Here is a 288,358-nt window from a genome sequence, read left to right on the forward strand (position 1 = left end):
AGACCTATTTATTGTCTTGCATTCCAGTAATTCACATCTGGTTATAATTTTTCTTTCTTCTTATTTTTATCGTTCTATTTACTCATTACAATGGGGGGTTTTTCTCCGGTCACCGTTTTTTCTTTTCACTAACCACCTATTTTTAATTAGTACAAACATGAATTTGCTCTACCATTATCTGAATTTATCGTTTGGACCGTGCAGGCGACATTTAAATATGAAATCTGTGACATCAGGTCAACACCAAGATGTCCATCTCCCCAGGTAAGAACTAGGGCACCTATATATTGAATTCATTAAATGTATTAAGTAATTGAAGTTTATTTTTTAAGTTTTCGAAATTTGTCAGCAAGTGGTCGTTTTTATTCAGCTGAGGTATTCTTCTCACGGGGGATGTTACTATCCATCCCCTTACCTATTACTGTTATTCTACCCATATTTCTGGTGGAATTTGGCTCAATGAATCACCATTTCAATATGGCCGCCGTATGCGCGCGGATTCGCGCTGCACAGACTGGACTGAGCACTATTCCGGGAATGGCGGGTGTTTGAGGATTATTTTGTCCGAACACGGATGGAGGAGCAGACGGTGCCGCAAACCCTATCAGAGGTATGCACCGTGAGACCAGACACTTTATACTTAGATATGCGACTAAGCACATTCATTCGGGACCGGACAACCATTACTTATTATCTCTCGTTCTAGGTATTACGGCAGTGCCTCACACTGCTCTTGGCTATCTAAATAGACACCACCCGGTATCGAGTTTATACCTATTTGAAGGAACTGTTGGCGCATAGGACATAACACCGCCCCTCGGTAAATCATTTACTTCTTATTTTTAGCACACGAAGCTTAGGGATACTAGAATTAATACGAGAGATAGATAATAGGGGGGGACCTTGGGGTATAATATATTTGCACGGATGTTTGATGTACTTCGTCTATGTATCCAGGCCTGATACCAGTCTCTCCAACTCTACCTTTTCCATGCCGCCTTAATTATTTATACTTTGGGAATAGAGGCAGCTAAGTCTTTATCTTTTTTGATTACATGAACACAAAACTGTTGACAACTGTTTTAGATGGCAGTTATTTATATGTCATCTACGTGATATACGTCTAAAACGGGATCTATTTTCAATGGTGATGTTAGAACTCAAATATAAAGATTGTTATCACTTGGCACTATTTTACCCTAACTAGCTTGTACTAACACAATATGTATATACATCTCTTATGCAGGGGGCAAGAACTACCGTACGCTCTGTCTGCGAGCATTATTATTCCCCATACACGGAAGAACGTATTTGGATTTCCTTCCGGAAAATTATCCTATATGAAGGTATTTGGTTCCTCCACTATGTAATAATTGACCATTAATGCATCTGGGAATTGTCTGATTTCATATGTTTCGGATGCCTTATTGACTCTCAACATAAAAACTAATATATCAAGAAAATGTATTCCTTTTTTAATGGATCCTATTTCATGAATGGTACTCCACGTTTATGGACCTAATGCTGTATACACACCTATCATTTGTTCGTATGTAATATTGCTTCGTGTATACATTTATCTAGGCTCCTAGAAATAGTGTCCGAGCTGTACGCGGTTTGAACCAGTGGTTCTCACTATTATTCTCGATTTCAGGTACTGGACAGTCGGGTTTTTGACAATACATTTAATCTGCGCCTATGGTGAACATACAGCTTTTCCCTTGAATTATGGGACTGAGACGGTGAAACTTTTGGTGAGAATCCTTTTGGATTCAAAAAATTCCTTTTACATAAGTCTGGGTTACCACTAGGGAGGAATGTTTCCGTCTATTTCCCCCTCTGTTACATCTTTTTTACATCTTGGTGCGCCGTAATATTTATACACGATTCCTTTATTCTTCTTTCTCTCTTTCCTATCCTCTTCTCCACTTGTTCATCCTGGCTTATTGGCACCATGTTTTCTGGTTCTATTTTGCACCTGATCTTGGGTGTCCCTTTTCCCCAATGGGCACCTTAACACACATGGATTTGCTTTGATTCAACACCATGGTGTGTATATTTGGGACACACACCTTTTTAAGTTTAAGCCTGAGACCATGCATGGGTGAGGGCATGCGGGTTTTCAGATGGATGATGTATTTGCCGTTCGGCAGATGTAACTTTTAAAAAATCTCTTTGACTATTGGTATATCCATAAGTCATTTTTTATTTACGTGTAATGTATGTCAATGTTTGTTTTAACATATGAGACAAATATGTTTATGTATGTAAAAAATTCTCTTGCAGCCCTGACGAAATTCCCAAGGCACGAAAGGGAATGAAACGCGTTGGCTGTGCCTCTGTATTTTATAAAGAAAGAAATAAAGAAACCAATAAAGAAGGAACAGAAGATCTATACATTTCATGAACTTTTCTTGCTAATTATATTATTGAGTGCACCTCTCAAATTTTTGTAATTCTTACGTATAACAGACATCCTTGGCAGTGGATGTGGACAGTGGTTGCACCACAACAACTTATGAAACAGAGGAAGTTAATGTGCTAAACCTTGGTCTTCTGCTGTGTGCTTTTGTCTTTGCACCCGGTGCATCAGGACTGTCTGTTAGGGCACAATACCTTGCAGTGACCTCCAGCTGTTTCCTTTGCCTGCACCATGGGAGATCATGGGGACGGCGCTCAAGCCCCAGTGAGAGCTGCAGTACAACACCCCCCTACAGGAGTCCTGCCTTCTTTCAGTGAATCAGCTAACCCCGCCACGGCGGCGCCAAGGTGGAAAGTCTGGCTCGGCCGCCTACAAAAATTACTTTATTGCCACCAGAGAGACAGACGGCACTGTCAAGCGTTGATTACTTCTCCACTATGCAGGGGAGGAAATCGACCTACTTTTCAAACACCTCCCTAACACGGGACCCCCTGAGGATTATGCAGTGGCAGTGACTGCCATGAATGCCCATTTTGACCCTCAAATAAATCCGGACTTTTTCAAGTTGAGGCAAGCCAAGCAAAGAGAGGTAGAATTGGTAGACTCTTTTCATGCAAGTCTGAGGGAGCTCGCTAGTACTCACCTCGCAGGGGACAGGGCTGCGGAAGAAATCTGAGCACAACTAATCCTCGGGATCCGCAGCAAGGTCTTAAGAGGCCTCATCCTCAGGCAGCCGTACATAGCGATGAACGACATACTAGTGTTGGCACGATTCCACGACCATTTAGCACAAGGATGAACCTTGCGCTGGTGCGCAGCGCAGACAAGGGCGTCACCGTCAGGACTGACTGCGCTGACGCCGTCAGATCGCGTGACAAGACCCACAGATCAAGAGATCGCCCTCCGCCTACCCTGAAGGGCCAATGTTGGTATTGCGTGTATGAAGAACACCCCCCGCAATCATGCCCGACACAAGGGAAGACGTGCACCAACTGTGGTATTGCAAACCATTTTGCCTCGGTATGCAGAAAGAAGACGCAACGGAAAGATGGGAAATTACCGAAACAGGCACGGAGAATGGTCCACCAGCTATTGAGGGTCTCGTTGTCGTCCTCACCAGGTAGAAAGAGGAAGGAACAAACCGCTTACCAAGTGGATGACTCATCATCTGATGAGGAAGGGGAGACGTACCTAGTCTCTCTCACCCAAGCTCTGAAAAGACGAAGACGTGGTCAGCCCCGATGCACGGTGCACATAGCCGGGTCAGAAGTCAATGCTGTGATCGACACTGGTGCGTCAGTCACCGTCATGGGAATCCAACAATACAACAAATTGAAGCCCAAGCCAGAGCTCTGGCCTTCTAAGTCGAAGATTTTCGCATATGGGAGTGATTCACCCTTGCCTCTCTGGGGCAAGATGACCGTGCCGGTACAGTCAGGAGACACCAAGATCACAGTCGACATCCACATGATCAACCAGGAGGTGGATACACTGCTGAGCAGCCACACAGCAGAAGACCTGGGACTGGTGAGATTTGCTAGAAGCGTGCAAGCTGACCAGACCAAAGAACTGCTCAGTCAGTTTGAAGACCTGTTCAAAGGACTGGGGCGGATAAAGGAAGCTCCAATAAAACTGCACATAAACCCGACTGTCACACTAATGACGCTGAGGCACAGGAGGATTCCCTTCCACCTCCGAACACTAGTGGAAGAAAAGCGGCAGCAGCTAGAAGATCAAGGGGTCATAGAGAAGGTCCCAGGGCCCACGCCGTGGGTGTCCCCCATGGTGATCGTCTAAAAACCTCGCCAACCCGGGAAGATAAGACTCTGCATTGATATGTGCCTGCCCAACAAGGCCATTCGACGTGAACGCCACATAACGCCTACCATGGTTGACATCGTTCCTGACCTGAACGGGTCCAGATGGTTTTCGAAGCTGGATCTGAATGTCGGTTACCATCAGCTAGTGCTTACGAAAGAAAGCCGATATAACCACGTTCAGCATGCACCTAGGACTCAGAAGGTATAAATGCCTGAACTTCGGCATATACTCAGCCGCCGAGATTTTCAAGAATGCAGTCTAAGAGATCCTGGTTGGGCTACCTGGCATGTTGAATGTGAGCGACGATATTCTCATCCACCACTCACAGACGGCCAAAGAGCACTACCGGCATGTGAGAGCCACGCTGAAAAGGCTTCGGAACCAAGGGGTCACCCTACTCAAGGAGAAATGCCTGCTGTTCCAGCAACAAATAGAGTTCTGTGGCTACATCTTCGTGCAGGAAGGAATACAGGTCAACTCTCGGAAATCTCAGGCCCTCAAGGACTCGTCAGCACCTCTAACAGTGGCTGAGGTCCGCAGCTTCCTCTGGATGGCCACATATTGTGGTCGCTTCATCCCAGACCTCCCCACTGTTGCAGAGCCACTCTGAAACCTCATTCGTCCAGAGCCGTGTGGCAATGGGGCCAGGGTGAAGAGGCAGCCTTTCAAGCGGTAAAGAATGCTCTCCTTGACCACACCACACCTGTGTACTTCAACCCCACCAGACGGACAAAGATACTTGTGGGTCTAGGGGCCGACATCACGCCGGAGCAAGAGCCAGACGGTGGGACGCTTTTGCCTATGCCAGCAAAGTACTCTCCCCGATCGAGAGACGATACGCCCAGATTGAGAGGGAAGCCCTGGTGATCCGCCGGGCATGCAGGTATTCCCAGCTGTATGTATGCGGCCACCCGTTCAAGATCATCACGGACCATGAACCCCTGGTTTCAAAGGTTTGGCACCATACCTACCGCCACGCATCGAACGGTAGGCCATTAGGCTCCAGCAGTACAAAATGAACATAGCATACCAGTATGGCGCCAAAAACTCTGCTGACTTCTTCTTGAGACACCCCGCCCCAGAAGACGGGAGTGGAGGACCAGGTGCTGACTCCACTGAAGCCCACCTGAACATGATCTTGGTGCTAATGTGCCCTCGAGGGCTAACCCTCGAGGAGGTGGCAGTTGCGGCGGAAGCAGACTTAGTCATCGCCAAAGTCCGGCCGTCGTCCAAGGGGGACACTGGCGTCAGTTCCTACAGTCAGCCAACTCATGGTCCGGTCCAGAGAAAGAGAGCCTAATACACTTGTGGAGGGGCAGGAATGAGCTGAGCGTCACCCAAAGATGAATCCTGCTAAGAGGATCTCTGATCGTTATTCCAGCGTCTCTCCAGGCACGAGCAATGCAACTCGCCCACGGAGGGCACCAAGGAGTGGAAAAGATAAAGCCCGCATGCGGGAAAAGATTTGGTACCCGGGCATGGATGTCCGCGTCGACGAGACCGTCCGGAGGTGCCCCTCCTGTCAAGTGATGAATGGCCTCGAGAGTCCCGCACCTATCCACACTGAAGAGCACAGGAAAATCCCCTGGGAGAAACTAAGGGGCCGATTAGGATGGCGGACGGACTTGCGTCCGTCCGCCACCCTTGAGGAGGAGGGAACGTCCGCAGGGGCTGCGGCGTTCCCTCCGTGCTGATTAGGATGTGACCGCCAGGGTGGCGGTCACATCCTCTATATTTAACATTGCGGCGGGTGCAGCTACAAGCTGCACCCGCCGCAATGTTAAAAAAGCATGTGTTACATTTACATGCACAAAGCGGCAGGCACCGCACGGTGCCTGCTGCTTTGTGCACGCAAATGCAGGGGGGTACCATAGGTACCCCCCATGTGCACCCCCCATTCACCCAGGGGACCCGCAACGGGCCCCCAAAGTGAATGTCCGTATGCTTTTCCATGGCGGAAAAGCCGCCGTGGAAAAGCAGTTTAACACAACCATCATAATATGGCGGACGGTGTCTCATAGACACCGCCTGCCATGTTATAGCTTTTCCGCCGCGGTCGGAAGCCGACCGCGGCGGAAAAGCGGCGGACGGAATTCCAGACCCACCAGCCATCCTAATTTGGCAGTGGGTCTTTGGAGCCTCCGCAGAGGATTTTCCGCCTCCTCCGGGCCGGAGGTGGCTTCCGCCGGCCCGGAGGAGGCGGAAAATCCTCCATCCTAATCGGCCCCTAAGTGTGGACTTCGGGAGCTTCCCAGATGGCCGCGCCATTCTAGCCCTGATTGACAGTTATCCCAAGTACCCCATTGTGGAGGTTGTCAACTCAACGGCCTTCTCGCATGTTGGCCCAGCACTGGAGAAGATATTCGCCATGTACGGATATCCAGAGGAACTCAAGAGTGACAACGGACCCCTGTTCCAATGGCACAAATTCAGAGAGTTCCTACAACACCACGGCATCAGACTCCTCACCCCGCAGTGGCCCCAAACCAACGGCGAAATCTAACGCTTTATGAGGACTGTTAGAAATGGGCTCTCTGCTTGGCTAAGGCTTGCGCCAAAGCCAGGCAGAGCCCTCCACTCTAGCCAGGGCAAGGGAGTTACACACCAAAGATAACCCCTGCTCACTCCCTTGGTAGCTTGGCACGAGCAGTCAGGCTTATCCCCGAGGCCATGTGTAAAGCATTTGCGCACGCACACAGCAACAACATCCCGGGCACACTGCAAAAGGAACTCCATACAAGGTTATATCAAAAATGTATTCTCATAACACATTAGAATACTACTCACATAATATACATGGTGCCACCTGGCACTAGGACATATCTACAAGGGATTGTTTACATCTGACAGGGCCCATTGGACCACTAACAGAACCATCACAAAGCGAACTTAGTAAAAGTAGGACATATCATAAACGTACAATCAGTAATCACTGGTAACCACGATACTCAGCATCGTCCTGTAACATAAACTACTTTATGCACAGTATAACATTAGGCACAAATTACATTCTGCACCAACCTCACCAGCATAAACACATTATGCAATCATCTCATAAGTCTAAATGCATTAGACCCTAACCTCCCAAGAATAACTCACATTAGGGGCATAAATCACAGTGGAGGATAATCTCACTTGCATAAACACATTACACACATAATTTCATCCCCAAACGCATTTAGAGGCATGAATCACAGTAAAGCATTAGGGGCCAGATGTAGGTGTCCAAATACCGGTCGGAAACGGCCGAAAATACCGATTTTCGGCCGTTTCCGACCGGTATTTGGACATTGGTATGTACGGGCATGTAAAATTACAGAATCGGTAATTTTACCGATTCTGTAATTTTACCGATTCGGTAAAATACCGAATTGGTAAAATTACCGATTCTGTAATTTGAGATGTAGGTAGCACTGTTTTCAGTGCTACAAGGGTTTACGGATTCTTAATTTACCACCAACTAGTAGTTGGTGGTAAATTAAGAAAACCATTTAAAAAGCATTTTTTTTGCTCTTTAAACAGTGCCATGTTGCAGACATACATGCCCTAAAGGCATGTATGTCAGCAACATGTGCACCCATGCACAATTGAGGGGTGCAACAGGGTGTCAAAGTGACACCCTGCCACCCTTCAATATTTCCCTCAATTACCGAATCGGTATTTACCGATTCGGTAATTGACATTGATTCCTATGGGCCTCAGGGCCCATAGGAAACAATGGCAGTTACAGGCTCGGTAAATACCGATTCATTAATTACCGAATCATACCGATTCGGTAATTAATTCGGTAAATATACCTACATCCCGATTGCCAGTTCTTAAATACCGAATCGGTATGATTCGGTATTTAAGAATCGGCAATCGGGGATTACCTATATCTGGCCCTAGATTTCCTAATATCACATAATCACTGACCCCTGGCCAACTGGCCTTCTCAAAGGGGCTCAAACGTCCTGTGTCCAGAATGTCAGGGCAGCTGCCTATGCAGTAAAAGTCAAGGGTGCACACTTTGCGCAGGCCTAAACGTAGCAGCTGGCACCAAGTGCTGTGCAGCTGTGAAAGTATGGGTCAAAGGAGTGCATCTCACTCTTAACTCAAAAGACATGCCCCCAAAGAATGAATTGCCTAAGCGTTGCAGCTGCCCGCTACTTGCTGGGCAACTGTGAAGCTGAACGTGGTCCTGGGCACTCAATGTGCCCTCTGATCAAATGTGCGCAAAATATTGCAGCTGCCCGCGCTGGTGCGGCGCAGCTGTGAATAAGGGAAAGGGGCCCTGGCACAACTTTGCTCTCAGGGCCTTCACTGAGGCTCCAACATGCCCCTCACGTTGCAGCTGCCCTCTCGCTGTAGACCGATAGCCAAAGGCAGAGGCACAGGTCCATCGGGGCCCTCTTAAAACAAATGTTGCCCCCACGTTGGAGCAGCCCCCTATCAGGCGGGGGCTGCTCAGAACTGGCTCTGTCCCTCATTCGGCACCCACACGGGAGAGGCCATGTTGGAGCAGCCCACCGTCAAGCGGGCCGCTCAGCAGATTGGCACTGGCACTTGTGCCTCGATCTCGCCCCCCCAGGCAGCTCCACTCACCGGGCTGCTCTCTCGGGGGCTGGCACTCGGCTCTTCGCCCAGTCCCTCTCCTGAGACCGGGACTTCCACTCGGCCACCTCTTCATCCGGGCCTTCTTCCGGGTATCTAAAAGTAAAGTGCTCCCAGGGCGCAAGAGGTCCCAGCTGTTAGACCCGGCCTCGTGGCGTGGTCCTCCCTGACCCGTAGCAACCCCCGTCCGAGCTGTACACCACAACAGACCCCTGAGTCCCCCCGGCCTAGCCGACCTGTCCCTCAATGTTCCCCACACCCGTCCCCGGACTTCCCCGTCCGTGCCTCCATCTTCCCGGCCCGTAGGCCCTGTGTGCCCACCTCCCGGCACCTAAGATGGCCGCCCGATCCAGCGCGGCCTACGCCGAGAGGCGCCACCCTGGCTGGAGGACAGCACGCTCCCCTTCAGTGAGAGAAGGAGGAGCCGTCTCTCTCACACCTCCGACCTCCCCTCGAGAGATGGGTTTCGATCGCCCCTCCGGCCACCCTGAGGGCTGGCTCCACGCCTGCTGTGTGTCTGGGACTCCTCCCGAACCTGACATGAATGAATCAAAGGGGCCGCGTAGCAGGAAATCCCAACAAGCGGCCCCCAGGTGCCAAGAGCCCTGCCGACCAGGACCCCGGAGATCAAAGAGGAGCAGTCCTATAACTAGGGATGCTCCGGGACTATCGACAGATTCGACTCTGGAACGACGAGAGCCCTGCTGAGTGACTCGCGGCTCCCCTGCAACTTTGGAACACCTGAGCCTTGCTGAGTGACTCGCGGCTCCCCTGCACCTTTGGAACATCTGAGCCCTGCTGAGTGACTCGCGGCTCCCCGGCAACTTTGGAACATCTGAGCCCTGCTGAGTGACTCGCGGCTCCCCTGCAACCTTGGAACACCTGAGCCCTGCTGAGTGACTCGCGGCTCCCCTGAAGATCGTAAAGACCTCCAGCATCTTGCTTGAGCCCTGCTGAGTGCCTTGCGGCTCCCTGACTCCCCTGGTCCGACTGGACCCAACAGATCGCATCGTATCCCCCGGCTCGAGGATTGAGAGCTGTGCGCCGGATACGCACCGTTATTGACACTGAACCTTCAGACTGTCCCGCTACCCCTACCCGGACAGAGACTCTCTTGAGCCCTTGCTCTATACTGTTAATACCTGCCCTTGCCGATCATAAAGATCACTTGAAGTACGAGATAAAGAAACGTTCTTAAGAGACTACGGTGTGGTGTCTCTCTGTCGTGTGGTGTCTCTCTGTCGTGTGGTGTTGGTATAGGGTGTACGATCCTAGATTCGAGACTCTCCCCTGAGAAGTCTCCCGCCAGTGCTCGTCTTTGTACTTAGGGAGGTGGGTCCCAGGGTGGTCAGGGGCACTTCCTGTCCTCACCTGAGATCGCCTTCTAACACCAGCCAAGAGGTCTTCAGGGATAAAGGGGCAGAGCAGGGCCCAGGGAGACAAGCCATCATGGCAGCACCCTCATGGCAGCCCCCCCAGGCCCCAGAAGCAGCACGCCCCCGCAGGAATCAGCAACCAAGACTGAACATTTTTATGGGGTCACAGGCCCTATATTTATATCAGTATTTCCCTTTGTGTCACAGCACAGGGTCTGGGGATACCGGTCAGAACTGGTTTAGGGGAGCTTTGGAGCACTTTGTTTTGCCCAGCTCCTCTCCCCTTTGTCAGGTGGGAGCTCAGTGATCAGACACACCACAGGGGGCAGAGCCAGCATTTTACTAGGGAAGCACCATCCTATTCAGAGTTAGGGGATTTCTCCTCATACCACTCTCAGCTCAGGTGTCCCGTTCAGCCTAGCTCTGACTCATCCTGCCCCTCCTGGAGCGGGTCAGCACCTGTCACTCATAAGCCAGACATGTAATTCACATCAGGCAGGCAGACACATAGCACACAGAAATGCCAACTTCTAAAAATGGCATTTTTCCACCAGTCACCATTAATCTGTGCACACCATTGCGCAGCATTTATTCTCACGAGTTTATACATACTAAACTCGACTCTGCGCTCCTCTCATACCAGGAATTACCATGGTCACGCATGCATTCCTAGGGGAGGGCAGGCCAATCTCACCACACGCACTCAGGGAGCACACACACTTTACACTGGGCCACAGTGCTAAAGTGCACAGAGGCCTAAAACCACTACCACCATGCAGGGCTTAAGGCAAAAAGTTCAGGGGTGAACCTGCCAAAAAGGGCCAAGTCCAACAAGGACCATCAATAAAGCTCTTTGCATTGCAGTAGCTGAGCAGGCCGACCCAGAACAGCACCTACAGAAGTTCCTGCTGGAATACCGGAGCACCCCTCAGAGCTCCACGCGCCAAGCACCTTGGGCACTAATGTTCAATGGCACCCGCCGGGATGGCCTCCCTACCGCCCCGGAGTGGACACTCCCTCCCTTCGACAAAGAGAGAGCCTTCAGGAGAAGGGAGAAGCATAACAGCACTGCCAGACAAGCCCGGAGAGCCGTGTCTCGTCAACTGCAGCGAGGTCATACCCTCATCATGAGGGACCGGATGGAAATTCCAGACTCGCTATGAACATGGGTACTGGACAGTGATCGATGTGAAGGGAACCATGGTGACAGTCGACAAAGAAGGGGAGACTATGACTCGTAACATCTCATGGTTCAAGCAAGTGGTCAACCTCGGCCACTGCACCGAAACGACCAACGACGACGAAGAACCAGGAGCTAGCCAAGCGGAATCCAGAGAAGCAGAAGACCACCATCGTGAACCAGCCTCACCTCTGAGGGATCCGGAGGCAACCGAAGAGCCTCCAGAAATGTCTCCCTCGCTCAGCGTACCAGCCCTGGACCCCAGCTCCAGCCGTTGCCAGCCCAGGTATGCTCTGAGAGACAATCCTTAGCCGACCACTCACCTGAAGGACTTTGCCTGCCAAGTGAATGAGCAGTGAGACTTATGGGGAACAGTCAAGGACTGAGTTGGGATGGGATGTGACCGTCAGTGGTCCACTATGTTGCCGGCGTCCGCGCCAGAAATGTCCTACGCCCACGCTGGAAGGCGGAACGCGTAGTTAAATAAAGGTGGGCTGAGCTAACCTAGGCAGTCCGCGCCCGAACACTGACACGGTGTGAGCATCCTGTTATTGGCAGCAGCGTACATGCGCATGGGGGACGGGAAACATCCTTTACGACGCAACTTTTACCACGCAGTGCCTTTATAACGCAGGTTTTTCAACGCAAGTCATTACAACGAATTGCGCTGGGGGGCGCTCTAGGATAGGTAATAGTTTAATTTACTATCCAACACTTCCCTACTATCCACTGGGACTGGAGTTGGAATAGTAAATTAAACTATTCACTATCCAGCACCCCCCAACGCAAGTCGTTGTAACGGCTTTCGTTGAAAAACCTGCGTTATAAAGGCATGCATAGTAAAAGCATGCGTTGTAACAACGTACATCCATGGTTCCCACTCCTGCCAGAGCTAAGGCCGAATATGTAACAGGCTGCATGGGGTCCTTGGACCGTACTTACTGTGTTACAGGTACAAATAAAAATATGAAAGGAAGGAGGAAAGAAATGAAGGTAACCCATGCTGGAGACAGTAGGTATCTGTTACTGGTGGATAAAAGGCACAAAACTGACACCACCCAGGAGTGTGCGTCCCAGACCTCCACTATCAAAGCGTGCTGGGGATCTGGTTATTGTTTACATTAAGGAGAGTGACTTTCAATGTTCAAGGTTTTATGCTGACATGGAAAGGGCAGTGGGATAGCTATCAATAGTGCAGCATGTGCAATGGAACTAGGGGTCTGAGAGGTCCACTTCACCCCAATCTTATCGTTTTTTTTAACTTGCAACAGTGGGTCAGTTTTCCTTACTTGCTTCAGGGTCCACAGCACCCTTTCTACACCATTGGGAAAGGAGAGCCTGAGATTTCATGGAGTGTTGCAACTGTGACAAGATATGTAAGGCTAGTAGTCTACTATGGTGTCTTGACAGTCCCCTTTGGGTCATGGGAAGCTATTGTCTTTGATATAGTACGTCCCTTGACAGTGCAAAGCTCTACACCTTACATACAATCTTGTGTTAACAAAATATTATTATAGATGTACAGAGGTATTGTGTAAATGATATTTGTCCGAGAAGCATATTGTTTTTTGTTTTTGCACTTTTGCATAGTGCAAGTTCGACCCAAGGGCATTAAAGCGATTTACACAGCAGCTGCTCCTCCGTAATGGCAGAGGAGCATCTCCTCCTGCTGAAAGCCAGCAAATGAAAAATAAAATGATAACAAAACAATTATATTATCGTTTTATTTTTCTCTGACAGCCGATGCGAGTGTAGGGTGGGGCCAGACCATCCACTTGGACAGCGGCAAGGAGGAGGAGTGTGGGCACATCAGTTTGGCTGGCTGTCTTAGGCCATTACCGACATGCGCACTTATATTCCTCCAACCCAGCTGTGTTGCAAAGCCGGAGGAGGAAAGGTACAGGCTCCTCGTCCCTGATCGAGCGTCAAACAAGCCCACTCAGGCCAATCCCGATGCAACTCTCATGCTTGGTAAAAGCATGAGAGGAGCGTCCGGATTGGTTGGGGACTCTGGGAACCTGTGTTGTGTGCTCCATTGCCCTCAGGGAGGATTGGTGACCCGGACGGGGTGTACCGGATTTTTTTCGGAATTACTTTTTCTCACGTATTTGTTTGGATTCTGAACTCCAGTATTATTGACTGCCGGAGTCAAGCTTCCTAGGAAAACGTTGAATACTTGTGGCCCTACGTAATTATAATTTATCCATTCTGCTCTCGGTTACTCCAGGTCCCACCGCAGTGTACTTAACGTGACCCGGAGCGACCTCCTCTAACTAAAATCATTGATCGGGTCACTTTTTAAGACCAAACCCATGGCAGACTTTGCATGGACCAGTGGCGCTTCAACTGTTAGAAATTGACGACTTCATACGAGATAGTCATCTCAGTCTTCAGTCACTTTCTGGCCGCCTTGGACCACTAGTGGTACATCAGTTCCTGTTCTCTGGGATCTTCATCATTCTCTTGAGCCATATCTTTTCTAAATTAGAGCTCATGTGAAAAACGTGTGTGTTTATATTGTACAGAGCCCGCTGTACTACATAAAAAGGTTTTTAGTATTTGACTAACAGATGGTTTTTTGACCACTGAACAAACTATGAAATCAGAGCCCTGATGAAGGATGGTTTGAGTACATGGTACTTCCAAATGCGCATCGGCGCATTTCTCGTGTCCTTATACGTTGTATGCACTTCTATATATATGTTCATTGCTGTTGTATGTATAAGTGTTTTCTTCTCACACTATATGGTTGTGTTTTTGTGTTTGTTAATTTTGGAGACATGTACAGAGCATGTATGGTTCCTCATTATGTCTTTGGGCTCTGCTTTAATCTACGTATAATATTAATGATTGTTTTTATCTTTATGTATAATGTTTGAACATGTACTTGTGACACTATATAAAAAATTATATATATGTTTTCATAATAAATGATTTGAACTATAAGTCTGTGGGGCATGTTATTTTGGATATATTACCAAATTATTGAGTTGGGGGAAGGGTTTCTATTGTTGTTTACCACGGCCTGCCGGGAACGGAGGAACACAGAGGCAGCCGGCTGCATCAGTTGAGTTCTTTTTTTAAACCGTATTTTCCCACCCAGCCCCACCACTTTTTATTTGCAGCAGGCGCTCCTGGATTTACATGAGCACCATATTACATTACACAGGGGAGATTAAGTGGTTTGCCCAGAATCACAGTAGGTTGAGCCCGCACCTGGACTCAAAATTTTGGTTCCAAAGTAAGCAGATGCAAAACTGAACGCTTTCCAATAATTATTTTGACAGACAGTGGTGTCCAACTGACTAATGAGCTGGAGAAACATTGGCCAGAGAGAGAGAGGGATTAGGTACAAAAAAATTTATCAACCATAACCAATAGGATGTTAGAGCTTCAATGTCGGACTGATAGCAGGAGCTTGGAGACGGCATGTATTGGGAATTTATCAGGGCAGGACCTGCCATTACACCACTTTGGCACTTTCCTGGTAGGTGTTGTGGCATATGCATATCTATATGTATTCTGATCTCAAGTGATCACTACATGGAATGTTGTATGTTGTGTTAGTACTTAGAATGTGTGCCAGTAGTTAAAGAGAATCCACTGATCGAATTAGATGCAATGATTTGTACCTGCGTCTGGTGCTGCAATAAATTATACATAAACTATTCGTATGGTGTAAATGTCTGGTAACTTAACAAATTTAGCAATGAGGATGGGTAGAACCCAGACTTGCAAAGCACAATAGATATGGTTGATGGTGAGGAGAAAGGAATAAATTAAACTGCAGGGGCAGAAATGATGATGGAGGATCAGTGTGTACAAAGTATAATGGAGAATATTGACAAATGTTGGCCTGGAAATCGTTTTAATGATTACATGTCTATTAGGCGAGGAATGAGGTAAATCTAGAATGTGAGTATTTGTTGAAATGTGGGAAGCTAATTCCTCTAAGATGAGAAAGAATAGTCTCAACATTTGTCACAAGGGCAATTAAAGCATATTGATAACAAAGTGTAAAGTTAAGAATTCACATTGCTGGCCTGGCATGAATAAGGATGCGCAACTATTCAGATAAAATTGAGAAAACCTTGCACAGCCCCCCGCTCCCCCTCCATTCTTTTTGTCCCACACCAAGTCCCTGTATGTTATGGGAAAGGGTCATTATTGATGTGATCGGACATTATTGTTATGATGGACCAATTTTCCAAGTGGTCTGAAATTGAAATTGTAAAGTAAGCTGACAATCAAGCTATTATTTGGTTGTCTATGAGGAAAGGTCTACCAAAATATTTATTGAGTGATAATGGTTCTCAATTTTTACCTGAAGATTTTCAATACTTCATAAAAAAATTGCCATTAATTACAGAACAACTTCTGTTTATCTTCCAGAAGGGAATTGAATTGTTGAGCGCTTCAACAGAGTGATCAAGGCTATTGTACAACTAACTAAGAAATGTAATGCTTTTAATGGGAGAGTGCCAGCACTGCTCAGAAACAAGCAGGTACTCTGGTACAGAGCACCTGCCCTTCTCTTTTTCCATTTCAAGCAGTGTGTACAGGTACTCGATCCTCAGTAACCATGCTGTATAGATTATGTAAGTTGTGTTCTTAGAAAACAGTGGCATTGAAGCTGTGACTCTGATCCCTACAAATAGTGAGTCTATTACCCCCACTGCCGTCCCTATTCCTGCCCCGAGGGTTTCAGGGGGCAAAAGAAAAGCCATACAAAAACGAGGGGGACTAAGGTCAGCTAAAAACAAAGCTGCAACGCCACCAAGGAAAACATCTGACGAAGAGGAGGAAGATTTGACTGGGGAAACCTATGTGACCCTTTCTGATGACCTACTCCAGAAACTCTGCTGCTTGATGGACACAAAAATTAAAGGGATGGTTAAACCCCTGATAAGTAAAATAGACAAATTAACTGCCGAGGTAAGCAAATTGGAAGGCTTACTAGGAAAAACCATGGAGGAAGTGGGTAAACTACCAGAAGTCATTATATCGAGTGTCCAGCCATTGGTGAGCGAAATTCAATCCTGTAAATCTAATGGACTGACTCCCGCTGTTGTGTTAAACCCTCCGACGACTTCATTGATAAATCCATCTGATAGGCCCTCCGGAGATGTACCCACTGCTTCTCTTAATGGTGAACCTAACACCCCGAAAGGGTCATTTGAGCTTGTAGTGGAAGCTTCGCCATTAGTTCTTGTTCTCGCAAATGTACCCCCATTGGCTCCAGGCGACGTTGAATCAACATCATCACTATTAAATAAATCTCTATCATGGCTAACTAACAATATGGCCATATCTTCCTGGGGCAAACAGCAACTATCTGAAGAGCTGGTAAATGCTAGAAGGGTTGAGTGGATTGGGAACAGGGTAAAAAAATTCAAGGGGGACTGTGTCGTGCTCAATTTTTCTGACCCTGAGGTTTTGCCAAACATCTTGCCTAACATCTATCCACCACAGAAAAGATCTACCCCAATTGTTCCATTGACCCTGGATTTCTTTTATCCTCGGAAAGGTAGAGGCCCCAATTGTAGCACTCTAAGAACAAAATGGAACGTTGTAACCAAGAGGGGCAGCAAGAATCCTGATTTTGCCGAGTGGGGCCTAGGACTGGAAAACAGATTTTCTGCTCTCTCCAACTTAGATGCATGTGATTGACAACCATTCAACCCCACCCCTTTGTTGCAAACTTCTTTGGCTGTATGCACAATAGACGTACCTAGTTGTTCATCAGGCACACAAAATGCGACACTCAACCTTGAAGCCACAGCAGGTCTAACTACAGCAAATACAAATGTTAATGGTATTAATGATGCAATGCTGAATGGGGCAGGTCATAGTTGTCATCCAATTAGGGTAAATGCCACCGGGAACTTATTGTCTTGGAATATTGCTGGACTTCGTTCCAAAATGGATTGTGGTGAATGGTTTGGGTTTGTCAGTCTGTATGATGTTTGTATCTTTCAAGAGACTTGGGCAGTTGATCCTGTTTTTGCATTGGGCTACTTGAATTTCCATGTTCCGGCCACTAAGGGTCCAAAAGGGCGTCCGATGGGGGGACTCACCATATGGGTCCGCCAGTCTCTTAAGATCGAAGTGAGAAATATGGAGCTTCACCAAAAAGATATACAGCTCATTCGACTAAAGGGTAACCCATCCACCTCTATTGATATTTATAATGTATATGCCAGAGGTGGAAGTGCAGGAAAATCTGAGGTCCTTCTGTCTTTGTATAATCTGCTAGAAACGTATTCATCTGGGAATAACATTCTAATAGCAGGCGACCTAAACCGCTCTTTTGAACCACTAGACATAGGTGAGGCATATTTAGGCGCAGAAGAAGATAGGATCTGGGATATCCCTGCACTTAATGCAACTCCAATAACACGCTGGACTGAGGACATCCTAGGTCTAAACGCTATGTGCCTCGAACATGGGTTAAGGGCCTTGAATGGTCGGACAAAGTCTGACAGACCACCAGCTATGACTTTTAACAATGGGAGAAATAAGAGCCGCATTGACTACGTCATAAGTAGCATGTCCCTATGGCCAACAGTTACTGATATGGTTGTTTTGGAAAGGCTTGAGAGCGATCACAACCCTTTATGCGTTCTCCACAAATGGTGGCTATCTGATGTTGTTGTTCCAAGTAATTGTGTTGAATCCTTACCACCGTTGATTGTACCTACCAATGATTTGCGCAGGCTGCGGTGGTCAAGCGTTAGAACAGATCCGCTGGTTTTGGAAAAAATAAGCATGGCAACTGATAAGGCTATATTGGCCCTTGAGGGAGAGGCTGGGCATTCTACTAGTCAAAACAATATCACCAAGGTCCATGAAGATCTCTTTAAAGAAATCAAATGCCATTTCTTAAAACCGGCAAATAAAAAGAAGTTCTGTGCTTATAGGCCTGCTAAATGGTATAACCAGGACTGCAAGGGGGCAAGGGCCTCCTTGGGTGCTGCAATCAAGAATAAAAACCTGGAGGCCATTAGATCAGCCAGGAATCAATACAAACACTCCATAGTCAAAGCGAAAAAAGATTGGGATGAAGCCCACAGGAACAAGCTAAAGAGTGCAAGCGACCAAAATCACTCCCGGTTATTCTGGCATATAGTTAAATGGGGACACGATAGGCTCGAAGACGCAAGTACTAACAATGTCCCCCAGGATGCCTGGGTAAAAATTTTTAGTGGACAGTACGCCGCCAGAGATCAGGCTGTAGACAGTAGATGCCTGCCCTCTTCTCTGGCAGAAGAAGATATTTTTATGCAGTGCGAAATACTGACTGCCCTCAAAACTGTTCAAAGTGGTCGCGCCCCTGGTATTGACGGGGTTCCAGCAGATGTCTTTCTGAATGATACCGTAAGATGGTGCAAATACATCCACCTGTTAATAAATTATATTGCTAGAGGTGCAGATATCCCAGTAACCTGGCGGGGTGCTGCTATCATCCCGGTATATAAGAAAGGAGATCGCGCTCAGCCTGGTAATTACCGCCCTATCAGTTTAATAGACACTATCCAAAAAATAGTGGGGCGAGTAATTGTTAATAGGTTGCTCGATTGGGCTGAGGATAACAACATTTTATCCCCCTATCAGGCTGGATTTCGCAGGGCAACCAGCACTGTGGATCAAGTCTTCCGTTTTCAACTGATCCAGTGGAGGACCGTGGTGCTAGGCGGAGGCAGCCTGTACGCAGCATTTGTTGATTTGCGGGCTGCCTTCGACCTGGTACCTAGGGCAAAACTGTGGGAAGTTCTTGTGACTCTTGGGGTCCCTGGGGACCTGCTGACCTTAATCATGCGATTGCATGAGGGCAATTATGCCAAAATTCGCTGGGGTGGGTATGGAAATGATACCGCTGAATTTCCAGTTGAGTGTGGGGTTCGTCAAGGGTGCACAATGGCTCCTACTTTGTTCACCCTTTTTATTAATGGTGTTGTCTCCCGCATGCAATCCCAGGCAGTGGATGCTCCCTTTCTTGCAGGTGAAAAAGTTCCAATTTTAATGTTCGCCGATGATACCTTAATTTTATCTAAAACCCCAGCTGGGTTGCAAAAGGCATTGGCAATATTTGATGAATTCTGTGTAGACCACGGACTGGAGGTGAATGGGTCTAAAACAAAACTCATGGCTTTTAACCCACACAGAAATTTTAAATCCAAAATCTCCATGAGTGGTCGTATCCTGGAGGTTGTAAAATCTTTTACCTACCTGGGGATCCTCATCTCAAATGACAACAGGTGGCAGCAACATCTTAACATAGCTACATTAAGGCATAAGCAACTAGCTGGCACTATTATCAAAGAACACAGGAAATCCCTCACCAAACCTATCAAACGACCATTGATAATATACGAGGCAAAAGCAATTGGGTCTGCTTTGTACGGTGCGGAGCTATGGGGGCACGAAAATCTCCAGGAACTCCAAATAACAGAAAATAAATTTTTATGGTCATTGACAGGCACCCCTCAGAGCAGCCCGCTATTGCCACTGCGGTATGAGTTAGGCAGGAGAGAGATTTCTGATAAGGCCAAACTACGCCCGATTTTATACTGGCGTAGGCTATGGACTATGCCGGAGCTCTCCCACTACGCGGATGGGTTCAAAGATGTTGTTAAAGCCGATTGCTATAATAAAATCAAATGGTTTAAATCATTAAAAATTGCATTGTTCGAACTAGGACTTAATGCTTTATGGACTGATCCAGCTGGGGCTCTATTTCCCTCCAAGTCTACTTTAAAAAATATTTTTGGGGAACACGTTGTTAACAAGAGTACACTTAGCACTAACAGTGGGTCTATGACCACCAGTTTCCTAGAGATTAAGTTGCACCCAATTTATGAAAGGTATTGGGACTACATAACGAACCCCATGGACAGAAAATTGCTTTTCCAAGTTCGGGTTGGTTCCCTCCCCCTCTGTAACTTAACATCTAAGTGGAAATCTGGGGGTGTAGCAACCTGTCCAGTCTGTGGGGTAGGAAACGAGACTCTTGGTCACTTTCTGTTCTCTTGCCCAATATATTCTGCACCAAGGCGAGCCTGGCTGGCTCCCATGTGCAGGAACTTAGGCACAAAAAGTAGCATGGTAGCACTGCGCATTGTAAGATCTACATCTGTAAATTGGATCATAATTGCTACCGCAAAGTACCTGGGGTGGGCGTGGGTTATAAGGCAGAGATTGTTGGTAGGTTAACCACTCATTGCCTAGCTGATCAGAGACTGCAAGACACACGTCTATTCTCTGTAATAACTTAATAATAATCCAGAGACTGCTAGACTAATGTTTATTCTCTGTAAATGTTTATTTAGTTGATCAGAGACTGCTAGACGAGTGTCTATTCCGGGTAAATGCACAAATACTCACTTAATGTATCATCGGTATGAATTTTATGGCAAGAAATTTTATGGATTCTTTTTTAATTGCCTTTTGTGATTACTATCTTGGCAATTTTTAATAATGAACTTGCACCTGTGATTTTGATGAGTAATAGTTTTTTAAATTTGCGCCGTGTGCTTATGTCTAAACGACTGTAAATTTAATTGTTTTTTATTACATGTTTGTACGTCTGCTTTTATGAGTAATACTCGAATAAAGCACTTTTTGAATTGAATTGAGAATGCAGAATGTGTGGCACCAGCTACAAAGAGGCATCCTATTAAACTACAGACAATGATTTGTACCTGCATTTAAAGCTGCAATCAAGTATTTACATTTGTATGAACGTTTTGTAACTTAAAACTGGGCTGAAGGCTAGGTGGCTGCTCTCAGAGCAGGATGAGCTACCATGACTCAGCCACGCATCCGTGGCCCCATTCTAGTCACAACCTCCTGCAGTATGCGACTGGTTTGAACATTTTGCTAGGGCTGGTTTTAGTTTCCAGCCCATCCCTAGAGTTGACATCACTACAAAGAGCAGAGAGTCACCAACGGGTGCTCAGGGAGTGGATTTGCAGGTAAAAGGATTCCTTGTAGGGGTTGGAATAGTAGCCTTGGCAGGAGACGGCCACATCTGTACAAGGTTCTAGAACAAAAGGGGCAACCCAGTCACCCGGGGACCTGAGTAGAACAAACATTATCAACGCAGATGGTCCCTATAGGGGAAGTGTGGCACTTGACTTCCACGGCAATAGTTATAAAGAACCCTTCTTACAAGTAAGAGGTTTGGGGCGGGAGCCCAGGATTAATTCCGGCCAGTATAAATTCTACAAATCATGATACCGATCCCTCAGACAGCTTATGCCGAGCCATGGATATGTGGTTATTAGTATTCACACTGTCACTGATTGCCAGACCCAGTTTACAAAAAGTACAACAAGGTTTTCATACACTTAACTCACAGTCTACCAAGGTATCTGGATGAACTACAGATTTCTTGTGATACTACTTTCTTGACCTGGCGTGTTGGGAACCTAATAAAATTGTGACTCCCGCCCCAAACCTCTCACCGTACATAGCTAAGTTTCTTACCATTTGCTTGCTGTCTTCCATAGCACGTCTGATGGTGTACTCACAGATTTAGATACATCAAGGATTGTAGAACTTTTGCCACAATCCATCTGCTTTTTACCATTTTGCTTACCGTCATCCGTAGCAAGCCTGATGATGTACCCGCAAATAAAGACACATCAAGGATTGTAGAACTGCTGCCACAATCCGTCTGTAGTCTCCTACAATATTCCGTCCTGATGATGACCCGTTCCTAATTAATTTTGCATTGTGAGTTAATACATCGACATCTTCTACTGTCGACTGTTTTTTAATTGGAGTGTGGATTACGACAATCAAATTAAGTGTGTCATCCGGAGCAAGCCTGATGATGTACCCACAAATATAGATACATTAAGGATTGTAGAACTTTTGCCACAATCCCTCTGCTTTTTACCATTTTGCTTGCCGTCCTCCGTAGCAAGCCAGATGATGTACCCACACATATAGATACATCAAGGATTGTAGGACTGCTGCCACAATCCGTCTGCTTTTTACCATTTTACTTGCCTGATGATGTACCCGCAGTTAAAGATACATCAAGGATTCTAGAACTTTTGCCACAATCCCTCTGCTTTTTACCATTTTGCTTGCAGTCCTCCCTAGCAAGCCTGATGATGTACCGATGGATATAGACACATCAAGGATTGTAGAACTGCTGCCACAATCCGTCTGGTGCCTCCTACAATATTCCGTCCTGATGATGACCCTTTCCTAATTAATTTTGCATTGTGGGTTAAAACATCGACATCTTCTACTGTCGGCTGTTTTTTAATTAGAGTGTGGATTACGACACTCAAATTAAGTGTGTTGTAGATAACATCACATTGTCCCTATCAGTCACATGTATATATTTATATTGTATATAGTACATGAGCACTATATGTTCACTCTATTCGCTTGCACTGCGCCGTCCCTAAATAGGAGTACCATGTCATTTTACTGCTATTTCTGGAATCTAAGGGCCAGATGTAGGTCGCCAAATACCGGGCGGTTTCGGCCGTTACCGACCGGTATTTGGAGTTTGAGATGTAGGGGGCCTAAATTTACAGAATCGGTAAAGTTACAGATTCGGTATATTTACCGATTTGGTAAAATACCGAATCGGTAAATTTACCGATTCTGTAAATCCAGATGTAGGTGGCACTGAAAACAGTGCCACAGGCCCTTAGGAATTCGATATTTACCACCAAATAATACTTGGTGATAAATAATGAATTTCTGTGTACACCGGTGCCATGTGGCACACATACATGCCCTAAGGGCATTTATGTGTATAACATTGCACACAAGCCAGAATCGGGGGTGCAACAGGGTGTCAAAGTGACACCCTGTCCCCCTTGTAATTTCAGTAATTTTACCGATTCGGTATAACGATTCGGTGATTGACATTGATTCCTATGGGCCTCAAGGCACATAGGAATCAATGGCAATTACTGAATCGGTAAATACCGATTTGGTAATTACCGAATATTACCGATTCGGTAATTGACTCGGTAAAAATACCTACATCCCGATTGCCAGTTCTTAAATACCGAATCGGTATGATTCGGTATTTAAGAATCGGTAATCTGGGATTACCTACATCTGGCCCTAAATTCTTATTTGAGAACATGATTTCCGTTTAAATGAGAATAAAATGCACAAAATGCATATCATATCTTACTTGTGAGAAGGGTTGTATAACCACTGCCGTAGAAATCAAAGGTTACACTTCCCTCATCTGTTCAGGGTACAAGGCACACCACACTAGTGGAAGGATTGTTCGAGCCCATGACCAGTGGTTCTTAAACTTTTGACTTCTGTGTACCCTCACATAATTATTACTGGAACCCGGGCCCCCTACTGAATCATTACTGAAATCTGGGAACACCCAATGAGTCATTTCTGGAAGACGGGAACCCCGGCCTAAGCATTTTTGATGATTTGAACCACAAAACTATACACAGAAAATACAGAAACAAGGACTCCTAAAACAAATTCATAGAGGGTGAAATATATTATTTAATTCAAAAACAAATATAAGAAAAAAATCTTATTTTTAAATTTAATGGGGAAGTTGGAGCATTTTTACATTCAATTGACTCACTAATTGTACGTACTATATTCTGTTTCATGCACTTGCTCTGTTCCCGCTAATCAATTTGAGGATGCCAATGTAATTTTGAGTCCAGCTTCAAATTCCTTCACATTCACAGAACGTTTTAAAATTATTCATTTGATATTTTGCTTCTTTATTTGTATACACTTTATTAATCTGTAAATATGATTTCATTTTGTAAGCAGTCTCAAAATCCCACAGTATGATCTGCGGACCCCAAGGGGTCCCAGGACCACAGCTCAAGAACTTCTGCCCTAGACAAAAATTAAATGTTGACCTTTGGGTTCTGCAGTCCTCCTTAACAACAAGACAATTAGTTGCAGTGGGGTGCCCTCCTGCAAGGTGTTGTGATGTTGCCGTGAGGCAGCTACCTAACATTTACCTCTATGGAGTACCGGCCCAGTGGCCACAGGACTTAAGAGGAACAGGGACGGTTTCAAGTTACAGAATGGGAGAAGGAGAGAATTGGAGTGGAAGTGAACAAGGCGAGAGTAGATTGGTGCAGGGATAGTAATGTAGGTAAAGGTTAATTTCTGTATTGTACATAGTACCAGCATGTGCCACCTGTCACTCGAGAGAGATGAGAAAAACGATACCATTGCAAGGCAGAAAGCAATTCCAAAGTACTGAATGTACAGACAGTGGCAGCGGACAGACTGTGCATCATGCATCAAGGATGTGAGCAGGTTTAGAGTTAAGCTCCTGCATCCCTGCCCTCAATCGCTCCTGACTGGCACCGATCCCCAGGGTGTGGCAGTACCAGAAATAGATCACCACATCGTCCAGGACTGTAAACCCCATTTCACCAGCGGCTTAACCCAACTTAAAATAGAAACTACAAATTCCAGAATGCAATGCTGTTAGCTAAAAACAACAGGAATGGCTGAGGGTGCCCAGGCAGCAGTGGGCACTTGGCATCTGTGCATCAGTTACAAACCCTTTGTTCTCGTGTGCCAAGCGTGTACGAAGCTCTTGTCTTCACATCTTCCCGATCGTTTCTGCACAGCTGGGTCTGATTTAATATAACAGGCGCATCTACAGCCGAGAGGTTTCTTGGCACTATTGACAGATTACTGATGTTTATTGTTGTTTAATCAGTGATTTAAGAAACATCTTCCTCTGTGGGTGAATGGGACTTCACGAGTAACTCTCCCAATCTGGTTGGCCGGATGATAGCTAAGCAGCAGAACCAGTGTTTAATTTGAGCCGGAGCTTTCCAGTGCTGAGCACTGGCACTTAATTGGCTTCCGGTAATTGTCGACACCACACTTAGGGCAGTCGGACACAAGTGACACTGCTCATGTAATTTAGTGATGAGCAGTATAACTGTTGTTTAGGAAAACAATATACATTAAAAATTGTTAATACGGGGGGCGTGGCTACGGCGGCGATGTGAGCGGACACAGCTCAAGCGAGCTCCGTCGCCCCGTTGCACTATTAAGCATTTATGAGCACTATTCGGGGGTTCCTTCAGTGTCCCTGATCCCCCGCTGGCCCTCTAGCAGTGTGGAGACTCGCCTGGTGGCCGTTCCGGTGCAGAAGACACTACCGGGGGCGACTGAAATTTTGGAGACCCGGCTGCTGGAATATCGCGGCCATCTTCCCGCCGCACCTCGGCCTTGCATCTCTGGCGGACGGCGCCCGGATCGTGAGGGCGCCTAGAGGCACGACCGGACGCTCCGAGGTGAGCCCCGGCTGGGGTTGATAGGTCGCGGAGCCAGCGGACAGCGGAGGCGGGGCCGTTGCAGGCGGAGCGACTCCTGGGCGGAGACGCGGTACTGGCCCGGCTGCCGACCTTACGAGAGGCCCCGGTCTTGGAGTGGCGCCAAGGCCGCGTCGGAGGAGAAGCGGACCTCGGCCGACCAGCTGCGGAGCTGTTGTCCCCTGGGAGGCTGACCTAGGGAACTGCGCCTGGTGGACCCTCGCTGCCCTGCTGCCTGGTGCTGTGGAGGCGCCCTGAACTACCGCGCTGGGAGTTGACGCGCTGGAGGGACTGCCCGCCATCTTGTCCTCCCGGACCCGACCTCGCCCGCCATCTTGACCCTCTTTCTCGGCGTCTGTGGCCCAGGCAACCGTCTCAGTGGGCTGTGGAGACCATTGGTGAGTGCCCGGCAAGGGCGGACCCTGCAAGAGTACCTGAGCGGGCCTCTGACCCCGGCCCTCCAACATTTGCCCAATCCATCGTGCACTTGCTGCTGCCTGGGTGGCCGAAAGGGTGGTAAGGACGCCTCCCTACCCGCTCACTGAGCCAGTGCTGGGAGAGCGAGTGGCCTGCGCCCTCCTTGCTGGTGGAGACTTCGCGGGTGGCTGCCTGACTGACCTGCGACGTCTGCTGGAGACCACACCCCTGCGGCCTAGAGGACCGGCCTGCGGTGGGGACGTGAGGCCTCTCCGAATCGTGAGTACTCCCCCTTCTCCCGGAGGGACCTGGGGCCCAATTGCCTTTTGAGAGACGCAGCGGAGTTGGGGAGGCAGCCCACACATCAGTCACTCCTAGGGGATGCTGCCCCTGGTGGGGAGGGAGAGCGCCGCAGGGTCCCGGAACAGGGGTGAGGTCTGCCCCCACAGCACTGACCATTGGCCACCTGACCACTGGGGTCACACTGCGCTTCCCTGGAAAAGAGGGCCTACGTATATCTCTCCCTGGGAGACGCAGGACGGCGTGAGAGGTGGCGCTCGACACAGGGGAGGACGATTGGTAGAGTTCTGACCCACCGCCACACTACTATAACACCAAGGGGGCACTGAGCTAACGACGGCGAGCGACGCATTGGGCGGTCAGGCGCCACGCTCAAGACAGACCATGACCCGCGGCAGAGGAGGCAGGACGGACCAGACGGCGTCTTCCAAGGGCACCTCGGTGGTTGCCATGTGGGGCAAGGCGGGAGCGACAGCGTCAGCTGAAGAAGTGCCACCTTCGGTCGCCGACTCCCCGCCGGTGACACAAGCCTTCATGTCCTCCTTCATGACAGACCTGAAGTCTGAAATAGGGTCCCTAAGATCGGAGGTGCAGACGTGCGTTAAAGAACTACGGAAGGATGTGACAGAGCTGGGGGACAGGGTAGACGGTCTCGAGAAGCTGGTGGACACGCGCACTGACGACTTGGAACAATTGTGGCAGAGAGTGGCAACCCTGGAGGAGCAGAATATTGAACTCCAGATTAAGCAGGAAGACCTCGAAAATAGGGGACGCCGCAACAACCTCCGCATCCGGGGTGTGCCACTCGGAGAAGAGGGGACGGACACCATGGCCTATGTGGCGCAGCTCCTGCACGAGGTGAGGGGCAACAAGGAAGCCCCCCTGCCGCTTTTGGATCGGGCACACCGGATCTTCGGAGCGGGAGGCAAGACGGGTCTCCTCCCAGACATCATCACCCGAGTGCACTACTTCACGGAGAAGGAGGCCATTTTGAAAGCGGCGAGGGACCAACAGGACTTGCGATATGGAGCCCATAAGATCCAAATTTTCCAGGACCTGGCCCCTAACACGCTGCACAGACGGAAAGTCTTCCGCCCGGTGACGGAGAAGCTGCGGGCCCTCGAAATCCCCTATCAGTGGGGACATCCCTTTGCTCTCATCTTTCGTTGGGAAGGCAAACGCAAAGTCATCCGCTCCTACAATGAGGCGGCGCAGCTGCTTAAGCTCTCGGACTCCTCGGACTCCCCGGAACGCAGTCCCGCCCGCTCCAATCGCCCGGAGAGGACCCCAGCCCGGCCCGAGTGGACCACAGTAAATCGCCGCCGCCGCTCTCCCCCAGGCTCCATGTCCCAGGCAAAGCAGGACATCATAGAACACATCCGCTCCCTTGAGCACGACAGCGAGGAACAATCCTTGGAACCCCACACTCCGTGATTGGTCTCACTCTAACCCTTGCCACGCTAGCTATAGCCCCCGGCGCCCCAGGCCCAATGGAGTGAACGTTGCTACACTCCATTAAGATGCAGCGGACATTTCTGGAACTCCAGGAACCCCCCCGCGGACTGCCGACTGACCCCTGCGTGCTGGCGGCCCCTCTAGGACTACGCGTTCAGGCGCATCTTGCAGCGTACATCGCTGATGCCGGCGCCCGCCGCACCAGCAGGAGGGGCGGACGGAGCGTTGCGGGGGGTCCCGACGAGGCACTGATGGGAAGGTGACTGGTTCGGAAGGCGATGGTTTGCAGCTAACCTCCCATGGACGCCCACGAAGCTCAGCTGCGGCGGATGGAGGACCTGGGAATGATGTCTTTCCGCTGGGGCCCACTGCTACTGACCTGGCTGTCCTGACACTATTCTCTCTATACTGCCCCTATGCTACCTACCCCCGAGTCGACCCTGAGCAACGGGGCGAACGGACCTCGGGGCACTTGAAACTACTTTCTCTGGTAAAGCCAACCCCCTCTTTGTCCCCAAGGAAGTGACATTCCTGTGATCATCCAAACCCTTGGGTAGAGGATGCCCGGAACCTGGGACATTGTACTACGGCCACGTTGGCCAGTTGTGGTTGTATTCTCTATATGTGCTCCCTCTTTTCTTACCTGTTCTATCCCTCCTACTTTTTGCTCGACCTTTCCCTCTACCTGGCTTCCCCTTCCGATTTGCAGTGTGGCGACCTGGGGACTGTCGATGGTGCCTGCATGGTCATGGTGGGTGGGGGAGGCGGGACCCCCTTGCTTGATGGGGTGGGAGCTACCGGGTGGTGAGACGGCTTTAATTCCCTTGATTCCATGGCGGTGAGTGTCCCAACACCTCTCAAAGTCCTGACACTTAATGTCAAGGGACTTAACTCCCCCAACAAGCGGAAACAGGTGTGGCGCTATCTCCTACAGCACTCTCCCGACATTGTCTTCCTTCAGGAGACGCATCTCCTGCGAGGTGACACGGTCCGCATGGCGCATCCCAGATACCCCATGCAATTTTGGGCGTCAGCTGACACTAAAACGGCGGGGGTGGCCATTCTCTGCAGAGCTGGCTTTAGGCGGGGATCCGCAAGACCCTACAGGAGTGGAGACGGGCGCTTCCTTCGGGCCACGGTACAGTTGGGTGGCACACAGTACACTCTAGGCAATGTATATGCGCCCAACCAGTCGCAAGACAAGTTTCTCCAGGCACTTCTAAGGGACCAGTTTCAAGCTGGCGAACCCCACACAATCTTAGGCGGGGACTTCAATCTGGTGTGGGACCCAGACATAGATCGTGGGGACAACGCATTTAGCGGCACGGGCGCAATGTCGGCCGCACTGAAAGAGCAGTTCACGGACCTAGGGCTGGTAGATGCGTGGAGATACCATAACCCAGGAGTGCGGGACTATACCTTCTACTCGCACTCCCACAGAACGTACTCGCGCATTGACCACCTCTTTACCTCTCTAGCCCTGGCGCGGGATACGCTGAAGGTCGCTATCTCAGACATTTCGCTGTCGGATCATGCGCATGTGGAACTGCTGTTGCAGGACCCGCGAGCATGCACCCCCCGGGAGCGACGATGGAATCTCCCACCGAGCGTTCTCCGAGACCCGGAAGATGTTGATAGCATTCGGGAAGCCATAGACTCGTACTTCACTCTCAATGACATCCCGGAGACGCCGTTCCCGGTAGTGTGGGATGCCTTTAAGGCCACCATACGGGGGCATATCACCTCTCTGGCGATTGCGAGAAGGAAAGCGGCCTGTAAGCTGGAGGCCGACCTGGCAGGAGAGATCAAACAGGCGGAGGCGAGCGACAGGGAACGGTCCTCGCAGGCGTCCAGAAGGAAACTGGCAAACCTCAGGGGACAACTTCGCCTAATACGCACTAACAAGGCAGAACACTCCCTCTTAGCGCTGAAACAGAAGTACTACGAAGGGGGGGATAAAGTAGGTAGACAGCTGGCGGGACGGCTGAAGGCACGAATGGCTAGGGCTCACATCGCTAATCTGCGACATCAGGATGGTAAGTGTGCATTCACCGAGCGAGCTAAGCAGGACGCCTTTGTGGCCTACTATACTTCCTTATATGCGGAGGAGCCTACATCAGCAGAGGCGCGGGCTGCTGTCCTCGCTGACTTTGAGGGGACCCCCCTATCGCCGCCTCAAACGGCGGAGTTGGAAGAGCCCATCCTTGAAGATGAGATCTCCTCGGCTCTCAAAGATCTTCCCATGGGGAAAACTCCGGGGCCCGATGGCCTGCCGCTCTCCTTCTATCGCACCTTCCAAACCCAACTTCGCCCCCAACTACTGAGACTGTTCCGCTCCTTCTCGGACACGGTGGGACCGTCCCCTGACATGGGAATGGCGGAAATCGCGCTAATACCGAAGCCAGGGAAAGACCCTGTGCTGTGTGCTTCCTATCGGCCCATTGCCCTCCTGAACACTGACCTGAAGATATTTACCAAGATACTGGCTAAGCGACTGGACCCGTACATGCCTGGGCTGGTGAATCCGGATCAAGTGGGATTCATCTGCGACCGGCAGGGAGCTGACAACGTGCGCAGACTGGCCCACTTGGTGGGCAAAGTGCGACACTGGGATATCCCTGCTTGCCTTCTCTCCCTTGACGCAGAGAAGGCTTTCGACCGGGTGGACTGGACCTTCTTGAAGGAGACCCTCCGGAAGCTAGGCCTGGGCCCCAAAATGATGGCATATATTATGGCCCCATACCTGGGACCGCAGGCCAGGATCAGGATAAATGGTCAGCTTACACCGCCGTTGACGATACACCGAGGCACGAGGCAGGGGTGCCCCCTCTCGCCACTCCTTTTTGCCCTGGCAGTAGAGCCCCTGGCGGCACTGATCAGACGTGACCCCAGAATACATGGAATAGCTCTTGGGGGAAGAGACAATAAGGTGGCGCTCTTTGCAGATGACTTGATTCTCACCCTCACACATCCTCGCACGTCCCTCCCAGCGGTCCATGATGTCCTCTGTCTGTATGAACGAGCGTCGGGCCTCAAAATGAATCACACCAAATCTTGGGCACTCAACCTCACTATGCCTACGGCGGACGTTCTTTCCTTGAAAGAGTCTGTACCCTATCGATGGGCGGAGAGCCATATTAGATACTTGGGCCTCGCCCTGACCCCCCACTTGGACTCCTGGTCCTCGGTAAACTGGGCGGAGTGTCGCAAAGCTGTGCTAGAGGACCGTAGGAAATGGAAACCGCTGATGATGTCCTGGCTGGGGCGTCTTAACGCAGTTAAAATGTCAATCCTCCCTCGAATTCTCTATATATTCCAATGTCTACCCACCCCTATACCGCTTCACTGTATCCGGGCCCTCCAGCGGGAGATTACGTCTTTTATCTGGGGTGGGAAACGCCCTCGGTTCTCGCAAAAGGTCCTCATGGAACCGAGAGACAGAGGAGGCCTGACCTGTCCCAATTTGGTACACTACTACTGGGCGGCACATCTCCGATTCGTGGTGGAATGGGGCGCACGCAAAAGTGATGAACACTGGTTCCACATGGACCGGGCGGTCACTGGATGTACAATATGGGACCTGCCTTGGCTTCCGCTAGCTGCACGCTCGAGAAGTGCTTACCTTGCAGTACCCACGAAAACGGTGCTTGACATCTGGGACAGCATAGCCGTGACTAGAGGTCTGACCACGTTCCCGTCACCACACACCCCGATAGCGGGGAACCCGCAGTTCCCCCCGGCCCACCGGACTCGGGCGTTTGATAAATGGATTCAAGGGGACTGTAGAGTGGCTGGAGACCTATTCCTCGAGGGCATGCCCAAAACTTGGAAGGATTGCAGGGAAGAATTCCGGGTGCCGCCGCAGGCTGCCCTACAACACGTTCAGCTACGCCACTGGACTGCCAGCGACGAAATGTACCAAGCGGCTACCCGAGCATACACGCCCTTTGAGAAACTGGCACGCTCCCTCGGGGGTCTGAAGAGGCTGATCTCCCAGATATATCACATTCTGCAGCATCCTGTATTGGCGCCTGCACACCCCTACCAGAGGCAATGGGGTATACACCCGTTACGACGCAACTTTTACTCCGCACTACCATTACAACGCGGGCATTACAACGCATGACATTACAACGCATTGCGCTGGGGGGCGCTCTAGGATAAGAGGTAAGTTTAATTTACTATCCAACACCTTCCCTAGGGTCCACGGGGACTGGAGTTAGAATAGTAAATTATACTTACCACTATCCAGCACCCCAAAGCGCTATGCGTTGTAACGGTATTCGTTGTAAATACCGCGTTGTAATGGTATGCGGAGTAAAAGTATGCGTTGTAACGTCATACATCCAGGCAATGGCAGTTAGCAACGGGCGTTGACATTGCTCCCTCTGAATGGGCCAGGCTGTGGCGGGATATACCAAAGGTATATCGCAGCATTCCTCAAAGGGAAAACGCCTACAAACTACTTACGCAATGGTACTATACCCCCCTCCGCCTTAGCCAGATGTTCCCCACCGCCTCCCCGAAGTGCTGGAGATGTGAGTCTGCGACTGGTGACTTTGTGCATATATGGTGGTCGTGCCCGGCCCTTACTGTTTTCTGGAAGGAAGTGCTTAGCCATATCAGGGGGGTGTTGGGGTTCCCACTGCCCGAGGAAGTGAGCGTGATCCTACTTGGCATACGTCCTGCTATGCTCAAGGCATTCACTCATGGAGATTGGATCCTCACACTTCAAATGCTAGGTGCCGCTAGGCAACTCATTGCACTGTACTGGAAGCGAGTGGAGGCACCGCCCATAACCACCTGGTTTGTGCGCCTTTGGCAGGTCCTAGCGATGGAACTGCTTACGGCGCGTCTACAGGCGCGAGATGTGCGCTTCACGGCGGTTTGGGAGCCCTTGGTGAGTCATCTCTGTTCTGTGGAATATGCGTGACACATGCCCACTAGACTCCGCGCTCTGCGCCTATTTGAGGACGCGCTTGTCCCTAGAGACCCAACCAGATTGCATCCCTGATCACCTTGCACAGCGCAGCTGCGTCTCCTCACGCGCAGGCCCCCCTGTTCCCTCCCCTCCGCCATGCTGCCAGCCCCCGTCATTTCATCCCCTTCCCCCTTCTCTCCCCCCCCCCCCTCCGCTTTGTCTGTCCGTAGGCCGCTTCGACCTTCCTACTTTCTTCTTCCTACTTGCCACCCTGGCGCCTATCTTCCCTTGAGATGGTTGTGCCCCCGTTGGGCTGTTGGAGATAGATGGGCTACTTGCCCTCCACACATCCTACTTGCCAAAGCGACTACACACATGAATATGGCAAGACTTTGATCACGGCACCCCTAAGCCATGCGGCCGGCCCTCCTGGGAGGGTTGTAGGCGAGGCGCTGTGTTAAAGCTTTTTCCCGACTGCACTGGCACAGACCTCGATGAGATACATATTACGCGGCCGGCCTCGGTAAGAGGTTGTAGGTTTAACGCTGTGTTAAAAAATAAAACAGATTTAAAATAAAAATTGTTAATACCTGCCTCCTCAGCCATTCCTTTGTCTTTGGGGACCTGGAATAATCTGAACTGTCGCATTTACATGCGAGAGAGATGGTTACTAGTTGTTTTGACAGCGATGACAGGGGCGATGGGTGGAGCAAGCTGCAGTGGCCTCCTGGTCAGAGCCCTGGCACTTAATGAACTCAAGATCTGAGTAAAATCTGACAGAGAGAAAATCCCCATACACAAAACTTCCTGGAGGCTTCTTAAAATAAACCCTTCCTCCCCAACGTGTGGCTTTTGAGTGTTTGGAACAAAACATATTAAGATGTATGTCTCTATATAGTAAGGCTGCTTTGAAAATGACATTTTCTTTTACCCTCCACATTCTGTCAGGTGTATTATAATAATGTATTTAAATGTTATTGTTAATATTTACCAAATTGTAAATTAGACATATTTTAGTGGTATGCAGTAATTTCACCACTGAAAACATGATGCCAGACGTTTTCATGCCAGAAAGGAAAACAGAGTACTGTGCAGAGAAATCATTGTATTGGATTACAAGTAACAAGAAGAGGAGATAAGTGGAGGGGATGAGTGGTATAGATGGCTGGTAACACCACTGACACCAGTGGTGACAGGAAGGAACAGAAGGAAGACATGAAAGTAAGTCTAGCAGCTTACATGGAGGTGTGCAATTCATTGATCTGGGTTTAGGTGATCAAAAGACCAGGTGTAGAAAGTGCTTAATTTGTGCTGGTTTATTCAGGTGGTGGGCACTGGTACTCGTTTTGGGGAACAGGACATATTTTTCATCATCAGACTTTCACCCAGTGCAAGACAGAAAGTAAGGCAGAAAAGAAAGACCGAAGGAGAAATAGAAAAACTGCGGCTAAGCGAGGAAACAGGACTGAAAACTAATCTGCAAGAGTAAAATAAACACAATGGAAGAGAAGAGTTGTGAAAGAAGGAGGTATATAACGTGGAATCAAGATTATTCAACCTAGTCTAAATTATGGGCCCCTGATACTTTTTTTACTAAATAAGCCTCAGGAGTAGCACTACCTTCTTACAAATAGAGCTAACCGCCAGAAAGAAATAGAAATATGTGGGTTGGGAGTATTTAGGCAAAACGAGGGTACATGGGATTGTTAGAAAACTAACATCCAAGGGAGAGAGTGAACCAAAGGGGTCAGAGGGCTACAATGAGGTCACAATACAAGGTGCGGCAGGAATGAGTGATAAACCTGATTTGCAACTGGATTCATAGGGCAGCACTATGATTTGCTTAAGAGTAAAGTTTGAGAATAGAAATGTGAGTGTTGAGATGAAGCCTGGACTTGCCCACTAGTATGGATGGGATCAGAAGGGTAATGTCTTTAATTAGGTACCCTGTACAAGTGTATGTTCCTTACCCCAGGACTGCTATTCATATATGCGCTGATTTTAGGGATGGCAAGTAGGGTCCCTTTCACCAGCAGGCAGGAAGCGCTGCTAGTAAGGGCAGAAGCTTTGAGGATCTTCAACAGGACACTGGTATATCGCTAGGTATAATGGCGCCCTGTAGGTAAATACCACATATATTGATATAGAGAATAAATATTAGCGGACGGTGCTGTAAGGTGAGGAGAACCATCAACCTCCCCAGATAGCCGCAGCAGCCAACACAATAAAACAGAAAAAATCCTCAGCACACGCCTTTGGTTTAATCATTCTGCCACACCATACGCGTGTGCTGAGGATTTTTTCAGAAGCTTTGAGGGTGTGGAGAGCCCCCATGTCAGAGCAAGATCCTCGGGTTTATATGTTCCTTGCACTGTTATGGAAGCGTTTTTTGTTTCACCTTCCTGTGACTCACCACTACATCCTACAAGGTATAAGGCTGACGTGTAAAGACTTTTCATGTTCTTCAGTTGCACCAACAGCTGACCAATCACTCATTTCCAATGTTACTAATGAGCTTTGGAACTCCCTCCCGTTCAACATCAGAAATCTGTCTTCCCTAATGCTTTTCAGGAAAGCCATAAAGACCTGGCTTTTACAATGACTAATGCTTTTGTCTGCTTCTCGGTTTGATAGCACCAAGACACAACTGGTATTCGTGCGCTGTATACATTATTTACCATAACATAACATGACTTACATAAGCCTATGCAGTCACAAAGGGAGTGTGACCGATTAGATGGCAACATATTGAGTGAATATATTTTATGAACTAATGGTGCATGTTATGATAAATTCTCGGGGCACAAATAAGTATTGGGGTATAGTCTTTACAATGAATGAGATGGGTACCTCCCGGACCCAGTGGAGTGGGTAGATCATGGGCGAAGCATAAAGCACAGAATCTCAATCACACATATGAGCAAAGCCTTATGCGTGACCCACCGGGTACTGTTGATGCCTGGGTACTCTACTGAATTGGGTAGATCCAGGTTCAGAACAGGTACATTAATTAGTAGACACTATTACTGTGAGTAAATTCAATACCACTATTTCTAGGTGTAGATAGTCTATCCTTTCCGGTCTTGAAGAATAGCTAGTATAATTAACTTTAAGCGAGAAACATGCTGACCCACACTTTCTAACAAGAACACCCATACGCGAGACATTACACTCAGGCGACTGCCTTGTTATATATTTTTACTTAGGGTAGGAGACCCCCAGAATAAAAGTATGTCCTTCTAGGTACTCCAAACCCTGTTTTAAAGCACCATCCTACATCTACACAGTACTGGCCCCACACCCGCACTTCAACATACGGCTGTTGGATAAAAGATCTCCGATAAAGTGCCCCTACCAAAGGGAGCCCGTTGGGTATTGCACCGCCGTCACAACGAGGAGCAGCCCAAATGATGAAGCATGACACCTGAAAGGGTGTGTGTGGTTCTGTGAATTCTGAATCCGTTTTATAAATGGCATGGTTTCGTTACGAATTTGATAATAGCAAACCGTAACTAGTGAGTTCGGCAAGTACGAGTGATCTCGTCATGCTAGACTTACAGATTCACTACCTTTGTGGAGATTTCGTTCTGAACCGTGGGTTCCATTTTATGTATGGCAGCCATTTTGTGGTTGCCCTCACATAGGCCTATGACTGTGGCTGAACTAGTCTTTTAAAGGACATGTACTCCTTAGCTCGAGTTTGTGCTGACTTCTGTTTGACCTGAGTGAACTGACCCTGTGGCCTGAAGCTGACCTTGTTAAACCAGTTCCTGCCCTTTAGCTGATCAAGATTAAGGATCAGAGCACAGGACATCGTAAAGTTTTACTGCACACAAATATGCCTTATACTACTCTCACCTGTTTCTGCTCCTTTCTTTATGGTCTATTTGTGATTGGGTTGTGGCCTTTTTTATTATGGGTTCGTTCGACCTGTCTAAAGAAGAATGTTGGGTTTGACCGATGATTGATCATGGGCTGGGCAACTGAAAAGTGGGTTTTACCGTCATGCGATACCTCTGGTGTGGATAAATGTGATTGGACAGTTTGTAAATGTTAGGTATTTGTCTGGAATGTGATTTTTGGCATACAAAGGGATGACTTGCTTTGTAAAATTGAGCAGTCTCCTGAGAACTCATTCCGTGATGATTTCTAGGACTTCTGTTACTGGCTGCAGTCAATAAATTCGATCTTTGACGCCACCACGAAGAGTCCCGTGTCTCTGTATTCTAAGACAGGTGAACCCGAAGACTTTGGGCATGCCCATGGCGCCGCTGGGTCTTAAATAACCCGGTTCTTCATGTGGGAGGGCATTACAATCCAACATATGGATTCCCAACTCTAAACCCCAGCCAGGGCTCGGTTGGTTCCTGTCTTTTCTGACTCTGTAACCCTGACACTAGAGGAACAGCATAATCCTACTTTTTGATTACTTATATGTACTCTATGGCCTGGGCCACCATTGCCATTTTTGACATGGTCCTCTATATTCCAACACTTTTACAACTCCCTTTTCGCTTTCTTATAAAGATGGCATCTTTACAGACTCTATGTAGCAAAATTGATAAGTGACCTACCACTAGAAGTTGAAAGTGATTCAACTTCAAGTTAATTCAGTGGATTAATGCACACACTGCAGAAATGTGTGCGTGATTTGGAAGGTCATACTTCCAAGGTTAATAAATTGAGCACTATTGAGGTGGGTAATGATTCCTTCTATTATAAATGTCTGTGCAAAATGGAGCACCCAATGAAAATATACTCGTTAATAATTTTATGTAGTATTAGCATCATATCCCCTTTTTATTTCTGTACAAGTCAAGCAGTGCTGTCCCACTAATTTTGCTCTGGTAGCTGGCACAATAAATAGAACACCACACAACAGCCAGAGAATAACCTTCAATGTTTTTCAGTCCATGTTTTTTAAACATGGATTTTAGACATGATTGCCACTGGTTTCTAATTTTGTTACCGAGTTTTGAGATTCTTGATAGACTGACAGCATCTCTTTCGTAACAAAAATGAAAGAAGAATGTTTTTCAGTATTTATATTGTGGAGAGTTAATTCCTTCTCACTGTAAATTAAGTCATAGTGGAAGTGTGTGGGACTTGACCATCCCTCTCCCATCTCAGGGCAGTTCCATGGATCTTATTCACTCACCTTAGTACTTTTAAGTGTCGTGCTTGCCTCTGTGCCTTCAAGTCCAGATCTTCATTCCCTTGTCACTTGTTCATGGAGACTGTGAGATGCCCTTTGGTTTGTGCGTCTTCCAGACTGGTTCTTGAGCGCATGATTGGTTGCTTGGGGCTCCTTCCGGCCATTCTCAGGTCAAGCTTGGGAGAATTGGGGTTCCACTGCCTCCTTTGCATGTTCAGAATCAAAAACATGGGGTTCCACTACCTACTCTACATGTTCAGGATGCAGAAATGACATTCCACTGGCTCCTTCAGAGAGATAAGACTTGGCACTCTTCCAACTCTTGACCACTCCCAGGATAAACATTTGGATTCCTTCAGCCTCCTCCAGGATGCAGTCTTGATAGTTCATTGGCTCCCTCTGGGGATCAGAAAGAGAACACGTGGTTCCAGCTGTTCCCGCGCTCATTCAGAAAGTGACAGTGTGCTGCTAAGAAGTGCCAGCTCAGGAACCCAGGAAGTGCTTCAGGTGAATGCAAGCTGTACATTAAGCTAATGGGTGATCTGCCCTTGCATGCTGCAGGGCCTTCTCGATATGATGCCATTTTCTGTTCGCCGTCTTCAAGTACTGACATCGATCCATTGACGAATAACCCTTCCACTCTGCACTGTCTTCTGGAGACAGCTTCTTCAGGCGTTTACTGCGTTTCTGCCCACTGACTTGTGGAGCACCACCTGACAGTGGAAAAGTTCAGGCTCTATTTTTATAATGTTCTTTCGACTTTCTGTCCCATTATCAGTGGGGCTGCTGCAGGTTATCCTAGAGAAGATGTGCTCTACAGCTTGGGAGCTCTTGGTACTGTTGGTTTTCTTTTTAGGTTGCACTCCTTTCCCAAAGACAACAGGGATGTTTTGAGCATCTGCTTTGTCTTCCTTACAGGCACAGAAGTAGCACCGAGGCTAAGCCTGAGGTCTTTCAGGAGCCTGGGAACTCCCCCTTTGCATGTGACTCCTGTTTGATATATTTAGAGGCATTCTTTGTGGGGAAAGAAGACAATCTCAGCACTAGCCCAAACCCACTGAAACCCTAAATTGTCACGAGGTCCATCAACAAAGAGCGGAATTGGCACAGTGGGAGTAGCTAACAATTTCCAGAGCCTGTTCCTCTCCCAGGCCTGCTGTAGTTGCCTCCTCAATGTGATTAAAACTCTGAACATCCTGCATGCGCACCTACGTAAGTTTGGAGTACTGATCATGGGCCTCTTCTTTCTATTTCTTATTGGCAAAAAAATTAAGAAAATTTGAAAATGTAATACCCCACTTAAAGACCATAAATAAATAAATAAACTAATGTTCTAGAAAATGCATAGGCAGTATCTTCTGAAGTGTAGTGCAAACACAAATTAAACAAAGCATATTATTACTATGCTGAATCATAAAACTAGTGTCAATGTCAGTGACACAATGACAAGAACTCAGGGACTTAACCAGGCACATATTTCACAGCCAGTTTCAGGCCTGGACACTGATAGACAGGTTTTACAAATCCAATGGGCTCATACTAGACTACTACATTTTATAGAAGATTATACCAACCGAACTAAAGGTATATGTTAAAAGTAGGTACCATTTGCTTGAAAATAAAAGTGACAGATAAGTATTTCTCAAGCATTAAAACAATGTTTTTTACTTTTAATTTCTGCAGGCTAAACAGTCTACTTTATTGCAACAAAAACACCCGTTTCAGGTACACTAAATTTTCCGTAGTCTTACCAGAGCTATGCTGCAACACAGCATTCAGGTGTGATCTTCATGATATATTATATTATGGTATTTCCACAATCTTGATTTTACTTTTGCCAGACCCCCAAAGTGATGCAAAAGAAATACAGGAACAAATGATGACACAATGCTCCTGAAGAAGTTCCAAAAGTAGGACAAAACACATTGGCTTATGTATTTGATGTTTATTGTGCTCATATATTGATGTTAACTGTGGAAAGAATAGAAGTCCGAAATTAAAAGAAGCATTCATCTCAAAAACAGACATCTATATATGTTTTCCTATGATGAATTTTTTTTGGTACTATTTTCTCTGTATAAAAGAGTGAACCCCAGCTATTCTGGAACACTTTCTCAGTCCATTCTTGGGAGCCTAGCTCAGACCACACCCCCACCACAAGGCCAAGGGGGCTGAGCAAGTCACAAGGGTCAAGGGGTCAAAACTGCTAACAGCGTAATGCTCTACTGTGCTCCCCTGGAAGTAAGAGCCATGACACAGGTGCCAGCTAACCGCAAAGGACATATAGATAAGGGATACAGGAAATCCAGTATGGTGGCACACAATCATTCCGTGAACGTATAAGTATGAAATCCGGCACTCCACCAAATGTTCACTGAAGCATTCACATGTAGCCTTTGATGTTTGACACAGATGTGTGTTGTCAAGGGTCAGTTCAGGATGGGCCTCTGCAGCAACACAAGGTCACAGGAGATATGCAGGCCAATGCCTCTATATGTGCTGGAGCACAACTTGTCCACCCAAGATAGGTTTCCTAGAGGAGTTTTGCAAGTGGTCACTGTTAGACCTGTCTGCCTCACGGTTGTCTTCCCCACACTATTTGACTTACTCCTCCTGTTTGTGCCGAATTCCTTTTTGTTGGCTTTGGAACTCTGTATACTTTACCATTGCTAACTAGAGCTGAAGTTAAACATGGTGACATTGGCTTACACCCGATTGGCACATTTAATTTACTTGTAAGTCCCTAATAGAATGGTACTACATGTACCCAGGACCTGTAAATTGAATGATACTAGTAGGCCTGCAGCACTCATTGTACCACCCACTTAAGCAGCCCTTTAAATATGCCTGAGGCCTTCCATTGCAGTCCGTGTGTGCAGTTTTAAACTGCCATTTCGACCTCGCAAAATAAACCTTTTTCCAGGCCTACACCATACTTTTTAACACATATAGTGCACCCCTAGGGAATTCCCTACACAGTCCAATGGTGTAGGGTGCAGTGCATTTAAAAAGTAGGACATGTACTTTTAACTTTTACATGTCCTGGTAGGGAAACACTCTTACGTTTTTCACTACTGCCAGGCCTGCCTCTCTCGCAGGATAACATTGGGGTACCTCATTACATTTAGTTAGTGATAACTTTCAATTGGAAGCATGTCGGAAGGTTGTACTTGGTTTCTAAAGAATTATAATTTAAAACACTCTTTAATGGTAAAGTTGGAATTTAAGTCACAATTCTGTAAATTACACTTTTAGAAAGCGGGCATTTTCCTGTCCCAACTATTTTGTGCCTGCAACCTGTAGCCTGGGTCACATGATTAGGTGTAGCTGGCAATTGGTCTTTGTGTATTATTCCCAGACAGTAAGACAAAGAGGGAATAGGTGTTGACAGGATGGACATCTCTGATTTAATAAGCAGGCAGAGCTGTCACCTACTACACTTGCACATCATGAAGATTCTGCATCAGCTCACTCACAAAGTGTTTCATACTAGTTTTGGACCTTCAGACATGCTAGGGACATGACTGGGAGGCAGGAAATTCCAGACACCTCAGTTGAGGGAGTGCTCTAGAAGCTTCTCCCACATCAAAGTGAGTGCCAGGTATAACAGTGGACCCTCAGACACAACTCATCCTTACACCACTGGAGCTGTGGAAGAATCAGAATGACTGCTGTGCTACTCGTCTACAAGGAGGGTTGCTACTCTGCTGCCTGAGTGAAAAGTACTGAACCCAGGACCACCTGAGCGATTCCAAGTGCTAGTTGGCTGGCCTCCTATTCAGAGCCTCAAGGACAGAAAACGCTCCAATCAACTTGAATCCTGCACCTGGACCCGCCTGCTTTGAAACCTGGTCCCAAGTGGTGCCACCCCAGTACTGGACCTTGGAAGGGGCCCTGAAGGTGCTCTGACAGCCTAGCCGTGGTCCTAGCAGAACCAACAAAGTGCGACCCGTCACCTCGCAACGCCATAGCAGAACCACCTCTGTGCAATGCATCTCTGATGTAGGATCTTGCAGTTCCTCGTACCCGCCACTGCACAAAGCATCCTCGATGCAGGACCATGCTTCGCTGTCCCGCAGCTCCTCGGAACTGCAGCTGCGCAACATACTCGACGCAGGATCTTAAACGTGTCATTCGATGAGAGATCTTGTATTTCTCCGCTACCAGGATTCAAGGTACTTAGTTCAGCGGGCATAACTTGGTGCCTGTATCCGGCCCATGCTTCATCATGGTCGGCCTGCACTTGTGGCTTTGGTCCAGACCAGAATGACCACATAACCATAGTTGGCGCTTTGTGCTTTGAAGCACTATTTTTATCAAAATGTTTAAAACTGCATATCTCCAGTTTTTCAAATTGGATTTTTGTCATTTTCATGTCAAATAATTTATTGAATTTTACTCTATTTTTCTAAATTGGTGTGTGGCTTTTCTTGTGTTATGTTTCGACTGTTGTACTGTTTGTGTGCTGCATAAATACTTTATACATTGTCTCTAAGTTAAGTCTGACTGCTTTTGTGCCAAGCTACCAGAGGGTTGAGCACAGGATAATTTGGGGTTTTCTTGTGGTTCACCCTGACGAGAATTGTGGTTTCTTCTTGAGGAGGGTTTCACCTCTCCCCCCCCCCCCCCCCCCCGTCCCCTACAAAAACCAATTTCCTACAGTCACGTACAGTCTCCTCTCAGCAGGGATATTGACCCTGAGATAGCTGACCTCCTCTTTGAACTGTCTGTGGTCTTATCTTTATCAATGCAGTCCTGTGGTCTGAAGTGCATTAAGTGCTGGCCCCATGCTGGGGTGCCAGGGCTAGCTAGTGAAATGGCTCTGTGGTGAGTGTACCCGTCCAATAAGTGAGAGAAAGGCACATCGTTCTGAGCACAACTGTATTTTTATTAATGAAAACCATTATTCCAATGAATACAAGAAGATAATACAAGTCACAGTACATTTCGCAATTATTCTGTTATCAGAATAGGGGAACCTTGTAGCTGGATTCCAGTGGTTTTGCACCCTACACACCATGGATACATAAGGGGAACGAGTTTGGAGTACAGGAAACATTGTTACATCTGCCTGTTCGTAAATAAGTTAGTATAGAATGTAATGTCAGTGCAACCTCTCAGGCATTCATACTCACAAGCAGTGTTTATACCCCTCACAAAGGCCATGCTGTCTGTCCTGATGAGAAACACGAGGAAGGAAGATGCTGGGTATTTTGTGCTCAAAGCAACAATTGTATTTTAAAACACTAATGCGTTCTTCATAAGCAAAGTCTTAACATTAAATTACTTTGTGAGCCGATGCGTATTTTAACAAATAATTAGTAGAAGTGCCGTCCTAATTCAAAGCTCCGAAAAGCAGTCATGGGTAATGCTCGTAGACAATGTGATAGTCAACTTTGTAGGCCAGTGAGTAAGAATATGATTTTTTAAATGTAATAAACTTTACAATATACTTTAAACATGTTCATTTATCTGTTTTGATATCGAACTGCACCCTAGTAACTTCTTAGGGGCAATGCCTGTAATTGCAATTGCATTTATATAGCGCTAACTACTCCTGACGAGGCGCTGAAACGCCTTTTCGGCGAGTAGCACGCTACTCCGGAAACCAAAAAGGGTTAGTGGTGAATTAGTATAGGAAGATATTAATTAATTTGAGCGGTGGACATGTGAGTTTATTATTTGTTGTTAAAAAGGATGGTTGAGGGATACAAGAGGGAAGGGTGTGCATGTATATAGCGTTTGCTACCCCTGATGAGGTGTCGAAGCGCTTTTTGGCATAGCTTAAGTTTACAACTGTTTCCTAAACGCTGGCATTTACAGAAGTCAAAATCAAAAAAAGTTTAATATTTACACATGTAACTGCCATTCATTGTCTTGTCTTTCTCTGTCCTTCAGAGAGTACTCTAACCAGGAAGCCTATGGTGTTTCCCGTGAACAAGAAGAGATGTTAACGCTGATGCTGATGCCTGCCTGTGTGCCGCAATGGCTCTCTGCGCCAGTGCTGGTGGTGCTGATGCTGTGGTGATTGTTACTGCCAGAGTTCTCATCTGGCTTCCTGAGCCCATGGCGCCACTCTCATCCTGTGCTCAGCTCTAGCCTCTTGGCAGAGGTATCAAAGTACCAGTCCAACATGTCAAGAAAGGATGGGCTCCAAACTGCTCCATTCTTTTTAATTAATCGTTTGGCAACATTTAGATCCATCACCGTTCCCACACACTTTCCACAAAACCCATTCAGTTCAATGTGTTTATAGATACATTTTCTCCCTGATTCTACATAATTGTCATTACTGGAAATGCTTACAAATGGGCTGAACAGAGGTATTAAACTATACATAACTATCGAGCAGTAGCAGCACCCCCGTCCGCCCAGCACCTTGAGACCCTCACGGGTAAGTACTGCGCTCTATAAATGATCTGATTGATTGATTGACTGATTGAAAGCTGACTGAAAATCAGTGGTTATTTTTATGAAAGTCCTTCTCCTGACTCGCTTTGTCTTTGTTCTCTCTATACCCCTTTCATTTTCCTGCCATTATCTTGTGCCTCCTCCTTGTTCCCTCAATTATTAATTATTAGCGCAACAAGCAAACTAGAAATAAATCCCAAACTGGCATGGGGTGCTAAAAGTGTGCCCCAAGAAACGTTAATAAGAACCATCTACAAGAGGCGTGGCCAGTGTCACTAAGGGCAAGGCATAATGCCTGTGAATTAGAGTCCACTACTTAACAAATTCATGAATAACTTTTAATGGACAAAGAATAACTGATTTCTGGAAACAATAGCCCATTGGCTTGTTTATGTAGCACCTTTTTCCTGGGCCATAGGCAACAAAACACTTGGTAAGCAATGCCTTAATATCACTACCCTTAGAGAGAGAAGTGTACAAGTAGTTCAGTGGCACACGACTAACCTGCAGAAGGACTCCAGAAAAGGCCTCACAGTCTCAGTCTGGCTTTAGTCCCTACAGTGTAACAGAAACAAATAGCATGTTGCACAGCCTAAAACAAATAAAGCCAACCAATAGAAAGCAAGCAAATGTGAGTTGCAAACCACAAAGTCAATGGTAAGCAATGGGCGGGATTCATTCAACTTTCAGAATGTCCCCAAGAAGTCTTTAACAACCAGACAGCTGGGCTGTGAGGTAGACTTCGATGTAAAAATGATGCTCACCAGTGACCGTGTTTGGAGCCAACCACATCTATCACAGTGTGGGACATAGATGTTTGTAAAATATGTAGTATTAATGTAAGTTAATCAAAACAATTTAGTTTCTATGGCTAATTCAATGTTTTTGGCACACTAGTGAAATAAAATGTTGTCTTCTACTTGCTGGCAATGCTGCCATATTTGCTGTTGTAGAAACAACGTAGCATGCCCCCCCCTTACTAGCTTACTAGTTAGATTTGGTACTGCTGCCTGTTATTGCCTTGCTCAATTTCATTAAAAGTAAATCGATTTTCACTTAAACAATTAACACAAATGATTAAATAGGATAGATAAACATAGTTAGAAAAGAGGGTAGATTGAATACAGAATTGTTTTAAGTCCCAGGGGTACTGATTACCTGAGGCAGGCAGTCTATGGGCTCAGTCATTAATTGAGGCAGACAGCTGGCTCTGATTAGAGAACATATTGATTTTGTGATGTGTTTCCTGTATCTCAGAAGATGTTGTGAGCTTTGTTTTTGCTCCTGATCCAGGAGAAATAAATGTGATCTTCCTCCATGCCAGTGCTGGGATAGGGTAACCCACCAGGCAGTCCGCTACCATAAACCACGCAAAAGTATCCTTCCTTTGGAAATAGCATTGCTTTTAAGGAATGCAACTGAGCACCCAACCTTTATTAGGCCCATCACTTCTTTTCTGAGCACAACACTGGTCAAGGAAGTCCTACTAACTGGAAAGAGCATTATTTCTCCCATGGGGCATGTGCTTATCATGGACCCTATGATGGGGTGCCGTAGGGTAATGGCTGTCCTTCTTGCCCTGTTACCAGGGACACAAACTGAGGTGTGAGTTAAAGGCGAGATCATATAATGTATGGAAGGCCTTTGAGACAGACTCCTCACCCCCTCCAACCTGTATGTGTGCTATGGTGTCTCCACCTGCCTCACTCTATCCTAGAGGAACTCTTTGGAAAGCAGTGACCTATGTAACCATATCACATTGACCATAGAAGCTCTTTAGCTGGTTACCTTCGATAGATGTGCAACTTTCAGGATCACTTGCATAGCAAATCAACAGCAATGGTCCGCCCTACCTACCCAAACTGTTACCTGAACTGATCAGCTAAACATCCTTCAGTAGAATCGAGTAAGTTGTGGCACTCGCTTTTGGCAAGGATAAGAATTATCAACAACCAGCTGGAGATCAGGAAAATTGTGCAGACCTGACTCTGCCCGAGATGACCCCACAAGGACAGCATCAGAGTAGAATTAGCCAATGTCATAATGGCGAACGATAATTGGTCAGACTGGGCGGCCATTGCAAAACATATGCTTCGGCTGAACTATAACCATGAAGCTCACAGCCACTGAGGCTAGTCTATAGTCTAAATGAACAAAACATGGACCCAACTCTCGACAAGATCCGTGCCACACACAACCATTCTCAGAAGTGCGCCTCGGTGTACAGCACCACTTGTCATAGAAGGATATTGTAAACAGTCCATCCTTGAGCCTAGTCAGAGAGAAATCTTGGAATTACTTCACTTTGTAAGTAAAGTAGCATGAACCACACCACTGGGAAATTTGTGTTACACTATACTGGTCTTCCTAGGTTTAGTTTGCTATGTCCCAGTAGAATTTAAATCTAGTGTAACTGCCAAGGTCTTATGCGAACTGTGCAAAATCCCTGCTGAACAAAGCTGTACGACTATTGCCAAATGGAACTTTTTGCTTCCAATGTATGCATAGGCACAGTGACAAAAACAAGATAGGAGCACAACTCACACCCAACATCGACACTACTCGTACAGGTCTAATGACAAACACAGCCTTCTGTGGCCCGTCTACAGGCTTGCGCGCTACCCAGCAACACAGCTTTCCAGCACCTCATCAGGGGTCCCCCAAAACAAACCTTTCTAAACTCTTCCCTCTTTTCTATCCTTCCCAACCTTTCTCAATCCAAATAACTGACTAACATATCCACCACAAAAATTATCCTCATGTTTCACCATACTAATTCAACACTAATCCTGATGGGTTCCAGAGTAGCGTGCTACTTGTGCTTCAAAACCCCATCAGGGGTAGCAAGCACTATATAAATACAAACCTTCACTATCCCGCCACCTACCCGTCTCTACCCAAATAACTGAATAACATATCCACTACTCAAATTACTTCATATTTTACTATACTAATTTTCAACACTAATCCTTTATGAGTTCCGGAGTGGCTTGCTACTTGCCAGAAAAGCGCTTTCAACATCCATCAGGGGTAACAAGTGCCAAATGAATGCAAACCTTTCTTCCCCTTTTATCCCTCTGCTATCCTTCTCACTCCAAATAACTGACTAATATTCACCACTGAAATTACTTTCATATTTACCATATTAATTCACCACTGATCCTTTATAGGATTCTTGAATAGCATGTTTCAATACCCCATCAGGGTAACAAGCGCTATATAAATACAAACCTTTTTTCCTCCTCTATCCTTCTGCTATCATTCCAAATCCAAATAACTGACTAATCCATCTACCACTTAAAATATACTTGCATGTTTCACTATACTAATTCAACACTAATCCTCTATGGGTCCCGGAGTAGCGTGCTACCCGCCGAAAAAGCGCTTCGATGCCTCGTCAGGGGTAGTAAGCGCTATATAAATAGGCTCTAAAAACTTGGATGTTTTCCCTCACTGACGCTGCTTGTAGAGCATTGGTGTAAAGTGTACTGTGACAAAGTTCGCCCCCACTTCCCCCAACCTATTCCATCTGGGTTGGCGTTAAGCGCCAAGATACTCCTTGGAGTGGTAGTAGCGCTATAAAAATGTTCCTTACATTTACATTTACATAAATGCAATTACAATACAATACAATACAATATAAATGCAGATTTCATCAACAGTAAAACAGGATACCACCGAACAACAATGCCAACTTTTCCACCCCCGTCTCACTTTTTATTTCACTGTGAACGCAGAGCACACCAGCACAATAGGACTTATGAACACAATATTATGTGCACAGGGAATTGGGCACCTCCGTTCCCACAAACATCTCTTACAATGGGTTTTGTTTTAGAGTTTTGCTTCCTCCCTCTGTCATTCACTTTGTACCATATTGGGCCACTCCTTTTAAGTGCTTGGGTATTCAATCAATAAATTAACGGCAAACAAATAAGATGAACACCTTTTCACAAGCATGCCCAGAATATCATTTACCACCACAGTTAGTCAAGATGCCTGATCTTTAACGGGCCTCTGATTCACAGTGACTCTGACATGCTGTTTATCCGGCGGCTTGTGGATTAGCAGAGATGGTATACCATTGGCCAGTGGCAGGGCAGACGTCACAGACGCGTTACAATTTGATATTGACCGGCTCTATAGCGGGGCAAGGGAGTAACCATAACGTGAAATATTCCTACTTGAAAAATACCTCTAATGACATCGAACACGCAAACCCTCCTAAGAAAAGTACCCTTCACCCTTTCATTCCCCCTCGTCCATCTGTCCATCCTTTCAACCTTCCATCTAGTCATGCATTCATCTGTCCATTCGTTCAGCTTTTCATCCTTACCTCCTTTCTAACCATACTTCCATCCATCCCATCAGATACACATTCATCCTTTTGCCCATCTATCTATCCTTTCAGTCTTCCCCATTAGTCCACTCTTGCGTCCTTCCATCCATTTCACCTATTGATGCTTTCACTCTTCCATTCCTCCTTTTTCTCTTACATCCATCCTTTCATCATTTTTCTCTTACATCCATCCTTTCATCATTTCCATCCATTTATTCATTAACGCTTCTTTCCAGCCTACCTCTCAGATTTTCTTTCCTTTCATGTTTCCTTCCTTCCTTCCTTCCTTCCTTCCTCCCCCTCTATCTATCCATCTTTTTTTAATCTCATCCTTACTTTTTCTGTCATACCTTCCTCTCATGCTCATTTTTCCCATGTGTCTACCTCTCTGTGTTTTCACCATAATTGTATCATTTGTATTTCTGTTCTCTTCATTGTGCATGCCAGCCCAGGTCCCAAGCCTCTCTAGCATCATATTCCCTAGCAGTGTTGTTTGCAGACAGAAGAGCCCACATACAGCACATTATCAGCCCAGTGACAGACCACCGTCCCCTTTTAATCTGCTAGAGGTGGGGGGGGGCTATGCCAGTCGAGCAGAGATTATGTATGGATAAATAGATATGGACTGGAGAAAGGACCAAAGAATGACTGCCCTGCTGACCCCTGGATCTGGCAAGAGAGGCTGCACCAACCTCTGGACTGCACTTGCTGCTCCTTGTGCTAGCAAAGAAAGGTCTGTGCCTGTGGTGCCTGGCTTGGGGAAAAGTCGCTCCTCAGACCCAGACCGAAGTCATGACTCCAAGGGTCAGTCTGCTGACCGCCTGTACCAGCAACAGTGCCATAAAACCTGTAGTAGTCTGTTCCGGGCAGTCAGTAGTCATTTGCAAGGAATTGACACTGACTGCAGACTTTCAGCCAAGAAGTCCACCACCTTGGACTCAAAAGTTGGACCTGTCTCTGCCGGACCTGGGAGAGTTGTGAAAGTGTGGATTGATCATCAAAGAAGGACACTAGCCCTCACCAAAGGATACAGCTGGACCCACTGTGTCCGGAGATCGGTAGCCCAGCCGAAGCTGGACTCCTACTGATTGAACTCTGACTTGCACTCTGTTGCGCCTAGCCACGCCTAGCCTCGCCTTCCCGGAGACGCAGCCTGAGCAATCGAGTCGGAGCCGGACCAACGCGAACGCACGGAGCAGCACGGAGCAGGAGCACTGGACGCTGGTCGGCAGGAAACCGGCCGCCGGAAGTCCTAACATTGTGAGGAAGCGTGCGGGACACAGGGGGGCAAACAAGCTCGGAGACGCGGACGCTGTGCGTCTAAAACACCCCCCGGAGTCATTTTCCAGCCTTCCCCCACACAGCCCTGTGAAAGAAAAGTAGCGAGAGCGCTACACGATCACCGACAGGACCATCAATAGGACATATCAGAGGCACGCCGGCAGTGGTGCTGCAGCGCTGGGGGGGGGGGGGCATAGCCCGGACCTTGGATAGCGCTACAGCTTGGACCTCGGATAGAGGGACTGCACCTAGTTAGTACCTAAGGCACCTGAGGTGCAAGGAGCCTAGGAGAGAAGGTGCAATAGCAGGAGAGATACCCCGGAGAGGACAACAAGAGCGGCAACAAGAGCGGCAACAAGAGCGGCAAGGCAGGCAGGCCGGCAGACACAAGGCACAACAGAGGTAAGTGAAAGACCTGTGTATACCTATGAGTCATCCCTGAACAGAACTGTGAAATCATTTATAGCAGCATTGCAGCTAAAGGCATTAGAACCCCATGAGATGGCCCCGAAAAAAGGGCAAAAAGTGCGCAAAGACGATAGCTTAGGGAAGAGTAAAGCAATGGAGGACTCAATTTCACTGGAAGAGACCCAGGAAAGCCAGGCCTCTGCTATGGACAACAGCAAGGGGCGACGTAAGAAAAGAAAAGTTAAAAGGGCAACCAAAAATGTACCGGAAGCCAAAAGGGATTGCACTAAAACAACCACTAAACGGAAAGATAACCTGGCAGCCTCCAATTCCATAAAGGACTTTGTAGGGAAACACTACAAATCTATAGAGCCAATAAACTTGGACCACGTAGAAGACGAGGAACAAAATGGCGTGAAGGACAGAGAAGAGGCGGGGGTAGAGGATGAGAACCAAATAAGGAAAGAAGCGGGAGAACTTACCGAAGAACAATCTATAGATATAGAGGAAGGAGGGGAGGACCCAATACTAATAAACCTTACCCTTCTGAGCCAAAATCTTCAAATAGCAGCGCCTTGGCTCTCTTCATCTCCAAAAATGTTCTCGCTACAATCCACTGAAAATGAAAGGCAAAGGGGAAATGAAACTCAGAGCCCGAGCTTGGTCTGGGGAGACGCGAGAGATCAAGCCCTGCAGGAAGTAAATGCCCGAAAAAATCATTCAGAGCAGGACGTTGTAAGAACGGAAAATCAAGCAAATCCAGAAATAAACAACTTACAGGATTCGGTCCTTTCTGTAACTCCCACATCTTCCTTGATGGAACTAATATTGATGCTACAGAAGACACTCCAAGGAATTTTAGAAGTAACACTATCAAATAATGGAGTGTTGAAAGCACAGAAACTGCTCTTAAAAAAGATTGGTGAGGAACTGGTGGGGATCAAGAGACAAATGCCAAATATGACAGTCACCCCCCAGCCTATAGAAGAAAATGTGGAGAATGATCCCGTAGATGCAGTTGTGGCAAATTTAGTAGTCATACCCCAACCAATAGAACAAAGTATAGTAAATGAAGCGGTAGGTGGAGAAGCGTGGCTCAGTGGTTAGAGGCGGCAGACCCGGAAGCTGAGATCGGTCCTGGACCAGGGTTCAATTCCCCGCCTCGGCGGGTCTTGGGCTAAAAATTCCACGGACTCGATAATTCTCGCTCCGGTGCCTCCTCGACTCACGGGTTCACACTCTGCGACTCTGGGCAATAGCTTGCTTAATCTCCACAACGGCCCCTCGCGGCGGGATGCCTGACTTTCACCTTGTGGATACCCTGCTATCTCACAGGGGAATACCAGGAAGGGTTCCCTAAGCAAGCGCCGGGACACCCACTGCGGGTAGCTGTGCGCTATATAAGCTCAACTACATTTACATTTAGAGGCATCAGATAATGTATATATTTCTAGACGCTCAATGCTGATAAAAAGGCGAGGGGTGTATGCAGTAGCTCCCACTAGAAATAGGGATGGTAAGAAGCGGGCCCTGTACCATTCGACAAAGAGACAAGGGAAGAAACTAGAGGGGGAACCACAGCCAGGCTTAAATGCATCTGCCCCAATCTATGTACCGATTGGACCCCCGCAACCGGTGTCCAAAACAACAACGACCCCGCTAGTATGTAGGAAAAATGGGAGAAGTTAGGAGTTGAAGGATAAACCTACAACAACTTATACTGTAAAGCAGAAAGTAAGGATAGCTCCAGGACAACCCAAAAGTGGCCAAAGAGTTGTTAGTCCACACTCCCGATATTTAACAGAAGTGGAAAGTCATGGGCCACCACCAGGGAGAATAAAGAGCAGACAGCTAAAATATGAAACTCACAAGAAAATATTAGAGGTGGATAATAACAAGTGGGTATACTTGGAACAACTACAAGCTGTGAAAAGGGGAAAGACGGTTAGAAATACAAACCCCTTAAATAGGGCACAGATTCTGACCGCCTTCGCCAAATGCAGCAGCCTGAGTGGGATCAGTACAAGGGATCTAAGGCAAGTTGGCTTTGAAGAAAATAAAAATGACAAAGAAATAACTAAAGTGTCACTGCACTCAGACCTGGTAAAAATGGCAATCTTAAAAGCCACCAGCGAGATAAATCAAATGGGAATAAGGGTAATACCAGAGAGGGAAGTGAAAGGCCTCTCGGGCAGTACCTTTCTAAAATACCATGCAGGTCTGGGGAGGAGACAAGTAAAGTTATGTAGAGATAATGTAGAAAACCGGAGCTGCATGAATATAGTGATAAACAATGCAGAAAACGATGCCTCATGGGACAACTGGTCTCTAAGTAGCAGTTATGTGGGAGATCTAAACGAGAATTATACGGAGGAAGGGGTAGAAGATGGAGGCCTAAGTGAGGTAGAATAGGATGGGGGGGTGTCGCAATGTTTAAGTCTCCTAACATGGAATATAAATGGCTTAGGCAATGAGCTAAAGCGAGAATATATTAAAGAAGTAGTAAATAAAGTGGAAATTGCCTGCCTACAAGAGACTTGGACATGCGACGAAACCCCAATCATCGAGGGTTATCTACAATTGAATCGCCCGGCCATGAGAAAAAGATTTGGCCGTCCGTCTGGGGGGTTAATGACACTAGTCTCAACAAAAGTATTGAGAAAAGTAACTTCGTTAAAAAGGAAATGTAAATGGATACTGGCTTGTAGACTAGAACTGTTGACCTTGGAAATGAAATACAAAATGTTGACTGTGATGAATGTATATATGCAGTGGGATAACACAGTAGAGTATGAGAGGGAGATGGGACATTTTACAGAGGACATGGACCTTCTTTTAGAAAAGTATGCTGCAGATACACTGATAATTATGGGAGATTTTAATCATAAATTAAATCCAAAGAAGGCCGACCGCTGGAATAGAGAACTGTTAGAAGCGTATGGAATAAACCACGCTAGTTTTCCAGCAGGTGAGCCCACGAAACAGGAAACAGAACTAATACATTTCCTAGGAGGTAGGGGTCTCCAATGTCTGAATGGTAGAATGAAGACAGACTGCCCAGCAGGGAAGACCTTTAAAATAGGCCTACAGAAATGTCCAATTGACTATATGTTTATGCCAGCCTGGAACTTCGATCTGGTACGGGACTTCAAAATAGAACAAAAAGAACTTAGTGACCATAATCCTTTGCTCCTAAGGATATCTGGGGGAAGTAAGATGCCTAGATGCAATGTGATCCCACAGGATGTCGAGTACCCTAAACGGGTAACGGCACGACTTACCGAGGAATACCAGGAAAAATTGAAGGCTATGCAAGCTAAGGTGGAACTAGGAAACTTGGAAGGTAAAAACCTGGAATGGTACATAGAGAAGATAGACCAAGTAGTTCAGTGTCTAAAAATAGAACTAAAAAAGGACAAAAAGAATAGCCCAAAACCCCCGGTTAGCCGAGTGAAATGGTTCTCTGTTGAGTGCCAATCTAAAAAAAGGGAGATACGAGCAGCACAAAGAAGGCAAAAAAAGAACTTCACCCTTGAGAGACAGAAACGTATAAACAAGCTGAAAGCAGATTTTAAAAAAATGGTAAATGATGCAAAAAGGTCATATAAAGAAAAATGCTGGCTGAATCTGCTAGAAGCAATTAAGGAAAAAAACTTAAGACAATTCTGGAAAATGGTAAAGGCAGCCTCTGGTCCGACAGACGGAGAAATGAAATGTGTGGTCAGTGAGGCAGCCTGGGAGGAGTAAATAAAGGAATTGTACGGGGTACGAACTCCTCGAAACCATGTAGAGCCCCAAAAATGGCAGGAAATATCTGAAGACCTCAAATCCGAGTTTAACGAGAAGCAAGTAGAGCATGTAATAAGAGAACTTAAGCTAACTCGTGCGGCAGGACCAGACAATCTTCCCGCAATAATAATAAAGTCAGAAGTAAAGTGGTGGGCAAAATTTTTCGCCCAGATGTTTCATATAATATTAACAGAAGGCATAATGCCATCCAACTGGAAAGGCGCAGTAATCCAGCCAATCCATGAGAAAGGGAGCATGGAGGCACCACAAAACTACAGACTGATTAACCTCCTAGATATAGGAGAGAAGATTTTCTCAAAAATCGTGCTAAATAAACTTAACGCATGGGCCAAGGAGTCCCAAATCATACCTATAGAAAAAGGAGGATTTAGGGAGGTACACTCCACATTAGACCATGGTTTCGCACTGTGGGCAATGGCAAAGAAGTCAACGGAACAAAACGGCAAACTATGCTGTTGTTTCGTTGACTTCCGAGCAGCCTTCGACTCAGTAGATCGGGACTGCCTATGGGAAACACTAATGAAGGTAAAAATTCCCAAAGATCTCCTGACTATAATAAAGGAATTACATCAAGGAAACTGGGCCCAAGTAATTAGGGATACCATAGGTACAGTGACGCAAAAAAATACCCATTGATAATGGCCTAAGACAGGGCTGCGTTCTGGCACCACAGTTATTCTCCATATTTCTGTCAGACCTACCGGCCTATCTAGAGGTAGAAGGTAGTGCAAGCCCTAGAATGGACGGAAAAAAGGTGCCCTGCCTACTTTATGCAGACGATCTGGTAATAGTAGACCAGACCGAGATAGGCCTCCAAAGAAAGCTGAACGCATTTAATGTATACTGTGTTAGGAAATTCTTAACAGTAAACTTAGATAAAACAAAAACTTTATGCTTCAGGAAAAAGACAAGTAAGTTCAATTGGTACCTAGGGGATCTTAAACTGGAGACGGTAAAAGAATATCGTTACCTAGGTATATGGTTTGATAAATTACTAAATTGGCGTACTCATTTGGAAGCACAAAAAGCAAAAGCTCATACCTCTATTTGTGGTTTAAAAATATTTAACCGGGACTACGGTGATCTGTAGCACCGTCCACTTTTGAAAGCCTTTAACACAATGATACCCTCACAGGTCCTATATGGAGCAGAAATCCTTTATTTGAGCGGTAAGGGAGCCTGGGACCTGATAGAAGGGAAATGCCTCAAAAGCCTTTTATCTCTCCCACAATCATCTAAGGTCCAAGCCATAAGAATAGAGATAGGCACAATTTCTTGGGAGGTACAAATACAATCTGCAATAATCAGACTCTGGAAACGCTTGGAAGAGACAGAAGGTCAAAAAATTGCACAATGGTGCAGGAAGGAAATCCAAAACAGCGACCTAAATTGGGCAAAAACTTGTAGAGAAAGAATGATACAGGTCTGTAAAAGGCTAAAGGTGGAGGTAAACCAGGAAACGCACCAATTAGCCTGTACAAAGAGTGAGCTGAAATTGAATGGAAAGGAAGTCTCGAGAAAGACTGACATGGCCTACTTAGTAAAGAAAAAATCTGTAGAATTCATGTTGAACTCTTGGTCAAATGAGAATGGGTTTCCTTATCTTGACATCTTACCAAACCGCTGCTATAGGCAGGAGATATTAAGGTTGTGGATTGGGATCAACCCCTGGTTAATAAACAAAAACCTAAAATCAACAATGTTAGATCATAAAGGGTGCTGCAGGTGTAACCTGGGCCCCAAAGGCGATCTCGTACATATTCTTCTTGACTGCCTAACTTTACTAGAACAGCGGAAACTATGGCTGCGCCCAGTATTTTTAAAACATGATATAAGAACAAGGGCGCAGGCGGCTATCCTTTTAATTGAAATGCCCGCCATTGATGTTGCAATTGCCCTAGGGAAATACATAAAGGCGGTACAGAGCCTATTAAGTGGACAGGAGTAATCTGTAAGATCTTATGCTTCTTAATCAATGAAATATATACTTGATGTAAGGAAATGAGACTGTTTAAAGGAGATAATTTATTTTATTTTGTTATAATTACAATTTTATGGGTGTGATATGAAATGTATGAGGGTGGGTAAGAGTTTTTTTAATTAATATCAGAGGACTCGTTTAATGATTTTATCAACTTTTATGTGGACATTTTAAAGTCATGGTATTGCCTTTTACGCTTGTTTAAAGATTACGATCATAATAAACATATCTTTGACTTGATCTTTGACTTGACTTGACTCCTACTGGCTAAAAGAGGACTGCGATAGACTAACTTCTGTGGCCAAAATCACCCTCTTTACCGGCAGACTGAGGGATAACCACAGGAAGATCCCCGTCGACCGCACAGCGCCCAGAGCATCTTTCAGCATCTTCGGTATTCTCTATCGCCAGCATCAGGACTAAGCATGGGCGTAAAATCCGTTCCGCTTGCGGATTTTGCGGATTTTCGGCAATTTCGCAATCCGCGAACTCTCGCGAACTTGCCGAAAATTCGTAAATCCATGCGAAGCGGATTTTTTGCTTGGTCGCACTTGCCAACTAGAATACTATACAATTTCGCGGGAGTAAACACTTGCGAACACGTAGATGCGGCGGGCAGCGACAATCTGGCAATTGCGAGATTGCAAAATTTGCAATTTCGCACAAGAAATCCACCAGCAGGCAGCATAAACCTTGAAAATTATGATGTTTTTCAGAATAACTCCTCAGGTTGACATTTGCCTGCACTTTTTTTTGCAAGGAGTCCATTTTGGGGAGGGGGTGGAAGGAAGTGCCCCACAGTCTCCAACTTCCTGTTCCTGTCCAGCAGTCTCCTCCCAGTGCTTTCTTCATGTGCTGGTCACTTTGATTTGGATCTTGACCTGGAAGGATTACTTTTCGTGGATGCTGCTGGATATTTGGATTTTTGCAAAACTGAAAGCACTCAGCAGGTGCAAAAGTTCAATCTTATCATTAGTAACCATTCCCTGTAGTGCTTCCTGAGGGGCCCCTTCAGAATTCAGTTGCCTACTTGCAACTATTCTATGACCCTGCTCTGACCCTCACAGCAGGCTCAGAGAATAGCTACAAGTATACAACAAAGGTCCTGTTAAAAAAATTACACTGCAACAGAAAGCAATTACAGATAAGGAAGCAGGTGCCAGCCTGGAAGTTCAAATTCAGTGACACATTAATCAGCCCCTAATTCATTCATGTCAGTTGAGGCAGGGCAGGTGTGCTTTTCCCCCCATAATCTACAGTGATGAACTAGAGGGTGGCATGGGTGAGCCAGAGGGTGGCATGGGTGAGCCAGAGGGTGGCATTGGTGAAACAGAGGGTGGCAGTGGTGAAACAGAGGGTGCTGTGATGAACCAGACGTAGAAACAACATGGTCGCGACCGTTGCTACCCGACAAGTAAGTTCGCGTTTGCGAACTGGTAAAAAAACCTTGCGAAATGGCAGAAACACTTGCGAACACACAAAAAAAAGGAATCCGCAAAATTCGCGAGAGTTCGCGGATTTTGCGGATTGCGAATCCATAAATACGCAATTTCGCGGATTGCTAATTCGCAAAATCCGCCCATGCTTACCACTCCATTTATGTCTAGGGTGGTCTTGATGTAATGTGTGAAACTGAAACTGAGGCTGCTTTGGTGACCAGGTAACTGTCCAGATACTCCTTATTGACCTCCTTGACCTGCTACCTGTCAGAATTGGTTGTACAACTCGAGCGGGAGTAGCCAAACACAACTCTTTAAAACTTTTCAAAACTTTGTGAACTTTACGGTTACCAATGTTTGTTTGCGCTTTGGATTAAAAAGCTGAGATTTACGTTTTACTTAAGCATCTATATCTCCAGAAAGCTATGGTGGATTTTACTCATCTTGGTGTCTAAAAATTCATAAAAATATAATCTATTTGTAAAAATTGGTGTTGGATTTCTTTTTTGTTGCGCGACTTTCTTATTTTGTTGTTTGGTGCTTCTACATGCTTTCCACTAGTACCTTTGTTTAAGGCTTGCTGCTCAAAGCCACAGCTACCCCGGCTTGAACTAGAGGTTTTACAAACGAGCCTGTGAGTGTTTTACATAGTAAGGTCGCAAAACCATACCGTGTAATAAACCGCAATCCTCACAGTCATCAAATTAAAATTTTGTTACAAGCAAACTTAGGGCTGCTCTGCCCATTGTATCAACAACATCACACATGTAAATTCTAGAGCACCACCCTGGGCTACACACTTGCCTGGTGTACTGCACACACACTCATCCCTGTCAATATCAAGATGATGTTTTTCAGCCACTGTTTTATCATTTCCATCTCCAACTCATTATTTTTGGTCCTTAGATTTTCTACGTTCACACCTTTTCTTCTGAGTTCATTCGCTTTAGGTGCTTTTTTAAATTACTCAATATTATTCACTCATAAACATTATACATTTCAAGTCACCATAATTATCTTCGTTATTGGAAGACAAGAAGAATTTTAATTGATGAAAGAAACGTTGGTTAATTCAATTAAATAGTAATTGAATCAGCAGGTCTTCCTAATCTCTAATACATCATTTTCAATAATACAAAAGTCATCTGTGTATTTATACAGTGAGTTTTCATTACTGAAGGTGGAAGATGCAGCTGTAAAACCACTAATCTGATGCTTTTCTAAGGGTAATGTCATTAATTTCATAAACTTGGAACTAGGTTCTTCTGATACCTTTTGTACATATTCTCAACCACAGATGCGCAATGTACCCGTTTATGTTCGCAGTGTACCCGTTTATGTTGCGCAGTGTACCTGTTTATGTTCAGATCCTTTCTTCGCCTAACACTACAAACTAAATCGTTTTTCAGTACTACAGTGGAAAAAGAAAGGAGACCAACTTCCAAGAGCGCCATGAAATACAGTGGTATTATATTGAATGGGGGTTGTGTTCCCATGGAAGACCAATTGAGCTGATGTATAAAGCAGAGGGTTCCAAATCCTAGGAGTAAAAATGAAGAAGCACCAAGCACTTGTTGACAACAAGCATTGGCAAAGCCAATAGGTCACTGCAATGCCCGAGCTATAGGCCCTGCCAATGTAAATGTCTTTTAGCCATGTTGTCTAGCAGCACATCAGCCTTTCAGCATGGCTGAAAGTTACTGAAAACCCAGAATCACAAGATGTTGAGCAGACGCTGAGTCTCTTCGGCCCCCCATGTTGCGTTTAATGTCCTGCCCCTCCTAACACAAAAAAGCGCTATGACGTGGCCTGTGCTGGTTTGCATCATAGGAGTATTTTCAGTGACTTTCGGCCATGCTGATGAGCAGATGTGCTGCTAGGCAACATGGCTAAACGACATTCACATTGACAAGGCCAATAACTTGGGCATTGCAGAAACCTATTGGTTTTGCCAATGCTTGTTCGGTGTTGACAGGGTCTTACTGAACAAATGTGGAACTGATAGTGAGAAACAGTTGAGCTTTGTAGTAAAGCGAGGATGTGGTGTAATGGCCAGAGCTGCCGACAGGGGAACTGTGGTACCAGGTTTGAATCTCCTGGTCGGCTGAACAGTTTGTGATACTTATGCTTCCCCTGCCTACGACAATGAATGTGTCATTGTGTAATGTTACTGGTGAGCACTAAAAGCACTCCAATTCTATTGTCTGATGTTAGCCCTATGTCAAGATGGAGGACGGAAAAAGTGCTCCAATACCATTGGATCGTGCAATAAAAAAAATAAACAAGAGCTGCTTGTGTTTTAACAACTTTTTAGGAAATGCATTAGTTTATGTACACGTGCATGCATTTTAGTGATATGTGTGTATGTGTACAAGGGAGGCTGCCTGAAAACCCAAGTACTCCTGTAAAGTGCTTGAAAACAAAGAACAAGACAGAGGACGGAGCAAGTGCTCCAATATCATCGCATAGTGCAAAAAAAAAGTACACAAGTGCTGTTTTTACTAAATGCATTTGTTTATGTACTCGCACGTGCATTTTAGTGGTATGTGTGTACCAAGGGAGACACAAGTGCTCTTATAGAGTGCTTGAAAAAAAAAGAAAGAAGACATGATGTCCGCATGCCATGACGAATGGCATCAAAGAAAATGAGAGTGACTCTGAAATTTCCCAATGGTAAGAGATGGGCGCCCTGTGAGCCCTCACTGAGAATACATCACGTCTCTTCGAGATAGCTCCCATGCTCTCTAGCCGAGACCTAAAAATGAAGATTTTAAGCAAGTTAACAAGATAGAGTGATTAAATGAACCATACATCACGACAACACTGTGAGATCTTCTCACTAAGACTATAGAGATGCCTGGCTCTAAAACCTCTCAACGGTCAAACATTACATGTTGAATAAAACTGTGGCAAGGAGTGGAGCTAATGAACAGACGTAATAAGGAAAGACTCAATGGTATGCAGTAGGTAAAACTACCATGATCACTTGTAAACACACAACATGACTACGAGTGTTGAGTGAGTCAGTGTGATCACAATATTCACTCTGGAGAACCTTCCATGGGTAATCTGCGATGACGATGGACTAAAGTAGTGTGAAAACCAGTACATAATTTAAATGCCAGGGCCCTTCTCCGAATATCACTGCAGCTTGCACCACCCATACCCTGCCAGCGCTGCCGAGGATACTACCAACAAAACAGCTAACCATCTCACTCCTACAGTATGACAATTCAGACTATTTCAGGATACGCAAAGCTATAATAATGGCATAAGATGTTGGTATTATTAATTTTCAATGTATATTGACTTAATAAACACGGTTGTTGTGCTTATCACAAAATTAAAAAGATAGCGCTACCATGTGATGGACTGGCACTGGAGCCTGTGCTGACAATTACGTGCTGGTGCCAAGCACCGCAAACCACCAGCACAACTTAAGCATTGGTGGAAACACTGGGATGGAATTTAACGGGTGCAATTAATAATTCACTATTACGAGTGTGTCCTAAATAATGGGGGAATAACATGGGCATCTTGGTACTTGCCACACCAGAATCAGAATATCCTAGTAATACCTCGGTGTTTTCCCTTATTACATTTCAGTAACTTCCACCAGCCAAGTTTTATCCGGCAAAGCTTCAAGAGTATGTATTAGCCACCAAACTCCGGTGCCTGGGGCAGCAAACATACCACACATACTGGAATTATCCAGGCCACTTGTGACGAGGTTCTAAAAGGTCGAATGTTAGGACTTCTTTTGATCATCATCCATAGTCATTAGAAAAAAACGTTAGTTTGCATAGATGTCAACCGCTCAACTGGCTTGTCTTCCAGTGGCAGAACATCCATGGTTGAAGGATGGCTTGGCATTGAGAAACATCTGAGGCCAACACATTGCTTCAGTTTGAGAAAATTCATTCTTGGTGGTCCATTGTGCTGCTGCTGTTGATAATGCCAACTTCTACTTCATTTCTATAGAAAGAGGCAATGCCTGACCTTCTCAGGTCATCGGTTGAAGCCACCCTATCCATGATCTTAAAGTGTTTCTTTTGAGCCAGTTTCAACTCCAAGATGCGTAGGCCCCAGAAGTAGCTTGTAGGTTTCCGGTGGTGACTTCCCCGACTACACAAAAAACAGGGTTGATCTGTATCCTCAACTAGGCCACAACTTCACAGCACTTACCCAAAAGCCATACAGGAGCTATATATGGCACATGAACAGGAGTCTCGCTTTGTGTTATTGGGATGATTGTATATGTCAAAACACACAAGATGATGAACCGAATGCTGCACAATGGCAAAACATTCACCCCCAGTCACGGATCTGGGTTTAATCCATCGTTATTTTGCTCACCAAGCCACCCCAGTTCAAACATGGCCATATGCAAATCAGTCTTGACCCTGTGCCTCATGGGAACAGTCCAGCCCGAACTGCCAAGCCATGTCTTCCCTGGACCGGAATCAAGCATCCTAGGACCGTTTCTGGCTATCAGCCGTCTTCAGCCAGGATAGCTTGACTCCAGTGGCTTAGTGAGCGCGGGACCCACGTCTGGGCATACCCTTCCCACATAGGGTGAACAGCAAAACACACAAGATGATGAACGGAATGTTGCACAATGCAAAACTTTCACCCCCAGACACAGATCCGTGTTTAATCCATCGTTATTTTGCTCACCAAGCCACCCCAGTTCAGACATGGCCATATGCAAATCAGTCTTGACCCTGTGCCTCATGGGAACAGTCCAGGCCGAACTGCCAAGCCAAGTCTTCCCTGGACCGGAATCAAGCATCCTAGGACCGGTGTCTGGCTAGCAGCCGTCTTCAGCCAGGATAGCTTGATTCCAGTGGCTCAGGGCCCAATTCACAGAACTAACTTAAGACAAAATCCTAAACTTACTACCATTTTGGTATTCACTGAAGGCACTTACTCATTTTGGTATTCACAGAAGGCACTTACTCATTTCGGTATTCACAGAAGTTAGGCGTCCTAAGTTTAGGACTCCTAAATGCCTTCTGTGAATACCGAAAGTCTTAAAGTTAGGATTTTTCTCAGTTTAGGAGTTGTAAAGTTAGGACTCCTAACTTTAGGACTCCTAAATGCCTTCTGTGAATACCGAAAGTCTTAACCCCTTCGACGCTCATGACGAGCTGGGCTCGTCATGAGGTAGCCTCCTCGCACGCTCATGACGAGCCCAGCTCGTCATGTAAAGTGCGTTTTTTAAAACATGAGCACAGGAGCGGAATTTCGCTAGCGCTCATGTGGTTAACGTTAGGATTTTTCGCAGTTTAGGAGTAGTAAAGTTAGGACTAGACTAGAACTGCAACTTTTCATTCAATTGCTAGTACAAGACATACATCTAGCCCAAGCTGACATCTTGCAATTCTCTTTCTCTATAATTATACAGATATAATCTAATTCTAAGCACATTTGTGCAGAAGTTAGAGCAAGATATGAGCATATTATACTCTATGTTTGACAGTAATTTAGGTAAGTGCTTATTTGAACACAAACCTCTTTATGAGTGCGACTCAAGTATAGGGCTTTCATGAATGATTAGCTTACAATAGAGTTCGCAGTTTGTTGTCCTGTAAAACCTAGGGTTGGGGACAATCGATATTTGCCCGGCGGTATTGCCTCTGTAACCCACGAATTATTAAGCAATGAAGAGGCAGGCGCTGGAGACTGGAAAGCAGGAAACAAGGTTTTATTCTCTCCGGAGGAGAACACAGCAAAACAGACAGCAGGTATCGTTCTGAGGTGCTCTAACTACATTTCTGAGGCCTGGCCTCTTATACCCTGGTTTTATGGTTTTATTGCAGGTTACACATTTATGGCAGTGCTTTGATGTACGGAAAGACATTCTCGGAATTTCCCCTTTGGGCCTGTTCCCACACACATTTACAGTTGAAGTCCCCACCCCGGTCACAACAGGTGATGAATATCGCGCAGCTGGATATTCCGCCGATTCACGGAATGTGGGGGGTTTGATCGGATCTCATAGGGTGGGGGCTTTGATGGATTCGGGGGTCCTTTGATGAGGGAAGCTTCCTACTGTACGGGGAGGGGCAATAAACAGTATCGGCAGAGCAAGGTGTCGGCCTGGGAACGAGGAAGGCAAACGGGCACAGGAAAAGGGGGGTTTTGCATCAAAGGGCCGGGGACTATGAAAAGAATGGAGGGGGGGGGTCGCGCTGGGAACAGGATGGGGCTTCGAGGCAGAGCAGCGCTGAAGAGGGGTTTATGACTCAAGGCAGGTGCGAGCGGGGGGGGGTTGGTCAGCGTGCAGGCTTGGTGAGGGCGAAGGGCTATGCTGGGGGGGGGGGGCCAGTGGCATGCAGAAGGGGCTGTTCTGTTCAAGGCACCTAAAATGGCGGGGCGCGCACGACAAAAAGTGTGGCATCAGGGGAAAAGGCAAGATGGCGCAGATAATGTTCACCAAACCGTACTAAATTTCCACAGTCCTCCCTTTAACATATTCAAGACATCTTGCTGGTTCATTTCCTATTCAGGTCTATTATGGTGGACATAAGGAAAGCAGTAGGAACCCAGATGAAGGAGTCATAAACATTTAAGATTTCTAGTCTTTGGGAGGCATATTGATAAACTTTGACAAACTTGTTTGCAGGAAAATCATAGAAATGCAATACAAAAACGATTCTGTAGCGAGACCAACGAGTACATTTCATAATGTGTACTGATAGGTTATTACATATATCAGATTCGGATTGGAGCATAATCAATACAATGGTGGGTAGGAGAGAAATGAGGCGTAGCAGAAACGGTGATTAAGGATGTCAAATGTTCGAAGTTAACGAGTTCTCAGTATTCTTTGTTTTATTTATTTATTTATTTATTTATAGTGTTTTATATAGCGCGAACAAGACCCGTGGGTATCAGAGCGCTTAAAATAGACGATTACAGATTGACATTATAGTAGCAATTATAACAACAAAACAAAACAAATGAGGTAGATGGTGATATACTATCTAGGGCGATTTAGATAAATAAATTCTTAACGCCTGTGCCATTAGCATTAAGAGGTGCATAACGTAAAGCTTGAGTCATAGTCAAATATTCGCCTCGGTGAGGTAGGGTTACATAGTATTATAAGTACAATTATCTAAGTAGTTAGCACTGAGAGTAGAGATAGTTTAGCTAGTAGCGAGGATCGTAAAGATAAACAAAGTAAGGTATAGGTAGTATCTTTCAGGTGGGAGATACAGTGTAGAGATCATATAAATATGAGGTAGCAGTAAGGTGTACAGCCGGTGTTTGCGCGGTAATCAGTCCTTTGTCTTGTCGATCTTCAGATTATTCAAGATGAGTCTGATCCTCTTTTGGCATAAATGCTCACACCAGTAGTCTGTAGGGATCTTTATGTAGGGTATATACTCATCATGTGGTTCTTCAGTTCCCGTTTAAATGTTGCAGTGTTTTTATTCTTCCTGATGTTAGGAGGGATTGAGTTCCAGACTCTGGGGGCGGCTCCGGAGAATGCTCGGTCATATGTCTTTTTCTTTCGGAAGAAGGCCGGCTTCAATAGCAACTCTTTAGCGCTTCTGGTTGGTCTGTTACCTCCCGATAGCTTAATTTTCTTGGCTAGATATCTAGGCGTGTTGAAGTGGATCGCTTTGTGGGAAATACAGGCTATCTTCATTTTAATTCTAGCTTCATAAGGTAGCCAGTTTAGTGCCTTCAGGTGAGGAGATATGTGGTCGAATTTCCTGGTTCCCGTGATGAGTCTTGCCGCTGCGTTGAGACAGGCCTTTAATGGTGCCGTCGATGTTTTCGGTAAGCCAGCTAACGTGGTGCAGCCATATTCGATCCTTGAAATAACTAGCGATTGGATGGCAAGTTTTAGATCCGCTTCTGAGATAAAGGGTTTCAGTTTTCTTAGATAGTTCAAGTGGAAGCGGGCGCTCTTAGCCATTGAGTTGATGTGTTCTTTCATGTCGAGGTTCTCATCTAATGTAATTCCTAGTGATTTGGCTGAGTTAACTAGGGTCGGAGTGCAGTTGAGCGCAGTCACCAATTTAGCCCATTCCTTTACCTCTGGTTGACTCCTTGTCGGTGAGATTAACAGGAATTCTGTTTTGTTGGCATTAAGTTTCAGATGGTTGGTTGTTAGCCATTGCAGCGCTTTCTTTAGAGTTGCATTCAGTAGGTCTATGTCGTCACTGCAGGTGATCTTCATATATATTTGCGTGTCGTCTGCATACATATGGTAGGAGATCTGTGATTTTCGAAGAATCTCCGTGAGGGGTTCTACATATAAGTTGAAAAGATCTGGGGATAATGTTGAGCCTTGTGGTACCCCCATTGCGTTAGGGCATGGGGAGGAGATTGCTTGGTTGACCAGGAATAGCTGAGTCCTGTTCTGCAGGAAGGAGTTAAACCATTTCAGTACGTTTCCCGATAAACCCATCCTGTCTTGTAGCCTGGTCATCAGGATCTCATGATTTACTGTGTCAAATGCAGATGACAAGTCTAGAAGGATCAGTAGACACGCATGATTTTGGTCCAGGGCTTGTAGGGCGTCATCAACAATATGTAGGATCGCGGTTTCAGTACTGTGCCCTGTTCTGAAACCTGATTGGCAGTCATCAAGTAATGAGAACTTAGCGATGTGTTGACTCAGTTGGCCCTGCACGCATTTCTCAATAAGTTTGGCGAGTAAAGGGATGTTGGTCACTGGTCGATAGTTATTCGGGTCTGTTGCATCCGCTGTCGGTTTTTTGATGATGGGAACTACCTGCCCTGTTTTTAGGCAGTCAGGGAGGGTCCCTTGTGCAAGTGAGGCATTTATTATCTCAGTCCAGATCGGAACTAGAGTGTGGTTGATTTCTCTTACACATTTTGCCGTTAACGGGTCTTGATAGTGGTTGTTCGGTCTAAGTACAGCTAGTGTTTTGGCGATCTTTCCCTGGTCGTATAGTTCAAATGTGTCCCAATTTGCCTTATTTTTTGTTAGGAGATCTTCCGATGTCACATTAGTCTCATTTTCAGATGAGGGAAAGGTCGTGATATTAGCAGCGGCACTTGTAAGCTCAACTTCTAGCAGTTTAGTTTTATCCGTGAAAAATGAGGAGAATTCTTCGCAGCTTATGGGATTTTTCGGGTTCTCTTGAGTCGTTTTAGTTAGTTTATTTGACTGTTGTTTTAGGATCTCAAAAAGTTTTCGTGGTCTGTTTTTGGCATTGTCCAGTTCCGCCCTTATAAATTCTTTTTTGGAGTTGATGATCTTTTTGTTATATTGCTTCCTTATTTTCCTGAGGGCTTTCAGCTCGGGGGAGGATGGATGTTGTCTCCATTTCCTTTCAGCCATTCTCAGTCTTCGCCTGTCCTCGTTCAGTGCCTCATTAAACCAAGGATTTTTTGGCTTTTCCGAGACTCTTTTTAACTTTTGAGGCAATGTGTCATTAACTATCTTATCGATCGACGTTAGGTAGTGATCCGTCATCTCATTGACATTCTGCCTGTTGTTACAAGGCTTCAGGTCTTTCTCACGTCTTTCGACCAGAAGTTCAATATTAGCTTCTTTTGTATCTCGTATCAATTTTTTGGACTTACGGGGTTGCACGGTCCTGCCCTTTTTCATTGTAGGTATTGTGAATGTTATGGCGTGATGGTCCGACCAATCACACGGGTCTATAGCGAGGATTGATGTCTCTTTGTTTCTTGAAATAATCCAGTCTAGAGTCGCTCCTTGTGAGTGAGTGGGCTGGATGCATGCTTGTGTAAGGTTTAGCTCGTAGAGGAAGTCTTTGATCGAGTTAACTAGTTTGTCATTGTCGTCGTCCCAGTGGAGGTTAAAGTCCCCTAGGAATATGTTGTTGGCATCTGGGTTAGAGTTGGCAGTTATAATCTCTATAAGATGCTCTGTGAACTTTGCGTTATCTCCAGGTGGGTGGTAGAACGCGTGTAGGTTGTAGCTTTGATTTTTTGGTAATCTTACATTAAGACCAAGGTATTCACAAGATTCTATAGGGTCAGATTGGAATTTGTTGACCTCGATCTCTGAGCGGTGAATACACGCTATACCTCCTCCCACTTTCCTCGGTCTGTCTAATCTGACAATGTTATATTGTGGTGGTACTAGGAGATCCATGGAAGGAGAGGATGATTCACTGAGCCAAGTTTCCGTGAGGATGGCTAGGTCGATTTCTTTATTAATGATTAGGGCGGCTATGTCTGATGCGTGTTTAGTTGCTGAACGACAGTTAAATAGTAGGCAGTTCAGGGTTTTCTGTGAGTTAGCGCTCTTTTCATTTTCTGTTTCGGTTGCAGTTACCTGGATATGTTGTAAGTTGTGGTGGATTACTTTCCTATCATTCTTTCTGGACGATCTATTAGGGTCAATAGGTACAATTTCGATATTCTCCTCCCTTCGTAGAGCAGATTGTTCATAGGATCGGAGTAGGGCCAGGGCTTCTTCGTTTGGTAAGGGATTGGTCCTGTTTGGTCTGTTGTGTCGGAGTGCAAGATTCTGGATGTGTGAGACCTTGGTGTGCGTATTTATCGTCATCTCCCAGATTTTCCCGATTGTCTTTGAGACTTTCATCGAGTCTAGTGCCAGGTTGCCTATTAGTTTCTTGAGCTCCTTGACTTCTTTCTGTGTTCGGGATGGTTTCTTATGTGGGATAGATCTGGCTGTTAGCGTTCGGCATTTTGCTCTCCTCCGTGGCTGGTCTGTTCTCGTTGCCACATATTTTGCCGTTGTATCCTTAGTTAGGTTGTGATTCCTGGCTCTATTAGTGGTGTCGCCATTTTTTCCTGTGTTGTTAGGTGTAAGGGGTGTTTTTGTGGATAGGTATCGATGGGGCTCTAGATTCGTATTCGAGGGAGGTTGGGGAAGGTAGGTAACCTCTACCTTGTTCCTTTCGTAGATCTCTTCAAAGGGGGGCTCACTCTGAACTGAGCTACCCTCTTCAGGTGAAGTGGCATCGAATGGTGGTGGCAACGGCTCTTCTAGTGAGGTCTGGTTCATCTCTTTGTTTCCCAGGGTATTGTATACCTCTATCCTTTCAATCTCAGTCTCCGGTATTGCCATCGCAGTTTCAGGTAAATCTCCGGAGTTAGAGATTATATTATTCTGGCAGTCCGTTGTATTGGCATCTCTAGTCACAGGGTCGTCGTTGTCAGGTGTGATGTCTGGTGGGGTCATGATTTGGTGGTGATTTGGTCCTACTATGGATTCCTTTAGGGGTTGTCTTTCGTTGGCGCTGTGGAGCACCGGCAGTGGAGCTACGGGTCCAGCTCTATTCTAGGTCTCGCGTTGCAGGGCACGACCTTTCCCTCGCATTCCTGGTCGGAAAGGTCCTTTTCGCCCTGTGTCCTTTGAGGTGATTGTCAAAAAGTTCAGATGGAAGAAGGGTGCGTGTGAGCAGTCCTTTTGGGTAGGTCGGAGAAAAAAGGGGGATGGAGCAGGGCCAGATCGGGTACAGACTAGGGGGACGGAGAATTTCAGATAGGCAGGCTCATGACCGAATTCAGAGAGCGGGGACTTGTCGGCAAACACTGGACATCGAGCAGGGGCATCAGGTCGGCCCTTTCTTCTCATTTTGTCGAAAACAGTGCCTCGTCCCGCAGCTCTTTCTGTCGCGGTCTCGTCTTGGCCAATGTCGCAGGTGCTCCATAGTCTGCAGTCAGGCCTCGTGCTCCCACATCCGGTCCTTCTCTCTCCCGACAGCCGTACCCTTAAACGAGTTTGAAAAGACAGTCTTTAGAGAATTGCAGAGGAAGGTAATCACAAAAGTCTATTTCTCTCCCAGCTCCAGGCAAAAATGAAATTGTCCGTTATTTTAGTGTTCACAACTGACATATGAATGACCGATGACGGGCCTGTTGGATTTACTATGACTTTCCTTCACAATTATTTATTACAGTTACGACAGTTCATCTGATGGGGACCCACCTTCGTAAGACGAGCTTGACAAAGATATGCCGTTCTCTAGGGTTTTATATTTACCAAGGGTACTGTGTGCTATCGACATGGTACTAAACAGGTATTTTGCTGAGGGACGAACATAGGCTAAACATTTCTTTTCTATCAATGCGTCCTGCTTTTCAACTAAACATTTTCACTTTTAACAGGGTTCATTTCAATGATTTCTTCACTTTGGTCTAGTCTTTTAACCTTGTAAAACATCATTCTGGTTCCTACGTAGCCTCCTACGGCCTGATTACTTAATTAGAAAAGACAGGGGTTTTATGGGAAACAACTAGGGACATAGAAAACTTGTGGTAAGGGCGCAAATCGACCCATCTCTCACAACCGGGAACGTGGGACAGTTTCATAACTCCCGTCTGGAGCAGCTGATACGGGGACAGAGGCGTTCATGGAACATGAGGATGTTTTGATCATTTTTACTGTTTGGGTATTGCGACAATTCGGGGCGGGGAAGGTCGCGTTTATCTGAGGCATCTTTTTATAACATAGGAGCCGTTGACATGTAGTTCCCTTATTACGGGCCAGATTAGGGAACCTCAGTCGTCTTACCTGTCCTTTCCCTTACGGCCCAACCTCGGTTTCATCGACTTTTAGCAGAAAAGGAGAGGTAATGACACGGTCTCAGGGTGATTGTATTAAAGACAAGTTTTTGTGCAAATACTGACGGTATTTGAAGCCAATCGGGTGGTGCGCTAGGGGTGGCGATTTGCCAATTTCGGTGCTAGTCCTTTAGGAGAGTGAGAGTGTGGAGGGGAGAGAGAGAGAGAGAGAGAGAGAGAGAGAGAGAGAGAGAGAGAGAGAGAGAGAGAGAGAGAGAGCAACAATAGTCTAGACAGTACACGTGCAACGTAGGGAGCGGCCGTGTATTTAAGATAGGCTATTCAGCGCATTTCTCGGCTCAAGACATTGCGGGTCGGTGTTAGTATTTTGAATACATGCGGTTCGGGACGGACGAGCATTAGGTCGGGTACGGGGGGCATGTATTGACAAAAAGGAAAAGGGGGCACCATCGTGTCGCCCTCCTTGCATTCTTGGTCCTTTGACCAGTTGAGTCAGCGCTTCAGTCACACACAAACGTTCTCTCATAGTTTCATTCACACGCGACATGTGTCCATTCACGCATCATGGATTGAGGGTGATCATTTTTCATCGAGTCATACTATTCGCTGGTTTGTCTGTTACATCAGTAGTTCGTGGGTGTGCTTAGGTGCCACCTTGCGGCGCTAGTCTGCATCGTGTATCAGACGTGGCAAGGCTTCAGATCTTGGCTGTGATCTCTGATGTAACCTGCAGAGGGAGGGAAAAGAGGGGAAGGGGACAACATACGGGCATATTAAAAGCACAGATACGAAAGCTTTTTACTTACCTCATACTCGTCTTATCTCCTTGGGATAGAATCCCGGGGGTATGGTTTCTGGGATCGGGGGGGGGAGGGGCAGTGTGCCCTTATAGGCTGTGAGTAGGAAAAACGTTAAGAAGAAAACCAAAGATACCTAGTGCGAGGTATCTAGTTGGTAGGTGTATCTAGCTATCGGGGTCCTTAAATCTCCTTCAACGCTGTGACATTCTAAGGTTCATTAGTTCTTCGATCAACTCCGTTCCCTAGTACCTTCGAGCGTTGTACTTCATAACATTTACATCGTTTCATATTACCCATCGTTTACATTACGCCATTTCGTTTTTACCCATCCCCAGAAGTCGGGGTCTTTCTCCATGCGCGAGTCCCGGAGTCAGTCGCATTTTCTTTTTGACGGCGGAGTGTCGTGTCTCAGATTCGATCCTCCATCCGGGGCTGGGCAACCATCTTCTTTCAACCTTAAAGAGAGAGCAGAGTAGGGTGCACAGAAAAGAATTCTCCCGCCGATCCCACATTTTTTTTTTTTAAATAAAGCATGCAATACCCGTTCATAGTTTCGAAGACCTTTATTTTGCAAAATCATTTCAGCACGTGGATTATGAGGGTGCGGTCATATTTGGCCGGACACGGCAATGGCTAAAGTGCGTACAGTGGGGGGGGGGGTCGTTTTGCAGCAATAAAAACATTAGAAAGTTTTATTCATTCATTTGTAAGAAACTAAAACGTCTATTAATTGGCTGGGGGTTCGGGGGCATTTATTTCATAATTTAGAAGCATAGTCAGAATAGTTGCAATCAGATTTCCTATATGCATACCGTATGCGTGCGTCATAAATGAGGTTATACATCAGCTATATATAAAAATATAATACACCGTACATTTGTAATCAATATTTTTAGCGGGATCCTTTTACAATGTTCGTCGAGTGAGCTCTCCTTGTCCTTTCTAGCCAAGTGTACAAAGGATCATATATGTCTCAGAACATCAAGTTTGTATTAGTGCGAAGGAACACCACGAGGTGTTCGTAAGTTCCTATTGATACCAACGCCATTTTGGGCGGGACCGGTTCAGTCCGGAAGTAGCATCAGGGGGAAATGTTTCCTACAACTGGCAGTTGGACCAGAGTCCTTTTCGGCAGTTCAAGAATTCATGCTAACAGAAGGAGTGGCAATGTCATGCCTGTTTCGTTAGTGATCAAGGCAGTCGTCCCTTACCGGAAGCCTGCAGGGGCCGAAGGCTCCGCCGGGGACTTTTGTAGAATCTTCAAGGCTGTGGAGATGCTGTCGGAGATGGGGGCTCGTGCTCCGGTGGGCGAGCGTCCGAGTTATATTGCTGTTCATAGTTACTCTAGCGGCCGAGACCTGCCTTCCAGCAGGCCCAGACGCCATTTTGAGGTCCTGCAGCAGTCACCCTTCGCCGAGTCTGCAAGAGTGGAAGAGGCCCTTCGGAGTGAAAGGAAGAAGGCTCTGTTTTGTGAAAGCGGGACGTTCGGCTGGGGTGCAGCTGTGGCGCCCTCACCTGGGAGCGCGAGGGAGGCTCGTTCGCGCCATCTCCCACTCCCGGTGCATCCCAAGCTGCACTTTTTCATGGGCCTGCACGGAAGTCTCTCCACATCCTGTGCTCCACGAGTCTCGTGCTCAGTGCCGTGGGAGTATGGCCACCTGCGGCGCACATTCGGTGCTGCACAAGTATCGGTGCAGCCATTGCATGTTCGGTGCTGCGCAAGTATTGGCGTCGCCGCTTGGCTGGAGGAGTTCGGCGTTGGGCTGGGGCTGGGAAGCCTCCTATCGGTGGAGGTGGGAGAGGCTCGTCCGCGTCGCCTCTCCCTCCCAGCCCCGCTTGGACTAAATCCCATGGAGGTACGAACAGGACATCCCGCCCCCCAGAGTTGCTGCGGCTGTCACGGAAGGGAAAAGAAAAAGGTGTCCCGTCCTTCTCTGGGCCGGGCCTCCTTAGGTTATCGGCTGCAGCCGGACTCAGTTGGCCCCGGTCCCTGGCCATTTGGCGGCCGGGCCGGGGGACATGTGGCGGGACTACCTGAAACTCCCATGCGCCACCAAGGCCAGGCCGGGAAGGCATGTGGCGGGACTGCCTGCAACTATCCAGGGCCGCTGCGGCCGGACTCTGCTGGCCCCTGCCTCTCCTCCGGCTTCCCCATATGTTAAGATTTCCTGACCGAGAGTTGGCAGCGGGGCCCGCCTTATATGGGTTGCCGCTGGTTGGGCGTAGCCGTAACCCTGCCCTACTTTGGAAGGTTCCAGAATGGGGGGGGGGGGGCGAATGTTCTGTTTGACTTTCATTTTCTACAGTTTACCGTTCTTGTTTCTAGCATTATTGTTTTTTGTTTGTTACGTTAAAAATAAAAGTTCAAGTTCATCGGTGGCCTACGGATTTTGTTTTCCCATTTCTTTCTTTCCAGGTTGTTTTCATGCTAAAGTTTCTGCTAACAGAGTTTAAGTAACACGGAAACACATATAGGGGAATGACGTAGATTCATACATTACGTACACACAAACTCAGACGGGGGCAGTACAAGTACGACATACAAAGACCCAAGACGAATATAAAACAGTTATTGGCCATAAGTATCTTTTTTTCGTCTGTGAATTTAAAGCTAGGCTGGGTTCCCGTCTTTATATTGTCCGACCTAGGAAAACTCGAACATGTCGCTGAAATTGTTCTGGCGAAATCTGTGCCATCGGGCATAATCGAACGTGGTGGTTCTATCCGGTCTGTCTATGTGAGTCGGGTCCTTCTTTGTCTCGCACCTTTTCCCTTTCTGTCGGCCTACTATTCCTGTCGGCCCTCTGCTCCTATTCACGCTCAGTAGAGTCGGGCATTGGGCTTTCCAGTGTCCGACATATCTACAATAAGCACATTGGTCTGGCCCTAAGTCTGGTCGTCTCGGAGGGGGATAATTTTTGGGTCGTGGTGTCCAGGGGTTGTCCTGTCGATATGTTTCTCTACCTGATTTGTCCTCGTCTTTTCTCTGTCGTTGCATAGCCTCTCTGCGCCACATACCGAGACTGTCGAGCATAATAGGCGTTGTCTTATTATTACGAAGGGCTATTTCTAACGTTTCTATTTTATCAAGGTCGAAGGATCCTACCAGTGGCCATTGTTTGTCTTGACTTTCTTTGGTATACCTGTGCCACAATTTATTATAGGCTATGGTAACTAATCCATAGTTTATGAACATGTCCTTATTAGGGGTGCCTTCCAGCGGAGCTAGATGATCCACCTCTAATAAACGGTCCGGGCTGAACCAATTATCAATCAATGGGGAGAAGACAGACATGACGGCTCGCAACGAGGGACAAAAAGTCAGAACTGCCTATCTTATCACTGTGCGCAAAGACTAGACAGAATATTTCTATTCTACGTTGTTTGCAGGCAGTGAATACCTCATGAACAAATAGCAAAGAGCAACCAATAATAAATAACAATCAATAATAAATAAAATAGAATAGAATCAATGGGGAGAGTAAGTAGGGCGCAAAAGTCTGCGTCCTCTACCCTTTCACTATCCGCAAAGAGGAATCCGTTGTTTCCGGTTTGCAGACAGGGAATCTCCAGAAGACAATCTGTGAACAGTGGTTCGGGGTCAAAGAACCCAGTTAATCAGTGTGGGAGAGGGAATCTCCCAAAAACCGTTAATAAATAATAGAGTCAGTGGGGGAGAAAAATAGGCACGACGGCTACGTTACCTATCCTTCACTGATTGCAAAAGGGAAAGAGCCTACTGTTTCTCCGTGTGCAGACAGTGAATCTCCAAATAGGTCAAATAAAGAGTAATACTAGTATTTTCTTTTTAACAATCAAGCAATTATTTCGCAATTTTTCTTTTAACAATCAAGCAATTATTTCGCAATTCGTCGTGTTTACACGACCTTACCCGGACCGTATGGACAGTTTCTTGTCTTCCGAATCCAGCGCCCGTTCGTCCTCTTTTTCTCGTATTTCTCACGGCACTCCTAATGGTTCCCAGTCAGGACCGTAGATCACTCGAGAGAGGTCTGTTCGGAACTAGTGAAGTTCGGATGATCGGCTGCCAGACGAGGGTCTATTGGGCAAGAGCTCGCCCGATCGTTGCAGTCGTTCACTCTGTCGTCGGGACCTCTCCCACTGGATCCACGAGTCGCTGATGGGCCCCACGCTTGGGACGCCAATTGTAAAACCTAGGGTTGGGGACAATCGATATTTGCCCGGCGGTATTGCCTCTGTAACCCACGAATTATTAAGCAATGAAGAGGCAGGCGCTGGAGACTGGAAAGCAGGAAACAAGGTTTTATTCTCTGCGGAGGAGAACACAGCAAAACAGACAGCAGGTATCGTTCTGAGGTGCTCTAACTACATTTCTGAGGCCTGGCCTCTTATACCCTGGTTTTATGGTTTTATTGCAGGTTACACATTTATGGCAGTGCTTTGATGTACGGAAAGACATTCTCGGAATTTCCCCTTTGGGCCTGTTCCCACACACATTTACAGTTGAAGTCCCCACCCCGGTCACAACAGGTGATGAATATCGCGCAGCTGGATATTCCGCCGATTCACGGAATGTGGGGGGTTTGATCGGATCTCATAGGGTGAGGGCTTTGATGGATTCGGGGGTCCTTTGATGAGGGAAGCTTCCTACTGTACGGGGAGGGGCAATAAACAGTATCGGCAGAGCAAGGTGTCGGCCTGGGAACGAGGAAGGCAAACGGGCACAGGAAAAGGGGGGTTTTGCATCAAAGGGCCGGGGACTATGAAAAGAATGGAGGGGGGGGTCGCGCTGGGAACAGGATGGGGCTTCGAGGCAGAGCAGCGCTGAAGAGGGGTTTATGACTCAAGGCAGGTGCGAGCGTTGGGGGGTTGGTGAGCGTGCAGGCTTGGTGAGGGCGAAGGGCTATGCTGGGGGAGGGGGGCCAGTGGCATGCAGAAGGGGCTGTTCTGTTCAAGGCACCTAAAATGGCGGGGCGCGCACGACAAAAAGTGTGGCATCAGGGGAAAAGGCAAGATGGCGCAGATAATGTTCACCAAACCGTACTAAATTTCCACAGTCCCCAGATCATTACATCTTAACCGTGTGGCCCTTGGATCTTTTAAAACCTTGCGAGAAGCACTTCAGATTGGATTTGTAAGCGATATAGAATTGTTGAGAATTGCTAATTTAAGCAGCACTTTAAAAATAGCAATATGGCCCCCTATTACATTACTCCTCTTTTCTCACCGGAGAATAGAGATAGAACTAGTCAAATAGGCATTTATCGGCCTTTCTGAAGATAATTCTCTTCCTCCATCTGATATTAGAGATAGAATTAGCCATACATTCATTTTGATAGGATTCTTTAGTTATAGTCTCTTCAGCTTAGATATGGATATACATAAACAGGTCCTTTCTATTTCAATATGCATGTAGAGAAAAATAATATTCTGAAATTCTGGTTTCATTAGTTCAACGGACTAACTTTTTGCAGAGGCATTGTGGGTACTTTGCAATGGCCAGATTGTGTTGTGCCTTAATGACAGCAGAGATTTTATTAAATGTGGGGTGGTGGGGGATGACACATTGTTTTATTGTTTCAGTTGCAAGTGCGGTCACAGTTGTATCACATACACATGTTTATTGTTTTTGTCTCTCTTTCCGTTTTGTAGCATGCCACTGGTAAAATCACCCTGAGGAAGGTCCAACACCGAAATGCGTTGGTGATAATGGCTGTCTGATATCAGTGTTTTTTGTACAGTATTCATTAATTAATTGGTGTTTATATATTGGACAAATTCATCTTTAAAAAAGCATCCTATTATATCTGTTTATTTATTTTTGTTTTTCTTAGTGGCCTTAGTTATTTAGGAATTAATTTGTACTTGTTTAGAAAGAGATTGGATTTGATTCATTGTTATCTGATCATGATTTGATACAAAAAGTTTTAACACAGTTTTATCACTTTTTGTCAACTGTGTGAGAAAAAAGAGAAAAAAAGAAAAATATATATCATCAATTTTGAATGAAAGTTAAAAAATATAATAGACAAAATAAAGATATATTTTTATAATAAACATGTGTGGTGCATATTAAGCCAATAATGTTGTTGTGATACAATTGTAGCACAAAATTAAAAGGAGCACCATAACCCAGTGCTTGTTCTTCTTTTCCCACAAGTTTGCCGTGTTAACATGGTCGGGTCCGTTTTTCCTGCACCATTTTTTTTATATATCTCTACTCCGTTTCGTGTGCTTTTATTGTATTTTCGTTGTCATAGTAACAAGTTGTTTCATTGTCATCTGAATAGAGGGGTGTAATTGTGACAGCTTTTCGTTGTCATAGTTTGCGGAGTGAAAGTATATGCGGGGTAAAAGTATGCGGAGTAAAAGTATGCGTAATAGTGTCGGATGCGTTCTAAAGGAATGCGGGGTAAGGACTTTGTTGTAACGGATTCGTTGTGAAGGACATTTACCCACCCAGAGCATCTTTCAGCACCCTCAGTATTCTCTATCCCCAGCATCAGGACCACTTCGTTGATGTCTAGGACGGTCTTGATGCAATGTGTGGAACTAAAACTGAGACAGCTTTGGTGACCAGGTAACTGTCCAGATATTCCTTATTGACCTCCTTGACCTGCTACCTGTCAGAATTGGTTGTCCAACTCGAGACGGAGTAGCCAAACACAACTCTTTCAAATTTTCAAAACTTTGTGAACTTTACGGTTACCAGTGTTTGTTTGCGCTTTGCATTAAAAAGCTGAGATTTACGTTTTACTTAAGCATCTATATCTCCAGAAAGCTAAGGTGGATTTTACTCATCTTGGTGTGTAAAAATTCATAAAAATATAATCTATTTTTATAAATTGGTGTTGGATTTCTGTCTTGTTGTGCAACTTTCTTATTTTGTTGTTTGGTATTTCTAAATGCTTTCCACTGGTACCTTTGTTTAAGCCTTGCTGCTCAAAGCCACAGCTACCCCGGGTTGAACTAGAGGTTTTGCAAACGAGCCTGTGAGTGTATTACACAGTAAGGTCGCAAAACCTTACTGTGTAATACACCACAATCCTCACAGTCACAAATGAAAATTTTGTTACAAGCAAACTTAGGGCTGCTCTGCCCACTGTACTAACAACGTCACACATGTAAATTTCGGAGCACCACCCTGGGCTTCACACTTGCCTGGTGTACTGCACACACACTCATCCCTGTCAATATCAAGATGATGTTTTTCAGCCACTGTTTTATCATTTCCATCTCCAATTCATCTCCAAAGGTGTGAATCACGTTCACACCTTTTCTTCTGAGTTCATTCGCTTTAGGTGCGTTTTTAAATTACTCAATATTATTCACTCACAAACATTATACATTTCAAGGCACCATAATTATCTTCGTTATTGGAAGACAAGAATAATTTTAATTGATGAAAGAAACGTTGATTAATTCAATTAAATAGTAATTGAATTAGCCGGTCTTCCTAATCTCTAATACATAATTTTCAATAATGCAAAAGTCATTTGTGTATTTATACAGTGAGTTTTCATTATTGAAGGTGGAAGATGCAGCTGTAAAACCACTAATCTGATCTAAGGGTAATGTCATTAATTTCATAAACTTGGAACTAGGTTCTTCTGATACCTTTTTTACATATGCTCACCCACAGATGCGCAATGTATCCGTTTATGTTGCGCAGTGTACCTGTTTATGTTCAGATCCTTTCTTCGCCTAACACTACAAACTAAATCGTTTTTCAGTACTACAGTGGAAAAAGAAAGGAGACCAACTTCCAAGAGCCAGGAAATACAGTGGTATTATATTGAATGGGGTTTGTGTTCCCATGGAAGACCAATTGAGCTGATATATAAAGCAGAGGGTTCCAAATCCTAGGAGTAAAAATGAAGAAGCACCAAGCACTTGTTGACAACAAGCATTGGCAAAGCCAATAGGTCACTGCAATGCCCGAGCTATTGGCCCTGCCAATGTAAATGTCTTTTAGCCATGTTGTCTAGCAGCACATCAGCCTTTCAGCATGGCTGAAAGTTACTGAAAACCCAGAATCACAAGATGCTGAGCAGGCGCTGAGTCTCTTCACCCCCATATTGATTTTTAATGTCCTGCCCCTCCTAACACAAAAAAGCACTATGATGTGGCCTGTCCTGGTTGCATCATAGGTGTTTTTCAGTGGCTTTCAGCCATGCAGATCATCAGAAGTGCTGCTAGGCTAAATGACATTCACATTGACAACACCAATAACTTGGGCATTGCAGAAACATTTTGGCTTTGGTGATTGTGAGAAACAGTTGAGCTTTGTAGTGAAGCGAGGGTGTGGTGTAATGGTCAGAGCTGCCGACAGGGGAACTGTGGAACCAGGTTCAAATCTCGTGGTCGGCTGAACAGTTTGTGATACTTACGCTTCCCCTGCCTACGACAATGAATGTGTCATTGTGTAATATACTGGTGAGCACTAAACGCACTCCAATTCTATTGTCTGATGTGAGCAGTATGGCAAGATGGAGGACGGAAATAGTGCTGCAATACCATTGGATCGTGCAAGAAAAAAAATAAACAAGGGCTGTTCGTGTTTTAACAGCTTTTTAGGAAACGCATTAGTTTATGTACATTTGCATGCATTTTAGTGATATGTGTGTATGTGTACAAGGGAGACTGCCTGAAAATCCAAGAACTCCTACAAAGTGCTTGAAAACAAAGAAAAAGATGGAGGACGGAGCAAGTGCTCCAATACCATCAGATAGTGCAAAAATAAGTACACAGGTGCTGTTTGTGTTTTAACAACTTTTTACGAAATGCATTTGTTTATGTACTCGCACGTGCATTTTAGTGGTATGTGTGTACCAAGGGAAACACAAGTACTCTTATAGAGGGCTTGAAAAAAAAAAAGAATTGTTCCGCAAACCGGGAGCAATGGACGGAGACACGTACTTGTCAATTTGCTATGGACGGGCTAAACACAAGAAGAAGACATGATGCCCGCATGCCATGACGAATGGCATCAAAGAAAATGAGAGTAACTCTGAAGTTTACCAATGGTAGGAGAGGGGCACCATGTGATCCCTCACTGAGAACACATCAGGTCTCTTCGAGACAGCTCCTATGCTGTCTAGCCGAGACCTAAAAATTAAGATTTCATGGTGGTTAACAAGATACTGTGATTAAATGAACCATACATTACGACAACACTGTAAGATCTTCTCACTAAGACTATGTTTGGCTCTAAAACCTCTCAAAGGTCAAACCTTACATGTTGAATAAAACTGTGGGAATGAGTGGAGCCAATGAACAGACTTAATAAGGAAAGACTCAAAGGGATGTATTAGGTAAAACTACCATGATCACTTGTGAAGACACAACATGACTACGAGTGTTGAGTGACTCAGTGTGGTCCCAATATTCACTCTGGAGAGCCTTCCATAGGCAATCTGCGATGATGATGGACTAAAGTAGTGTGAAAACCAGTGCTTCATTTGTAAAAAATTAAGTGCCAGGATTCTTCTCCAAAGATCACTGCCGCTTGCACCACTTATACCCTGCCAGCGCTGCCGAGGATACTGCCATCAAATACCTAACCATCTCACTCCTACAGTGTGACAATTCAGACTATTTCAGTACACGCAAAGCTATAATAATGGCATGATATGTTGGTATTAATAAATTTCAATGTATATTGACTTAATAAACACGGCTGTTGTGCTCATCAAAGTAAAAAAAAAAGCGCTACTGTGTGAGGGACTGGCACTAGAGACGGTGCTGACAATTAAGTGCTGGTGCCAAGCACTGCAAACCACCAGCACAAATTAAGCATTGGTGGAAAAACTGGGATGGAATTTAACGGGTGCAATTAATAATTCACTATTACGACTGTGTCCTAAATAATGGGGGAATAACATGGGCATCTTGGTACTTGCCACACCAAAATCAGAATGTCCTAGTAATACCTGGGTGTTTTCCCTTAATACATTTCAGTAACTTCCACCAGCCAAATTTTACATGGCAAAGCTTCAGGGGTATGTGTTAGCCACCAAACTCCGGTGCCTGGGGTCGAATTTTAGGACTTCTTTTGATCATCATTCATAGTCATTAGAAACAAATGTTAGGTCACATAGATGTCAACCGCTCAACTGGCTTGTCTTCCAGTGGCAGAACATCCATGGTTGAAGGATGGCTTGGTATTGAGAAACATCTGAGGCCAACACATTGCTTCAGTTTGAGAAAATTCATTCTTGGTGGTCTATTGTGCTGCTGCTGTTGATAATGCCAACTTCTACTTCTACTTCATTTCTCTAGAAAGAGGCAATGCCTGGCCTTCTCAGGTCATCAGTTGAAGCTACCCTACCCATGATCTTAAAGTGTTTCTTTTGAGCCAGTTTCAATTCCAATAAGTGCAGGCCCCAGAAGCAGCTTATAGGTTTCCAGAGGTGACATCCCCGACTACACAAAATAGTGGATTGATCTGTATCCTCGACTAGGCCACAACTTCATAGCACTTACCCAAAAGCCATACAGGAGCTATAGATGGCACATGAACAGGAGTCCGAAATTGTGTTATTGGGATGATTGTATATGTGTCCACGCCTACTGACCCTAAACTGATTTCATCCAACCCATTAGGACTCAGTAATATTACCTTCCACAGTCGACAACAGAAACCACAAAAAAAATGTTCTGTGAGGTGTATTCATGTCGCAGTATTTAGTGTTTCCTCCCTACATCCTCACTGTATGTGGGGCGAATTGTCGCCCCAGAACCAATGTCACTGCTGGGTGCTGTCGCACAGTTTTACCTAAATTAACATTTTTATCTTCATTATTTTCATTTTTTCAGTTTTTCCCGATGTTTTTCTCACGTATTTCAATTTTGCGAGATATGATCCTGTATTATTCCACACGTCAGACAACATGCCAATTTTCTCAGTTTTCTCATGTTCAGGTTTGTCCTTCCGGACCTTATTCCCAAAACAAGTACAAGTGCCAAGATCCATCAAAGGCAGTGTTTTATTAGACCAATGCATTTCGGGCCCTTCCAGCCCTTCGTCAGGGATAACTGAAAATGTTAAATAAACATACATTATCATCAGGTACAGTGTTATGTAAGCTAGACAATCAATGAAAATGAATATCTTACGATTCCTATTGAAAACCACACATCTGCTATATTCCTTTCCTCTACACCAGTACGGTACAAACCAATCAGAGTTTTTTTATCAGTGTATGCTTTAACCCCAGTCGTCTCCACCAATTATTATTCCACACCTGTTCTCCCAAGGACCCGAGCCTTCACACCTATGTATTTGTTAGAGCGTCTAAATCACCCTCCTCTTTCTGGCCGTGTGATATTGTTTACATACTCACTCAAAAAAATGCCCCCTTCACATTACTCTAATAACGAACGCCGAAACCGGAACAGCTTATCACCTCCCTTCATTCCCTCATTCACGTACTCTCTTTTGCGTGTTACCACGCTACCCTCCTCGCTTTTCTCTCCTTATCACTTTTCTGCCTTCTGTTTTACTCGTGTCGTGCCTCAACGATATTTCAATTCTCCCCATGTTATTTTACATTTCCGTTCGTTACCACCCTCAGCGTGGCACACCAAACACTCTCCCTGTCAACGTACCTGCCTCTGTTAGAAACCATTCTCCTCCTCCTCTCTCTATTCAAAAAAGGTGCATTGTGTGTATTTCACTAACCGCTAGTTTTAAACACCCGCATGTGACTTTGCTCCGCCTTCATGACTCCTGGCTAATTAACCTTCTGATTCGTTCCTTGAAATGCTATTAGTTTGTCAACAATAAACTACACTTCCCATGATGCTGTATAGCTTTCTTATTGTTTAAAGTAACGCATTCTGCCCCAAGTTGTACCGGGAATGTCAGACAATCACAAAATAAATATGTAGTCCCATTAAAAATTATTACATTGTGTCCCTTAATCATGTCAGTCCTCATCAACTGGCCCCCTTTCTTTTCCCTTTTGAAAGTGTCAATCTGTAAAACTTTGTTTTGATGAACCAGATCTTCCGTCGTCCGTGTGGAAACAGCGATTCTCCAAGAATATAATTTCTCTATGTCATTGGGTGCAGACCCCGTTTTTGGGGCAACGTCTTGAAAACTGCACTGTAAGGGTAGGGGATGCACACCAGTTTTATCTATCTTTCCTTTGTATACGTCCATTTTAGTCCTCAAAATTCATCCGGTATTGCGTGCTCATTGGATATGGTGCCTTGCCCTCTTGACACCTGGGTACTACATCACTGTATGTGGGGCGAATTGTCGCCCGAGAACCAACGGCACTGCTGGGTGCTGTCGCACAGTTTTACCTAAATTAACATTTTTATCTTCATTATTTTCATTTTTCAGTTTTTCCTGATGTTTTTCTCACGTATTTCAATTTTGCAAGATTTCTGTATTATTCCACACGTCAGACAACATGCCAATTTTCTCAGTTTTCTCATGTTCAGGTTTGTCCATCCGGACCTTATTCCCAAAACAAGTACAAACGCCAAGATCCATCAAAGGCAGTGTTTTATTAGACCAATGCATTTCGGGCCCTTCCAGCCCTTCGTCAGGGATAACTGAAAATGTTAAATAAACATACAGTGTTATGTAAGCTAGACAATCAATGAAAATGAATATCTTACGATTCCTATTGAAAACCACACATCTGCTATATTCCTTTCCTCTACACCAGTACGGTACAAACCAATCAGAGGTTTCTTTTATCAGTGTATGCTTTAACCCCAGTCGTCTCCACCAATTAATATTCCACACCTGTTCTCCCAAGGACCCGAGCCTTCACACCTATGTATTTGTTAGAGCGTCCAAATCACCCTCCTCTTTCTGGCTGTGTGATATTGTTTACATACTCACTCAAAAAAATGCCTCCTTCACATTATTCTAATAACGAACGCCGAAATCGGAACAGCTTATCACCTCCCTTCATTCCCTCATTCACGTACTCTCTTTTGCGTGTTACCACGCTACCCTCCTCGCTTTTCTCTCCTTATCACTTTTCTGCCTTCTGTTTTACTCGTGTCGTGCCTCAACGATATTTCAATTCTCCCCATGTTATTTTACATATCCGTTCGTTACCACCCTCAGCGTGACACACCAAACACTCTCCCTGTCAACGTACCTGCCTCTGTTAGAAACCATTCTCCTCCTCCTCTCTCTATTCAAAAAAGGTGCATTGTGTGTATTTCACTAACCGCTAGTTTTAAACACCCGCATGTGACTTTGCTCCGCCTTCATGACTCCTGGCTAATTAACCTTCTGATTCGTTCTTCAAAATGCTATTAGTTTGTCAACAATAAACTACACTTCCCATGATGCTGTATAGCTTTCTTATTGTTTAAAGTAACGCATTCTGCCCCAAGTTGTACCGGGAATGTCAGACAATCACAAAACAAATATGTAGTTCCATTAAAAATGATTACATTGTGTCCCTTAATCATGTCAGTCCTCATCAACTGGCCCCCTTTCTTTTCCCTTTTGAAAGTGTCAATCTGTAAAACTTTGTTTTGATGAACCAGATCTTCCGTCGTCCGTGTGGAAACAGCGATTCTCCAAGAATATAATTTCTCCATGTCATTGGGTGCAGACCCCGTTTTTGGGGCAACGTCTTGAAAACTGCACTGTAAGGGTAGGGGATGCACACCAGTTTTATCTATCTTTCCTTTGTATACGTCCATTTTAGTCCTCAAAATTCATCCGGTATTGCGTGCTCATTGGATATGGTGCCTTGCCCTCTTGACACCTGGGTACTACATCACTGTATGTGGGGCGAATTGTCGCCCCAGAACCAACGGCACTGCTGGGTGCTGTCGCACAGTTTTACCGAAATTAACATTTTTATCTTCATTATTTTCATTTTTTCAGTTTTTCCTGATGTTTTTCTCACGTATTTCACTTTTGCGAGATTTCTGTATTATTCCACACGTCAGACAACATGCCAATTTTCTCAGTTTTCTCATGTTCAGGTTTGTCCATCCGGACCTTATTCCCAAAACAAGTACAAACGCCAAGATCCATCAAAGGCAGTGTTTTATTAGACCAATGCATTTCGGGCCCTTCCAGCCCTTCGTCAGGGATAACTGAAAATGTTAAATAAATAAACATACATACCTCCCTACATCCCTCATACTAGGGCTGCTTCCAAGAGAGGAAATCACTTTTCATGTACATTTCATGTGGCTCCTCTTCTGCACAGGTCGTTGTCTTCAAATGATGGCATAAACGTACCCACAACTCGACATTGTAACAAACTATGGCTCAGTTTGTTGTCCCCTCTTATGTGAAGATTGTCCTCTTACAGGAAGACTGTGGCATAAGCCATGTTCTTCACAGAAAGCACACACAGTACCCCCTTCCAGCAGCAGGTTGTACTCCCCGCTCAGTGGCCACATCTTTGTCCCAACACCACTTAACCAGTGACAAATGCATTCCATACCATATTGGTAGGACCGTCTGCATCTCAACAAGAGAAGCCTTTCAAACACAGTGATGGTTCTAAAACTCAACCGGTGATCCACGCATTGTACACCACAACGGCAAGTCCAATAAAACCACTGAGCCACACATTCCATCCAACAACAGTGACTGCAAATAAACTAGTGGACACACATCCCATTTCAAAAGTGACTACAATTGAACCAGTGAGCCACATTGTTCATACCACAACGGTGACTACAATTAAACCGGTGAGCCACACAGCCCATGCCACACCAGTAACCCTAAAATCCAACCAGTGAACCTTGCAGGCCATGCCACACTAGTGACTGCAATTCAACGAGTGAGCCAAGCATCGCATACCACAGTGATAACACTACATGCTGAGCCAGTGACCCGTGCATCCACAGCGATTATAGCAACTTAACTAATGGGTCATAACACACTGACTACAATTAAACCAGTGAGACACACGTCTAATACCACAAAAGTGACTCTAAAATTCAACCAGAGGCATACATGCCAGAGCACAACAGAGACTACAATGGAACCAGTGAGCCAAACCTACCAACAGTGAGACTAAAATTCATACAGTGAGCCGCATATCCCTTAACACATCAATGGCTCTGCATTTCAACCAGTGACACACGCATCTCATGCCACAGTATAACTGTATTGCTGAACCAGTGATCCATACATCCCAAATCACAGCAATGGTTCTACAACTCAACCTGTGGGCCACTCATCACATAACACAGCGATAGCTCTACATCTCAACCATTGAGCTAAGTATCCCATACCATAACAATGTGACTACAAGTCAACAAATGAGACGCACATCCCATACCACAACATTGATCCTACAATTCGAGACGTGAGCCATGCATCCCAGACCACAGCTTTAACTTTACATGCTCAACCAGAGAGCCACACATCCTAAACCAGATCGATGGTTCCCCAACTGAGCCAGTGAGCCACGCATCCCATGCCGCAACAGTGACTCTGCATTTCAACCAGTGAGCCACACATCCTAAACCAGATCGATGGTTCCCCAACTGAGCCAGTGAGCCACGCATCCAATGCCACAACAGTGACTCTGCATTTCAACCAGTGAGCCACACATCGTAAACCACAGCGACGGTTCTACTACTCAACCAGTGAGCCACGCATTACATACCACAATAGTGACTCAACATCTCAACCAGTGAGCTCTACAACAGATACCACAGCGATAGCTCAGCATTTCAACCAGTGAGCCGCACATCCCATAGCACAACTTTGAGACAATATATAAACCAGTAACTCACACATCCCATCCCACAACGGCGACTAAAATTCAATCAGGGAACCACAAATCCCGTTCCAGAACTTCAACCAATGAGCCACGAATTCCAACCCACAGCTATGGTTCTTCCAGCCTCCCCTCGGAGCTCTGAAAAAAAGGTGCACACACTGCCCAACCCCGAGAAGCATTTAGTGGAGAGCACAGGCCAAGTGACATAAAACGCAAATTCCGGAGTAACTCTTCTGGGGGCGCCTCAGGAAGGGCGGGAGGGGGAGACGCCGCGCGCGGGACTTGTTGCGTCCTGATTAACAGCCCTTGCACACAGTAATGGTTAATTTGCTGAAATCTATCTGAGTGTAATAACTGATTACATTTTTCCCTGAAGGAAACTTCAGTTAATTTGGTTAGTGACTCATGATCCGGCCTGCCAATTACAACACAGATGATTACACACACATTGACATTTCAGCTGCGCGCGCTGGCAGCCCGGCTCTGGGACTCTGCCTCCATGGCCGCCGCGCGCGCCCTCCTGAAGCATGACAGTGTAATGCGGTACAGTGGATTAGTTCTTCGCAGGAACACCCCCGGGACCGTCGAGTAAATGCTCCTATTAGCAGATTGCTCGTTTGACAGAAATTATTTTTCATGAAAAAAAAGAAATATATATGAGTAAATCCCAGTAGTGGAACGTTCCCATCGGCGAGAGCTCTTCCTCTGAGAAGTGAAGTCCGCTCTATATTAGTTCATCGGTTTATTTTCGTCGCGAGTTTCCACAGGAAATGAGACAATTATCCGAAGTTACAGTCGACCTCTTTTCAGTTACCGGTTGTCTTGGAGTTGGCGGGCCGCCACGTGCTGCTGGCATGGTGGAGCGGTCACGCAGCGGCGGCGTGGAGGACACGCTGGCTGAGGCACCCCATTTTGGGCCCGCTGTCTACAGCCATTTGTAATGTTGGACTTGGAACGCATGTGGCCGGGAGGGCAACCGAAGATCACAGGTGCGCCCTTGGCCAACCCTAGTGCAGCTGTTGGAAGGACTGCCCCCTGCTGTCGCTATGTGGAGCCATTCGCTCACTGGCAGAGTGCTGGGAGATGGGTCTGAAAGTGACTGGTTAATATTCCATAATCACCCAGTTACAAACTGTGGGTGAGCAAAATAAGCTGATCAGAGAGCACAAGCCCTCTATAGTATTGTGAGACTGTGTGCTTGGACCCTTGTGGCGGAAGTACGTAACTGGTTGGGAGGTGTCAAGGTGTGGTTATTATTGGTTATGATATAATAAGAGAACAGAGTGAGATTGTATGTAGAGGAATAAAGACGAACATTCCAGATCTCCGTGTGTTGCGTATTGCTTTGCATCCTCCCGGGCTATGGAGGGCGCTACAACTGCAGTTGAGTCTGGGATCTGTGCCCCCAATAAACAAGACTGCTCTCTCCTCGGAAATTTGCAAAGCTATAGCAAACTCCTCGGATGTGCCAAGTGTTTCTATGACAAGTAGTTCGAAGTTGGCGTGTATGGAATCGAAGCCCAGTTCCAGCCCACAAACGGCTCACGAAAAAGTTGAAGACCCTGCAGAGGACCACTTTCGAAAGCTCGCCAGAAACCCACTGGTTGGGCCAAAGGAAGAGATACTGCCCACAGTCTAACACAGAGCCATCATCGGTACCAAGCATACGCTAAAAGTAGTGATAACCAGGTACGGGAAACAACACTTTACTTACCAGCGATAACAGCTAAAACGCCTTACGACCTCAGAATCGGGCAAGATTACTCAAGAGCAAACATAGGGGTTATGCTTGCAAGGTTGCATGTTCCCGTAGAAGCTACCAAAGGTCTTTCGGAATAGTGACATTTTTCAGGAGCTGCAAAAGTAGAGTATGGTGCAGATGTATTTCTGAAACCACTACCCCCATGTGACACCTCCAAGAAACAGAATATCGGCGCAAGATGGACTGCATGGATCGAGACCTTCGATGATTTCATATATGCCCTAGAAGAGGTAAACGATGCGAAAATAATTAAGCACCTAAAGAACCTTACCATGATGGAGTAAAAGAAGTGTTGAAGAAAATATCACACACTGACGAAATATCATAGTGTGAAGTCAAAGAAGCGTTGGAAGCCTAGTTCAATCCGATGCCGAACGTCGACTATGAAAGGTACATTTTCAACCAGGCGCAATAGCAAGCTGGTAAAACAGTGAACAGGTTTCGTTAAAAGACTTGATGTGCTTATCAAACATTACAAACTTATAGAATTTAATAATGAAGAAGCCATATGCCTCCAAGTTATCAATGGCTGTCTTTCAGACTCCTTCAGAAGACACATGTTGAGGGGGACGCTTAGCTGAGTGAAAGTACTAATGGCTGCCAGGGCCCAAGAAGGAGCAAATCGACAAGCCGTTGACATAGAAACTGGGATAGTGAAAAATGAATCAGCGCTGGCCATAAAGAATAAGGACAAACACCGAATAGACACATGTAAGTCGCCATCTACAAAGAAAAAAGGGTGCATTTCCGATGTGGTTTTTCATATCCACATGAAGACAAATGTCCAGCCATAGGCCAAACGTGCAAAGGCTGTGGTATGAGAAACACTTCATAACGATTTGCACAGCAAAAGAGAAATCAACTGCATCACAGCAGGAAGAGAAAATGGATGCCAGAAAGTTCCAGAAGCCTTCTCGCCACGCCCACAAAACAAAAAGGTGGCATCAGTTACGACAAGTAGAAACCAGACAAAGTCAATTGTCATCAAGTTCATCCTATAGCGGCTCATCGCCGTCATCATCGAGCACCAGTGAGGAAAATGGATCTGCGCTGTTGGCATCGACCAGGGACTGATGGGCACATGTATGTCTGACTGCTTGCAAGGAAAAACAAGTGACGAGCAAATCACCAAACAAAACAAAAAAACTTTTTAGGACATTGCCCCAAGATTACACTAAAGGTCAACGGTGGCCCCATAACTTTCATTATAGGCAGAGGTGCGTCAATTAATATCATGCCAGTTGAAAAGTTTAACAGCTTATCTCCTGTGCCACATCTCCACTTTTCAAACATGAAAGTGTACACATGGGCAGCTACTAAAACCGTTGCAGAGTCAAGGGTCATACACAGTGACTTTGAGGCATAAAGCGGTTTTAGTGAAAGCGCCAATTCATGTACTACAATGAGATTCTTCAAGTGCTTGCATAGTCAGCTTTGCCACCTCTGATGACATGGGACTGATATCTATCAATTGGCCCTACCACACTCAACCTGAAGTTGTGAATCAGTTCTCGTCATTATTTCACGGCCTGACCAGGCTCAAGATAATGGAAGTGCGCCTTCACATCAATGAGGACGGTCACTCTGTTGCCCAACAGCACAGCAGAGTCGCTTTCCACTTGCAAGAAGCTGTCGAGAAAGAACAAGAAACGCTGTTGAAGCATGACATCATTGAGATCTCCATTGATCCGACAGTGAGGGTGAAGAGCGCATCTGTGTTCATATGCACAAGGCCAATAAAGCAATAGAGAGAGAAAGATATCCTGGTCCACACATAGCGGACAAGATCATGCAACTGAACTGTGCCTAGGTTTTCTCCCGTCTTGACCTGAACACGGGCTATCATCAACTCAATTTGGAAGGGAATTGCAGGTACATCGCCACTTTTTTGGCTCATGTGATTTTGTTCAGATACAAAAGGTTGCGTTTTGGAGTGTCGTCAGCTGCAGAAATATTTCAGTTTGCCATACATCGAATAATTCAGCCTGTCACAAATGCTTTTAATTACAGTGAGAACATATTGGTATTTATAACGACATGAAAGGAGCATGACAAAGCTCTAACACAAGTGTGCCAATTACTTGCTGATTCAGGTCTCAATGTGAACGCAGCGAAGTGCGAGTTTCACAAGAACAAACTCAAATTCTTTGGACACATATTTTCTGAGGGAGGAATGGCTCCTCACCATAGTAAAGTGAAAGGTCTGTCAGCTACTTGCCCCCTGCAAGATGTCATCATGCTGCGATCCTTTCTATGCATGGCCAGTTATTGCTCAAGTTACATTTGTGATTTTGCTACTCTAAAGTGCTCCATTGAGAGTGTTGACAAAACGAAATGTCCTGTTTCAATGGTCTGTTGAATGTGACCAAAGTTTCAAAAGATCAAAACATGCAATTGAGAATGCAACTGACATGACCTATTTTGACCCCCACCTACACACTGAGATCACAGTGGATGTTTAGCCCGGTGGGTTTGGGGGCATTCCTTGCTCAACATAATGGTTGTTCGAATGCTCAGAGATCCATTGTGGTCTATGCCAGTCGGAGTCTGTCTGACACAGAACGTGCCTATTCTCAGCTAGAGAAGGGGGAAACAACCTTTACAACGCAACTTTTACAACGCACTACCATTACAACAGAACTTTTACAACGCAACATCCATTACATAGCATGCCATTACAACGCAACCATTACAACGCATGACACTACAACGCATACCATTACAATGCATGTCATTACAACGCAGTCATTACAACGCATACCATTACAATGCATATCATTGCCATCCAACACTTACCCTACTGTTGCACCCCCTGGAGTTAGAATAGTAATTTTTACCCCTACACTATCCAACACTTACCCTACTGTTGCACCCCCTGGAGTTTGAATAGTAATTTATACCCCTACACTATCCAATACTTACCACACATGCAATGTAATGTTATGCGTTGTAATGGTATGCGTTGTAAAGGTAGTATGCGTTATAATGGAATGTGTTGTAAAGGTAGTTTTTTAAAATTCGTTGCAATGGCATGCATTGTAATGGAATGTGTTGTAATGGATGTTGCGTTGTAAAAAATGCGTTGAAAAGATGTGCGTTGTAAAAGTATGCGTTGTAACGTCATACAACCAGAGAAGGAGAGAAGGAGAGTCTGGCTGTAGTGTGGGCCTGCAAACATTTTCATGTGTTTCTGTATGGAAAATATTTCACTATCATAACAGACCACCAGGCGCTATTCACCATTTTCAGGAATCCGAAAGCCAAGATGCCCCCTCGCATTGAGAGGTGGGGCCTAAGACTACACGAATACAATTATGCAACTGTGCACAAGCCGGGTAAAGACCAGAATCCTGCTGATTATTTTTCACAAGTACAACTTAATTGTCACAATTTGACAACAAGACAGCTGAGGAGTACATCAACTTAATTGTGAATTCCAGTACGCCAGCGACCATATCAATCAAACAGATTATTGAGGCCACTAATGCTGACAAGAACATACATATGCTCAAAGACATAATTCTGGCTCAATCGTGGAAGTGTGGTGTTCAACCTCTTGCTGACACGTCAAATTAAAATTTTGTTTACAGTATGAACAGTCAGTGATCAAAGGAGGTGTTGTATTGAGAGACTCGTGAATTGTCATACTTGAGAGCCTAAGACGACAGGTCATTGAACTAGCCCATGAAGGACATTGTGGTATTGTAGCTACCAAAACGAACCCTAGGAGACCCGTCAAAAAGCCAAATACCGGTCGGTAACGGCCAAAATTCGGTAATTTCGGCCGCTACCGACCGGTATTTGGAAAAAGAGATGTAGGGGTCAAAATACTACCGAATCGGTAAATACGAATCGGTAAATACCGAATCGGAATATTCCGAATTGTTATTTACCGAATTCTTAATTACCGAATCGGTAATTAAGAAATGGTAAAAAATGACTTTCGAGATGTAGGGAACCTAAAAAATACCGAATTTCATGAAATTCCGTATTTAAGAGTCGGTAAATACCCTGGATTGAAAGCAGGTGGTAACCCGGTGCAGGCTATAAAATAAGGTCCCAAAATGCAACAGTGCAACAAGAATGGCTGCATTCTACGTCATAGCAAGGCGGCTACGGCTACAGGCAGCAGGAGAGAGGGAATGGAGAAGGTAGGAGCAAGTCTACAGGCAGAGGATAGCACTCTTCCAACTGACTGAGCCAGAGATACTGCAAATGTACAGGCTACACCCCCAAACTATCCTACACTTGATCAGTGACCTCCACCCACTCCTGGATCACCCAACACCAAGGGCGTACGCCATTCCACCCCATGTGCAGGTGCTGAGTAGCCTACACCTGCTTGCCTCTGGGAGTTACTAGAGTGTGATTGCTGCAGTAGGTGGTGTGTCTCAGAGCTGCCTGTCCCATTTCTTCAGGAAGCTCCTTGAGGCCATGATGCAGAGAATGCATCATTATATTAGGTTCCCTGACACACCTGCGGAACTTGCTGAGACCAAAACAGATTTCTATCAACTGGCACACTTCTCTAACATGATAGGCTGTATAGATGGCACCCACATCCCACTCTGCCCACCTGCAGCCACAGAACACATTTACAGGAACCAGAAGTCAACGCATTCAATCAATGTGCAGGTGATATGCAACGCTGGCAACATCATAACAGACATTGTGGCCAAATTCCCAGGGAGTACCCACAACTCGTACATCTTCCAGAACAGTGGGATATACACATGCCTTGTTGCTGGCGATTTCGGGGATGCATACCTGCTAGGTAAATAACTGTGACACACCCTGATAGTCAACGCAGACTGATCAATCATGAGTATGTAACTAATGGCATTCTCTTTTCCACCTAGGTGATAGTGCATATGCTCTGCGGTCCTTTGTTCTCACCCCCTACATGAATCCATCTACCAGGAGTGAGAGGCGTTACAATGTGGCACACAGAGTAACACGCAGCGTTGTAGAACGCACATTTGGACTACTAAAAAGCAGATTCCGCTGCCTCCATAAGAGTGGAGGTGCACGGCAGTACACTCCAATAATCTGCTGTAAAATAATAGCGACCTGTTCCATGCTGCACAATCTTGCCACCAAGGAAGGCACAGAGGTTGAGATCACACATCATGAGGACATTGATGATGGAACAGAACACTCAGAGCCCTATGCAGCAGGAGCAGCGCCTGCAACAGATGGTAGACTGAGACGGGCAGAGATCACACACAGCTATTTCTAAGTAAGTAAGGAGACACAGGCATGCTTAGTATTTGAAGTACTTAGTTTAATAGTCACTACGGCACTTTATTAATACCACACCATGGTACTACAATGTCTGTATTCCACACTAGGTGGCCACACTTGAGCTCACCGTGACCTGTCCTGTGGGTTGAGGGCATCGTCAATGTTTGCGCCCACGTACTACAGTGCGGGATGTACGATGCTGGGTGTCAACAGGCGCAGTGGTGCCTGGGTCAGCAGATTGGCGCCTGCTGCTCCTACGAATGTCAGGAACAGGAGTGCTAGAGCCACTCCTGCTGGTGGAGTCTTCTGTGTCCCTGACACCTGTGTCTCTAGCAGTGGCTGCCTGGTGTGTCAGCAAAACCTCCATGGCAGAGGTGACTCTCCCCATCCCCATGGACAAATCGGTGCAGCAGTGCACAATGTCATCCTGCATGGCGACAGAGCGCCGGCATAGCAGGGATATTGCAGTGGCAAGCTGGATCATTGCTTTGGTTTGTTGCCGCATGCACTGACGATCCCAGCGCCTCTTGGAGTGGTCACTCTCTAGTTTCTCACAGAGGGCACTCATGCACTATGTCATTTCCCTCATGCCCTCTGCCATGGAGTGCATGCTTTCTGTCATGGAGCCAATCCCCCTGTCAATGTTGGACATCCTGCTGTTTAATATGCACACCTGTCTATGCACCGCTCAAATGCCCTTTGCCTGCAGGCGCTGGACCTTCACCATGGTGGCCTTAAGACCACAGAAGACCCCCCTCCATCCTGGCCTTCGCCTCTTTCCCGTACCCTACGGCATCGGACACCAGCACGCACAGCTCCAGATGAACTCTGATGCCCAGCATTGTCAGCCAGAGGTGGATTAGTTGGTGTGAGAGCCTCCACATCTTCCTCATCTGATGTTTCGAGGATCCTGAGAGGGGGCACGTCATGCCTCCTTGGCCTTCCCAGCACAGATGACTCTGAGGTTGGTGTTGGGGAAAGTGCAGGTGCTTCCGAATGTGGTGACCCAAACAGCAGAGGTGACAGTGGCTGTGGTGTGGTGGGTCGCTCCGGTGTAGTGGCTGCCTGCGCTGTGGATGTTTGTTCAAGAACAGTGCTTGGTCCTGATCTGTCAGATGTTTTCTCCCTCATCTCCGTTGCCGGTGCCCTCTCCTCCCTCTCCTGCGCTGTACTGCGCGATGACTCTCCTGTGGGAAGATGTGGTGTTGTTCACCTGTGTGACATTATTATATCACATTCCTATCACACAATTGCCTAGTCCTCAACTGCTGATGGATGTAGTGTGTGGCATGCCATGCTGATTTCTATGTTGACTGCATTGATGTATGTTCCTATGACTACGTCTCCCATGATGCATTGGTGTTAAAAACTAAACCCAGTTCTGGAGTTCTGGACACCCACATTGGGGAAGGGGTCTGGGAAAAGGGTGGGAATTCCTGAATATGTATCTTACCTTGTTTTCTTGCAGCTCTGGCTGAGCTGTCAGCATCCCCGATCCCATGGATACTGTTTGGCTCCAGGGTGGATTCCACCAGCTGCTCCAGGTCTGTCAGTCTTGGTGCACGGCTCCTAACTCCACCTGTGGCTCCGGCTTCTTTCATCTGTGTGTCAAGTTTTTTTTGGTAATGATCCGCAGATCATACCACCTTTTCTTTAGGTCATCTATGTCCCTGTGTATGACCCCAATGGCATTGACCTTGGACTGGATCTCCAGCCAGGTGTTAATTTTTACCGACTCTGCAACATGCAGAGACTGCTTGCCAAAGAGCTGGGTGTGGTGTTTGACCAGCTCCTCCACCAGCACCTGGGATTACCTACATCTGGCCCCAAGTGTGGTTCCCGCACTTAGACGAGCGAGTTGGGAAGGAACTTAAAGTGTGTCATGTTTGCAACTGCCTTTCCACCAAAGTGACTCAACGTCCACTGACCATGTCTGACTTCCCTACAAAAGCTTGGGAAAGGATTGTAGTTGATTTCTTTGAGCACCTAGGAAACGGGCATCATATCATAGTAGTATATGATGAATATTCACATTTCCCTTTGGTAGAGGACTTATCATCAACAACCCATGACAGGTCATTGAGCAGCTGGACAACATCTTTGCATCGTGAGGTATCCCTGCCATTCTCAAATCTGACAACGGTCCGCCATTCAACAGCAAAGAGTTCAGAGAGTTCTTAATCAGAATGAATGTCAAGCATCAATTTGTGGCCCCAAGCAAATGGCTTTGTGGAACGATTTATGAGTACCCTCAAAACAATTATTCAGCAAGCATCCTTTGATGGGACTGAACTAAAGCAAGCCCTTTGTGCTTATCATCCAACTCCTCACTCCACATCAGGTGAAAGCCCGCAACTTTACTATTTGGGAGAGCCATCGGAACCACATTGGAACAGTGGACAGCAGAGCGATCCTTGAGTGCTGACAAGGTCCGAATCACTGACTCTAAAGTACAAGATGAAGACATACGCTGATCGGCATTGGAGAACCCGAGAAACAGTCTTTAATAAAAGTGACTTAGTCCTGATTAGGCAGGAGTGAAAATGGAAAACACATATTCAATTTGCTCTCGATCGTCTGAGGGTTGTGAGATGCAAAGGACACATGATGACTGCACATTGTCCCTGATAGTCCATCAAATGTAACTTGTCACATCTGAAATACCTAATCATGTGATTGCAAGCTCCTACACCTACTGATTAGGCCATCCTGTCTGACAGTCCAGATCAAACATCAGAACTTGAACCATCAGTGCCTAAACAGAGTGCACCTCAACAACTCCATGTCACTCAATCTGGTCAACTAGTGCGAGCGATTTGATTAGTCATCTAAGAAATATAACTGTTTGCACTTTGGATCTAACAAATGGGGGGATGTAGTGTTGTAAGACTGTGAATTCTAGGACCCTTGCGGTTCTGGGCGGGCTCAGTAGAGAAACTACATAACTGGTTGAGGTGTGGTTATTAACGATTATGACTTAATCAGGGAACAGAGTGTATACAGAGGAATAATGATGTACAATCCAGACCTCTGTGTGTGGTGTATAGATCTGCATGCTAACAGGCTCGGGAGAACGCTCCACCATCCATTCAAGGAGTTGGTGAAACAAGTGAAACAAGAGTTGTTCTTGATTTCATGTAATGTGGCATGAACGGTCCTTACGACATTGGATAGCATGGCCTGAGTGCTGGTCGATGACCTGTTTGGGTTAATCATTGAATAGCATCTATGCAGACCCATAGTTCAATGTCACCTGCATGGTGTTGCAGCAATGAAAGTAGTCCATGAATAGGATGGTGAACAGATATTGACAAAAGATGCTACTCCCTTATTCAACTGTAAGCAGATATGTTTATCACACTGAATGGGAAGTACAATATAGAGGATCTATAACTCTCTTCCAATTCTATTCCATTGCATTGATCAGGATTCACGATCCTTCACGATCCGATTCATGTGCCTTCCTCGTTGGCCTAGTGATCCTGAACCTCAGTGTCTCCTATTGTTAGCCTTGAGAAGGATTCCAGGCATTGAATTCTATTACTGCGACCTGTTCCATCAATACCTAGAAACTTCTATTGCTATCTCCAGGGAAAAGTTCTGACACTGCCCAACTCAAAGATGGGTGCAAAATGACTTTTACACCTTCTGTGTATTGGACAGCCACCTGTCTGGGCCGACAAGTGTGTGGCACTGCTGGCAGACTAAGAGAGGTTTGCAGATCTCATACGTTGGATTCTCAGTACCAGAATGTCCACACAAGTCCTGACACAAGCCTCTCCGACCCATTAAGTTGGGTCTGCAGAGCCTCTCTCCTCAGTGGCATAATGTAAAATTATGGGGCCCAATGCAGAATGAGAAGAGAGGTGCCACATTTCACAGATATTCATTGGCCTAGGGTGAATTGGGGACTCTCTGAAGGATTGGGGGCCCCAGAAGGGTTTGGGGCCCAACTTCACAGCAGGCGCCTGTGTTATTCTCCTGTCACCCCTCCTCAGAACATAGAAGGAAATACAATGCCACAAAGTTCCATCTGGCTCAGCAGGCACTGCACGCCCCCCATCTTGACCTCGGTTCCTCCTGCACTCCAATCCCTTTCTCTGGTTTAATACCACAACATTTCCATATACACTTTGTTTAAAGGCCATTCACTTGATACTGGTAAGCGCAGACCATCTTGCATCCTCACTGGAACATTTTCTGGGTAACGCATGGGCTCTCCAGCAACTAGACCGAGATGCACCACTTATAAGACTATGTTGTAATACCAGGTACTGAACTGGTGTTCTAGAAGTTCAGGGCACAGACATTGCTTAGACCCAACCCAATCCGTGATGTTATAGGTCTGGACTTTTTTTATTGGTGGCATTGTGCAACTAATTAAAAAGTGATAACATATACCTCATCTCTCTAATAACCATTTGCGGGTTGTGGTTCAGGCTGCAGTGAGCTGCCAACATGCCTCCCAGAACACTCTTTTGGTAATATATTCAGTTAACAATGTAAATGCTTTGAGTCCTACAAATCTGTTCCTTTATACAATGTTGAATCCATCTGAACATCATGGGTGCACATTCGAGGTTCGAAATGAGACTGACTCTACCTAATGAATAAGTTCAACTAGTGTAATCATCATCTTTCGTTATCCTCTGTCGATGGTCCTCAAGTGTCCATCACACAGGGTCCACTAGAGGAAATGTTTTTCCAGAGTGGACTTTCAACCAACAAAGCTTTTGAGAATCATCATCCCCAAGTATGTGTACTCTTTCTTGGAGCTCCGATAAGGCAGACGTCTTGCTTGGTAGTACCTTCTCTCGGTTGGTTGTATTTGTCTGTAGTGCCTTGTCTTGGTAGGTAGTGCCTTGTCTTTGATGGTAGAGTCTTGTCTTGGTTGGTAGTGCCTTGTCTTGGTTGGTAGTGCCCTGACTAGGTAGGTAGTTCCTTGTCTTGGTTGGTAGTGCCCTGTCTAGGTTGGAAGCGCCTTGTCTTTGTTGGTAGTGCTTTGTCTTCGTTGGTAGTGCCCTGTCTAGGTTTTAAGTGCCTTGTCCTCGTTGGTAGTGCCCTGTCTAGGTTGGTAGTGCCTTTTCTTGGTTGGTAGTGCTTTGTCTTGGTAGGTACTGCCTTGTCTTGGTTGGTAGTGCCCTGTCTTGGTTGGTAGTGCCTTGTCTTGGTTGGTAGTGACTTGTCTTAGTTAGTAGTACCTTGACTTGGTTGATAGTGCCATGTCTTTGTTGGTAGTGACTTGTCTTAGTTGATAGGGCATTGTCTTGGTAGGTACTGCCTTGTCTTTGTTTGTAGGACCTTGTCTTGGTTGGTAATGCCATATCTTTGTTTGTAGTGCCTTGTCTTGGTTGATAGTGCCTTGTCTAGGTTGGTGGTGCCTTGTCTTGGTAGGAAGTGCCTTGTCTTGGTCGGTAGTGCCTTGTCTTGTTTGGTAGTGCCTTGTCTTTGTTGGTAGTGCCTTGTCTTAGTTGGTAGGGCCTTGTCTTGGTAGGTAGTGCCTTGTCTTGGTTGTTAGTGCCTTGTCTTAGTTTGTAGGGCCTTGTCTTGGTAGATAGTGCCTTGTCTTGGTTGGTAGTGCCATGTTTTGCTTGTAGTGCTTGTCTTGGTTGGTAGTGCCTTGTGTTGGTTGGTTGGTGGTGCCTTGTCTTGGTTGGTAGTGCCTCGTCTTTGTTGGTAGTGCCTCGTCTTAGTTGGTAGGATCTTGTCTTGGTAGGTAGTACCTTGTCTTGGTTGGTAGTGCCATGTCCTGGTTGGTAGTGCCTTGTCTTGGTTGGTAGTGCCATGTCCTGGTTGATAGTGCCTTGTCTTGGTTGGTAGTGCCATGTCCTGGTTGGTAGTACCCTGTCCTGGTTGGTAGTGCTTTGTCTTGGTTGCTAGTGCTTGTCTTGGTAGGATGTACCTTGTCTTGGTAGATAGTGCCATGTGTTGGTTGGTAGTGCTTGTCTTGGTTGGTGCTGCCATGTCTTGGTTGGTAGTGCCTCGTCTTTGTTGGTAGTGCCTCGTCTTAGTTGGTAGGGTCTTGTCTTGGTAGGTAGTACCTTGTCTTGGTTGGTAGTGCCATGTCCTGGTTGGTAGTGCCTTGTCTTGGTTGGTAGTGCCATGTCCTGGTTGGTAGTGCCTTGTCTTGGTTGGTAGTGCCATGTCCCGGTTGGTAGTACCCTGTCCTGGTTGGTAGTGCTTTGTCTTGGTTGCTAGTGCTTGTCTTGGTAGGATGTGCCTTGTCTTGGTAGATAGTGCTTTGTGTTGGTTGGTAGTGCTTTTCTTGGTTGGTGCTGCCATGTCTTGATTGGTAGTGCTTTTCTTTGTTGTTAGTGCTTTGTCTTAGTTGGTAGGGTCTTGTCTTGGTAGGCAGTGCCTTGTCTTGGTAGGCAGTGCCTTGTCTTGGTAGGTTGTGCTTGTCTTGGTAGGTAGTGCCTTGTCTAAGTTGGTAGTGCCTTGTCTAAGTTGATAGTGTGTGTCTATGCTTTTCGACGCTGGCAATTAAACATCAGAGGAACTGTTGTTCAAGAGCATGTAAATAGTGCAGCCCCTTTAAAATGAGAGACAGGCGGAATGAGACACTCCTACTCTTCACAGCAAGACCCGCGATGCGCACTCTCACTCGAAACCCAACTATATGTTTGCCAGCTTTAATTATGTCTGGAGAAATGTCATTGGTTCATCATGAATGCACGTATTATAAAAACGTTCTGTTACACCCCCCATTAAAGCCGACTCTGCTTTCTGCGGTGCGTGTGGCTATATTTACAGTGAATTACATAGGCACTGGAATGCATGGTTTGGGCCCAGTAGACTGGCCTGCAGCCAACATCTCCTGGCTGTTCAGCGCCCGAGGGAGGCTGAGCCGCCCAAGTGCAACCGCTAAGGAAACATTAACATGTCTTTCTTCAAGGTTGTCACACACAGCCAAACTTGAGATATACAGCAGGTAAAGAAACAACATTGTCTGTAAATTATGAAGGCCATGGCTGAGCAGTCTGCATGACTACTCTAGACACACTGGCCATACATGGACTCAGACCTTAGCTATAGTTGCTCACTAATGCTATTCCTGACGTATACTTTCTTTAGACATATTTACTTTTTTCTCCACCATCTCTACTCGAAGATAACCGTTGACCTACAGATGAGCTACCTTCTAATATTCGGCTCCTTCTTTTCCATGCAGATTCATATCATGGTATCTTACATCTAAATCCAAAACTCCCAATCTCATATTGGGAAACCTTCTACTATGGGTGCTTTGCACCTATCCTCCCACCTTTCTCCTGTTTTAGAATGTGAATACCTCTCAAACCGCCCCATCCATCCTCTAACCCAATACATTCCTGTGTCATTTTATGAGCCTCGTCTCATACAACTAGCTTAAACCATGTTGGTGTATTCCTCCAATATCCCAGAGTTTGCTACAGGACTTCAGAAGAGATTGGCAGAATTTGAGGCTATACTCCAGATGAGGCTTCCAGAGCTGGACTCAAAACAATCATATTTACCCCACAGTAAACTTCAGGGCGGGATCCAACCCAAAGCATGTTCCCTCCAGATCCAGACTTATTACAAGCCCGGAACTTGGGAAAACACTCAAGATGAAGTTTCCTCAACGGCCTTAACTCAAACGGACGATGAGAGCAACTACTATATAGTGTCACCTTGTCACTTATCTGGCAAAAAGCAAGCAACAATATGGAGAAAAGTTAGATGCGAAAACAAAATGATGACAGCCTCCAGAGAAACAGAGAGCAAGGCATCTAAAGAGATGAAAGAAACACAAGTCAGGGAGAAAAGAAAATCAGTGCTACAAATAAGAACAAACAAGCTAAACGGTAACCAAAGAAATACCAAAAAAAAGAAGGGAATGCAGGGCAAATGGGTGATGGCTGTGACAGAGAAGAGCTCACAAAGTGTTGCAACACAGTGCAATCAATAGTTTATCATAAGTTAAACTTTATAAACTAGAACTCAGAAGTGGCTCTATCTACCTATGCTGCTCCGGAAGAGAATGTCACCATTTTGGGAAGGGTTATCAATGTCATGCTTTGAGTATTCCATCTTGATATGGGTCTGCCTCGACGTCCCACCACTGGACCCCTCTATAAGGGTTTCTTCAAGCTACTTTGTCAGGTTTCTAGCAGCACAGTATTTGAGAGTATCTTTGGACTTCCTGTTCGAAGAGCTGGTTCCACTGGTTCTGTAGCTCCAGGGGCCATCTTCCCAGGGCTTGCTGTCCCCGCCTCCATGTTACTTGTGATATACATCGTTTACATGCTGTGTAGAGGAACACAACTGTGTATTTGGCATGGCTCTTTTTATAGTGTGTGTCTGTTATATTCCTGGAGTTGCTGGTTAACATGCACATCAGCCACGAAGCAGAGCTACCCGCCCCCATCCTCCAATGCTTTGAGACCCTCACGGGTGAGTAGCGCGCTTTATAAACCACTGATTGATTAACTGATTGATTGAAGCATAACATAACTTGCATTGGGCCTCAAGGACGGGACACAATAGACAAAATGAATCCTCACCAGTGATGGCAACAGCGAAAGAAGCCACAGCTGCATTCAATCCAAACGAAATCCTCCATACTGGACATAAAGTCGCAGGAAATTGACTAATTACTGGCACAACATGCCAGATGATGCCATTAAACTGGACTTAAATAAACATTAGATTAGAACTCCAGAACTGAAGTCAATTCGAACACAGTACTGCTGGTGTATTCCCCTGCATTGGATTGCAATACTCCACTTTCTCATGCATGCTTCACAGCAGAACTCCCAGATCAAATATAGTGGAAAGATGATTCATTGGAAATCCTGGAATGAAGTGATAATCTGGACAATAGGGCAAGTTTGGACAGATAGTAACTTTGTGGTTTGCTTGAAAATTAGTATGACATTTGATGTTGGGAGACTACAGGCAGGATGTGTTTGGTCGTGAAAGTAGAGATGGTGCAGATTACCCTTTAATTAAAAAAGTTCCCTCTACTAGAAGTGTTAGAAGGAGAGCTTTGTGTGTGCGTTAGAGCCTGATGAAGGTTTTCTCAAGAAAATTAAACTTTCTTGGAATCAAAAATTGTTTTTGAGATCGCTGCCGACACGTGGCGGTATAGTAGTTCTCAAATTGTGAAAACTGCCCTGACCTAAAACTGTTCCAACAAAAAAGTGTCTGGAGGCTTTATTAATATAAAGCCTTGCGATGTTTTATAGCAAGATGGCTGAAAATTATAATTACTGGAAATGTGCACTTGAATGAACATACCTTTTTCATATGCTATTTCCATGCCAAGTATTTTTAGAGGTATTATTTTCTGAATTAACTTATTATTTCAAAGTGGTTTAAATGAAGATGAGTCGTTTAATATATTTGATATTGCTCACTCTATTCGTGAGAGTAGATTAGGTTTAAAATCATTGATTACAAAGGCCCAAATGATTGAGAAAAGGTATATTGTAGAATACAGGAAGGGTAAAGCTAATCTAGACATGTTAAAATAGATTTGTGAAATGTTTCACCTGGTTTCACAAGAGCAAAACAAGGGACTGCGTGATTCATTTTGAGAGCATCTGGTTAGATGTAATGGTCTGTGCAATAACGCGTAATGTGATTTTTACTTGTATTTCGATGCATGTATATGTATTTATTAATGTCCTCTCTACTTTCTTTCCTCTAAGTTCATACCCTTTCAGAGCCTCTGTTATTCTGTACATAATTAAATTGTAAAAAGATGCCTCCAGAATTGACCAGAATATGACGGATGAAGTTTCCTGAGCTGGACTCAATACAAGCCGGAGATGGATTTAAGTGAAGGAGGTGAGCTGAAGAGAGGCAGTATGTGACAACCCATTTGAAGATATTGGCGTAAGAATATTTTGTGATTCTCACTTGAGGCTTACTAGGGTACCTCTCTAAAAAATTGCCCCGCATGGCTATGATGAAAAAAGAACTGCAGTGGATGTTAATTATCTTTTAAGGACAAACATATCTTTTCAGGAGCATGGCAAAAATAAAGACCTCAACAAGAGGAATCGGTGGCTTGAATTTAGATTGAATGTTATTAGATGATTCCTATAGACTGCTTTGGGTGCAGATACAATTCTTTTAGAGTCATGCTCCAGTCTTTTTCTCCCTTCCCACTACTCTATTAACTCCTTGGGGAGGAAGGAATATAAGAAACATGCTTATAAGTGAACGCGATATAATTTAAATCTGGAAGACGTGTTCTCTTAACCTAAATATCGTTGTTGATGCTAAATATATTGAGCAGTTGGTATGGGGGTGCCTTTGATTAATATTAAGTCTCATCTTAGTAATTACAATAAAAAGATTTAAACAAAAATATCAACATATTATTTTCCTTGCAGATATATTGTTGAGTTGCTGTGGTAGAACATCATAGTTGCAGTGCTAAGATGTGGTTAGTAAACTGAAAATTAGTTGCTGGTTTAAAAACACAATTGCAGCTATAAATTAATTTTGTTTTAATTAGAAGATTTGGATAGCACCACATGGCATCAGTTTTAAGGCACTTCTTAATAAAGCCAACTCCACCACCTCCAAGGAACTTTTCAGCGTCATTCAAGAATTCACCAACCCACGCAGCGAAGCCACAGACATGAACCCATCCCAAAACCTCTGCGACAAGCTTCCATCTCAAGATCAAAAACCTCTAGGACAACTTCGTCAACCATCCACCAGGCACTACAGACAGCCCCCCGCCAGAAGACACCGCCTCGACCATGAAATGCATCCACTCGGGCCCCCACAGGGCCCTGCCTGCTCACATCTACCACAGAGCCAAAGCCACCATCGCACCCGAACTACAACACACCATTAACACCACCTTCAAAACAGGCACCTTCCCAGATGACTGTAAGCGTGCAGAAGTCAGACCCCTCCTCAAGAAGCCCACAGCCGACCCCGCCGACCTCCAAAACTACTGCTCCATCTCGCTCCTCCCCTTCGCAGCCAAAGTCGCAGAGAAAACAGTCAACAGGCAACTGACACAATTCACCGAAGAGAATGCAGTCCTCGACCCGTCCCAATCCTGATTCCGAAGCAACCACCGAACAGAGACCGCCCTACTTGCCACCACAGATGACATCCGCACCCTACTGGACCAAGACCACTCCACAGCCCTCATCCTACTTGACCTATCTGCGGCCTTTGACACAGTCTCCCACCGCACACTAGCCACCAAAGATCAAGACGCAGGCATTCAAGGAACAGCCCTAGAATTAATCTGATCATTCCTCACCGGAAGAAGCCAAAGGATCAGACTAACACCCTTCCTCTCCGGCCCCACGATAATCACCTGCGGAGTCCCACAGGGGTCATCACTGAGCCCGACCCTCTTCAACATCTACATGGCCCCCCTCGCAGCCATCGTCCGACAACACGGCCTCAACATCGTATCCTATGCCGATGACACACAACTCATCCTCTCCCTCACCAAAGTCCCCACCACCGCCAAACTCAACTTCCAGAAAGAAATGCAAGACGTCGCAATCTGGATGACCAACAATTGCCCGAAGCTCAACGCCGAGAAGACAGAAGTCCTCGTCCTCGTCACCACCCCCTCAGCGGGGGACAGGACCTGGTGGCCGACCGCACTTGGAAGCCTGCCTACTCTCTCATAGCACGGCAAGAACCTTGGCATCGTACTCGACTCATCACTCACCATGAACCGACAGGTCAACGCCGTCACCTCCAGCTGCTTCAACACCCGCCGCATCCTCCGCAAGACCTTCAAGAGGATCTCACCTGAGTCAAAGAAGACAGTCACCCACGCACTCATCACCAGCAGACTGGACTACGGAAACATACTCTACGCCGGCAACAACGAGTCCCTACTCCACAAACTCCAAGCAAATGCAGAACACCGCCGCCAGACTCATCCTCGGCATCCCCCAACATGAACACATCAGCCAGCACCTATAAAGACTCCACTGGCTCCCCATGGAGAAAAGAGTCACCTTCAAAATCCTCACTCACACCTACAAATGCCTACACAACATCGTATCCAAATACCTCAATGACAGAATCGACTTCCACGTACCTAAACAAAACCTCTGATCTTCCAACATTGCACTGGCCGAAACACCACGCATCCACAAAGCCAGAGCAGGCGGAAGATCCTTCTCCCACATGGCTGCCAAGACCTGGAACAAGCTACCGGAAGACATCAAAGGAGCCAACTTCCTGAACACCTTCAGGAAGATCCTCAAGACCTGGCTCTTCGGCTAGACAGATCTATGGACCCCCTCCCCTCCTCAGCCCCGTGAGACCCTGGGCAGGTGAGTAGCGCGCTTACAGATTGATTGATTGAAGCATGATTGGGAATACACAGGTTCCATGCTATGCTATTTTAAAGAAGCAGGTCTTAAAAAATCTGGTCAAAGGGGAGTGGTTCTGCGATTTCCTGTAGTGTTACAGTAGCGGCTTTCTCAAGTTTGTTCCTTGTACTACAAACAATCAGCTATTTATTACTAAGACCTATGTCACAAAATTACATCTTGCAGATGGTTTATTGCAAAGTGTCAACCAGCAGGTGAAATAGAACCTTTGCTTCGGGAGTCTGAAAAACATCTTTTAGGGCTGTATTCTTTGGAGGGCGTATGTGAGGGACGCTTGGTGACTCCGTAGGTGCAGTGTGCAGCAGAGGAAAGAAGAGATGTGTTTGGAGCCTTGGAGAAAGCTAGGTATTTTCCTCCTTCAAGCAGAAAGAATGATGCAAGCAGTGGTGACGCAAGTGATTCCAGTATGATTGATGCAGACTGCTGAGTATGACTGATGCAGACTGCTGAGTATGACTGATGCAGGCTGCTGAGTATGACTGATGCAGACTGCTGAGTATGATTGATGCAGGGTGCTGAGATTGATTGATGCAGACTGCTGAGATTGATTGATGCAGACTGCTGAGACTGATTGAGGCAGACTGCTGAGACTGATTGATGCAGACTGCTGCTGTCTCGGTGGATGTTGATGTTTGTGCTGCGGTGTGTGCATGAATGGAATCTTTCGGAAGAGCTATTGGTAGCAACCTGAGAAGAGCCGGTCCTCAGGGCGGTGGGGCTCTGCCCTGACCAGCCAAGCACTGATACCAGGGGAAAGCCTTCACCCCCACAATGGAGACCCTTAAAGGCCAAGGGCCTCTACCCATAGAAAGGTATGGCATATAATTGTTGGATGGCCTTGGTAAGCCCCTGGAAGACAGCATTTCTTAATAGTTAGACAGGAGCTGCCATGCCCATCAATTCCACTGAGGAGGCAGTAAGTGGAGAATAAGCAACTTGTCACCACCAAGGGCAACCAACCCAGTAGGTTAGTTCAGGGCACCTAGTGGGATCCTACTTTACTGCCACTGGGGGATGACGTTGCTGCAGATTGTGGGCTCCAGTCACTGGTGAAAGCCAGACACTTCCCATTCAAGAGTTTCAGGCTTAGTCTGTCACCTATATGGACTCAAGGGCGGAAACATGCACCTACTCCAGACACTTATGGGCATAAAGCACCAGGATAGGAAATAGTTCCCCATTTTGTGGTGGAGGAGAGGAAGCACATGGCCACACAGTAAGTGTGTGAGCCACACGGATTTGAATGTGCAAGATGTGCTTGAAGAGATTATATGTTGTCCCTGAGCAATCGCTTGCATGCTGGAAGGCAGTGGTTGCAAATAGTTGTGTTATCCTGTGCTGCGACATAGGCCTGGAAATAAACCTTTGTGAGTACAACACCCAGTTACGTGTGTATATTTGATGTTTTTACTGTGTGAGATTCACACAGATTTCCTGCAAGTGCTGGTCGGCTTTGAGGCACCACAGCTGTTTTAATATGAGAAATATGTTACACCACTATAATACATTGGTACACCAGAACAGGTCATTAGCCAGCTCCTGTTCAGGTTAGCACCACACCGACCCTAGAAAGGTAAGCCACCTGAGAAGATGCTTCAAATAAACCTAGCTTTTCCTTCCTCTGGAGTCCACCTGAGTCCCATGCTCCAGTGGGCAGCTTTCTTGTCGTCACTCTCTTAGACTAAGCTAAGGCTTTCTGTCTTGACCTTCCTGAAGAACAAATTTACAAGCTACAGAGGATTCATAACATTGCGATACGGCGGTTACCGTTCTGTACATCTCATTTCTAATGCACATAAACTGCACAGGCTGCTGACGCGGGTCCACTGTGCCACTGGATTCAAGCCACCCTGGCTGATGAGGGTGCTTGGTTCCAGTCCAGGGAAGACCTGGCTTGGCAGTCAGGCTGGACTGTTCCCATGAGGCACAGGGCCAAGACTGATTTGCATATAGCTGTGTCAGAACTGGGGTGGCAAAGTGAGCTAAAGAATAATGATGGATTCAACCCAGATCTGTGACTGGGGTGTGTCTGAAAAGTTTCAGCATTCCGTCCATCATCTCCTTCTATTTGCTTTGCTGATCAAGCAGCACATTCAGTTTAAGACGTTATGCTTGATCACTGGGCTTTTACCAAGAGGAACCTAAAATACTTTCTCAACTGTTGTACGTCTACGCCCCTTCAGGGCCTTAAAGATCTACCTGTCTATCCCTACTGAATTTTCCATTTGATGATGCTGATTTTCATTTAATGAAACGTGTGTTACAAATTATGAACATTTCTGCTCTAAAACGAAAATTCTGCACTTCACAGAACTTTATTTTGCTGTGTTAGGCTAAATAAAGCCTTTCATCTTGGATTTTAATATAGCCATGTTGTTTGTTTACATCTCTCATTCAGACACCACACATACCCAAACTGTGCAATGTTGCTCTGTATTAACATGCTAAACTCGAAGAATTACTGAAGGAAGCCTTTCACTACATTGAAGGCTCTTCCTACTTGTATCATTATTTTTAATCCTTCCATTGGTAGTGTAACTGGATTTGTACTGCTACCTCCTATGGTATTAGGTGAGAACAGGGCACATTAATAATCAGATAGGAGCTTGTGTCAGAATGGTGGCATTAGGTGACATTGTGTAGATCTGTTTTGTGATTTCTCAGCCCATTGCTACATTTGCTCACCATGTGCTGGCTTTGTGTTTTCCATTGACTTCTATTGAAGATTTGCTTATAAAAATGATACATTTTGTAGGAGAGTCCGTCTTCTGACTCCCCGATTTTGGAGTCTGAACCCTGGCCTGTTGGTCTTATGCTTTGTACTTAGAATATTTTTGACTGGACCTCATGTCATTCAATGGCTGCATTTGATTAAACCTCATGTCAACTCCCTAAGTGATCCGATTAAGTATTGTTACGCCTTCTCTGATGCTCTTTGACTTATTCTTAATAAACATTTATTGGTTCATATATTTATTCTTGACTCCAGTGAGTTGATTTATGAAAAGCTATTTGATTCATAGGTGTTGGGGTGCTATTTAAGGACAAATTGCCTCTTCTAGTCTTGATGTTGAACACCATACCCAAACCTGCATAGGCGCTTTATCTCTATTTGGTCAGATTATTTGAGATAGCGTCAAGGCGTTCTACAAGAAGAAATGCAGAAAAGGGAGATCCTTCTCCTTCATTCTTTCTACAGTAGGCTACCTTTGGACCTGTACTCACCTCTCACTTTTTGACTTTTTGCACACAAAATGGAAAGGTTTGCTATCCTGCTAATTCTGTTCGCTCTTGCTTCTCTTGCTTTATAGGGCCTCGCTGCCTTGAGTCCTGCTCTATAGCAATGGTGCTTTTGGCTGACAGTTTTTTGCATTTTAATAACAGATAATTACTAAGCAGCGATATCAGGTTAGGTTACACACATTTGAATCAGGCCTAATAAACCATCACCGAGTCGTAGATTGACTGCAGCCTCTCAGCTGGAGAGAATGTGTCTTCTTAATAACGGATAACGTGTGTTGTCATCTGTCCCTACAAATTAGCTGAGATGTCTCGTGTTTGAGACTTTCTTTAGCAGTCTTTGTAAAAATCGCATATTGAGAGGAAAGGTAATCCAGTTCAGCTTGTCAACAGGTACACCCACAACCAGGAATTAAAATTAAAATCAGAGGTCTGCAAGAGGCGGGCCATGCTCCCTGGGCACTGGAGAACGTAGGGCCCTAAAAGGTGATGACCAAACACTTTGACACTCATAGATCTCGCAAGAGCACTCCCTATGTAACACTGATGGCAGCCCCTCCACTCTTAAAATTGTTCCAGCACCACTGTATAAATCAGTCTATGACAGTGCTTAATTTGAGCTGGGGGTATCCGGTGCTCAGCACCGGCATTCTTAACCTCCATAATCTTATGTCCCAAATACCTAGTCTTGTATTCTAATTTTGATTAGATCAAGTGTGCATATGGTTTTACAATTTCACAATTAATTAAGTGTAAATATACAGAATAAGAATGTGTCACACATGTTTACAGCCCTTTTACAGACTCACGGCTGTCACCAACTCCAACAGCGCTACGGTAACCACTATAGGAAACTCTGATGTAATCGTCACAAGAAATACTGCTACCACAACAAAGGCACTGCTGTAACCATCAATGGAGGAACTGTTGCAAGCAAACCTGGGACCCAGCCATAATCACATAAGCAACTTACATTGGTGTTGCTGCCAGAAAAAGCATACCCTAAAAGTTAGACAGATCCTGCTAAACTGAGCCAGTGCTAATCCATGTATTGAGGTAGACATTAGAAGACAGATTACCCTCAGTCATTGAGGATGGGTTGGCAGAGTTCAAAGATTTTTACTCCACAACTATCTGAAACGTTTTTAAAACTTTGGAACACAAAGCGGTAATAAATCCCCAATATAAATGGGTTAGGGTGATAAAAATCTCCACTGAAAGTACTTTTAGAGGGAAAAGTCCAGTAAAAACATTTTTGCATGAACATTTTCACTCAAAAACCTTGTATGAAGTGAACTTTTCCTAGAAGCGTAGTTCAGCAAAGTTTGAAAACTCGGCAAACTTTAAGTGGGAAGTTTGCAAACTTCAAAGTTCATCCGACTACGAGTGCATGGTTTAAAACTTCATCAACAACAAACAAGCTCAGCCATGAAAATTGTTTATGATTCTCCATCAAAATCATGCCAAATATGAAACTGGTTCTCCTACAATTCCCAGCACATCTGATAATAAACCTGGTTTAATGACTTACCGAGACTTGTAATTGCAGATGTTAAACAAGAACAGGGATAAGGGTGGAAAAGAGGCAAAGTTGTCATTAACTCAACTTCAGTCTCTGGTACAGAAACAGTTTACCAATGTTTAGGTCGAGCTTGGGCAGCGCATGTGCCGCTCTGCGATGCATGCTGTATTGGACTATGGATTTATAGCTCCGCTCACTCTCCGCCCATATTTTTCATTAGCTTGTGTCAATGTCCTTTATAAATGCTGGCTTCTGATTCGTTAATAGGCTTGTTAGTCCCTCCTTAGTACCGCTTTATCTTCATTTGTGACCACCCATGAGGACTGGCCGTTTTACTTCTGTTGTTACGCAGTATGTCTTATTTAGTCGGTAGTACAAAAGGGGGTGGTGATGGACGGAGCATCTGAACCAATCAAACACTCACACCCAGTCAAAAGATCTGGGTTTGATCCATCACCGTTCTTTAGCCCACTCTGCCACCCCAGTTCAGACATGGCTATATGCAAATCAATCTGACCCTGTGCCTCATGGGAACAGTCCAGCCCGAACTGCCAAGCCATGCCTTCCCTGGACCGTAAACAAGCTTCCGAGGACCGGTTTCTGGCATTCCAGCCGTCTTCAGCCCAGCTTGCTTGAACCCAGTGGCAAAGTGAGCAAGGGACTCACGTCTGAGGGATGTATGACGTTACAACGCAGGTTATTACAACGCCTGCCTTAACAACGCGGTTTTTACATCGCATACCATTACAACGCATAGCGCTTTTGGGTGCTGGATAGTGAATAGTTTAATTTACTATTCCAACTCCAGTCCCCGTGGACACTAGGGAAGGTGTTGGATAGTAAATTAAACTTATTCCCTATCCTAGAGCGCCCCCCAGCCCAATGCGTTGTAATAGTTTGCGTTGTAATGACCGCGTTGTAATGGTAGTGCGTTGTAAAAGTTTCGTTGTAAGTGATGTTTGCCACGTCTGAGCATACCCTGCCACACTTATGGCGGCCAAAGCGGTACAAAACGGGGTGGTGATGGACGGAGCATCTGAACCAATCAAACACTCACACCCAGTCAAAAGATCTGGGTTTGATCCATCATTTAGTCGGTAAGCACTATTTTCTTTAATGAGTTTCTCCTACTGCAGGCATGACATGGTTTCCGGCAACAATCAGCGTGCAATGCGCACTATCACTTTCCAAGCAGTCCGGGACAATGGTGGCTGCTTCTTTGAAATGAAATAGGTCTTGCATTTACAAGAGTTTGGGCTATTTGCATTGTATATGACAATGAATTTATTTATGTGTTAATTATCAAAACAGATAAATAAAAGATATTGTCATTTACAATGCCAATAGCTAAACTCTCGCATTTGTGAGACCTATTGAATTGCAAATGTTTGTTTCAACAGCTGATGGTTAAACGCATCACAAGCTAAGCAACTCCTACAGTCCTATATGCATTAATCGACAACCGCCCCAATAAAGTCCTGTGTTGTATTTTTAGATACGGAGAAATTACATGTACCGTCTCCTACCTTCGACCTTACAGTTCCCCAAAGCACTCGAGGGAACCCAGTAACTAACTAAATCAACTACAATCAATAAGGGGGCAAGTGGCAATAACAAACCCATAGGCACTGGAGTTGGGGTGCTGTGGCATCCCCAAAATAATTATGCTGAGGTTAAGAAGGTGAATAAACAATAAAGATGCATTTTTTATCTCGTCTCACTTCCTGTACGTCCAAAAATAGAGGTCAAATGTCAGGCTATGTATTCTGACAAATTACTGCTTATTTTTTAGTTGGAGACTGTTGTGCACTCTTCTTTCTCTGACTGCAGATTGAGAGGTGTTTGTCAACTTAACCATAAGACAATCTTGCTGGGGCACAGGGAGTGTGAAAGGATCGACTGTGGGATGCCAAAGTTTTTAATACAACAAAACTCAAATATCTATAAATGAATTCCATGGATTAAAAAATATATCAGCAGTTAGGAAAATACAATTTAAGCAAATTTTTTGTAATTCTGAAGTGTGATGGACACAGATTTTAATAGGATCAAAACAAATAAAAACACATTACTTGGCAATACACAAAAGATAAACATGCGCTGAAAGCCAAACTCCATGCATTATCTTGCGTGCGCTATATGGTTTTATCAGTACAGCTGCATTTTTGTGCCATTTCAATGGGAAAGGTGCTGCCTTTAATTGAGTGTGCTACCACACTTTAGTCATACATTTGAGAGTGTGTGCTTCAAAATGCTCCCCGAGCTACACACCCATACCATTCTCCTGCTGAAAGGGTGTGGTACATTTGCTACAGTTGTTCTTTGTGTGACACTTGGATTTTTCACAAGCCCTGTGACTTCAGTGATGTATCACTGATGGCAGCCTCTCCACTCTTAAAATTGTTCCAGCACCACTGCATAAACCAGCCTATGACATTGCTTAATTTGAGCTGGGGTTTCCTTCCGTTGCTCGGCACCGGCAAGTAATTCTCAACACGAGCATTTGTGACAGTCTGCCACAAGGTGACACTGTATTGCGAATTTAGAGATGACCACAACAACAGTTAATTATTAATTCAATATACTAAAAAAATTACTATTACCTGCTGTACAGACCAATTTATAGCTTTGGGAGCTTGAAATAATCCGAATTGTCACACTATTAGGAGTGTGGTGGTTAGTAGTTGGTACTGTCATTGGCAGCATGGCAGGGGCAACATGTGGTGCAGGCTGCAGTGGCCTCTTGACGAGAGCCCTGGCACTTTTTTTCTTTTTCTTTTTTCTTTTACAAATTAAGCATGGGCAATTCTACAATTTAAAATGGCATAATTAGGAAGCGGCTCGGGTATTACATGTGTACAATTACCCAAAGAACATGCCGATTTCTTGGTGGGTTTGACGGTGGTGGTGGAGGTTCATGGTTGATTGCGCCCAAGAGTTAGTATCTGTGGACAGTTGCTGTTCTTATCATGGCCAATGGAGAGGAGTAAGAGTACAGCTTGCAAAGGGACACAGAACTGGTTAAAATGCCATCTTCAAAGGGCGATAATTAGAGGCTAGCCTACATCTTTTAATTAGCGTGCAGCGAGGAGAGCAGCACCGCGGGGCTGCAGTGCACGGACCAACGCTTTTAATCTAGTTATGAATGATTTAGAAATGAACATGAAAGCAGCATTTTCAGTCTTTGCTGAGGAGGCACAATAGTGGGGGAGTTGTGTGTACAGAGGAGCTCAGGGAGCCGGCCGGAAGCGGGCACCGTCTGCAGAAACTTGCCCTGCCCTGGGTTTAGTGTGGGTGAGGGCCTCCAGTGCACGAGCCGGCGCCGTCATACGTCACAGCCTGCTGAGCTGGGGTTATCACACAGACATGGATCCCCGTCAGGTTATTCATTTCCCATCCACCTTTGAGAATAGTGATTTTTTTTTGCATAAACTGCAGACCAGCAGTATTGAAAGCATGACACACTTCTTTGGGTATAATCCCGCAGACTTTAATGTAGGCCTGGGCAAAATTTCCGCCATGCTGGCGGAATTTCCCGCTACACTTGCTATGCTAATTTACAAAAACAACACAGTCATGCCACATCATGCAGTTACATACCGATCGCAGCAAAAATGCAGCGTGAAAGTACGGGAACAAGAACGACTGGACTGTGAGTGGCGCTTGTGTTTTTTCATGAAATGCTAGATTTGCATTTCACATCGTTTTTCTGAAATTCTGCGAATTTTTTTAAAGAAACTTTCTTAATTACACAGATGCAAATTACGTGATTTTGCACACCCCTTCTTTTATGTAGCTTAGAGGAATGAGTGTCCCCCGTAGATGTTTTAGGATCGAATTCTACCCACTCAATCCTTTTTTGGTCTCGCCTGAGAAAGCACATGCTTTCTCAGGCGTACCCATACAAGGAGGCGGGGCTTAGAGCCCGCCATTGCGTGCGATTGATTAGCTGCATTGTCACTCTCATTGTTTTTCTTTGGTCAACACTGTGGTGACGGTCTAGTTGTTCAGGGGCACGCCCCGACCGGAACCGGAAGCGCGGCCATTTTAGGTGCGAGGCCGGAGCTCACAGTCAGCAGCCTTTCCCCGGCGCTCCGATTAAAGGTATAATACTAACCTTATACACTGCCTCTGCGTGGTCATTTAAGCGCCGATCTAACTTCCACAATGGCGACGAGGCGGGATCCATAACAACCGCACGAGGAAAAAAAAAAAACATAAAACGACACGGAAGCAAGATCGAGCACCGGAAAAGTAAACCGACCATCGGACCACGTGGGCAAAGACCAGAGAGCGGTCACACTAACATCAGAGCGCGGCAGAGGGGGGTGCAGGTGCCATCAGCGAGCTCTACAGTCTGCAGCATTTTAAAGGGGGCATTACAGTCGGTGCACCTCTGGAGACGCCGTTTAAAGCCGAAAAAGGGTGAACCATCCCCAACACGGACACACTGCGAATCAAGGTGAGAGGCCACGGAACAGGGTAGGCGAAACCTGCCAGCAATAAGCGCTCAACCGCACGGCTGCCCAGGGAAACTAAAGAGCCAGAGGGTGCTCATAGCAGGAAAGGATTCAGAAAAGGGGGTGGTGATGAACAGAGTGTCTGAATTAAGCAGACCACTCTTACCCAGTCCAAAGATCAGGGCTTGATCCATCACCGTTATGTAGCTCACTGCCCCATCCCAGCTCAGAACCTGGCTATATGCAAATTAGTCTGTCCCTGGCCCAGTGCATCATGGGAACAGGGCAGACCAAACTACCAAGCCAATTCTTCACCAGAAAGGATACAAGCTTCCGGGGACCGGTTTCTGGCATTTCAGCCTCATCGGCCCGGCTTGCTTGAATCCTGATGGAGCAGTGAGCAAGGGACTCATGTCTGAGTATACCCTGCCACACCTATAGTGGCCAAAAACGATTCAGAAAAGGGGGTGGTGATGAACAGAGTGTCTGAATTAAGCAGACCACTCTTACCCAGTCCAAAGATCAGGGCTTGATCCATCACCGTTATTTAGCTCACTGCCCCATCCCAGCTCAGAACCTGGCTATATGCAAATTAGTCTGTACCTGGCCCAGTGCATCTTGGGAACAGGGCAGACCAAACTACCAAGCCAATTCTTCACCAGAAAGGATACAAGCTTCCGGGACCGGTTTCTGGCATTTCAGCCTCATCGGCCCGGCTTGCTTGAATCCTGATGGAGCAGTGAGCAAGGGACTCATGTCTGAGTATACCCTGCCACACCTATAGTGGCCAAAAACGATTCAGAAAAGGGGGTGGTGATGAACAGAGTGTCTGAATTAAGCAGACCACTCTTACCCAGTCCAAAGATCAGGGCTTGATCCATCACCGTTATTTAGCTCACTGCCCCATCCCAGCTCAGAACCTGGCTATATGCAAATTAGTCTGTACCTGGCCCAGTGCATCATGGGAACAGGGCAGACCAAACTACCAAGCCAATTCTTCACCAGAAAGGATACAAGCTTCCGGGACCGGTTTCTGGCATTTCAGCCTCATCGGCCCGGCTTGCTTGAATCCTGATGGAGCAGTGAGCAAGGGACTCATGTCTGAGTATACCCTGCCACACCTATAGTGGCCAAAAACGATTCAGAAAAGGGGGTGGTGATGAACAGAGTGTCTGAATTAAGCAGACCACTCTTACCCAGTCCAAAGATCAGGGCTTGATCCATCACCGTTATTTAGCTCACTGCCCCATCCCAGCTCAGAACCTGGCTATATGCAAATTAGTCTGTCCCTGGCCCAGTGCATCATGGGAACAGGGCAGACCAAACTACCAAGCCAATTCTTCACCAGAAAGGATACAAGCTTCCGGGGACCGGTTTCTGGCATTTCAGCCTCATCGGCCCGGCTTGCTTGAATCCTGATGGAGCAGTGAGCAAGGGACTCATGTCTGAGTATACCCTGCCACACCTATAGTGGCCAAAAACGATTCAGAAAAGGGGGTGGTGATGAACAGAGTGTCTGAATTAAGCAGACCACTCTTACCCAGTCCAAAGATCAGGGCTTGATCCATCACCGTTATTTAGCTCACTGCCCCGTCCCAGCTCAGAACCTGACTATATGCAAATTAGTCTGTCCCTGGCCCAGTGCATCATGGGAACAGGGCAGACCAAACTACCAAGCCAATTCTTCACCAGAAAGGATACAAGCTTCCGGGGACCGGTTTCTGGCATTTCAGCCTCATCGGCCCGGCTTGCTTGAATCCTGATGGAGCAGTGAGCAAGGGACTCATGTCTGAGTATACCCTGCCACACCTATAGTGGCCAAAAACGATTCAGAAAAGGGGGTGGTGATGAACAGAGTGTCTGAATTAAGCAGACCACTCTTACCCAGTCCAAAGATCAGGGCTTGATCCATCACCGTTATTTAGCTCACTGCCCCATCCCAGCTCAGAACCTGGCTATATGCAAATTAGTCTGTCCCTGGCCCAGTGCATCATGGGAACAGGGCAGACCAAACTACCAAGCCAATTCTTCACCAGAAAGGATACAAGCTTCCGGGGACCGGTTTCTGGCATTTCAGCCTCATCGGCCCAGCTTGCTTGAATCCTGATGGAGCAGTGAGCAAGGGACTCATGTCTGAGTATACCCTGCCACACCTATAGTGGCCAAAAACGATTCAGAAAAGGGGGTGGTGATGAACAGAGTGTCTGAATTAAGCAGACCACTCTTACCCAGTCCAAAGATCAGGGCTTGATCCATCACCGTTATTTAGCTCACTGCCCCATCCCAGCTCAGAACCTGGCTATATGCAAATTAGTCTGTCCCTGGCCCAGTGCATCATGGGAACAGGGCAGACCAAACTACCAAGCCAATTCTTCACCAGAAAGGATACAAGCTTCCGGGGACCGGTTTCTGGCATTTCAGCCTCATCGGCCCGGCTTGCTTGAATCCTGATGGAGCAGTGAGCAAGGGACTCATGTCTGAGTATACCCTGCCACACCTATAGTGGCCAAAAACGATTCAGAAAAGGGGGTGGTGATGAACAGAGTGTCTGAATTAAGCAGACCACTCTTACCCAGTCCAAAGATCAGGGCTTGATCCATCACCGTTATTTAGCTCACTGCCCCATCCCAGCTCAGAACCTGGCTATATGCAAATTAGTCTGTCCCTGGCCCAGTGCATCATGGGAACAGGGCAGACCAAACTACCAAGCCAATTCTTCACCAGAAAGGATACAAGCTTCCGGGGACCAGTTTCTGGCATTTCAGCCTCATCGGCCCGGCTTGCTTCAGGAGCAGTGAGCAAGGGACTCATGTCTGAGTATACCCTGCCACACCTATAGTGGCCAAAAACGATTCAGAAAAGGGGGTGGTGATGAACAGAGTGTCTGAATTAAGCAGACCACTCTTACCCAGTCCAAAGATCAGGGCTTGATCCATCACCGTTATTTAGCTCACTGCCCCATCCCAGCTCAGAACCTGGCTATATGCAAATTAGTCTGTCCCTGGCCCAGTGCATCATGGGAACAGGGCAGACCAAACTACCAAGCCAATTCTTCACCAGAAAGGATACAAGCTTCCGGGGACCGGTTTCTGGCATTTCAGCCTCATCGGCCCAGCTTGCTTGAATCCTGATGGAGCAGTGAGCAAGGGACTCATGTCTGAGTATACCCTGCCACACCTATAGTGGCCAAAAACGATTCAGAAAAGGGGGTGGTGATGAACAGAGTGTCTGAATTAAGCAGACCACTCTTACCCAGTCCAAAGATCAGGGCTTGATCCATCACCGTTATTTAGCTCACTGCCCCATCCCAGCTCAGAACCTGGCTATATGCAAATTAGTCTGTCCCTGGCCCAGTGCATCATGGGAACAGGGCAGACCAAACTACCAAGCCAATTCTTCACCAGAAAGGATACAAGCTTCCAGGGACCGGTTTCTGGCATTTCAGCCTCATCGGCCCGGCTTGCTTGAATCCTGATGGAGCAGTGAGCAAGGGACTCATGTCTGAGTATACCCAGCCACACCTATAGTGGCCAAAAACGATTCAGAAAAGGGGGTGGTGATGAACAGAGTGTCTGAATTAAGCAGACCACTCTTACCCAGTCCAAAGATCAGGGCTTGATCCATCACCGTTATTTAGCTCACTGCCCCGTCCCAGCTCAGAACCTGGCTATATGCAAATTAGTCTGTCCCTGGCCCAGTGCATCATGGGAACAGGGCAGACCAAACTACCAAGCCAATTCTTCACCAGAAAGGATACAAGCTTCCGGGGACAGGTTTCTGGCATTTCAGCCTCATCGGCCCGGCTTGCTTGAATCCTGATGGAGCAGTGAGCAAGGGACTCATGTCTGAGTATACCCTGCCACACCTATAGTGGCCAAAAACGATTCAGAAAAGGGGGTGGTGATGAACAGAGTGTCTGAATTAAGCAGACCACTCTTACCCAGTCCAAAGATCAGGGCTTGATCCATCACAGTTATTTAGCTCACTGCCCCATCCCAGCTCAGAACCTGGCTATATGCAAATTAGTCTGTCCCTGGCCCAGTGCATCATGGGAACAGGGCAGACCAAACTACCAAGCCAATTCTTCACCAGAAAGGATACAAGCTTCCGGGGACCAGTTTCTGGCATTTCAGCCTCATCGGCCCGGCTTGCTTGAATCCTGATGGAGCAGTGAGCAAGGGACTCATGTCTGAGTATACCCTGCCACACCTATAGTGGCCAAAAACGATTCAGAAAAGGGGGTGGTGATGAACAGAGTGTCTGAATTAAGCAGACCACTCTTACCCAGTCCAAAGATCAGGGCTTGATCCATCACCGTTATTTAGCTCACTGCCCCATCCCAGCTCAGAACCTGGCTATATGCAAATTAGTCTGTCCCTGGCCCAGTGCATCATGGGAACAGGGCAGACCAAACTACCAAGCCAATTCTTCACCAGAAAGGATACAAGCTTCCGGGGACCGGTTTCTGGCATTTCAGCCTCATCGGCCCAGCTTGCTTGAATCCTGATGGAGCAGTGAGCAAGGGACTCATGTCTGAGTATACCCTGCCACACCTATAGTGGCCAAAAACGATTCAGAAAAGGGGGTGGTGATGAACAGAGTGTCTGAATTAAGCAGACCACTCTTACCCAGTCCAAAGATCAGGGCTTGATCCATCACCGTTATTTAGCTCACTGCCCCATCCCAGCTCAGAACCTGGCTATATGCAAATTAGTCTGTCCCTGGCCCAGTGCATCATGGGAACAGGGCAGACCAAACTACCAAGCCAATTCTTCACCAGAAAGGATACAAGCTTCCGGGGACCGGTTTCTGGCATTTCAGCCTCATCGGCCCGGCTTGCTTGAATCCTGATGGAGCAGTGAGCAAGGGACTCATGTCTGAGTATACCCTGCCACACCTATAGTGGCCAAAAACGATTCAGAAAAGGGGGTGGTGATAAACAGAGTGTCTGAATTAAGCAGACCACTCTTACCCAGTCCAAAGATCAGGGCTTGATCCATCACCGTTATTTAGCTCACTGCCCCATCCCAGCTCAGAACCTGGCTATATGCAAATTAGTCTGTCCCTGACCCAGTGCATCATGGGACCAGGGCAGACCAAACTACCAAGCCAATTCTTCACCAGAAAGGATACATGCTTCCGGGGACCGGTTTCTGGCATTTCAGCCTCATCGGCCCGGCTTGCTTGAATCCTGATGGAGCAGTGAGCAAGGGACTCATGTCTGAGTATACCCTGCCACACCTATAGTGGCCAAAAACGATTCAGAAAAGGGGGTGGTGATGAACAGAGTGTCTGAATTAAGCAGACCACTCTTACCCAGTCCAAAGATCAGGGCTTGATCCATCACCGTTATTTAGCTCACTGCCCCATCCCAGCTCAGAACCTGGCTATATGCAAATTAGTCTGTCCCTGGCCCAGTGCATCATGGGAACAGGGCAGACCAAACTACCAAGCCAATTCTTCACCAGAAAGGATACAAGCTTCCGGGGACCGGTTTCTGGCATTTCAGCCTCATCGGCCCGGCTTGCTTGAATCCTGATGGAGCAGTGAGCAAGGGACTCATGTCTGAGTATACCCTGCCACACCTATAGTGGCCAAAAACGATTCAGAAAAGGGGGTGGTGATGAACAGAGTGTCTGAATTAAGCAGACCACTCTTACCCAGTCCAAAGATCAGGGCTTGATCCATCACCGTTATTTAGCTCACTGCCCCATCCCAGCTCAGAACCTGGCTATATGCAAATTAGTCTGTCCCTGGCCCAGTGCATCATGGGAACAGGGCAGACCAAACTATCAAGCCAATTCTTCACCAGAAAGGATACATGCTTCCGGGGACCGGTTTCTGGCATTTCAGCCTCATCGGCCCGGCTTGCTTGAATCCTGATGGAGCAGTGAGCAAGGGACTCATGTCTGAGTATACCCTGCCACACCTATAGTGGCCAAAAACGATTCAGAAAAGGGGGTGGTAATGAACAGAGTGTCTGAATTAAGCAGACCACTCTTACCCAGTCCAAAGATCAGGGCTTGATCCATCACCGTTATTTAGCTCACTGCCCCATCCCAGCTCAGAACCTGGCTATATGCAAATTAGTCTGTCCCTGGCCCAGTGCATCATGGGAACAGGGCAGACCAAAGTACCAAGCCAATTCTTCACCAGAAAGGATACAAGCTTCCGGGGACCGGTTTCTGGCATTTCAGCCTCATCGGCCCAGCTTGCTTGAATCCTGATGGAGCAGTGAGCAAGGGACTCATGTCTGAGTATACCCTGCCACACCTATAGTGGCCAAAAACGATTCAGAAAAGGGGGTGGTGATGAACAGAGTGTCTGAATTAAGCAGACCACTCTTACCCAGTCCAAAGATCAGGGCTTGATCCATCACCGTTATTTAGCTCACTGCCCCATCCCAGCTCAGAACCTGGCTATATGCAAATTAGTCTGTCCCTGGCCCAGTGCATCATGGGAACAGGGCAGACCAAACTACCAAGCCAATTCTTCACCAGAAAGGATACAAGCTTCCGGGGACCGGTTTCTGGCATTTCAGCCTCATCGGCCCGGCTTGCTTGAATCCTGATGGAGCAGTGAGCAAGGGACTCATGTCTGAGTATACCCTGCCACACCTATAGTGGCCAAAAACGATTCAGAAAAGGGGGTGGTGATGAACAGAGTGTCTGAATTAAGCAGACCACTCTTACCCAGTCCAAAGATCAGGGCTTGATCCATCACCGTTATTTAGCTCACTGCCCCATCCCAGCTCAGAACCTGGCTATATGCAAATTAGTCTGTCCCTGGCCCAGTGCATCATGGGAACAGGGCAGACCAAACTACCAAGCCAATTCTTCACCAGAAAGGATACAAGCTTCCGGGGACCGGTTTCTGGCATTTCAGCCTCATCGACCCGGCTTGCTTGAATCCTGATGGAGCAGTGAGCAAGGGACTCATGTCTGAGTATACCCTGCCACACCTATAGTGGCCAAAAACGATTCAGAAAAGGGGGTGGTGATAAACAGAGTGTCTGAATTAAGCAGACCACTCTTACCCAGTCCAAAGATCAGGGCTTGATCCATCACCGTTATTTAGCTCACTGCCCCATCCCAGCTCAGAACCTGGCTATATGCAAATTAGTCTGTCCCTGACCCAGTGCATCATGGGAACAGGGCAGACCAAACTACCAAGCCAATTCTTCACCAGAAAGGATACAAGCTTCCGGGGACCGGTTTCTGGCATTTCAGCCTCATCGGCCCGGCTTGCTTGAATCCTGATGGAGCAGTGAGCAAGGGACTCATGTCTGAGTATACCCTGCCACACCTATAGTGGCCAAAAACGATTCAGAAAAGGGGGTGGTGATGAACAGAGTGTCTGAATTAAGCAGACCACTCTTACCCAGTCCAAAGATCAGGGCTTGATCCATCACCGTTATTTAGCTCACTGCCCCATCCCAGCTCAGAACCTGGCTATATGCAAATTAGTCTGTCCCTGACCCAGTGCATCATGGGACCAGGGCAGACCAAACTACCAAGCCAATTCTTCACCAGAAAGGATACATGCTTCCGGGGACCGGTTTCTGGCATTTCAGCCTCATCGGCCCGGCTTGCTTGAATCCTGATGGAGCAGTGAGCAAGGGACTCATGTCTGAGTATACCCTGCCACACCTATAGTGGCCAAAAACGATTCAGAAAAGGGGGTGGTGATGAACAGAGTGTCTGAATTAAGCAGACCACTCTTACCCAGTCCAAAGATCAGGGCTTGATCCATCACCGTTATTTAGCTCACTGCCCCATCCCAGCTCAGAACCTGGCTATATGCAAATTAGTCTGTCCCTGGCCCAGTGCATCATGGGAACAGGGCAGACCAAACTACCAAGCCAATTCTTCACCAGAAAGGATACAAGCTTCCGGGGACCGGTTTCTGGCATTTCAGCCTCATCGGCCCAGCTTGCTTGAATCCTGATGGAGCAGTGAGCAAGGGACTCATGTCTGAGTATACCCTGCCACACCTATAGTGGCCAAAAACGATTCAGAAAAGGGGGTGGTGATGAACAGAGTGTCTGAATTAAGCAGACCACTCTTACCCAGTCCAAAGATCAGGGCTTGATCCATCACCGTTATTTAGCTCACTGCCCCATCCCAGCTCAGAACCTGGCTATATGCAAATTAGTCTGTCCCTGGCCCAGTGCATCTGGGCAATAGCTTGCTTAATCTCCACTACGGCCCCTCGCGGCGGGATGCCTGGCTTTCACCTTGTGGACACCCTGCCGGGGTTTCTCACAGGGGAATACCAGGACGGGTTCCCTAAGCAAGCGCCGGGACGCTTACGGGCAGCTGTGCGCTTTACAAGTCCAGCACACACACACACACACACACACGATAGAGAAAAACAGGAGAAGGGGGTTGAATGTGAAGATAGGAGGTTTCGATTACATATTGATAAATCGTATTTGGATCAGGAGTAACATTATACTTTTGTGGAAGAATTGTTAGACACCCGATCCTCGCCCCCATATGCCCGCAAAGAAAATATCCTACTGTCCCTGTGCCATCACAGCCGCCTGATACAGCTGTTTCCACTGTCCCGGTATCTACTGCTGCTTTTTTGGCGACTGTGGCTTCGGCTCCTCCACCTCCTTCTGTGTCTTCGCTATCTGTGGCAACTGTAACTGTTAGCACCCCTGCCACACTTATTGTCTCAGCATCCCTGTCTCCAGCTCTTTCTCCTACAACGCAACTGTCGGCGACGATTGTGCCTGTTACTTCTGTTGCTTCACCTTCTATCATTCTTCGTTCCCCGACATTTGCAAGTGTTGAGACGCCAGGTCGTGGATTTGAGGATAGAGATTTGACAAGATTTAGGTCACCTACTGTCGAAAGAGGGTAGGAGATTGACCCCAGAGCACATCAGTACCATTGTTAAAATGCCCGTTCTAGAAACTCAGAAAGATGTGCGCGCTTTTATAGGTATCACTTCCTACTGTCAGCAGTGGATACCTAATTATTCCCTACTAATGAAACCCTTGCTTCCACTAACAATGAAAGATGTGCATGAGCCTTTGCCTTGGGCGCCCGAATGTCAGACGTCTTTTGAGCAATTGAAAACTGTGCTTTGTTCAGCTCCAGTACTTGGTACCCCTAATTACAATAAATCGTTTGTGTTGTACGTTCATGAGATGGCTGGTCGCGCTCTTTCTGTCCTAACACAAAAGTTTGGAGATAAGCAACAGCGGTGTGTTTCTTTCTCTGCTGTCCTTGATCCAGTCGCGAGAGCCCTCCCGAACTGTCTAAGAGCGGTCGCAGCCGTGGGCACTTCAATCAGACAATCGGCTGGACTTGTACTGGAACTGACCTCACAGTAATGGAACCCCATGCTGTGGATACACTTCTGAATAAGACAAAGACATAGCACCTTACCAGTACACATCTTACTGGCTAAGAATTGACATTGTGTGCTAAACATATCATGATCAAAAGATGTGCTACTCTGACTCCAGCCACGTTACTAGCCCTCCCTTCCGACAGTGATGAAGTCGACAAACATGATTGTATCTTCCAGACGGAAGAAAAGACGAAAGGACGGATAGACTTGACTGATGTTCTCTTATCTGACCCACAAGGGGAACTATATGTTGATGCCTCATAGTTTAAACTACCAGATGGAACTACAACTGCTGCTTATTCTATTACCACACTGCGTACAGTAGTAGAGACATCACAAGTTCCTTATCAGTTGGCTCAAGCTGTTGAGCTTGCTGCCCTAATTTGAGCATGCAAATTGAGTGAGGGACTGGTTGTCAATATTATACTGACAGCCAGTATGCCTTTGGGTTAACGCATATTTTTGGGCAACTCTGAGCTAAGAGAGGATTCCTTACATCTAATGGCACCTAAATCAAGCATGGGCACCTTATATTGCGGCTTTTGCCTGCTTTGCTGCTCCCTAAGAAATCGGCCATAGTGAAGTGTAGCACCCACCGGAAGGTCATCGACGATGTAGGTAGGGGAAATGCTTTTGCAGATCAGACAACTAAGGAAACGGCTCGGACTAAAATGAAAAGAATGTTTGTAGCAGGCCTGGCTAGGTGGGTGCCTTAAGTGGTCTTGTTTGAAGACACAATCGAGAATGTGAAAGAGTTACAAAGTGAAGCCACGATATAAGAGTTAGCAGTGTGGCAGGAAAGTACAGCACAATTGAACGATGAGGGATGTTGGATTGATAAGTCAGGAAAGCTGAGATGGATGTTGCCCAATGCATATGTTCTTCCTGTAATCATGATAGCCCATGGCCCAGCCCATATTAGCGCTAAGGGTATTTGCAAGTTGTTAGACCCTGTATTGCAGAATGACAATATTCCAAAGACAGCTGCACATTTAGTGAAGTACTGTATGGTCTGCATGATGCACAATCCTGGAAAGGATACCCTTACACCGCCTTGTAATTTTGCACCATCCACTTTTCCTTAAGAGGTCCTCCAAATGGATTATATTAATTTAGAGAGATGCAATAATTTGAAGTATGTTTTGGTGGTTGTCTGTGCATTTAGTAAATGGGTTGAGGCTTATCCCACTAAAGACAATACCCCATTACTACTGCAAAGGTACTCCTGAAGGAGTTCTTTCCTCATTTCGACTTGCCTCGTTTGGTCAGGAGTGATAACGAAAGCCATTTTAATGCTTAAGTGATTCAATTGATTTGTGATGTTTGCACATGAAGCAAAAGTTTCATGCTGCCAACCATCCACATTTAGCGGGTTTGGTTAAAGGTTAAAGGTACTCTCAAACTCAAACTGGCAAAAATACAGGAGACCACAGGGTTAGAGTGGCCAGATGCTTTACCGTTGGCTCTTTTGTCAACAAGAACAGCAGCACATTCTAGGACAGGATTGTCACCGTATGAGGTCATGTTTGGATGCCCGGCAAACGTTTGGGGCGTCCCGCGACCTCAGAGGTTTTCCGATATTGAGTACCCGTTGTTGATTGACTATCTATGCCAGTTAACTAAAAGTTTGCGTTTCATTCACCAACAGGTCTGGGAACCCCTGCAAGCTGCACCAGAGGGGCCCGGACATGACATTCAGCCTGAAGAATATGTTTTGGTGAAAATCTTTCAGCGAAAGAATAGTTGAGAGCCTCTTTGGAAGGGACCCGAACAAGTCCTCCTAGCCACGTGTACAGCTGTCAAGGTCGCCGTAAGAACTGGATTCATGCGACACACTGTCGCAGAATTCCTCTTCCCCTGCCCTATGACCAGTGGGTGAAGGATGGTATGGGGGACTCCGAGTGTGAGACGGTGCCTCGGTTTTTCCCCTTTAGTGATGCCAAGCTGACCTGGACGCAAAAGGATGAGGAAAATGATAATGTGCTGAATGCAGCTGTTCTTCCAGAAATACGTGCTATCCAGGAGCCTCTTTTTGTTGATCCTTATGTGCCTGGAGCCACTAGGTACAATTTGTGCCCTCGGCTGGGGGACTGTGCACCAAAGGAGTAGAAAGATTAGACAGGGATGGACTGTGTAAGTCAGGGTGTACTTTGCTATAGTACCAATGGAGTTAGTTTAGGGTGATGGAAGATTTGTGCACTGTTTGAACATTGGACAGGATAGAGCAAAGTATCCCCTTGGGGTAACATTGTCCTGGTCGACGTGGGAACACGAGCTTAGGACAGAGCAAGCTCCACCGCCGATGCTCAAGAGCACCAACGTTTTTGATGGACAATAGGAGTTGGTCTAATGGCTAGGACGGTCGACCTCGAATCTGAGAAACTGGGTTCGAGTCTCGGCAACAACGCTGAACATCCTGTAATTCTGGGCAAATCACTTAATCTCCCCGTGCCTAACAAAAATGAATGTGTCCTCATGTAATGTGACTGGTGCTATGTAAAGCGCTCTGATACCTGATACGGGTCAAGTTTGTGCTATATAAAACACTGTAAAATAAAAAAAATAGGAGGCTGTACAAGTGAGGCTCTGACAGACACTGGGAAATTGTATATTTCTCTTGCTTGCATTTCGCCCCTCCACCCATTTCATCATTCGCTATGCATCCCTTTGGCAGAATGGTTGCTGAGGAAGAGCAGCCAGCGATTCTCCCTGTTCACAGACATGTATTGTGGTCCTCAAAGAAAAAAGTTATATGTGCTGTTTTTGTGGTTTTCTTGCTATTGATCTTGGGTGGGGTGTCCTGGGTTTTGAAATGTGATCAGGATGCATCATTATGTATTAAGGGTAAGGTTATTCTTCAGGTTTGGCAGAAAAGAATGACCCCAAGCCATATATTTTTTGATACACACAAGAGATTCTTTGGAGGAGGTACAGCTTGTTACCCTACTGAATCTGTGGCTAGTCTATGGACAGCATATCCATTATCAATTGTCAATTATACATATACTCGGTACCCTGATATTGGTAGACACAATAGGTACAGGGGTTGCAGTAAGCAACACAATTCTTAACACAATTTAGCATTGAGCTCAATGGGTTTTTCTACATAAATGCAGCTGGTTACGTTATTGATTACTTTTGTAATCCCAGGACTGGATCCTAGATTCAGTCTTGGGGTCTAAGCTGAAAACAGTTTAGCAAAAACGATTTGGCTTTTGCACTGATTTTTAAGAAATATAAAGCTATTTTAAAAGTTCACACTTAATAACTTTTCAATGAAAATCTGGCAATGTTATCCAATGGGAAAATCTGGCAATGTTATCCAATGGGAAAAAATTCAGGTTACAGGTAATATACGTTCTCGTTACTTTTGTAATCCAGAACTGGGCTCCTAGGTCCAGCACTTGGTGCGCTACGCAAAACAGGTAAGCAATTATGTTTCAGTAGTTGGTACGATTTTTAAGAAATATTTCAAGTTTTCAAAAGTAGACAATTAGAAGAAATTTCATAGAAAAGCAGACAATAGATTCCTACGGAAAAAATTAAGGTTACTAGTAAACCCGGTTAGGATTACTTTTGCGGTTCAGTACTGGGCTACAATGTACAGTACTGGCTTCTCTCCTGATCACAGGTGAGTACTTCCGAATTAGTTATTCGGCTGGTATTAGATGAATATTTAAAAGTTTCAAAACTTCACACTTAAAAGATTTTTCAAGACAAACCAGTCAATGTTATCCTATGGCAAGAAAGTGAGTCATCGGTTTTCAGGAGAAAGGTGACTGGTGAAGTTAAGGTTCTGGGCATAGACTCAGGGGTCCCCCAGTGCAGGTAGGTACAGTTGGTACACCCTCAGCGTGCAGCCGGGTGCAAAGGTAGTTAGGCCCAATGTTACCCAATGAGAGGCAGGGGGCCTTTGGTTGGTGGCTGCTGGCTAACAGGCCACGCGGCTGTGGGAGCTGGGCTCCTGGTCACTTGCTCAGGGCAAATGGGGAAGTAGAATAGGGTACAGGTTGCACTGTCGGGGCACTCGGGCGGCTGGGTGCAGGGTGCTTTTGAGCTGTCGGGCGCTCAATGTTATTCAATGAGGATCTTGAAAAAGGGAACAAAGGCTGCTGGCTCGGGGACGGAGGATCTTCTGGAGAGACCAACACTTCGAGGGGTAAGTTGGGATCTTGGAGGATAGGTAGGCACCCAGGAGTTGGGCACAGGGGGCCGTGGGGCGCCGGGTGCAGGGGTGTCTTTTGATGTCGGCAAATCTTACCCCATGCTGGTCACGGTCGGAGGGGTCCTTTGTCCTGAGGCTGCAGGCGTCGTCGGGGTCGTCAAGGAGGGTCCTTGGGCAATGGATTCCAAGTAAGAATCGCCGGGGGGACGTCCTCAGGGTCTTGATTCACTCCAGCACAGGCCAGGCTTGGCGGGTGCAGTGTGCAGGGTTCGCGGTTCCAGGCTGATGCCAGGGCTTGTTACTTGCTTTGAGCAGTACCACTGCTCGTAGTAGAACCAGGGAGTCAGAGTTACAAGGCAGTCAGGTCCCCCGTGGTTTTTGAGGTTGCTGACCACTGGAGATGCCGGGGTTTAGCAGGAGCAGGTTCGAGGGTCGACAGGCCAGTAGGACTGGGGCCTAATCAGTTAGTGTCTTCCTCTTTTTAGCAGCTGCACTGCAGGTCTTCGTGTTCCTTGATCTTTATTGTTTCGTAATCTGGATTTGTGGAAAAAGTTTCAGGGTGCCCCTAAATACTCAATTTAGTGGCTTTACAGGTAGGGCAAAGGCAGGGACCAATGGATCCCTGTCCTGGGGTGGGTACACGCCCTAGCCTGCTCCTCTCCTGTGGGAGGGGGACAGGAGCCTAGTGATTGGGCATGGCTCCCCATCTTCAAGATGGCCGGAGTCCGGGGTCGTGCATCACCTCGCCTCTCACACCTGAGGGTTGGGAGATGGCACAGGCTGGCACACCCCCCTTTCTGATGTAGGGTTTCCCGCCAGTCTTCCCGCCAGAGAGGGGGTCAGAACTGGTGGGGGCCAGTTGCTGAGTACAGCAAGTGGTCTGGAGAAGCTCACAAAGGCGGAATGCCTTTGAAGCTTCCCCTGCCCATCCTGGGGGAGGAGACTTGGCACCTCGTCCCAGGATGTGCATTGTTGCAGGCCCAGGAGAGAGGGAGCTCTCCACCGAGGGGTCCAGCAACATGTCTGCTGTGTGGCAGCCTAGGCAGCCTCTCAGACGTGGATTGTAGGTCAGGTTTCAGGGGGCATCTCTAAGATGCCCTCTGTAGTGCATTTTACATTAAATCCCACACTGGCATCAGTGTGGGTTTAATGTGCTGAGAAGTTTGATATCAAACTTGTCGGCCTTCAGTGTAGCCATTATGGTGCTGTGGAGTTCGTAAGGACAACCTCTTAGCACCATATACTCTTAATGGCACCACTGCACTTACAGTGCCCAGGAATGGCCCTGGGTACTGTAGGGGCACAGGGCTCATCTACCTGAGCCCACACCACTGGCATAGGGCACCGAGCTAAAGGGGTGGCTGATATATGCCAGGGCAGTGGGTTTGTGGGCATGGCACACAGGGATGTGTGCCATGTCGACAGTTCTGCACCAGGACACTCAGCCTGCAAAGGCAGTGTGTGTGTCAGGGTACAGGGCCCCTAAGGGTGGCAGAATAAGTGCTACAGCCCTTAGGGGTATTCTCTGGTCACAATGCCCTGGGTACCTAGGGTACCATTTACTAGGGGCTGACATGTGGCCAGAGATGCCAATTGGGTTTAGGCTTTGTCCAGTTTTTAGGAAGGAACACAGGCTCTGGGTACCTGATTGGCAGGGAACCAGGGCACACCAAGGAAAGGTGCATCAGGTATCAGGCAAATAGAATGGGGGGGGGGGGGGGGTGCTGCAACTGAAACTTACTTTCTCACACATACCATGTCAACCTACTCAAAGCCTGGGACATACCCATGCCTACAACCCGAAATGCAGGGACGTCCATACATTACAAAGCGGTAGCCAAACCTATGGAGGTATCCATAACACCTCCAACTCACAAAGAAGAGACAAACATCCAGTTAGGCCCACAACTAACTGAAGAATACAGGCGACAAATGTTGTGCCTCTGTGAAACATATTCCTCTGTCTTATCAGGAACACCGGGACGGACTACTCTAGTATACCATGATATCATCACGAAAACAGCTCAACCCATCAAGCTAAAATCATACCGTATCCCAGAGGCCAGAAGACAGGCAGTAGACCAGGAAGTAAAAGCCATGTTAGAGGCCTTTATAATCGAACCGTCCCACAGTGCTTGGTCGTCTCCGGTTGTCCTTGTGCCAAAACATGATGGGAGCATACGGTTTTGCATAGACTTCCGTCAGGTGAATTCTGTGTTCAATGCCTATCCTATGCCCAGGGTGGACGAACTGACTGAGTGCCTAGGAGAGGCCAAAGTCATGTCCACCATATACTTAACAAAAGGATATTAGCAAATCCCTTTAGCCCAAACAGCCAAAGACAAAACTGCCTTTTCAACGCCATCAGGCATTTACCAATTTAAAGTCTTACCCTTCGGTCTCCATGGGGCTCCTGCCACGTTTCAACGGTTGATGGATGTCCTACTAGCCAAGCATCAGAATTTCGCTGTTGCGTATCTAGACGACATAGTTGTGTACAGTCCCGACTGGCACACCCACATGGTCTACCTAGGAGTAGTCCTAACAACCTTAGGACAAGCAGGCCTTACAATCAAACCAAAAAAGACCACTTTCGGAACCAATCATATTGAATATTTAGGATACGATATTCAGGGATGGTGCATTAGACCCCAAATCAACAAAATAGAGGCCATCTCAAAGATACCCCGACCCACCTGTAAGAAGGACATCCGTTCCTTCTTGGGATTGGTTGGATATTTTAGACAGTTCATTCCTTGCTTCTCTGACATCCCCAGCCCCCTCACAGACCTACTCACAAAAACACACAGAGGAAAACACCTTCACTGGTTTGCCCCTCAGGAAGAGAGCTTCCAACAGTTAAAAATAGCCTTTTGTACCGCCCCTGTCCTTACCTGTCCCGATTTTAAGAGAACCTTTTTCCTCCAAACTGATACCTCAGGAAGAGGCCTCGGGGCTGTCCTGTCTCAGCCCGACATTTCTGCGGATTTGCGGCCCGTACTATACCTCAGTAGAATACTTTAACCCAGGGAAACAAGGTATGCCACAATCGAAAAAGAATGCCTAGCTCTCAAATGAGCTATGGAAGCTCTCCAATACTACCTTCTGGGTCGATCCTTCTTCTTGCTGACCGATCACGCTCCTCTCACCTGGCTCTCACTGTACAAAGACTCCAACCCCAAAATCTTACGGTGGTTTCTTGCTTTACAGCCTTTTATCTTCAAGGCCATCCATGTCCCAAGAAAACTACAAACAAAGGTGGACTGTCTCTCCCGGTTTCCTGTTTCCGAATGGCCCACTCGTCCATTCCTGGGGGGAAGGCAGTGTGATGGTGCAGCAAGCGTAGCATCGGGCGGTGGTAACCAATCCAATTTGGCCGCCGTTCTTGACCAGCCCGGAACTAGAGAACGTGGTACGTCAGGAGGACGAGCCCTGTGAAGAGGAGTGGTGGGGAGCGAGGACGGGGTCAGAGGTGGAAGAAGGGAGTCGAAAAGCAGAGAGAGAAATGGGACGAGACCATCAGGAGGAGTGGAGAGTGAGCTGCGACATTCGGGCAGAAGAGGACATTGCCATCGAGGGAGGAGAAGGAGAAAACCGAAACCACTCAAGGAGCACTGCATACGAGACCGGGGCTTCCCCAGGAGACATGGAGACTGGGTCTTCCCTCACCATGGCCCAGGAGGGTTGTGGGGTTAGGCAAGTGCCAAATGCATGTTCATTTCCTGTTAAAGGGTTGTGGGCACGACTGAAGGGCACTAGGGAGTGAGCACACCTATCCCTGCACTAGTCACCCACAACGTTAGAGCACTGGTGGCAGAGCACTCCCCCCCTTATTTAGTTTATATCCCAGCATTAGCCCGAACCCTTACTGTTATTTTTGGGTCACCGCTCATCTGAACTCCGGGGAAAGAAGACCAGGAGTAAAACAGAAGAAGAGCAAAGAGGAAAGGATCCAGTCTAACCACTAGACCCAGCCCAGAGACCTACTTTCTTATTCTTTGGCGTATGTGATGTAAACATACCCTTTTCCTGAAATAAAAGAGAGGAGAAAGAGAGCAAAAACCCTGTGCCTGTCTTGCCTAAAAGGAAGGGTGGGTGATCCGATTCAGGGTCCCACGACCACAGTCACTTTGGTGGTTTACCAGTATAAGGAGTTGACAGTTCTCCGAGAAGCTGGTTATTACCCTACCTCAGCAGTTCCCAAACTTTTGACTCCTGAGGACCCCCATTGACTCACCACTGGAAGCCGGGGACACCCAGTAATTTGTATGATTTAAATTTCAAAAATTAAAAGAGTAATTAAAAAAAAATAAACACACATGCACACAAAAGAAATATTCGAATTACTAAGGATTTTTGTATTTTATATTGAAAGAGTTTGCAAAAAACTGAACATTTTAATTGGAAGGTTGGTGCTGCATCTCTGTGATTAACTTTTAAATTGTTAGTTTTATTTCGCAGTACAAGGCTCCTGCTCCTGTCAGGAAACCCAAAGCAGCCCTGGAAAATGTTTTCAGACCAGTCTCCCAACAGTACACACCAAGTGCAGTGAGTGAGCCTGACCACTACAAAGGGCGCTTTCGGAGGCTCTCCCACTTAGAAAACGTAGGATACAAAGGTGCATTCTAAAACACATTTATCATTATATATTGAATTGTATTAGCTTGTAAAGAATAGCAAATGATGACCTTTCTATGCACCAGGATACAATAATCTTTGTTGGCGTTCTTCAATGATTCCCTTATTACCCCCCTTCAACAGTGCCTCTCATTTCTCCATAGCACATCTGTCACATGTATTTCATTTGTTTGATAGCATCTCTCATACCATTGTAGGAAGTCAGAGCGCTTTACATCACACACATATAGAGACAATGAATCATGCTTGTAAATCAGTATAGAGAAAATGTTACATAAGGCAAAGGGGACTACAGGTGTAGGATTCACATGTCTTTCATACTGTTTGGCATTTTTAAAGAGTGCTTGGTCTGGAAAAGCACAAACTCAGGATTCAGAACATAACACAGTGGTTAGCATTAGCAAACAATAAAAATTTATTTCCACCCAAATAAACACCTTTAGCGGCATCAGGATAATGAAAGACTGGGAAAAAACATAAGTTACTCATTTGTGCCATGCAGTGTGTAAGCAGCTCCTTGATGACAGTTTATAGGTCTGTGTGTTAGATTATGATGGTCTCTTGTGAGCTGCAGAGTAACAAAGGAATCTCTGTGACAAAAGCAGTAACCCACTGACCTATGCACATAAACTACTGTTTTTTTTAAATGCATGGCATGCGTTCTTTGCAGCAGGCATATTAACCCTCTGTGCTACATTAGATAAGTCAAACCTGTCACTGGACAAAACGTATCTCTCTCCAAGCGATACATTAATCACTGGTGTTATCTTGACACTTTTATTGTTTCTCGAAAACTGCTAATTCTATCAGGAACTTTGCAGTGCTTTAAAACTGCTGCCTGTGGACCCCCCTGGGAATGTGTCATGGGCCCCTGGGGGTCCATGGACCCCTGTTTGGGAAACACTGGCCTACCTGTTGTCCAATTGTCAATTTTACTGACCTCATACAATATGTATAAACACCCGCTCTGCACGCAAACACGCCGTCGAACTCTGGGACCTGCTCGACACATCCTCCCCGGACCTCGCCTTCCTGACAGAGACCTGGATGAACACCTCCTCGGAATCCGACATCGCCATAGCCATCCCGGACGACTACAAGATCTCCCACAGGGACCGCACCAACGGAATAGGAGGTGGAATCGTCATCATCCACAAGAACACCCTCAGGGTCTCGACCAGCACCGACGACACCCTCAGCACCGCCGAACACCTGCAGTTCCAGATCCACACCGATCCCAACACCACCCTCAGAGGAACTCTTGTCTATAGACCCCCCGGATCACGAACTCAGTTCAGCGACTCCATTACCAACTGTGTCAACACGCACGCCCTTGCCTCCACAGACTACATCCTCCTCGGAGACCTGAATTTCCAACTCGAGAACAAAAACGACACAAACTCCACTACCCTGATTGACAACCTCGCCAACCTCGGGCTCAGACAGCTCGTCACAACACCCACCCACTCTGCCGGCCACAGGCTTGATCCCATCTTCTCCACAAGCCCCCACGTTACCTTCAGCCACACCACCGAACTCCACTGGAACGACCATCGCTGTATCCACTTAACCTTCTGGAAACCCACCGCACTCAACAGATCCCCCGCAGCAGCTGGAGCAAAATCACCGAAGACCAGCTAAACACCACCCTCGCCCGGACTCCAACCGCCGACCCCACCGACGCCGACGCCTGCAACCCCAGGCGTTGGATCGACAACTGCGCCAACACCCTCGTCCGATCAAGAAATCCTCCAACAGACACACTAACAAGAAAGCCAGCTAGTTCACTGCAGACCTACAGGCCTCCAAGCAAACCTGCCGTACACTAGAGAAAAAGTGGCACCGTGAACAGACACCGGACAGTTACGCAGCCCACAAGAACGCCATCCGTAGACACCATCTCCTCCTCAGATCCGCCAAAAGGGCCTCCTTCAAGGATCGACTCGACAACAACGCGCACAACAGCAAAGAGCTCTTCAACATCGTGAAGGAACTCTCCAACCCCAGCTCCAACACCAACGACATCCCACCATCGCAAGACCTGTGCAACTCCCTTGCCACCTTCTTCCATCGCAAGATCACTGACATCCATGACAGCTTCAACAACCTGACCACCCCGACACCCACCGATATCTCAGACTTCGCGGCCACCACCCACACCAATCCCCTGCTCAATTGTACCCACATAAACGACGTCAACACCATCAAAATCATGAACACCATCTATTCCGGCTCTGCATCAGACCCATGCCCACACCACATCTTCAACAAAGCCAGCTCCACCATCGCACCCCATCTCCGCAAGGCCATCAACATCTCCTTGGAAACTGCGACCTTTCCGGAGAGATGGAAGCACGCCGAGATCAACGCCTTACTCAAGAAACCCAAGGTGCACCCGAGGGACCTCAAGAACTTCCGGCCCATCTCCCTGCTCCCGTTTCCGGTGCAGGTCATCGAGAAGACCATCACCAGACAGTTGACTCGCTACCTCGAGGAGAACAACATCCTGGACCCGTCCCAGTCCGGATTCCGCAGCAATCACAGTACCAAGACTGCCCTCGTCGCCCCCACCAATGACATCAGGGCCCCGTGGACAACGGCAAAACCTCAGCCCTCATCCTCCTGGACCTATCAGCTGCCTTCGACGCTGTCTGCCACCGCACCCTACACAACACAGGGATCGGAGAGGAGGCTCTGGAATGGACCACCTCCTTCCTCTCCGGCAGAACCCAGAGCGTCAGCCTACCCCCTTTCCGTTCCGAAGCCTCCGAGATCATCTGCGGGATACCGCAGGGATCGCCCCTCAGCCCGTCTTTGTTCAACATCTACATGGCGCCGCTCACCCACGTCGCCCGACTGCACGACCTCAACATCATCTCCTACGCCAATGACACCCAGCTGATCCTCTCCCTCACCAAGGACCCCCTCACCGCCAAAGCCAACCTCCACGAAGGAATGAAAGCCATCGCCGAGTGGATGCAGAACAGCCGTCTGAAGCTGAACTCGGACAAGACACAAGTCCTCATCCTCGGCTCCACCCCCTCAGCCTGGGACGACTCCTGGTGGCCGAACGCACTGGGAACAGCACCGACACCCACCCACACATGCAAGCTACCTGAAGTTTTCTTCTCGACTCAACACTCTCCATGACCAAGCAAGTCAACGCCATCTCGTCCTCCTGCTTCTACACCCTCTGCATGCAATGTAAGATCTGCAGGCGGATCCCCACCGAAACAAGTAGAACGGTCACACAGGCCCTCGTCAGCAGCAGGCTGGACTACGGAAACGCTCTCTACGCAGGAGCCTCGGGCAAACTCCTGAAATGACTACAACCATACAGAACGCCTCTGCACGCCTGACCCTCAACATCCCTCGCCACAGCCACATCACACCACACCTGAGAGACCTGCTCTGGCTTCCCGTCAACATGAGGATCACCTTCAAGCTCCTCACCCACGCACACAAGGCGCTCCACAACACAAGACAGGCATGCCTCAAGAGACGACTCACCTTCTACACCCCGAACAAACAGCTCTGCTCTGCCGACCTCACCCTCGCCACCGTCCCCCGCATCCGAAGAGCGACCACCTGCGGCAGATCACTCTCCAACCTCACCGCCATGACCTGGAACACCCGTCCCATCCTCCTACGGCAGACCCAGGACCTACTAACCTTCAGGAGGCTCCTCAAGACCTGGCTATTCCAGCAGTAGCAGCCTGGCTAGTCGAGCAGTAGCAGCACCCCTCCTCCCCCCACCCCTCCCCCAGCGCCTTGAGACCCTCACGGGTGAGTAGTGCGCTTTACAAATGTCTTGATTGATTGATTGTCTTGATTAATTGTCAATTGTTCTGGGATAATTTTGCATAAGGGCACATATTCTTTGGTAGATCCAAAGGACCCCAGTACCTTTGGGAGGAATTCCAAATACTCTGCCGTAGATTATGATAGACCGATTTATTTGCACCATGGATTTTTCTTTTTGTCTAATGGGACTTACTTGAATGTCCATCATGGTACACATGATGTGGCACTTGGGATGGTGCTGCCTTTGGGTGTGCCTTGCAAATGTGCGAAGCCTAAAGTAAGATGGGTGAAAAGGACGGTGACCAGGGAGTTCTGTGAAGGAGTGACAGATTTAGAAGTTAATAATTATAGTAATGGTATTACCTTCGGATACATTCTACCCTCCATAATTACATTTGGGGAAACTGCTATGGACAGGGGCGAGAAAACTAGAGAATATTGTGGGTGTAAACTACAGATTGTGACTAATTGTACAGTTGCAGCTTTGCTTGACATCACCGCCCAATTGGAAATTATGCGGATATATTCCGAACAGACTAGACATGCAGTCAATTTCATCCTGGCTAAGAGTGGTGGTGTGTGCGTAGTAGTCGGAGATCACTGTGTAGTCGGGATCACAAATATGGAAAGGAACATTACCCAACACATTCTAGACATCTTAGAAAATGTTAAAGGAATGGAAAGTGGGAACTGGAGTTGGTCTCTTTTTGGTAGCTGGAGTTAAATCCTTGAAACGTTGATTTATTTCATCGTCTTTTTGGTCTCTTGCTTTGTCCTTGTCCAATGCCTTCTCTTCTGTTGCTCCTATTGCACCATCTTTCTCACGCCTAAGAAAATAATTTTGATTCATGACACCAATGCATCAATTATGATTCAGAAGGAAATAGATGACCTCATGTAAATAGATGATGGCATCTTTGAGACTTCTTCTCTCCTCACAGTCTCCCTCCCTGATGCTGAAAGTATGGAGTGTTCCTAAAAAGTTCACCTATGTTTTATTGATTTATATATTCATTGCTATTATTAGAAAATGTTTAACTCGTGCTAAAAGGAGGATCTGTTAGAATAGAAAATTCATGTTTACGTATTGTTCTACATATGTTAGCATTTGTGGCGCCATTTTCTTTGCCGGCGTCATTTTGTGTTATAATCGATATTCAGCTATTTCCGAAAAAAGGCCTCTGTTAGGTTCTGTTTCTCCTAGGTTAGGAATGCACTGTTCTTATTAGTGCATATCTTTCCTTATATATATAGGTCTTCTCCCCCTTGTCTGGTTGCGGGCACAGGCAGAATTACCTTGAATAGTAGATAGTGTGTGCCCTACCTCAGAATCTAAACGTATTTTTTTGTATTTCACTGTTTTGCTGCTTCGGCTTGGAAAATTCCATTGTAGGCGTGCCTTTGTTGGTCCTGAAATGTACATAATGTATCTTTAGGCTTTCCAATGTCAGTCCCTCTGCAGCACTCCTAGGCGACTGGGCAGACTGCGCTCCACTCTGAATGTAATTGAATAAACAGACATTGGTTTGTATTCTCTACTGTCTGACTGACCCTTCATTTGGTATGGATGGCTGAGAGGTGGTCGTGAGTGACCCGGGTGACCCTAATCGGGCCACTTACTTCACTGTGTCGCCCTGGGTCACCCTGGCTGGTCGTCATGCTGCGTGTGCTTGCTCCTGGATTGTCTTTCCTGGTACATTGGCTGCCTATTGTGCGGTTCGAGTCTCTTCCTCTGCCTGTACCCCGTCGCTGTTTCCACTAGCCTGGTGTGGTAGTGCCTCTCTTTTCCTGCTCGAGGTGCGGCGGGATGTTTGTAGCTGACTTTTGGAATTCCAAGATTGCGGGACTCCTATGGTGGGTGCCAGGCAGAGTCTGATGTGTACTCATCTCCTGCGTATCTGTGCTTCTGCTGTTCCTGGCTTGATGGAGGCTGTTGCGGTGGGTGTCTCCAGGGGCATCTGCGCTCTGCCGGGGTTCCTGTTCGATGCCTCAGTGTCTATTTGGGCTGTTGCGTTTCGCTCTGGTGGATTATCCGTTGTGGGGTTTCTCCCCCTTTGGTATGGCGATGGTCTGTGTCTTCAACTTCCCCTGTTCTCTGGTTGGTGGGGGGCCATTGTTGCCGCTTTCCGGTCGGCTTCTTCCTTCATGTTGGCTAGTCCTTGTTCTATTCTGGCACTTTTTGCCTTCAGATGAGGTGGCTTGCCTGTGTGGTGGTGGCTTTTTGGTCTTTTTCCTGCCCTCTGGTTTTGTGCCCAGTCTGCCTCTTTTGCGGTGTTGCCAGCTTCCTTCTTGGGGTGTTTTTTTTTGCCTCTGGCTGTGCCGGTGGGGCATGTGTTGGTTGTCCAATTACGGTTGTTTCGATGTGTGGTGTTCCTAGTTGTTGTATGAGCAGTTCTTGTTGGGGGTGTATTTGACTTCCTCCTCTGCTGTTCTGGCCTGTCGTTTTCTCGGGTTGCACCTGCTGGATGTTTCTATCCGTCTTCAGTTGCCTTTTGTTTGCTGTGCTGTTCAATGGCCTTCGGGGTCCCTGGTTTCTTCAGCTATCCTCTGTGTTGGCGGTTGGGGTTGAGCTGTTGCTGTCTTCCTTTAGGTTGTTTTCTTTTGGCTCCTCTTCTTGGCTGGCCCTGGTTTTCTCCTGGGGGTTGCTTGCCTTCGGGTCCTCTGATTCGACTGGTGGATAGTGGTCTGCTGCCATCAGTCCTCCTGTCTTCTTTGGTGCACGGGTTGCCTTGTTGGAGCCTTACCTGCTTGTTCCTTGGTGCTGGTGGTGGTCCTGGAGTGGGTGGCCGGCTGCCTTCCCCATTGCGGTGCCTCGGCGGTTCTGGTTTTGCCTGTCCCTTGGGGTACTTCTGGCCTGGCCTGGCATCCCTTTCCACCTTTTCATGGGCATTCTGCTCCTACATGTTTGTCCTTGTCGTTAGCAGTTCTGTGTGTTCGCTGTGGTGTCGTGCTTGCCGGTTCCTGGTCCAGCCGTGCAGGCTGTGTCCCGGTCTCCAGGATGGTGCCTGTGTGTTGCATTCTCTGCTGGCAGTTGTTCGTGGTGGGTTCCTCCTGCCATTTTTGGGCAGCTGTTGGAGCCTGGGAGCTTCTTCTCTCCTGCCCTGTTTGTTGTGCTGGCTGTGCTGGGGTTTCTGGCATGTCCTGGCATGGTGTGCTCTGTCAATTTTGGCTCTGCTTCTTGTTTCTCTGCCTCTGGTGCTGGTTTCCTCTGGGAGGGGCTTTTCTGGCTACCAGTCCCCTTGCCAGACTCTCCAGGATTTCGCGGTTTGCCGCGAAATTGGCACTTTTGTAAAAATGCCGCGATTTTTACAAAAGTGCCCGCGAAATTGAAGGAATGCAGGGAAAAACAAACAGCACACAACATGAAGAAAACTATATTAAATACCATCAATGGTAACTTGGACAACAAGTTGCATGATTATTTACATACGCCATGGTAAGTATGTGTTAAATACATGACAGACTGTATTTCCTTATAAGAGTCAATGTCTGATGTTGAGAGCACTCAACGGAGTACTGTCCTACTTCTCTTCAAATCACTTCAGCTCCTTGTCAAGGGCAGTAAACGGTACATAAATGCTGTTTACCTTGCTATACCATGATTAGTTATAGTGTGAATTATTAAGTAGAATCCTTAAAGGAGCTCTTGACTCTATGTCCTTTTCGATGTTGCAAAATATTCGCATTGTACTCACAGTCAAAAAGGAATCATGGGACTAGATCTGCTGAGTCATTGCGCAGGCGCAAAGTAATGCAAATTACTGAGGAATGTAAAAGGTGCTTTGGGCTCAAAAGGTGCCCTTTTGTCTGTGCAAATGCAAAAACAACAGTTGATGGACAGAATGCAGAACAATGTCATACATTCACCCCAGTACAGAGATCTAGGACTAAATCCATCGTTTTTTTGCACTCCACACCACCCCAGTCCAGACATGGCCATATGCAAATCAGCCTTGACCCTGTGCCTCATGGGAACAGTCCAGCCCGAACTGCCAAGCCATGCCTTCCCTGGACCGGAATCAACCATACTAGGACCGGTTTCTGGCTATCAGCCGTCATCAGTCAGGATAGCTTGACTCCAGTCGTGTGGAGAGCACGGGACTCCCGTCTGAGCATACCCGTCCCACTCGGGTGACAAATGCAAAAACAACAGTTGATGGACAGAATGCAGAACAATGTCATACATTCACCCCAATACAGAGATCTGGACCTAAATCCATCTTTTTTTGCACTCCACACCACCCCAGTTCAGACATGGCCATATGCAAATCAGCCTTGACCCTGTGCCTAGGATGCTTGATTCCTGTCCAGGGTAGACATGGCTTGGCAGTTCGGTCTGGACTGTACCCATGAGGCACAGGGTCAAGAATGATTTGCACATGGCCATGTCTGAACTGGGGTGGCTTGGTGAGCAAAATAACGATGGATTAAACCCAGATCTGTCACTGGGGGTGAATGTTTTGCCATTGTGCAACATTCCGTCCATCATATTGTGTGTTTTGCTGTTCACCTTATGTAGGAAGGGTATGCCCAGACGTGGGTCCCAGGCTCACTACGCCACTGCAGTCAAGCTATCCTGGCTGAGGACGGCTGATAGCCAGAAACCGGCCCTAGGATGCTTGATTCCGGTCATGGGAAGACATGGCTTGGCAGTTCGGTCTGGACTGTTCCCATGAGGCACAGGGTCAAGACTGATTTGCATATGGCCATGTCTGAACTGGGGTGGCTTGGTGAGTAAAATAACGATGGATTAAACCCAGATCTGCGACTGGGGGTGAACGTTTTGCCATTGTGCAACATTGTGCAACATTCCGTCCATCATATTGTGTGTTTTGCTGTTCACCCTACGTGGGAATGGTATGCCCAGACGTGGGTCCCATGCTCACTATGCCACTGGAGTCAAGCTATCCTGGCTGAAGACGGCTGATAGCCAGAAACCGTTCCTAGGATGCTTGAATCCGGTCCAGCGAAGACATGGCTTGGCAGTTCAGTCTGGACTGTTCCCATGAGGCACAGGGTCAAGACTGATTTGCATATGGCCATGTCTGAACTGGGGTGGCTTGGTGAGCAAAATAATGATGGATTAAACCCAGATCTGTGACTGGGGGTGAATGTTTTGCCATTGTGCAACAATCCGTCCATCATATTATGTGTTTTGCTGTTCACCCTATGTGGGAAGGGTATGCCCAGACGTGGGGCCCGTGCTCACTACGCCACTGGAGTCAAGCTATCGTGGCTGAAGACGGCTGATAGCCAGAAACCGGTCCCAGGATGCTTGATTCCGGTCCAGGGAAGACATGGCTTGGCAGTTCGGTCTGGACTGTTCCCATGAGGCACAGGGTCAAGGCTGATTTGCATATGGCCATGTCTGAACTGGGGTCAAGGCATTGTGCCTGCAAAATAACGATGGATTAAACCCAGATCTGTGACTGGGGGTGAATGTTTTGCCATTGTGCAACATTCCGTCCATCATATTGTTTTGCTTTTGTCAGTGCAAACACTGCTGTGGAGTGTTGCGTTGCATCATGGGAGCATTACTGTGGTGGGACAGCACAAGTGCCCAAAGGTTTTGACACAAAGCTTTAATCTGCAGAGCAACCAGATTAAGCCTTGTGTCAAAAACCAAGGCCTACTTGAAACAGGTGTAAACAAGAGTAAATGTGTTAATTTCTAAACACATTCCACAGAAATATATATTGGAATGATAGTGGTTCGAATTCAAATTCTACGGTAGACAGAATACGCCGTCTGAACAATGCTGTGGGTGGCGTCACTGGCGGGTACCACAAGGCGACATTGCTAGAGCACCCGCACAGGAGATGACGCGCTGGTAGCCCAGTCCTAGGCGCTGCCTACCCCACTCCCACTCCCGCTTTTGTAATGCACTGTACAGACCCTCCAGGATTTAAGGCTGAAAATGAATGATTATGAGTAAAATAAAGTGCCGCAAAAATGCCGCTAAATGACCATATTTCTGCCGCTAAATTTCCATATTTCTGCCGCTAAATTTGCTAATCCATGCCGCTATATCCTGGGGGGTATGCTGTGGTCTGGTTGTTTTCCCAGGCCTGGTTCCTGGTCCATTTTCATAGTTTTTCAGTTCTTCGTCCTGTCTCTCTGTTGCTGTGCTCGTTGGGCTTTGCGGCCTCTCTTGTTCCCCAGGTTGCACCTTTGGCCTCTGTGGGTCCTGTCTTGGCACACATTTGGTGCTGTTTTGGTCACCGTCTGCTTGCCGTTTGGCTGGTTTTACCTCCTTGCCTTTTCTCTCTGCCAGCTACTTGTCTTTGTGGCCGGTTTGCTTTTTTGGTGGGGTCCAGGCATTGTGCCAGCAGGCCTCCTTCTCTTTCGTTTTCTTCTGCTTCTTGCTGGCGCTCTGTTGGTTTGCCTTTTGGGGTCACTTGTTTTTCCCTCTGGGGGCAGGGGCGTTCACGTCCAGTTGGTGCGGTTTGTGGAGTTCTGTGGTGCTGGCTTCCGTCCTGTCCTTGATTTGGTCTGTGGCTTGACCTTGTGTTGCATTTTCTGTGCGGTTGTCCTGGCCACTTTTTGGCATTGGTACAACTCACTGAGTGTGTCATTACGGCAAGAAGGACGATGGGGTAGTGTTGCAATTAGTTACCGGTAATAGCATTACTCTGAGTCCTTCTCTCACCATGATGACTCAGGCACTCGCCCCAGCACTTTTCGACCAGTCCAACTGTGTGGTGCTTTGGGCTTTGGAACAGAACAGGAAGTATGGAGGGGGAGGGGCTTTTATGTGTGGGAAAGGATTTTAATTGGAGGCACAGGGCCCTCAATGAGTGAGTGATCACGGCGAGAGAAGGACTCAGAGTAATGCTATTACCGGTAAGTAATCGCAGCAAAACTCAGAACCCCGATTCGGTTCCAAACACTTGTTTGACCTTGAATTTGGATTCTGGCAGGAAGAATGGTGGAACTTCCAGAGTAGTGTGCTTGTTTATGTGGCTGCAGATGTTGGTGCTTGCAAGTGCAACTCGGTACAAAAGGGGGTGGTGATGGACGGAGCATCTAAACCAATCAAACACTCACACCCAGTCAAGAAGGCATGGCTTGGCAGTTCGGGCTGGACTGTTCCCATGAGGCACAGGGTCAGACTGATTTGCATATAGCCATGTCTGAACTGGGGTGGCAGAGTGGGCTAAAGAACGGTGATGGATTAAACCCAGATCTTTTGACTGGGTGTGAGTGTTTGATTGGTTCAGATGCTCCGTCCATCACCACCCCCTTTTGTACCGCTTTGGCCACCATAAGTGTTGCAGGGTATGCTCAGACGTGAGTCCCTTGCTCACTTTGCCACTGGATTCAAGCAAGCCAGGCTGAAGACAGCTGTAATGCCAGAAACCGGTCCTCGGAAACTTGTTTCCGGTCCAGGGAAGGCATGGCTTGGCAGTTCGGACTGGACTGTTCCCATGAGGCACAGGGTCAGACTGATTTGCATATAGCCATGTCTGAACTGGGGTGGCAGAGTGGGCTAAAGAACGGTGATGGATTAAACCCAGATCTTTTGACTGGGTGTGAGTGTTTGATTGGTTCAGATGCTCTGTCCATCACCACCCCCTTTTGTACTGCAAGTGCAACTCGGCCTTAGGGATTACTCGGCCTTAGATCCACCTGGATCGGCATCAGTCGGTCTTCACTGTGGCTCCTTCTCTGTTTGCTCCACACATTTTTTTACATTTCCTTCTCCCTCCTGCCCCCCTGTATTTTCAATATGTTTTGCACGCCATGAATCTCCCTTCTGCGTCGTTTCTGCGGTGCAGCGTGATGGAGCCGAGACACTGGGCCTCCGCTGAGTGCACATAATATCTAGTTTAAATTCCTGCTCAGCAACGTGTGATAAACGGCAAAGACAAATAGCTCACCTATTACTCAGCCAGTCAGCCATGGAGAGGCCTGGCCGCAAGGGTTTCTGGTCCTGCCTGACTGTGTGGGCTTAAAGCAGCAGTACTGTCTGAAACATATTTGCTGGTGGAGGCAGTCAAGCCGTTGGAGAAATCAGGACATTTCCTGCCAGGCGAGCTGCAACATTTTTCTGCTTGCTGATGCGTGACGATTGCATGTTTTCAGAGTGCTTGTGCGTGACATTTCAGTGTCTTATGTGTAATGTTTTTTTTGTGACACCTTATCGTGGACATTCACTACAGTAATCAGTGATCGTGTTACTCCAGGATATTGGTTTCAGTCCTGATCCTTTTACATGCAAATTATTGCTTTTACGTGCATTGGTCTAATTAGTTCAATAGAACCAACACAACACTACACACCAGAATGCATTGTGTATCAAACAAAAAGCCTAGACTGGAAACGTTGTAATGACCTGGAGTGCGGTGGTCACGTCAGTGAAATAAGACGCATTTCAGGCATTATCACCCAGTGCAAAATTAAGATCAAGAAATAGACTTAAAACAGCAACACTCCTGCAGTGGAAATAAATCAACTTTAGAAACAATTTACCTTTAGGAACGAGGGCGGTGATTATATGCAGAGAAACAGCAGGCAATCCGCTTTAAAACCTTAAATACAGCTGGGTGAAGTTTAATAGGTCACTGTTGGCAAAGTACAACTACAAATCCCAAAATACAAATTACTTTTAGACTAAAAAAGACAGGATAGGCCGAAAGTGTCGGACACGTTCGAAACACACACTTGGCAGTCATTTCATGAACTTACTGTGCCACCTTTCACACACGACGCATTAAACATTAGGATTCATATTAAATGATGTGCCAAATCCCCCAAATAAAAGAATTTCAAATATGTAACGTTTGCTGTGTGCCTAAACTGTTTTATAAACAGACATTTTCACCTAAAAAGCACAATATGCCATACTTCTACCGTCCAATTAATTTTCTACTCTTAAAATATTGTGACCACAAGGCAGGGCATGCATGACTCACTTTTATTGGGAGGTGCTATAATTCTGGCTGGTTGCTGTGCAGCCGCATTAAAATCGTTACAAGGCAGGCGAAATGATGTCCAGGGCAGCTGCTAAAAGTACCTCATAATGCGTGACATCTTCAGCCAAACGTAGTGTATCATGTGTGACATCTTCAGCCACAATTTGCATATCAATTGTAACATTTTCAATCACCCTTAACTTTTCTCAGCCCAACCATGTTGACTGTTTGTAAAGATGGAACTGAGGCAGATAATGTGGTCAAATTATGGTTTATTAATTCCTCAAACCATAGACCCACCGGAGCAGCAGGGCAAACATCCCGACTCTCCAGAAACCAACCGCCAACTCCCCACAGCACACAAAACTCTAACGTTCTAGGTTACATCACTTGATTCTAACAGTGACATAAGCATGTTCTACAATTGATTTGACATAGCACATTTACATAGACATAAATAAAGGATATTACCTACTACCACATGTCTCTTTTTACAAAAGTAACAAAATGAAATAAATCAAACATCCAAGATGTAATCGTCAAATTTCTTAGGAACTTTAGGAATCCTCTTGAGAGGTGAATGATCAACCTGAGGAGATATTTCAATAGACTCCTGAAGATTGGAACCACCCTCACAAACACTGGGACTCTCTGAAGAAACAACATTTCCAGTGCCAACATCGTGAGCAGAGTCATCAGAGAACACATCAGCAGCATGAAACTTTTCTCCACGACCAAGATCATTCCAAGTGCAACCACCATCCTCATCTTCGGCAAAAAAACGTTCTTGCCCAGGTTTAAGAAGAATAACTGAACCCTTGCTCCACCAACCCTTCTCAGCCAGCAGAACAGCAGACTCAGTTACCTTTTCAACCTGAGATGGATTGTGCCTAGGATTGTGCCTAGGATGCTTGATTCCTGTCCAGGGTAGACATGGCTTGGCAGTTCGGTCTGGACTGTACCCATGAGGCACAGATTCAAGAATGATTTGCACATGGCCATGTCTGAACTGGGGTGGCTTGGTGAGCAAAATAACGATGGATTAAACCCAGATCTGTGACATAAATAAAGGATATTACCTACTACCACACTGTTGTGACTTGTAGTTTTGATTTTTCTAAGTGCTGTCGTCTAAAATGCCAAACATCATCGGACATGTCACTCAGTACAGCTGAAACTAAGCTACAAATATGTTCTTTTAGTTTAAGGGTTTTAAGTTGCTGCTGGGTGGGGGAAACAGGCTGCAGCAAATACTGTACATTTTGATATAGACTGCTCTTAAACATCAGCAGTCTAGAACGGTGATGCCAGCATTTCTAGCCATTAAAGGAAGTGTACATGAAATGTATGTTATCGTATTGCTACATGCTTTATATGTTGGACGGCACATTGTGGACTTGCCAGGGTTCCCTTTAAATATCATGTCACTGACACCATCCATGCAAGTTGAAAATATTGCAGGGGGCGTGTGTGAGTTGCCTGGGAACCACAGACCCTGATCTGAACTGCACACAGGGCCCCACGTGAACACGGCATCTCGGATGCTAAGATCTCTGCAAAAATCATCAGCCTGCACAATATCTGATGGCGAGGAGTCGTTGAGATGAAACACCACAATAGGGCACAGGAACAGCATGTAACTTTTTTATACGTATTACAGTAAACTAAATGACCAACAGAGAATACATTACCAAAAAATCTATCAATACCTGCTCAACCAGACAAAACAAAATATAAAACTACGTGAGTTAGGAGTCAGTCACATTCTTTCATTAGAGGAAGTAGCAAAAGAAAAAACCAGGGTTGTCAACAAACGTGTCTGACACGTAAGCATTCCCCTCAATGACTGAACTAAGAGGAAGAGGTTCAAAGAGCAAATGGTGCTCTAAATCGACATTTCATGGGTCTGAAGAACGCTTGACAGTATGTATTCAAACATCCGACACATACTGATGCATTAGAGACTCTATAAAGTTGCTGATGGCATAATTAGCAGCCCCACACCCATGCACACAGACCCACCCTGACTTGTCCTTTTGGTACCCACGGCTCTGGCCTTGCCAGTCTCAGAGATCATAAGGTCAACAAAGCGCCTACAAAATGGGACGCTTTTTTTATTTTAAGTCACCAATCCATGTTGGAACAGTGATCAAAAAGAAAAGAAAAGTAAATGTGCAAAATAATTTTCTTAAATCGAGCGAGGGTGGGGGGGGTCAACAGGGGTGTTGTGAAGTTAGCAGACTAGTGGTTGTGGGTGGAGACAAGGGGAGGGCAGGAAGAGGAGGAGCTGGAGCGAGGGGAAGTTAGTTAGAGTAGGGACAGGAGACAGGCAGGGAGCATAATAATAAAGCTCCATTAAAAGTACAGATATGTGTCTGTGGTTATTGTAGCAGGATGCTACAACTGGCGACGAGGGTGGGATTCTAAACCCACTGCCTGTGTCACCCTGTCCCCAAACCCCATGCAGCACCGAGAAAAAAAAACAAAAAAAAAACGCTGCTGACTGGGGCCGCGCTGCCGCCTGAGAGACGAGGCCAGCAGCTGCAAGAACTGCCCCTCTGGAGATCGGGAGGGAGCCAAGAAGTGTCGCAGGAACGAGCGCTGGATCGCCCGACCACCCGGAAGATAATCGCGTTGGAACGCGTCTCACGCCGGAAGCGTGAGCCCTGGGTGAGCTGCCTGCCCGCAGGGATCGGGAGCCCACTCCGACCCTGCTGCATGCCCAAAAAAGCAAGAGAGAAGTGCCCCAAGACCGCGGACGTCGTCCGCGACGTGCAGCCTTCAAGCGCTGCCAAGTGCGCCCCGATTTCAATCAGGACGCTGTCCTGAATCGGAAAACCTCACGCCCGATGCGTGAGGTTTAGCAGTCTATCGGCACGGGAAAAGCGGAAGAGCGAAAGTGAGCTGGGAGCCCACCCCAACCTCACCTGATGACCGCAGTGGCCGAAGAGAGACGAAGTCTGGAGTAGCCACCCGCAGAGCCAGCCGCTGGTGAGTCCTGAGTGGCCTGGAGTGATTGAGCCTGGAGAGCAAGCCTCGTGTGGTGCAGGGACGGCAGGCCATCTTTAAGTCAGGCAAGTTTCAAGACAAACCCCTTGACTGTTACACGGCGGCCATTTTGAAGTCAGGCACTGATGACAGAAACAAGCATTGGCAAATAAACAAGCATTGGTACCCAGGAATAAACAAGCATTGGCGAAGAAACAAGCACTGGTACCTGAAAACAAACAAGCATTGGCAAATAAACAAGCATTGGTACCCAGGAATAAACAAGCATTGGCGAAGGAACAAGCATTGGTACCTGAAAATAAACAAGCATTGGTGAGACCAAGTGAGGGTGACCAAGACACTGCCAAGATGTCCGGTGATGAGAGAAATCAGCCTAAAGCTCCAGGTGGGTCGCACCTGCGAGCGCCTGAACCCCTAAAAGTGACCACTGGGGGAACCATGGGTCCCAAATGGCAAGAATGGTTCGAAGAATTCGAGGATTATATTGAAGGATCAGAAGTGACTCAGGACAAAAAGAAGTTGATTGCCCTGCGTAACCTGGCGGGGCGAGAGATTGTTAAAATAATTAAGGACCTTCCTGCCACAGAGGCAGATACTTATGACAAAGTGCGTGACGCTCTGAATAAAAGGTTTCTTCACAAAAAGAACGTCGACTATGAACGACACACCTTCCACTCAGCACGTCAAGGGAAGGAGGAACCAATGAGCGCTTTCATGATGCGACTGAGGAGACTAGCCAGGCACTGTGCATTTGATAACTTCTCCACGGATGCTGCAGTAAAATCACAAATAATCGATGGATGTCACTCCGATCAACTGAGGAGACGGCTGCTGAGGAAAGAACACACACTAGATGAGATCGAGGAGATGACCCGGATCTTTGATCAAGCGGAGGAGCATGCAGCTGCCATCGAGACAGGACACAAAGGGAGTCGCGAGTTAGTGCAACGTGTGCACGCCAGAAGTGACCAGCGAAGAAGCTCGAGAGACAAGCAGTGGAGGTCACGCCCGTCATCTCGTCGGGAACAATCGCGACATCAGCGGCGGGAACCGTGGAAGAAAGAAAGAAGATCTGAAAATATAAGGAAGTGCTTCCGGTGTGGGTATGATTACCCCCACGTGGATAGCTGCCCTGCCATGGGCCAGAAATGCCGGAAATGCGGCAGAACCAATCATTTTGAAGCAATGTGTGGAGAGTATCACAAAGAGAGAAGAGGCGGAACCAACAAGACAGTTCAGCCTGAGCCACGAGGAGGTACCTCAAGAATGTCCCGATCTGACGGCCGAAGACACCATGCACGAGCGGTTCAAGATCAAACTGAGCTGTCGTCAGGGTCGTCCCACTCCAGCAGGGAGTCACGTCGGTCCAGGTGGGACCGGAGATCACAGTCCAGGGAGTCCAGGCCGTCATCCAGAGACTCTGTATATACTATTGAATATTTGAACTTAGCTGCGGATCCAGATCAACTCAAAACATACCCGAGGCTGGACATCAAGGTTGGCAATCATGACACCAAATTTGTACTGGACTCAGGTGCGTCTCTGAACTATATTCCAGTCACTGAATACGAAAGAATGAGTCCGCGTCCCCCTCTGTCGTTCGCACCCGTCAGAGTCTTCACATGGATGGCCAAGAAGCCACTTCCTTGCCTGGGGAAATTCTCGACAACTCTTACACATGAAGACACAACCATTTCGGCAGTCATCCACGTTATCAAAGGCCCTGAAGCAGACTGTCTATTGAGCCTACCAACAGCCGAACGCCTTCACCTAGTGGAGCTTCTTTTCAAGGTCAGTGGAAACCAAGATGTGACCCGTCAGTTCCCCAGACTATTTCAAGGCCTAGGCAAGTTAAAGGACTGTCAAGTGCGGCTGCACATCAACGAACAAGTCAGGCCAGTTGCTCAGCATCCACGAAGGGTGCCATTCCATTTACAGACCGCGGTGGAAGAAGAACTCCAGGACCTGCTAGCCGCTGACATCATCGAGCGCACCGAAGGCCCAACTCCATGGGTATCTCCAGTAGTCATTGTCCCTAAAAAGGGCACCGCCAACAAAGTCAGACTCTGTGTAGACATGCGTCTGCCCAACACTGCAATTGAAAGAGAGAGACACCCAGGACCACACTTAAGCGACATGATCTCAGCTCTCAACGGAGCTAAGGTGTTCTCCAAATTGGACTTAAACAAGGGGTACCATCAACTGGAACTAGAGGCAAAATCCAGATACATCACCACATTTGCAACTCATCTTGGGTTGTTTAGATATAAGAGGCTCAGTTTTGGAGTTTCCTCAGCCGCTGAAATATTTCAAGAGGCTATTAGACAAGTCATCCAGAACATCCCCAATACGCTCAACTATAGCGATGACATTCTTGTGTATGGCTCTGATTTACGAGAACATGACATTGCACTCAATCGCGTCTGTCACGCACTACTGGAAGCAAACCTGACCCTGAACAGGGACAAATGTGAATTTCATCAAGACACATTAAAATTCTTTGGTCATATCTTCACCGGTGCTGGCATGAAGCCTGACCCCGACAAAATTGGGACTCTGAACAACACCAAGAGTCCTCAAGACGTCAATGAGCTCCGGTCCTTCCTTGGGATGGCCAGTTACTGTGCCCGGTATATCCGGGACTATGCAACGATCAGCCACCCCCTCCGCATCCTGACCAAACAGGGTCAACCATTTGAATGGACTCCCCAATGTGAGACAGCATTCAAAGACATCAAGAAGACGGTGGCAACTGCAGATCACCTATCATACTTCAATCCACAACGGAAAACGGAAATAACTGTGGACGCCAGCCCCGTTGGGCTTGGAGCCATCCTGGCACAGTATGACAACGACTCAGATCAACGTCGAATCATTGCTTATGCGAGTCGCAGTTTGACTGACCCAGAGAGGGCTTACTCGCAGCCCGAGAAAGAAAGTCTTGCCGTAGTGTGGGCATGTGAACATTTTCATGTTTTCATATATGGTAAGCACTTCACTCTCATTACAGACCACCAAGCCCTTGTCACCATCTACGGAAATCCCCGATCCAAGATGCCCCCAAGAATCGAGAGGTGGGGCCTTAGGTTACAGGAATACACATTCACTATCGTCCACAAGCCGGGGAAGTCAGAAAACCCGGCTGACTACATGTCCCGACATCCACTTGTATCGTCAGCCTCTAATCCCTCTATCGCGGAAGAGTATATACACTTTGTGACAGATCAAGCTCTCCCTCCTGCCATTCCAATGGACACCATCCGAGAATGTACGTCCCAAGACGTTGTCATACAGAAGGTCTTGCGACGCCTTCGACACAACAGGTGGAGACACGATCCTACGGATGAAGAGACTGATCCACTCCTCAAACAGGAAATGCAAGCTTTCCAACATGTATGTGGTGAACTGTCTGCCACCACTGATGGCATACTGCTGAGAGACCAGCGAATCGTGATCCCTACCAAACTGAGACAAGGAGTAGTTGCACTTGCTCATGAAGGTCATCGGGGTATTGTATCAACCAAGCGTGCACTGAGAGAGCGAGTATGGTTTCCATACCTTGACCAAATGGTGGAAGCCACCTTGAAGGATTGTCACCTCTGTCAGCTCACAAGCAAAAATGATCCTCCAGCACCATTGAACATGACCCCCCTGCCACCGGGAGTGTGGCAAGAGATTGCCATTGATTTCTATGGACCCCTGTCATCGGGCAAATACGTGTTGGCCATCATTGATGAACATTCCAGATATCCATTTGCACACTTTGTACCATCGACTAATGCAGCGAGCACTCTCAAGGTGCTTGATGAAGTCTTTGCGGCTTGGGGAGTTCCCTCTAAAGTGAAGACGGACAATGGGCCCCCATTCAATGGACAAGACTTCGCAGCGTTTGCAAAACATCTAGACTTTCACCACCGGAAGATCACGCCCCTCTGGCCACAGGCCAATGGAACAATCGAAAGATTCATGGCCACGCTCAAAAAGACTTTTCAGCATGCAACGGCGGAGGGAAAGGACTTACAGGTAGCCCTCAATGAGGTCCTCCGAGCATATCGAACAACCCCTCATGCAACCACAGGGCAATGCCCAGCGACTCTCATGCTGGGACGTCCCATGCGGAACCGCATTCCAACGTGGGAAGGGGCCTTACGACCGTCAGTGTCACCTGCTCGAGAACATCAAGAGATGATGGTGACTGACAAACACCGAAAAGACAAGATGAAGACATACGCAGATCGACGGAGGAGAGCAAGGTCACTCTCGTTACATGAAGGGGACCAGGTACTTGTCAGACAAGAGCAGCAGAGGAAGACAGACTGTCCTTTCAAGGATGAACCGTTAGTAGTCACAAAACGGAAAGGAACTATGTTGACTGCCGAATCGGAGCAGCGACGAATCACCCGAAACATTTCACACTTAAAGAAACTATCGCAAGACACCACTGAAACTGCATCCAGTGAAATAGCCATTCCTGGTTCGGCTGAACCACGGACAGATGATTGTGAGAACATTAGTCCTGTCGATGAAACACCGAACAGCATTGGTCCGAGTGTCAAATCGCCACGACCTCATCGGAATACCCGTCCACCCAGAAGACTTATTGCAGAAATGGACTAAGAAGTCAGAGTTTCATTTGCTTTGTTACAAAAGGGGGAGATGTTGTGAAGTTAGCAGACTAGTGGTTGTGGGTGGAGACAAGGGGAGGGCAGGAAGAGGAGGAGCTGGAGCGAGGGGAAGTTAGTTAGAGTAGGGACAGGAGACAGGCAGGGAGCATAATAATAAAGCTCCATTAAAAGTACAGATATGTGTCTGTGGTTATTGTAGCAGGATGCTACAAGGGAGTGGGCGGAAGAACATGTTGGGGGATGGGGGATCCGGAGGCAACACAGGGAGGGTGAGAGATAAGAGGAATAAAAATTGGTGGGTTGGAAGGGAGGCATAAGAAACACGAGGGAGGGTACAAGGGAGGCGAAAGCAACACGAGGAGAGACGAGGAAGTAACACAAGAGTTCGGAGAAAGCATCACCCACAGTGAGGTTGGGGGGAGGAACAATGGTGGAGAGAGGGCGTGGTTGGGGGAAGTAACACAGAGGGCACGGGGAAGCAATAGGAAGAAGCCCAAAGGTGAGCACAATAGGGAGGACAGGGAGAAGCTTTTGGGCACAGAGAGAAAAACAAGTGCAGGGTGAGAGAAGAACACAAGGAGGACAGCTTGAAAATACATGCACTCTCATGGAGTGCCGGGCACAAAAAAAGTGCTCGAAAAGAAAGCAGTGGAAGCACAGATGCCAGCCAAGCAAAGAGATGGTGACGAGGTAATGCTGCATGAGAGGGACAAACATAAGATTGGCAAGCTGGGACACAAATAAGGAGCACACAAATGAGAGTGACAGGTAAGCCAGCCAATGGTAAGCAATGGGCAGACTCCAAGCCCTTCTGTTTTCTTGGAAAGTCATGATATACCTCCTAACAGAAAACCATGTGCTGTCTAGTAGGCTTGACATAAAAACGGGCTGCTGAAGCTGTCCATAGTCACTGATCCATACTCATCACCTAGCCCCTCACCAACAAATAGCAAAAAACTGAGGGTCTACTTGTGCAACTTGGTTCCAAAATAGAGATTTCAACAGTGTTGCATGATGTCATTGTTGCTGCCAAAGTATTTTAGTGAATTAACGTTAATATTCTCTATGCTCATTCTTTCCTATCTATCTATCCAACTATCGTTAATAACCTCTTTGAAGTTGAGGGTTGTGCAGTGGGTCCAAGCTGGCTGGACTGATTACATTCTGGGGTGCTTGTCTATCAACCATCCACTGAAACCAGTTCTACTAAACTATGTAAACTACTATATGTAGGCCCTGTTGTGTATGTATTACCTCTACATTTACGATTTGTTTGGATTTTGCATCCCTTCTCTATTTTGTTAGGCTTCTGTATTAATATTTTGTTCTCTCTAGTATCTATCTTCCTTGAGATTATTAGCCAGTTCCTGTCCAGCTGACTCCACCCTGATCTTTATTTTTCCAGGCCAGAGGTGCCTTGTGGTATCTGCTACACATTTTACTCCGCAATTCCATCCCTGCAGCAGTTTCTCTCCAGCCAGTCCAGTGCCAGCAGGGGTCCTGGCCACCTCATTCCTTGTCAACACGGCCTTGTTCCCAGTCCTGGGCTTTTCATCTACAAATCATTACCATCAGGTGTGTTTGTGTAATTACGTTAATGGAAGCCAAACAAGACAACGCCCAGAATGTGCTAGCTTGTCACATGACACTTCGGCATTTGTAAACTTTGTCAGCGAAGGCATGGAGTTAGGTGGCCAAACTGGTCCAGCCGCATATCCATTCACATTTCTAATAAAACATCTTCACGAGCACAATCGACTCTGGTGTGTGATAGCAACTTGGAAAAGTTAAGAAGCGTTACGTGCAGACTGCCAAAAGCGCTGCATTGCCACACCAAAGCCAGATAGTCATTTGTATTTATAATTATAATCTCAGAGCTATTGGTACCTGAATGTAATGAATAAATAGGTCAGAATATGTCAGCAGTGTGTCGGTTTTCTTATTCAGCTGCTGGCAATAAAGTGTCCCTCATAGTGTCAGACATGAGGCAAACAAACACGGACCCTGCAAACAGCAGTAACACATGTACAAAAGAAAACATGATGGCTATGATTACAATACGTGGCGACAAAAACTCCCAGGATGCAGTGGATGCAACATCAAAGCCCAGAGCCCGAGGGCTGGAAAGCTGATGGTGCTGTAAGAGCCCGGCTCGACATTCTTTGCGTGCAATGCGCATGCGCGGTCGGCTGGAGGCGAGTTTGTGCCCTCCTGGGGCCCGTCGGCCTTCAGGCTCTGTACTTCTTTGCCAACCAACAGGTGGCTGCCAGCCTCCCACAGACGTTTCTCCTTCGCCAACCAACAGGTGGCTGCCCCTCACAGTCGTTTTCTTGCTTCCGAAGGCAGCGAGCACATTCCTCTCCCTCGTGCTGTCTGTCGGGGCCTGCGGCTGGCAGGACGGACCGCCCTCTCGGTTCTTCTGGCAGCCCCCACGGCCGGCCTCCACTCTCCCGCTTTGGGAGGAGTCGGACTTCCAGGGTTATTTGTTTTTTCAGAGCTGGCTGAGACACTGTTTTGGTTTCTTTGATTTAAGTTTTTTCAAGATCCCGGATGACAAGTGAAATTCAAAACCAAGTCTGGCTCATTAACTCTGTTTGGGGAAGAAAGACGATGCTGTTTGCTGCCGGGGACGTTTGTGAGGGTGTTTTGCAGAGATCTCACAGGGCTGTGTTCAGACAGCTCCGGTCTAGCCAGCAGAAAGAGGGCAGAACAGTGAAAAACCTGCTGCAGTGGTTACTAGCGGTGCAGGGCTCTAAATCTCATGTGTACACCTAGTACTTTCCAGTAGACGTGACCATTGACTGCAAATTTAATGTGCAGGTTGGTTATTTTTTTATTGTTATATTAACAACCAACCTGCTGTTTTTAACTCTACTTCATTGTTAGGCTTAAGAAATTTGCCAAATACAAGAACAATACCTGGCACTTTATTGGCATGACAAGTCAGATAAGTGTTGGCAACGTATAAGATGATCTGTTTTGTGGCGCTGTAGAATACAGCTGTGGCGCGCAGAAAAGGACCCTGCGACTCAGTCCTTCCAACTTTATTAGGAGTCGGGCACCCATGTTGAGTTGGTTCCAATTCATCATGTTACACTCTGTTCCATGCACTGTTGACATCCTCCGTATCACTATTCTTCGGCCTTGTGCATTTGTGGTTGGATGTTCTGTTAACAGGGCCAGCCATATTCTATGCCTTTGGATGTTGCAGCTAGGAAGAGCTTTGTTATGAGTGAATGGAGCTCTTCTTTGTCAATCATGTTTTTCTTGGTGATGTTGAAGAATGCATTTCAGAGCATGTGTTTTGTGGCTGTCTCGTCTATGAGACACAGGCAACTCGTCCTTTACAGCTGGCCTCACCTGAACCTATTGTTTTTAGGTAATTCTTAGGCCAAGACATGTTGCTTTTGCAAAAAATATAATGCACACATATAGTGGACTTTGGGTCAGCCCCATTCAGTTATTGGCCACAAGCCCTTATAAATTGGCGCCTGTAGGCATTACACTAATCAATGAACGCCTCAACATAAAAAAAAATCCCGGGACCCTTTGTCCTTTCAGTTGTAAGATTCCTGAGAGCAGCTGGGTTCGCGCCCCTCGATCCCGCCAGAAGCCAGATAAACGTCTTTGAAGGCCTGTGTTTAGCATGGCCGACTTCCCTTGCAAGTCTTCATCTGGTGATTAAAATGGAAACATATCCTGTTAATTAGGGACCCTGCTTTTGGCTCTGTCTCCGGAAATGCAAAATGTGCTCAGGAAGCACAGTGGATGTCTCCCAGTCGGCCGCTTGAGTGTAGCCGGTTCTTAAATTCCAATCAGGAAATACTTCAAAGCTTAGAGCATGCAATGTCGACAGACACAATTTTCATTAGTCACACATCTTGGCAGGCCTCTAATATTTGGCCCAACAAAATTTAAATCACATTTCTCTTGGCACCCTCTTCTCAGTGCAGAGACTCCACTCTTTGTCTGAAAAGTCAGACAGAAGTCTGTCCAGGTACAACTAGCCTTGTAGACATTCCAGTTGACCAGATACGAATAGTTTTAACTCTTTCAGTGGGTAGCGTATGAGTTTTTGCACAAATAAAGAACCGCAATACAAACAATTCCAGTTGCTTCCTATAGCTGAGCAAAGGTGTCTATCAAAATACTTTTTAACCAGCAGAACTTCCACAGTTTTTTTCCAGAAGAGCATGTATACAATAAGGCCCCAAATCCATGTGCCACACCTGGATCCAGTAGAAACTATTTGAAACAGATTAATTGGAATTTCCAAGAAATGAGGGACACTTATGTTTTTTGTCGATCCATTGTTTTGAACTCTCGGAGTGCGGTATGATAGGTGGCCGACCCAATGCGGTACCCGTTGTATGCCTGCAGTGCCTTTGTTTTAATGTGCTTCATCCCAGAACATTAGATAGTCACTGCACGCCTGTACCGTTAGGAACCTGTAGATATTTCTATTCCACCCAAATAAACTATAATAAGTAGCCTAGGGACAGAACCAAGAGAGGATTAGCAGCAGAAGAGTTCACGCTGTCATTGTAGGTGGTAGTGCCTCTTTAGAGGAGCCACATACAGATCGGAAGGTGCAGGGGCATTCGGACAATGATCGCTGTCAATGTAACTGAAAAACAAATGATACAGCCCTTATAAGGCCTGCTGTACAGAGGGTTGGTTTGAGGGTACAAAATACTTGGACGCCTGTAACCGATAACATGAGGTTACAGATAGTCCCAGCAAGCACAAGTTGAATCATAATGTCGGAGGAGGGACCTCAAATTAATCATGGCCTAGCTGTATTAGAGGACAAAACCATCAGGCAAAGTAAGTGAGACATGCCCCTACCCCAATTTTTGGAATGTATACACTTTGGTACCCTTCAAAGTTTCCTTCTTTCCCTTCCCTTCTTCTCCTGGTGTGCCTATTCTGCAACTACAGTGCCCCATCAAACCCGGTACTAAGAGCACGTGTTGCGCTATTTCTGTGTGTAGAGCCATCATGGGGAGCGCTCCAGGAAGGGTCACTGCTGTAAGAAGAGCTGTGGTGAGCTCAGGGCACACAGACAACAGGAAGGGTGCTGTGCTGTGAGGCCTTCTGGGTAGCCATGCACTCTACGCATTCCTAGAATAGAATGGAGCGAAGGACTTCGCGTGGACAGCAGATCTGCTTCTCAGCATGAGCTCATCTCTGTGTCCTTAGAACATCTGTGTGAATAGACTAAATGTTATTTGAATTGATTGAGTGCAACAATTTAGAAGGCATTTTCAGATTTTCTACCAGAGTTCAACTTTTTTGAAAAGCCTATTTTCCAGGACTGATTAAACACAGACCACATGAAACACTAATGCACAGACTTCATTAAGTATTCTTCAAGGAGGGCATTATATGCCAACTTTGCCTTGAGAAAGCCAGAGCTGAACTAGCTGTAGGCTGAAACTCGTGCTGGCAACAAGTCTGCAAGCTCCACTTGCCAATAATATTGAGAATTGGCAAAATAAATCAATTAAAGTCAAGGAATGTACCATAAACAACTACAAATAAAAACAATAATGACCAACACCAAAACATTAGTCTGGGTCTATATACAATCACTAATAATTCGGAGATGCCTTCCTCATATCTATTTTATTACGTGCTCAAATTATGGGTTCGAAAGCCACCCCTCCCAAGGTATAAACTGCACCACGAGGATCTGCAACGAAATAGAAGATAGCAGATAGAAAATACTTTATTAAAATCAGATTCAGCAAAACCAAAGTCTAAAACCATTCACTGCTCTTGCAAATGCATGTGCTGCAGCTCACAGAAACTCTTATCTATCAAGCAATATGTACCAACCAGAGACAGGCATCGAATAGGCCTACAGGGCAATCAAGCAATTCCTGATGTGCTGGTCTGACAGATCAGGGTGTGGACCTGTTTTATAGCAGTTTAGTAGCCGGTTTTATGGCTAGGTGGTCTGGTATCTAATAATAATTTTCCCGATATTACCACAAACATTATCTGATGAGAGCAAGAATATATTCAGTCTCCACTGCCTTGCAAAATACCCATACAACGTGTCTTTACAAGTTCAAAACCGGCCTGGTATGTGGGTCACTTTTTTGGCTGTCTGGTCTGTTTATAGGGTCCACTTTTATTTTGGTACCCGGGTCTATTTTTTGCCCCAGTCCGACCTTGACGAGGTACAGAACACCTAATGTTAGATTAACATTTGTAGTTGCCTACGTAGAAGGGATTTTGGCAAAGTAACCATTCATGAACTGCCATGTGTTTATCATAACATGAACATGTAGTAAACATTTGGAAGTGAAACATACATTCACTACTTTTGCTTGTCCTTCAGTGAAATCCCAGTTTCTAGAGGGTACATTTAATTTTTATTGTTTAAAGCTTTACAGTAGTGGGGCGTGGCTATGCGCTTGCACGTGATGGCTGCATAGTGGATCGGCTCCCGCAACTTCGCCCGAATTCTTTAATATCCGGACTCCAATATCCGTTCCTCAGAAATAGGACGCCCGCAAAGAGAAGCCCCTGGACTTGGTGGACGCGGAGGGCTGCTTACAGCACTCGCAGCTCTGACACGGCTCGCCAGAGGAGGGGCCTGAGCGGCACAGCAGTCCGGGGACTGTAGTGAATGCCGGGGCAGCGCTGGTGAGGAAGCCCAGGGAGCACACGCGGCTGTTCATATGGCCGGCGGGAGACTCCTTTGATCTGGCGACAGGCGGTGAGTGGTATGGGATTGCCCTCCCCTCCCCTGCCTCCTTCTCTCGTCTAACCCCGGGTCAGACCTACGCCGATCCTCTCCCTCATCTCACCAAGCGCGGCCACCATTATCGCCGAGAACGCCCTTGCAGGGGCGTGCGCCAAGCACAGCGGGTACTGCCAGCTTGCCTTTAAGAAGTGCTCCACATACCAATGACGCCTGAACGCCAGTGTCAGAGATTTAGTGCTTCCCACAAAGCTTGGAACTCCAACAGTGCCAGAGTTTAGCTGACCCACAAGGCGCTTGACTCTGGAGCAACTACCAACTGGGGGGCCTCACCTGAAATAACCGAACCAACTATAAGTATTGAGTGATCTTTGAATACCGGATACACCTCTCTGCGGCGATTTACGCTAGACGCCACTGGTGGCCTGGGCAATGCAGTGTGGTCAGCGGGGGACACCCAGCACAGTGGCAGCACAGTGGGAGCCTAGCACGAGGTCCAACGCCAAAGGTACCAAGGTGCTGTCATAGAACAGACTGGACCGCTTTACCTATAAAAAAACAAACTCCCCTGAATCAGAGACCAAAGAGAAGCCAAGCACTGATGCAGGGAGTAAACCTCCTGAGCACACCCTGGAGGACTTAATGGACGCCATTGCGGGAGTACGAGCTTTAATGGAACAGCGCACGGATGCCATAACGGTGGAAATCACTCTCATCAGGGCGGACCTCTCCAAGATGGGCGACAAAGTAAAACAACTTGAGGTCACTTTGTCTTGTCTTGTGGATGTCTCGCAGCTACAAAACGAACTCCGGGATCTTCAGGCCTTCAAGAAGCAAGCCGAAGACAAGCTAGACGATTTTGAAGGGCGCTCCAGAAGAAACAATGTGCACAATATTGGGGTACCTGAAAAGGCAGAGGGACAGGCAGCGGACCTGTTCTTTGAAGAGCTTATCACGAAACACCTATGCCCCAGAGGCTTGTCGCGTTTATTTGTGGTCGAGAGGGCCCACAGAGTACCAGGTGGATGACCAAAACCAGGGGCACCTCCACGACCAATCCTAGCTCGTGTGCTGAATTTCAAAAACCATGATGTAATCTTGCAGAGCACCAGAGTAGCCCCGCCCCTCAAGTTTGATCACGCCACGATCTCCTTTTTTCCAGATTTCACCCAAAATGTACAGAAAATCAGCTGTTTCTTCCTTGCAATGGACTGGCTGGAGGGCTGGCGGGAAGCGAGAGATCATAATGCCAAGTGAGGTTCCAGAACGGACTGATAAAGGAGAGGCCGCACGCACTGACCTGGCATAAGCCTCCCAGATATTAGAAAATACTACTGGCTGCCCAACTTGCAGCCATCAACCAAGCCACTTACCGCGGCCCCCATGAGCCAGGATACGCCATGGAAAGATGGCTCCTGCTGGGCAGGAACTTTAATGTAGCACTGTACTCCCCCTGCAAAAAATTGCCACTCACCGGCCCAACCAAACATGTGGTAAGGATTTGGCACGACGTCCAGAAAAGTCTGGGTTGGAGGGATAGACCAACACTTGCCACCCCTCTGTGGGACTCGGAACAACTAGGCCAGCTGAGGGCCTCCAAGGGTTTTGACAGATGGGACCTAATTGGCATATCAGGTATAGGTGATCTTTGGTCCAGGGGAGAGGAAGTACCATTTTCAACATTACAACAACAATATGAAATGGCGGGCACTGAATTCTTCCGGTACTTACAGATCCGCCATGCCCTCTATGCGACTATACCAAAGGGCACTTCGCTCCCTGACTCCTCCCCGTTGGAGGACAGACTCCTGGATGGCTACTTGGCGGAAGAAACTGTTACACAATACCCCTGACCCCCTTGAGAAATGTAGGGAATGCTGGGCAGCAGACAGCCTTGAAATAGATGACGATGAGTGGTGGGAGGAGGTGGCGTCCCCCCGGGAGGTGGGTATCTCCGCCTGATTGCGACTGGTCCAACAGAAGATCCTTCATAGGATTTATATCACATGACCACAGTTGCTACATATGGGGAGAGAATGAGGGAGTGAATGTCATAGAGGGCGTGGGCAGGTAGGCACGCACACGTGGGAATGCGACCATATTCAGCGGTTCTGGCAAGTGATACATAGGACCTTTAGGGCAGTCATGAACAAAAACATGCACCCCAAAGCGAAATGTTGCCTCCTTAACATATGGGAGCCTACTGACCTTAACACCTCTGAGAAAACCTGTGTTACTTTGGGTCTTACAGTGGCAAAAAGGGACATTGCGCAAAACAGGGGTCTGACACGCCACCTACATTGTCAAAATGGAAACAAAACCTTGACTGGTTCATGTTTAGAGAAAAGACTGTATACACTGCACGGGGAGGTCCAAAAAAGTGGTCCTCAATTTGGGGCGCCTGGAATGCTTACAGAGGAGATACCTCGAGGCACCTTTGGTACCAGCAGATGACGAGGACCTATCTCCTTAATTCCAAGCTATGGAACTGTCTGGCAATGTAATACTAAAGTTTACTGTATGTGTATTGCAGATGATTGATGCATTGTATCTCTCTATTGCTATGCCGCTGTCTCTTTGTGTTTTTAATAAAAAGAATTATATTTAAAAAAATCTTTACAGTAAAGAATGCGCATTTACAGTAAAAGCTTATTGAATACAGTGCACCTTGGTCACACCTTTGGCAGTTATAAGCCACAAAAGGAGAAAGCAGAATTTTACAAATGTTCGAAAATCTCACTTCGGATATCACACAGGGATATTGCCAAAGCCAATATCCACGAAGAAAGTCTTTCAGCAAAAATGCTAAATATTTAGTCCCTCTGTCTATAATGTGGGTCCATATATTTTATATAATTTTAAAACGACTAGAAACTATACTAGCTCTTGGTACATTTGTAATGGACTCCTCAGTCTCCTTGTATAAGAATATTTCAGAAGTGCCAATCACTTCTACCGCAGATCTTCTCCTAGGGGTAGTTTGTCATGATGGTATGTTTCTCACCCCAGTCTCTCTACTTGTTTTGCAAGTAACACATAATCAAATTCGTCCCTTCGTAGACATTATCTGTCATTTAGTGACATTCATACATATATAGTGAACTAGTTTCAGCTTGAGGAGTTATTACAACTTCTAACCAAAAATAACAAGGGCAGCAGATGTATGGGGACGGGCAGTTGCGCTTTGTGAAAGAGGAACTTATATTCATACCAAATTCAATATACCAGTGATAATGAGCAGTAGTTCTCTATCTATATATGCACATGCCTAGGTGGATCCTTTACTGTGGCCTGAGAACATATGTTTTAATCATTGTAACACATTGCTTAAATGTGTTGACTTGGATTGCTGTAAAATGCACTGAAACTAGTCATCTAAATATGTATGGATGTCACTAAATGACAGGTAAAGTCTTTTAGGTGATGGATTTGCATTCTCGGAATGAGCAGACCCAGATTTTAATCCTAGCTTCCCACCTTTAACTAATTATTCAATTCTGAGCAAGATACTCGGGAGCATATTATCAAGGGGGTTTATCTCCGCTTTTTTGGCTTTAAAAGCCAAGAAAGCGTAGATACAATTATCTCCCTATTACCTAGCTGTCGCTAACACCAGTTAGCGACAGCTAGTAGGAGATAGCGACCATCTTGGGCCCCACTTTGCATGTCAGTGATATTTATCACTAATGACATGCAAAGTGGGCGTGCCAAGATGTTAGCGACTGGAAACAGTCGCTAACATCGCTATCTCCTATTACCAACTTTTGGAGATATTCGCGCTAATATCTCCAAAAGCTAACACCTGCCCTGAGCAGTTCTTAGCCATGTTATCCAATGGGAGGTGGATAACATGGCTAAGAGCATTAGCTCGGTAATGCATGAATATCGCTGACTTTTCAGCGATATTCATGCATTGCGCCCGTTTTTTATCGCATTTGCGATAAACCTTGGTAATACCAAGGTTTATCTGCGATAAAAATCGCCGCCGCTTAGCGGTAAAATTTTCTCTCTAACCAAGCAATAGCGATAATTATGGCTATTGCTTGGTAATATGCCCCTTTGTTCCTGTAACTAAGCTCCCTCTACTAATCGTTAGCAACATTTCAGTTTGCAATGTGTGACATGTAAGAAAATGCCTATGGTAATTGCATTACGCCTAGTCCTACTCCCCACTTTAATTCATAACGAGAAAGGCGGTCTCGTCTCGCAAGACCCCAATCCCAAGCCTGTATAAAAACCCCTGCCCCCTGCCGTTCCTCTTGTTAGTAAAAATACTCATCCATGTAAACAACACAGTTGTTCCGGGAGGGTAGGAGGCTGCAAGAATTACAGTGCGGGAGTAGGACTAGGCATAATGCAATTACTGGTAAGTAATATAGGCATCACCGCTGCACCCCTCTCTCACTTTATTTCATAACCAGTGAGATGTAGCAAGCAAGGAAGACAACTTACAATTCTAGTTGAATGCGCAGAGTCAGAAGGTTTTAATGAATAAAATTACTCTTAACTCTATTGCTTTATAGAGGAGAGCACCTTATATCCTAATACTTTATCTAGGTGTGTTTCATCTGAAACTCTTTAGTACCTGATGAAGGTGGAGGGTGACAACCAAGGAGCTGCCCTACAGATCTCGGTAATAGAAGCCACCTGCAATTCCCCCATTTAGATTTTCCTTGAATCTCCACTGGCCGGATTATACTTGGCCCTGATCCGCTGTTTGAATGATTGCAGAGCTAACCACACAGCTTCCATCTCTATCCAGGTCACTGATCTCTGAGCCACCCTGGAGGTCCAGCATTCCTGAATCTGCTAGACCTCCCGCTATGCACCCCAGCCAGACAGACCTGGCATCTGTTGTGATAGTTAGATGTGCTGTGGGATAAAAGTACTCCTTTCAATAGGTGATGTGGTCTGAACGCCCAAGTTGGATTTCTCCTCATCTGAAGAGACAAAGGTATTCTTGTTATGAGATCTTGGAGACCAATTCTGGAGAACTTATGTTACAAAGCTGTTTAGACGGAATCTTGCTCATGGACAGAAAAACAGCTAAGACTAAATCCACTTGCACCTTCAGTCTGGAAAGAGCTAAACATTTTGTGATGTGAAATTGAATTCTTTGGACCCTCTGTAGGAAAGTACCCCTTTTTGCATGGCTGCCCCCGACTTTTTGCTTAATGTTGATGCACTTCGACTGAGTGTGCCCTGGGTTCCTACCTACCAGGTGCACAGGGCCTATGTTCTTTCCCTAAACTGTACTGTTGCAAAACCCAATTGGCAACTCTCTGGCCACGTGTAAATTCCTTGTAATAGGTACCATGGGTACTGTGACCAGGGAAGGCCTCAAAGTGCCACCCTTAGAGGCCCTGTACCTTTACACACACACACTGCCCTGAATAGCAAAATGAAGAGTCGACATGGCACACATCCCTGTGCGCTATGCCTGCAATCCACTGCCCTGGCACAGTGAATCCACTCCTCTAGCTGGGTGCACTATACCAGTGGTGAGTGTACAGGTGCATGAGCCCTGTACCCCCATAGTGTCAAAATCCATTCTTAGACATTGCAGTAAAGCCATAAAGAGTATGTGGTATGGGAGTTTGTCAATACGAACTCCACAGCACTATAATGGCTTTACTAAAAACTGGGAAGTTTGGTATTAAACGTCTCAGCGCATTAAACCCATATTGATGCCAGTGTGGGATTGAATGGAAAATACACTCAGAGGGCAACTTAGAGATGCCCCCTGAAAAACGACCTAACTCTAGTGTCCTGGCTGCTCGACAGGGTCCTGAAACGAAGCGCATCCTGGGTCAAGGTGCCTAGCCTCCTCCCGCATGGGGTGGGGAAGCTTCAAAGGCTTGCTGCCTTTGTGGGCTACCTCAGCCATTTGCTGCCCCCCCCAGCAACTAGCCCCCTCCAGTTCTGACCCCCACTTTGGGCGGGAGAATCGGCGATAAAACCAAAGTTAGTAGGAGGGGTGTGCCCACCTCTGCCAACCCCACCCTTCAGGTGGGGGAGGCGAAGTGAAGCACAACTCACAGTCCCTGCCATCTTGAAGATGGGGGGACCCAGCCAACCAGAGTGAGGCTTATGCACCCCTCCCACTGGAGGGTGGCATAGTAGGAGATGTACCCACCCCAAAGAAGGGATCCATTGGTCCCGACCTGTACCTACCTGTAACACCCCTAAATTTAGTATTTAGAGGCAACCCTGAACCTTGCCTCCTGAGACAAGAAAGACTGAAGAAGCTGTGCTGAAAAAAGAGGACACCAACCGACTTGGCTCCAGACATACCGGCCTGTCCCGACATCAACCTGCTCCAGCGAAATCCCAGTATGTACTGCAGCCAGCAGCCCCCCAGAACTCGTAGGACCTGCCCTACCTTCCCAAACCAGACTTTGTCTCCCGTGAGCCCCGGAATTGCTCACCAATAGACTCTGACCAAATCTGCGAGTCTGCACCACTCTGCACCCAACGCCCATGCCTGAGTTCGAGTGGCCCAACACCACGAGGAGGTCTCCCCAACGATCCTGACCTGGGATCCCTGACCTACCTCAAGTCTCCAGTCTACGCCTGCAGCCCCTTTCTGGAGGATCCCCCCCGACCACGACCTGAGCCGTTAAAAAGAATCCGACGCCCCACGCCTTAGTTGGCCCAACCGACGGTGTCCCGGCATCCCACGACATCCCACCTTCCCTCTCCAACTGGGGGTCACCTCCAGAAGATCTTCATCCCCGTGCCTGCAGTGCTTGTTACAAGCGGAGAATCCCCATTGAAAAAAACAGGCACCTGACGCCAATACAGCACCCTGCACCCGGCCGCCCCTGTGTAGCTGTGGGTGCACCTTGGGTGCTGAATCGGATCCCACTTTGCCCTGAGCCTATGTCCAGGAGCCTTGCTCCCATAAGCTTGTGGTCTGCTCATGAGCAGCCACCAACTGGAGGGCCCCTACCCCCATTGGATAACATTGGGCCTCAGCACTCTGCACCCGGCCACCCTTGTGCCGCTGAGGGTGCTTTGAGAGTGCATCCTTAATCATGGGGGAACCCTTGGTCTAACCCCAAAAAATCCAACTCCCTGAACAAAGTACTTACCTTGAAACCAATAACTTCATTTCATCTCATAGGACTGGATTGACTGCTTTTCTGTAAAAAGTTCTGTGTGGAGTTGGAAATTCACTGAAAAAGCATACACATGTGTTGTGATAACAAATTGCATTACTTACGTTTATCGTGGAAATGTCCCAGTGTGGTATCTAGGTATACCACACTGAGTAAGAAAAGTAATCTGAAAGTAAGTAAAACAGTAATCCCAATAGTAACTGTAATGCAATTACAATAGTAACTGAAAAGTGATTTTTACTGTTGACTTACCTGTAAACAAACCAATTTCATTCAACTGTATTCAACTGCATTATTCTTGCAAATTATTATTTCCCTTACCTGCACCAGGCCTGGCTTGGGTCTATAAATAAAATACAACTTTAAAAAAAAAAAAACTAATTGGTCTGAGTTCAGTCTTTGAGTGTGTGACATAATTTCTTGCCTGAGTGTGTACAATAAATGCCTAACACTACCCTCTGATGAAGCCTTACTGCTCGCCCACATTACCATAAATAGAGAGTAATTAGCTACTTTTACCTCTGCCTACCTTTGGGGATCCCCTGGACTCTGTTCTCACTATACTTTATTTGGTATAGTATATACAGAGCCAGCTTCCTACACTCTCCTCTCTGGAAGAGTAACAACTCTCAAATCGGAACAAAATTGTGCGCCTATGAAAGGATGGTCTTGAGATGGAACTAGATTGGACTTGTCCCAGTTTATGAGGAACCCATGGTTCTAGAGCACTGACAGAAGTCTGTGTGACTTGAACCATAGCAGATCTAGCATAGGTGCCTGAACCAACCAGTCGGCAAGATAATTATGAAGGAAAATTCCCTCTGAATGAGGCGAGGTCACCAGAGAAGCTAGCACCTTTGTAAAAACCCTCATGGAGGACTGTAACCTGAAGGGTAGGACTCTGAACTGATAATGTTTGTTGCCTACCACGAACTGTAAACATTTTTGATGTGTGTCTTGAATTGGCATGTGGAGCTAAGCGTACTGTAAGTCGATTGACGCCTAAAAATCTCCTGGCTTTATAAACGGTATTATGACATGTATGGTCACCATGTGGAAATTAACAGTCCTCACCCAGGAGGTTACTCACTTTAGTTCTGGCAGTAGATGGAAAGAACCAGACACCTTTTTAACAAAAAGAGAATAAATTACACTCCAGTACCCTTTTCCTCTCATGAAACCACGAAAATAGCTACTGTGTCCAGAAGAGTGTTCATTCCTTCCAAAGTGCTCGTTGCTTGTCTTTTTCCTTGGAAACTGTATACAAATTACCCATTTCTGTTGGCCAATCTGAGTAGTCTCTAGTATAACCTCTCCTGACTATGCTCAAGAACCATTTGTCTGCCACACAGGGCCGTAGCTATGGGGAGGGGCGGCCTAGTGGGGCCAGACCAGCATATATTTTTGTGTGTCCCCCATAAATATGCAATTTTGGGGGGTTTCTGGCCACATTTATTATTTGACTTTATTTGGAACTGTTCTAGAATGCTCTACATAGCAGAGCGCACTCAGTGACTTAACTCGGAGACCGAGACTGGGTTGGCACTCCTCTCCGAGGAGAGAGAATGAGGGATGGTTTAGTTACACAAATGTCCCTTTGGCCCAGAAGGAAAAACAACTGACAAGAGAGGGAAATGAGGTTCTGTGGTTCATGCCGTTCCTGAGCCTAGCTGGTCTCGAGGTGCAACACATGTTGCCTAGCTCCAGGAACAGCCTCCCTTACTTTCCCAGGCAGTGCAGGTTCAGAAGGCGGTGCTGCTTTTAATTCTTCGGCAACACAAAAAGATGATGGACGGAATGTTGAACATTGTCAAACATTCACCCCCAGTCACAGATCTGGGTTTAGTCCATTGTTATTTTGCTCACCACGCCACCCGAGTTCAGACATAGCCATATGCAAATCAGTATTGACCCTGTGCCTTATGGGAACAGTCCAGACCGAACTGCCAGGCCATGTCTTCCCTGGACAGGAATCAAGCATCCTAGGACCGGTTTCGGGCTTTCAGCCTTCATCAGCCAGGATAGCTTGACTCCAGTGGCGTAGTGAGCACGGGACCCATGTCTGGGCATCCCCTTCCCACCTAGGGTGAAAATGCAACACAAAAAGGTGATGAACTGGGGTGGCGTGGTGAGCAAAATAACGATGGATTAAACCCAGATCTGTGACTGGGGGTGAATGTTTTGCCAATATGCAACATTCCGTCCATCATCTTGTGTGTTTTGCTGTTTGCCCTATGTGGGAAGGGTATGCCCAGACGTTGGTCCGGTGCTCACTACGCCACTGGAGTCAAGCTATCCTGGCTGATGATGGCTGACAGCCAGAAACCGGTCCTAGGATGCTTGATTTCGGTCCAGGGAAGACATGGCTTGGCAGTTCGGGCTGGACTGTTTCCATGAGGCACAGGGTCAAGACTGATTTGCATATGGCCATGTCTGAACTGGGGTGGCGTGGTGAGCAAAATAACGATGGATTAAACCCAGATCTGTGACTGGGGGTGAATATTTTGCCAATGTGCAGCATTCCGTCCATCATCTTGCGTGTTTTGCTGTTCGCCCTTTGTGGGAAGGGTATGCCCAGACGTTGGTCCTGTGCTCACTACGCCACTAGAGTCAAGCTATCCTGGCTGATGACGGCTGACAGCCAGAAACCGGTCCTAGGATGCTTGATTCTGGTTCAGGGAAGACATGGCATGGCAGTTCGGGCTGGACTGTTCTCATGAGGCACAGGGTCAAGACTGATTTGCATATGGCCATGTCTGAACTCAGCTGGTGTGGTGAGCAAAATAACAATGGATTAAACCCAGTTCTGTGACTGGGGGTGAGTGTTTTGCCAATGTGCAACATTCCGTCCATCATCTTGTGTGTTTTGCTGTTCGCCCTATGTGGGAAGGGTATGCCCAGACGTGTGTCCCGTGCTCACTACGCGACTGGAGTCAAGCTATCCTGGCTGATGACGGCTGACAGCCAGAAACCGGCCCTAGGATGCTTGATTCCGGTCCAGGGAAGACATGGCTTGGCAGTTTGGGCTGGACTGTTCCCATGAGGCACAGGGTCAAGACTGATTTTCATATGGTCATGTCTGAACTGGGGTGGCGTGGTATGCTAAATAACGATGGATTAAACCCAGATCTGTGACTGGGGGTGAATGTTTTGCCAATGTGCAACATTCCGTCCATCATCTTGTGTGTTTTGCTGTTTAATTCATCTGCAGCCTGGCCCATATGTACAGCCACCGGCCTGCCTGTACCAAGACTGCTCTCCCTGTATAGCATGTGCATCAGTGCAATGCATTCGGCAGACACAGAGCTGCCCATTTCGGGGTGCATCAACAGCTGGCATCAACGTCTCTGCACCTGCGAGTCCTGTGAGTAGGCCATCTCCGCACAGTGTGAGTACTCTTTTGTGGAACAAGGAAACCGTGGCCGGGCACCTCTCAGTACTGTTCAACGGAGCGAGCAAGGGTCGCCTGCTGCTATTCAAGTTAGTCATGTAACTAAAAAACACCAGGAAGGACTTTCCACTGGATTAACAGGGAGCAACGCCTGCCGATCCCAGACTGATTCAGCATTCTCTCTAACGACCCAGTGCACAGAGAGCATGGCAATATTTGTCATGTATATTATGCAGCAATCTAAAAATATGATAAATCGTCTTCAAGGCTAACAATGTGTATTCTGTAAACATGCGTAAAGCAGAAACGTTTTGCATTATATCACTGCATTGAGAGGCATGTATTAACATTAATATTCTTAGACTTCAACCTAGAAACATTCAAGCTCCCAACTCAAACGACAATGTCATTAGTGAATACTAAGCGGCAAGTCAGTTAAGTGTGCCCTGCATGTGGGCTAGATTCTTATAAAATCAAATACAAGAGGTTTTTGTTCGGCACACATTCTAAACTGAAGGTGTTGTGATATGTGTCAATAAAGAAAAACTGGCACAGAGAAATATAATATTTGCCTAATATCACAAATTTGTCAAGCGGGGAAGCTGGGATTGGCCCCCTATTTTATATTTTCTTATTCTGCAATGTAAATGGGCTTCTTGATGGGAATTTCTTTCTCCCCTGTTTTATATCAAAGATTAATGGAGTGACAGTCATTACTTCTTACTAATTCCGGAAACCTGGAAGCATTTTTCCTTAAAAAATCAGATATCTCTGCATTGAGAGGCTTTGATTAAAATTGTTAGTTTACAAACTTCATCTCAAAAACATCTCTGAAGAACCCCCATCCCAAGACAACTATGCCACTAGTGAACACTAAGGGGCATATTTATCAGCCCCGTTGAAGAGCGACGCAACTCGAAAATGAGATTTATAAAACCACGCACGGCCCCCTTGCGTTGCCCTGAGTGACTTCATGAATCTCAATTAAAGCAACACTGCGCAGATCGCTGCGTAGCCTTACTCTGAGCTAGGGATGCGTTCCATGGGCGTTAGTCGTGTTCCTATGCAATGTCCGTGGTTTTTGATGCATAGTCCGATTTCCCAGAACTGGTAAACCTTCGAACGTGCCCAAAAAAAGCGCCTCCACAGGAGAAGCGCAGCAAGGAGAAATATTTTTTTTCTCCTCATTACTTCCTCTTTCTGTGTGTGTTGCATTCTGCAGGATTGAGGAGTTTCCCTCTCAGGACTGTTTTTGTGCTGGAAGGTGCACCTTCCTATATAAAAATAATCCTGCATGCAACTGCATTGGCGCCAGGCAGCTAAAACGGCGCCAGTGCAGAGGAAAAGGCAGAAATGTGCTGTATCTTTTCTAAGCATTTGCATATTGCTGGGTCCAAACTGGGGTGGCGTAGAGGGCAAAAGAACAAGAATATTTGAAATATTCAGCATTCCGTCCATCATTTGTTGCAGTTACACTTTTCGCCCTAAGTGGGATGGGTATGCCCAGACGTGGGTCCCTTGCTCACTGTGCCACTGGATTCAAGCTAGCCTGGCTAATGAAGGGTGACATACCCCGAAACCGTTCCCAGGATTATTATTTCCGGTCCAAGGAAGACCTGGCTTGGCAGTGCAATCTGGACTGTTCCCATGAGGCACAGGGTCAAGACTGATTTGCATATGGCTGGGTCCAAACTGGGGTGGCGTAGTGGGCAAAAGAACAATGGATTTAACCTAGATCTCTTGACTGGGGTAGAATGTTTGAATTATTCAGCATTCCAAAATCATTTGTTGCTGTATTTTTTTAAAACATGATGCATTCCTGCCCTTTCACTGTCACGCACTGCAGCGCAAAAAGATGACTTGCTGTGCTGCAATATGTGTCAAATCTCATAAATAATAATATATATAATGAGCCAAATTTATAAAGATTCTGATTACGCCCAAAGGCGTATCCCTGCGCTGGAGACAGAGAGCCCCAAAAGCCTACCACCCAACAGTCCTACCTACTAACAGACACGAGAACGGTGAGCATTCTACCACCCTCACAATCAAAGGAAGACTATTTCCGAAGGTTTCACCCTCAGCTGAAGAGGCAGAGAGTTCCAGAGCTTTGCTGCCAAAAAAGCCAAAAGCGCAATCACCCATCCTGGCTTTTCTCATCCAGGGAACCACCTCTATGTTGGTCCTTGAAGACCGAGACTGCGGCTTGAATGGTGGCCTTTCATCAGTGATGCCAAGTATCGTGGGCCCCAGCCAATGAAAATTCTATGGCAGAAGCACATGACTTTGAAAAGAATCCTCTTGCCAAGTGTAAGCCAGTCCAAAGTTGCAAGGGCTGGACCTGCGGGTGCATGTCTAGGTAAATTCAACACTAGGCGTGTGGCCGCATTTTGGATCCTCTGCAGCTTCTTTAGTCTCGCTGTGACTGCCCCAATAATCTAATTGCACAGTCACCAATGCCTGCACAATGGTTTTCATAGCACTAACAGGGCGGGAGCCCATGATTTTTCTAAGCATTTTAAGGATGTTAAAACACTTCCCTGCAACACAAGATCTGGTGTTCAAAAGACAGCTTTCGGATCGAACTAAACTCCCAAGTGCTTGATCTTTTCCTTCGGTGGCGGGTCAGAGCCCACTACAACAGGCCACCAGTCCGATTTCCAGATGGAGGGAGACTTGCCAACGATGAGGGCCTTGGTTTTATTGGCATTGGGTCTGAGGCAGCTGCTGGTCATCAAGTCAGCCACCTCTGCCGGACCCAACTTAGACTGGGCAGCTGCACCTCCTGCCCCCTGGGATAAGGTGACAATCCGTTGAATATCATCAGAATAGGACACAGTGGTCACATTGTGTCGGTCAATGATATCTACCAGAGGATGAACATAATAGATTGAAGAGCGGAGGGCTCAACGATGAGCCCTGATGCACCACTTGTTGGCAACGGGTCCGAGATCAATGGCTTTTGACTAACTTGAAAAGAGCAGCCCTGGAGGAAGGAGGCCAGTCACCTCAGAGCACAGCCCCCTTACACCGCAGACCCAGTCCGATCTAATAGGAGGCCATGAGATACAGTGTTGAAAGCTGCGTTCAGTTCCAGCAATAGTAGTATTGCCGCCTTACTTCCATCGGCACAGCACCTAAGTGATTCAGAAGCCAGCATTAATGCCGAATCCGTGGAATGATTTGCCCAGAAATCTGACTGCGACGGGTGTAGCAGATTATTGGCCTCTGTGATAAATTATTTGACTGTTCACAAGCTTTTCCGCAACTAGTAAAAGGACAGCAGGAAGATTGGTCTCAGATTATCCATCTGCAAAAGATCTGAAGAGATTTTTTTTTTTAAAGGGGCGCAACACTAGCCTGGTTCCATTTCAAAGGTAGATAGGGCTGAGTAAAAGACCTGGAAATCAGATTACTCAAGTGAGGTAAAATGGCATCTATTCCCTGGACTAGGAATTTGAGCAGAGGCCGGTTACAGAGGGCACACTTAACTCTGCCCGGAGTCCTGCAGTCCAACCGAGCGAGTACGATGCAGTTGTATGCTGCCAGACTCGGCTCGGTCGGACTCCCATAGAAGTCAATGAGAGCCGGTTGTACGACACGTACATGGGCTCCCATTGACTGTATGGGTACGTCTCACGCAAGGGCGCCCCCTACAGTGGGTATGTGTAGGTGCCATCCGCACCGTACATGCCTGTGTTGGGGAGCCTGTGTCCGAGTCATAGGGCTGCGGGTGACAGGGTGTCTGACGCGGACCCCCAAAGGCAACTTCCCAGACGTTTTGCGAGCCGGACACTTCGACTCGCACCGGCTGTCCGGCGCGTGCATCGTACTGGCTCAGTCGTCCCGTACCCCTGGCCGCAACGGTTGGTGTGCAGCAAGACCCGCCGACACTCCGGTATGTCCCATACCCCTGACCGCAACTGTTGGTGTGCAGTAAGACCCGCCGACCCACCGGTACGTCCCGTACCCCTGGCCGCACCCGTGGGTGCGCGTCGAAGTCTCCAATCTGCAGGTACGCCCCGTACCCCTGCATGCCCTGCCGGTGCGCAAGAGGGATTTCCAACTGAGAGTACGGCCCGTACCCCAGCACGCACCCGCTGGTGTGCATCCTACCTCCCGCACCGCGAGTACGACGTGGACCCTGGTACGCACCCGCCGGTGCACAGCACGACTTCACAGCTAGCCGGAGAGGATAGTCCAGCCAAGAAGTGCGGGTCGTTCCCTGAGTACGCCCGCTCCAGAGCACCATCGTACCCCGTGGCTCAAGAATTGGGAGCCGTTCGCTGGGTACGCCACGCACAGAAAGCCCTGCACAGTGTCTGGCTCTAGGATTGAGAGCCACTTGCGGGGAACACTGTGAATCGATTATCCCTCGACTTCCCCCGAGGCTCAAGGATTGAGAGCCGGCTGCCTGAGACACTGAGACTTCCCCCCTATTCGGGAGGACTGTGAGTACTGCCCCCATCTTGCCCGGCCGGGCCAGACGGAACTGCCCCTACGTACCAAAGAAGAGCCTCACCCCCTATCTTTCATATATAGTAAAACGTGTGTACTGATGACCCTGAGCTTAAGTGTGAGATACAGAACCCTGTTAGATATCGAACAACTGTGTGGTCTCTCTTTGTGGTGTGGTGTGGTGAGATCTCGCTGTGTGCCCTACAATGCCTAACCCTCCCCTCTGAGGGTCGGACTCCAAACACTCGCCAACGTACCGGAAGGAGGTGGGTCCCTGGGTGGTCAGAGGTAGATACCCCTGCCCTCTAGGGAACCGCCCCCTTCCCACAAGAAACAGTGGAAAACTTAGTGTCAGAACCAAACTGGGGTTCTGGGCCTGCTAGTGGAGGTCTTAGGCAGAGGTTATGATGGCTTTTTATATGATGCAGTTGATATTGAAGATGGTGTGGGTAGACAAGGAGTGCCAGTGGAGTTCTATCTAGATGGGAGCGATGTGATTATATGTAATCAGGCAGTGGATGAGATATTCTGTGTGTTGGATGCCCTTAATGCGGGATCTGTGTGGAGTCTGGGGGGCCATGGAGCAGGGCGTTGTCACCATGCCAGATGCAAGAGTATAGGATCTTCCAGTCATGTTTATATGCACTGCAATGGGTTGATCTCAGTGGGATCATATAGGGGAAATCTAAATGCCTTGGCATTGTATAAAAGTTGGGGATAAAAGCCATCAAGATTCATGAGTCAGGTTTACACTTGTTTGTTTTGTTGTTCTTGGTAAATAACAGGAATTCTGTCTTAGAGGGGTTGAGCTTCGGACAGTTACCGTGTATCCAGGTCTGGCTAATGTGTAGGCAGTGTTTGAAGCTTTGGATTTTTAAAGTGGAGGGGGCTTTCAAGTGAAGCTATGTATTGTTGACACATTGGTGGATTTAGATACTGTTATTGTTGATTAGAGCCCTAAGGGGCTCCATGTAGAGTTGGAATATGATGGGGGAGAGAATGGAGCCCTGTGTGACTCTGCAGGTGAAAGGAATCTTCTGGGACTTGTAGGTGCCCACGTGAATGAACGGATGTTGGTTGGATAAGAACCAGTGAAGGGAGTTCCCATTCACGGCTTAGTGGTGTATAAGAGAGTCGGATATCCATGATGTCGAAGGCGGCTGAGAGGTCCAGCAATATCAGGAGTCAGGGGTCATTTGTTCACCTTAATGTCATCCTGGAGCAAAGACTAATTTTCAGTGATCTTGCTGATGAAGGATTGGCGTGTGATGGGCCAGTAGTTGGTCATCATGAGGCCATCAAAGCCAAGTAAGGGTTTCTTCAGAAGTTGAAGGATCTGGCCTATCTTGAGAGCTTCTGGGAAGATGCCTTCTTGGGTGAGGGAGGAAGCAACAATGGTGAGTGGGTAGGAGAGAGCTTTTCTGGAGAGGGCTTTGATGAAGGACTAGGGTAAGATATCGTCAGAGAAGGTAGCTTTTAGGGAGTAATGTCAGCAAGATCTGCGAGAGATTGGACTTTGAAGGATGTGCATTGCAGGCAGCTGCAAGAAGGGTTGGGTCTAAGAGGAGAGCAGGCTTGGTGTTATTGATGTGCTGTCTGGTCTTTCGTATTTTTCCACTAAAGAAGAGGTTGATAGCATTGCTTTTGGTTTTGAAGTGGGGGGATGGAGGGTTAGGCCTTCGTTAACAGCTTCATTGTTGTTGTTGACATAGTACGTGGCGCCGGTTATTATGAGTTGTTTGGGAGTTGTGTGGAGGGACAATAAGGTCATCAGGGTTTTGTTTTTTCCCTTTTCTTTCCTGTTTGTGGATGGAGTGTTTTTTGTCTTTGGCATACAAGGGTGCTAAAGGTTTGGGCTTGCAGATGCTTGTTTTAGTTGTAGCATGGGTGTTCACAAGGTTTTCTAGAAAAGTGTTGAAGTTGTTTATAAAGGTATTGACAGTGCATGTAGAACTGGAAGAGCAAATTTGAGCTTTCAGTTATCGCCGAAAACGTTTTTGAAGAATGTGAATGTTTTTTGCTGTACTTTGGGTTGTCCTCAGTATATTCCTCGGACACTGAGCAGAGGAAGGTGAAGTAGTCCATCTAGTCCAGGTGTATGGGCGTTTTGCATTAGATTGTTGGTGATTTTGAGAAGACGAAGTTTAGGATGTGGCATTCAGATACGGTTGGTGACTGACATGTTATACCACGTTAAGTGTACTGATGGTTTTGCTGTCTACATTCTAGACGTTGTTCCTCAGGGGTCTCCAAGAGGTTAATCTCGAGAAACCAGTAGCTCTCGGGCTAATTCTGAGTAGTTTGCACATAATAATTACCTGTCAGCTGGCTTGGCAATATGCAGCTGCACTTTAAAACACAGTGCACCACTTTCTATGAAGCCTGGGAAGTTGAAAATGCAGGACCATGTAGCCCATACTCGTCTGAAAAATTATTTGTTTATTTTTCTCTTTTCCATCCTTTTCGTCTGTCCATCTTTCTGTGTTTTGATGGTTCCTTCTTTTTCTGCTTACTTCCACTCTACTTTATTTTTAAATGTTGTTCAGGTTTGCCCCGCCTTCTCTCCTTTCTCCTTCTTTCTTCATTAATTCTCATCTTCTTTTTCAACCTCTCTTCTGTCTTTTTTCTTCCTGTTTATCTTTTTTCAATTTTTGTTTTTCTTTTCCTTTTTACCTTTTTCATACTTCTCTCCCATGTTTCTCCTTCCTTCCTTTGTCACTTTCCTTGTCCTTCCCCTTTTTCATTCACCCATCTTTCTCTCTTTACCTTCCTGTCTTGTTTTTCTCTCATGCTCTACCTTTTCTACTTCTGTTTTATTCTTCTTGACTTGTAGTGAGCTTGCTCTCAATTTCTTTCCTTCACTTTCTTATATCTTTTGACTAACTCTTTCCTTGATTCAGTTTTATCTTTTTTCTTCATTTACTATCACTACTTCCATTTTCTTTTTTACTCCCTTTTTTATTTTCTCCTTTGTTTAACTTGTTTCTGTTTTCCTCCTTGTTTTGTTATTTTTTTTTGTCTGTTATACTGCCTTCTTGTGTGCCTTGTTTCTATGCCTCTCCATGTTTGTTTGTTTCTCTTGTCCTCTTTCTTTCGCTACTTTTTTCTTTTATTCGCCTCTTTTTTACCCTATCTCATGCTCTCTTCCCACTTTCTCTCTGTCTCCTTCCTTCCTTTCTCTCTCATTCACTCCTCTTTCTTACTGCTTCTCATTCTTTGTATCCTTTTCTCTTTCTTTCTTTCACTGGCTTTTTGTTCTTCCTTTCCGCTTTACTCTCATTTTTCTTACTTTCTTTCTTTTATTGTTTCTTGCGTCCTTCCTCTTTTCTTCCTTTTCTTCCCCACATTTGCTTCTCTTTCTCCCTCTACTTCAGTTGTATTTATTTCTCTTCTTCCTTTTGCTTCCTTTGTTCCGCTCCGCCATTTCTATTCCATTCTTCATTGCTTCATTTCAGTTTTTCTTCTTTTCTTTCTTCCTTTATTTAAAGAGTGCCTACCTTCTTAAAGCAATTGTATCATACATTAATTTGTTTGTCATTATAGTCTGAATGCTGTACAGTGCGCCGGAAAGTGCAAATGTATGTGTTTATTTATAGATAGCTATGAAGTCTGCATGGGCCTTGTGAAATGTATTATTGCTAATAATCCTTAGTGCCCCAACTTTCAAAATAAGCAGTGGTGGATGCTTCCAGGAAATAGTAGTTGGGCGGGGAGGAGGGGTTTTAAAAATAAAATCACTTACCTGCCTGCCGGCAAGCTGCGTCCTTTCAGTCCTCTTCCTGCTGTGTGAACCAGAAGCAGGAAGCACCCAGGCTCCCCTAAGGCAATCACAACGCTGCTGTGACCATGACATACGCATCCTGATTGGTCTGAGCGCCATGGATCAGTGCTCAGACTGGGACTGAGAGCCTGGAAATGTTTTCCACCCAGGCCGTGTATTGCAGCCCAGTGGCAAACATGCTAAGTGCGCATGACTGTTTGGCCGGCCTAAGTCGGCCTACTAAACCGTCATGCGCACTTAGAAAGTGAGAGCAGTGCAGCCCTGCCCTGCTTCGCAAAACTGCCTCAGCACGTAAAAATAAAATGATAACAACATCATGTTACTATCATTTTCCTTTTCCTTTTTTGCAGTGCTGAAAAGCTGTGGGGCATAGCTCCTCTGCCTTGCAGAGGTGCCGCCTCTGAAAATAAAAGCAGTGTCATCTTTTGTATTGCGTGACAATGAAAACACGTGTAATTACTTTCACCACTCATAAATAAGGGGCAAAACAGATCCTTGGAGATCCTACAAGTTAACAATTTATATATAGCTCAAGTGGTTTTAATGCCGCATGCTCACTGGACCAGGATTGTGATACTCTAGGGGCAGTGCTAACGTTACTTGGACTTGAAGTACCTTATCTAACACCCATATAAGAGGCAGTAGCTCAGGATACTTTTCAGTAACTAGAAGCTACTTTTCAGGAACTAGAAGCGGGAGAGGTGTGGCGCCGCGGCCAGGGCGACTGACGTTGGAATCTGGGGATCAGGGTTCGATCCCCGGCTCCGGCGGCAGGTTAGCCCAGCACCATGTGACTCTGGGCAATAGCTCGCTTAATCTTCCCGACGGCCCCCAGCGCCTAGAGACCCTTACGGGTGATTGTGCGCTTTACAAATGTGGATTATTATTATTATTATTATTAACGCTCACGACAGAAAAAGTTGGAGACCCTATTATAGCTTGATTATACAAGGGCGTTTAGGATATGCAAGGACGGTGGGAGAGCTATGTTCCTGTCGAGAAGGGCATGCCTAGTTTGTTATAGATGAAAAGGTCTGTGGTGCATGTAGCATAGAGTCCTGCAGTGTGAGCATTAATGAGCTTTGGATGAAATGTGTTTTTGATAGTTTGAGGGTGTGTGGTGGTTAGTGCGATGTGTATGAGGTTGGATCTATGTGTTGTGCGGATGCATTCTGAGTGTGTTGGTTATCTGGATGTGATTGTGGGAATGGGTAGTTTGAAGTGCAGGGCTAGGCACATGATAAAGCGCTTCTTTAGATGTTCACCAGTGAATAGTAATATAAACATCCTTTCCTATGTACGCTGCCCCAGTCTGTTATAAAGTAGTTATAGTAGTGTTGTTCCCTCCTTCACCCACTGGCAGAGTTGCCCCTGAAAAGCGCTTCAACACCTCATCAGGGTAAGAAGCGCTATGTAAATGCAACCCTTTTTAGGTCTCGCCTGTCGATGCGCATGCGCATCGAGCAAGCGAGACTATAGGGGCTCATCGACTCTTTATCTAACTTGCAAGGAATCGTGGCGATTCCTTGCAGTGCCCGTGACTTTTAAGCTCAATGCGCATGTGCATTGAGCTTAAAAGCGCGTGCACAGCCGCCCGCATTCCTCCGACACCTTTGAAGTGAAGCTTAGCTTCACTTCAAAGGCCCGGCTTCTTCACACCCACATGCCGCTCTGCCCCGTGTTAGGTCTCGCCTGTCGATGCGCATGCGCATCGAGCAAGCGAGACTATAGGGGCTCATCGACTCTTTATCTAACTTGCAAGGAATCGTGGCGATTCCTTGCAGTGCCCGTGACTTTTAAGCTCAATGCGCATGTGCATTGAGCTTAAAAGCGCGTGCACAGCCGCCCGCATTCCTCCGACACCTTTGAAGTGAAGCTTAGCTTCACTTCAAAGGCCCGGCTTCTTCACACCCACATGCCGCTCTGCCCCGCTCCGCCCCCTCCCCTGAGTCATCCTGCCTGCCCCTTCCCGCCGTGTCGCATTTCTCCTCCCCCCTCCCCTCTCTTCCCTCCGTCTTGTCTTTTAGGCCGGCTCGCACAACTTAATTTGCTCTTCCCCTGTGCTTCTCTTCATATGGGAATGAAGCCAGGGAGGGAGATGGCTCTCACAGTGTGCATTAATGCGTGGCAGTATCACCCAGGCAGTGTGCATTAATGCGTGGCAGTTTCGCCCGGGCAGTGTGCATTAATGCGTGGCAGTTTCACCCGGCATGAAGCAGGCGCCTCCTTTCTTTTGTTTTATACGCCGCGGCGTGCTCCTTCAAGCTCCCCTGCCCTTCGCATTGAATCCCCTCTCTTCCCCCACGCTTGGCACACATGCAATCTTTCCCTTAAGGTTGCAACGCTTCTTTAATACACACTTCCCTCTGCAGCATTTGCTGCTCTGCCCAACTTCCTCCCTCCGCTCGCGGGCGCCTCACCGCTCCACCACGCAATAAAAGTACCGGTAAGCCTGGAACATACAGACACCCGCCGGGCAATAGAAGTTGCACAGTTTGTGCCCGACGTACATGCTCGCCTGTGAAGTGAACAAGTTCCTAGCCCCATCCAGCTCTGGCGCGCCCAACTTCCCTCTCTTCTTTTATATCTTGCGTGCAAACAGCACAACAATCAGCCGCACCAGTGAATTATTCACGTCTTTAATTTGCTCACTTAATGACACCGGCGTTCTGTAATCAGAGTGCAGAGCCTGCTACCAAGCATTATGGATGACGGCCGGATTTAAATGCTGGACAATATAAAGCTCTCAGTGGTTCTGTAGTTAGTTTTTCACAAGGCAGTACTTAGATAAACTGCTGTAACGCATATTTCAAACACACTGTATGATGTAGACTAATCATGTTATCCCGTAGACAGCCCTGTTTCAATGGTTTATTTGCTTTTAAAAAAGACTGGTTAAAACTGTGTTACATGAAATAAATGCACAACTGCACAGTTAACCAGAGGTAAGTTGTTTATTCAAATAATTTTGATCAGCCTGTGTATGTAAAATTAAACAAGATCTAAAGCGCAGTTTCAGGGCAATGTGAACAAGGGCACCATGCTGAGTGAATACCTATAATGTTCTCAGCCACGCAATACCTACAGTGTGCACGGTCGCCGAATACTTTTATTTTATTAACATGATGCCCGCTTTATTCACAGCCCTGCAATACCTATAATATGCATGGCTGCTGAAAACTTTTATTTATTAACATGGCGCCCGCTTTATTAAGAGCCTTGCAATACCTATAATATTCACAGCCACGCAATACCTAGAATGTGCACGGCCGCAAATACTTTTATTTATTAACATAAAGCCCACTTCACTCGCAGCCGCACTTAAAAACTGGCACGCACTATAACAATTTGCATTAACTTGATAAATGTGCTTGTCAGGGTGGAATCTAAACGCAGAACTTTGCTTATGTCAGCTGCTTTTGAACCACATGAACAGTGTAACGCGGGGACGCCAGTGGGTGCACAAAACTGCGATTTCTTCGTCGCGGAGCTGTTAGTCAGCTGGTTGGTGCTTGCGTAAAACGAATTTAGAAACGGTCGTTTTCAAGCGTCGTAACGGCAGTATGTGTGCGACTATCTTTAATTAAGTATTTGTGTAATTCCAGCAAGCATGGAGCGGTAAAATCACGGCACAGTTTCTTTCTGTGAGAAAATATGTTAATCTGTTTTTCTTCGCACTGGAAGCGCCTTGCCCTCCTCGGATGACAGGCTGTGCCACTGGTGACTCACGTTTTGCTTTAGGCAACCCGTCTATGTTTTAAAATTCAGCAATCGTTTGCAAAAACATCTATGTATTTTTCCGCAGTGGGACCCCTCACCCCTAAAAAACAAAACAAAAAAAACACACTTTGCAGCTTTTCCCGTACTTCTTCTAATATACAAAGCACACCGCTGAATTGCATTGCTTGCCAAATGTGTTTTTCCTCATACATATCTCGCTGTCATTAATTGATTCTTTTCACCCGGAAACTGGTGCTCAAATGCCTTTAAAATCTCGGGTACGTGCTCTGTTTGACTGATGTGGCGTGCCTGTGGTGATTACCGTGAGCTGGGGATGTCATTTGTGTTGGAGAAGCACTGTTTGAGCATTAATGCACATGGAACGAGCTGTCATACATGTGATCAAGGCTACATTGTAGTTTACGCAATCCTGAGTCCAGAGTTTTACAATGTTTTCCAGCGCCATAAAAATTGTGTGATCCTGGGCAAATCGTGTTTCTGTCTTTATTCTACGAACTTCCAATAGTGCGCAGGTATTGGATAGGAAGTATCCGGCGCTAAAAAAACGCAAGGAGTCCATTCCATAGTGCATTTTTAGATGGATAATTGATTTTATTGATGCATATTTTTTCCCAGCGATTTTGACTTACGATTAATCTGTTAAATATAGCTATATAATTTCTTTTTTTTAAAACTCGATAATTGAAGTGAAAAGCGCAAAACTGAATATACGAAGCATGCGCGCGGATTTTGAGTCCTTTTTCTTTCTCAATTACCTACATCTTGTGTTTTTCCTCTCTCCTCTGCACCGACATGATGGCAGCAGCAACGGGAACCCGAGGTTACCTCACCTTTCGGCCATGAGCCAGCACCTGTACAGCCCGGCCCCTCCTCTCTCTCATTCTGGCTCGTCTGACTTTCAGCCTCCGTACTTCCCGCCCCCCTACCAGCCCCTGTCGTATTCCCAGTCGGCAGACCCCTACTCACACCTCGACCCCTTCTCCATCAACTCCCTCCACCAGTCTCACCAGCCCTCCCCCAGCCAGCAGCAGGGCTGGCCCAACAGGAACAACCCCTCACCCTCACTCACCCTCAACCCCTCACCCACCCTCAACCCCTCACCCTCAACCCCTCACCCTCAACCCCTCACCCACCCTCACTCACCCTCACCCTCAGCCTCACCCTCACTCACCCTCAACCCCTCACCCTCACTCACCCTCACTCACCCTCAACCTCATGCTAAAGATTTACAAAAAAAAACATTAACAATTCTAAAAGCACTAACTCTAATGCTGCGAGACCTATTGCATTTCTAATGCTTGTTAGCTCTTCTATCCTTCCACTATCCTTCTCAATTGAAATAACAGACGAACATATCCGACGCTCAAATTACTTCCAGGTTGCATTATACTAATTCAGCACTAATCCTTTATGGGTTCTGTAGTGTGCTGCTCGCTGAAAAAGCACTTTGACGCCTCATCAGGGGTCTAAGCGCTACATAAATGCAATTACAATGCAAAACAATACTCTCCGATGTCCACAGCTCCCGCTTACACAGTAAACGCGGTTCTTGACGTAACATTCTAACAGTGCAAATGTTTACCGACTGTCACGAGCCGTTGGTAAGCTTTCACTGCTTTGCTTTCTTGGAACTTACGAGGAAAGAGGCCTTCCAATGCGAGGCGTATCCTTGTGATTTACAATTAATTACAGTTTTGACAATGGGAGTCACAAATACATCTCCCGCTGGCAAAATCATATTGTTACAGTGCGTGGTCAGTGGGAGCATGTGACCATTAAAGGACTGCACACCACCCTTGTGAGAGCTCTAAGGACACCCCTTCAAAATCCAGGGGTCCTCGGGGAACCCCATCACAGCCCAACGGGTGAAACCACTCCCCAGTCAGTGTGTACAGGCTGATCTGCACACCTATGGCAATACTGCACACCCCTGCAAAAGGTGATAGGTCCATGGGATTCCTGATAGACCCGCCTCTCTCCAAGTGTCTCTTCCACTGCTCCCTAGCTGCGCCCCTGACTTCCGGGGCATCATTGTTACTTGTGTCTTTCACTTCCGGTGTCTCCTTTGACTCACAGTTTGTAGGTCCAGATTGGCCAACTTTCCACCGCCATAATGTTCCTGTACCGCACACCGTTCCTAGTACCAAATCCCTCTATTTCAGCCACATTCTTATCTGTGCTTGCTTTTTTGTGGGTAATGGTACAGTGGTAACATAAATAAAAATATAGTTACCCTAATTCCAAAAAAAGGAACCAGGATAAGTATAATTCTTGTCAGATACAAGGTGCTGGAAAAGAAGAATGTCTGTCAGTGCTCAGTGTGCAGTTTTTTAAAACTGTGTAAAACATTGCTATAAATGGTTATAAATAAGGCCCTTTTATAGCTAAATGGTCCGGCTCAGGTTCGAGGAAGCTATTCATAGGCTTCAGCGCACAAAAACAAAAAAATAAAGTGTGGGTAGAGAGATATCGTGTTCTAAATATTGTGGTACAAGAGTAATGTAGCAAAATACTGACAACTACAATAATGACAAGGTAAGTATATAAAGGTTTACCATATTTTATTTGACTCTGTATCTGTGTAAAACCTGACTATATATATATATATATATATATATAAATATATATATATATATATATATATATATATATATATATATATATTACATTGCCTACTTGCAATCGCCAGTAGGTAGTTCTAGTAAGGACCAAAGTTTCCATAGGTAACGCATTTTTATTTTGCATTATATTTGGCGCCGCTTGACACATCTTTAAGACATTTTTTTAAAGTACCCTTTTTGGTTCAGCAGCTGTGTTTAAAGTTTCGGGGTGATCCGTCAAGCGGGGGCGGAGAAAACAGGGGGTCCAAAACATGTTTTCCCCATTTTATGTCTATGGGGATTTTTCCGCTAAACGGAATTTGGCAGGAAGCTAGATGTTAGTCCAGAAGGAGTGCTTTTTGTGGTTTGGTGTAAATCTGTTCAGTATTTCAAAGATATTTAAGTTTAAAAAATATAGATATCTGGGAACGTGAGTCCTTGCAGTGGACTCGTGGATCCTACTGAAATTTTATTGGCTGCCAACATTTCAACCAGGAAGTGTTGGTAGCCATATTAGGACTTGGCTTGAAGCAGAGTCCACAAACAATTTACAAAAATAAAGAAAAGGGGGCAGGGTAGGAATACCCTGACCACCCCAAGATATGTTGGGTGGTGGGGGGGGTCCCACAGAGACCCCGCCGGCAGTTAAAACATTTTTTTCCCAATGAAAGTTTGCCCTAGATTCACGGGTGGACTCGCGGATCCACGGCAAAATTGAAAACAAAGAAACTCATGGGCTCCCACACGACTTTTATAGGAAGCGACCGGGTGGACCAAATCCCATTGGCAGGGTTTTATAATTATGCGGGGGTGCCCATGCAAGACATGTCCCTAGGACCACCACCTCCCCGAGGCAAATAATAATAAACTGATGCAGAGGGCCCGCACGCCCCCCCACCCCCGCAGCCCAGGGACCACCACCTCCCCAAGGCTATTTTTTTATTTTTATTGGACCGTTATTATTCAACAAGGAAATACAAACATGGGCCTACAACCATTCAGGCCGGCCGCTAAACAAGTCAGAAATAGAGCAATACATTACAGAAAAGAACAGTGGCACGGAAATCAAGGTCTGAAAAGCGTCCAGGATAGAACACAAGTGTAAATTTAGATTATGAGAACAAGGATCCAAGAAGGTCCATTTTACAATGAAGAAAAATAAAATAAAATCAATGCCGTACAGTCAGACATGCTCCTACAATAGCAAACAAAAAGCGGAAAACCCGCCAGCAGTGTAAATATATTCGAAGTAATGGGGGACAGGGCCTTTGGGTCAGGATAGTTATAAAAACACATACAGTGCAGTACAAGCTATGCCCCATCCCCAAAGCGCAACACATTGTAGGAAACATAAAAGACGACGACACCGAAAAGGGAAAGACAAAGGGCCATAAAGACAAAGAAAGGACAAATCAACAATCCCATCCCCCTACCCCCCACCCCGCACCCCTGCAGAAGGTTACGGCCTACCCCCCCCCCCAAGCAACGTGCCTGTCGCCCTAATTAGGAAACCCGAAATATAGAGAAGAAGAGAGAAAAAAGAAGAAAAAATGGTGGAGGAGGACCATCGACCCGGCCACCCTGCCCCCTCCCACATCGCATGCAATAATCGTCAGACCGCAATAGTAGAAGGACTACGAAAAAGCAAAAAAGTAATCATGTATAGCACAATCAATGATATCCCCGCCGAGTGTCCCCTAAATCACCGTCAAACAATAATAAGTCCCACCATGTCCCAGATGATCTCACCCTTGGCCTCTTCTATCCATAGTACCAATGTACCTTTCGCTATCAAGCGGCATACAAAAGAGCATGAGGGATTCAAATGTTCCAGGAGAATCGGGAAGTGTCGTCGCTCCATCGGGCGTCAGCCACCCGTGCCCCGTCAAAGACGCATGGCGGAGATCTGCCTGTATCAACACCAACACCGATAACAACCTCCAGTCCGAACACAGTTTCGCCAGCCATGGAAAAGGAATCACTCGACGCGGCAAGCGCTGAAACACTGCCGGGGCCGCCCAAAACACAGATCGACGCTGTTCTGTCACTCGCCGAGCAGACAAGGGCCCCAATGAGTCAATCACCTGTGCAACTGGTGTATCCACAGCAGTCTCATGAACCAAGGCTAACCGTGACTCCACAGATTTAAGCGTAGCGGAGGCATCCGTCAGGGACATAGAGGCAGGCAGATCGGCGCCTACACAGGAAGGAACCAAGCCTACGCAGAACGGCGGACCAACAATGGCGTCCATCCGTCTTCCCAGTTCCCGGGCCTCCCGGAGCAGGGTCATTTGCAGGGTTGTTAATGCAGCCAGGACATCTCTGGACGTGGGCCCTTTCTCATGATGCCAGCCCCCGGGACTCTCTTGCACAGCAGTTTCTCCGTCCGGGTGGAGGGGGCGGATAAGGGTGCCATCCGCCATCCTAGCCGTTACGGCCTCCTCCTTCTCTATCTCACCTCAGGACCGGGCCCCACACCAGGATGCAGCAGGATTCACTGGCGGACCCCAAAAATTAAGGCAGGCATCTCAACGGAGGGTCACCAAAGGGCTAAACAAATTCTCTGCCGCTCCCCGGGAGGCACCCGTCAGTCCCGGGAGAAGCTGTTAATGCCCTGGCATCACACTGAGGGGGGGCCGAATATCGTGGTTTCCCTCCGGTCCTGTGGTATCGCACTTCCAGCAGAGCGATCTGCTATTCGGAGGAGGTCGGCACTGTCGTCGTTGGTCGGCAGTTCTCAGATTCCCGCCGACCGACTCCCCTCCGCAGCCAGAGGCCGCTGTTGTTGCAGTCGCGGCCGGATACTCCTCCCACTCGAGATCCCGGTCTCGGCACAGTAGAGGCCGCCAAACAATCGGGGCATGTCTCCGGGGCTACCGCACGGAGAAACACCAGGAGCAGACGGTAAGTGAACGGTGTCCTTCGCCTACTTAGATATGCAAGAATTGCATCGGATAAGTGCCAGGATATATGTGCGGGGTGAGAGGGCTCACGGAGCCGAGCGTTTATGCAGCCATCTCGATCGCCATCTTCCCCAAGGCTATTTATTAAATGATTGCGGGAGAGGCCCAAATAGCCTCCCCCTCAGCCCCGGTGAACACTAACTCTCCATGGCAATAAGTATGAATGACACGGAGCCGTCACCTCCCAGGGGTATTAACCATAGAAATGCGGGGGGCCTGAGTGGCCCCCACGCAACCCTGGGGACCGCCATCACCCCGGGGTTCAAATAATATAATGGCAGGTTCCATTGCACCCCTCCAGCCCTGGGGACCACCATAGGAGATGTTATCAGTGATATCACTGACCATGTCATAAGTGAAGTAATATGTGAGGTCATAAGCAGTGTGTTGTAGGGGCGTAAGTTATAGTTCTGTAATTACTGAACTGGGTTTGAACAAGGAAAGTCTGAGCCTAACTATAACGTCCCAATAACCTTTGTTTTTTCAGCGAATTTTATATATATCTATATATATATATATATATATATATATATATATATATATATATATATATATATATCTCTTCTTGGGGCCGGTGCACTTATAATACAAAGGTTGCAGCTGGGTTCATATCTCCCCTTCACTCTCGTTGTCTTTCCCTTGTGCTAAATTAGTGGGGAATCCGCCAGTGGAATTTCCACTATCACAGAGCTATAATAGTGGTGGGAATTCCCCCTTGTAGTTCTCCTCTGTATTTCTCAATGCCCCCCGTAACCTGAGGATTTTCCATTACTGCACATCTCTAGAACTGGCCCCAAGTATTTTCAAGAAGCTTTCTGTCGAGGAAGCTTGCCAGGCGTCCCATGACATGCTTGTTTGCCACAGGCCTTGCGAGGGCGTGTATTATTTATTTTGCATTAGAAAGTTGGCAGAGCAGGTCTTCTGAGAAGAGTTATAGACAGACACCCTCTAGCACGATTCACTTAAAGCCTAGCTGGCAGCAACTATGTGTGTTTATTTAACAGTTGTTCTATAGAATCTTTGTCCAAAGCTATCTACAAAGTATGAAGCATAAACTCCAGAGAACATGTAAAAGTGTCAGATGGACTCTCATAGAACTGAAGCAAGAATACATCATTTAAAATGTGTTGACAAGGCGGGGTTCAGATGTGATGTACTTTATTGGAGATGATCAGATGCTAAATTGACGCTGCACACCTGTCATAGATTACTCAACATGAACGAGGGCAGCACACCAGCTGCATACAACACAGCCTAAATATGGAGTTTACTAGCTATTAGATTCTTGTTTCCATCGCCTACTTAACTGTACGTACATGTTGGCTTTGCAGTGGGCACCTGTACCAGCTAAAACATGTTCATAGGTTCTTGGTACTGCCCTCCTGCCTCGCGCACCAGAGGTACAAGTCATTACCATTTGGAAAGACCTACCTCAGATTATCAAAAGGAACTATAGTGCCTTCCTAGTGGCAGATTGTGATGTACACAAATGCTACTTATCAATAACAATGTCGAATATTTGAGGGTTCTTTCTTGGCTTAGAGGGAGTGAGAAAACAAATCAGGAGTTGCCTAATCCTGACAAAGATTCCTTTTGTATTCCCTTTTAGAACCTCAGTGGGCTTGCATCCTTGTAAAAGAAACAAGCATTTACAATGCAATGGTCTCGGCATTATTAAAGGTAGAGCTATTGGCAATGCTCATGACATTTTTTTTTTTAAACATAAATAAATGGTATTGTCATTTACAATGGCAATAGGTGATCATTAGAGAGTAGTAGACATTATTCGCGGGCACAGAGCCACACACACAGAAAGCCACACACACACACACACACACAGAGTCACCCACACACACACAGAGCCACCCACACACACACTGAGCCCTACCCACACACACACAGAGCTCTACCCACACACACAGAGCCCTACCCACACACACAGAGCCCTACCCACACACACAGAGCCCCACACACACAGAGAACCACTACAATGCGCCCACTGATTCCTCAGGGGCAGAACGCTAAAAGTTTCAAAACAAATCCTTTTCGTCCCTGCCCACCCTCGAGAGTTATCTCCCTGCAAGTATCAAGCACCAGTGTATTAAATAATTTCAGTCACATGTGAAAACTTAACAGTCCGCGTGAAAGGCAAAAGAAAACAAAAGTCCGCTACTGGTTATTGCAGCTGGAGCAATGTTAAAACTGTGAGGGGGTGCAACCACATCAAGTGGCCACTGCATACACCCAAAAGCTGCATATCATCGCTACACTAAAACACACACGGGCCACTGTGGACACCCGAACTCCTGCATATCACCATTGCGCTAAATCAAGCACTGGCCCCTGCGTACACCCAAACTCCTGCATATCGCCACTGCAATAAACCTCACCCTGACTACTGCGAACACCCAACTCCTGCATATCATCGCTGCACTAAAACAGAAACGGGCCACTGTGGACACCCGAACTCATGCATATCACCACTGCAATAAACCACACCCTGACTACTGCGAACACCCAACTCCTGCATATCGTCGCTGCTCTAAAACACAAACGGGCCACTGTGGACACCCAAACTCCTGCATATCACCACTGCGCTAAATCAAGCACTAGCCACACTGCGGACACCCAAACTCCTGTATATCACCACTGCGCTAAATCAAGCACTGGCCACTGCGGACACCCGAACTCCTGCATATCACCACTGTGCTAAATCAAGCACTGGCCACTGCGGACACCCAAACTCCTGCATATCACCACTGCGCTAAATCAATCACTGGCCACTGCGGATACCCAAACTCCTGCATATCACCACTGCGCTAAATCAATCACTGGCCACTGCGGGCACCCAAACTCCTACATCTCACAACTGCCCTAACCAAGCACTGGCCCCTGCGGACACCCAAACTCCTGCATATCACCTCTGCGCTAAATAAAGCATTGGCCACTGCGGACGCCCAAACTCCTGCATATCACCTCTGCGCTAAATAAAGCACTGCCCCTGCGGACACCCAAACTCCTGCATATCACCACTACCCTAAATCAATCACTGGCCACTGCGGACACCCAAACTCCTGCATATCACTACTGCACTAAATCAAGCACTACTCCTGTGGCCATCCAAACTACTGCATATCACCACTGCGCTAAATCAAGCACTGGCCATTGCGGACACCCAAACTCCTGCATATCACCACTGCGCTAAGCAAGCACATGCCCCTGCCGACACCCTAACTCCTGCATATCACCACTGCGCTAAATCAAGCACTGCCCCTGCGGACATCCAAACTCCTGCATATCACCACTGCGCTAACCAAGCACTGGCCCATGCGAACACCCGAAGGCCTGCATATCACCACTTCACTAAATCAATCACTGGCCACTGCGGGCACCCAAACTCCTACATCTCACAACTGCCCTAACCAAGCACTGGCCCCTGCGGACACCCAAACTCCTGCATATCACCTCTGCGCTAAATAAAGCATTGGCCACTGCGGACGCCCAAACTCCTGCATATCACCTCTGCGCTAAATAAAGCACTGCCCCTGCGGACACCCAAACTCCTGCATATCACCACTACCCTAAATCAATCACTGGCCACTGCGGACACCCAAACTCCTGCATATCACTACTGCACTAAATCAAGCACTACACCTGTGGCCATCCAAACTACTGCATATCACCACTGCGCTAAATCAAGCACTGGCCATTGCGGACACCCAAACTCCTGCATATCACCACTGCGCTAAGCAAGCACATGCCCCTGCCGACACCCTAACTCCTGCATATCACCACTGCGCTAAATCAAGCACTGCCCCTGCGGACATCCAAACTCCTGCATATCACCACTGCGCTAACACCCGAAGGCCTGCATATCGCCACTTCACTAAATCAAGCATTGGCCACTGCGGACAGTCAAACTTCTGCATATCACCACTGCGCTAAATCAAGCACTGGCCCCTGTGGACACCCAAACTCCTGCATATCACCACTGCACTAAATCAATCACTGGCCACTGCGGACACCCAAACTCATGCATATCACTACTGCACTAAATCAAGCACTGCTCCTGTGGCCATCCAAACTATTGCATATCACCACTTTGCTAACCAAGCACTGGCCCATGCGAACACCCGAAGGCCTGCATATCACCACTTCACTAAATCAAGCATTGGCCACTGCGGACAGCCAAACTACTGCATATCACCGCTGCCCTAAACCACACACGGACAACTTTGGACACCAAAACGTCTCTAAACCACAACGGGCCACTGCGGACACCTGAACTCCTGACTTTCACCATTGCCCTAAACAAAACACTGGCCACAGCGAATACCCGAACTCCTGCATATCACCTCTATGACGATACACACAATGACCACCCTAAATCTTGCATCTCATCATTGTACATAACCCAAACGTAGCGACTCTGGGAACACAATGTCTTGCACATCACCACTTCGCCGAACTTTACAACGGCAGTCCTTGGCACGCAAACTCATGCATGACATCACTGCGTCAATCCAGATAATGCCAGAGGCCCTGACATCAGCCTTAAGCTAATCACCATTAAGCACAACCAAACAATGAGCGGCTGGCATGCCCGGGCCTTGGAGACCTGGAACAGGATTATTACGCAATCGCCTTCACCACAAAGCCCCCCTGTTCCAGCGCACAGGGTTCACGTCGAAGCACGAGATGGGGTAAGGGGAGGGGGTCCAGCCAGCATCCCACGCCTGCTCCGCCCCCCACGCTCACCTGTCGGGATCTCTCCACCGTGGTATGAGCAGAACAGCCTCATCTGGACCCCGCGGCTAAAGCAGAGTGAAATCACAGAGCAGCGATATTATCAGCAGCGAATTCCTCCCGGAGGGAAAGAGGGAGGGAGAGAGACGACAAGGGGAGTGAGAGGGAAGGAGAACAAGGAACAAGCACTCACTGGAAGGCTCGGCGGCGGCCGGGCAACAATGGCGGCCGCAAACATCCGAAAATTTCGGATTCGGGGGAGTGTTTTTGGCGTTCTGAGTGACGGATGACGTCACAGGGCGAAATAACGCTAAAAACACGCCCCGAATCCGAAAGAGACGGGGCTTTATTAGAGTGACTCCCTTCTCCTCCAATGGCTGGCCTCCGTTTAGGAAGCCAGCCAATGGAGAAGAGGAGCGGGTTGCAAGCCCCCTAACTCCAAAACATAAATTCTTCGGGACTCCGCCCCCACTGCTTCGCAGTGCGACGGTCCCGCGACCTAAAAACACAACCGGCCGAGTATGGGGGAAATGGTTGGGCCAGTAAATCCATGGTACTTCCTCAGGGCAGGGGGGTGCCGCTGTTGCTGCTGCTTTGAACTGATGTACTTTATCAGCTGAATACCAGTGCCTTGAAATCACACTATGGGGTCCATTAGGATGTCGGGCGGATTGCCCCCGCCAGGCTGGCGGTGGCCACCGCCAGCCTGGTGGGGGCAATCCGCCCGACATCCGCATTCTAATTCCCCCCGCCATATTAGGATGGCGGGGGGGACCGCGGCGGACGAAAACACCGTCCGCCGCTTTTCCGCCCCGGTCGCATTGCGGCCGGGGCGGTAATGGGACCATATGGTGGCGGTGTCTATCAGACACCGCCATCCATATTAGGATGCCTGTCTGCAGCTGCTTTTCCGTGGCGGCATTGCCGCCACGGAAAGGCATGCGGTGATTGCTTATGTGGGCCCGTTACGGGCCCCCAAGGACTCGGGGGTGGTGGGGGGTGCACATGGGGGGTACCTATGGTACCCCCCAGCAGTTCCATGCACAGCATGGCAGGCACCGCGCGGTGCCTGCCATGCTGTGCATGGAAGTGTATGACATGCCTTCCTGCCATTGTGGCGGGCGGTGCTGAATGCACCGCCCGCCACAATGGAATGAATGCAGGATGTGCCCGCCACTGTGGCGGGCGCATCCTAATGCTGCACACGGGACCCCCGCCCTTAGGGCGGGTGGTCCCCTACTACGACAGGATGGCGGGCGGACAAAGTCCGCCCGTCATCCTAATGGACCCCTAAGTGACTTTATCTGACAAGCCAAATGTGTGTTAATGAATAAGACTATAAACTATCAATCCGAGCAGCGACCACACTTTAATGTAAACGTTTATGTCAGAGATGACAATGTATGAATGTATTGTAAAAATACTAAAAAAGCCAAATAAAACTGTTTTATAAAAAAAAATGTGTATCATATTGTTCTTAAATTTCTTAGTGCAAAATTAATAAAATATGTTTATCCCCAAAAATATAATATGTAAAGAGGGGGTCCACACAGTCCAGTTGATGATAAGTAATTCAGTTTATTCAGCATACACGAAGAGACCTCCAGCTCCTTCCCCAGCTTCTTCTTACTGGCACAAGCTCAAGACATAACATTCTAAACACCTAGCAACTAACAGAGAGTTCCATTAAGCATAGATCCTTACACATCTCCCCCCTTACAAATAATAAAAGAAATACAACATGAACATAATAATGCAATTACACACCTCAACATAAGGACAAAGTATGGAAGAAAGGAAAATGCATTAAGGAGCTGAACACTTTGCAACATTCCCACAGCTCCAGGCAGAACCATCTGACAAAATAAGAACATTTCTTTTGACACATTTGACTTGCTTAGGTTGAGAGAACTTACTCTCACCTTTAACCACAAATCCACCCTTCCTTGTCACAACCCAATCACCCACTTTGAAATCATTCTCACGTACCCTCATTCTCAAGTTATACAGCAGAGCAGAATTACCTTGCTGTTTGTCAACACCACACTTCACTCCCTTACGATCAACCCATACACACTCCTTGTTTCTCAGCCAACCCGGAACCTCCTTCGCACCCGGCTCACGACCTTTAAGAGAAACAACCGGTGAAACACCAGTAACAGAGTGCGGAGTAACTCTGTAGGACCACATCATTTTTTTAAGCTCACCAGACCAATCCAATCCATTAGCAAGAGATAATTGAATGTTCTCCATTAGAAACCTGTTCACCCTTTCCACTAGTCCGTTAGCCTGTGGCCTAAATAGCGCAACCCTTTCATGACAAACTCCCATTCCATCCAGGAACTCCTTCATCTCCCTAGAAACCAATTGCACGCCGTTATCCGATACTAAAGTTTTCGGAATCCCTTCATTCATGAACGCTCTCTCTAAAAATCCAATCACTCTTCTTGTATCAATAAACTCAGTAGACTCCACCACAAACCATTTCGAATGATAATCCACAAGTACCATTAAATACCTGTTACGCACACCCAGTCTATGAATTGGACCCACAAAATCTATAGCAAGTTTCTCCCAAGGATATTCTGGAAACTCAACACATTGGAGAGGAGGTTGTCTAACCACTTTGGTGCTGTCACTACTTGCACATGCATAACAATTCTTCACGATGTTGTCTATATCCCCATCCATGCCTGGCCACCAGTAGGATTCACGATCCTCCTCTTTGTCATATTCCGGCCCAAATGGCCTTCGTGCGCCAAACTCATAATTTCAGTTCTAAGACTGCATGGCGGAACCAACCTATTTCTACGCCATAATTTTCCTTCCGCAACACTCAATTCCCCCTCCACGTGATAAAAACCTTTTAACTGTACATCAGCACAAGACTCCTTAGACCAACCCCCAGACACATTTTCCATAACTATTTTTAATAATTGATCATCACTCATAGCACTTTCCCACTCGACTCTATCAAATGCCAAAATTTCATTGAAACTGGCACTCAACTCATCATCCTCAAACTCCTCAGATACTACATCAACCGGCATCCTCGACAAACAATCCGCAACCACATTTTTCTCACCCTTGACGTATTCCATGTCAAAATTATACTCTAAAACTGACAAAATCCACTTCGATATTCTAGGAGTTACATTCCCTTCTAGACCTCTACCACCCTTGAATAAATGCACTAGGGGCTTATGATCTGTCCTCACTCTGAAAGGCAAACCCCATAGAAAATACCTGAAGTGTTTGATACCCCAAGTACAAGCGAGAGCCTCCCTCTCAATTACCGAATAAGAAACCTCCACTCCTTGAAGTCTCTTAGAGGCGAATCCAATGATCCGTTCCATACCATCAGAAATTTGAGTCAACACCGCTCCAAGCCCCACACTACTAGCATCCGTAGTAACCAAAGTTTTGGCACGAATATCAAAATGACCCAGAGTCGGTGCATGCAGTATACCATCTTTCACGTCTTTAAACGCCTTCTCACAGCTCTCACTCCACTTGAATACAACTCCATTCTTCATTAATAATCTCAAGGGCTCTACAACATTAGCGAAACCCTTGATGAATTTCGAGCAATATTCAGCTAAGCCTAAAAAGGATTTAAGTTGATCCTTGCAAGTTGGTGTGGGAGCATTATTGATCGCAGAAATTATGCTCTTCTTAGGTTTAATTCCGAGACCGGAAATTTCATGGCCCAAGTAAGTCACACAGTCACGCTTGAGTTGACATTTTTCCTTCTTTATAGTTAACCCATTCTTTTCCATTAGTTCCAATACTTGTGTCAAGATCTTATCGTGGTGTTCACAATCCTTCCCAACAACCAATACATCATCTTGAGCACCAGTAGCAAGAACATAGGTTAAGAACAATTTTTTCCACTCCTTCCACGGAGGCGTGGGTTCGCCAGGGGTGGGAAGAAAAGAAGGAGGAGTAGCAAAGGTTTGTTCAGCCATAGAAATGATATACAATATCGCTATCACAGTAGCAACCCCAAGAAACTTGAATATAAATAACTAAAATAAGTCACCTCTACGATTCAACGATGTTGCCCATGCTCCATTTGATAACCTAGTCGTTGTGAAGAAATTGTCCAGTTCGCAAGCAGTTGAAGTACAACCTTCGCTCGGAAGATTGATCTTTACTAGCAGCTTATTTTCGGGCCAGTTGCTGGGCAACGTAGACAACAAAGATGGCCGCAGGGTCACGTAGCGTGAAAGCGTGAAGGCGCGATGACGTCACAGGGTCACCGCGTCCATTGATGACGATCCGGCAAACTGAGGATGTCGGATTCTGAAGAGGAGTGCAGATTCTAATGCAGAGCGTGACGGTAAGCGCGCTGCAGTTAAGGATTTTAAAGAATGCACTTCAATCGGCACATCAACCGGTTAGGTTTTTGGAGAAAACCGATCAAGATTGGGTTATTAGAAAACACTCACTTGAGGGTGGCAGACAAGATATTCCGAATAAATGTAGAAGTTGAAGGTTTAAATCCAAATTGGAAGGAGTAAATGTATACTACCAGCTCCAGGTAGTACCGTCCAAGGGTGAAGGTCCAAAGCACTCTGTCCCCTGCCAGAGCTTCTCCACCTCGTCGCCAATGTAAAGAGGGGGTCCACACAGTCCAGTTGATGATAAGTAATTCAGTTTATTCAGCATACACGAAGAGACCTCCAGCTCCTTCCCCAGCTTCTTCTTACTGGCACAAGCTCAAGACATATCATTCTAAACACCTAGCAACTAACAGAGAGTTCCATTAAGCATAGATCCTTACACAATACAAGTCTCAGGATAGCCTATAAAGTCTAACGTGTTTAATGCAAAATAGTGAGTAAGAAAGCAATAAGAATATTAATAATAACTGTTACTATTATTTTTAATTTATTAAGCGCAAACTGTTACCTGAAAGCCATCCTGCCACTGACAAGGATATTGCATGTAATAAGCTAGCTCCTTATTACCTGAATAGTGTAGAGCCAAGTTTTAAATGATTTACAAAATCACAGTAAAACTGGGATGAAGGGAAGGGCACGCGGCTAGTAATTCCATAGGTGAGAAACCTGTACGATAAAAGCTCTGTCTCCAATTCATGTGCTCCTGTAATTTGGAATGGCCAGAAGATTTGCACCGTGGCCTAGCGAGAGAGTAAATAAAAAAATTATCTTGAAAATATATGGGTCCGGTGTGATAAATAGCTCTGTGTACTAGACAGAGTGTTCAGTTCAGTTCGGTTAATCTTTATTTCGATGATTAAAAACCATCATAAAAATATATAATACAAATCCACAGTTGACAAATTACATTATATGTCTGAACTTTACAATATTAAAATTTAAAGTTTAAAATGATTAGTCAAAAAGGAGAAAGCATTTAATTCATTTCATCCTACATCAGGCCCTAGTGTTTCGTAATTTGACATCAATTTTTAAAAAACTCATGATAGAACACAGAGTACGCATGTCAGTTGCTCTTTGCAAGAATGATAAAGCAGATTTAGCATGAACGATTTTTGACTCTCTTAAAATATCCACAAGAAATCTTTGGCGCGGGGTTCTATAAAAGGAACATAGTAATACAAAATGAAGGGTGTCCTGCGGAGACCTATTGTCGCAGCCGCAGGCACCCTTCTGCTCAATTGTTAAGGTAAAACCAGACGGATAAGCTAAAATATTAGATAACAAATTGAGCCTAAAACGACACATTAAAACCTCTCTTGTTGGCTATGCATTACAAAAAGATATGGTTCCATACCCATTTCATTACTCACAAGAGAGTGCGCTACTACGGATGTTTTAGTGGAGTCAAGTTGTTTCCTACTACAGTCATATTTGTCAAGTAGCTGCTTGTGGATACGATGTTTACAAGAGATGTCGATCATTGACGGGTCAGTAAATAATATTTGATGGTCTATACACTCTAAGGTTTCTTTAATGTATTTAAGCCATGGGATTTGTAAGCACCTATCTCTCCGAAGGCAATCTTTAATTATTTGTCTAGAAAGTTCGGCGTTTGGATTTAACCAGATTCGAAGCCAAGTCAGGATTGGTCTCACTTTAATCAGGTCAGAAATATACGGGGTACCAAGCTCCTTATGTGTGATTGCTGCCGGGATACTCTGTGGTAACTTCAGCAATTTCTTTAGGAATTTGTCTTCCTCTGCTTGTATCTGATGTACATCCCTAAAGCCCCACACCTCTGCCCCGTACGTGGCTTTGGTAGTACTGACCGCTCTGTACAACGTCATTACTTGTTCAGGAGACTAACCGCCCAACCTACGTGCAAAGTTTAAAATGGCACCATTTGCTGAGACAAGTTTCCTGCACCTTTCCTCCATCAGCGGGGCAAACCTGATATTTTCGTCAAACAAGAGACCCAAATATGAAAAGTATTTACAGTGTCTAAGGTGTGTGTTCCTAATTTGAACACAAATCTCTTGGACGGTTTCTTCCCTGCCACCATAACAAATGACTTGGTCAGGTTTACCGAGAGATCTAGATTCTCCATGAACCTGACAAAGCCACCAATTAGCTGCTGCAGGCTCACTGCTGTTCGTGCGAGCAGGACCGCGTCATCCGCGTACAGAAGTACCGGTATGTGACCCGATCCTACTCTTGGGCAATCAGTCCCCAATAACGTCAGTGAGCTCTCCAAGCCATTTATGTAAAGGGAGAATAGGAAGGGAGCCAGGATACACCCCTGCCTACCCCGCCAGAGCACGGGAAGGGATCAGTACTCACACCTCCCGCGCTATTGCGGACTTTGGCAGTGGTGTTCCAGTGAAGTTCCTTTAGGATGTTTATTAGATCCGGATCAATTCCCAATCTAAACATAAGTGCCCAGAGTTTAGTTCTATTTACATTATCGAATGCAGCTGCCAAGTCCATAAATCCCATATACATTGTTCCTTTATCCGATTTAATGTATTTGGCAGCTAGTAGATACAGATTGAGGCATTGGTCACTAGTTGACTTGCCTGCTCTAAACCCATACTGAGTGTCTGCTATGGTGTTATGTACTTCCGTCCACTCCGCTAGGCGGTTTAAAATTGCCCTGCCTAGTATCAATCAGTGAGATTGGTCTGTAGCATTGAGGATTATCCCTATATATAACAATCAATGCAGTTGACCAAGATCGTGGGAGTCCAGATTTAATTGCAGCGTTAAGTACTCTGGTCATAATCGGTGCCCATAAGTCAGTGTTGCTTAAAAAGAGGTCTGGGGGGGTGCCATCCGGGCCTGGCACCTTATTACGCGTCAGCCCTTGCATAGCCTTCAGGACTTCCAATAAAGAGAATTCTAATTCGGTTGCTCTGGGGCCCTCCCACACTCCATCCCTGACTTCTTCCTCCTGTTGATTATAAAGACTTTTGAAGTGGTTAGTCCATTGTTCGGGAAGTATGTTGGTACTAATTACAGGGGAGCTAGAGTCTTGATAACAGGGTCTGTTTATAATTCTCCAGAATTGGGTATAGTCCCTGTTTTCTCCTGCTTCTCTTAGGTCTGCCCAAACTTCCTTTTGGAGTGTGCTCTTTCTTTGCTTAACCTGCATTTTGTAATTACGTCTGCAGAGGGCGATTTCATTCTTTTCTCTCGGGGACTTCTTAAGACTCTGTTTTAGTTCTCTCAGTGCCCGTGAGCAGTTAGAGTCAAACCATCTTGGGGTTGGCAGTTCCTTTATGGGCCGCTTAGTTTTTAATAATCCCTCGACTACCCTAGTTAAGGACTTAAATGCCAGGACCACTTCTCTACCCTCTATTGCAAGGTCGAGGCAAATCTCTATGTGTTCTTTCCCTCTTTCCACTAGGGTGCTATAGAAGTCTTGTGGATTAATCTTTGCCCATCTTATGCGCCTCCCCTGATCAGTTGGACGAATTACGATATCATCCCGTGATGTTCTACAGGTAGATCGTTATATGCTATTTCAAGGGTTAGGGGGTTGTGGTCGCTAAAGGGGCTCCACTCAGTTCTTACCTCTTTAATCTGCTCTTTGGCAAATGCAGATATTACTATGAAATCTATAATAGAAGAACAGCCTTTGAATGTGGGTGTAAGGGTATCCCCTGTTTTCAGTGGCAATAGGTCCATTGTATGGGTGAGGGCGAAGCTATCAAGTAGCTTCATAAGGAGTGTACCTTCTCTATTATGTTCGAAATGCGGTCCACTTTCTTCAGGGCAGGATGACCAATCAGGGGACATGGGGAGTAGTTTTGGGCACAAGTGACAATTGAAGTCACCCATCAGTAAAACAATTGGTTCGGGCCCCCCCTGCCTTAGGTCTGTTTCATCGTTTAGTCTACTCTCTAACTCTTGTAATACAGGGAAGTTTCCCTCAGATGAGCCAGAGTTATAAAAATTTAGAATTAGAAATCTCTGTCCTTGTCCCTGGAAAGCCGCTGCTTGTATAGTATCTGATACCCATGTGGGTTGTGACCAAGTGCCTTTTAGATCTAGGTCCACATATATCGCTAGCCCTCCCTTCGCCCTCCCAGATCTCCCTTCCTGAGCTGCCCTGAAGAAACATTTGTACCCCTCCAGTTGACAGGAGTCGGAGTCTCGAGCCCATGTCTCTTGTAAGGCTATAATGTGGAAGCCCCATATATACTCCCTCCACTCCTTGTTTTCAAATTTACCCCCCAGACCTGCTACGTTCCAAGACAAAAAGGCTAGCCCTGCCCTGTTTGCTTTCCTTCCCATTATGCTGTGGGCATTTAATCTACACTCTCATTTTTATGGGTCTCTAAGACACTGTCAATCTCCTCCCTCTGCTTTGGGGGGTCCTCTGTCCTCATCGCTAACCCATTTGTGTTATGAACAATTCTTTCCTCTATTACGGGACTTACTTGCTCACCTATTTCAGTGCTTGCTTGCTCGTTATCTATAGGGGGTAGTCAATCCTTTTCATCAAGCGACTGCAGGGGGGCAAATCTGTTTCTCCACTGGGGATAGTCTCGGGGAGGTAAGAACTAGTCGGGGAGGTTCATGGCTCTGTCCCTTTGGGTGCATTGTAACCTTCCAGAGTTCCGCATTGAATAATCAAAATTATTATTATTACTGCTCCGTCTCCTTGGGTAAAAATACCCCAGGGGGAGCGCGCAAATTGTGCTGGTGTGATTTCTATTAGAGTTTCTCAATATATACTCCACCAGTCTGACATCTCTGAAATTTGCCACAATGCAATCCCCTCTTATATCTTTTTTCCTGCCTCCTAACCAGTTAACTCTTCTTACATGCAGTATCCCCCCCTTTCCCCGTTGTTCAACGGTCTATGGATGTCCAACCACTTTGAAATTTTTGAGTGTAGTTGAGGAAGTGATTCTTTATCTGAGGCCCTAAATTCCGGAACCCCTGCAAATACTATTACATAGGGGCTGGCTTCTGGTGGTAAGTTTATATGTGGGGGGGCTTTCTGAGATATAGAATGGATCGAAGTCCATATCGGATGAGCTAGAAGGGCCATTGCTTGAGTGGTGGTCTTCCTGGCCCCTTTGTATGAGCGGTTGCTGGGGGCCTTTCTCGATGTTTTTGGTGCTCGTCTTTTGATTTGATCCCTTTCCATGATCTTGGGGTACTCTCGGGATGTCATGTACCTGGGGGATCGTGTGTTGGGTGTTACTAACACAAATATTATTAGTCGCTATGTTATCAGTGGCCACACTCATGGGTTGATTAGGACCTGAAGAGGGTTTCTTACTTATCAGGTCCATTATCTTGCCTTGTTTGGTTAGTTCGTTGGCTATTATATCCACCCTACTTACAATTGGTTTCAACTGGGCGATAATAAAAGTTTCCATATGTTTCTTAAATTCTCCTATAACCTCCTCAATCCACCCTGGTGGGTTTACGTTTGTATGCACTCTATTGTCTACCATGGTAACCTCTTGTCTATCTTTGGGTCGGCCAACTCCTATAAGTGATTTGTTTTTCCTCTGCTGTGCCTTGGTCCTCCCCCGTTGTTTGGGTTTACTATGGGTGGTGAGGTCACTGTGGCCTGAATGTTCTGCCTCTGAGAGAGGTATGTGTTGTGCACAGGAAACGTCCTCTGATGGGTTACTTGCTGACACTATATTTTCAATCATAATGGGGCTGTCAGCTAATGTTTGGTCCCTAGATTGCGTTAGGGTAGCTACTGTAGGGATGGGTGAAGCAGATAAACTCCTTTCCATGCATTCTATCTCCCCAGAAACCTTTCTCAGCATCAGATCAATTGCGGTGTTTTTTTTAACTTTATTAGGAGGGGCAATATTTGTTTCAGCCATAGTTTGTTTAGGGGTTTCAGCTAGGTGTGCTCTGCTCGTAGCCGAGCGTGTTTTTGGGGCGTTGGACATGTTAAAAGTATTTCGGGCTAGCTCTTTCTCCCCCCTTAAGTGCAATCCTGACTTCCCTCTTATGGCTGACTAAGTAGACCTATGATGCTCTATATTTATATTTGCCCCTCACCCCCTTCTCCAATTTGAGCAACTTGATATCAGTAATTTCAATTGCCCCGTCAGGCACCGGTGGCCAGTCCAAGTCTGGCAGTACCTGTCACAGGAGTCAGAGTCAAGGGGGGTGGCCCGTCCCGTCCCTGGTCGTCCCCGGACGGCCACAGACGGTCCCGTGTAGAAAAGTCCGCCCGTATCGCACCTGATGCCCAGGCTGCTGGTGCAGGGCGACTCTTAGTTCCCATCTTGAATAATTACCAAATAAAGAGACGGGCACTGGAAGCAGGAAGACAAGGAAAAAGGTTTATTTCTCATGAGGAGAGCATGTCATTTCGGACACTCGCATAGTGTCTTCGGGAGGTGCTCTAACAAGTTTCTCTGAGGCTTCGTCTTTTATACACAGGTTTGTGGCACACAGGCATCCTTTATTACAATCAAGACATTGTGAAGTACGAAGATATTCCATCACGTGGCTACAGTAGGGGCCCTTATCCTCCATACAATAGGAGGGGGCTGTCACGCAGCTGAGTGTTCTGCTGATTCCTTTGGAATGTGTGCTCCTGATCGAATCTCAGGGGGTGGGGAGGTCATGATCAATAGTGGCTCTTTTTAAGAGAGGCGAGTGCATACAGTAGTGGGCAATAAACTGTATCCTCAGGCTAAGGGGTGACCAGCGGTCCATGTAGACAATTAGGTTCGGAGGAAGAGGTCATCAAAGGAGGGGTATTCATGGAGGGAAAGGAGGTGTTGGTCAGGCGCGGGGTGCGATTTTCAGATACAGAGTCATGCGGGAGGGGAGGGCTCATGACTTGTGCATGTGAGAGCGGGGGCGGTCAGGGTGCATGGGGGAAGCTTGCAGGGTCAGGGAAGGGCGCTGGTGATCGATCGCAAACAGAGAGACCATGGTACCTAAAATGGCTGTTGTATATATGTGTGCATGGGTCTATGCTGGCGGGGTAACACAGTCAGTGTTTTGCAATGTCCATTCTGCTTACGACAAGAGGTACAGTGAACACAAATGAACGCCGCTTATGTACACATACATTGCCATTTTCAACAGTCGCCGCTTTTTTACATAAGCAAGTTCAATTTCTACCTAGTCGATGCTATAGGCAGAATGCAATACATGTTAATTTACATTTGTTGGGTTCTTCATACAAGCCTAGAGATCGGCATAATATTTAGTCGGTGTAGAATCAAGGAAAAATGTTCCGACACATTATAAAATCAAGTTCACATTTTCTCTCTAGTGACATCAACATACAGGAAAAAATGCTCTGATACCTTTGGGTCTTGTCAGTACTATAAGAGACGTTTGAAAAACTAACTACATGAGTGACCGATGAACATTTTAAAAGGCAATACAAAATGGTTGAGGGAGGGATTCAATTCGATACAAGCAATTAGTCAAGGGGTGAGTAGAAAGTTCTGGAAAGGGGGAGGGTCTTTGTCGCAATGTCTTTTAACAGAGTCCATCTTCTTTTGTTGGAGCTGCTGAGCACCGGCGGTGGAGCTATAGGTCCAGCTCGGATTCATCCTTACACGTTGCAGGGTGCGATCAGTCCTCTGCTGTTAGATCACAGTCCTGTTTCCTAACTTATTTTCTTAGGGGTGCCTCAAGCTGGGCACCTGTGTGTCTTTTCTTTTTCCGTGGCAAAACCTCATTCTATAGTCAAAGGTTTATGCGAAAAAGGGTGAGTTTGTTGGATAATCGAGGGAAGAGAGGGCGGAGTGGGGCCAGATCTTTGAACACACCAAGGGACCAAGGGAGCAAAGGACAGCGAGCAGGCAGGCCCATCAGTCGGACTCAAAAGGGGGCGGGGACTTCAGGCACGAGTGGGTCAGCAAGTCGAGGGCTTCAAGGCAGCCCTTCATTCCTTCATCTGCCGAGTTTGAGAGTTGTGCCTCGTCCCGCGTCTCGTTGCTCTGCGGCTCCACCTTTGGTTGCGGTCACACGTGCTTCATGATCTGTGGCCAGGCTGTGCGTCACGTCCAGCTCCTCTCCTCCGGTGATTGTATCTTTGAATGGGTAGAAAACAAGTTTTAGAAAAACTGGCAGGAGAAGACATTTATACATCTCAATTCCGTCCCCAATCCTGGGTAGGTGGGGGATATGTTCATCGATCACAGTCAGAAGTCGTCACTTATGGAGTCTGTAGGAGTGCATTGTTATTGATTTCATAAACCTGTGTGGCGTTCATGCGCAACGTATGGTGAGAGAAATTGGACTTTTATACATGGTGTATTATATCATCACTCAAAACTCGAGCCCCTATGTAGAGACTCGCCCTTTTTCATTTTAACCCAAGTACTGACAGTCTTACACTTCCCTTCGGGGTCGGCTAACTCTTGCAAGCAGGGGCGTTATCGTCATGACGAAGGGGGAAGGGGCAGATGTTAAACATGGCTTTCCTGGGGAATGACCGTTAATCAAGGTCATCAATTACGTTTCGTGGGTAGCTGACATGAGGCTGGGGTTAATCGGGGGAAGCGTGGGCACTTTGGACAGGGAGCTGGGGTCGATCGGGAGAAGTGGGGTACTCTGGACATCCGCACTTAGGTGCAGGGGGGTGGGGCAATCGGGGCATTGGGGATCGCATTTCTAACGAACTGAGAAACAGAAGACCATTGACGTTATAGTCCCCCTATAAAAGGCCAGATTAGGGGACGTCCGTCGTCTTACCTGTCCTTTCCTTCATTACCAACTCGGGTTCTATCGTTTTGTAGAAAGGAGAGGTAGTAATATGGCAAGTCACAATCGTTTTGGTTTTGGTCAATTTTGCTGAACACCTTTGTGTTCGAGGAAACCCAATTATGTTTTGTGCCGGAGGGGCACAACGTCACCATACAAGGAAAGAGGGAACAGGGGGCTTTTGGAGAGAGATAGAGAGAGAGAGAGAGAGAGAGAGAGAGAGAGAGAGAGAGAGAGAGAGAGAGAGAGACCGCACTCTAAATGGTCCATTCGGTACACGTATGACATGGAGAGAGAAAGAGAGAGAGAGAGAGAGAGAGACGTGTACAATAATGGGCCATTCAGTGCGCGCACAACACAGATCAACAGGGGTTAAGTAATACGGAAACACAGGCAGAGGGATGACGTAGATTCATGCATCACGTACACACAAACTCAGACGGGGGAGACAGTACATGTATTATATACAAAAATCCAAGACAAAACATAGAACAGTTATTGGCCAAAATGATCTCCTCCTATACGCTGCGCATTCTCAGCATCCTAAGCTCTCTTTACTTTTTCTTTTCTTTTTATTGTCGGCTGCCTTTACTGGAGGTTGTGGTTGCACACACTTACGTCTCTGCCACTTGGTCATGAACTAACCTGGTCGGGCTAGTGCTCACGGTGGTATTTTCGAGTCATTTTAGCAAATGTGTTTCCAGGCTGAGACAATAGTCGGTGTCAGTTGGAGAACAATGGGGCAGCTTTGAGTTACATGTCTATGAGGATGCGAAAAAGGGGGTAGTAGGTTTTTAAATATTGGCAATATTCCTAGTCCTCTCGGCGGAGGATACTTGTGTAAACCTTACCTCGGAATATTCCCTAAACTTTCCCTATTTAGTTAAACGTAGGAATGTATTCATTATTGTACGTCATTTTTGGTTGCATTATTCGGGGTTTGTCGTGGTTAGGTACCATAATCAAACGCCTTTTTCCCGTCTCTTCGTCCGTTAGATCACCATTTTCCTTTTCGTATTTTTAATCGATGTTCCAAAGTAACCTGCAGAAAGAGGGAAAAAGAAGGGGGCGGCGGCAACATTTAAAAACACATCAGCGCGCATAAACCCGAAAAAGGCTTTTACTTACTACATACTCGGTCTATCTCCACGGAGCGCAGTTCTTGCCAACTCGGCATTTAAGCCCAGATGAACCTTTTAGTGTGTGAGAGATGATTATCGGAAGCCAGTGTGTGGTATTATGGACCATATGTAGGGAGGCCAGGTGGCACTCCTTCGGGGCGACTTAGGGAGATTTTAGCACAATTTTCCTGATACAGGTAGCATATAAAGTATAGGCTGAATTCCAGGGTTTTTTTTTAGCGGTTGCTTTGGGCTGTACAAAAATGTGCAAAATACATACAACAAAAACCTGGACCATTCATATTTGCACTATTTCTGCGTACTATATGTTTTAACCCTTAACTAATCGAGCTGAGCCATTTCACCTGTGTTTTTAGTTATATCGGAAATAGTGATCATTCATTTGAAACTTATCAACTTACGCGTGACAACTACGTTTGCTTTTTCCAAAAATCTTTAATAAGAATGTCGGTGTAAAAATACGGGCCTACAACCCCGTGGGCCGGCCACGGAGCAGGCTGGAACTGTAGATGTGGGGGTACTTTATTAGCGGAAAACTTAATGGAGTCGGTGGTCGTTAATTTCATAAAAAGTGCGCCAAGTGCAATAAAAATCATATCGAATCTTTAGTGTGAGCGAGTATCATAAGCATTGAAATTTCGAACTTTCAATAATCATGATGCGCCAAAACTTAACAACAATTCATTGTCCGAATGTTCAATCGGTACCCATCTCATGTCAATTCATTGTCCTTCATTGTCCGAACACACAATCAGTACCCATCTCATATCAATTCATTGTCCGAGCTGACAGTATACATCCTATATCAATCCATTGTCCGAACTCATAATCAGTACACATCCTATATCAATCTATATGTTTTTTTTAAAAAACTTCATACATATCCTATGACACCAAGGCTGAGCAATCGGGGTACAATAAGGAGTTGAGAGTTTCATTTGCATCGGCGCCATTTTGGGTGCAGTCAGGCAGATCCAGGCATAGTCTAAATCTCCACTAACTCGTGGTTGGCCCAGAGCTTCCTTTTGGCAGTCCAAAAAGTTCCGTTAAAGGGCAAAAGAAAGGATCGGTGGTCTGAACCATCAGTCAAAAGGGGAGGGAGGCAACAATCTTTTCTACCGGGTCATACTGTGTTTTCACCGGAACTGATCCGAACTGTAGTCTGCAGGATTCTAGTCATTCAAACTGAGGCTGGCGCCAGCATGGGAGCGCCGACGTCCTGCGGCTACATTTCCATCGTTCCGTGGGCAATCATGGCAGTCATTCCCCATCGGGGGTATCTGCAGGAGTCGGGGACTCCCGCGGCTCCTCTAGAATCTTCAAGGACGAGGAGAACTTCTATGATGGTGGCATCCACAAGCAACCGGGCCATTCCTTCATGCTGGGCCCGCTCTTGCAAGGTCGACCGCCATTTTGAGAGTTCGGCAGCTACCGGCGATCGCGGGGTCAAATGAGCAGACGGGCTCCAACCTGCCGGGCGAGGTGTCGCAGCATCGCCACAGTGGATGAACCCTTTTCCGGGTGCGTGGAGCGTCGCTGCACCGCAAGAGTGGACAAACCCTTTGCCGGGTGCGAGGAGCGTTGAGGGCGCAGCTGGGGAGCCTCCACCTGGGGAGGTGAGAGAGGCTCGTTTGCGCCGCCACTCCCTCCCGGTGCACCCCACGGCGTCTCGCTTGACATTTGTTTATGGCCGGACCAGGCGATGAGGACGAGGGGGGGGGGGTCGGAGGCATGTGCAAGACATCCCCCCCAGGGTTGTCGCAGCCATTATAAAAGAAAGAAGCGACGCCTGGCATGTTTCGGGCCGGGCCTCCGGTTGATGGCGGCCGGACGCTCTTCGCCTTGGCCCCAGGAACGGGTCCCTTGGTTCATCCGGTGGGGCAGGCCTTGGCGTGTGGCGCCGCCTTCGGGCTATTCGCGTAGTGGTCCTTCCACCCCACCGCCCCTGACGGGTTTTGTAGACATAAAGACGCCCAAAAACTACTAGAAAGTAGCCCAAAGTAGCCCAACATTGCTACTTTGGGGAAGGAATGACTGGAACGGCGTCAGGCAGACGGCGAAATGCATTGTGGGTTTCGTTTGCCGTTGCAGCCGTTTGTCATGTAAATAGTTGCTTAAATGTTTTTTTTCTGTTTGTTTAAAAATAAAACGTTTTCACCTGTTACTTTGCTATAGTGTTGTATATTTTCTATTATTCGCCTAAGGTTTGTCGTTAATTGGGCGGGGTGGGTGGTGGAGCCAAGCTGTCTCGAAGTCATAGCGTTGAGTTCGGCTTTCCCCACCAGTTTCGTATTTCCTGAGGGGTTGTTCCCTATGTTTTCATTTCAGCGAGGTTGAAAAGAAGATTTCATCAGCGGCCTACTGATTTCACTCTATTCCTTTTATTTTTCCTAACGATTTTTTATTTATTTCTTTTTTTTCTTTTATTTGCTAGCACGATACGGCGGCTAATCCGCATTTTTATATTTGTCCTTTTGTATTAGGGGTACCCTCCTGGCCGAGCCAGATGACCTACCTCCAATAAATGGTCCGGGTGGAACTGGTTTACCAATCAGTGGGGAGTAGATAGGCATGACAGATTACAACGGGGGACAAAGGTCCGCATTACCTACCCTTCCTTACTTGCAAAGACTAGACAGACATTTCTATTCCACGTTATTTGCAAACAGAGAATACCTCCAAAAAGAACAATTCCAAACAGTCAATGTTCGGACAATCAATCAATCAATGAGGAACGAAATAGGCACGACGGGTTAAAAGCTTGCGTTACCTACCCTTCACTATCTGCAAAGGGAAAGAGAATATTCCTATTCTTCCCCGTTTGCAGGCAGAGAAGATCCTTAAGAGAACCAACTTCGAACAATTCAATGCTCGATCAAACAATCAATCAATGGGGAGAAAAAAATAGGTATGACGGATTACAATGGGGACAAAAGTCTGCATTACCTATCTTTCTCTATCTGCAAAGGGAGACAGAATATTCCTATTCGTCCCCGTTTGTAGACAGGGAATATCTCGAAAAGCAATAATCGATAAAAACCGATTAACAAACAATCAATGGGGAGAAAAGATAGGCATGACGGATTACAATGGGGACAAAAGTCTGCATTACCTATCCTTCACTATCTGCAAAGGGAGACAGACGTTCCTATCTGTCGCTGTTTGCAGACAGAGAATGTCTCCAAGAGAACCAATACTTCAAGTAGCACCCAAGGCTAAATGAACCAATCAATGAACAATACCAGTATCTAAATACCGTTTCCAATATCAACAATCAATCAATCAATCAGATGGATAAAGCCATCCTACCAATTAGACGTAAAGACGTCCTACTTAACCTTACCCGGACCGGACCGTGTGGACAGTTCTTCGCCTTCCTTTTTCCAGCGCCCGATCGTTCTCTTTCTCCATGTTTTTACCGCAGCAGTCCTGTGGGATTCCAGTCAGGACAATAGGTCACTTGAGAGAGGTCCGTTCGGAATCGGTGAAGTTCATTCAATCGGCAGCCGGATGAGGGCCCTCTCAAGGCAGGTATACTCCAATCATTTAGATGTTCACCCCATCGTCTGGACCTCTCTTACCGGACCTTATGTCGCTGATGGACCTCGCGTTGGGACGCCAATTGTAGAAAAGTCCGCCCGTATCGCACCTGATGCCCAGGCTGCTGGTGCAGGGCGACTCTTAGTTCCCATCTTGAATAATTACCAAATAAAGAGACGGGCACTGGAAGCAGGAAGACAAGGAAAAAGGTTTATTTCTCATGAGGAGAGCATGTCATTTCGGACACTCGCATAGTGTCTTCGGGAGGTGCTCTAACAAGTTTCTCTGAGGCTTCGTCTTTTATACACAGGTTTGTGGCACACAGGCATCCTTTATTACAATCAAGACATTGTGAAGTACGAAGATATTCCATCACGTGGCTACAGTAGGGGCCCTTATCCTCCATACAATAGGAGGGGGCTGTCACGCAGCTGAGTGTTCTGCTGATTCCTTTGGAATGTGTGCTCCTGATCGAATCTCAGGGGGTGGGGAGGTCATGATCAATAGTGGCTCTTTTTAAGAGAGGCGAGTGCATACAGTAGTGGGCAATAAACTGTATCCTCAGGCTAAGGGGTGACCAGCGGTCCATGTAGACAATTAGGTTCGGAGGAAGAGGTCATCAAAGGAGGGGTATTCATGGAGGGAAAGGAGGTGTTGGTCAGGCGCAGGGTGCGATTTTCAGATACAGAGTCATGCGGGAGGGGAGGGCTCATGACTTGTGCATGTGAGAGCGGGGGCGGTCAGGGTGCATGGGGGAAGCTTGCAGGGTCAGGGAAGGGCGCTGGTGATCGATCGCAAACAGAGAGACCACGGTACCTAAAATGGCTGTTGTATATATGTGTGCATGGGTCTATGCTGGCGGGGTAACACAGTCAGTGTTTTGCAATGTCCATTCTGCTTACAAGAGGTACAGTGAACACAAATGAACGCCGCTTATGTACACATACATTGCCATTTTCAACACCCGCCCTTGTCCCGGGCTTAGCCCGGCGCTGCCCGCGCGCTCCCGCGACGCGGGGAGTAGCCCTGATGTTTATGCGCCTCCTGGCGCGAAATTGTGGTGCGCGGCTTCCGGACGCTGAGGGTGCTGGGATTTGGAGTCCCCTGGTCCCCCTGTCCCGCTCTCCGCTCTGCGGCGGCACTCGAGGTGGCAGGGAGTGCGGCGGCGGGAGGCAGGCTGGTTCGGCGGCCCTGGTAGTCCCCGCGACAATCTTGGCTCCACAGGTAGGAGCGCGGCAACACCCTGTGGTTTGGCAGAGTGATTTAAAGCTGCTAGTGGATTCTGTATTTGCATCCGATGCTGAGGTCCTAAGTGGGAGCGTTAGAGACAGTCAATCAGCCACGCTGTCAAGCCCACTCTGAATTAGAAGCCCCGATTTCTCACTGCTGCAGTTGTTGCCGGCACGGCCTCCTCAGTCCAAGGCCAGAACACATCTGGTAGCAATCTAGGTACCTTGCCCTTGTAGCAGACCAGTCTTGTCTCCATTGAATCTTGATGAACTCCGAGTAAGCCAGTCAGTAGTGCTGTGCATGCAGGTGTGAAATGCTTCAAACTGGACAGGAAAGATCAGTTGTGTGTCATCTGCATCGATTAACATTCCCTGACTACAAATCATCTCAGCCATTGGTCTGATACAGATGTTATACCGTGTGGGGCTCAAGGAATCACTCCGAGGTACCCCTTGCTGGATGGCTCCGACCTCTTTGTAGAAAGGAGGTAAAAGTATTGCCTGTGAGTGATCTTACAGATATTAACTGCACCATTGAATGGAAATGAATTGAATGAAGTTCTTGTATAGCGCAGCTGCCACCCTACGGGTATCCTGGCGCTCAGACTTAAATAGACCAACCCCAAACACAGACCGGGATAACAGCGGGGACAGGGCTATGGATTAATCCTAGGAAAGAGCAGGGTTTCAGGCTCTTTCTGAACTCGGCCAGAGAATTGGCTTGTCTGATATTCTGGGGCAGCTCGTTCCATAAGTGAGCAGCTGCCACACTGAAAGCCCTCCCCCCCATCCTGGAGCGCGGAGCGCAGCTGTCTTTTGGGGTTGTACCAGGTGAACTTCTCTTGCAATGGAACAGGACCCAAGTCATGCGCTGCTCTGTATGCAATGCAAAGTGATTTAAAATGGACCCTCTCCTTAATAGGCAAACAGTGAAGGTCTTTCAGAGCCAACATTGTGGAGGACCTACGTTGCCTGTTTAACACCATCTTCGAGCAGAGCCTGTTATGCCAACCTCTGCCAGTCTCAACATCGGAATCTTGTGGTCGACTGTACTGAACACTGCTGACAGTTCTAATAAGACCAGGGCCAAAAAAATTACCTTTGTTGGCCACCATAGGAAGGTCATCCAATACCGATATCAGGGCAGATTAGGTACCATGTAAAGGTCGAAATCCTGACTTCTGCTGGGTCAAGCAGCAGAAAATGTAAAGACAATTGCCGTTTCAACAGACTAGAGTTTCACCCCTTAATCAGTTAGATCACCTAATGCTAAAATTCATATGTTTTTGTGCTTTATATATAAGTTTTTTCTCAATGCAAGTGAATGGAAAGTGGAACAACTGACAGAAATGTAACTAATAGCTACTAATGAGCAGAGGCAAACATCTTCTAGTCAGAAGGAATGTGAGAAGATCTTGATAAACTAATACAAGAAGCAGTCACAGCAGCTGGCTCCACTACTTTCTAAAATCCATGCTTTGTTGTACTAACCTCAGAAGGAGGCTATACTTTACCACTCAGTACAGAACATGCGTGCCACATGAAATCACATAGCTGCAGTGCACTTAACATCTGTCGTGCACATTATTAGTTTAACTAGTTTTATGAGTATATCAGTCTTAATGTTTGCACTTGTGCAACACCATACCAGTGGGAAGTCGGTACTCGTAAGGTGGTGACTCAAAGTTTATGGTCGGTACATCAGAGTAACCCTCACTTTGGCCCACAAGGACTCCTAAGTTGACCGCGTTACTGTACTAACTTACCCCCGTTCAGGAATGGCAAGATGAGCAGCATTGGATCTGTAACCGCGGAAGGTGTTATAGTTTTCGAGTCCTTCCAGAGACTTGGGGGAGACTGCAACACTTTCCATCAGTCTATGCCCATAACAAAACAAATCAAGGCAAATGTAATTTTTGTTGAGGGGCATCCGTATCAAAGACACACTTCAACCCACATCAACAGGCAAGTGAGTGCAGAACCAGCAGGAAGGCAGATTCATTGTTTGGCGGTATTTCTGCAGAAGTACATAGGAGTTATTCACTTACACAAATAAGTGGCCCTGCTCAAGGCAGCTCAAGGACACAATCAGTATAGTTAGGGTTCTTGATAACTCCCCATTCCACAGCAGTGATGTATCTCACCAAAAGCCAGAGCCTGAGGACAACAACTAGCAGAGGTGGTAACAATGAAGAGTGATTAGCACAGTATTGAGCAGCTGCGGAGAGTGAAAGAAAGAAAGAAGATGGGTACTAAAGTTCTGTTCTACTGGTAGGGGGCATGGCAGCAGCAGGAACAGCTCCAGCAAAGGGCCCAGCAGATCCAATACTCGGCAGTTGTCTCGGGGAGGAGCAGCACATGCTCATTAAGAGTGGATACACGTCACTAGAATACACAACTTACCAGGTGTATTGGTGATTAACAGAATCAGGTAGGGGCCTCACCAGCAAGCCTGCGGGGAAGCCTTCCTGTGATGAATGCATATGCAGACCAAGTCCCCAGGGCTGGAGGGAATGAAAGGCATCAGTCAGGCAGTCAGGTAAAGTAGCTAGGACCTTTGAACAGAAACTGTAGATACAGATTATACGTTTTGTGCATCATCATTCAGCTGCAAGTCAATCAATCAATCAAAACACCTTTATTCGGTTTTGCATATAGAAAACCATAAAAGTTACACAACATCCAAAACTCATTTAAAACATGATACATTAAAAGTACAGTTCATATCAATAAAAAGAGAAGATGGATCCGTTAATAAAACACATGTACCACACGTTAAATCAGAAAACGCCTTCTACCAGTGGGATTGCTAATTTTCCAGGCAAGCCCTAGTTCTCACCGTAGATTTCAGATATCCTACGATGAAGAAAATGGGCGCACCAGCTCTGCAAAGCAACCTCTAATATATTTCAACCACGGTATTCGGGACATATGGTCAAGGCTCATACAATCAGTTATAATCTGCTGGCTGAGAACTAGGGCTAGATGTAGGTAAAGCATATTTACCGACCCTTAAATACCGAATTTTACCGATTCGGTATTTAAAAGTCGGTAAATATGAAGGGGGGAGATGTAGGGAAATCCAGATGTTTATTTACCGAATCGGTAAAAGTCGGTATTTACCGATTCGGTAAATACCGACCTGTAATGCTCCATTCATTCCTATGGGCTATGAAGCCCATAGGAATGAATGGGGCATTACAGGTCGGTATTTACCGATCGGTAAATACAGATTTTTGGCAAGGGTGCAGGGGGTGTCACTTTGACACCCTCTAGCACCCCCAAAAAAGGTTCGGGGGCCATATGGCAGGCATACCTGCCCTAAGGGCAGGTCTGCCTGTCATATGGCACAGGTGTGCATGCGCACATTTGCATGCACACCTGAATCGGTATTTCACCATCAAATTGAATTTGATGGTAAAATACCGATTTCTAAGGCCTTGTGGGACTCATAAGAGTCCCACCTACATATCGATTTTACAGATTCTGTAAATATACCGGTCAGTAAATTTACCGACCGGTATATTTACAGATTCTGTAAAATTACCTATCGGTAAATTTACAGAACGGTAAATTTACCGATTCTGCCCCCTACATCTCAAATGCCTTTTACCGGTCGGTAACGGCCGAATTCGGCCGTTACCGACCGGTAAAAGCCTACCTACATCTGGCCCTTAGTTCCTTATTCAGCCAACACTTGAGCCAGAACACTAAAGGTCGCAAAGCCAGAGTGTCACACAAAAAAGGTACTCCCAGTTCCTCATGAACCACCAGGTTTGATATACCACTTGGCACACCCAACAAATGCTTTTAAAAACTGTTCTCACCCACCTGCAATACCCCAGATTTCACTGCCATAGCAAGCTGTTGGTACGCCTTTGGCCTGGTAAATTTTCAACATGGCTGCGATTGGGCGCTTACCCATCTTTGCAGCAAAGTTGAAAATAGCAGCAAGACTAATTTATCAGCAGAGAAGGGAGAGTTTGAAGGCAAAATTATAGGGACAAAGCTTAGTTTTCTGTGTCAGTACAGCTCTAAAAGATTACAAAGCAAAGGGCAGGGAGTGTTGCCGCTTTAATTGTGTCTCAGAACATATATTTGCTAACTTATTCTTAGGAGTACCATTATTCCTTTTCACCTTGGCCACTGGCTCTGAGTGATTAGTACAATTCCTCTGACTGTTGAAATCACCTGCACTACTGATGAAATGAAGTGTGTTCCTCCGTCACTCGCGAGGCGACTTGGAATCCCAAGTCGCCTCACGAGTGACGGAGGAACACACTTCCTAATCGTGGAATGAAGTACCATGGTAAGGGTTTTGCAACTATGATGGCATCTGCTCTTGCACAAAAGTAAGGTTCCACCCTCCTGCAAAGCATACAGACAATCACAAGGACATTTGAATATGAAGTACATCTTGGCATCTGGAGAAAATCGAGCTGCAGGTTTACAAGGAGGAGGAAGATCAGTGAAGGTAGTCTTATGAGACTAAAAAGTTGCACAGAAGTGGCAATGATTTTGGGCATAGGGGAAAAGAAGGGCGCATACCAGTGGGGAGCGGACGCACATACCATGCCATCCCTACAAACGTAGGCAGCTCAGTGATACAACTAAGCAAGGTTGGAGAGTAGTAATTTCTGTGCAACCACATGCCCCTGCTGTCTCTCCACTCCCCCTCAGGGTCTCTTTCACATATCTGGTTGATTCATTTCGGTTTCTTACTCTCAGAGGCGTGTTCCTGCAACACTGACAAATCTTTCAGAGAAGGTACAGGAAACAAATCAGTTTGTATGGCATACAAGACAACATCAACATTTCAGACCACACAGACTTTTTTAGTGGCTAAATAGCGGCTCAATCAGCTAAAGCATTCCCTCTAGACACCATATTGTGGGGATATTGGTGGGTAGTGCACTTGACTATGGCTATTTGTTTTGGTAAAATCATGACATTTAGTACATTTTGTAGATATTGACCATTATTAATGAAGGTTCCAGTCAAAACCAGGAATCTCCTTTGCATCCAAGTCATGCTTCACTCCAAATTAATAGTTTCAGTCTACGGATATGGTCAGAGTCTTCTTCTCAACCAGGTTCAACATTAGGCAATCAGCACCTTTCTACAATTTGGCATACCGTGCACACAGCGTATCCTTCCACTAGGACATCTTCATGATTTCTGAGCCATGATCCTTCAACAAAGTATATCAATTTGCAATTGGGAATGGCGATGGCAGTTAAATCAATAAGTGATATGATCAGTGAGAATCAAACAGTCATGGGATTCTCCCTCACCAAGATTAGGCATTAGATACTCGGGATTGAAAGTGGCGGAGCTAACAAGATTAATAGGAGATGCAGTCCGCAATAAAATATAAAATCTTGACAGTCTGACTGGAGAGAGATGTTGGGTGTTGGTGGTGAGGAGAAGGTAGTGGCGGCTGGCACCAGACCCGGGTGGTAGGGCGGTGGACGAAGAAAAAACAACAAACTTGAAAACCGCCGGCCACTGCCTCTCCCCCGTCTTTTTTTTTCCTGTCTCCAGTCCGGCAGCAGGAAGCACCTGGGCTCTCAAGATCCCCTGTGCCAGGGAGTGCAAACCACTCCTCCCACCATCCCCCCGCCCTGCTCGGGCGAGCTCCGTCCCGCCCAAGAGCCACTGACTGCAATAGGAAAACTAAAATGATAATAACGATACGTTATTATCATTTTATTTGTCCTATTGTTCAGTGGGGCAATGCTCCTACGCCTTAGCGGAGGAGCCACCACTGGGAGAAGGGCGATAACAGCATGGGGCCCAGCAACAATCAGAGTGGAACATAATAAAATATTTTCAGAGGCTACAACAAGATAAGCAGTGGCACCCATTAAGTGGAGACATGGTGGGAGCACAGCCACACCTAGGTGCAGGGCTAGTGAATAATAGACTACAGCAGTGTTTCCCAAACTATGGGTCGTGAAACGATTTTTTGTGGGTTGTGAGAGTCTAAGCAACAAAATAGCCTTTATATTATCTATTTATCTTGACACATTTGCTGAGCTTCAAAGAGAGAGGTCAAATGTCAGCCTATATCTTCTGACAAATTCCTGCTAATGTTTTTTAACATGGGGACTGGTGTTTACAAACTCCTCTCACTTTGCAGTCAGAGAAAGAAAAGTAAAGTGAACTAACTATGTAACAGTCTTGCTGAGGTACAGAGAGTTTGAAAGGAAAGGTAAATACCTATAAATGAAGGTTATGCACTCCTTAGTTGGGAAAGCAAAAATTAAGCACATTGCTTTTGTAATTCTGGTTAATTTTAATAGGATCTACACAAATCAAGACATTTTACTTGGTTATGCACGAATGATAAATATCCACTGAAACCAGATTTCCACACATTATTACACACAAATGATTATCAGACAAACAGTTGTAGTGATAACACTATATTACACACAAATTATATAGTTTTATCAGTACAACTGTATGTCTGTGCACATTTAGCAGCCTTTTCAATTGAAAATGTGTTAATAGTAAATGATGCTTTAGTTACATTAACAATCGGCAGCCTCATGTCAATTAAAGGTAGGTGGATCACAAGTGTTTTTTGTCGTAAAAAGTGATTTGTGTGTTTTTTTTTTTACAGAGTTTTATGTCGCGCAAATTTGACCCGGCATCGGGTATCAGAGCGCTTTATATAGCAGCAGTTGCGTTACATGAGGACACATTCGTCATTTTTGTGAGGACACACCCATCATTTTTGTTAGGCACAGGAAGATTAAGGGATTTGCCCAAAATCACAGGATGTTCAGCGTCATTCTTGAGACTAGAATCCGGTTCCCCAGATTCGTGGTTGACCGCCCTAGCCGTTTGGACTACAGGTTTTTTTTTTTTATCCCTGCGGTCTTGGTCCAGCACCACAAGTGTAAACCCATTACGTTCATGACAAGTACATGGTGTTGCATAAATGGTGGGAGTCGACCCATAACCAGTACGGTGCACCTGGCAGACCTTAAAGCGGGCAGAACTCATTGTGTACTTTATTTGTACATTCCAGCTGCCTCTTTAGACGACTGCAAGGGTTACGGGGCGACTTTTCTACCATAGTTTTCCCAAGAAAGCGCGTTCTTCGGAAACAGTCACTGGACAGGGCAACTTACAAATAGCTTCAATGCGGTCTGGTGAAAGGTGCCGCTCACCGGCAGAAATTTCATTGGCAAGTTATCATACTTGGGGGAAACAAAACTGCAGTATCTCTTTTGAAGCCTTGTACCCCTTTATAGCCAATCTAGTGGGGAGGTAGAGTGAGTCTAAGAAAGTAAAAAAAAAGTAAAAAGTAGAAACCCTGGGGAAAACCAGCTGGTCCAGGTCTCTTTTTTAAAAGATTCCCGGAACATCTGCCAGACACTCAGAATGATGTAACCCACATCATTGGCCCCTTTGGACCAGAATGTAAATGATACCCGTTAAAGCAAATTGGTTAAGCGGAGATATCTCATGATTACCCACAGCAGTTTGGTAGTTGGTATTTTCACATAGAAAGAGTTCCTTATTTTCACACTGCTGGGGTATGTTAAGATAAACTCAGTCGACGTGCAAAACACAATCATGCCCCAACAGATTTACTGTTGAGGTAGGGCTGAGTAGGACATAATGCTTATCAGTTATGGTACCGAGGGAGATAGAAGTGGGGTCAGAGATGTGATGGGGAACAGGCTGGTTGGAAATTTCGACTGCGCTAGGGACAAGCCTGAGAGAGGTAACGAGGGAAACGCAAAGACTCAGAGATGTTTAGGGCAAGCCAGCTAGCACCGGTGTCAATAAGATACGTGGCATGTTTACCATTATGAAGGAAATCCACATAGGGACCCTGCTGATCTACTGTCATTAGAGTATTTATAACACCGCAGGAACCTTTTGCATTGTCCTAAATCTCAGGATAAGAATTGGTGAAAATCATGTGGATCAGCAAGATCTGGTGCATTTGACACCGTATTCAGGCAATCCCATTTTCAATGCCCAAATTGTCTGCAAGCAAAACACGATCCACCTGTTCCTGTTAATTCTTTCAACTCTCACTCCCTCTTATCTTCCCCTGCCATCCCCGATTGTTCCCTCATATGAGGGGCTTCCCACCCTCTTCCCCTCACAATATTTTCTTCATATTTTGTAGTTTCTAAGACATAATTTTTGATTCAACATTCTCTTTTTATCTTGTAAGTCAAACAATTTTTCGCACTCAATAATTCTGCTAACGACTTAGTATGCCATCCAATACACATTGACATCAACTGACTTCTCACATTTGTTATACCTGCTCAAGGGCAGCACCTACAGCTTCCCGAGCCATCTTTGTTAAATTGGCTACGCCCGAGTGCCTCTCAAGAGCAGCCTGGAGCCAGTTTAATTGCTTTCCTTATGACTCGCCCCTATTCTGTTTTTTACCTACCTACCTGTTCCCAATTCAAGATCTTAGTCCAATTTCATTGGGTTCTCTCTTATATTGGAAAACTGTTTCTTGTATACTCATTAAGTCAGAGGGCATCTACCCCGGCTGTGCGGTAGTCCCTCAATGGGAAGAACGTGTCTTGAGTAGACGGAGAGGGGTCCTTGTCATCTGTGCCATTGGACTGAGGGGAGGGAATGTGTCTCCTAGTCAGTTTGTTGTCCATCTTAAGCTTTCTCTTGTAATTGTGGGAGATACGCTGTTAGGGTGCCTTTGGGACAAATGTGCTGGTCCATTCCACGGTTGGATCGGCATCTTGTCTAGGCACTAGCATTTGCATTATTCACTAGAGTGATACCTCCTTATGCTCCATTCACTAGTGGTTCCACAGTCACTGCTCTGTTTCATGGTGAATGCAGGGGTGTCCCCCTGGCCTCTTCAGCTGTTAAGGGGGAAAATTCTAGCAAATCTTCCTCCAATGGGTATCTGGGTATTTTCTTTCTTCTGTGATCTGGAAGAATAGGGTGGGGTGGACCAATAGAAGGACTATCTCTGTCCCTAAGATGACTTTATTTGTGCAGATTTCATATCATGTACCTGAGATTCATATTTTTGTTTAAAAGGGTCTGCCCTCCTTGTGCCTGCAGGTCATCGAATGGAGGGGGTGGGTGGAGATGAAATGGGAAACAGAGTAGGGTTACCCTCAGTTACTACTCTAACTGATCTAAAGGAGGAGGCAGGAAAGATGTTGTACATTCACACACAAAGATCTACGTGCGTTCCGCTGACTGCCATTTATAAGCTCTGATGGGCTAGTGAAGGGCCGGTTGGCTAGAGAGCATTTTTCTCATACACCATTTCTAGAGCCCACTTGCGCAAAACCATGGATTTGCACACATGCAATCTCCATCCCATTCCTACCTACCCAATCAGTCTTTTATCTCAGCGTCTATGTCCCAAATGACACCTTTTGTGCACTTTTAACATATACTCCTTTTCCACAGGTTGACAAGAGGTCGACCTGTGCCAAAAATAGCCCAGAAGTCCTTATCCTTAATCAAGAGAACCTAGGGTTCTTTGCTAACATTCTCTCAATAAAGGTGCTCTAAACCCTCCACATTGGTGATAAGCCAACTTAGGTTCAATGAGAGAGAGTTATGTTCCAGATAAGTACAGAATTGTCCATTTGGAACTGTTTAACCCCTCCCATGCTGGTGACGGAACCGCTCCTGCGGTGAGCGTTCCATTGAGCGGGCGGGGCCGTGACAGAACCGCTCCGTCACAAGCACAGCGCGCCCGAGGCTCGTGACGGAGCGGTCCGTCACGAGCATGGGAGCGCTGTGCGGCCCCCCTCCCCCCTAGCGCTGCGGCATAATTGCCGCCGCAGCGAAAGGGTTAAAGAATCTTTGTTGTGCAGGCAAGCCCTAAGGTGCCTGGCAAAAGTTTCCATTGACTCTGGGATAGCATTTGGCCTCTTTATTAGTTGATACAGCCATATTTTATTTGTTTGGAGACATTTTAGTCACAGGAGTGTTGCTGTTCTGGGTGATTGAGGGTTGATGGTCGGATTTTAAGGGCTGCAGTATTACAGATTCCATTAGGAGAGTCTGTGTGCTTCAGCGACCTGACTATCCTCGGAACGGCAGAAAGAGGGAAAGTAAAAGGATGCGTTTGAAAATACTATTCAGTTTCTAAGGTGGCAGTTTTGTTTTCCAAAGAGCTGGTTTTGTTGTTGGATGGAAGATGGTGACATAAGACAGCAAATCCTTGTTATAACTTGAACAGTAATTTTTGGTGACTTATACATTTGTGAAATGCAGGCCTCATGGTGAGCTTGTATTATTCTATAGAACAGACCATGGACCTGATTCAGAGTTCAATTCACAGGTGACTCCAGCCACCATATTACAAGTGCATTATATCCAATGGCATTTGTAATATGACTGACGGAATATCCGATATGTTTGTTACGAAGTATCCCATCAGCCGAACTCTAGGCCCTGTGTGTTCAGGTGGAGGTGGAATTTTAGCCAGTGTTGTCTAGGTGCAAAGTGGTGTTTACATAAGTGAAGTTCACCCAAGAATCATTTATTATTTCACCGATTTGTGTTTACACTTGGACAAGCCTAAGGTGATAGCTACTGTTCTATCCATAGAGGCTAGCATTTCTGACAATTGCCACTTCCGCAGGAGTCTAAGGCAGTAAGTGCATCATGAATACAGATTAAAAGAAATTATTCAGACCATAGTCGGGCAAGGAAATAAGGCATGTAGTCAGAATGTTTTAAGTTTGGTACTTCAGAGATAATGATCTTAGGGCTATGGGGTGGTTAATCAGACAAGTGATGACAATGAAGTAAATGTGGGGCAAACTATGTAGGGGGAGTTTGAAGGTCAGAGACACTAAGTAGTAGATTTTTTGTCCTTTCCTGTTTTGCAATAGTAATAGTAAGAGAATAGAATAGGAAAAGAGCTCTTGGTTGCTCACCCATCTTGGAGAATGAACTGTTGAGAGTATGTTTGATGAGTATTGGATGGGCATTAGATTTTCCTATGCTTAGTTGACACGTGTAGGTTACATTTTGTGAAGCTATACAGCAGAATCAGCAGTCTACTCTCACTCTGGGTACTGAATTCTCAAATGCATAATATCCGGAACCCCAAGAAACTTGTCTTGGTTGTCCATGAGCTCACATCGTGTCAGTATTCCTTTTTGGGACTCTCCTAAAACATGTTTAGATATGGATGAAGGATTTGGATCTGGCTAACGTAACTGTAACAGAGCAGGTGCCAGGATCTTCTCATGGTAAGGAACTTGAGTAGTCCTTGAGGATATGTAACAATAACAGGAGCGGACTCCACTTTTAAAATCCTCGCTTTGCTGGGGCTACATCAGAACAAGGCTACGCTTTACTAACACAGTTCAGAAAAATGTGCAATTGTACAGTATGAAAAAAATGGCTGCTGTGTACATTCAAAATACATGTTACTGAGCATGAATACGGTTTTAGTTACCTTCAAGCTTGTACAAAGCAATTCAGAAGAAGAATGTTACGAAACCTGTTAAGGGACACATATAGGGCCAGACTGGCCGTAGCGGGTATTGGGTGTTTCCCAGGGATGCTGGAAGGGTGGGGAACAGTTTTCCAGTGGTGGGGGGCAGTTTTGTTACGGGGGCCGGTTTCGCAGCGGTGTCGCAATGTCGGCCCCAATAACAAAAGCAGCAGTGCTTCACACTTGCTCACCCGGGGGGGCTGGTTCGTCAAAATTGCCAGGGCTGATTTGGGCACCCAATCCGGCCCTGTACACATGAACATTGGTATTTTCCTTTTACACATTTATGTAATAAGGCACAGATATAAGTAGATCCACTTTCTCAAACACTTGATAGTTCGCCCATATCACTTGTAAAAACTGTAGGGATTGACAGCTGGATGTACACAAAACACTAGTGAAGATGGATGAGGACATCGATACCACATGCAGGAACATGTTTGAAGGCTTACGGAATGTGAGGGGATTAGCATTCCCCACAGCGTCAGGTACTTTGTGTGGGATACATTTTTGGAATCGTACGAGGCTTGAGTGAGGCCAGTGAGTGTAGTGAGGTGATGGACCACATGGCTTCCCTCTTTCATGCCTCCAATAGAATGGTCCGTTATGGCATTGCATCTTTGAAGCAAAAATGGAGAGTCTTGAAGCATGCACCAGGCTTAATGAACCTTGCATTTTTGGTACCTACATGAAAATCCTCCCCCTGCAGCGCCATTATGTAATTGGTAGTCCATATTCTGTCCTCAATTTTATTTGCGCAGTGAGATGGCAAGCGGATGGTGGAATGTGACATTGCTCTCCTGCTACAAGCTGCATGGTGAAGCACAAGTGTCGTGTGGGGCACTCCCCGGGGTCAGTGGTGTAGCTTAGTCAATAAGATTCAGGGGGTGGGGGGGGCTACAGGGTGGAGGACTGAGATGCCCATGGTTCAGAATGAGCTCTTTCCATAAGGAACAGGGTCACTTGTGATTTGCATTAGGTGGGCCGCTGTCTAGAGTGGAACAGTGGATGAAAAGCTATTGGTTGGAATGCTACCCCTAAGCAATTGACACTGGTTAGACAATTTGTGAGCCTTCATCCCACCACCTTTTAGGTGTTTGATTTCCAGTCGTATGCCTGGCACCTGAGACTGACAGTGCTTGCCAAGCCAACTACTGCCAATGTTTGTGAATTCCAAAAAGTAGTGCATTTTCACCCATTTTAAGACTACTTCTATGGGTGCAGATGTACTACTTTTTTGAAAAAGTGGTCACTATATATATATTTAGGATCCCGATCAAAAAATGAACAAGTTAAAACCTCTAAGTGAACTGAGAATGATGGGAAAATTCTAATCATGAAAAGCAGACAAAATTTAGGGCCCCAGACACAACTACCACACTAAGAATGCATTTTAGGGATGTTACATTCAAACACACCCGCTGAAACTATGCCCCTGCCCTGCCCACCTGGGGCTGGTAGATCTCCCTGGGAACTCACTACTACAATCATGTACAATACAACTCCGGGAAGTTCCTGCTCTGGGATCCCCTATTTTCAATGTATTTTCTCAGCATACATTGTTCTTCATCTCTGCTACAAGAAGCCTTGATGGGAGAACTGTCAAATAAGTGCATGTGGGCAGGCCTCCATGTTTCTAGCACCATGTACTAAGCCAATGTCGCAAATAGAGGAAGGCATGCAGGCAAATTAATGGGGTGAGCCGAGCCATAGGTCTGGCATGGCTCTAGGAGTCCGTGTGTGAGCTGAGCCATGAAAACATTTGCAATGTATATATCGCAATGAACATACTTTATAAAATTGATAACATCTCTACAAAATTAAAACAAGGATATTTCTTTAACATATCGAATAATTTCACCTTAGTACATCAGATTATATCACTCCATAGACAGACATTTATTAAAATTGATAGTTTTTAGAAACATTCATTGCTTGCCCCACTACGACAATGTCACTGGTGAACTAAGAGGCAAATCAGTAGAAATGTAAACCTTCAAACGTAGCCTGGATTCTTATTATAAATAGAGCAACATTATAGTCTATTAAGTCAAGAGATGCAAGTTAATATTTAAAAGTGTGCTCATATATGATAATAAAGAAAAAGGAGACTCTGAGAAATAAAATATTTGCCTAGGATCACACAATTTGGACAAGCAGGGAAGCCATTATTGATTCCAGATTATCTGGTTTCACATTTTAAAATTCAGATATCAGATGGGGATCTCTGTCTCTCTCTCCATTCAAATCAAAAGTCATTGTTTTGTCTTTCATTGTCGGCTCACGGCAAGAGAAACCGACACAGAGGTAGAAGACCCAACTTAGTGCCCCAGATCCTACTACAAAGGCAAGAATGCATTTATTTGCAGGGTGTCATACCCCAAACACCTGTGCCCCTAATGGTGCGCCTCAAGACCACAGAGCCCTGCTCCAGGTCTCATATTCAATGAGGCCTTCAGCATAGATGCATGATGGTCATGTGTGCTGAGGACAAAACATAAAAAACACATTAGAGACTTGCAGTTGGATAATTTAGGGCAGAGGTGCACGCTTGCATCACCTTCCCATCCCATGTGCGATTGTAAAATGTTGGGGAGTAAATCAGGTGGAGTGAAGGAATGAGTTGGAAAATAAAAGAGCAGTAGAGGAGTAGGAAATCCCAATCTTTGTCAGACTTCTGCTAGGTATGTGCTGCTTTTTCACAAGTGTGATGACTCCTTCCCTTCAAGAGACTTGAGTTACGTAGGTCAGTTTGTAGTCTTCTGGGATGGTTTTCTGGGACAAGGTTGCAGTGCTATGCAAGCCATGTTTTCATAAGTAAGAGTCGGTCACTTTTGGAGGAAGTCTCCCCCCACAATTTCTAGTTAAGTTCCAGTCTGTGGTTTGGATACCGACTCACTTATAGAATGTTAATGATTGACTACATAGCAAGGGGTCACATATACAAGCACGGGGGAGACACCCACACCAATCTCCGCCATCATATAGTCATAGGGACCAGCCACAGCGAGACGCAACATCATGTAATAAGCTAACTTACCAGCAAATCCATGAGCGATGATGTATAATCCCATCTGGTGCAACGGAACCCAAATGTTGAAGATGTGTTATGTTTGTAGATATTATGTAACCAATCTACGTGTTAATAACTGACCTATGATCGATCTGATGTCCCACATGGGAATCTGAAATGTAAAACCCTTATAATAAGATTTAAACAAAAAAAGTAAGAGTTGGTCACTCTTTTCGGGGAATGGGAGGTCAAAAATGTCAGTGACTGTTGGATAGAGAGAGGGTTTAGCAGCATTCGGTTTCAGGAACATTGATCATCTGTTAGTGTCTTTGCCGTGGTTCAAATGGGGAGGAGAGAATATGCTGCTGCCTGCTTACCAATGCGTAGGTGCATGTAGGAGTTCTTAGTGATGAGTGTAGGAAGGAGGCACATGTAGTTGAGCTGTTAGGAGGCATTTCTGTGTGGTTGTACATTGAAGTCTACCTGGTTGTTCAGGGTGTGAATTGGAACAGGCAGATGTGAGATTCAGGTGTAGAGGTGTGAACATGTGTGCTCTGATAACTATTATTATAGTTAATGGCTCTTAATGTTTTACACGGGTAACAAAGTAGCAGTTGCTTAATTTTTGTACAGTGGCTGAAGGGGCGTAGCTTAGTCAGTGCGATTTGGGGGTGGGGAGGTCAACCTCAAATTTCCCAACTAAAGAGACAGTGGGCTGCAGTGTGGAGGGGTGAGATGACCAAAGTTTGGGATGGACTGTTCCATGAGGAACAGATGCATTGATGATTTGCATTAAGTAGGCCTATGCCTAGAGTGGAACAGTGGGAAAAAAATGGTTTTGAATGCTACCCAGAGTAATTGCCACCGGTAAGACTCTTTGCGAGCATTCATCCCATCATCTTTTGGGCGTTTGATTACCAGTATTAGACCTGGGAAAATGAAACTGGCTCAACTTTTCAAGCCTACTAACATCAATGTTTGTGAATTTTAAAAAGTAGTAAATTTGCACCCATTCAAGCAATATCTATGGGTGCAGATTATTTTTTGTTTTGGTATACCAGTCACTATATATTTAGGATCCCGCTCCAGAAATTGAACAAATTAAAAGCTCTTACTTAAATAATAATAACAATAATAATACATAAGAATGATGAGAAACGCAGACATAGCAGACCCGACTCAGTGCTCACAGACCTAACTACCATGCCACAAATACATTGTGGGGTGTCTCACCACAAACACCCCCCTGAAACTTGACCTGATAGTTCTCCCTGGGAACTCATGTCTATGGTCACGTACCACACAATGGCCTGTACCCTGGGATCACTTATGTTAAATTTATTTTCACTGCATGCTCTCGTCTTCGTCTGCTAGGAGAAGCCTTGATGGCAAAGTTATCGGCGCATGTGGGTAGGGCTCCAAGTTGGGGGGGGGGAGTTTTATTCAGCACGAACTAGACCTGGAGGTATCAGAGCGCTTTACATGAGGACCAGTTACGTTACAGATGGACACATATATTTTTGTTGGGCATGGGGAGATTAAGTGATTTGCCCAGAATCACAGAATGTGGAGGTCCCTGCCAAAACTCGAACCTGGCTCCCCAGCTCCAAGGTCGACCGCCCTAGCCGTTGGGCCACATTCTCTGCCCGAGTTTCTAGTCCTCACCTTTGACAAATCACTTTATCAAGTGACGGATGGCCCCATGTAGTAAGCCTGAGTTGCAAACTGAGGTGAGCGCACCAGCAAATTAATAGGGAGAGCCAAGCCAGAGCAGAGCCAAGGGTCTGGTTTTGCTCTGACTCCATGCACGGCCCAAGCCAAGAAAGCATTTTGCATACATCTTGTACACAAAACTTAATGTAAAAATATGATCCAGTCTCTTCAGAGTCCAAAAAAGTGCATTTCTTAAACATGCAGAAGCGTTTCATCTTTGTACATCAGATTATACAGATCACTGCTTTGACAAATATTTATTGAAAGTGATAGTTTTTAAACATGGACTTAAAAACATGTATTGCTTACCCCCAATGACAGTGCCATAAGTGGCATATCAATAGTCATGTGCACTCTAAACTTGGACAAGACTAATTTTATAGATCGAGCTACGTTATAGTCTGTTAAATCAGACATAAGAGGTGCTTGTGCAGAGCACATCCTAAACTCAAGTATTTCTCATATGTGATAATAAAGAAAAAAGGACGTCCTGTGAAATAAAATGTTTGCCTAGAATCACACAATTTGGACAAGCAGGGAAGCTGGTATTGATTTCAAGCTATCTAGTTTCACATTTTGAAGTTCAGAAACTAGGTGTTTATATTTGTCTCTCTCTGTCCTGTGTCACAATAAAGGTCACAGTATTGTCTTTTCTTACCGGCAGGGAAACCCACACAGAGATAGCAGACCCGACTCAGGGCCCCCAGACCCAACTACCAAGCCAAGAATGCATTTATTTGAGGTATGTCCCAACATAAACACCCCCAAGATGTTCTGCTGCAACGGTGCCTAGACATTGGCAGCATTGCTATTGTACCATATATATGGATCTATTCATTAGAATCCTCTCCCCTGTACACAATGCTTTGGGGTGATCTGTGTCCCCTTTACCCGACAGCTGTGTTAGTATGTGTTTTTAAGGCACCATTTCAGCATTTTCGATTAGGTGAAATGAGGCATCTTGTCCCTTCACATCTGTTTTTGCATCCTTATTTTTTGGATCATTGGACGTGGCACGTGAACTTGGTGATGTCATCTCTGATACTGTCCTAGATAGAGTTAACCACTTAGGGCCAGAAATACCGACTCTTAATTACCGAATTTTACCGATTCGTTAATTAAGAGTAGGTATTTCTAATGTAGGTACCAATTTGGTCAATTTTACCGAATCGCTAAAAATCGGTATTTACCAATTCGGCCTTGAAGCCCATAGGATTCAATATCAAATACTGATTCGGTATTTACCAAATCGGTAAATACCGAATTTTGCAAGGGTGCAGGGGGTGTCACTTTGACACCCTCTGGCACCCCTGTTTTAGGCTTGTGTGCCATGTGGCACACATACATGCCATAAGGGCATGTATGTGTGCCACATGGCACAGATGTACATGCACAGATGTGCATGTACACCTGAATCGGTATTTTACCATGCAATTGTATTGCATGGTAAAATACCGATTTTCAAAGCCCTGTGTCAATGTTAAACTTGGCACCTACATACCAAAAATGCATTTTCGGTAATTTTACCGACCGGTATATTTACCGATTCGGTAAAATATACAGATTCGGTCATTTTACCGATTCTGTAATTTTACCGAATCGGTAAAATTAACGATTCGGTAAAATTACCGAAAATGCATGTTTTTTATCCCCCTACATCTCCATGGCCATTTACCGGTCGGTAACGGCCGAATTCGGCCGTTACCAGCCGGTAAATGGCCAAAATCTCCCACCTACATCTGGCCCTTAGTGCCTTCAGGTGCTGTGGTGTTGCTAGTTGTCGGGTGCTGATCTTTTTTTTCTTGTCAGATTAGATTTGCTGATATTTGGCTCAGATGGGTTTAGATTGGCCTAGATGGATTCACTGCTTGTGCTGTTCATGTCCTTTCGGTGCCTGCTCTTCTGTTTTTCTTCTGTTACTATTCCATTGAATGAGTGATTTTACAATTAACCAGTAGTACTTTTGAAGACCCTTCACTTCAAGCTGCATCTCACCGTAGTCCTTCATCTGGCTACCCGGGCACACCTGAAGAAACCCATGACCCCCCCTCAGTTATCCCTGCCTGTATTCTGGCGACTGCCCTCTTCCATTGTGTACTCTTGTGTCACAGACTTCCCGCTTCACTAGCCCCTGCTCTCCTTCCCTTCCCGGTTTGTCCCCCTTGCTTCTCATATCTCCACACTTTATTTTAACACCCCTGCTCTACTACAGTGAATCTTGGTTCCAGTTTTCAATGTGTTGCTTCAGATTGATGTAGAATTTAGGTGGGTTCATTTGGGTCCATGTGCTGGGGGAAAGTGTATTGTCAGAGCTGTTTCTCCCATTGGTGCAAGGCCCAACCAACCTGCAGAGAAGTAGCAGTGAGGAAGTAGACATGATGGGAAGTTCAGTGTGATGGGCACAAGTCACTCACAAGTTCTATCCTGTCAGAATGGCTCCTCGATTTTGTAGCAACCTGTGATACACATCACTGCTGTGATATATTCATTTTGGTGGTTGTTGTCTGGGGCAGCTGTGAATGTCTCATATTATTTAGCAGTATATGCCGTATGGACATTGCATTGTGTTCACTGTAGCTGGCATCCTATTTCCATTGTGGCCTCTCTGTGCACTGCTGATACTAATTCTCATCAATGCCAGATGGGTCATGGTGTTGTTTCTAGGACGTTGCTTCTAGTTTTCTGCAATGAGAGTCAATGTTAATTGTTCCAAATAAAACCAGAGAAGCATCCCACAGCTCCAAACCATGAGTCCTTGTGCCACTGTATAGTGCTATGTGGCATTAGTAGGAAATCTGAGCCTTTTGTTTTGTGTGTGTCTGCACACTGGTCTGCCACCTGTAGCTTCTTAGTGTCTGATCTGTTATGTGTCACTGCATAGATTCCCATATTTAGTGTATTGCCTGGCCTATGTTTGTAGGTATGGATTCCATCGATATTCCCTGCAAATTTGTTTTGCAGGTGATGTGTTAACCTGCACTTTACACAATCTTTGCGCGATGAACAGACTCCTTTTCACACTTGTGTTACACAAGAAAAAGTTTCTTCAAACTTGACTCAGTTTTACACCTCAGCCATAAATTGGCCTAAATGGAAAACATTTACATAATCAGTGGTTAACCGGAAAATCTGGCCTGGATCCAACCCTTTTGAACCACTTTGGACATTTCTAACCCAGAAACTAGCTTGGTCCTAGACCCTGACACAGTCGTGCACCACTTTAACCACTTCCATTTGACCTCCTGAACCTATCCTAAAATCCGCCATTTTATACACGCCAGTCAAATCCCAGCTGAGTTATGAAGAAGTGCAGCAAGCCTTCGGAAGGGAACTCTAATTAAAACCTTATCCACTGTTTGTCTGCGCTGGGGAGTGCAACGAGATATGCACATTACCCGCAGCAAAGGGCTTTGTTTGCATTACAAGCTAATCCTGTATTGTTAGGCACAGTAATTCTGGCAATTTCATTTCAGTTTGTGGCCATTCTTACAGAAACTGTTTTGAAGGAAAATGCTAAACCGAATAAAGGAGTGAGCGATTGCATTTGGCAGCTATTCCCTTAAGTGCAACCATTTGTTACTGTTGTGGAAATTGAGGACAGCATAACACAGCTACTGCTTTTTGTTCACTGAGAGGCGGTTTATGCGTTCCAGATGTCGACCATATGATATGTTCAACTAAGGCAGAGTAAAAACCCAAAAAAGGTTTCAAACGCCCAGATGTTGTTTCTGAGCTTCTCTTAGGCTGGGGCGCCTTTACCTGCTTCCCAGCTGCCTCCCTACCACTTATTGTAAAAAAAACAGCAAATACATTGCCAATCAAGTTCTGCCAATTTTACAACGAAGACTGTACTTTTCTCTGTATTTGTTTACTGTTTTTGCTACAACCATTTTTGAATGTCTTGCAGTTCGCGGGATGATCCTTACTGTTAGTATGGTGTCAAATGCCTTATCATTAACACAACACTGTGCATGCAAAGGAGAAAGGTGAGGTACGTGTGCTTTGCGTACACTGGTTCTGACCCCATCCTCGTCGCCACAATGGTGTGTTTGGCAAACTCTGGGTTGGGGAAGAGACTTAACTAACATCCCTTTGAATTGTGAGTTTCTGAGAGAGCTCTGCATGGTGGCTCCACTGTCTTTATTCTTAAAGTTTATAAAGTTGTATATAGCGCCAACTTGATCCCGAAGGAGATCAGAGCGCTTTACAGTTAGAAGGAGAGGAAGCTGCACAGGCACAAATACCAGGGTGTGCTAGCAGATGTTACAGCACACTGGGAAACAAACCGAAGAACCAAAAGAATAGAGCAGATGCATACATCCTCTGAACTAACCACGAGAATCGCCAACAGGACCCCGTTTCCCAACAGTACCCTACAAGGATCAACACCAGAACACACCAAGACACCACACGGCACCCCGATCGACCCCCAGCACACATGTGCAAGCTGCAGTCAAAGGTGCAGTCCTTGGCATGGTGAATTCACCCTCTCTTCTTTCTGAGATAAATATAAGTGGAGTTGAGGGAATATACCTATTATTGAAATCCTAAGTGACAATCCTAAAATCCTGTGAGTTTCTTGTATGCACGGTGAATAATAAATAGCCAATATTTACTTCTATTTGCATACAATAATTCTACTCAATGTGTCTTATGCGGTACCCTCCAGGATTCTCATGTTGTGCAGATTAGCACTTGTTCTGGAAAGATAAAAGTACCCCTTGTCTCGATGTTACTGCTAGGACACGAGCTTCAGGGAATGTAAATTTGGAAATATGCAAAGCTGGCAGGTGTAATACCCCTGATCCCAAATTGAATTTCTTTTCACAATGTCTGAGGAGTTTCGAGAACTGCAGAGGCGTATCAATACAAGAACTGCAATTATGTCTTGAAAAGCAATTATGAAATAATTACCAACAAACACAGATTACAGCAGCGTCCTGGGCTGAGTTGTATACTGTAGATGTGGGTTTCTGAAAGCCCTGAGCCGCAACCTCAGTTGGGTTCGCGACGAGTACAGTGGTATGATTGCTAAAGGGTCGATCAATCAATTACCTATATGATTCACCCATTTGTGTATGCTTTATTGAAAGAACTATATTGTATTGGCTAGTTAGTCAGCCAAACAATCCATTTTATCAAACAGAACCCTAGCGCTTTTGTATAATATGTCTAGAGTGAACTTATGACACACACTGTGATATGGTGCTAAACTATTCTTTATATTAGTTTCGCTTTTTATTTTGTGGCTAGACAGCGTACCTGTCGCTAGACAATTATGTGAGCATCACTAGAGAGGGGCTTTGGCTCCGCCCACATGTTGGAAGCCAGGAGTACGTTTCGATTGGACAGAAGTTGTGTGCTTCCACAAAAAAAAAGCTTTCCATTCACACAGCTGTGCTTGAGGTTGAACTTTCAGGGCACACATTATACTGCAATCTTATTAACTTGCCTTCGATAACTAGATATGTAATGGTGTTTTTCTCTGAAGCACCACAGATGAGGGAATGGCAGTCATTAACCTACTTTTAGGTCTGGCTTGACAGTGCATTCATAAGCCAGACCTATGGGCATTGCCAATGCTTGTCGTAGATTGTTCTTATACTTCTGGGAAAGCTTGCTTCCTCACCTGCTGTAACTGGCCGGCCCTACTCTGGAATGGGCGGTTCCCACACTTTCTGGCCAGCCAATGGGGCAGGAAGTGGTGTCCAATGTTCTGGCTATGGACCTGGAAGGATTTAATGCCACAGGGTAGTGGTGTCCTCCTCTTGACAATTCCCCTTTTCGAAGAGAAAGGCAACTCATCTCTGTCATAGCTTCTCTCCCCTTCCTAAAGAAAAACATTACATGTTCTCCACTCACTTGAAGGGAAATCCTGCTGGTGATTTTCCATATATCTGGTTTTGCGACTGCAGAATTTGTTGGGCCAGTTGGGCTACTCTTCTTGACTCTAAGGATGGTGTGATGTTCAGGTTCTTTTGTACCTCCAGCTGCCTTGCTATGTCATACTGTGTAGCTGGTGGTTGTGTTAAGGCACAAAATGTACCTGTTAATAATGATAATAATGCTTGGCCAGTTGGAGGAGGAAGAAATTGTTTAGTCTGTGCTCGAAAACTTTAATTCCCTGAATATTTTAATGACATTGTTTGCTTCATGTCTGAAATTAGACAGAAAACATCATCTTCATATTCTAATGGGTGTGTTTTTTTTCTTTCATGGTTTACACTTCCATGATATCCAAAGACTCAGGATGGAAATATAATCCTGTGCTCATTTACCTAGTCCTCATTGTTCTGAAAAGTGTATAAGGGTTTTTAATAATTCCCATAGTTGAAAGTAAAAGATTGTTAATTCAACATTAACCTCTTGGATCAGAAAAATGACCCAATTGTGAGAAATTTTCTAGTTTCTTACGGCTGGCAGGAACATTGTTCGAACACATACATTCTGTATCGAGAGCATAAGCAGAGGAAAATTACTGAATTTTATTTGAGTTTTCTAAGAGTTAGATTGTAGCCATTTCTTCAGCAATCACCAAATTATCATTAGGATTTGGATAAAAAAAATAATTAAAGTTGGTGCTAGGAGGGATCATTTTGGAACCAGCCAATTGAAATTAACTGATGTAGGAATGAAAAGGCCCATTTGAGTGATCTGAGTTAATTTTTGAAAGAAGCACCTATCACATTCAGTTCAGTTACTGAAGTTTCCCAATTCCATGCATGAATAGCTTATCCCAGACAGGTTTTTAATTTGTTTTCTGGGAGCTGTAATCCTAAAAGATCAGAGTGCCAGGGAGATATTCCACTCAAGCACAGAACGGGCTAACTTTAGAGCAATAACTATTAGGCTTGTCTGGTAAATCCCTGTGAGACCTGGTGAGATGGTTCTAAAAAATTGCACCGGTGACAATACCAAATTCTGTGTTAAGATCTAGCAGAGTAAGGGCCATATTTATCATGCCCAAATGCGTTCGCAAACACCGAAATTCGCAGAATTTTGGCATTTGCAAACGCATTTTCGCAAAATGGTATGTATCACCCAAATCTGCATGCAAAATAAGGAATCGCAAAATTTGCGATTACTTATTTTGCAATTACATTTAAGGAATCGCAAATTTTGCGATTCCTTAAATGCAATGTAAGAAGCCAAAAATATTTGCTAAATGGCCTTAAGGAATCGCAAATTACCACCAACTTCTAGTAGGTGGTAAGTTGCGAATTCCTTGAAAAATGCACATTTTTGCATTTTTCAAAGTGCCATGTGACGCACATACATGCCCTTAGGGCATGTATGTGCGCCACATGTGCACCCATGCATATTTCAGGGGTGCAACAGGGTGTCCTTTGGACACCCCTGCACCCTTGAAATTATTCTCAATTTGCAATTAGCAAATTGCGAATAACTTCTCATTCATTCCTATGGGCCTCCTGGCCCATAGAAATGAATGGGAAAGTATTCCTTAATTGCAATTAAGGAATATCAAGAAATTGCTAAAAAAATAGCAATTTTCTTGATACATACCAATTAGCGATTCTGAAATAGCAATTTCTTAAAAATCGCTATTACAGAATCGCTAATTGGTACCTTGATACATATGGCCCTAAGAGAACCAAAATCATCACAGACAACAACCTCTAAGAGAGTGACCAATTCTTAAAGCAAAGTTCATTCACGAAGTGGGCAGAACCCATCTCAGCGGGTGCTGAGGATCATGTGGTGTTCATTAATTTGTTCAACTATGTCAGTTTGGGAATCAGAGTGGCAGAAAACCTGCCCATTAACAACAGCATTGGATATTACAGCAAAATGCAGCTCAGAGTACATTAAAAGACATACATTTAGTATTCAATATTCTAGGTGTGTCAGCTTGACACCAGACAGCATAACCAGGCCTTACTGCTTTCTTTTCTCTGAATCCAATCCAAAGCATACTGTTCTTGCTGCTGCCACAAAAGTTGCAGAGCTTTGATATCACAATATAGTAGGGCCACCTCGCTGAGTTACCACCAACAAGTTCAGTAAGCTAATTCTAGGTGGATGGTGTAATTATGATATGTCAACATGTTTTACTTCTGGAATAACCTAGAGAGACCTGTTAAAAGACAGAAATTACTTGTGACTGGTGGGTCCAGCAAGGTTGTCCCCAAACAAAATAGCATGAAGGAAGCCTCATGTATGTTGGACTATTGAAACATCTAATGATGGACTGAGTCTGCTTAAATCATTCAGGACAGACAGATTGATAGTCTGGCCAAGTCTTGTGCTGTGCCCTAGAAATGAGAAAGGTCCATGTACGCAGTACCAGTATATATAATTGTGAACAAGCTGTAAGGATGATCTGCTACCTCTCTCCAAATACCAAGCAAGCATGTCAGAGTAGTAGCGTCTACGCCTTATCCTATTGACCCACATTTACAAGTCATGATTTGAAACTTTTTGCGACACACTGTTTTGCTAGTCTTTGTGAATATTTGGGCAAGTGGTCACCTGTAGATAAGAATAGGCCTGTAACATAGCATAACTGGATAGGGTTTTGACCCAAGCATTGTTATGGCATTGGGCATTTTCCAGATAAGGCCATAGGCCAGTTTAGGCCAGATAACTCCATTACTGTGTAAAATCTCTATGTTCCTCATCCTGTTTAGGAGAAGAGGTGTTATTGTGATGTCTTTTGGTCTTTTATAGTGTTGTGCAAGCAGTGCAGGAAATATAAACCACACTGCGTCTCAAAAACAAAGTGCCTGCTTACGGCCGCCATAGCTATTGAGGGTGTACTGCACTTGCTGAAGCGGGCCCTCAACGTCTTCTGTGTGTTGTCTGTACTCAGTAATGAAAAACAACACAACGCCTCCCTGTGCCTGTCGCCGACTTTCCCGCCACTACAATCCGTGCTATTGAAGGTTGGGGTGCCGAAGAACAAGGCTGCCTAGTATTGATTCCATCACATGCCTCCTTAATTCACAACCAAACACTTGCTGCCTGTTAGACCTGACACCTTTTGGCGTGATTCTTCCCCCATATTTTTCCTCTGACTCATGTGTGTTGATGCTGTGCTGGATTTCGTTTTTGCTGATTTAGATGTTTTGGACACTCTGCCACTGCTGATCAGTGTCAGAGTGTAAGTGCTCCTTCTGTAAATTGTGATATTGATTGAGTATACCTAATTGGCATATTTGTATCACCACGAAGTCCCTAGTAGAGGGCACTGTGTGTGCCAGGGCTGGTGATGACAAATGCTACTAGTGGGCCTGCAGCGCAGATTGCGCCACCCACATGAGTAGCTTTAAAATGGTGACTCAGGCCTGCCAGCGCAGGGCCTGTGTGCAGTCAGTGACTGCCATGTCAGCCTGGCCAGTGTCCCCACTGGCTAGGCCTAATCCTTCCCTGTCTGTGCACATCAGTCACCCCTATGGAAGGCCCAAGGTACCCCCCTGGGCAGGGTGCAGTGTATGGATAAGGTAGAGCATGTGCTAGTGCAGGTACTATGCTCTGGTAGTGGGCTACAGCCATTTTGTGTGCTCACCGCTGTAAGGCTATCTTGCTCCATAGAGTAACATGGAGGGGGGCTAGGCCCATGTGATACCAGCCTATCTCCCCATAGGAACAAGATGGGACATAAGTGAAAGATATCCCTGGACTCAGAATTTAATGACACATCTTTTAGTGAAGGGTGTTTTTAAATCCTGTGTTGGAGAATAGCACTTTTAGAAAGTGGCTGTTCTCTTGTCTAAACCTTTCTGTGTGCCTGGGTTTGTGGAATGTCTGCCTGGTCTGGATGTGACAGGAAGGGGCTGCAGAGCCCCAGAGGAGAGGGTCGGAGCCATCCCGGGGGATGAAAGGGCACATCTGCCTGCCTGGGAGGAGGGAGGAAGGAATGCCAGATAAGTGCTGGGCTGTGCCTGCCTACCTCCCCCACATTAGCTCTCTCCTGGTGGTCAACTGACCCCACTGGCCCTGAAGCTGACAGGAAGAAGAAAACCAGAGACACCTCAGTGCTCCGCAACCCCCAGAACTGGTTTAGACTGGACCCAGGGCCTCCATGCACAAAGAACTTCAAAGACATTGGGGGGTATAAGGAAAGGACCCCTGTCTGCAGAGGATTAGATTCTGAAATTCTGCAAGCAAGAAGGAACCCTCGCTGGAAGGAGGACAGCTAGAGAACGGAAGGAAGACTGCCTTGCTGTGTGCTCTAAGGGCTGACCTGTTCTGCTGTCCACCTGGAAGCTAAGGAGAAGAAAGGGACTTTGCTGTGTGCTGTGACCCTGCCTACTTGAAACTGCCAAGACTCTGCTGTGTGCTGTGTCTACAACTGAATCTCCAAGGGCCTGAGAAGAGCTGGCCCCCTGTCTGCAACCCAGGGACATTAAGGTTGCCCAAGGACTGCCAAGACCCTGCTGTGTCCCCTGAAGCTGCTGTGGGCTGAAGAGATCGTGAAGCCCTGCTGTTTGCCTGACCGTCGACCCTCTGTTTGGCTGGAGGGTGCTGCGCTGTGCATTGTCTGCCCAACCGGCTGCTGTGCCGTGCTGTGAGGTCGCCGTGTTCATCGACACGTGTTAGGTGCAGACTGAAGGTTTGTGAGCCTTCCCCGAGCAGAGCGCACTAAAACAACCTGCGCGCAGCTTCACCACCGCGACCCGGGGTCAGTAAACCCCCGACGAAGGGCCCCGTACCTTGCTGGTACCAACGCGACCGAAAACGAGCCCGCTGCTCTCCGATTGGCCGAGAGAGCCGGGCCCCCTCACCAAACGCCGCGACGGGATTGGCCCGTGCGGCGCAGCGTCATCACTGTTGCCGTGTGGTGATTGGCTAGGGCGAGGAGCGTCATCGCAGGCTTGACCCGGGAGCCGCACTGCCATAGGCTGACTCCCGGGTGCTGTGGAGGCTCGCCCGTTCTGCCGCGTCTGGATTGGCCCGCTCGACTGGAGGAGCCGAGAATTCACCGCGATCACCGCCGGGCCCGGGGAAGACTGACCTGACCTCGCCGAGGGACCTGAAAGAGTGCTCCAGCCCCCGGCCTGCCGTCTCTGCTCCCCGCTGCTCCCTGGAGAACCGAGAGCGGGCGGTGGAGCGTCCTGAGACCGGCCGGGCTGGAGCGCTAGTGAGCGCTCGCCGCGAGGTGCGCCTGGAGGGGAATCCCCCCTCCCAACAGCATTGCGGTGAGACGCGCTAGAGGCGCGAAGGGTCCCTGACGCTAGGGGCCGGGTCCCGTTTATGTTATGAAACCTTGGCATGATCCTTGGCTCGTTTTGAGAGCGAATTGCATATAAATCAGTGGCCATATTTTTGAGTGCTGATTTAAGAGACTAGAGACTATTCTTATTTTTATGCTAAGAACTGCCTATTTACAAGACCTACTAAGAATTAAGTGCAACCTTGTTCTAAATGAAGTGTTTAACGTGCAACCTTTAAACTAGAAATGCTATCTGTTCTAAAGAAGTGATTATCATGCCACTGCTTCATTTACATGCTGAAACTAGATAAAGTTATATTTTATATATACTTACCTGTGTGGTCTCAGTTTGTGGTGGATTGGGAATTGCTGTTGTGTTAAGTGCAAATGTTATCCACATTGTCTCCGAGTTTAGCCTAGACTGCTCGCGCCATGCTACCTAGAGGGTGAGCAGGGGTTATCTCAGAGGGTTATTCCGTCGCCCTGACCGGAGCTAGGGGTCCCTACTTGGGCCAAGGTACTTACCTTTGCCAACCAGAGACTCCCGGTTCTAACATTGGTGGCTCGCGGTGCGGATTTTGAACTAATAATTGCACTTGACCTGCAGTGATTTCTTGTACATCACTAGTCTAGTTTAGCGGAACAGGTTGCGCAGGATTTTTTCTTTTTGGTGAAACCTTTTAGTTGAAAAAGGGTAGGAGGTACCATGTCGCAGACCGCGCAAAGCATGAATGCAGAAGGGGAAGTGGAATTTGAAAGCCAGGAGTTGCTCACCTATAACAAGGAGCAACTGAGAAAATTCTGCAGACAGCTTGAATGCCCAGTAAGGGGCGGCGCAAATAAGGAAGAGCTACGGACAGCTCTGAGGGCCTGGTGGGAGGCCAAACATGGTGCCCCGGAAGCTACTATTGAAGAGGGTGGCGCACAGGAGATTGGGTTTTTGCCCAGTGAATTGCCAGTGGCGAAGCCAGCGTCTAGGGCCGGCAGCACCCACTCCAGTAGGATTATTTCTCCAGAGGAGGTGGAGGAGAATCAGAGAGCTAGGGCCCATGAGATTGAGCTTTTGAAGCTCAAAGCGGAAGCCGACGAGAAGAGACTGCGCCTAGAAGTTGAGAAAGAGGCGCAGGAGAGAGCGGCACAGGAGAGAAGGCATGCTCTCGCTTTGGAGGAGAAGAAGCTCCAATTGGCTCATGAGAGGAGCATGAAGGAATTGGATTTCAAATATAAAGAGAGGGGGTCCAGTTCTAATGGTGGCAGCGCACAACCAGTACAGGCGGGTAAGGTATACATACCAAAGGATCTGGTACAGAATTATCAGAGGGGTGAGGATATTTATGCGTGGTTCAGAGCGTATGAACTTGCCTTAAAGATGAATGAGGTGCCTGAGAAGAATTGGGGAGCAGGATTGTGGAAGCATTTTGAGGCCTCTGGGAGGGATGTTTTGGCACCCTTAGAAGCAAAGGATGCTTTGTCCTACTCCGCCATGAAGGAGGCTTTGTGCCTCAGGTATGGGCTCACTGCTGAACAGTACCGCCAGAAGTTTAGGAACTTCAAGAAGCTTGATTCAAGTACTTGGGTGGAGTGTGTGAGTATGTACACGCGTGCACTGGAAGGTTGGATGAAGGGCAGCAAAGTTACTGATTATGTGGGGTTGTGTCACTTGATTAGTAGGGAGCACTTAAGTAGTTTGTGTGTCCCAGAGCTGCGCCAGCATCTTTTAGACAGTAAGTTAACTGATCCCAGTGAGCTTGCTAAAGAGGCGGACCGGTGGACTAGCACCAGGGTCCATAAGGGGGTGGTAAGTACCCCCGCCAAAGGTGGACAGGGTCCCCAGCAGAAGAGTGGGGGGGACACGGGTAATCAAAAGGAGTCCTCTAAAGGGCCCCAAAGTAGTTCCCAAGAGAAGGTGTCTCAACCCCCCAAGTCTAAGAAGTCCTGGCCCCATAAGGGCCCGCAGGACAAGAAGACCCTCGCTTGCTATGCATGTAGGGAGGTGGGGCACATTGCTCCAAACTGTCCAAAGAAGAAATCTGCACCCACTGGTGCTCCAGCTCCAGCTCCGGCGATAGCCAGTGTAGCTTTGGGAGGGGATTTGATTTCTAGTGGGGAGGAGGGGTTAGCATTGATGACCCTTGTCTCTCTAGGAGACCGAGAGATGGCCCAGGAAACCTTGCTGCCCCAAAACACTAAGAAATACGGGCAGAAGGTGACCATCAATGGACAGGTGGTGGAGGCTCTGAGAGACACAGGAGCCAGCGTGACATCTGTTAGGTGTCAGTGGGTGTCTGAAGGGCAAATTGTTCCCCAGGTACTCCGGCCTGTGGTGGCAGCTGACAGTTCAGTGCGCTACTGCAGGCTGGCGAAAGTTCCATTTGAATGGGGAGGAGTCTCCGGTATTTTGGAGATTGTAGTAAGTGATGCCTTGCCTGTAGATTGTCTATTAGGTAATGACCTGGAGAGCTCCCCCTGGAAAGAGGTGGAGCACAGGACTCACTTGGAGATGTTGGGTTTGCCTGCGTGGATCTGTGTGTCCACCCGTGCAATGACCGCAAGAGAGGGCGGTCTAACAGAGCTGGTGCCTGGAACAATGGCCCAGGGACCTGCCAAGAGAGGAAGGGGTAAAGGGCGCGGGAAACCGGCCCCCACTGTTCCCACGGTCCAGGAGGAGGCAGACCCGGAAGGGGATGCCCTGGAACCTACAGGGGAGCAGGTGGCCGAACTAGGGGAATTGCCTGAGCTGTCCCAGTGGCAGCAAGAGGGTGGTCCCTCCAGGGAGGAATTCTACCAGGCTCTGAAGGAGTGCCCTTCTCTCATTGGTGTGCGGCAGCAGGCTGCCGACCAGGCCGCAGGCCTGGGGTCCAAGGAGCATTTGATCTATTGGGAGGATGACTTACTGTATAGTGAGCCTAAGTTCGCTGAGCCCGGCGCAGCCCGTGTGCTGGTGGTACCGGAGCGCTTCAGGAACTTCCTACTGGGTCTGGCTCATGACGTGCCTCTCGCAGGACATCTGGGGCACGACAAGACCTATCACAGGCTTGTCACCCATTTCTACTGGCCCCAGATGAAGACGCACGTCTCTGCCTTTTGTAAGTCTTGTCAGACTTGTCAGGCCAGTGGCAAGAGTGGAGGGAAGCGTGTGGCACCCCTCCAGCCCTTTCCCGTGGTGAGCACCCCTTTTGAGCGGGTGGGCATTGACATCGTGGGGCCCCTGGATCCCAAGACAGCCCTAGGCAACAGGTTTATCCTGGTCTTGGTGGACCATGCCACTCGGTACCCGGAAGCCCTTCCGCTCAGGACAGTCACCGCCCCAGTGGTGGGCCGTGCCCTGATGGGGATCTTTTCCCGGGTGGGATTTCCGAAGGAGGTCGTTTCGGACCGCGGGACAAACTTCATTTCTAAATATATGAAGTCCCTGTGGAGTGATTGTGGGGTGACATACAAATTCACCACTCCTTACCACCCTCAAGGAAATGGTTTGGTTGAGAGATTCAACCGCACATTGAAGGGCATGATCATGGGCCTGGAGGAGCCCATGAGGCGGAAATGGGATGTCTTGTTGCCATGCCTGTTGTTTGCCTACAGGGAGGTGCCTCAGAAATCCTTAGGGTTCAGTCCCTTTGAGTTGCTGTATGGCCACCCTGTCAGAGGGCCTCTGGCGCTGGTGAAAGAGGGGTGGGAGAAATCCTGTGGGAAAACCCCTCAGGATGTGTTCAGCTATGTGCTGGCCATCCGCAACCAGACCAAGCGCTTCAGGAAGCTCGCTCAAGAGAACCTGGAGGCTAGCCAGGAGGAAATGAAGAGGTGGTATGACCAGAACACTTCTCTGGTTGAGTTCCAACCTGGTCAGAAAGTGTGGGTGATGGCGCCAGTGGAGCCTTGTGCGCTCCGTGACAAGTGGTCTGGCCCATATGAGGTGGTGGAGCGCAAGAGCGAGGTTACCTATTTGGTTAACCTGAAGACTCCCAGGCAGCCCCTGAGAGTGCTACATGTGAACCGCCACAAACCCCACTTTGAGAGAACTGAAGTGACTATGCTCATGGCTACAGATGTTGGAGGGGAGGAGGATAGTGATCCTCTCCCTGACCTCCTGGCAGTCAAGGAGCAAGATGGGTCAGTGGATGGTGTGGTCCTCTCCCCCACCCTGACCCCAGAACAGCAGGAGGACTGTCGCCAAGTCTTGGGTCCGTTCGCCCCACTGTTCTCCCTGACCCCAGGTGTCACCAAGTGGTGCGTCCACGACGTGGACACTGGAGACAGCATGCCTGTGAAACAGAAGTTTTACAGGGTGGCTGACAAGGTCAGAGCTAGCATCAAGGAAGAAGTTTCCAAGATGTTGGCGCTGGGGGTTATTGAGCCCTCCAGCAGCCCCTGGGCTAGCCCAGTGGTCTTAGTGCCTAAGAAAGCTGCTACCCCCGGTGGCCCCCCAGAACTTCGGTTCTGCGTGGACTACCGTGGGCTCAATGCGGTCACGAAGACTGACGCGCACCCCATCCCCAGAGCTGATGAGCTGGTGGATCGGTTGGGAGCTGCCCAGTACCTGAGTACTTTTGATTTGACTTCAGGGTACTGGCAGATTGCCTTAACTGACGGGGCAAAGGAGAGGTCAGCATTTTCAACGCCAGAAGGACACTTCCAGTTTCGTGTCATGCCCTTTGGGTTGAAAAATGCCCCCGCCACATTTCAGAGATTGGTCAACCAGGTACTGGCAGGGCTGGAGCAATTCAGCGCAGCCTACCTGGATGACATTGCGGTGTTCAGCTCCACTTGGGAGGAACACCTGCAACACCTCACTGAAGTGTTGAAGGCTCTGCAGAAGGCAGGCCTCACTATCAAGGCCAGTAAATGCCAGATAGGGCAGGGATCTGTGGTGTACTTGGGACACCAGGTGGGGAGCGGCAAGGTGGCGCCCCTACAGGCAAAAATTGATACCATTCTGGCTTGGGAACCCCCCAAGACCCAGACTGAGGTGAGAGCCTTTCTAGGTCTCACCGGGTATTACAGACGGTTTGTCAAAGGCTATGGCACCATTGTGGCCCCTTTGACAGAGCTGACATCTAGGAATCAGCCCAGGAAAGTGAATTGGACTGAGGCCTGTCAAACTGCTTTTGACACCCTCAAAACTGCCATGTGCCCAGCACCGGTGCTTAAGGCACCTGACTTTTCAAGTGAGTTCATTGTGCAAACTGACGCTTCAGAGCAAGGCGTGGGAGCAGTGCTCTCACAGATCAATGACGAGGGAGGAGACCAACCTGTGGCTTTCATTAGCCGGAGGCTGATCCCCAGGGAACAAAAATGGAGTGCCATTGAAAGAGAAGCTTTCGCTGTGGTCTGGGCTCTGAAGAAGCTGAGGCCCTACCTGTTTGGGACTCACTTCCGTGTTCAGACCGACCACAGGCCCCTCAGATGGTTAATGCAGATGAGGGGTGAGAATCCAAAATTGTTGAGGTGGTCCATTTCCCTACAGGGGATGGATTTTACGGTGGAGCACCGCCCTGGTACAGAACACGCCAACGCTGACGGTCTGTCCAGATTCTTCCGCCTTAGTGATGAGGACTCCCAAGAGGTTGGGTAGTTCTCCCCACTTTCAGCTGGAGGGGACACGTGTTAGACCTGACACCTTTTGGCGTGATTCTTCCCCCATATTTTTCCTCTGACTCATGTGTGTTGATGCTGTGCTGGATTTCGTTTTTGCTGATTTAGATGTTTTGGACACTCTGCCACTGCTGATCAGTGTCAGAGTGTAAGTGCTCCTTCTGTAAATTGTGATATTGATTGAGTATACCTAATTGGCATATTTGTATCACCACGAAGTCCCTAGTAGAGGGCACTGTGTGTGCCAGGGCTGGTGATGACAAATGCTACTAGTGGGCCTGCAGCGCAGATTGCGCCACCCACATGAGTAGCTTTAAAATGGTGACTCAGGCCTGCCAGCGCAGGGCCTGTGTGCAGTCAGTGACTGCCATGTCAGCCTGGCCAGTGTCCCCACTGGCTAGGCCTAATCCTTCCCTGTCTGTGCACATCAGTCACCCCTATGGAAGGCCCAAGGTACCCCCCTGGGCAGGGTGCAGTGTATGGATAAGGTAGAGCATGTGCTAGTGCAGGTACTATGCTCTGGTAGTGGGCTACAGCCATTTTGTGTGCTCACCGCTGTAAGGCTATCTTGCTCCATAGAGTAACATGGAGGGGGGCTAGGCCCATGTGATACCAGCCTATCTCCCCATAGGAACAAGATGGGACATAAGTGAAAGATATCCCTGGACTCAGAATTTAATGACACATCTTTTAGTGAAGGGTGTTTTTAAATCCTGTGTTGGAGAATAGCACTTTTAGAAAGTGGCTGTTCTCTTGTCTAAACCTTTCTGTGTGCCTGGGTTTGTGGAATGTCTGCCTGGTCTGGATGTGACAGGAAGGGGCTGCAGAGCCCCAGAGGAGAGGGTCGGAGCCATCCCGGGGGATGAAAGGGCACATCTGCCTGCCTGGGAGGAGGGAGGAAGGAATGCCAGATAAGTGCTGGGCTGTGCCTGCCTACCTCCCCCACATTAGCTCTCTCCTGGTGGTCAACTGACCCCACTGGCCCTGAAGCTGACAGGAAGAAGAAAACCAGAGACACCTCAGTGCTCCGCAACCCCCAGAACTGGTTTAGACTGGACCCAGGGCCTCCATGCACAAAGAACTTCAAAGACATTGGGGGGTATAAGGAAAGGACCCCTGTCTGCAGAGGATTAGATTCTGAAATTCTGCAAGCAAGAAGGAACCCTCGCTGGAAGGAGGACAGCTAGAGAACGGAAGGAAGACTGCCTTGCTGTGTGCTCTAAGGGCTGACCTGTTCTGCTGTCCACCTGGAAGCTAAGGAGAAGAAAGGGACTTTGCTGTGTGCTGTGACCCTGCCTACTTGAAACTGCCAAGACTCTGCTGTGTGCTGTGTCTACAACTGAATCTCCAAGGGCCTGAGAAGAGCTGGCCCCCTGTCTGCAACCCAGGGACATAAAGGTTGCCCAAGGACTGCCAAGACCCTGCTGTGTCCCCTGAAGCTGCTGTGGGCTGAAGAGATCGTGAAGCCCTGCTGTTTGCCTGACCGTCGACCCTCTGTTTGGCTGGAGGGTGCTGCGCTGTGCATTGTCTGCCCAACCGGCTGCTGTGCCGTGCTGTGAGGTCGCCGTGTTCATCGACACGTGTTAGGTGCAGACTGAAGGTTTGTGAGCCTTCCCCGAGCAGAGCGCACTAAAACAACCTGCGCGCAGCTTCACCACCGCGACCCGAGGTCAGTAAACCCCCGACGAAGGGCCCCGTACCTTGCTGGTACCAACGCGACCGAAAACGAGCCCGCTGCTCTCCGATTGGCCGAGAGAGCCGGGCCCCCTCACCAAACGCCGCGACGGGATTGGCCCGTGCGGCGCAGCGTCATCACTGTTGCCGTGTGGTGATTGGCTAGGGCGAGGAGCGTCATCGCAGGCTTGACCCGGGAGCCGCACTGCCATAGGCTGACTCCCGGGTGCTGTGGAGGCTCGCCCGTTCTGCCGCGTCTGGATTGGCCCGCTCGACTGGAGGAGCCGAGAATTCACCGCGATCACCGCCGGGCCCGGGGAAGACTGACCTGACCTCGCCGAGGGACCTGAAAGAGTGCTCCAGCCCCCGGCCTGCCGTCTCTGCTCCCCGCTGCTCCCTGGAGAACCGAGAGCGGGCGGTGGAGCGTCCTGAGACCGGCCGGGCTGGAGCGCTAGTGAGCGCTCGCCGCGAGGTGCGCCTGGAGGGGAATCCCCCCTCCCAACAGCATTGCGGTGAGACGCGCTAGAGGCGCGAAGGGTCCCTGACGCTAGGGGCCGGGTCCCGTTTATGTTATGAAACCTTGGCATGATCCTTGGCTCGTTTTGAGAGCGAATTGCATATAAATCAGTGGCCATATTTTTGAGTGCTGATTTAAGAGACTAGAGACTATTCTTATTTTTATGCTAAGAACTGCCTATTTACAAGACCTACTAAGAATTAAGTGCAACCTTGTTCTAAATGAAGTGTTTAACGTGCAACCTTTAAACTAGAAATGCTATCTGTTCTAAAGAAGTGATTATCATGCCACTGCTTCATTTACATGCTGAAACTAGATAAAGTTATATTTTATATATACTTACCTGTGTGGTCTCAGTTTGTGGTGGATTGGGAATTGCTGTTGTGTTAAGTGCAAATGTTATCCACATTGTCTCCGAGTTTAGCCTAGACTGCTCGCGCCATGCTACCTAGAGGGTGAGCAGGGGTTATCTCAGAGGGTTATTCCGTCGCCCTGACCGGAGCTAGGGGTCCCTACTTGGGCCAAGGTACTTACCTTTGCCAACCAGAGACTCCCGGTTCTAACACTGCCTCTTTATCTCACACTTGCAGGTTCTATTTCATCCCCACATTCTATATTTGTTACTGTTTTCCAGTTTTTCCCTTTCCCCTTACCCTTCTGTGTTTTTCTCTCACTTGCTCTGCACCAAAGTCTGTTAAGTTAAAGTAGTTGCCTGTGCTCAAAACTGAGTTCCGGTAGGCACCACATCACCCACTGGCTCAAATTAAGCACTGGCCGCAACCCTAGCAATAGAAGGAATTTAGTTCTATTTAAGACCCTCACTCAGAAACAAGTCACCCACCAGGCAAAACCCTTTACAAAACATTCCACTATTCACATTCATATTAATTTCCAGTGAACCTCTGATGTACCTCAGCATTTGTATGTGTTAATGTAGGTGAATCCTGAGGTGGATGAACTAGGCGGATAATGACTTCTTCAGCACAACCCTGGAGTGTCTGTCTACAACTCCTTGAGTCACTCCTGCCTGAATCTTACATTGCTATGCGATTTATCCTACAGGGACAGAGTATCACTTAAAGAACCATAGGATATTCAGATTTGCACTGAGGGAAAGGGGCTGCCTATACATGCCACCAAACATTGCATGCTCTGACCTGCTGCTCTTTGAACTTTTCCATTAGATATTTGAGAAGAGGGCTGACTTCGAGGAGTATCTTCTCTGGAAATCTGGCTGATGATCTCTAGGTAACAAGGTTGTTATTTTGGGCTAATTGGTTCAGGTTTGTAGACCCTACTGCTCCTGCTAACTCAGGAATGGCATTCTTCAACTTATTGGGGATGCTTATTGTTGACCTGGTTTCTTCTATGATCTGGCAGCCTCTCATTTGATAGTGAACAAAACGTAGTGACAGATCTCTTCATCCTAATTGGCCAGAAGGACTCTGAAAGCTACCTTGTCGCAAGCCTTGACCATTCCTGACATTTTGGCTCCTTGCCGTACTCTGCAGGCACCAGTTTGTTTTCCAGACCTGGAGGGTCACAGTGAAGTGAGCTGATGTTGATGAAGGAGGAATCAGGAGACTACTGTAGTACAGAATCAGTGATCCGCCAGGCAAGTCGACCGGATGAAAGTTGCCCTTTGCTAGCTCCAGCTCAAATCCTGATTTGAGTGACAAGTCATGAACTCATGAAGTAGGTGGTGCAACAAGCCGGGCCAAAATTACACAGGATATCAGGAGCTGGTGCGTTCCCCCTGGATTTATCAGTAGAGTTACTAAAACCCTTGACAAGAAACGCTACTGCTGCTAGCGCTTGGCGCGTATTTACAAGCATCGTTTTTAAATTGACCCGTTTTGTATTTAATTTAATTGTTACTTTGCTGTTCCCCTGCTTTTAGAATCCCCCTCACCTGCACTGTAATCGTGACTCCACCGCTGCTTGAGCGGGTCCGGTTCTCGGGGTGGGCTCCCTGTCCAGTCGCCATCTTGGAGTGGGGTAGTGCTGAGGTCCAGCTCCAGCGCGCGCCTGAGTGCGCAGAATCCGGGGTGAGACGCCTATTTAAGGCGAGCTGCTCCCTGGTTTCACCCTGACAAGAAACGCTACTGCTGCTAGCGCCTGGCGCATATTTACAAGCATCGTTTTTAAATTGACCCATTTGGATTTAATTTAATTGTTACTTTGCTGTTCCCCTGCTTTTAGAATCCCCCTCACCTGCACTGTAATCGTGACTCCACCGCTGCTTGAGCGGGTCCGGTTCTCGGGGTGGGCTCCCTGTCCAGTCGCCATCTTGGAGTGGGGTAGTGCTGAGGTCCAGCTCCAGCGCGCGCCTGAGTGCGCAGAATCCGGGGTGAGACGCCTACTTAAAGCTCCCTGCCAAGCGCAGCGGTACCGCGCAGCGGGAACGCCCTCGCTTAGCCTGAGTCGTGCCAGAGTCCTGCCCATCTGCGCCCGTCTGCGCCCGTCTGCGCCCGTCTGCGCCCGTCTGCGCCCGTCTGCGCCCGTCCGCGCTAAGGTCGCGCCGGTCCGGCGGTGACTCTGTTCTATTACATCTATGCACGATGCTCAGCTATACCAGGGAAGCCCTTATGGCGGTTAACCACCACCTGCCATTGTGCGATAGATCTCGTGTGCACCCTTTGCGTGGCCCTTACCGTTGCGCATGCGGAAGACTGCTGCTTGAAGCACCCTTCCCACTTGGAGCTAATGGAGTAAAGTCTGCTATCAGCAGCATTAGCCCCTTAGGTCATATCACCATCTGGAACCTGAACGTGAGGTCGCTAGTCAAACACCATCAGGACATTGCTGACCTTATGGGCAGGGAACCTGACATATTTTGTATGACAGAGACCTGGCTTCAGGACTCTGACACAGCGGTCCTTAACCTGGCGTTTCCCCCCGAGTATTCCACCTATACGCTTAATCGCTCTTCCAGAGGCGGCGGAATAGCGCTTGCAGTAAAATCTTGCTACCCCTGCACCTGGAAAGGTCAAAAATCGCGGGCTGCGAAAGCGCCTTGTTTAAGGTCTCTGTCACGCCTCACTTCACTTTCACAGGCTTGCTTATCTATCGCCCGCCGGGCAGTGATGTGGCTTTTCGAGAGTCTCTTCCTGAGGCAATTAGTTCCTTGGCAGTAGGAAGTGCTAATTTTTCCATCATTGGAGACTTGAACCTCCATTTTGATTCATCTGCCCTTCCCTCAGTGTGCAGGCTGAGGGCCGACCTGGAGGCCCTCCAATTGGTTCAATTGGTCTCAGATTCCACCCATGTCGGGGGACACACCTTGGACCCCTTCTTCTCAAATCTAGGGGGGGTAAAGGTGGCCCCCTCCCTTCCTTTGCCTTGGACAGATCATTCGTTGGTAGCGATTCACTGCTCTGTGTCAGAGGCGCTTCTTAAGTCCTTGCCGCGAGCACTGCCCAGGCGTCGCTGGAGCAAATTGAAGCTGGAAGACTTCCACCGCCTCCTCACGGAAGATCCATTGGGCGTAGTGGAGGATGTGGAGTCTGGTTACGACCATTTTTGCGAATGGGTAACTAAGGCCCTCGACTCCCTTATCCCGATGACAATGAGTAAGTGCGGTCCTCGTGATCCCAGCCCTTGGTATAATGGCACCCTGCGCGCACTGAAAAGTTCTTGCAGACGTGCAGAGAGAGACTGGCGGAGGGAGTATGACCGAAGCAAAAAAACCTTGTATATGGCCACTCTCAAGGTCTACCATCGTGCTGTTTGTAGGGCCCGGGCTGCATTTTACGCACTGGAATTCCGCAACAGCTCGAATCCGGTTAAAACCATCTTTAAGGCATTAAAGGACCTTGTGGCAAAAAAACCAGCGGCGGATACCATCGGTTCTAACGCACACTGTGAAGTGTTGGCGGCCTTCTTTTTGGAGAAGGTGCATACTATCTATAGAGCCTTCCCAACTGGGGTGCATGCGTAGGCCAAGCCGCTTACTGTGCCTGGACAGGTGGTGTTAGACTCTTTCCCGTCTTACCCCAGAGACTTTCAAGACTTTGGCTCTTAGAGTCAAATCCGGGTCTCCGGCCGATCCACTCAAGCCAGTAATGTTTAGAGACTCGACACTCTCCCACCCGGTTCGTGACTTGATTAACATCTCACTTTCATCCGGCCGGGTGCCCCCGAGGTGGAAGCAGGCTGTAGTAATGCCCATCCTAAAGAAGCCATCTCTCGACCCCAGTAAATCGGAGAACTACCGTCCCATCTCGCTTCTCCCGTGGCCAGCCAAACTTGCGGAAGGGCATGTTAACACCGCCCTTTCCAACCATCTGTTGCGTACCAATGTTTTGGACACTACACAGAATGGTTTTCGGGCTGGTCACAGTACGGAGACAGCTCTCCTGTTTATGGTCGAGCATCTGAGGGCAGTGCTTGATGCAGGTCAAACGGCGGCGCTTGTTTTGTTAGATCTGAGCGCCGCCTTTGACACTGTCTCGCACAACATTCTCCTGCAGCGCCTCGAGGAGGCAGGTGTGACCGGCACTGCACTTCAGTGGTTCCGTTCGTTTCTAGCGGACCGATCCTTCTGCGTGGCTGCCCCGCCCTATCAGTCTAATTTCCATCCTCTGTCGTTCGGGGTTCCGCAGGGTTCCTCGCTGAGTCCCACGTTGTTCAATCTTTACGTGAGGCCGCTGGCTGAGGTCATGAAGTGCTGCGGCCTGACTATGGTGTCATACGCAGACGACACTCAGCTAGCGGTCACGATCAGCGGGGACCCCGAGGTGGAAGCCCCCACGATTCAGGGACGGACTTCGGGCGGTGGCCAGTTGGATGACGTCCAACTGTCTCCAACTGAACGCCAATAAAACAGAGGTGATGGTCTTCGGTAAGCGGACGGATCTCTGGGGAGATATCTGGTGGCCCTCTGAGCTTGGCCCTACCCCCACTCCGGTTTCGGAGAGTAAAAATCTGGGTGTATGGTTGGACCCCGCGCTCAGTTTTGTCGGCCATACGAAAAGGACGGCAGCCTCCTGCTTTGGCATCCTGCGTAACCTGAGACCTGCACTCACATTTTTTGATGCCGCAACCCGCCAACTTGTGGTTCAGGCGACGGTGCTAGCTCGGCTTGATTATGCCAGCTCCCTCTTTATTGGGTTAAATCAAGCCGAGCTAGCTCGTCTCCAGCGAGTGCAAAACGCAGCAGCCAGAGCAGTTGTAGGCCTACCTAGGTTCTGCTCAGTCTCCCGCACCCTAAGTGCTCTCCACTGGCTGCCGATTAAGCAGCGGATTCATTTTAAGGTGCTCTGCCTGGCTTTTAAGATCTTAAAGGGCCTATCCGCCCCCATATTGCATAATCTTATGCGCACATATACCCCAGGCCGCTCCCTTCGCTCCTCCGACCTGGAACTGGCAACTGCCCCGCGATTCAAACTTAGTCGAGCTGGGGGTCGTTCTTTTAAGGTGCGGGCAGTAGCTTTGTGGAACGCACTGCCTCGCGAAACACGATCTCTTGACGATTTACTTTCCTTTCGTAAGGCCGTCAAGACTCTCATCTTTCCTCAGTCCTGTTAAAATTTGAATTTTAAATAAATCTGTTCCTCCGTTATGTTGTGTGGCTATCTTGTCGCGCGCAGGGACGCTCCTTTGCTGGAGCAGCTGTGCGCATTACAAATTTCACTAACATAACATAACATAACATAACCTTGCTCATATCTCATTCCTTGGCCAGTGCTGTGCTATTTTACACCTAGACCTCTCTTGCTTTTGACATTTTGGACCAGTCCATCCTTCTCTAAAAAATAGCCCTTCTTTGGAGTTGCTGCTAAACTCCAATGGCTTGTCCTTCAAAAAATAAAATTGTAAAAATCACACTCATCAGCTGAAACTCGATACTGTGTCCTCCCAGGCCTTCAGAAACAGCTATGGTGTGCTTTTCTGAACTGCACGTCACGCACTTTTCTGTGTGCTCTTCTTTGTCTGCATAGACTCATTAGCGACTACGCTTACCACTCACGCCGTGGGATGCCACATGTATGCAAATGATACCCCGATCCACATCACGTGTCAGGGTCTGCGTAATCAACAAACTGCAGTGGAGGGAATACCCACACCCATCATTTTTCAGATCTCAGCAGCCCTACCTTGATGGGACCAAAAAGTTGGTGTTGGTCAGGACTTGAAAGTCTAAAGTGCCTCCTTTTCACTGGCCTTCCTTCGTGGGTCCCATTCTGATGCCAGTTAACTTAGCCTGCAACTCAGGGTTCATATTCAGCCTTGATCCATCATTTATCCTCCAAGTCAACAGTTGCCTCAATAGCAACCCCCCGCCATATCGCACTTGCCATAGGGGGGGTCATATCCCTTATCAATTTAGTATGACTGTGTCTACAGAGAGAACCAAAACTTTAGAAACGACGCATCTAGCCTCATACGTACTCTAAAGAGAACTTACCCATGCTACGCCCACACTGACGTCTGTCCATTGGCTACTGGTCAAGCAGAAGGTTGAGCTCAACGCCATGTGTCTCAGACACAAGGCATTGCATCATCCTCCTGCTCATCTATTGAAAAAGATGCAAAATAGCATTCAACAGGATGCAGAAGGTTGACCTCGAACAAATGTCTTGAGGTTCATCCGAAAAGACAGTTTGTTGGTAGTTCCCTGCACTCCTAAGGCCCCAGACTAGGGAATAACCTTTCGCTGCCCCTAGGACTGGAGGCGGACTTCAGGAGATACTGCACATATAGGAGGTCTTCCCCTTACAATTAGTTTTGACTGCTACTTGTCAGCTTTCAATATCAAAGCCAACTTTCAGTTCTGCAAGCACTTTACTTACAGGTTGTCCACAGAACCCCATGGCTAGCCCGAGGCAGGGCATTTGTGTGAGCTCAACCCCAGCAGACTCGGTAGGCATTTTTCATCCGATCACCTATCCGTCCTCCCACGCACACTTTGTGAACAATGCAATAATCTTTGGTACCAAAAGTGACATTTTCCTGATACCTCCCCTGGCAATCTGGCCACAGTTGCTGCTTGTTGTGGAACCCCTTAGTGGAAGGCGCCCCAGACGGCTACCTATTATTGTCAAAAAACCAAGGGATCCACCCTTATGGGAAAGTATAGAAGTGTTCCTCCAGACTACGTGTGTGGTACCACAGAGCCGCGACGAGGCAGTATCTCCTGGTGAGGAGGTAACCTTGATATGTGTGTGACTTTAGGTACCCCTTCCCACACGTTTTGAAGGCTCATGGGCGATATAAGAAACCCATCGGACAATATACCTACTGTGGTATAGTATCCTGTGCATGTTAAATTTATGTGCATCACTTAGTTAGGATTATATGTAAATACACAGTTGTTTTGTTTTGAGTGTAGAAGGGATCTCTTCTAGGTCATGATGAGAAGCCACGGGAGGGATTCAAAACATGTCGACACAGGAGACACTGCTCATTAAAGCATAGTATCTCCATCTCATTCACCACTTTTAAAGATACCAGCTCATAGGAACATTAACATTTCTTTTTTCCTCCGAGCCAGATATTTTTTAATTTTTCACCTATCACTCACTTCTAACCCTTCCACTCACACTCCTACACCACACATAGTTTTGTTTTTTATAACCAGTGCTCTCACGTAATCGTAGGTCGCAGCATGCCCCGTCCCGCAGCAGGACGGGAAGACCCCGAAGATGAAGCATGCCACCAAGTGTCCTTTTGGTGCGTATGGGGTATTTAAACAAAGCTGTGTGCTATCCACCATTGTAGGAGACACACGTAGTCTGTAGGAACACTTCTATACTTTCCCATAAGGGTGGATCCCTTTGCTTTTTTGACAATATATCTTGAGGAGGACGTATCCCCCTCTTCTGCTCTTTTGAGCATTTCCTCTTCACTCCCTTCTTCTGTTATTTTGGGCTACCTATTATTGCCATGCTGTAGCGCCTCTTTTGCCAGCAAGGCTCTACCACAGACATAGCCTAGAATATCGTAGGAAACAGCCCTTACAACAAGGTTTTTACCACGTTGTGCCTTTATCACACGTTTTTTACCATGCGTGTTTTACCACATATATGCCTTAACAATGCATGAATTTAAGCACACATTTAAGGAAAGTTGGGGGCTGCGGGGGTCTCCCTCCACAAATACATTTTTTTATATAAATATAAACAATACGTGGTTTTGGCATGCATTGTAAAAGCAAATGCATTCTTAAAAATGTGGGATACAAATATGTTGTAAAGGCATACAAAGTATTTCCCTGCATTGTTCCGTTATGCAACCAAATATCACTGATATTATTCTGTAACTTTCTCTTTTTATCTTCAGGCTGCCTAACTCAGACTACACCTTCCACAGCAGGGGAGGGTGCAGAGCAAGCCACAAGAGTCCAGGGGTGGAGACTGCTGTCATTCTTTCCCATGGAAGGAAGAGGCATGACTCTGGAGCCAGGGTACCACAAAGAGCATATATTATAGATAAGGAGCACAACAATCCTATATGGATAATCATATCATCATATCACTCTGGGAACTGATAAGTTTGAAGCCCAGAGCTCCGCCAGTGTTTAGTGTAGCACAGAGAGGTCACCATTTATGCTTCACTGGGGGAGTTCTCAGAGGGAGAGGCAAAGCACTGATTGGTCCCACTCATGACGACTTCAAAGGAGAATCAAAGTAATCCTCTGAGGAGACATACCTTCAGCAAAGGCCCTTAACAACACTAATTTCCTATAATCTTAAACAAGAACTATTTAATTATTTTATGTGACTTGTATAGCGCCTGAATCCCCCCATACGGGGTATCTCTGCGCTGAGACTGCTTGTGGCCATACCGAGGGGGACTAGAATAGTTCAGTTTTCAGAAGTTTTCTGAAGGCTAGGAAATGTGTGCACTGGATCATCTGTTTGTTTTTTGTTGTTTTTTTTTGTTTTTTTTAATTTAAAAACTTTTATTGGCATATAAAAAAAAGACCATACAAAAATATATATATATAGGTGGAGCGTACAATATCGGTCTTTTCTATAACAGTCCATTTGTGGATGCGCGCTCTTGTCGTTTGTTTTCCCTCAAATTACAAGAAGGGAAGAAGGAGAAAAAAGAGAGAAAGGGGGGGGGGTTTACTGGGGTTTCCTCAGGTGGTCATCGAGTGGGCGCCACATGTGTAGTTTGGCGTTGTGTTCTTTTGAGAAGTTGCCTGTGATGTTGTCTGCTCCTCTCAGGAAAGTGACCCAATTAATCCATGTTTTAAAGTTCGCTTTGGCTGTGTTCTTCCAGTTCGTTAGGATTGTTTTAAGGGCTGCTATGAGGAGTAGGTCTAGGAGTTCTCTCTCTTCTCTACTTTTTAGGTTCGCGGTTAGGTGTTCTGTCGCCAGGCTTACGAAGCTGATTGTTAGGTCGGTTTTGAGCATATCATTCAAGAAGGTGTTGATCTGTGTCCAGAACCTCTTGACTTTCACGCAGGTGAAAATGAGGTGTTCCAGGGTGCCTTCTTCTTTCTGGCAGTTCCAGCATGTGCTTGATTCTGCGATGCCGACCTTGTGGAGCTTGGATGGCGTCCAGTAGGCCCTGTGGAGTAGCCAATACTTTGTTTGCGCTAGTTGTGGGGTGACTTTGTTTGTTGTCGCTGAGCTCCACATTTTTGCCCGTTCTATTTCATTCAGTTGCCTGCCCAGGAGCGTCTCCCATGCGTTAGTGGCTTTCTTGTTCTGTGCCAGCGTGGAGGGGCTTAGGAGCTTGTATACCTTTGCAGTTTGGTGACCTGCTGAGTTGAGGAGTTGCAGGTACTTGATGATGCCTGGCTCCCCTCTCCGTAGGTTCGCTTTCGTTATTGCTGTCTTGATCTTTAGGAAGTTGTAGAGCTCTTGGTTTGGAAGGTCGTGTAGCTGCTGTAGGTTCTGGAACGTCAGCGGCCCTTGCTTGATTTCTGTCTGGTTGGGGAGGCTAATGCCTTTATCGATCCATATGTCATTGTGCAATGTCGCTCCATGATATGTTACTTTTGTGTTGAACCAGATAGATTCCCATGCTGTGTTTTTCAGCTTCTGCGCCATGCGTCTGTCTACTTTCATCAGTGCCTCCTTCGTGTGTTTCAGTATGGCGTTGGACTTTAGTGGGTGCCTGTTTGCTGTTAGAAGGGCTATTGGCTTGAGCCCTCCCAGGATATCTTGTTCGACCTCTAGCCATACTGGTTTGTATGTTTGTGTGTCGTCTATCCAGGCAATACCTTGTCTCGCCAGGCATGCCGTTTGGTATGTTTTGAAGTTCGCCAGGTTGAGGCCTCCAAGGTCTCTTGTCAGTCTTAGTTTTTGTAGGCTTATCCTTGGTTTTTTGTTTTTCCATAGGAAGATGTTTATGAGTTGGTCTAGTTTTTTGTGGAATGTCTCTGTCATTGGGAGTGGCAGCATTGTTAGCGTGTAGTTTATCGCCGGGGTTATCATCATTTTGATGGTTTCAATTCGACCCCACCAGCTTATGTATTTTGGCGACCATAACTCCAGCCTTTCTCTTATTTTTTTCAGTGTAAGGTCCTCGTTATGTTGTAGCGTTGATGTGAGGTCTCTTCCAAAGTGGAGGCCTAGATATTTTAGTGGTTTCGTCTGCCATGCCAGTCTGGATTCGCCTAGGACCTCTCTTGTGGTGTGGACATTCATTGGCTTGCACTCCGATTTCTCCTTGTTGAGTTTGTAGCCTGAAGCTGCCGCGTATTCTCCTATTGTGGCCATGAGCGCTTTTATTGATGTGGAGGGGTTTGCTGTTGTGATTAGGATGTCGTCTGCGTACGCCGCTAGTTTGACAGTCTTTCTCTTGATCTTGACGCCTGTTATACCTGTGTTATCCCTTATTCTGGCTAGCAAGGGTTCTAGAGTGAGCAAGAAGAGGCCGGGGGAGAGGGGGCATCCTTGTCTGGTGCCTCTTCCCAGCGTGAGCGTTTCGGATGCACTCCCGTTTACCACTATTTTTGCTCTCGGTTTGTTGTAGAGGGCCATGACCATTGCCGTGTATTTTTCCCCCAGTCCGAAACTTCCCATGCAGTTTCTCAAGAAGGGCCACGAGACTCTGTCAAAGGCCTTCTCCGCATCCAGCGCTATCATGACTGCTTGTTCGTTACTACTTGCTGTGTGGTTGATTAGGTGGCACAGTAGCCTTGTGTTGTCCTGCGATAGTCTGTTTTTAATGTATCCCACTTGTGAGGTGTGGATGATGTCTGGCAGGATTCTGTTTAGTCTATTGGCTAAGACCTTCGCGTAGATTTTGCAGTCGACATTTATTAGCGAGATTGGTCTGTATTTCTGGGGATATTGTGGGTCTTTCCCCTCCTTGGGTATTATGGTGATATTGGCCTCGCACATGGACTCCGTCATCTTCCCGTTCTGGATGCATGTCGAGTAAGTTTGTGCCATTAGTGTTTTAATGTGTTCGCTGAAAGTTTTGTAGAATGCTGCGGAGTATCCGTCTGGTCCTGGCGCTTTGTTCTGTTTCAGTTGGCTTATAGCTGTTCCAATCTCTTCTTCCGTTATGTCAGCTTCGAGCGATTCCCTCTCCTCCTCCTTGAGTTTGGGCAGATTGGTGTTATTGAGCAGATCTAGCCCTGCATCTTTGCTCAGGGTCTGATCCTCAGTGTACAGCTCTTGGTAGAATTGTCTGAAGACTTCTAGTATTCCTTTGTTCGTTGTTTGGGACTTGTTCGTTCGATCTGTTATCGCTGCTATCGTGTGCTGCCTCTGCTTTGCCTTTAGGTACGATGCCAGCTGCTTCCCTGCTTTGTTTGCTGCGCATAGGTTGACTGATTTGAACTTCGTTAGCCAGGACCCTGCCCTCTCGCTTAAGATCTTGTTCAGTTCGTATTTCTTTTTTGTGAGCAGGGTGAGCGTGTTCTTGTCTGTTACGTTTGCGCAGTGACCTCTCTCCAGTGCTGTTATCTCCTCCTCAAGCTCGAAGATTTTCTTGTTTCTGTTTCTGTTCATCCTGGATTTGATGTTTATTAGTTTCCCCCTTAGTGTCGCTTTGAGGGCGTCCCATATGATGTCCTTCCCTACTTCGCCATTATCGTTGTGCTCGAGGTATTCTTTAATTGTGGCTTCAATTTCTTTAACGTTCTCTCTGTTCTGGAGGATGTCGTCGTTCAGCCTCCATCTCCTCGTTGGGTTTTCGTTGTGTTTGCCACTTAGGGTGAGTGTTATGTGAGCGTGATCCGAGATGGTAATTGGAGCTATCTCCGTTTCTTCTATGAGGTGCGTGTGCATGTTGGACATCAGTATGTAGTCAATCCTGCTGTAGGAGTTGTGTGGGTGTGAGTAGAAGGTATACTCGCGCGCTGCCGGGTGTTGAAGCCTCCATGGGTCTGCTAGATGCAGTTTGATGCACAGGTCTTTCAGGGTGCTGTTGTTGTTGTTGGAGTTATGGCTCGGTCTGTTTGGGTGCCTGTCTGTTGCCTGGTCCATTGTCTTGTTCATGTCCCCAGCTGTGATCAGGAGGTCTTCTTGGGGCAGGTCGGATAGTTTGCTGTCCACTCCCTGCCAAAATTGTTTGTCTTCAGAGTTGGGGCCGTATATGTTGACCATGTGAATTCTGTCGCTCCCTCTCTGGACACTCGTTATTAGCATGCGGCCGTCCTCGTCTGCGTCCGTTGTTTGTGTTGTTAGGTTGGCCCTCTTGCTCAGGATCGTTATAACTCCTCTTTTTTTTTCCTTTGCTGGCGAGCAGAGTACTTCCCCTATCCATCTTGCTTTGAGTTGCTTTGCTTCTTCTTCTGAGAGCTTGGTCTCTTGCAGCATGTATACGTCTCCCTTTAGTTTGGCCAGGTGCTCTAATATTTTCCTCCGTTTGACCGGGTGATTCAGTCCTTTAACGTTCATGGACACTATCTTCAGGTCAGTGGACAGGCCAGCTTTTGTTGGGTCTGTCATGGTGGTCTGGTGTTGTCGCTGGTGCTTTGCGTTTTGTAGCCCCCCCCAGGGGATTGGATGGGAATAGAAAGAGGGAAAAAGTATAGGATGTATGAAGAGAAAGGTAAGAGTAGAGGTATTTTGTTCATTACACAAATGGTGGCTATACCATGTACTGTCATGTCCGCCAGCTTCACTCCTCCCCCCTGCCCGCCCACCTCCCCCCTCCCCTCCTCCCCCCGTCAGTAGTAAACCGGGTGTGCGACAGCAAGGGTCCTCACCCCCAAGTCCTTGCTAAGTCTCTGTTGTTGGGCTGGCCCCCAGCCCTTAAGGTTTCTTCATCTGTACTGGTTTAAAAAAAAGAAAAAGAAAAAAAGGATATGGTTGTTGTTTTCCTGCCTCTTCTTCCGTGGCTGCGATGGCTCTGCTGAGGTGGCTGCTTGTTGTGCGATTGTCTGAGGTAGATTTGTTTGTTTAAGTTCAGAGTCTCGGTGCACGGTTGCGCATGCATGTTACACCTCTTTGCTAAAGTCTTTGGTGTTCTGCCTCTTCTTCCGTGGCTGCGATGGCTCTGCTGAGGTAGCTGCGTTTGCTCTTGTTGTGCGATTGTCTGAGGTAGATTTGTTCGTTTAGGTTTAAGTTCAGAGTCTCAGTGCATGGTTGCGCATGCATGTTACACAAGCACATTCTCTTTCCTATTCCTCCCCTTCGTTCGTTTCGTCCGAGGACGCCCTTCGCTTCGCCCCCGGGCTTGGTAGCTCCATTTCTTCTGGTTCCGGCCCTTGTAGGTATCTGTGTAGGTCGTTGGGGTCGTCGAAAATTCTGCTTCCGTGCCTGTCTGTCACTCTCATTTTTGACGGGCCCGCAAAGGTGAAGGCGATGTTCTTTTTTCGCAGGTGGTCCCTTTGGGCTAGGAAGCCTTTCCTCACCTCGACTGTTAGTTTAGAGAAGTCTTGGGTGATTGTTACTTTGCTTCCGTTTACCAGCATCGGATGGCCTTTCCTGGCTACGGAGAAGATCGCGTCAGTGTGATTTTCTCTTAGCGGTTTGCATATTATAGGCCTCGGGGCGTTGCTATTCGCTTGCTTTCTGGCCGGTATGCGATATGCTTTGGTGATTTCGAGCGGTTTGTCGAAGCTGAGTCCGGTGAGCTTGGGTATTAGAGACTCCAGCATTAGGGCGCATGCCCCCGGTGTATCTTCCTCCTCCTCGGGCACACCCAAGAGTCTTATGTTGCCTTTGCGGCTCCTGTCCTCTTGCTCCGCCATGGCCTTTTGTAGCGCCGTCGTTCTCTTTATCACCAGCCCCAGGTCTTTGTGTGTTATGGTGGCATTATCCTCCAGCAGGCCAATCCTTTTCTCTGCCTCGTCTATCCTGCCGTTGGCTTTGCTTTGCTCTGCTCTGATCGCTATTAGCTCCATCTGGATGCTGTCTACTGTCTTTTTAGTGGCCTTTGCCAACTCGTTCCCTTCTGTTATTTTCTTCAGGAGAGTGTCTAGTGTGATGGTCCCGTCCCCCTGGCTGCTGCGCTCCTTGCTCGGGGAGGCTGGAGTTTCATTCTTGCTCTTTTTCAAGTCGTTCGCGCCGTGTTTCCCGTCTCTCCCTGCCATGGCTTCGGTGCCTCCTCTGGCCTGGCTAGTCTTGGGTCTCCCTCCTATTGGCGGTTGTCTTGTGGCGGCTCTGTTTCCTTCCTTTCCTTCTTTGTTCCTAAGGGTGCTTATTGCTGTTAGGGGGTTGTCTCTGAACCTGGGTGGCCACTTGACCACTCTAGTTTTTGTCCTGTACTCCGCCAGCCTCTTGCGGTTCTACCCCTTATCCTGCCTTCCTGCGCTCTCTCCGGTTTAAAATCTCGTAGCTCCGCACCCTCTGCTGTTGGTTTGGGGTGTGGGCTTGGCTGCGGCTCCTGTACCTTGCTTCTGCGTGCACGCTCGTTGCTCCGCGTCGGCGGTCTGCCCGCTGCTTCGCCGCAGTTTGAGGGGTTAGTCTCTCTCTCGGCGTAGTTCTGGGCCACTTTGTATTCTTTGTCTCCTTTTGTTGTCTCGGGTGCTCGTGCGGCGCTTCCGTGAGTGTATCCCGCTTCACCCTGGTCGCCTGCTCGCTTCAGCACCTTTCCCAAGATGGCCGCCTCTCTATTATGCCTCTGCCTCGTGCCTGTACTGAGCGTTTATTCTTCGGTTTTATTATTGTTAATTTATTTCTTTCTTTTATTTATTTCCCCCTCCGCTGGGTTGGTCTCAGGTTGGTGTGCCCCCCTTCAGCCTCGGTTGTTGGTGTGGCGCTTCTGCGAGGTCTCCTTCGCCTGTCCCCCGCTTCACCCTCGCAAAATTGGTCGCCTGCTCGCCTCACCGCCTATCTCAAGATGGCCGCCTCTCTTTATGCCTCTGCCTCGTGCCTGTACTGAGCGCTGACTCTTCGGTTTGTTGTTGCTAATGTATTTCTTTCTTTTATTTATTTCCCCCTCTGCTGGGTTGGTCTCGGGTTGGTGTGTCCCCCTACAGCTCCGGTTGTTAGTGTGGCGCTTCTGCGTGGTCTCCTCGCCTCACCTTCACCAAAATGGCCGCTTGCTCGCTTCTGGCCTCTACCAAGATGGCCGTCCCCCTTTTGTGCATCTACTTCGTGGTTGCACTGAGTGGTTCTCGTGGGGGCTCTGTTGTCTGTTTATTTGTTTCAATTTCCCCCTCCGCTACCAGCGCTTGCCTTCAAACGGCAGGTTCGGCCCCAGGCGCTCCCCTGGGCGGCCTCGTGGCGGGCTCCGTGCCTCCCCGGCTGCCGCTTGCTCTTTGGCTTGTTCCGCTGCCTGCCCCCTGCTCGCACTGATCTCCTGCCGACCGCACTCTTGCTATGCGGTCTTGCCTCACGCGTCGGGGCACTTCGCTTGGGGGAAGAGCCTTCCTTGCGGTGCGGTCGCCCCTCGCCCCTCGGTTATCCCACACCAAGATGGCTGCCTCTATTCCTTGTCTGTGGCAGGGGGGGGGGGTTTCGGGGGTGTTTTTCGCTCGCTGCCTTACTCACGGTACTGGCGGTCTTTTTCCCTTCTACTGGCTTCGGGGGGGGCTCGGCGCCTGATGTCTGGTGCCTCTTGCTTGGTGTCGCGGCAGTCCGTTCACTTCGTCTCCGAGGCGTCCGCCATCTTGCCTACTTCTTCTCCTCTTGGCTGGCTTTCTTCTTTCCACTTTCTCCCCTGTTTCTGATGGTAGCGCCCCGCGGTGCCCCTGTCGTTCACACACCTCTTTTCTCGGGTTATGTAGCGCTTCTTTCGCGTTTGTCTGCCCTGCTCGCCGTTCTTTGACTCGGGGGGTCGGGAGCTCCGGACTTAGGACTGCTTCCTCCTTGCCATCCAAGCCACGCCCCCTGCACTGGATCATCTGTATAGGGAGTTGATTCCAGTTCCTGGGGGCTTGATGGGAGAAGGCTTTGCCTCCCGTGCGTGCCAGTTTGACACGGGGAGTACAGAGAAGTGCTTCATGGCTAGACCTAAGGGGCCCGGGCGGAGTATATCTGACCAACTTTTGGGATAGATACGCATACGCAAGCCATAAAAAGTGATGAAATATTGTTAACTATAAAAATTAAATTACACAATTCATAGCGGGCAGCTAAGAGCATGGGTTGAAAATACCTAGCAAAAAAATGAATCAATGAACCCAATGACAGCCGGGGGATACCGTAAAATATCTTAACATGGTTACAGAACAAAACACGTCAAGGCGTGCTAAGAGCTAAAGACTCATGGACAGTACACATATTGAAAATAAAGAAACGGTTCGGTACCAAAAGCTGTATTATGATAGGTTCTGGTCAGGAAAATCTTCCACTGTACTGCTTAGTCAAAATCCATTTATCCTAACAATAATTTTGAACTATCTTAGTGGCCGTCAAAATTATGCTGTGCCAATTTCTGAAGCCGCCATCACTTTCTGTGGGCAAGTTTACTCCATTCAGAGAATTGGTTTTACCCGTTTATGCCTCAAGTAGCTCTGATGGCCAAATGACATCTCAAGAAATAATTCCAGCCGATTCTTTAAATTCTGACAAAAATATCATAAGGAACTAGAGAGAGTCTTAGGTTGTTGTATACGTTTCTTCTGATGCACCAAAAGGCAGTAGCTGTAAGTGTTGTAGTAAAACCTGAGCCATATCCATTAGGATGAATAAATTACATCCTACATCCCCGACAAGAGAATGCAAGTGTTGACTCACACCTCCACAACAGTTCCTTGCTGTGAGACGAGAAACAGTGCTTTCTTGCAGAGAATAATTGGCGTACTTTAGAAATGGCATACTTACTGTCGAGGATGCAAGATGAACACATCTGAATAACAATACCTATTGAGACATCCCTTGGGTCTGATGTATGCAGACAGTGCTTAATTTGTGAAAGAAAGCATGCCCGTACCGAAGCTCTGCTCAGAAGCTAGCAGCCGGTGCAATGAAACGTCAGCGCACCCAGTACCAAGGCTGATAGTCTGTACCACCAGACACTCCATGCCCCTCTTGCAGGTTCCTGCTTTCTCCCTTTGTGACAGTTTTGCAGTCTTTCTCTTCTTCCCTCTTTCCTATCTTTGTGCTATTTCCTCTCTTGCACTCACTAGATATATGATGCTGGGAAGTAAGTACTGATTCCCAAAAGTAAGTGCCGGTGGCCCCCACGGCTCAAATTAAGCACTGTAGGACCATTTTTCAGAAGAGGTGTGGCGCAGCAGCCAGTCCAGCTGACTCCGGAGCACTGGGGCTCACGGTTTGATCGCCGGCGGAAAGTTAGCCCATCACCATGTGACCCTGTGCAATCACTCACTTAATCTTCCCAACGGCCCCAGCGCCTTGACACCCTTGGGGGTAATTGTTTGCACTTTACAAATACTGGTATTTCATTTTCAGGAAACAAAACTTTGCACCATATAAGTGCATTTATATAGTGCTTACTACCACCAACGAACTGCTGAAGCACTTTAAATCGGGCAGCACTCTACTCCGGAACCCAAGGTTCCTGGTAAATCCAGTGGCTATTCGTCACTAGGATTAGTTTTGTGCTCCAAAAGAAACCATTCTTTGTGTTTCCTCCAGTTTCTTTGCAATAGGATTCAGTTGTGTTCATTAGTGGGGGCTCAGGGGACTAGGTGAGTTTATGCAGATGATGGGTGGGATTGCTAGATGAGCTAGAGGGGGATTAGATCTTGTGAGGCTGTGTAATATGATTTGCAAAGAAGATATTTATGATCTTTGAAATGCAGTGTTGGCACTCTAAAGAAATGTAATAATAGAGATTAAAGCAAAACATACAAGTGGCGTAGAGTAGATTCTGCTCAGTGAGAGGAGAAATGCAGAGAGTGTAAAGGAAGCAGAGTCATTGCAAAGAAAAAGAGAGGCAACAGTCAAAAGTTTTAGGTCAATGTCAGATTTTCATGCAGTATTTTAAGAACAGATTACGCTTTTTTAGCGAGCAAGTAATTATTTGAATGCAAGACAGTGCTACATTAGGCACTTTTGATAGACACTAAAATCAGATGAACAGTCTGTCAACTGTTAGCCTACCATTGGACCACCGCTTTCACACTATGCCGTTGAAAAAGTAGAGACGGGGTAAGCAGGAGGGTTGTTCATGATTTCAACAAAGATACCTGCAATTATGAACTAAAATTAAAAGGTCTGCATCATAGGATCTTCACTGTGGAGTGGTGTGGCTCACTGGTTAGAGGCGGTAGACCCAGAAACAGAGAACGGCCTGGGACCAGGGTTCAATTCCCGACGCGGCAGGGTCGTGGACCAGGGTCAGCAGGCTCGATAATTCTCACCTCGATGCCTACTCTAACCAGGGATCACACTCGGCAACTCTGGGCATTAGCTTGCCTCATCTCTACAAAGGCCCCCCACATTCGCTGATACCCAGTAGGGACCATCTCACAGGGATAGCCAGGACGTGTTCCCCAGCGGTCTACAGCGCCACGACGCCTCAGGGCCAGTGCGCTTTACAAGACACATACATTTACATTTACTGATGGTAATAAATGTAGAATACAGTAAATGTATAAACAAACTAACCTGTTAAGAGGTTTTTGAGGGCAGCCTGTTATACCCTTGGGTAATCTTAGAGTCTGAATTTAGGCAATAATGCCTGGGAAAGCTTTTTCATGTCGCTGATACTTGATTACAAGTATGAAAGGTCTTGTGGTGAACAGTAGGCTCGGAGCATCACATGGTCAAGAAGGTCTCTTAGTTAATGAACAACATAGAGCTACTGGAATTATGCAGCTGGGGAGGACAATATTATATAACCAGAAAGACTAACTTATGCAGCAAGAAAATCGCAAAACATGCAGCGTAATGCAGCACATTTGTTTTGCAGTTTGCTTCATTATTGTCATTAGGTCGTACCTGTGATGACAGTGCATGCGCTCTCGCTTGTGCGACTATTCACAATTTGTTGGCTTCAGTGTCACACTACTTTGCTGCCTTCTAATTGGCCCATTCAGGTCAATTGTCACTTCAGTTCCTTTCTATGGAGCATGGACCAAGCACAGATGCATTCAACTTAATTAGTGCACATCTGCTGCTTGCATTGTGATTGAGATACTATTTGTTCTTTCCCCTCACATCTATCACTTCTCTGTGTTCCTGCTCCTGTCTGATGCGCCCTCCCTCTGCATCTCCTTGTGTTGCTTTCCCCTCTCCCATTGTTGCTGCACACACCCTCTTTCCCTAAGCCTCCCTTGTGTTGCTTTCCCTCCGCCCCTTTTTTCTTTTTAACATTTTTCACATCTGCGCTTTTTCCTTGAATTTGTCACGTTGCACAGTAGCTCTCATTGCTGAGCAACAACTAAAAAAACATTGACCAAGCCAACAGGGTTTGTCAGTGCTTCTATTTACGCATGTAAACACTGTTTTAGCAAAGGTTAGTATAAGTTTATCAAATAAATTTACCTAAATTCAATATTCATCAATTGATAGGGCAGCAGTTAACCTTAACAAAGGGATTCCCTTGCGCGACAAAACATGTATCAGTGTTTTCAGTAAAGTCTTCTTCGTTTGAGCTAAAATAAACTTTTTATTTTAAAATATGCAAATTATGCAGAGGGTGATGTGGCAAGTGCTACAAATCCATTACTACAAAGAAAATGCTGCAGCTGCAGAATAACATGTGGCTCTGACTATGCTATGTGTATTTGAAAAGTGCTACCCCCTAGACTCACCTTTTACAAAAACAACTGCCACTGAATGGGTAGTGCTGACTTTGAGGTACCTCTGCTCGAAAGCAAGGGTGGGGTGGTAGTGCAAACAGTTAAAGAAGAAACAAGGCTTTTTTTTGCACTTATATAGTCCGTACCCGACCCGAATGTATCAGAGCACTTTACATGGGCACCAGTAGCATTGCAGAGTCACAGGCTGCAAGACTCGAACCTTGTTCCCCTGCTTCAAGGTTGGCCAGTATGGCTGTTACACTACATCCTCTTACCAACCGTTAATTGATTAGTCTTAATTCCAGGGCCACTGGAATTATACGTTTCTGAGGCAGAAGCATTTTCTGCATTGCTATGGATTTACCACATTTGCTACATAAACCATCATCTGCTGCATAATCTGCAGATTTTAACAAAAAAATTTGATTCTAGTTCAAAGGGATCAAAAATGACTTACAACGTGGCTGGTAACGTGTTCCAGAGCAGTTGAAGGCCCTTCATAAAGGTTGATTGGTCATCTTGCAGTTACTTATTGATATATTTGGGTCTTAAATTGGTACTAAAGAGGTATAATATTTCTCCTCAGTGTTACCATAACTAAAAGTGAAATAAAGCTAACCACAAAATTATGCTGCATAATTTACCTTTTCTTCCTGCATAATTTAATCAACTGTGTTGCATAATTTGGTCCTCTCTTGCCACATAATTCCATTTGCCCTGCTTAATGCGTCAAAGTGACAATGATTTTTTTAGAGGTATTGTAAGGGTGTTATACTTCAGAAAATGCTTACATTAGGTACAATCTGATCACTTATGACTAAGGGCTATATTTTGTAGGGAAGTGTTTTTATTTCAAACACTGCATCATTTTCCAGCAGCCTATGATAGACTGTGTGTAATGCAACTTGATTTTATTTTTCAGAGAATCGGTTTTCTCAGTTTTTCATATATAGTTAGCTGACAGCGAAAAAACAAAATACTCAGACTAGTTAGTTCTTTTCCTTTAGGCAACTTATTGACACTCAGTGACCTCCTTCACAGCACTTCAGGATGTGTGTAAATGAAGACAGCCAGAAAATGCAGCAGATAAACAAGGCTGCAGTTCCAGGCCATCTTCATTTACATGTAATTGCAGCGGCATTCGCACCCCCCTTGGAAACCATCCACAGACCCCCAGGGGGGCGCGCCCCACAGTTTGAAGACCTCTGCATTAAGGAGAAGATCCAGTGGAGAGTAGGTCATTGGATGCCTCCTGTAGACTCTTGATGAGGATGAGATGTGAGACCATGTCAAGTGATGCAGAGCGGTCCAGGAGAGTGAGGGCTGACGTGTCTCCGCTGTCAAGGATCATGCGGATTTCGTCTGTGAAGGCGATGAGTGCTGTTTCTGTACTGTAGAAGGGCCTAAATCTGAACTGTGTGACAGCAAAGAGCAGGTGGTTGATGAGGTGGTTGGTGAGGCATCTGTTGATTAGTTTCTTTAAGACTTTTGCTGGGTATGGTAGGAGGGTGCTGGGTCTGTATTTGGAAAGCGTGACTGGGTCAGTGGAAGGTTTCTTGAATAGGAGTGTAACAGTGGTATGTTTCCAGGTGTCTGGGAATGTGGCTGAGTCGATACAGGGATTGACGATGGGTGTTGTTGCTTCGCTGATTGGAAGGAGTCCTTTGGTGTCGTTTCGCTGGGGGCAAGTGTCAGAAGGAGACCCCGAGTGGATGATCTTCATGGTAGCAGCAGATCCGACAGTAGTGATGGCAGAACACGATTCCAGGGTTTGTTCTTCGGCCGTAATTGAAAGTTGAGTTGCACCAGTGATGGAGTTTGGTTGAGGGTCGAAGTTTGCAGTGTATGGAGGTGACTTTGTACAGGAAAATTCAGAGAGCTTGTTACAAAGGTCTTGCAAGTGGGTGTTGTTGTTGGAGACAGCAGGAGGCGTGGTAACATCTTCACTTACATGGAGATGAGATTTGTGTGGTACACAAAACATGGGAAAAATTGAGGTAGTATAAAAGTAAGAGAATGGACAAAAAGGGAATCTGAGTAAGGAGAAGACAATAGTTAAAACTACTTATTGAAAAGTAAGAAATGTCCAGTTGCAAGAATTCAGTGTAGTAATGGTAAGACTGGGAAGTATTTTGTACCAGTGAGAAAGACAGAAGGAGAAGGTGAAAGTGTAAGGTGTGTGGAAGGAAATTTATTGAGAGATAGTGATTGATTGTGGAGGAAGAGGAACAATTACCTACAGAAATGCCTAGAGTGCTTTGGAAGGAGCAATAAGTGAAGTAGAAAGGGAACATGGTTACAAGAATCATATAGTGCTTGAAGTTGCTCAGGAATACATTTTGATGGGAAGTCTTGGAAAATGTGGTCGCTTCAGCAGGATGTGCCATTCTGAAAAGTGAGGACTGAGTTGTCAAAAGATTTCCTACTGAAATGAGCAATAATAAAACAATCACTGGTGTTAACGGCTTGAGTCATAGTTTAGAGCCATTTTGGAATTTGTAACACAAAAAGGACTTTCACAAATTTGCTTAGGTGGCCAGATATAAACTCGCAAGTGGAGCTAGCAATAAGGGAAGTGGATTGTGTAAATCATTGACAGAAATAAAAAATAACTTTATGGCCCCTGTGATCCCTACGAGTTGTCCAATTAAACCATTAGAGAGAGGATGTTGATGTGGTGAATCCAATCGAGGCATAACAAGCAAAGATCATAGTTGTTATAATTGGTAATTTGACAAGACAACCTGAAATAGGGGAGCCTGACAGTGCAAGCTTGTGAGATTGGGATAACTCCTGAAAATGAACGTTTTTAGTGCAGAGTTAAACCAGGATTATTTATATTTTGCAGAGCATTTAAAGATTGCTGGATTTAGCACCTTCCCTTATAACCAGCTGAAAGTGTATCCCCTCAAAATAGATTCCTTTCAGCACTATGAGAAGAAAAAGAAGAATTTGTACTTATAAAGCGCACTTATACCCCAACTGGGGTGTCCTGGCGCTGTACGCATACCGCTGTGGAACCCTTCCTGTCTTTTCCCTGTGAAATATCCACTTCTGGGCACCCCCAAGGTGAAGCCAGGCATCCCAGCACTGTTGGGGCCGTTGTGGAGATTAAGCAAGCTATTGCCCAGAGTTGCAGAGTGGGACCCATGATTAGAATAGGCACCGAGGCGAGAATTATCAGGTCCGAGGAAACTGAGCCCAAGACCCGCCTAGGCGGATATTGAACCCTGGTCCCGGGCCAGACCTCTGCAGCAGGGTCTGCCGCTCTAACCATTGAGCCACACTTCTCCGTGAAGTGATCAGTGATGTGTTAGCGCTTTACAAAACTCTGTATAACTAAATATCATTTATGAAAGAAATGTTTAGAAGGCAAGGTGAGCGGAAACGTTTACAGCCTCATTATGAGGATGGTGTGGCTTAATCATACAACTAGTACCCAAGTAACTGGTTTTGAACAGTTAGGACTTTCAGTATCATTACCAGGGTGGGATAAGCAGCTATAAGGGGTACAGCAGTTGACATAGTAAATAAAGCTTGGAGTAGAAAGAATACTATGTCTCCAAGATAGGGGCATAAAGAAGACAATTTGGTGTGGATGAGAGGGATAAGGATTCAAAAGGGGGTAAAGTAGTCATGGGAAAGGCACGGTTTAGTAAACAAATGCACATTTTAGACGTTTATTGCAACTGTATGGAACAGTAATAGCAGAGTTTTCAGTCAGAGCAGAGTACCCCCATGCAATATAGGGAATTATGAATAAGGAAGTATGGTAGGTAAGGAAACGAGGTGGCAGAGTGGGATATTTGAAAATGTAGTTGTGAATGCGGAAAATGGCCTTGAAGAATCTGATGAGGGACAGGGTTAGTAAAAGTGAAGAGGAGGAGTTTTTTGTTGTTGTTTTAATTCCTTTGGATGTGTATTGTATAGTGTCTTGTCTCTTTTGTTTTATGGAGCCCTACTGTGCCTACATCAGTTCACTGAAACATAATCGTCAGGTGTATGTGTGTTTCTCATTGAACTATTTCTATTTCACAACTGCTATGCCATCTTAGTGTAGCAGTGTCCAACATAGGGCACAGCGGATCAGATCTATGCTGGGGATAACCAGAGACTATGCTAAATATTAATTGGATGCAAAATTATTTTATGCAAAGAGTCTGAAAATTAAGCATGTATCTCCGCTGTTAGGACCATCAGTGACCCTCCTATTTATTCGCTGGGCTCTTTGTTGGTTAATAATTCTTGCTACACTGTATCATTATATGATTTGTATGGACACCCTTTGCTTTGTAAGGTGGATTACAAATTGATGACATGAGGGAAAAACTATAATGTGGCTGGTGCCCCATTAATGACATAAATCCTCCCAACAGAATGTATCTTTTAATGGACTCATTAGGTCCTCTTCTGTCTCAGCTAGGCAGTTTTATGCATGTATGTATGTCGGAGAGAGGACCTGGTGTCTCGCTCCCACTGCTCCCTGAGCAGTACTAGATGTGTTTTTTAACACTGTTTAGCACTTATAAAATCCTACAGTGTGCAGGGATAGCATCGCTCATAGGAGGAAGTGAGAGCTGCAGAATTACAGTTCGTGAACGGAGATAATTCCCTTGGTTCCTTATGAGACATTTGATAAGGAGAATGCTCTGAATAATTTGATAGAAAGTTTGTCATTGACACAGTGTAACACGCATTGGAGGAAGCTGGAGGGCAGGGGGAGAATGGGTCACAGGGGAGATCACAAAATCTGTTGGGTTGAATGTAAAGTTATTGGCACAGGAAGTACTGGGATACTGTCTAGGAACAAAATGAAGTTAGGGGATGGGCTAAAAGCCACGCAGAATGGATTGGGATTTCCAGCATAGCTACAATGTCCAGTGAGAGAAACAGTGGTTCAGAGAGCATCTTAAAGATACATGGATGCAACAACATAGAATAGAGCCATTTCCAAGACTGAGTCTTGTAGTAGTTATTTATTTTGTATAGAGATGATTTGATCCCCGGCACTGGAATTAGGACTCAAGGGTAATTTTCTGTGTTATCCAGGATTTCTACAATCAGACATCAAGCTGTACCAACCTACAGGCCAGCAGACCAATGCTGGCAGGTATGTCCATCAACCAAACGAAATTCATTGGGGAGTGTAAGTTCAAGTTGTAGAACACATATGTTCTGTTTACATCCCCACCCATCTCTTTTCTGGTGTTCTTGCACTAACATATGTTCAAATTCGCAGTGTGGCACACAATGGGTTATATAAACAAAAACCACACTGCAATGTGTTGGGAAAGTCCCTTCTGTTTCCGTGAAGATACAATGTCAAGTGTAAGAGTGCCAAGAGTCAATTCCATGGTAGATTCTCTTTATTGTTGAATCTACTGCACCTCTGTATAAATCTGATGAAACTACCCGTGGCTCTGCAAGTACCTCTTACACCCAATTATCACTTTTCAGGACTCACCTCAGTTCACTTTTAAACTTTTTGGGGAAGATTGGAAGATATGCATCGGCCTCCATAACAATGTAATGGTAGACTGGTCGGGTACCTGGCCTGTCATCAATATTTGAGCTTGTGTGTGTTATGTTTTAGTACATGTTCCTGTATTTCTCAGTGGTAGGTGTTTTGGTCCTTTGTAGGGCTTTGTATTTACTCTGTGACCATCAGTCCTCCTTTCAGCTGTAACCTAATCCTTCTTGGAATGGCAGGCCTAGTGTTCCTTATCAGGCTCTGTTCCAGATCAGACTCTGCCAAAAGGAGAAATATAGGTTAGTACTTTCCCATAAAGTTATTTACACTCTATATTAACCACCTTGAATCCACATTGGAGCTGGCAACACTCGACGTCCCGCGTTTTGGTGGACTGACCACTCCGGTCCTCCTTTACGCGGACGACGCGGTGCTCGTGGCACGTACTCCTCTTGGGCTACAAAGACTATTGACATCCTTCGATGCCTTTATGACCTCCCTTGATTTAAAAATCAATACAGACAAGTCCCATGTTATGGCTGTAGGTGGCAGAAAAAATAAGGACATGAAGACCTTCTACTGTGCTAATACTCCTATTTCCAATGTGAGAACTTTTACCTACCTGGGGGTAGTATACGACGATAAGGGCACGTGGGCATCTCAAATATCTGTCAAAACCAATGCCATGAAAAGAACAGTAGCCGCCATTGTCGGCTTCTCAAAACGTCTGGGAGGTAAGCCCACGGAAGCAATGCTGGCACTCTACAGAGCGAAATCAATCTCAGTAGTAAGATACGGGGCTTCCATCTGGGGTTATTCCAAAAATATAGAATCAATACAGATGGAAGAAAACAGATTCTTACGTATGCTACTAGGATTACCTCAATCTACAGCCACTTTTTCTGTCCATATGGAACTAGGCCAGGGGTATATCAGTGACATCATTAAACAATCCCCTATCTTGATGTGGTTAAAAACATGGCTGAACTCCAACTTAACTCTGAACCACACAATTATGAGAGACTGCCTACTTCTGGACAATATGAAAAATATCCCGTGGCTAGCATATATTAAAAAAACACTAACTTCCCTGGGCCGCCCAGATCTTTTCCATAAACCAGACTGCATCGTTAAGAATGACCTGGAATGGTTCAAAGTGACTTTTTCTAAAGTGAGAGAAATGGAGCGGGAGAGCTGTGAGCTTGCGAAACCCACTGTGAGGGAGCACTATATTTCCAAAACTACACCGGCCATTGAAACTTATTTAACAGTAGTGTCTATTCCATTACATCGCTGGTTATTAACCAAACTAAGATTTAACCAGATTCACTTGCTGTTAAATGACTCGAAGGCATGGGCCAAGCCAGAGGACTTAGCGGCCTGCAAATGTGATGGTTTTTCTCTGCAGGACACTGCTCGTTTTATGTTCTTCTGTGGTATATATGATTTGCCCAGGAAAAAGTATATTGTTCCATTGCTTAAGAACAAGGGGTTCGTCCAAATCAAGCCTGCCCTATTTTACTTAAAAAAGTTAGATTCACCACTATTTATGTTTAGTGTCGCTAACTTCTTGGTAGCTGCTTTTAGTCTTAAAAAACGTTCTGGAAATAAATAACTTATCAGTTTTTGACAATACCCGATGGAATTATTGAAAAATTTCTGCATTTTTTAAAATTTTGTAAATATTTTAATTGTTCTATTTTAACAGTGACTGCAATCCGTTGTAACTGTACCCCTTAATTATGTATTTCATGTCTACGTGCTTTTTATGATTCGTTATGAATCGAAATAAAGTCGTTTTGAAGTTGAAGTTGAAGTACTGTCTAGGAACAAAATGAAGTTAGGGGATGGGCTAAAAGCCACGCAGAATGGATTGGGATTTCCAGCATAGCTACAATGTCCAGTGAGAGAAACAGTGGTTCAGAGAGCATCTTAAAGATACATGGATGCAACAACATAGAATAGAGCCATTTCCAAGACTGAGTCTTGTAGTAGTTATTTATTTTGAATAGAGATGATTTGATCCCCGGCACTGGAATTAGGACTCAAGGGTAATTTTCTGTGTTATCCAGGATTTCTACAATCAGACATCAAGCTGTACCAACCTACAGGCCAGCAGACCAATGCTGGCAGGTATGTCCATCAACCAAACGAAATTCATTGGGGAGTGTAAGTTCAAGTTGTAGAACACATATGTTCTGTTTACATCCCCACCCATCTCTTTTCTGGTGTTCTTGCACTAACGTATGTTCAAATTCGCAGTGTGGCACACAATGGGTTATATAAACAAAAACCACACTGCAATGTGTTGGGAAAGTCCCTTCTGTTTCCGTGAAGATACAATGTCAAGTGTAAGAGTGCCAAGAGTCAATTCCATGGTAGATTCTCTTTATTGTTGAATCTACTGCACCTCTGTATAAATCTGATGAAACTACCCGTGGCTCTGCAAGTACCTCTTACACCCAATTATCACTTTTCAGGACTCACCTCAGTTCACTTTTAAACTTTTTGGGGAAGATTGGAAGATATGCATCGGCCTCCATAACAATGTAATGGTAGACTGGTCGGGTATCTGGCCTGTCATCAATATTTGAGCTTGTGTGTGTTATGTTTTAGTACATGTTCCTGTATTTCTCAGTGGTAGGTGTTTTGGTCCTTTGTAGGGCTTTGTATTTACTCTGTGACCACTTTTGGGAAGTATCAGTCCTCCTTTCAGCTGTAACCTAATCCTTCTTGGAATGGCAGGCCTAGTGTTTCTTATCAGGCTCTGTTCCAGATCAGACTCTGCCAAAAGGAGAAATATAGGTTAGTATTTTCCCATAAAGATTTAGGGAGTCAATATTGTTTAATAAATGTGTAATCTAGGCCGGGGAACAACTCCCGGAATACGCCCCTCTGGAGGGCAGGCTGTTGATGGATCCAATGGTAGACAAAGCAATTTCCCTGACGAATAAAATACCGATTAACAACTTGGCTGATCCCCTAGGTCCCCTGAGGGAAAAGTGGGAATCGGACGTAGGGCTATTGGATGACGACGACTGGAGGGAGGCACTACAAGGCCCGCGTGAGGTAGCGATTCGAGCAAGGTTTCGACTCATCCAGCTCCGTATTCTGAATCGCTCCTACACCTCACGCACGACGCAGTTTAGAATCGGCTATGCCGATTCGAGGTTCTGTCTGAGGGGCTGTGGGGAGTAAGGCCCGTTTTTTTAATATATTATGGGACTGTACCAAGGTCAGGGCTTACTGGTCCAGATTATCTGACATCATGGGGGAGGTAGTAGGGTCGGGAGTCCCCTTGGAGGCTTGTTGGCACTTATTGGGAGTCACGAGTGATATCACATGGTCAAAAGGTGACAAGATCTGGTTAGCGTTAGCTAGCATGGTTGCAAAGCGGAACATAGCGAGACTATGGGGGAGTGAGGTGATACCAACAGTGGAAGACTGGGAGAGGGACCTGGATTGGTGCCAGAGAGTCATTTATAAAAGTAGGGGATGCCCTAAAAAGTGGGAGAAGGTGTGGGCGGCATGGAGGCAATATAGAGGGGAGCTGGTAAATACCCAAGACATGTCTGGGTCTAATTAGTTATGAGGGAGAAATTGCCAGTTACTCCACACACTGAGACGGATGGGAGGTGGGGTGGGATGGGAGGATGGAGCGAGGCGGCAGAGGATACAGTATCATCATAGTACCTGCAGGTATGCTCACGGTGCAGAGATCCACGGAGGGGGTAACTAGCGGGTTGGCTGTCGGGATGGGGGGGCGCTAGTGGGGGCTTGATCTACCAATGCAAGCTTATTTGAAGATGTGTTATGCTATGTAGCATTGTCCTATCTGTATCACCGTCCTAAGGCTGATGTCTTTTGTGCGATTGTATGGAGCCTGTTTATATAATAAAAAGAATTTTAAAAAAATGTGTAATCCAGGTAGCTATTATTTTATAGACAACGCCTTGACCATCTGTTATGCTCAACTGACAAGCACTTTAGCTGCACCTTTAAGGAAGCCAAATGCGCATCACCACAATGCGGCTAGCCCGAGTCAATAAATAGGGTGACCAATCACACTTCTCTCAAACTCACAGCAGCCACTTTTTCTCGACCTGGTCTTTGTGTGATAGCCTAATGTGTTCTGAGTAATGTAGTTTGTTTATTTTCCTGAGGAAAAGTGTTCTTCTGATCGGCATCATTTGTACAGGGACTGCATTGCTTTTTCATTGCCATCTCATGTCAAACACTTCCACACGACCCACCTGGTCGTTTCTGCTGATGCCTGAGGAAAAACTAACTAACTGACAACAGCCATCTTGCAGCCTGCATTTCTGCCCAGGAACTGTCGCACACCCAACCCCCCTGTTCTTTGCAGTTCAACTGAAAGCCATGAGACACTCACACCCTGAGTAAATTATTTGTTTTCCATCTCCTGCTCCCAGCCTGGTAAACATCCATGACACTGTGATCTGGTTATCTGGACAATGGTCTGACTGCTGGGCCTTGTTCAGGGTGATTAAACAATGACTTGAAAGACCGGGCTTTGATCAAGGTGATTGAACAATGACCTGAAAGACTGAGCCTTGATCAAGCCAAGTGAACAATGATTTGTGTACCAAGCCTTGACCAGGTCACCATCTACAAACGTCGTCTGGATCTGGTTATCAACAGCAAACACTGCCCTGATTGAACCATGAACTAACAGCCAAAAGACTGCAATGAAAAAGTATAAAAGGCTTGTAAGCTGCGGAGTAAAGCGGCAGCCTCCTCTGTCTTGTTTCTGACAAGCTTGGGGCTCTGTTCCATAGCCCCGGCTATTTGAATAAATCTGGGTTCCTCCTGCAGACGAAGGCTCCAGTGTCTCCTTTTACTACGTATGAAGGGTATGGAAGGCTTGGGCGGTCCCCCGCCGCCGAGACCCAGTAAGTAGGTTATTCTGGTTCTTCAAATAGCGCCTGAACAGGGACTCCACGAGCACGAAGGTCAGGCCCGGTGGATGTGAGGGGGTGCACGGAGAGACTCCGACGGAGGTACCCTACCCGAAGGATTCTTGCAATCCGGTAAGCCGAACGACTCGCCCGCTGTTCCTTCCCACCCGCTCTGGGCCACTTGACCGCGTTCTCGCTGGAGTCCCTAGCAAATAATTTATGGAGCTTGACACAGCCCTACGTCTGCAGAAGAGAACTACCATTGTAAGGTAAGGGTGGACTGATCACCCTCCAAGTCTGTATGATTCTGTTATTGACTTTCGCAAAAGCCAAACTGTTATTGACTTTTGCCAAAGCCAAGCAAGCGGGGTGAGTTTTTAAAAACCCGCTCGTGTTTGTTCTGTATAATTCTGCTGTTATTGACTTTTGCAAAAGCCAAGCAAGCAAGGTGATTTTTAAAAACCCGCTGGTGTCTGATACCCGTTTTTTTAAGCATGCCAGTCAGTAGTAAGTTTATTTTATTATATTTTATTTTATTTTATAAACTTGTAAGGCGCAACAGCTACCCAAAAAGGGTTTCCCGGCGCCAGAGGACACTGCAAAGAAAAGAGGGTGACACGTCATAAGCCATTCAGAGTTATTGATCGAACAGCCAGGTTTTTATTTCTTTCCTGAACTTAGAGTAACTCTCTTCTTTGCGTATGTGGATAGGTAGTGTGTTCCACATGGAAGGACCCTGATAGGCAAAAGATCTCCCTCCCATTCTGGCAAGCTTGAATCTGGGCACACAGCTGAGAGTGACCGTAAGTTTCTTTTAGGGATGTAGGGGTGCACTAATGCCTGAAGGTATTTGGGTAATTTAACAACAACAAGGGACCCCAATATAAGTAAGCAGGGACCATGGGGAGCATACTTTTTACAACAACATCGGTCCCCAACATTGAGAAATTTCAACATACGGATAAAATATAGACAGAGTCAATCTATATTTTTAGAAAGACATGTCCAGCCGGACAGTGGTCTCTCAGAGATTTTACTCAAGATTTTCGTATTCAAAATACATAAAGATACCTTCCAACAATCAACCTATGTGGACCACAAGCCTGTGTCCAGTACTCACAGAGCAGGTACAAAGGGTTGATGTAGACAGCGAAGAAGGGCTTTGTAAGGCAAAAACACAGTACTCTTATCAACAATACAATTGTACAGAGTATTACAGTCATGCACTTGACATTAAGTATTAATCACAATTTTAGTTCCAGTGCATTTTAAAGTCGACGGCGTTTCGGACCCTTATAAAATCTCAGGGACCATCATCAGGATAATTACAATGAAAAGCCTTAAGGTAATTTAAGCCTCTAATTGCCTAAAGAGGGGAAAAAAGGAAATATCTGCATTAAGTACAGAAACAGCGTTAGCATAATAAAAGAGGTTGTGACAGACCAGTGGCTTGATTCAGACCGGTGAGCGACGCAGTACCAGTCAGATACGTGAATGATGGTGATCGGTGCATAAAATCATAGGGTCAAGACCGTGATCAGGGCGAAGGTACAGTAGCCACGATAGTGAGGGTGTCCAGTGGGGATTTATTCAATGGAGCCCGTCGTGTTGCAGGACCCAACCAGCAAGAACTGAATGGGAAGTATCTTGCAGTGAAGGAGTGACGACTCATACTAGGTACAGTTGCCGCGATAGTGAAGGTGTCCAGTGAGGTCGGAAGGGATTTAATCTAACCCGTCGTGTCGCAGGCCCCACACTGCAAGGACTGAAGGGGAAGTATCTCGCAGTGAAGGAGTGACCACTCATAATGCGAAAGCAGTTGCTATCTGTAAAGAGATACGTGTTGGTGAGAAATCATGCGAAATTGTGCGGAGTGGACGGCGGGAGTCAAGAAAGACGGGGACCAATGCTTACCGAGGAACCTCATAGTATAGAGGCTTGCTCCTCCGGTAACAGGATGGCACACGTTCACCCTAAAGGCGAAAAACATACGGTGATCAGTTCCGTAATAATAACGGCAAATGCGCGGGAGACTCCAGACTGGGAGTATCTCACTTACCATATTCGGGTGGCGAGAGCCGTGGGATCAAGTGAAGTCCGTCGGCTGCCAGGGTACCTGGTGGAAGTGGAACGGGTTACCCTATTGCGTTATGAACAATAATAATAATAATTCACAATCAGGGAGGGTACGGGGATCAGCTTACCGGGTTAGTCGGTCTGGGTAGCCTCCTCCTGGCGTGCACAGAGCGGAATGCTCTTGCAGGCAGTATGTAAGCTGCTGATTGGTCCCACGGGAGGGCATAGAAATCAATGACGGGCTCCCATCCGCGCCATCTTGGGACAGTGAGTGAGGCGATGACGTGAGGGAAGATGACGTGCTGGCCAGAATGCCTGTGATTCGTGCAGTTAAAACCGTATTAACAGTGAATTACGAGTAGGGCTAGGGACTGGCACCTATTACTAGAAAATTAACATGTTTAAAGAGACATTGCAATTAAGAACCATATGTACAACAGAAACAGTCTGGTATTTACAACAGAAAAATGAGAATAATGTCTGACTTCAAACAGCACCAAGACTCAAACGAGTGCAGTCCATTCATCTTGAAGGTTAAGCCCAGAGTTAAGGCTATCAGTCTTCAAAATCCATCTGAGTTCCTCCCTATTCAAGAGGCGTGTCAGATCACCACCCCTGGGTGAGATGATGATCTGTGAGATCACAGTCCAGCGGATATCATTCTCCGAGTGTCCTTTCTCCAGGAAATGCTCTACCAAGGGGGCGTTGGGTGTTTTACACCTGATACGGCTTCGATGTTGAGAAATCCTCAGCTTGACCTTCTGCTTGGTTTGGCCCACGTATATCAAGTTGCAGGGGCAGAGGATGGCATACACAATGTTCTGACTGTTACAGTTGGTAAATGTTTTCAGTGTATTTCTTACATTGTTGTACACAAATTCCTTGCCATCAATTGAAAACTCACAGACAACACATGACCCACAGCGGGCATGCCCACGGAGTGGGGGTAATTGCCAGTGATCGTAAAGGGTTACATTTCTCACAGAGGGTAATGCTGCCCTCACCAATTGGTCCTTTAGATTTTTGTTATTCTTAAAGGCAAACATGGGAGTATCCCAATTCAGTACACCCGAGTTTAGAATGTGCCAGTTTTTTTTAACACATTGTCTGACCCGGCTAGAAATTGGGGAGTAGGTAGTAACACATACCAATTTTTCGGTTACTTGTTTAGGTTTAGGTTCAAGGAGGGTTTCGCGTGGGCAGTACCAAGCTCTCTTCATAGAGTTCTTAATTAAGCGCCGTGGGTACCCTCTGGACTGGAGTTTACCTGACAGTATATTGGCCTCACAAAAATAATCTTCCTTTTTGAAACAATTTCTTCGCAGCCTTAGGAACTGGGAATATGGCAGACTATCCCTCAGGGCCCTGGGGTGACAGCTGTCATAACGTAACAACGTGTTTCTCTCCGTAGGTTTACGGAAAAGGGAGGTGTATAGGATGCCCTCATGATGTTGAATATTTAAATCAAGAAAGGAGATATTACTTCGGTTGTGGGTACTCGTGAAAGTAAGGCCATTACAATTGTGGTTAAGCCAGTGCAGGAAACCATCAAGTTCAGGGATAGTGCCACCCCAGATCAAGAAAATGTCGTCTATATATCTCTTACCATTTTTTATTCCCTGGTAGAAGGGGTTTGCTGGGGACAAGATAGTGTTCGTCTCCAGCCAGTCCATATACAGAATCGCTAGGGTGGGGGCAAAAACAGCCCCCATAGATGTACCCCGCACTTGTTGGTAATACTGTGAATCGTACATAAAGAAATTTTGGGTAAGACAGATTTCTAAGAGTTGAATAATAAATATAGTGGGAACTCTGTGGGGGTTAGGCCGTCTGTTAAGGATGCTCTCCATCACCAACAGTGAGTCTCTCTGGGGTATATTGGTGTACAAAGACTCGACGTCTAATGTACACAGGGTCTCAGTTTCAGGGTTATAAGCATGGTTTTCTATGATGTTTATCATATGCATACTATCTCTTATATAGCACTGAGTTGTTGGTACAAAGTCCCTCAAGAAATGGTTGACATACTGGCCCAGAGGTTCTAAAACTGACCCACAGCCAGAAACAATAGGTCTGCCTGGGGGGTTTTCCAATCTTTTGTGGATTTTTGGTAGCGTGTAAATAACTGGTATTCTGGGATTGGAGGTGTTGAGGAAGTTATATTCATGCTGGCTAAGGATACCTTTAGACATTGCGTCCGTGATCAGAGTCTGCAGTTCCTTTGTAGGGTTACAAGGCAACCTGCAATAATGATCGGTATTGGAAACCTGACGTAATAGTTCTTCTTTATAATTCTCAATATCTTGTAAGACAATCCCACCGCCCTTGTCAGCAGGTTTAATTACTAGCTGATTGTTGTTTTTCAAGGTGGAGATGGCATTCTTCTCTTCAATCGGAATGTTAAAGGGTATGAAGAGATGAGATTTTTCTAACTCTGAAATCTACATCAACCCTTTGTACCTGCTCTGTGAGTACTGGACACAGGCTTGTGGTCCACATAGGTTGATTGTTGGAAGGTATCTTTATGTATTTTGAATACGAAAATCTTGAGTAAAATCTCTGAGAGACCACTGTCCGGCTGGACATGTCTTTCTAAAAATATAGATTGACTCTGTCTATATTTTATCCGTATGTTGAAATTTCTCAATGTTGGGGACAAATGTAGGTATTTGGGTGCAGTGCCTGCTTTTAGTTTAAACATATAGTTTAGGGTCTTAAATCTAATGCGATTTTCCACTTTGAGCCAGTGAAGTTTGCGCAAGTAAGGGGACACATGGGTATTTTTAGGTATTTGACAAAGAGTCCGGGCAGCTGCATTTTGTGTCATCTGGAGTCTCTTTATTGTTCCTTTGTTGGCACCTAGATATAGAATGTTCCCGTAGTCAAGCCGGGATGTAACTAAGGCATTGACTACTGTTTTCTGCATAGAGATGGGCAGCATCCATAATATCTTCTTGAGCCATCTTAGGATGGTGAAGCAGAGTCCAACCACTTTGCTGACCTGTTGTTTCATGGATAACGAGTTGTCCAGGATTACCCCCAGATTCCTGGCATGAGAAACTGGTGTTGGAAGATTTCCTATCTGAGAAGGCCAATGTGAGGCGTTCCATAGATCGGGCTGTTTACCCATTAAAAGAATCTCCGTCTTTTCTCCGTTTAATTTCAGCTGGTTCCTATTCATCCAGTTGGAGATGTTCTGGAGACCTTGTTTGAGCAGAGACGGAGATGATGGGTGAGATTCTGATAGCCTGAAGATGATCTGAGAATCGTCCGCGTACGTCATGAATGTCAACCCAGATTTTTCGGCTAAATCCACCAGGGGTATTAGATAAAGATTGAAAAAAGAGGGCTCAGTATTGATCCCTGTGGTACTCCATGAGGGGATTTGAAAGATTCAGAGCATGCCATGGATGAAGCTATCTGGAAGGTCCGTTGGTCCAAGAAGGATTTGATCCATTTCAAGGCGTTGCCTTGAACTCCATTATTCTCTAGCGTGATGAGCAGCTTTTTATGTGACACAGTATCAAAGGCTGCGCTTAAATCTAATAGAATAAGCGCAACCGTTTGACCGTCGTCAAGATGTTTCCGGATGGATTCAGAGACTCCCAGCAGAGCGGTTTCTGTAGAGAAACCCGCTCGGAAGCCCGATTGGGTTGGATGGAGAAGGGAATTTTCTTCCGCGAATATGGTGAGGGCAGAAAGTACATGTCTCTCCAGACATTTAGAAAAAGCTGGGAGAAGAGATATGGGTCTATAGTTAGCTAATACATCAGGGTCTGCTGTTGGTAGGAGAGGGGTCACTATAGCATGTTTCCAAAGGCTGGGTACTTCAGCGAGCTCCAAAGAAGAATTTAAAGTATCAACAATAATTTCAAGAGAGGGGGAGTCTAGCTCTTTCATGATATTCATAGGAATAGGATCCTGCGGAGAGCCGGATTTGATAGTCTTCATAATGGATTGAAGGGTATCAATTGTTATCGGCGGCCAATGTTGTAGGGTTTGATTAATAGTGGGGGTATTCTCCAGGTCTTGTTTTGTGGTAGTATCAACTTGGTTCCTGTCTATTCCAATGATTAATTTCTCTATTTTATCATAAAAGAATTGGGCGAGGTCCTGACATTGCTTTTCATTCAATGGACGGGCCGGGGCTATGGTTTGAGCTCCCGCTAGATCTTTCACCATATTGAATAATGTTTTAGGTTTATTCACAGCTTCTTTGATGGTTTTAGAAACGTACACAGCGCGTGCTTTCTTACATGCATTATGATATGTATTTCTGGCAATTTGATATCGTTTTTTCTTGTCCGGAGCAAAGTCTTTACGCCATAATCTTTCTAGTACCTTGCATTTGGTTTTTTCCTCTTTAAGGGAGTCGTTAAACCAAGGGACCGGAGGGCGGTGTCTGTTTCTCTTAGTGTTTGAGATCGGCAGACAAGACTCAGTCGCTTTGGTGAGCCATTGTTGAGTGGCAGTTGCAATGCCTTCCATGTCTTGGATTTTATTAGGTACATTCGTACTGAGTGCCCTGTTAAGTTTTGAGATGTCTAGTTTTTTCCAATTTTTTCTGTATGAGACCTGGAGTATCGTATGAGAGAGGGAGTTGGCAGGTGGTTTCAAATTAAATTTAATTAAATAATGGTCGGACCAGCAGACCGGGGTATTGTCCTGCCAGATAAGTTCTGGGAGATTAGAAAGTATTGGATCGAGCAGGTGGCCAGCCTTATGGGTGGGTCCAGAATTAATGAGATTAATACCTAATGCTGACAGATCTTCCAGTAAATTCACACCGGCGGTGTTAGATAGATCCTCTAAATGTAGATTTAAGTCTCCAATAATAGAGAAGTTTTTACAGGCCAATAAAGGAGGGGTGATATGGTCTGCTAATTCGGAAGCCCATTTGGTGCCATTCCCAGGAGGCCGGTAAATTAAGGAGCCTGAAAATGTAAAATTAGGATTCAAACAGAGTTTAAAAAGTGTGGATTCACAGTCTGAGATCTGTAGCGTCTCAAGTGAACATGTGAGTGTTTTATCGTAAATAACTGCAAGTCCACCCCCGGTTTTCCGGGTTCTGTCCTGTCTAAGAATCGCATATGTATCAGGAAGGTCTCAGTAAGGAACAATGCGCTAGGTTTATTCTCTAGCAGTAGGTTAAAAATGTCCAATTTATGTTTGGGCAAGGATCGGCAATTTATATAGTAAAATGTAAATACTTCCTTGGTGGGGGAGCATTGTTTTTGATCCTTCCTAACTCTGGATCTACGCGGAGGGTATGGTTGAAAGGAAGATAGTGATAAACTGCAGTTAGGGCAGACAGCCTTACCAGTGTGTGGAATTTCAAGCAAGGTACAGCCGACATGCTTCTTGGGGCGTAATGCTTTGAGCTGAGCTGACGTCCAACTTTGTGGTGGCTTTGAGAGTGAGACATAGCCCTCTGCCCCGAGCCCCGTCCCGTCCCGGACGGGCCCAGACGGGCTAGTCTTTGGCGTGTCTTCGGCGTGAATGCGGCGCTGATGCTGCGCGTCACCGCTGCGCATTTTAGGGGACATTGGGCTTTTGTAGAGGACGGGCTCGTATTCAGCTCCGCCTCTACAGCATTCGTCCAATCGGTGCCTGCACCGGGATAAAACCCGGAAGAAGGTCCCGCCTGTCACCCTCCACTCAAACAAGCTTAATGCTTGCGGTGGACCAGGGTTTCAGGGGCAACAAATGGCACAACAAGTATTCTATTTCACCACAGTTACTACCCAGTGTAATTATCAGTCAATCACACGGCGGGAAATAAAAGCTTTCAAGTGCGCGCTGTTACCTACTTTCGTTTGCAGCGCGAGGTTTAAAATACAAGGTACACGGTGCAGTTATCAAATCGTTATTTACAGTGACAAAAAGGTTTGGTTAAAATCGGATTCAGCTCAAGTTCAAGAGATTATGTTGTTGTATGTGTACGCAGGACTCCCAGCTGGAGGCGGTCTGTCCGCTTCCTCCAGAAGGGACCCCTGGCCATACGATGTATGTTAAACATGGCCCTTCTGCCATAATGTGTTCCTCAATCTGGGTAAAATATACGAAACAAAGTAATGCGGAATTACAGTGGCCACTTTATGGCTCCCTTTAATTCCCAAGTTCTCGCCAACTTAGAGGAACAATTAATGAAAAGAAAAACGCGCCCGTCTATGTTTGAATCTGTCCGATTTTCGAGGAAAGAGATAGAAAAGAGAGCTAGAAAGCAGAAGGCTCAAGAAAGAAAACAGGAACGTATGTCAATGGCCGACCATGCCAGAAAAAATTTGCAACATCAAATGACAAAATCAGTAGAAATAGCAGATAGGGAGCATGGGGCCTGGGTACAAAAATGTTATCTAGCTTGTGAGGAGAAAGGAAAGGGCCATATGGAAGAGGGAGAAGGAGGTGATTCCTTGCTTGATTCCATGCTAGAAAGCCCTCCTGCATATGCCCCAATGCACCCTGCCCTGACGCCTCACATCCCGTATGTCCCCCCGCCACCGCCCACTCCTGCCCCTCTGTCACACCATCCCTCCCGATTTTTCCTATGACACCGACCACGCCCGCTAACCATGTCCTCGCTGCGGGAATGACAACAAGTCTCCATCCGCCCAACCCCTGCGGCTTTACCCCTACACGCCCTTTTCCTGCTTCCCCATGGGCTACAGTTAAGCTGGATTTATATAAATTGTTGAATTCCCCCCGACTGGCCTCCTTGCGCTCTGCAGTCAGCTTTTCGTCCCTTCGAGAAAATTACCTACAGAGGCAAGTGTGAATGTTAGATAAATAACGGGAATATTTATGCCTTTCAAGAAATATGGTCCACCTTTTCCCAGTGGGCGATTATGGAACAGACCACTGAATACATGTGTACCCTGGTCATGCAAAGATTTGAGAATGCACTTATGCAGACACCCACCTGATTAATGGACCTTAGGTCGCAAATAAAAAGAGGCGATGTTCAGGGAGTGGGGATGTTTGGCACTATGTCTGCTGTAATGGCTTACCGTGATATGACCGCTTTTCCCAGCACCCCTCTAGAAACAGCTATGCCAATGAGAGAGGCGGCCCCTGTCTTTGTTAACGCACTTACCGATGCCCAAAATAATGGCCAAGGGGCTGTTGAGGCTTTAGGTTCATGTTCCTTGGAAAAGGTCAGAAGTAATGCAGTTAAAAGGACAATTACCAGATCCCCGGAAGAATCCGGCTGCCTTTTACAGAGAATTAGGTCTGATTCTATCTGCAGGTACTCTCGTTCTTGAGGATATAGATTTACTTCTTAGGTACAGTTGTCCCCCCTGAAATTTGGGACAAAATTCGACATACTGACCATGAAGTAGCGTTGGGATGAGGTTCTTTAATTTCGACTCCATTTTACATTCACCGCCATTTTGTGTTGCCTTTACACAGGCTGCTTGATTCACGAAGTGTCTCTGCCCTTTTGGACTACAACGTGTCAAAAACCCCCTCTGTCCTTGTTTTGAAATCAATCTCAGACACCAGCCGGCGTAACTAATCCTTGTCTGGACTACCTAATCCCTGTATCAACTATCTGTTAGCCTTTAGTATTCTTCTCTTGCCGTATCTTATCTTTTGGCCTTCGCTATTCTGTCCTTGTGTTTTCCTATTTCACAACCTTTCTTTTGAAGCATACAGACATGTCCTGCCATTTGCAACACTGAACCCTGGGTACCAGTATTGATTAACTTTGGGGGCTGGATAACACACGACATGCAAGCAGAGAGCATTCTGGTTGCACAACACCTTGTTTTCAAACTCTTCTGATTGGCTAAAACTTTGTGCATTGGGTGTATGTTTGCACAGATGTATGTTGACTATAAAAGCTTGTGAGTAAAGTGGCAGTCTCTTGAGAACCTACTTGATGTACTTCTTGGACAACTGTGCTTAGCTGGAGCGAATAAACTTGGTTTTCTACGCCAGCAGAGTATTCCGTGTCTCTGTGCAACAAGGCAGGTGAACTCGAACATTTCAGGCGTGCCCTGCGCCGCCAGGCCCAAAGGCCCGGTTCTTCAGGGAGGTAAATGGACTGACCTAGAGGCTATGGAAGAAGCAAGGGTAGGAGGGACTAAACCAGAAGCTGCCATCCTGACTTTGCCCGGTAAAATAATGACGTTTATGAAAACACTTTTGCCGGAAACTGTCATTAACTGGGATAAAATAAACGCCTGTAGGCAGCGAAAAGATGAGAATGTGGCTGACTTCTTTACCCGTTTTGAGACAGAATACAAGGGACTATGATTTGGATCCTTGGACCCCAGTTTCCGGCCCAGTGTTTGTCGATAAGTTTGTCAGCAACTTGCTTCCTGAGATCTCCGCCAGGCTTAAGAAAGTTGAAAGTACGTGGTCTGCTCAAACTATGACTGGTATCTTGGCTATGGCACAATATC

Source organism: Lissotriton helveticus, chromosome 3_1, assembly GCF_964261635.1.
Source record: "Lissotriton helveticus chromosome 3_1, aLisHel1.1, whole genome shotgun sequence".
Classification (NCBI taxonomy): Eukaryota; Metazoa; Chordata; class Amphibia; order Caudata; family Salamandridae; genus Lissotriton; species Lissotriton helveticus.